This window comes from Grampus griseus (assembly GCF_964374135.1).
Source record: "Grampus griseus genome assembly, chromosome: 11".
Classification (NCBI taxonomy): Eukaryota; Metazoa; Chordata; class Mammalia; order Artiodactyla; family Delphinidae; genus Grampus; species Grampus griseus.
Genome location: NC_139005.1, coordinates 46,973,461 through 47,217,253, shown reverse-complemented (window position 1 = coordinate 47,217,253; position 243,793 = coordinate 46,973,461). Strand labels below are relative to the sequence as shown.

General features: G+C 36.4%; 1 long non-coding RNA gene across 1 annotated transcript; it reads left to right on the top strand.

The window, feature by feature from the left end:
• Positions 1-665: 665 nt before the first annotated feature.
• On the top strand, positions 666-142,213 carry LOC309830489. The gene is made up of 3 exons (XR_014297488.1): positions 666-804; positions 39,904-40,094; positions 142,047-142,213. It is a non-coding gene; the product is annotated as an uncharacterized lncRNA (long non-coding RNA).
• Positions 142,214-243,793: the final 101,580 nt, after the last annotated feature.

The window sequence follows — 243,793 nt, the reverse complement described above, 5'->3', positions numbered from 1 at the left end:
CCCCGGGGCGTGGAGGCGTAGCGCAAGAACTTGAAAATAGGAAAGAAGTGAAAGAAGGTCACTTATAAATGAATCAGTTTTAGTTTCTCAAATTATTTAATTCTTCAAAATAGGATTTAGTTATTTGACAATACATAATGCTAGGGATAATGGTAATACCAGTCTTGGTTTTGTTTCTTCTACCTTTACATTTCCCCGCTGTCTAGAACATGTTTTGGGGGAAGTTGGAAAGAAGGGCTGGAAATGAACATTTACGTTGGTTCCTCTAATGTTTTTAAAGTTGAAGTAGTACTTAGAGGAAAAGAAACAATCCAGGAGAAAAAAGGGGGGGCTTAGATTTGAGAATTCATATTCCAGCTTTTCTGTCCATTTAACTGACCCACCCCCCTTTCCTGCTCCAAAAAAGTGAACAAGATAAAATGTTGCATTAACCTTAGATAAAAATATAACTTCTTAGAAGCTTTTCTTGTTTGTTCTAGAAATTAAATCATTTCTAAAAAGCCAAGATAATTTAGTTGAAGTAAGTGGAATTTTGAAGTCCAAGGGACAAAGAATCAAAATGGCAATATGGTAGTAATAATCATTATAATTACTTATTTATCAAGTGCTTATCATTGTCAGGCACTGTTCTAAGTACTTATATGGATTTTCTCAATACAGTAGCCGTATGAGATTTGTTGACTGGAAAAAATGCACAACATGAGAGCTGTGAGTTGTTTTATTTGGAGCAAAATGAAGTCTATAGCCCAGGAAACAGCGTTTCAGAAAGCTCGGAGAAAGCGCTCTGAAGAGGCAAGGGGGAAGGTCAGTATATATGTGATTTTGGTGAAGGCGGGGTACATGCAGTCAAGCACACATTTTTGCAGAAGGTTTCTGCTAGTCGTGAGGAGCAGACGTCACCATAAAAGACTTTAGTGCTTTTCTAGATACGAGGAGATGCAAAAATCAGGCTCATAAAATCTTCTCCTGAAAATATCTATCTGAAGGCCTGTTCTGCCAGTTTTTCCCAGAGCACAGAGTGCCTCATTCCTGATCTCCACCCTGAACTCCTTTCAGGGGGTGTTGAAGGTCAGCAGCTGCAGCAGGCAGCTCACGACTCAATCTTGTAGAGGTAGGTGGCAAGTGACCATTTGTAGCTGGTAGATTATTCACATTTTACAAATTTGGAAACAAATTAAGTATTTGGCTGAATTCACATTGCCTTACTTCTGCCACAGCTAGTCTGTAGGCTTGAATTTTAGTTTCTGCAGTTACAGAATAGTAATAATATCAACTTTTTATGGCTGTCAGAAGATTTAGGTGAAATGATATATGTGAAGTTGATGGTAGATAATATGAGATGAATAAATGGTGGCCATTATTAGTAACATCAGAAAGTTTGGAAGACGGTATTACAGAGAAAGGGGTAGTTTGGAAACTAAGGAACGAAGACAGAAACTCCAGGAAGAACTTTAGACTTCTTTTAAGGAAGAAATCTGTAAATTGACACTTGTATAAGATATAATAGACTTTTGATAATGATGGAATGTCTAGCAGTGACTATAAATGCTTCATTTTCATTACAAAAAAGAATGTTAAATTTTAAAAAGAAACACACTTAAGATACACACTTGAAAGTCATGTTCTTGAGTGTTCGCTACTGACATTTTTCTCATTCATGCATCATTTTTATTTTACTTCAAAGAAGAGAAAGAAGGAGAAAGACCATATATTTCCTGAATTTTGACCCTACTCTCCCTTTTCCTTCTCTTTGATTTTTCTTTTTTGTCCTATATTTCTTTTTCGTCCTGTATTTTTCACAGCCTCATATTCTTGGCCTTTTTAACCTATTTACAAACTCCTAAACATCACTACCCATAGTATTATATCAGAACTGTAGCAAGTTGTCTTTTTAAGTCTTGTTTTTCCAACAATTAAAACTCTGGATCTAATTTATCTACTGCCCCAGTATTAGTATTTGGGTGTTCATTTCTAAATTGCCTTGTTGCTATGGCTAGACATGCTATGTAAATATTTGCTTGGCTTAGAAAGGAATCTGAAAAGAGAATTAGGTGGGAATAAATCCAGTCAGTTTCTCCTATGACTTGCAGTCTTAATATTCTTCAGAAATTGAGGGAAAAAATACAATTTAGGGGAAAAGCAAATCATATGATCAGAACTTGAAATTTTTATGGTAAAATTTCTGCCTTGATTTCTACTCATAGATGAAATAACAATGGGAGAAACAAAAGATAACAATATACTAAATATTCCAGCAACTCTTGTTCCATAAATAAGTGAACTAGTGAATATATGCATAACATACAAATTAATAAAGCCCTAACTCATATTACACACCCACAGCCTTATTTCCAGTTTCTCTGCCCTTTCATTCCTCAGCCATGCCATGTCTTTTCTCATTCCCCACCCTCTTCTCTGTATTAAACGTGTCCTTCAAGGCCCAGCATAAATGTCATCACCTCTGTAGCATTTCAAGGATTCCTTCAATAAGAATTAATTCCCATGTTCCTATAGTACATGGTGTATGTCTGTTTTGGGGGATTTTCTTCTGCTTCACAGTATGGCAATATTGTAATTTTTTTGTCTCCCCTATCTTTTAGGCTGTTGGAGGGTAGCAATGACGTTTTACTCCTCCCTGTAATCTTCCAGCATCCAGCACAAATTCCTGTAGATAGAAAGTAATCAATAATGTTTGCCCAAGGGAGGAAAGAGATGACAGTGTGAGTTTTTTGCAACAGATATGTAGTAGAGGCTGCTGGCACTAATAGTATCCATGATCTGCATGTCACTACATTTCCTGGCTTCTCTTACAGTTATATTGGGGCCATGTGACAAGTTCTAACTAATAGAGTATGAATGAAAGCAACTTACGTTATTTCTGGCTGAAGGGCGTTAAGAACCAGTAATTCTCCTTTATCCCTGCCTTTCCTGCTCTAATAGCCTCATGTTTCATATGGAGTCACTATAACATGGAGTCACTAAAAGATAAAGAAAGGCTGCTTGTCTTGCACTGGACTCTGTGTGAGCAAGAAACCGTTATTGTGTTTAGCCACTGAGATTTCAGAATTTATTTGTCATGAGAACATAGCCTAGCCTATTCTGACCAATACAAGATGTTATTTAATAAGATTATAAATCATAATGGCATAACAACCCAATGAAACATTGAGCTTACGAGAATGCTCTAATGTGTTCTTAAGTCAAGGCTAAAAATACATATCCTCACAACCCGAACTTAACATATAACAGCCTTTTCTTGGCAAGACTCTGTGAGACCAAAGCATGGGTATGTGTGTGTGTGTTAACTACACACAATAGATTGGTTTTAACTAAGGACAAAAGACCAAATGTCCCAGTATTCCGCTCAGCCTGAGTGAAAATGAACGTGCACCTGCCATCCAGCATCTAGTGGCAGCATACTGTGACTGAGATTGTAGCTGGCTAGCAGCTGTGAATAAGATTGCTCTGACCTGGTTTCATACAATATACAAAATATGAAAGACATCACTCCACTGCTTCTAGATTTATATCTTGAGTGCACCGGATCAGCTACTTTGGAAATCTCTTCTATGGAAGCCTCCCATAGAATTGAGGAGAATGCAAACCTAGTCTCAGTTTTCAAAGAATAAAAAAAGGAAAAACAATCATGTTGGACATGGTTGTATGGGGTGCCTTTCAATAACTATACAAGAGCCCAGAGAGGTCTTTTGTCAAAAGAAATGACTCTTGAGGCTCCAAAAATCTCTCCGTGGATTCTGCATTTAAAGTCCTGTCCACTGGGATTTTTCTAATTTTACAATTTATTTAATGTTATCCATAAAGTAAACTTAATGAATTCTAATTATAAACCTAATTATAGATGCCTTCATCTGAGTATGTTAAGTATTCTGAAAGCATATAAAATTAAAAACTTGGATTAAAAATTTTTACAATAAACGATAAACTTTCCTAGCAGGGTCTTGTAAATAATGGCTTATAAGCATTTAATATTTAATGACTTTTATCAAATGAATGAATGATGAACGAATATGGTACCAAGGAACCTAGGTTTCAGTGCCTTTTCCTGTACATGTGGTCTTAGGTGGGTCTATTAACTTTAGCTTCACTTTTTAGAACTCCCTGGTACTTTCAAGCACTTCAAGGGCACAAAGATTTACAGATATTATGCACACTGTTAACAAATGAAGAAAATATTTATGTATGTTGAAGGTTTTTTTTCTAATTAACCAAAAATAACTGTTTACTGTAAATATTTTGGAGAGTAGTTTTGATCAAGATGCATAAGAATGCGACCACAAAGTTACCTGCTTAACTTGTAACCAGGTGTAACTTGCCCTGTGCCTGAACTGCCCTTGAAGGGTTAGTCATTGTTTGCATTTACATAATGCCTCGTAGGTCACAAGATAGTTTCAGGCTAAAATACTCTCAGCTGCCTGCTTCTCAGTAAGCTAGATTTTCAGCTGCCCTTACTTTGTTTTATTTGCCTAAAGTTAGAGCCATTTTGCCATTTTGCCTTCCATTCAGAGGCTCTTTTGCTGATTTGCATCTGCCAGGCATTGACTCAAACTGCTTATTTATTTTCTGCTGTTTCTCTGTATAATTCTAATTGATTTCTTACTGTTGGTTCATTTTTCTGGGAGTTTGTTGATTGTGATCTTGAATTATCACTTGTTATAAATTTTTTTCCCAAGAAATAATCTGTATAACATTTGTTATATGAAATGTGATGTAGGTTTCAAATCCAGCCCTGTGGTTTGTGCTGGAGCCTAGCAATGTAGGTGGTCAGCTGAAGTTTATTGATTCTGTATTTTTTTTTCCTTGATTCACCAGAATTTCATTTCTCAATGCATGTCCTGAGTCACGGAATTCAATCTTCATGAGTTTTATTCATTAGACGTACTTATTAAGCAACTATTACATGATAGGCACTGTGATAAGCTTTTGGGATGTAAGTAGTGGTTCTCTCAAGCAGACTATACACTATTTCTTTAATTTTCGTACTTATTATGATACTAATAATTTTTTTTCAATCTGAACTGGAATTTCAGTCTGAACTGGAATTGACTATCCTAGTTACAGTATTGAGTTGAAGGGTTATCCAGAGATTCAGAAACATGTTTCAAAAAGACATGTAGAGTTTTTTCCTCGGAAGCCTTTATGAAAGAGAATGAGCTTTCTTCCATGATGCCAAAGACTTCAAACAACAACTGTGGATTTCTCTGTTAATATACCAGCTTTATTTTATTTTAAATAAACTTTATTGACATATAAGTTACATTAAAATGCATGCATTTTAATTAGTGTACAGTTTGGTGAATTCTGACAAATTATTATATCCATTTAATCACCACTCTAATCAAGATATAGAGCATTTCCATCATCCCAGAAAGTTCCCTCATGCCATTTTTATTCAGTCCTCCCTGAAGCCCGGGCAATGGCTAATCTGGTTTTTATCATCATAGACCAGTTGGTTTTCCGTACTCTAAAATGGTATGTGAATAGAATGACATCATATCTATTCTTTTTTATTTGGCTTCTTTTATTCTGCATATTTATCTTTAATTCATCCATGTAGTTGTGTGTATGCATCAGTAGTTCTTCCTTTCCTTGTTGGTTAGTATTCTGTTGTGTGGAAATGCCACAATTTTTTTTATCAATTCACATGTTGAGGATATTTGGATTTTTATTATTTAAATACCTCTATGAATACTTAAATAAAAATATTTCTGTGGACATGTGTTATCATATCAAGTTTGATTTTTAATACATAAAATAAAAAATGTGTTAAAAAAGCAATACAATGTCTGAAATTAGTATTTCAGATACTAGGCATCTGAATAACTGGATATAGGCCTAGTTGGGCACTTTACTAATGCACTACTTTGGCAAAGACACAAATATGTTTAAAATTTACTTTCTTTGTAAGTAAAAAACTTGATTTGATTATTAAGAAGAGTCAACCAGATGATGTAATAAGTGGAATTGATTTCTAAATTGTAAAGCTTAACAAAAATGAAAGGTGGTATTATCATATACAAAATATGTACATATAAGGGCTTCCCTGGTGGCGCAGTGGTTGAGAGTCCGGCTGCCGATGCAGGGGACACGGGTTCGTGCCCCGGTCTGGGAAGATCCCACGTGCCGCGGAGCGGCTGGGCCCATGAGCCATGGCCGCTGAGCCTGCGCGTCCGAAGCCTGCGCGTCCAGAGCCTGTGCTCCGCAGCGGGAGAGGCCACAACAGTGAGAGGCCCGCGTACCGCAAAAAACAAACAAACAAAAACTGCTAAACAACAAATGGACCTGCTTATAGTTTTCCTTAGAAAAGTCAGGTCTGATATAGAGAGAAAGAGGTAGGTGGTTTGTTGTTTGTTTCTTGTTTTTTTTTTTGTTTTGTCTTCTGCCTTTGAAAATTTAATTCCATGTGGTAGACACAGTTGTGTTTCTTAGATCCCAGATGCAGCCCAGATGCAGAGAACGGGGTTAGCAGGAAGCCTCCACATGTCATCAACTTCAAGTTCTGCCTTAGCTGCAGGAAGTCACATTGTCTGATGTCACCTCCTGTTTTGGGTAGCCTGCATCTGGTGACCAAGGGTGGCAGATGTATTAAAACCCAGTCATTTTGATTTCCTCTGCTGCCCAGTCATGCTAATTCCCCTTTCCCTTCTTACATGTTGACTGCTGATAAATATGTTGCACCTTAAACTTCTCAGAGTCTGCTTTTAGGTAATCCAACCTTTGAAAGTTGGTACCAGGAAGGATCTGAGAAAACAGGTGTAACTACAGACTCTTAGACCTGCATTATTCATCACCTGGCTGGAGGACCCCAACACAGACAGCTTATGGAACAATGTGGTGGTTCATTTATTAAAACTTTTCAGCAGTGTTGGAAGGCATACCAGTGGAAGCTCTGCACTAGTGAAAGTGAAGTATCAGATTATTTAGATGTATGGAGTAACTGGTATCTTAAGGATTACAGGACTATACCCCCAAAGCAGCCACAAGACTTAGCCAGTGGAGCTGGTATAGTACTTGTATCACTGGATACTAAGAACGCTTAATCAAGGGGGTCAAAACTTAAAATTAGATAGGAAAGAGTTGATTAACTTGGCAGTGTTTCTCCTGATACGGGATTTAACACACTGGCAACTACCCCCAGGAGATGATGTGAACTCTCTACTAGAAAGGCTCCTAGAAAAACACAGAAAAAGCAGTAGCCCACAGATGAGTGTGTTAGTCAGGTTCTCCAGAGAAGCAGTATGTGTCTCTCTCTATATATAGATGTAGATATGGATATAGATACAGATGGCTATAATTTTAAGAAATCTACTGATTTAAATGTTTGGCATTTAAAAAATACTTTCACAGCAACATCTAGACTGGCATTTGATCAAACAACTGGCTCCCGTAGCCCAGTCAAGTTGACACACAGAATTAACCATCACGATGAGCAAAGCTGAAATGCCAGAATTTCCATGGCAGATGGTGAAGGAAATCATTAAAAGCTCAGGGAAGTGCCTATGCAGGAATGTAGATGTTATATACTACCAAAAGACTCACCAATTATTGTATTCTATAGGGAGACCCACAGAGCACAGTATTCAACAAGGCCATAAGGAATGTGCTGGTGCAAGGGGCACCAGCATCACTAGAATGTTCAGTGGTGGCTCTCCTCTGTAGTTTAGACAAGGCAGTTACAGAACTTGGCTCACTGATAACAATGGGGCTGAAAAGGCCTCAAAACAATGTAATTCAGATAGCAGTGCTTAACTACCAAAAATCAGCATACAAAGACTATTGCAATGACTAATTAACTTGGTGTGGCATCCTAGGGGGGCTCATCCGCAGAAAGCTATTCAGATGATTCACAGAACATGACATACAAAAGGGCATAATAGATGGACAGCTGACAAAGGCACTACTCGTCTTGAGCCAGCAGAAGAAATCAAAGTTGGATTACTGGGTGGGGAGGCGGAGGGAAGTCACCCCACTAAAAAAAAATCATAAGTCTTAGCCCTGTTTCCAGACCTGAGCCAGTTTTTAAAACTGGAACACTTTGACTACAGAGATGGCTGGTTCTTAGGAGAAACAACCCTGCAACAACATGACAATTGTATTTGAATGATTCCCCAGGTCTTTCCCCAAAGGAACGCGGGAAAGGGGAAACCTAGATATTATGCAGACTGAAGGACAGAGTGAATGAGTGGACGTTGACAACTAAAAACCCGAAGTATCATCATGCCCCTTCCTAGAATTTGGACACGTGAGCTCCAGATAATAAATGGAGTATTGCCAAGATCCAGCTTATAGTGAGTTCACTAAGTTAATGGATTCATTCAGTGGTCATTTCTGATCCAAGATTTTAACACTGGACAGTTGGAGCAACTCCCACATTGGATCCTTGGTCTTTGAGGTAAAGAGAAGACTCTAACTGAATATCAGTTGTGGCTCCAGGCCCAACTGCCATGAGAGGGGCTGTCATTTGTCTCACTGACCTCCCACTTCTAAGAGATGCCTCAGGGGAGGGACCCAGCAGAATCCAGCTCGACTAGGAGCTGCTACTTGAACAAATATGGAGAAGTAGATGCCCGTGGTACAAAGGGTGAACTGTGACAGATGTGAAGATTATACCACCCAGAGGCTCTTCAGAGACCGTCTTGCTGTGGGGATGCCATCACCAGACAGCCTCCCAGTGTCAGTTTCTTCAGAGTTGCCTCAGCTGCAGCAAACTGCTTCACCTGCACCTAAAGACTGATCAAGGCAGGGACGGGTGGAAAAGCCTGGCCATTTGGACCACTGGACATGTTAGGCAGCCTGGTGTTGGTGGACCTACCTGTTTACTGTCACATTTGGTTAAGGAAGGATCAGTAGATGTCCATGGTGATCACCCGAGTTCTCTCTGGAGCTCCATGCTGAATTGGCCAAGTTTTTGTTGGGTCCATCACAACTGAATTTCTTGCTACCCAATCTTGCTTATCCCTTTTCCCCTTCTCTAATAAACACGTTACTCACTAAATGCAGTGGTGGCATTTACTTCTGGAGCACCTAACCTATGACATACCAGTTTATAAAGGCAAACTGGGCACAATCTTTTATTTCTGCCTCAGGAGCCACATTCAAGACACAGAATTGTGTGAAATTCCTGCACATAAAGAATACACAGTCTCACCAAGCCAGCAATTGAAAAGTCAAGTTAATATGCAATTTCCCATCCCTTTCCTCTTTTGAAACTCTGGTCATCTCTTAATCCACATGCTATAATTTAAAATTGTTGTGAATTAAATCACTCACATAATTTTTTTTTTTACTTCTACTAGCATGCTCATCTTTCTAAGTGAATAATATTTGTTCTTAACTTTTTAAATTCAAGTTTAATGAAGTATAATTTACCTCCAGGAAAATTTACCCTTTTTAGGCAAATAGTCTTATGAATTTTGACAGACGTGTACAGTCCTGTAACTCACACCAGAATCAAGTCATCAATCCACTTCTTGCATTCCCAGTCCCTGGCAACTACCGATTTGGGTTTTGGTTTTGTACCTTTTAACTGTTTTCTTTTTTCTTCTTGTAACTTCTCACTTTGTGCATCCATTCTTCTCCCAAGCGAAGGATCATCTTTTTTTTTTTTTTTTTTTGCTTTGTGCGGGCCTCTCACTGTTGTGGCCTCTCCCGTTGCGGAGCACAGGCTCCGGACGTGCAGGCTCAGCGGCCATGGCTCACGGGCCCAGCTGCTCCACGTCATGTGTGATCTTCCGGGACCGGGGCACGAACCTGTGTCCCCAGCATCGGCAGGCGGACTCTCAACCACTGCACCACCAGAGAAGCCCTGGGGTTTTATCTTTTTCCTTCGTCTGAAACATATTCCTTTTCTGTCTCATTTTGTCTAGATTTCTATTTTTATTTTTATGTATGTGGAGGGTTAGTTATGTTTCTTAACCTTGGAGAAGTGGCCCTCTGTAGGTGATGTCCTATGTGTCCCAGCACCGCACTCCCCTCTCGTCTCCCAAGGGCCAGGGACCAGCTGGCCCCAGGGGAGGCTCTGATCTGCGTTTGCGGACTTGTTCCACAGGCTACCGCTTGGTAGTATTCTTGCTTCTGGTGTCTGCCCCCTGGTGGGTGAGGCTGGTCTAAGATGCTGGGCCGGCTTCGTGGAGGGAGGGGCCAGTGGGTGGAACTGAGTCTTAGCCCTCTGATAGGCAGGGCCGTGCCTAGGGGCGTGCCCAGAAGCAGCTGTGGTCTTTTTAGTCTTTAGGCAGCCAGTCAGTAGATGGTTTGGGCCGTGTTCCTGTCGGTTGGTTGTTTAGCATGAGGCAGCCCAGCACTGGAGCCTACAGGCTGTTGGGTGAGGATAGGTCTTGTTGCCAAAATAGCGACTTCCAGAAGACCTCAAGCTGATGAATATTCCCCCAGTACCTCCACCACCAGTGTCATTGTTCCCACAGTGAGCCACAGCCGCCGCCCTCCTGCCTCCCCGGAGACCCTCCAAGACCAGCAGGTAGGTCCAGCCCAGGCTTCTGTAAAGTCACTGCTTTTGCCCTGAGACCTTGTGTGTGCCCTCCAAGAGTAGAGTATCTGTTTCTCCCAGCTCTGGGGGGCTCCTGCACTCAAGCCCCACTGGCCTTCAAAGCCAAATGCTCTGGGGGCTCCTCCTCCCAATGCCAGAACCCCAGGCTGGGGAACGTGACATGGGGCTCAGAACGCTCACTCCTGCAGGAGAGCTTCTGCGATATAATTGTTCTCCAGTTTGTGGGTCAACCAGCTGGGTGGTATGGGATTTGATTATATCGTAAATACACCCCCTCCTACCGTCTCGCTGGGTTTCTTTATGCCTTTGGATGTAGAATATCTTTCTTGGTAGGTTCCAGTCTTTTTTACTGATGGTTGTTCAGCAGTTAGTTGTGATTTGGGTGTGCTCATGAGAGCAGGTGAGCTCAACTTCCTTTTACTCATTTTATCTTGATAAAATTTGCAACATTTTTCCTTTCTTTTGACACTTTATCCTCTTTCACCATCATGCCCGGAATTTTAGGCTGATTCCAATTCAGTGTCAACAGGGCAAACCCTCAGGAAACGGCTCCCTTGCATTTTCTGGAACATCTTATACTCACCTGAAGGGCATTTCTGCTGCTGCATGACATGATGTGCTAATCCCGCTTCCATATTACCTAGCTCTGGGGCTTTATCTTCTGCCTTTTCCAATCAGTCAAGCTAGCTCCTCCTTTCTCAGAGTTCATTGCTTTAAGGTTCTCAAAGATTCCCCACTTGAACTGAGTAATCACATAGAGGCTCCAGGACTCATGAAATCAAATGAGTTTATGTTTATATATCACCTACTTTCTTCCTATAACTTTTAGATTTAAATGGCTTTCTGCTTCATTAAACAGTAAGTCCATTTAATAGGAAACATCTTTACTACTAGAACTTGAACTGAAAAATTATAAAGGATAAAAAGTTTATTTTTATATAATAGGAACTAATCCTAATTCAAGACTTCATCAAGCTACACCTGGATGATTAAAATACTCTTCAAAATGATTGCCCTATCTCTAATGTTATTCCACCTTCAGCATTTTATCCTTTGCAAAGGCATCAGTATTATCTTTCTTCCTGTTAAAATCTTCCAATGAAAGTGAAGGATTAGAAAGAGAAGGTTAGAGAGAAACCACCTGTGCAACATTTTAAATGGTATGCAGATTGACTTAAAGCAATACCTCTGTTCCCCACCAAATGTAATACAAGAGCTTTTCTTTTGGGAAGCCCTTCCAAGGAAAAAATATAGACATACAATGTTTGCAATTCCATTATAGCAACAATTTGTAGTTCATATAATATTTTCCCAGCCAGCCAGAAATAAATATAATAGGAGAGTGTTACTTGGAGATTAGGGAAATCATATGTTCTTGTACCTTTCCATAGTCTGAGAAAAGAAGTCCAAGTATGCAGTACTATTTGCCTTATTGAGTCATAACATCCTTCATTAAGTGTTTCCACATAAGAATCCAAGGAGGGCAATCTACAAAGGCTATAATTCAGGGCTGGATGAAAATAATTATCCGCTACTATTTCATAGAAAATATTTGGTTTTCTTGTTGCTATTAAGAACAACAAACAGCTCATAAACCCATTCATTCTCAGTCCCAACTGATTTAATTTGAACAATTATGCTTAATATTTCTTATTTTCGTTTTCTAAATTACAAATATAATTAGTCTTAATCTTGAGTTTTGATGTATTATTCCTTTTACAGATGGAAATGTTGCAATATTCTGGGTAAATTTTGAAACAAAACTGTCCCTTTGTCTTTCCTATCTGATATGATCTCATGAACATAATTTTTATATTTACAAGGATAAACTACTGGGTAATAGTTGACAGCTGTTCCTTACAATTTAAAACGTGAATGGATGACTAATCAACACACCTGAACGTAGAAATACTTGATTGCAATTATTTTAAAACACTTCACCTGTGACTTAAAATAGGCAAGGCCTCTTCTGTGCTTGTTACCAGCCAGATCTGTATGTAATCTCACAAACAGAATCAATAATTCGACAAACATCTGCTGAGGGTTTATGTGCAATAAAAACGGAAACAATAGGTATTTCATGAGTGCTCACTATGTATCAGGAACTAGGTTGCAATGTTTATATTATCTATTAATCTTCATAACAAACACAAGAGAAAGACTTTTTCTTCATTTTGCGAGCAAGGAGACGGAAACGTGAATTTTAGGACTGTGCTCAAGTCATACAACAACTCAGTAACATCCACTCTACTCAAGTCTGTCTGATTCTAGGGTTTGTGCTGTACTATAGCCCAGCACGCTATAGTACTATGCTCTTTTAGGCCGTAGGTACAAAGATGAATGAGAAGTGGTCCTTACCTCAGAGAATTTAGTATATAATCTAGTTAGAACATGTATATAAATAATTATAACTCAAGGTGGAAAGAAACGACCAACAGAAGAGTCCAGGTTAAGCAGTATAGCAATTCAGGCTGGGAGTGGGAGGACGGTGGAGCAATTTCTGGTGGTTGAAAGAATCTAGGGCTTCTTGTGGGAGAGAAAAGTAGCAGAGTACAGTACAGTAATTACAAGCATGAACTACTTGAATTCAAATCCAAGCTCTGCTACTTATTAGCTGCATGATCTTGGGTGTCTTGTAGGGGTTCGATTTCTTCATCTGCAAAATGTAGGTGATAACAATTGTTTTATAGGGTCAATTGTGAAAACTGGAAGAGCCAATATTTATAAAGCAAGTAGAATCATGCCTGGCACATAATATTTGTCTATTTGTTTTTAAAAATTTTTGAACAGGAACTTAAAAAACAGGAAGAAAATTTCCTTTTAACATGAAGAAAAATGAAATGAGGTAGGAATTAGCAATTTTTGTGAATTTAGAGCCTTCAAGTCACTATGGAAGTGATTTAAATTTTAAAGTAAAATTCTGTGACTCAGAGAGGTAATATTTGCATCTAAATTCATAGCACACATATGACAAAACTAGTTCAAATTCATAACATTTGAGTGATAAACAAAATCAACTCTGAAGTTCCCTTTTCCTACCACTGCCTTTAAGCCTATTTCTTTCTTCATATTCTTCTGGTCATTAGGTCCTGCCATTTGTAACTCCATAATCTCTCCTGAATCTACCTTCTCTTCTCATTTCCAGCTGTCTCTGTCTTATTAAGGATTACCACTCCCTTTAAATTATTCCCATAACACTCTCTCTTCCCCCCTACACACACTACCCTCCCCCCGTTTCATTTTCATTTTAAAGAATATATTTGAATCTTTCAGTTCACAGGCCATATATTCAACAGTCTCATGATACCAGAACGAAATCCATGTTTAAAAAACAGAAGAACCTCCGTGTCTAATCCCTCACAGAATGATCCTGGCTTTCTGAGGGGGAATCATTCCACTCACTCTGCACTTTCTTGGCAGTCCAATATATCTGTTGTGCCCGCTCTCTGCTATCTTGACTGTTTTTATAACATGACATAATCCACTTTTCTAGTAGTCTCAGAATTCTGGAAAACAGGACGGGATACACCTGTGAAGGACTTACTGCAAAATGAGAAAATGGACACAGTGATCACAGCCTCCACAGCTTAGATGAAAGACTAGAAACTTAAAAGGAGGTTTGTTAAAGGAAGACTTTGTAAAAGTAGAGAATACTTTTGTTTTCCCTTTTCTGGCCTTTTAATTGTACACTATGAGAGTTTGGGGGAGTACTTTTGGGAGGGCTGGACGTAGGTTCTCAAATACTTGGAAATGTATGTGGACTTAGAAACAGTGAAACCCATACCTACTTCCTGCCTGCAGAAGTCTGAAGCTGGAGCTGGTGAAGGAAACTTAGACAGCAGGGAAGAGAATGAAAGAGTGCTAATTTCTGAAGCCGTACATCCACCATTTGGTAAACCAAAGATATATAAGCTCCCCCACAAGTCAATCAGATGCCAGGGAATGTACCTGGGCTTGAGTTGTCTCAAAGGGACCCCACTTAAGAAACTCTATGATGTAAATACCTCCAGGAGACAGAAGCTGAAGAAAGGTAGCAAGAAGTCAGCTGTGCATTTGCCCACATCAGGAAACAGTTCACACAGGGCTGGATTAAATAGCACTAACCAAGTAGAACTTTTGCCTACTTTCCTTCAATCCCTGCTCTGCTCCAGGCAGTGCAAATAGCAGAAAAGTAAGTGAAGGAAAACCAGATCAATTACTTCTTTGCCAGAACAGGTCCCCAGGCAAAAAAGATAAGCCTACATTGAAGGACGAGAAGAAACTTTAACTTGAATGAGATGGATGTTTAATATAAAACAGAATCAGACTTCTTAATTCTTGAAAGTGGTGGCTAAATGTGGGATCTTCCAGAGATGTCCTTAACAGGGAGAGTAAATCTGATTTGGTGTATTTGAAGAGAGAAATAAGAAATATGAAACAATGTGTTGTTTGTCCCATCACGTTTTGCTCATTTAATAAACCATTTGTTTATAGAATCCTTCCCAGCAGCATCTAAACTTGCTTTAAACCCTACCATTTAGAAAAAGAACCAAAGGAAAATACTCATTAGATCCTACTTTTCTCTACACAATGCTTAAACTTTTTTGCAATGCAAACCTTTGCAGAAGTTATTCATCCTACCCGGGTCTACTACCTCTATCACATCACCTCCAATTATTCCTCGATAATGTGTACTCGCTTCTCACTTCCCCTTTCCGGAAGCAAGTTTTGATAACCTTCATTTTCTAACTCCATTGGATATTGTTCAGCTGTTTTATTTGATATCTCACTAGAATGTGACACCTGTAAACTCTCTCCTTGAAACTCTCTCTTCCATGGCTTCCATTACAATGCCCTCTCCTGTTTTTCCTCGAACTTCGTTGCCAGATATTTTCAGTCTTCTTGTAAGATCATCTTCTACAATTAGATGTTGTGCTTTCTTATGGTTGTCCCCAGGCCATCTTTTCATGTTATATATGCCTTTCTTCAGTAAACTTAGTAATATCTGCAAGTTTAGTTATCATCTATATGCCAATAATTTCCCAATTTATTTTAAGCCTATATGTTAACAACTGACTTGATATTTCCGTTTCAATATCTCAAATGCACTTCCAACTTCACATGGCCAGAGCTAAACCTGTGCTCTTTAGCCTCTAATCTGTGTCTCTCCCAAGGTTCCGTATTTCTTCAAATGGTAACACTATTCATTCAGTCCTATAAGCCACAAATAATTGTCTTCTCTAACATCTGCCTCTTGGTCAACCTCCATAATCACTCTTTAATCTACACACGTTCTCTGTCTCCAGTAGAATTTGCTCTATTTCATATTTTTCCTACGTCATGTCAATTCAAGTCCCCTGGCTGATCTCCACACTTCTACACTTGCCCTCCTCAGGCCTACTTTCCATATGAAAGCCAAAAGATTTTTTAAAACTATGATCAGGTTATGCACTACCCTGCATAAATCTCTTCATGGCTTCCATTTCACTTAGAATATATATATATATATATATATATATATATATTTATTTATTTATTTATTTATTTAAAACTATTAGTATGTCTTTTGCACAGATGGCTAATTCCCTACCCAATATCTATTCTCCCCATTTTCCTTAATAACAGAACCCTATTTTATTTGGTGTGGTAGCAATATGCTCAGCTAAAAACTACAATTTCTAACCTTTCTTGCAACTAAGTGATACTGTGTCAATAAAATGTAAATGGAAGTTTTTTAGTCTGGGTCTTCTGTGAAGGCTCCTTAATAGGGTGTAGACATTTTTGTTCTTTCCTCGTTCTTCCTTTATCTTACCTGGAATGTGGACCAGATGGCTGAGGTTTAAGAAGTCTTGTTGAATCATGAGATGACATGATAAGCTGTTACCTAGGAATGTTGAGACACAAATATAGAAGATAACTGTCAGATCAGGGCAGGGCTTCCTACCTTTGTACTTTTTTTTTTTTAATGAGAGAAAATTAAACCTGTATCTTTTTTTGAGCTCTTATTGTTTCTGACAAGGGATACTATCAGCTAAGTGCAATTGCTAATTGATACCATGATCCTACCCTACTCATTTAAAGTGGAATAATAATATGTCACCAAACTGGGACACTTAAGAGAGTGGAAAAGGACATTAATTACTAAGTATCATTATTAATTATTACTTATCTTAAACCTGGACTATTCTAGGCAACTGGGATATACGGTTATCCTACCTATAAAGTCCTATGTGGTATACCCTGCCTTCCCTCTTGCCACCTCCATCATGCTCAGTACACATCATTGATTATCTTTCACTTCTTGGACCATGTCAAGTTCTTTCCTATCTTGGGTCTGTACTGCCTCATTGTGCAGTTTGCTTCCTTCATCCTCCAGCCAACTCATCATTCAGATCTCAGCTCCAATATTGTCTCCTTACAGATCTAGACTAGTTTATTTTCCCTGTCCTACATGAATGTATCTTTCCTTCATAGTGCTTGTAGCACTGATCATATTAAACTATATGCTATGTGTTAATCTGATTAAGTTCTTCCTTCTCCCTAGATGGTAGGTTCATGAAGATACTGATGGTGTCATCATTTTTTTTTTTAAATCATTGGTATCTAACACAGAGCCTGACAAACACAGAATAATACATAATATATCTTGTGATTTTAACGAATGGTAGGTGGCATATTTCTATTCCCTAAATAATAATTTAGTATAGTCGCTCATATTTTCCCGGTGTTTTTGAAATTGCCCCTGTTTCATTGTGTAAATCTATGTTGTCATCTCTTCTCCATTCTCTGTTCACCTTGGTAATAAGAGATGTTACCAAGAGATAAAAAGATTCAAGAACACTTCATCACTGGATACTGGTAAACAGAGTAAATACCAGATGCTTAGAGTGGTTGACCTATATTTGAATGTGAATAAATTAAAGCAGGAAATTTGAAAATAATTCCGTAGCATCGACAATAAAATTGCAGTTTAATTTACTAAGTCTAGTCAAATGCATAAAACTAGTAGCCGCTTTATTTAAGGAAACTACAGGCATACCTCAGAGATACTGCAAATTTGATTCCAGACCACCGCAATAAAGCAAGTCACACGATTTTTTTGGTTTCCCCGTGCCTATAAAAGTTATGTTAACATATACTTATATGTCTATGCAGTGTGCATTGTGTCTAAAAAACAGTATATGTACCTTAATTGAAAAATACTTCATTGCTAAAAAACGCTAACGATCATCTGAGCATTCAGCGAGTTGTAATTTTTCCTGGTGCGGTCTTACGTCAAAGTTGATGGCTGCTGACTGATCAGGGTGGTGGTTGCTGAAGGGTGGGGTGGCCGTGGCAGTTTCTTAAAATAAGACAGCAGTGGAGCTTGCCACATTGATTGACTGGCTCTTCCTTTCATGAACGATCTCTCTGTACCATGCAATGCTGTTTTTTTTAATATAAATTTATTTATTTTTTTATTTTTGGCCGTGTTGGGTCTTTGTTGCTGCGTGCAGGCTTTCTCTCGTTGTGGCGAGCAGGGCCTACTCTTTGATGTGGTGCACGTGCTTCTCATTGTGGTGGCTTCTCTTGTGGAGCACGGGCTCTAGGCACGCGGGCTTCAGTAGTTGTGACACGCGGGCTCAGTAGTTGTGGCTCGTGGGCTCAGTAGTTGTGGAGCACGGGCTTAGTTGCTCCACGGCATATGGGATCTTCCTGGACCAGGGATTGGACCCATGTCCCCTGCATTGGCAGGCGGATTCTTAACCACTGTGCCACCAGGGAAGTCCTGCAATGCTATTTGATAACATTTTACTCAGAGTAGAATTTCTTTCAGAATTGGAGTCAATCCTCTCAAACCCTGCCACTGCTTTATCAACTAGGTTTATGTAATATTCTAAATCCTTTGTTGTCATTTCAATAATCTTCACAGCATCTTCACCAGGAGTATATTCCATCTCAAGAAACCACTTTCTTTGCTCCTCTGTAATAAGCAACTCCTCATCTGTTCAAGTTTTATCATGAAATTGTAGCAATTCAGTCACATCTCGGACCTCACTTCTAATTCTAGTTCTCTTACTATTTCCACCACATCTGCAGTTATTTCCTCTGCTGAAGTCTTGAACCCCTCAACATCATATGAGGGTTGGAATTAACTTCTTCCAAACTCCTGTTGCTAATGTTGCTATTTTGACCTCTTCCCATGAATCATAAATGTTCTTAATGGCATCTAGAATGGTGAACCTTTTCCTGAAAGTTTTCAGTTGACTTTGCCCAGATCCATCAAAGGAATCACTGTCTATGGTTGCTATAGCCTTATGAAATGTATTTCTTAAACAGTATTACTTGCAAGTTGAAATGACTCCTTGACCCACGGGCTGCAGAATGGATGTTGTGCTAAGCAACACTAATCTCATTGTACATCTCCATCAGAATTCTTGGATGACCAGGTGTGTTGTCAATGAGCAGGAATCTTTAGAAAGAAATCTTTTTGTGTGAGCAGTAGGTCTCAACAGTGGGCTTAAAATATTTAGTAAACCATGTTGTAAACAGATGCGCTGTTATCCAGGCTTTGTTTTTCCATTTACAGAGCACAGAGTAGATTTAGCATAATTCTTAAGGGCCCTAGGATTTCCAGAATGGTACATGAGCACTGGCTTCAATTTCAAGTCACCAGCTGTGTTAGCCCCTAACGAGAGTCAGTCTGTCCTTCGAAGCTTCGAAGCCAGGCATTTACTTTTCCTCTCTAGCTGTGAAAGTCCTACATGGCATCTTTCTTCCAATATAAGGCTGTTCTGTCTACATTGAAACTATGTTGGTTAGTGTGGCTACCTTCGTTAATTGACTGAGCTAGATCTGCTGGATAACTCGCTGCAGCTTCTACATCAGCACTTGCTGCTTCATCTTGCACTTTTATGTTACGGAGGCAGCTTTTTCCTTCCGCCTCATGAACCAAGCTCTGCTAGCTTCACACTTTTCCTCTGCAGCTTCCTCACCTCTCTCAGACTTCATAGATTGGAAGAGAGTTAGGGCCTTGCTCTGGATGAGGCTTTGGTTTAAGAGAATGGTTTGAAGTTGTCGATCTTCTACCCAGACTACTTAAACTTTCTCCATATAGCAATAAGGCTGTTTCGCTTTCCTATCACTAGTACGTTTAGTGGAGGAGCATTTTTAATTTCCTCCAAGATCTTTTCCTTTGCATTCACAACTTGGCTAACTGTTTGGCACAAGAGGTCCAGCTTTCAGCCTACTCAGATTTCAACATGCCTTCCTCACTAAGCTTAGTAATTTCTAGCTTTTGATTTAAAGTGAGAGATGTGAGAATCTTCCTTTCACGTGAACACTTAGAGGCCGTTGTAAGGTTATTAATTGGCCTAATTTCAATATTGTTGTGTCTCAGGGAACAGACAGGCCTTGAAGAGAAGGAGAGAGGCCAGGGAACAACTAGTCCATGGGTCAGTCAGAGCACATACATTTATTACGCTTGCCATCTTATGTGGGCACAGTTTGTGCCCCCCCCACCAGAATGATTGTAATAGTAACAGCAAAGATCACTGATCATCATAACAAGTAAAATAATAATAAAAAAGTTTAAATATTGCACTAATAACCAAAATGTGACACAGAGACACAAAGTGAGCGAATACTCTTAGAAAAATGGTGCTGATAGCCTTGCTTAATGCAGGGTTGACACAAAAATTCAAATTGTCAAAACCTCAGTATTTGCAAAGCGCAATAAAATGTGATATTCCTGTATATATAATTACAATTTGGTTTTTGGCAACCAGTTTCTTTTCCATGTGGAATTTGCAAAAGTTCACAACTTACAAATTATATCTGTGTTTACTTGTTTTGTCTTATTTTGCTTTTTATTTTTTTTTCTTGGTCTTCACCTGTATTCTTCTTAAGTGCTTCAAGATTGTTTATATTTTTATCTCAGCAAACCATTATCTGTGGTAATACTTCTGTCTTTTGTTTTATATTTTCCAGGAGACTTAGATATTCTAATCAAATACTCAATGTCCAATTATTTTCATTATACAAGAGTTTTCAGTTCTTATTATAAATTCTTATATTTTAACTTTAATTCTATATTTTACCTTTCTTTCTATTCATACCTCTGTTTGTCTCCTTGTTCAGTCACTGATGGGAATGCCATTCCTTTCCACTTGCACCTTCACATTCTCTTTTTTTTCCCCCCCAACGGATTTGCTGGTCCGTCTTCAGTGATTTCTTGCATAGTAGGATGAACTCCTTATCTAATAGAAGAATTAAAATGTATCTCTTAGTGGTGTGTTCTATTCACTTCATTTTAAAATAGGGATTCTTAACATTTTTGGTGTCATGAACAATTTGGGCATCCATTGAAACCTATGGAGCCCTTCTTTTTCAGGTTTAAATAAATAAAATTAAATGCATAGTGTTATTAAGGAAAAGTATTGTTTTGGAATATGTTTACCAAAATATTTAAAATCATCATACATTAATATATGTGCATGTGTTTGTTAACATATTGCATAGAATGGTATAGCATGGACCCGATAATTGCCATATTCCAAAGTTGTTATGGTCTTAAAGATATTTTAATATATCTGTAATAACTCATATCTGATATGAGTAATTCTCCGATTTTATTAGTGTCAAAGCTGTAGGTACTACTGTAGTTTATGGTTTGAAGACAATGCTCACTTTCATCAGAGGTTAGTAAAAATTAAGTATGTATCTTTTGATCCAACTTTGATGACTCAGAAATTCTATACATGGATGCCATGGGGATCCAAGGACCTTTGGTTAATAATTAGAGTATGCTGAATTTATAGCGAGCAGCCATGCAAAAAAATTCATTCATTCCATAAATATTTATTGTATTCAGTACTGATTGTTCTAAGGATTGAAGCCTATGATTGGTTCTTGAAGAATCTGCAATTTGGTGGAGATAGACACGTAAACAAAGTATAAAACTAGATTGTTATGTGGTGTGTCAAAAATTCTGTAATTGTCAACTGGAAGAATTATGGAGTCATAGAGAATGTTAAGTGGGCAACTATATTATATATTCAGGCTTGTCTTTAATAAAGGAACTTTGGCAGCATTATAGAGAACAGAATTATTTGGAGACTGTGATGATGATGACAGTGGTGGTGGTGGTGATGATGATGATGATCTTTGTGTATGCACAGAAGAAGGTTGAAAGTGTTCCTAAGGAGAAAAAAGAGCTAAGGAAATTTTCAAAATTTCTAATTGGATTACTACATGGATAGTCATGCTGTTTGCCAAAATCAGGCATGTAATTCTGTCTTAAGAAAAAAGTTAGGCATTCCTTTTTGGAAATGGAAAATTGAGACTTTGAGTGGAAATGTCCAGCAGGCAAGTGGAACAACAGAAAGCAATAAGGACTGTGGGAATCAATGATATGTAAGTGATTTAAATCACTAGAAAGGATGAGGAAAGCAGATAGAGACAAAACAGAAGAGGCTTGAGGATGGAACCATGGAATAGATGTTCATTTAAGGAGTAGCAGAAGAGCAGAAACCCCTTAAATAAGGAATTCTCATGGAGGTAGGAGAAGATAGAGGTTGATTCCTTGGAAGATAAAGAAAATTTTTTCTTTGGCCCTGTTAAAAAAAAATTCAACTAAGTAAATTTTAAAGATGTTATTGGCTTTATTCAATGATTCATATATTGGGCAGCATTCCAATCTAGCAGATAGAAAGGAGCTATGAGGAGCTGTACAAAATGAAAGACTTCTATAGGCAGAAGGGCGCAGGAACAAAGAAGCTATACTATGCAAAAAAAGTTGGTTGCTTATTGCAAGGTTGCCTTCCTTTGGGGCACAGCAAGGGGTCCATCAGGCAGATTAACTTGTGCTCATCTGGTGATTCCTGATAGACAGTTTAACAGTCTGTTTCTGGGAGAACAGAAACTGTAATTAAGTTAAGTCTCAGTTTGGTGAGTTGAGGCTTAGCATAAACAACTCCATTTTGAGCCTATTTTCTTGTTAACAGCCCTTTACTCTTCACTTTACTATATCATTTCTTCTTTCATCCTCATTTAATGTTCACACTTTTTATTGTAAAAGGAAATTTAATATTGTATATATTTACAATCATTTTCTCCTTCTTGAAGAAATGGATGGAAATACCACACACAGTTTGTATTCATTCCATATATCTATCTTTTAAAAATACGACGTGCAAATTTTCCTTGTTCTCTTACAGCATTATCTCTGCCTGTTTTATTTAATGTATTTTACCTTCTCTGGTCAGTTTTAGATAGCACATTTATGGTCTAAGATTTTCCCTCCAGACACCACTTAATCACAAAATCATGATTCTTTATTATCCTAATTTGCATTTACCATTAAAAATAATATTAATGCCATAAACCCTTTTTCTCTAATTGTAGCTTCTTTGTATTACCCCCTCTCACAATCCCTTTGCATTGTGGAAGACAAATTAATTTTCTTGGATGCACTCGGGTTGCAGGCTCTTCTTCCCATATGTTTATTAAATCAGAAAGTTGAGATGTGAAAAACATTTCTTACAATTTTCCTGTGACATGTTAAGGGTGTTTTAAATGTTCTATCCAAACAAGGCATTAATTTACCTTTTTAGATCTATCAGTCTCCTTTGAAATATGTCATATGTATATATGTCATATAATTTCTTGATTTCCTTTATTTTCTCATTCTTTACATCATTTTAGCTTTTTGTCTAAGCATTTGATTTCCAGAGTTGAGCTGTTTCTATTACAATTTTTATCTTTTTAAAATGTGATAAGGTTACACAGAAAAGTACATGAAACATAAATGTATACAGCTTCAAATTATTAAAAAGTGATCAGCAATTAAACTACCCAGGTCAAGAGAACATTGTGAGCTCCCCAGAAGTTCCCCACTTGCCACTTTCAACTCTTCACCTCCCTTGCTTGACTTTTATGTAAACACTTCCTTGTTTTGCTGTATAATTTCTACACCCCCAAAAATGCATTCCTAAGCACTATAATTTAGTTTTTGCTGTTTTAAAACTTTACATAGATTAAATCATACAATGTGTATTTCTTGTGTTTGACATCTCTTGCTCAGCATTCTTTTTATAATTTCACTGGTAATGTTACATGTCCATTCACTTTTTTCACTTTACTCGATTCCATTGCACGAATGAATCAACATATATTTATTTATTTTGCTATTAATGGACTTTTAGTTTATGCCTATAATGCTGCTATTAACTTTTTTTTGGTGCTGATTCCCTAATGTACCATATGCCCATAATTTCCATGGCTGAATACACAGGGATAGGTTTGCTTGCCTTAGGCTTTGCATATTTTCAACTTCAGTAGATAATTTCAGGTTTGTTTTTTTTTTCCAAAGTAGTTGTACCAGTTTATATTCCTATGAGCATTGTATGAATTCCTGGTGCTCCACATTCTTTCCAGCACTTTGGCATCACCAGACATTTACATTGCATCCATTATGGTGCTTGCAAGGTGATAGTTCGTTATAGATTTGAGTTACCCTGATTTATAATGCGGTTGTACCTTTTCATATGTATAATGGCCAATTACACATTCTCTTTTGTGAAATTTCAGTTCCTCATTTTTCCCATTTTTCCATTGGGTTGTCTTTTCTTACTGATTTGTAGATATTCTTTATATGTTCTGGATACAAGACTTTTGTCAATTACATATGTTGTTAACTGTATTCTCTTATTAAGTGATTTGCATTTTTCTACATCCCTAATGGTGCCGTTGATAAACAGACAGTCTTAATTTTAATGTAACCCAGTTTATAAATCATTTACTTAGTATTATTTATTTTTATGTCCTGTTTTAGAAGTATTTCCCTGTCCTAATATTCTGAATATATTCTCCTTTATTATGTCTATTGTTTTCTTTTCTACTGTTTATTGTCTATTATTTTCCCTTCCACATTTAATTCTATAAATATTAGCCATGTGAAGTAGGTCCAATATTATTTTTCCACATGAATGCTCAATTATCTGGGGACTATTTATTGTTGCACTGCTATGCAAATCCATCTTTGACATATACCAAGTGTCTATAGATCGCTGGATCTGTTACTAGATCCTCTATCGTATTAATCTGTTTCTGTATCCCTGAGCCAATATCACATTATATACTTTAAGAAGCACTTAAACATTATTTTTATTATATCTATTATTAAATAGATAATAGAAATTATCTATGGGAAATTATGGGCATATGTATTGGTTTACAAACCAATGTTAACTTAGTTTTTTCACATATTTATTAGTTTCTGTGCTCTTTGTTTTTTCTGCATTACTAACTTGTCATCTGGTAGAATTTCTTTTTTTTTTTTTTTTGCGGTACGCGGCCTCTCACTGTTGGGGCCTCTCCCGTTGTGGAGCACAGGCTCCGGACGCGCAGGCTCAGCGGCCATGGCTCACGGGCCCAGCCGCTCCGCGGCATGTGGGATCTTCCCGCACCGGGGCACGAACCCGCGTCCCCTGCATCGGTAGGTGGACTCCCAACCACTGCACCACCAGGGAAGCCCTGGTAGAATTTCTTTTAACATCAGTTTGCTAGTAATGAATTCTTTGCTTTTTGGTTTTTGTGAGAATACCTTTATTTCAGGTCTCATTCTAAAAGGAGATTTTTTTTTTAGATAGAAAATGTTTGGTTTCAGCATTTTGGTAAATTATTCCAGTTTTTTGACTTCCTTTTTGCTATTGAGGAGATAGCTGTCAGTCTGTTGCTACTTTTCAACAGTAAGAGTTATAGTTGTTTGCTCTCTGATGTTCTAAGGAAAGTATTTCAAATATTTTGTATAGTTTTTAAATTGTCTTATGTGGAAGTTGTGGTCCAAAATGCATAGTTTGCATTACATAGAACTAAAACCTATCCACTCTTATGCAATAAAACATATACACACTCAAAAAAAATACATATGCCAGTAAGTATATTTCAATAAAAGTAGCTAAAAATTGAACCAGTATCCAAAATAATGTCTTCTCCTTTTTTATCATTGAAACAGCAAATTCTTCATGGATTGTGCCCATGTCTCCTTTAATAAATCATAGACACGATTTGACCCTAAAATTAATTTTACCACTAAAAGAGTTTATGGGTTAAAAAGGACAATGTGGCTGTCAGCATTTTATAGGTAAAAAGAGGAAAGCACAGAAAGCTAAAGTTATTTATTCAGAGTAATCTATTAAAAGATGATTTGGGGACTAGAGTTCAGATTTTCTAATTCTAGTTCAGGAATGCTATCATCCTTTAAAGAGAGTAGACAGTAGAAAAACATTTTAAACTGACAACTTTATGAATATTTCTACTGGAAGGTGTAAGTCAATTGGAATTTTTTAAATTAGGGAAACTGAATTTTCAGAGCGATTTCTTATATTGCATCAAATTTTCATGGAAAGTTATATTTTTATTATGTAAAATAAATAAATCTGAACTCCTGAGGGTTGACACGATTCACTTTATAAATGTCTAATAACATCTACTGTGATATTTAAAGTGGTCTAAATGGATTTTTCATTGCCGGGGCTCTGTTAATGTCTACTTATTTCCCAGTGAGAATTCTTCAATAGCTCATGTGAAGACAATAAGAAAGCTCTGTATTGAAAATCTGTTGAATTGGATTCCTTTTGAAACAATACTCCTTTTTCTATGAGCCTGGGACAATTTTAAGTCAGTAATATTATGTGTAATTATATTATAATCCATGTTTTCTGGGATCACCTGACTATATTCATTTTTCAAAATGGAATATATGGCAATGATTACCCTTCTTTTGAGAAAACTTAGTATATAAACCACAATTTTATGAAAACATTCGTGAAACATTCTAGCATAGTTCTCTTCACAGATAAATTATGCTTATTTCACTTAAAATATTTAAGCAAAGTATGTTAAAATAGAAGTACCAGTTACATATTTAAAATATTTTCATGTAATTAACTTCTTGACAAGGTGTGGAGAAAAAACCCTTATCTGTTAGTAACTAAAAATTATTGTCAAGGGAAGATTAATCATAAGTTAAAAGTCGATTTATAGTATATAACAATGAGAAACTAAATATATAGACATTTAACTGCAACCATTTGCAGGAACTACTTCACTGTTACCCTGTGTGAAATGATACGCTGAAGAGATGTTCAAGTAATGGGTACCATGTCATCAAGTAAATATCAGGGGTTACCCATTACCTTTAACACAGATCAAAGGGCTTCTGACACTACAATGTTTCAATTCTTACCCCTTCCTTTTAAATAAAATGTTAACATTGTAATAACTTGTATTTAAAGTTGAAAAATTGATTTACCTATCCTTTTGCATATTTACCTACTTCTGCTTTTTCTAGTCTTTCTACACATGTTTATCGAACACCTATTGACTGTTTCAGATTTTGGGAGTCTAGTGTTAAACCTGGTATACACCATCTCCTTGTCTTTGAAGCTTACATTCTGATAGAGAAATACAAAAATTCACTAGTTAACACAAAAATAAATGACTGCTAAGATGAACAAAAAAGGCGATATGATAGAAATTGCAGGTTTGAATATTAGATGAGGGAGAAAAGAGAGTTCAGATTAGATGGTTAGGAAACATTTTCTGAGAAAGAGGTGACAATGAAATGGACTTAAATAACAAGGCAGAGACAGCTATTCAAAAAGTGGAAGGAAAAGTAATCCAAGCAGATAGAACAGCTCGTGGGAAGGTCCTGAACCAGGAATGTGCTTGGAATACTAAAAAAGCTGAAAAAATTCGAGGTCTAGTGTGAGCAACACATGTATTTTAGCTGGAATATAGTTGGCAAAGGTGAAGCAGGGGATGGATGGTGGATCAAGATGACATCAGAGGAGGCAAGAGGCCAGCACAAGTAGTGCCCGGGAAACTATAAAATGTAATACTTCATTTATTTTAAGGTCAATGGTAATTCATTCAAGTATGCAGAGTGGTGGCTGCAGGTAGGGGGCATCTCAGCATCATACCCCAATCTCTCTTCACTAAAATAAGTATACAATTTGAGTGAAAATGTGTGCTTGCAATGCCAGTGCTTCTAAAACATCTTTCTCAAATTCCCTAGCCAACCTCCCCTTTCCAATCAGATTATTGTTCCAAAGGGACACCTGTATGGAAATTCTGGTACTGCCCCTGATGGAAAACCATACAGAACTCTCTATAGGGAAAACCGTTGCTCTTATTTGAATTAATATATAGAACTATAGAGATGGAAATTGGGAGTTCTAGATAGATTGCATTTGAGATACATGTTAAATATCCAAGGGGAGCCTGGAATTAAGAGGACACGAAAGGCCTCAAGATACGTTTATAAACACAGAGATAGTTTTTAAATCATGGAACTAGATGAGATCATCAAAGGAGTGCGTTCAGTGCTGGTAAGAATTCTGGGCTCATTCCTGAATCCAGTGGTGTCCGTGACTCTGGAAGTTTATCTTGTCAGCACTCTTTGACTTAGGCACATAAGAATTAAACCTGGCTTTGAATCTCTGATCCTCCCACGAATTTGGATTTTTCACATGTCCAGATAACAGAACCCAGGTCCCAGGTCACGGATCTCAACACTGATCCTCGGAGCCCCATATTACCCTTTACTCACAAGCAGATCCCAACATTTTGTATCTCAGTGAATGCCGCTGGCTTCCAACGTTAGCTGCTGAATTACAGCTCTCTTTGTATTTCACACTTTCCACCTTCAGTTTTGTGAGTCACTCAGCCATAACTTTCAAGTGCTCTCTCCATTGGCTGAAGCCCTACTACCTTGAGTCCTGCCCATCACCTTATACATAGTGACACTTCCTCCTCCGATGAAATCTCATGTACCAAACCATTCATAGATCCTCCAGAACTGTACTCTACGTGACTATTTCAGAAGCCCTTTACCTCGTCCTAAAAACTTACAGATGGTCTGTGTGGACTGAACTTGTCACTTTGTGATGACAGTGGCTGCTCGTGGCCTCAGCACTAGTACGATGGGAAGGATTTATAAGCTTATTTTTCATTTCCAGTGTTGTGGCAAGCAAGAGACTTTGAGTAAAACATATATCTTCTGATGAAATAGACAATGTAAAGTAGACAAAGTAAATAGACAATTAGGTTTGGGGTTTATTAAGTGAATTTCATTACATGGTGACATATGTCCTTTGAACATGCTGAGAAGTTATCATTAGGCCTCTATTGTTGCTATTAATTTCTTTAATTGAATTCTATTATTTCTTTATGTAGCTTTAACTGTCAAGTAAGTCTCACAATGAGATCATATCCTGTGAAAATACCCCCATTGGTACCAGTTTAAATTTCTAATTTCTTTGGAAAAATCTTTGGATTGTTATTGAAAGATGATGCTCTTATATCCTTCATCAAATCTTGTCTTTTTTTTTTTTTAACATCTTTATTGGGGTATAATTGCTTTACAATGGTGTGTTAGTTTCTGCTTTACAACAAAGTGAATCAGTCATACATAAACATATGTTCCCATATGTCTTCCCTCTTGCGTCTCCCTCCCTCCCACCCTCCCCATCCCACCCCTCCAGGCTGTCACAAAGCACCAAGCCAATATCCCTGTGCCATGCGGCTGCTTCCCACTAGCTATGTACCTTACTACGTTTGTTAGTGTGTATATGCCCATGACTCTCCCTCGCCCTGTCGCAGCTCACCCTTCCCCCTCCCCATAACCTCAAGTCCGTTCTCTAGGAGGTCTGCGTCTTTATTCCTGCTTTACCCCTAGGTTCTTCATGACATTTTTTTTCTTAAATTCCATATATATGTGTTAGCATACAGTATTTGTCTTTTTCTTTCTGACTTACTTCACTCTGTATGACAGACTCTAGGTCTATCCACCTCATTACAAACAGCTCAATTTCGTTTCTTTTTATGGCCGAGTAATATTCCATTGTATATATGTGCCACATCTTCTTTATCCATTCATCCGATGATGGGCACTTAGGTTGTTTCCATCTCCGGGCTATTGTAAATAGAGCTGCAATGAACATTTTGGTACATGACTCTTTTTGAATTTTGGTTTTCTCAGGGTATATGCCCAGTAGTGGGATTGCTGGGTCATATGGTAGTTCTATTTGTAGTTTTTGAAGGAACCTCCATACTGTTCTCCATAGTGGCTGAACCAATTCACATTCCCACCAGCAGTGCAAGAGTGTTCCCTTTTCTCCACACCCTCTCCAGCATTTATTGTTTCTAGATTTTTTGATGATGGCCATTCTGACTGGTGTGAGATGATATCTCATTGTAGTTTTGATTTGCATTTCTCTAATGATTAATGATGTTGAGCATTCTTTCATGTGTTTGTTGGCAGTCTGTATATCTTCTTTGGAGAAATGTCTATTTAGGTCTTCTGCCCATTTTTGGATTGGGTTGTTTGTTTTCTTGTTATTGAGCTGCATGAGCTGCTTGTAAATTTTGGAGATTAATCCTTTGTCGGTTGCTTCATTTGCAAATATTTTCTCCCATTCTGAGGGTTGTCTTTTGGTCTTGTTTATGGTTTCCTTTGCTGTGCAAAAGCTTTGAAGTTTCATTAGGTCCCATTTGTTTATTTTTGTTTTTATTTCCATTACTCTAGGAGGTGGGTCAGAAAGGATCTTGCTGTGATTTATGTCTCAAATCTTGTCTTTAAACTGCTAAATATCTGTTTGCTTTGACAGTTATAATTTTCAAGCCTTTCACTGGAAACATACATTTATAAAGGCTTGTCTAAGAAGTGGGACCCAGAGCCTAAGACTCTGCACCACATGTGCACAGGCCTGGGCAGAGCTGTAGAATCAGTCTTAACATTTTTTCTCTTGTCCTGGTCTCTATCCTTTCAGTGCCGCCTCCCTCCCCAAGTCTGTATGAATATTTTGGAACAAGCACATTAGCATTGTTGACTTGTATTAAGTTGAAATCAGCTATGTTTAGTTTTCCTTTGCATGAACTGCTGTTAAGTCTTATTTCTTCTATGTGATATTTCAGTTGCTTTTTCAAACCTAAGCCCACAGGTATCAGCTAGGATTCTTAGACATTAAAAAAAAAAAAAATCAGAATCAACATATTTCTGGTTTTTTAAGCAGAGAAAGAGTATATTAAAAGGATTCTGGGTAGCTCACTGTCTGGTAGGGCCAGAGAACCAGACTTGGAGGCCACGCCGTCAATGCAGTTTCTTGTTTTTGTGACGCTGGACCTGAGTGAAGTTTGGTTGCAGTTCTAAATACTGTTTTGAAAAAAAGAGTATTCAGCTTCTGTACTAAAAGGTAGTTTCTGCCTGTCAACAAAACTCACAAACTAGAGGATTTCCCAAACAGAAATGAGGCTCAGAAGATGAGTGACCACAAAGATTAACAATATCCATTACTCCACTTTAAAAAAGTTTGAAATGCACTCTAAAATTGATACGGAGCCTTTTGTTTGTTTGTTTTTGTTTTTAATGATAAACCTGCAAGGTTCTTTAGTATCTTCTTATGGGTTACTGTATAAGATTACCAGTTAATATTAAACATAAAGAAAACTTTGGACTTGCAAGTAACTATTTTAAAATTTTTTTAAAAAATTTGTTTTATTTATTTATTTTTGGCTGTACTGGATCTTCTTTGCGGTGCACAGGCTTCTCATTGCAGTGGCTTCTCTTGTTGCAGAGCACGGGCTGTAGGCACGTGGGCTTCAGTTAATTGTGGTGTGCGGGCTTAGTTCCTCCAAGGCATGTGGGATCTCTCCAGACCAGGGATCGAACCCATGTCCCCTGCATTGGTAGGCAGATTCTTAACCACTGCACCACCAGGGAAGCCCACAAATAACTTTTTTAATTAACTAATGAACACAGTAAAATCATATCAAATTTAAAAAGGAAAATAATGCCTGTTAGGAAATTACTATTTTCAGAAATACTATTTTCGTTAATGTTGTAATAGCATAAAATTTTAAGATATTAGACACCCTAACATTAAAACAAGGTTACTCAGAGTAGGGTCAATCAGTTTTTACATGACCCTTACCTAGGGTTTGTTAAAATGCACGTTCTTAAACTCCAGTTCAAACATAGTCATTTATAATCAGAGTTAGGCCCCGAGATTATGGATTTTTTAGCAAAGCATCTGGGATATTTTATGCACAATAAAATTTAAGAACTGCTGTACTATATACTAGTTATCTTTTACCTAACATTTTTGAGAATTTCTTTCCTAAATTGCTGCTATAGTTAAACCCAGGCATCTTTGTAACTGCTGTACTCTTATTTTGAAAACAATACAAGGGCAAACTGGTGCCTATTTTATATACTTCTTAACATTTAATTTAATTTTTTGAGTAGGTAGTACATTCACATGGTTCAAAAAATCAAAACAGTATAAAAAGATACACAGTTATTATTTTTCCTCCCACTCCTGTATTCATCCTTTTTATCACTGTTTTTAGTTTATTGTGTATGCTGTTAGCATTTTTATAGATATAGTTTTATTTTCTCTTTTTTCTTTCACAAAAGATAGCAAACCGTACACTGTTCTGTGCCTTGCTTTTGTCATTTAATATTTCCTGAAGATTTTTTCATATTTGTGATGTATACATTACCACTCCTTAAATATTTTAAACTATTTTTTAGCTAAAAGGTTTTCTCTGTTATTAAATTACTGATATTTGATAATACTTCACAATGTATTACAGTATTTAAAAAAATATTGCTAAGGAGTAGATGATCCAGTTAAGAAAGTTGAAGTTCCAAAGAAACTGGTTAGTTTTGTTTTTTAGGAAACCGAGGTCTTTCTTTTATGAAGGAGGGAGTATTAAACTATACGACAAACAAACGAAAGCAGGACTTAGACAAGAAATTGAGAACATGTTGGAATATTTTCTATTTTTTAATAATAAAATCTGCAAATGGGAACAATTTACAGTGTTATACAAAAATAAAAACTGCTTTTATTTCAATATTCTGTTTGAAACAATAATGTATAATTTTGTTTTTCTGATTATTATTATTAAAATCAAGATTCTTTGAATTGCACCTACTGATTCTATAAGTTGCAATATTTGAAACTGACATTTTTGTAGATAAAGAAATGATCGAGTATTGGCAATTTTGAATGGTTCAACCTAATAATAACATGGGTTTTTATATTCAGATCTGAGACAAAGTTTCGGTGATAGGGATTGTCAGGCAGAGGGCTCACTGAAAGGCATTTCAGTCACAACATAACCTTGGCTGCTTGTGCTTAAAGTGGAAAACAAAACAAAGGAACAAGACTTAAAGGAACAATAACAACCCATCCTATTTCTCACTTCAATGTCTGTCACCTCTAATCAGATTTCACCATTTCGTGTTTAGGTCAAAGGCAGATTATAGAAAGATAAATTATGGAGGATGGACTGTTTCATAGGTGTTTGTACTCATGCTGAAGTACACATATATGTACATTTGAGGCTTTAAAAGACCCAGGGTTTTTTTGTTTGTTTGTTCACCCCCATTTCTCATTTTTTTTTAAGCACTCAGCTATGTCTCCTACTGCTACAGCTTGCAAACCCTCCCAGGTACTTTGCATATCACTTCCTTATTACTGATGCCATTTTTTAGGAGTTCATCAAACATTTGAGACGTGTAAATTTTGGCTTCCTACTTAGATTATAAATACTTCTTGGAACCAGTGCTCCATATCTTCTAGTGTTCTTTCGCCTTCCCTCCCTACCTCCTTTTCTTTTCTTTCTTTCTTTCTTGCAGTTCCCATCACTACCTGGTACAAAGGTATGCATATAGTGAAAAATCAAGAGCTGTCGCTTGAATAAAGATATCAATTTCGAGTAAGATTGAAGGTCTTAGATGGGCAGTTTGTAACTTTGGGAACGTTTAAGCCACTGTGTAATGATATTGCCCTAATAGCTTCATAACAGAGCTAGGATCAGCAGGTGTGTTTCACAAAAACTATTTACAAAATAAACGCAATGGTGTTAATGTTGATATCTCATATTTTCTAAATTTTCATACTCTCTTTTGATGGTTGACCATTCTATAAAATGTTCCTATAATCCCATATATGTGAGTATATAGCAAAATGCTCACTTTTTGACATGTATGTTTGACTTAAACTACTCTGTCTACTAATTTCAGTTTATTTTGAGAGTTTTGAGCATGTTGTAAGATGCTTTCAAATTTTTTCTCTCAACTTTTAAATGAAGTGCTACCTGAAGAAAACGTTTCCTCTCTTTGTTTAGAGATCAGCTTTTACTTTCTCTAGACCCATGCTGTTCAATAGGTAGCTATTTAAAATTAAATTAAATTAAATAAAAATTCACTTCCTCAGTTCCAGTAGCCACATCTCAAGCACCACTCTAGAGCATCATGTATGTCTTTAGTTAAAACAGAATACTGTATTTAATGAACTACCAGATGTATTTCAGATGCTTTCATTTAATTACCCCTTTCTTAATGTCTTCATCTCAGATGATCTTTACACATTATCTTCTCTTTCTCAGTAACAAAAGTACAAGATGGCAAAGATAGCTTTTTTGTTAGTTTGGCTCTTAATGGCTTTTATCCTTCTCTTATTGATAGTTTGGCTTTGCAATTTCAAGCTTGCCACATATTTAAAAGAAGAACTTTAAAATGGCATTAAAATTGTGAAACATTTTGAAAATGGTAAACCATTTTCAAGTCAATATTACTGTACCTGTACCAAGTCAATATTACTCCAGGGTAAAAAGACAGTTAAAACAGATACAAACTCTCCTGGATATTCAAGTCTGGGTGTGTCCCTTATTTTTTTCCATACTATTATATCTGTAGATAATTACAGACACTTTCATGTTCAGTCTTGTGGCAAACGTATTTCCTAAATATGATTATGTTATTTAGAAATGAGGCAAGCATATGTATCTGAGACATTCATCTTTAAGAAATTCTTTCCAACTTAACAGTGAATGACTATTGTTTTGGAAATGAGTGCTCTAAAATTTCTCCATCTTTAAAGGAATTCCTCTTGTTTTGGAATAGCTACTTAAAGGCAGGAACAATCTGTCAGAGAGTCATTGGGTGGAGTATAAGTGACTACTTTTACCTATTCTTAATATTACTGTAAGTAATATTTTAAAAATAGCTCTTTTACTTTAGTCTCAAAGTAAAGTAAAGTAAAATAAAGTCTTATTTTGTGCTTCCAGTAACTTGATCTCTGCCTCCTCTCCTGTAATTAACTCCACGTTAGTTTTCCACTTTCTCTGGGACATCAGTCTTGCCTTACTCTCAGCTCTATTCACAGCTACTTTACAATCCAAGGTACTTAATAAAGTCTTCCTACTCCAACTTTCAACTTACATTTTCCTCTGTTAAACCCCCGCTGTACTTTCTAAAGCCTTACTAACTTGTCTGGTTCTGCTGTAGACCCTTCAATTGGGATCTAGGTTTTGTTCTCTCACCATCCTACCACATTCAATATATCAGTCCATCTCTGTTGTTGACCCTCTGACCCAGGCAGGATGATTCATTTCATCTTTCTTCCAACCTACTATAAAAAAACCCCAAAACAAACAACAACAACAACCAAACCTGCCTCATCTACTCCCTTGCCCAGATTTTGTTCCTGATGATCAAGACCACATTGGCTTCTGCTCACCAGGGAAGGGAGGTTGGTATTTTCTCCAAAGTATCTCATGTTTTTGAGAGACCATGACTTCTGCCTCATACTCCAGTCTTCGTGGATGGATGCCCACTACTTACTAATATATATCCCTCGTGTGCATTTCCTGGATGATTTTCAACCCATTCTTCTACTTTCTACTGTTTGGACCTCCACTGACTACTTTTGTAGGGCTCTCAACCCCAGCTATAAAGAGTAAAGTCAGAAATAGAAAATTACTTACCAAGAAGATATCAGCATGAACGGATGATAGTAAAAGATGTAGCTCACTGATTATAAGCACTACTTTCGAAGACTCATTTCTGCACACTCCCTGTAGCATGATCAGTATTCAAGCTTTTTCATAAACTTCGCATGAGTGGCTGTAAGAAGGCAAAAGTAATTTGATGTCCTGCTGTTTCACGTTCACGTTTGATATGAATGAGGATATGGAAATTTTATAGCAGTAAAGACAATTTGCTGCTTTTATCATAGCTGTTTTGGTCAGTATGACTCTTGATATTAACACTTTCAGCTTCCTTTAAGATATATAACAAGTTCATTGGAAGATATACTATAAAAGATATAATTCATATTACAAGTAACAGTAGAGATGATAGTCTGACTGCACATTTCACTCTTTTTAAAGGATCGTGTGTCTCCATTTTAGTTTCTCCATGCATACCACCTACATGTTTCTACCAGCTCCATCAGCCTCCACCTACTTGAACAATAGGCTTGAACACTTGTAGAGCTACCCAGCCCTCGCGATAGGGGAAAAAGCCTCGCTGTCTTTGAATTTCACTTTATAATATTTATTTTAAAATAAAAAGGAATGTTATAATATTTATCAGATGCATAATAAGGTTACCACATCAGCAATAAATAAATAACGTAGAGTCAATATGTAACATATAGTTAGCATCCTCAGGTAGGGATTGTGGTGAATGCAACATGTTTATTACATACAGTGCAGAGAAAAAGTGACCATAACAACATTCTGACTTGTAACTCCTCTTCTACATCTAGGAAAAATTATGCTTCTGAGCTGTCACGTAATTTATATTGGCACCAGTCACATTGGAAGAGCATGAATTTTATGTTACAGTTTCTGAGCAATAAGTGAATATTCAGTTTCCAGCTTGCTCAGATGGGTTGTCTCATGCTTTGTCTCTTCCTATTGATAATCCCATCATCTAGTTTTGTGTCTGCATCTGTCTAAGAAGCAAAGAAAAGGGGCACTGAAGTTACATCTCCCAGCCCCAGCGTAGGGCGCTCTCTCCCATGTTCTCACTTTTCCCCTCTCTTTAATGGGTTTCACTTTGTCATTCATTTTTTTGACTGTGGGCGTTCCCCCCACGCTTAGTTCTGTAGTAAATACCAACTTCTTAATTTTGCCATCACTCCTTCCAAAGGAGGGTGGTATATTTGTAACAGGACATGGGACCAAAAGAGAGAGAAGTTATTGTTTTAGTTAAGTGTCCAGAGAGCCCCTGGTAATTTCTGAGCACTTGCTCGATAAATTGCCTCACTCAACAGTGAGCTCTGTGTTAGATCTTGTTATCTTACAACTGGACTAGGAAAGTTTTACACTTATGTCTGTGGATGCCTGGAAATCTGCAACTGATCCTTGGCCAAGGTAAGGTTGAGATGTATTAATTAGTGATACGTAATGTGGTGTTAAAAGTTCAAACTTCCTGGAGGCGCCGGGGGCACGCTTGTCTACACTGTGTAGAAACATTTATATTGATGTTTTGTACCTGTTTTAATTGGTTACAGAGCCTGGCTGTTTTTACCTGAGTAGCAGGTTATGAAAGACCCGAGCTCTACCCTGAGTAAATTTTCCCTGAGTTCTCTTGAAATCAAGGTACTTGGTACATAACATGGCAGTTTACAATATAAAAACAAAGTACATTCTATGTGACTGAGAAAGGACCCTGGGGCTGGAAGCCCTGGACAGTTGCCTGCACGTTCTTCTGTTGTACCACATCCTTTACTTTTAACAAAGGCTTATGTAAGTACACCTGGAGGAGTTTTGTGTGTTTTGCAGTTACCCAATCCTATGTAATAAATGCAAGCACACTCCGTAGGGTTCTTTTAAGAAAAGAAAAAAAGCCCACAGAACTACTTTTCCAGTCACTGACATTTGAAATAAAGACATCCATTGGAGATATGGCAGGATTGGTTGCAGACCATTGCAATAAAGCGAGTCACATACTTTTTGGTTTCCCAGTAGGTATAAATTTATGTTTACATTACATTGTAGTCTATTAAGTAGTATTATGTCTAAAAAATCTACATACCTTAATTTAAAACTACTTTATTACATCATTTGAGCCTTCAGTAAGTCCTACTCTTTTTCCAGTAGTAACATCAAAGATCACTGATCACAGATCATCATAGCGAATATAACAGTAATGAAAAAGTTTGGAATATTGCAAGAATTACCAAAATGTGACACAGAGACACAAAGTCAGAAAAAAAATGCTGCCTACAGACTTGCTCAAAGCAGCGTTGCCACAAACCTTCAATTTATAAAAAACCAATATCTGCAAAGAGCAATAAAGCAAAGCCCAATAGAATGATGTATGCATTAGTCACTTGTGTATGAACACTGGCATCAAAAGATTTTTTTCACTAAGAAAAGGGTGGTATTTTTTGCAGACTGTATTTACTTCTCACTTTGCTTTTTTTTTTACTATTTGCAATATGACAATTATATCATGATTTTCAAGTTTAACACACACATATGAATACCTTAGCATATATATTAAAATAGTGTGTGTATATATGACAAATGTGATATAGTAGTTTCTGGGGTCAGAATCCTAGTTCTAACATTTACAGGTTGTGGAATCTTAGTCACTTGGCGTTGTCTCTGCCTCAGTTTCCTCATCTGTAAAATGTGGGTAGTAACAATGGTGATTAAATCAGTCAATGCATGTCTCACAATAAATGGTCCGTTAGTGTTAGCTATTATTGTTACTAATATTATTGATTCTATTATTATGATTACATAAGGTATGAAATGGAAAATAATATATTGAAAAGGAATTGGAACAATTCTCCATAAATTTTGCACACCAGGAGTAACTTTTAGAACCACATAGCTCTCACTTTTTAACATTTTTATTCAACAATTTCAAGTTATTATCATAATAATAGCACAAAAGTAAGTGTGTAAATATATTCTTTCAATTGTGAATTCAATTGTGAATCTCCTTGTTCCTTGATCATGTAGAATTCTATTTGAATGTTGTGCAAAGGTTAGTGCAAATAAAATATTGTGCAAAGGTTAGTGTTACTATTTTTTTAACATCTTTATTGGAGTATAATTGCTTTACAATGGTGTGTTAGTTTCTGCTTTATAACAAAGTGAATCAGCTATATATATGCATATATCCCCATATCTCCTCCATCTTGCGTCTCCCTCCCACCCTCCCTATCCCACCCTTCTAGTTGGTCACAAAGCACCGAGCCCATCTCCCTGTGCTATGAGGCTGCTTCCCACTAGCTATCTATTTTACATTTGGTAGTATATATAAGTCCATGCCACTCTCTCACTTAGACCCAGCAGTCCCACTACTGGGCATATACCCTGAGAAAACCATAATTCAAAAAGAGCCACGTACCACAATGTTCATTGCAGCTCTATTTACAATAGCCAGGACATGGAAGCAACCTAAGTGTCCATCAACAGATGAATGGATAAAGATGTGGCACATATATACAATGGAATATTACTCAGCCATAGAAAGAAACGAAATTGAGTTATTTGTAGTGAGGTGGATGGACCTAGAGTCTGTCATACAGAGTGAGGTAAGTCAGAAAGAGAAAAACAAATACCGTATGCTAACACATATACATGGAATCTAAAAAAAAAAAAAAAAAAAGGTTCTGAAGAACCTAGGGGCAGGACGGAAATAAAGACACAGACGTAGAGAATGGACTTGAGGACACGGGGAGGGGGAAGGGTAAGCTGGGATGAAGGTTAGTGTTACTATTAATTTGAGTCTAGTCATTGGTTTCAGTGTAAAATGATTAAAATCTATTAAGAACTAGTTATCTTCTATAGCACATCATTTGAGTAGAGCAAAGAGGAGTATAAATGGTACTGAAACTACTGCAATGTGATAATCACTGAGCCTGGACTGGTTCAACATCTTGATGTTTCGATTTCTTGATAAATCAGTCTCTAAGGTTCAGTTCATTCAGCGTGAGGCTACTTACCTGTTCAAAGTACATCACTTTTGTCTCCAGTTTTCATATTGGCTTCCTGTCAGGGTTTGCATTGATTTTAAAGTTTTATTGTTGACATTTAAAGCACTTACTAGCCTGATACCTTCTCATATTAATGATTTGCTTATCCCCATGGGACAAGGAAAAAATTTTGAGATCTTCTGCTAGCTGGATGTCAGTCTTAAATGTCACCTTGAGATTCAGAGTGCAAAGCCTTTTTGTGTTTTACTCATGTTCTTCTCGAGATCAGATAAGATGTTAGAAAGAAAATAACATATCTTTTCTAAAGGTCAGTGGGGCATCATGGAAAAATATATCGAGAACTTGATTTATCAAATTAGTGTATATTTTCAGATTTGTGACAGATCAAATTCCCCAGAAATGTTACAATAAAAAATTATATCTATGAAATGGAAATTATTGAAATATTCTTATTATTTAAACTTGGGAAACAAATGCTGTGTTCCTGAGTGAAAGAGTATTTTACTTGTTCTTATCTATGACAGTAAAAATTGTAATTTTATTTTTAAAGTTAGTCTCTTAAGGTACAATTTTTTTTTTTTTTTTTTTTTTTTTTTTTTGCAGTATGCAGGCCTCTCACTGCTGTGGCCTCTCCCATTGCGGAGCACAGGCTCCAGACGCGCAGGCTCAGCGGCCATGGCTCACGGGCCCAGCCGCTCCGCGGCATGTGGGATCCTCCCGGACCAGGGCACAAACTCGCATGCCCTGCATCGGCAGGCGGACTCCCAAGCACTGCGCCACCAGGGAAGCCTAAGGTACAATTTTTTAATATTCTAAGATATTTGTGATAAATTTTATAAATGGAAAACTTAAATCTTTTATAATCAACTATAAATAGATTTTTTGGATTTAATGTTTAATTATGAAGACTAGGTTATGCTGTGTGTTTGTGTTAGATAGCTTTGGTTAATTATTAATGCCAAGAGTACTCTAATTTTGGGTGTAGAAAATAACTGTTACATGTGAATATAAAGTGTTAAAATATAATATAGAAAATTAACTGTGTATGACTGCATAGTCATATAGTATATAAAAACATATAGCATTAATTCATGCTCTAGGCAAACCAATTTTTATGTCCTAGTATAGGCTCTAGAAGAAATCTCCTCTATCACTTACCTACCTACTTATCTACCTATTAGCTTGTTTTGTATCTTGGTCCAGTGCCTTGTCTGTCGTTTGCCATGTTGACATTTGATACTTGATAACGTACTATACATCTAACCTCTCTGCACATAAGGTAGAGTACAGAAAGTATTTTGAAAATTGAGTGCTAGGTAAATGTGACATATCACCATAATTTCACCATTTTTACTTCTACGAAGGAACATTTTGCCTATGAAAGCAACCTGACTTCAGAAGGTCTCCTTCCTACTTTGCCCTCTCTCTCACATCCTGTCTTTCTTCCTGTAGCTGTGTAATGGGATTCCTTCTGGTAGACATGGCAAAAGAAAAACTTTGAAAAACTTTAATATAGTGAAAATAAAACAAAATATCCCTCCTAGGACATTTTAAGTGAGGTCCTTTGTGGCTAGCGCAAATTAAAACATGTAAGGTGAAAGACAAAGTGTGTATTTATGGTTAAAAGATCTTCTTAAACTGTATGTAACCAAAAGCCCCCAAATATATACTTTTTATTATTTGAAATTCAATTTCTATTTTCTCATAATATGAATGACTTGATTTATAAAACAACTGGTTAGCCAATTTTTAACACAATTCATGGTATAATTTTCTTATGTTTGTAGATAAGTTTTATAGTATATGAGGAAAATATGTTTAACATATCTGACACTTTGGAATCCATTATCACTGAGAGATTTACTATGAACCACTTCATGACATAATATGTAAAATGCAAATGTTTCATATTGTTGATGCTGATTTAATGATGATATTGACAGTTTTGTGACTAAATCCCTAAGCAGAGGAAATACTGAAAATTTGATTTTTAGCAGGTTCTTTCTTTCTTTAAAATGCAACCCATGGGCTCAGCTATACAATTCAGTTTTAGAATATATTAAAAATACTAATGCAAAATGCAGCATATTTTGGCCTTTGGCTTTCTGTAATTATTCAGTTTAGCTGCCTCAACATTCTCATTTTGTCCTCCTTGGAGGACAATTTCTTTTTATATTTTATAAAATTATTTTTATTGTGTTTGCAGTTATATTCATTAGATTATTATTTGGGGGTTAAACCATGTAAAATTGTAGATATTTGACCTACAGATACATTATCTTGAGATTTAAAAAAAAAAAACATGTACCAAAAAGGCAGATTTTTAAAAAGCCTTTAATCCTTGACGGATGGCCAAACTTTAAATAAAAAATTATCTTCCTATATTAAAATGTATTATGTAATACATAATAAAGATAAAAGTACTTAAAACATTATCATATTAATTTATAGTACATTATTTATAATTTACAGTATAAAATTTATTCTCCATAAATATGCAATACTCCTTTTTGAAGGTTCACATTTTGACCACTTTTTCCTAGCAGCATATGACTTTGACTCTGTATTTTTTAGAACACAGATAGAAATTTAAATCTCAGACTTGAGATTTTCTGTACTTTGTAAGATCTGTACTGTAAGATTCTCTAAGAGGAAGCAGACTTCCTTGTTTCGCATCTTAATTTCTGACCTACAATTAGAGCTTATGTGTTTTCTGTTAATATAATAAATACCATTAGATCCCAAAACTCTTCAGTAATAATTTCTTATGAAACTCAAGTTCCTTGGGAATTATCTAGATATATGGCTTCCCCTGGGAAACTCCTTCAGGCTTCCATAACTGCACCTAATCAATTTTCAGGTCTTCCATAACTATCAACCAAATTAGGGGCAATTGGCTTTTTCTGAGGTATGGTTGCAGTCATCAGATTGGGTCTTATACATTTAGGTGTTAAGAACCTTAAATCTATTTGGTTCTTAAATAGGTACTCTAGACAGAAACAAATCATAAGCTTATTATAAAAATAAATGTAAAACTTGTTTTACTAAAGATTTGGGTTAAACTGCAGACCTATTTATTGCTATTTGTAAAGCAAAGTATACAACTCTGAGGACAGTTTATCAGCTCAGAAACCAGTAAGGTTACACTCTTGACATGTAAGAGTGGGAGGGGCTACTTTTGTTAATTTCATGTTGATTTTGTCTTGTTTTTATTTCCAATTTTGTTTTTATTGGTGCCTGTGCTAATTGAAATGACTGTCATCGCTTGCCCTAATAATCATACCCATTATTCCTCTCTCCATACTCCGAAGTCCAGTTACTAATATTATAGGCTTTGTCCTTGACACTCACATTCTCCTGGAAGATGGGAAAAGGCAAGCTTGTCTGTGGTCTATAATCATGTTTCTGCTCCCCTGCTCTGTCCCCCACCTTCAGCCTCACTTTCACCCCCAGGTTTCTGCACTGTTGATTTCAATGTTAGAGGATAGTTTTCTGGGTTTTTTTTTTTTTTGCTCATTTGGTGGACACTGAAGAAAAAGTTCTGACTTGGTTTTTTTTAAGACTCTGAAAAAGTAGATTTTTACATTGACAAACAAATTAAAATATTCTAAGAACTAGTGTGGAGGGAATGTGAATTATTCCACCCTGTAGGACAAATCACCCTGTAGGATAATAAACTTTTCTTTGCCTCCTTATCTCATGTCTTCCTCTCCTTTTTTTTTTGTGTCAATCACCAATACGTTCTGTTTGGGCTGCTGTAATAAAATTTCATAGACTGGGTGGCTTAAGCAACAGACATTTATTTTTCATGTTCTGGAGGCTGGGAAGTCCAAGATCAAGGAGGCAGCAGATTTGGTAGATTTTGTGTCTGGTGACAGTCCACTTCCTGGATCATAGGTGGCTATCTTCTCACTGTGTTCTCACATGGGAGAAGGGGGGAGAGGGCTCTCTGGGACTCTTTTATAAGAGCACTAATCTCATTCATGAAGGATCCACTTAATCACCTCCCAAAGGCCCCATCTCATAATACCATCATTTGGTTAGGATTTCAACAGATACATTTTGAGGGAGATATAAGCATTCAGTCCATTACACCAATTAAATTTAAAGTCATTGACTTTTTAAATTTTATTTTATTTATTTATTTATTTTTGGCTGCGTTGTGTCTTTGTTGCTGCACGGGTTTTCTCTAGTTGCAGCAACAAGGGGCTACTCTTCATTGTGGTGCGTGGGTTTCTCATCACGGTGGCTTCTCTTGTTGCGGAGCACTGGCTCTAGGCTCACGGGCTTCAGTAGTTGTGGTGCACAGGCTCAGTAGTTGTGGCTTGCAGGTTCTAGAGCACAGGCTCAGTAGTTGTGGTGCACGGGCTTAGTTGCTCCATGACATGGGGGATCTTCCCAGACCATGGATCGAATCCATGTCCCCTGCACTGGCAGGCGGATTCTTAACCACTGCACCACCAGGGAAGTCCCAAAATCATTGACTTTTATTCAGCTGCAAGACTAGTGAGTCTTCAGAACTGGACATATGTTGTTTCAAAGAATCTGGTCTAAATCTTACTGAGCATATAGGATTATATGAGAGGTAAAAACTGAGGAAAACAAAGGAAGAAGTAACTAAATCAATTTGGAGAACTGGGGAGTAATCAAAAAGGTACATTTCAGCTGAACTTTGAAAAGTAAGTCATATTTTGCCACGTGGAGTGGAGGAGTAGGGAAGTGGTTTCTAGGAGAGGGGATGCCACATGTGCAAAGGCACAGAAGCACGAAAGATCATGGCCCATTAGGGAACAAAAGGCATGGTTTTGGAGAGGCTGATGATGAAAGAATCGGGAATTAGAGGTGGAACCATTTTGGGTCATATGTGCTTTGTTTAATTTCTATCTTGAGGAGCTTTTGGTTTTCTGACTGACCATGAGTCTCATTTTCACATCAATGGGATTTGTGGCCTATATTGATATATGAATGTTATGGAAGTGAAAATATTGCTGTGTACAGACCACTATGAAAACTAATTACCATATTACTACTTGTAACTCTATGGGTGGAGGAGGTAATGCTTGGATATCACTTAAACGTCCCAAATTAGGGAAGTTGTGAAGTTAATCATGGTACATTCATGAAACAGAATATTATGAAATAATCTTAAAACAATGATTCTGACATTGAGAAGAATGGCAATAGCATATTGCACTGCTCAGTCACATAACTTATAAAGGGTAAATCATGGTTCAAAATTTAGTTCTTTTAATACCTAGTCCAGTTCTGCCCTACTAAACCATAAATATGAAATTTATACTTTAGTCGAATGTTTTTATTCATTTGTTCCACATTCATTAAATCACTGTTTACTCATGTTTTTCTATTGAATTATGGCATCTTTACATATAGGATACAGATATTAAAATATAGTAGCAAAAGATATGCTGAATATTGGTAGAATGGCATTATTAAACCTGTTTGAAATCTTATTGGTGCCACCAGGATTTTTTTTTCCTTCTAATTATCTTTCTGTTAGAGAATTCAGCATTTGGCACATGAGAGCTAAACAAGGAAAAGTCACCAAGCTTATTAAAATGAAAGATCCAAAGGACATTAGTAATCTAAGAAAAGACAACCTATGTTTAATTACTTATAAGAAATGCAAAATTTATATCCAACTCCCAAACAAAAGTAATTTGATGCAGGAATTCGCAAAAAAAAAAAATAAGCACTGTTAATCTACATGTAATTTATGTAAATCTGGAACTGCATTAGACTAATATGCCTTTGTAATTTTGTGAGGGTTAATGAAAATTAAAAAGGAAAAGCTTTTTTTTGTCAGTTTCCTTCTTCTGGCATAAGACTTGGTTAGAAACCTTGACAGGTGTGTTCATTCTTTTAGGTCACTGAGGAACCATTAAATGAATTACTGCTGCTGTGCACTTAACGTCACTAGAGGTTTAAATCATGAAAGCATGTTCCTGTAAGCCTGAATTATTCCCAGGGAATATTTCATAAGTATCATGATAAAATCCTTCCATTATTTTTGTTTCTTCTGGATAAGTTAATGAAGGGGCAACTTTAGAAAATAAGTGATCCTGTATTTTGTTGGTCATTTCTTTTGACCATGGTATTCTTTAGATTTTTGTGTATAAATTTCAAATACCTCAATGATGTTTTTCAGGAGGTCATATAGATGGCTATTTTATTAGAACAGCTCTATTGAAGTTATAACTGACGTGCAATAAACTACACATATTTAGAGTATATAGTTTGACATTTTGATGTATATGTACAACCATAAAACTAACTCCACAATCAAGAAAATGAAATATTAATCACACCCAAAGGCTTCTCAGGCCTCGTTGCAATTTATTCCTCCTGCCCTTATTTCTTTTCCCTAAGCAACCACTGATCTGTTTTCTGTTACTATTAGTTAGTTTGTATTTTCTAGAATTTTATATAATAGGAATCACACAATATGTACTCTCTTTGGTTTCTTTCCCTCAGCATAATTATTCTGAGATTTATCTATGTTTTTGTGTGTGTCAAGAATTCATTGCTTTTTATTGCTGAAAAATATTATAGATATAGTGCAATTTATTTATCTATTTACATGTTGTTGACATTTAGGATGCTTCCAGTTTGGGCTATTAACAACTGAATAGCTATGGGCATTTGTGTACAATTCTTTGTACAGAAATACATTTCCATTTCTCTTCAGTAAATACTTGAGTGTAATAGCTGTGTCATACGGTAGATATACGTTTGAGCTTTTCATGAAGGCCTTTATATTTACTTAGTCTTTTTATGGCACAGAATACGATCTTACTTGGTGCACTTCTTTTTTTTAACATCTTTATTGGAGTATAATTGCTTTACAATGGTGCGTTAGTTTCTGCTGTATAACAAAGTGAATCAGCTATACATATATATATATCCCCATATCTCCTCCCTCTTGCGTCTCCCTCCCACCCTCCCTATCCCACCCCTCTAGGTGGTCACAAAGCACTGAGCTGATCTCCCTGTGCTTTGCGGCTGCTTCCCACTAGCTGTCTATTTTACATTTGGTAGTGTGTATATGTCCATGCCACTCTCTCACTTCATCCCAGCTTACCCTTCCCCCTCCCCGTGTCCTCAAGTCCATTCTCTATGTCTGCGTCTTTACTCCTGTCCTGCCCTTAGGTTCTTCAGAACCAGTTTTTTTTTAGATTCCATATATATGTGTTAGCTTACGGTACGTGGTACACTTCTAACAGATGTTTATTCTACTTTTTCCTGGGTGGAGCATTCAGTAAATATGAAGTGGGTTAAAATGGTTGAAACGTTGTTCAAATATCCTATAACTTTACCAATTTCTGTGACTACTTTTTCTATCAATTATTGTGAGAGGAGTATGAAATTTTATACTAAAATTATAGATATGTCTATTTCTCTTTATAGTTTTATAGTTTTTGTTTCATGTGTTTTATTCATAATTATTTAGAAGTTGTATTCTCTGTATGAACTGACTCACATATTTTCAAATACATTTTGTCTAATATTAATATATACACTCCAGATTTCTTTTGATTACTGTTAACATGTTTTCCCATTCTTTTACTTTCAAGCTAGTTGTGTCTTTATATTTAAAGCAAGATCTCTTGTAGGCAGTATGAAGTGGGGTCTTCATTTTTTTTATCCATTCTGAAAAGCTCTATGTAGTGGTGTGTTTAGACCATTTACATTTAATGTGATTATTAATAAGACTAAGTTTAATTATAATACTTTCCTATTTTCTATTTATTTTTAATTTTCTTAATTCTCATTTTCTTTTTTTTCCTTGCCTTATTTTGGATTGAGTATTGTTTATAAGTTAATTTAATCTCCTTGGTTGGATTATTAACTCTCTCAGTGGTTGCTTCAGTGTTACTGTTCACATCTTTACCTTATCACAGCCTACACTCAAGTTATATTCTTCCCCTTTAGTATGACAACCTTCAAAATTATACTTCCATTTATCACATTCTAGATTTTGTGTTATATGTGTCATACATTTCACTTCTACATATGTTATATTTCTTTTGTTCTACATTAAATTTTTAAAATCGATGTAAATCATAATTTAAAAATCTTTTATATTACCCATGTAGTTACCATTTCTGATGCTCATCATTTGTGTAGATAGAGATATTCAACTGTTGTCATTTTCTTCTGCCTGAGGGAATTTCTACTACATATTTTTTGTCCGACAGATCTGCTGGAGATGAAGTTTGATTTTCATCTCTCTACATAAACTGTTCATTTATGTATTCCAGGTATAATAGCTGATTTATTGCTCTTTTCCATTAATTCTATTATCTGCAACATTTCTGGGTTGATTTTGATTGATTGATTTTTCTCCTCATATGGGCCACATTTTCTTGCCTTTTTGCATGCCTGGTAATTTTTTACTGGAGACAAGACATTGTGAATTTTACCTTATTGCGTAAAGATATTTTTTATAAATAACTCTTAAGCATTTTTTCTGGGATTCACCTAGCAGGAAGAGTTTAATTATTAATTTCAGATGTTGATTTTAAGCTTTGTTAAGCAGGGCCAGAATAACATTTCATACAAGCCTAACTTTTCCCACTATTGAAACAAAACCCTTCTGGGTATTCTCCCCAGTACCCCCAAATCATGAGATTTTCCACTATGGCTAATGGGAGCAGGAACTCTTCTCAGCCGTGTGAGATATCCAGAGATTGGTCTCTCAAATCTTTTCTAGTCATTCTTTTACCAGCTTCAGTAGTTCCTTCACACATATGCAGTGATGAATATTCAGCTAAAGCCTCAAAAGGCCCTTTGAAGATACTTGGAGCTCTCTCTGTCACTGTCTCTCTTTCTCAAGAATCATTCTTGAGTACTTAAGAAATTTTAAGAGAATGGATTTTAAGGCACAGAAGTATCATAAAGTAGAAATATTCTAATATAATAGTAATTTATTTCTGTACAAAAGGCCCAGAAGAAAATCATTTATTAATTTCTTTCGGTCAATATATACTACTAAATACAAACTATTACTTGATACTGTTCTAAGTATTGTGTAGATATATGAGGTGATATTTTAGCTCAAATAGCTACAATATGATATAAATGCACAAAAGCAGTGGAAATGTTTCACTCTAGGAAATTACGGGAAACTGTATTACCTCAGAACACACACACAGATACACGCTTTTCAATCAAGCTTATATTTACATCCTGGCTTTTCCATTTACTAGTGACAATACATAAAAATCAATTAGCGAATACTTTGCCTTGACATCTTATATTCCAGTGGTAAACAGTGAATTAATGAACTAGAAATATATAATATACCATATATTTTAAAGCTCTATGAAAAAATAAAACTGGGTAAGAAGGATAGGGAGTAAGGAAGGTTAAAGTATGTGGTAGGTGCTTTTTTTTACAGTTTCCAGAGAAGACCTTGTGATAATTATGTCATTTGAGCAGTGTCTAACGGAGGTAAGGAAGTGAGTCAGTTAGATATTTGGGTGAAGGGAGTTCAGGAGAAGGAAACAGCAAGTAAAATACTCTGAGGTAATGGCAAGTTTGATGTATTTGAGATAAAGGAAGAGTCCCATATGGTAAAGGAGGAAGAGAATAGGCAATAAAGTGAGAAAGTCATCTAAGACGTTATAGGCCATTTTAAGGACTCTATAACTGTGCTGAATGTTGGGCAGGTGTTTTTGGTAGATATTGAAACTATAGGGATGAATAAGACTTACATATTTCCTAATGTCAGAGGATTTAAAACCAATCAAAGAACTCAGTAAATCCTCCGTCTCCAGATGTTACTTAAAAGATTCAGAGATGATAAGTAAATTTAAAGTAAATTATTTAAGTAAATTTAGTAATTCCATATACCTACTAAGAACAAAACTTATATTTGAATTCATCATTTTAATCAAGAAACCCTATTATGTTGAGTTATTTCACTCCAAACACAGGTCACATTCATGGATAATTACCTATTTTCTATCATTCCTCAATTCTTGTCAGCCATAGTTGTCTTCCTTTATTATCCAAAATAAGATTGCATCCCCCAAAACCTGCCTAATCCAAATTGATGCACCTATTTGCAGATCTTGGACTATATATTAAGTCCTAATAATTGTAGAATATGGAACAGAATCTAGAGATAATCTGAAAAAGATTCAGGTATATTGAGTTTAGTGTGTGGGGTAGCACACAAACCACTGGATCATGTATCTTTCAGAATCTTTTCTGTTGTAAACCTAAATCTGGGCTTTTGAATATAAAGCCAAGAATTTTTTTCATTATTTCTCAAACTCATTAAAAGAATGAAAGATACTGAGAAGATATATTTTAATCTTCAAGTTCCTTACAACTGATAGCAGATAATATTGGGTCCATGGTGGGAAATATTTCTTCCAGAAATATTTCTTCAAGTGCATCAATTATAGTCACATTTTGTGGGATGAATTGGAAGATTGGCATTGACATATATACACTAATATGTATAAGATAGATAACTAATAAAGAAAAATTATAGTCACGTTTCTTTTCTACTGGAGGTGCCTCTTACCTATAGGAGCTTTGGCATATGGTAGGATAGAAACAATACTTGTGCAACAAAAGCACATTCTATTGGACAACTTGATTGGGAGTGTTACATTTGTAAGCACTCTTCACACAAAATTTGCCAGGGAATAATGAATAATCTGTCTTACAGTCTTACAGTGACATACAGTACTACTGGGTCACACAGTTTCTTGAAGTCCCAGAATGCCTTTCACCTCAGAGTTACCAGGGAGAGACAATGAATCTTCCAATCTTTGAGTCCTTTGTTCCTGGCCATGCACTGTGCTCTTACACCTCTTCTGGATTTGGCCACTTCAAATCTCTCTCAGCTATTCCACAAATTACTTCTGTCATATCTTCTTCTAGTTGTATTTTTCCTGGATAATCAATGAAGTGAATGTTCTCCTTTCCCATTTCTCTTCAGGGTCATAAATATTCACAGACTCATTTTCTTTAGGGATCCAAACACTTCTAGCTTCACTTTACAATTTCTTTGTCCCCCACCCCGGGTCATCACTGCTCCTACCTACAGCCCAGGTGGAAGGAAACATGCCTCTCAGAACACAAAATGTGTGTGCCTGGTGCCCGTTTCCATGCACATGGCATGGGGTAGGGTTAGAGATAGGCCAAGGGAACAACACCCTTTTCTTCATTTTTAGTTAATTTCTTACAAAGCTTGTAACTAGAGCTTCCATAATGGCCAAATTGTTTCTTGGTCTTAAAATTTGGGCATTTATTTGTAGACATTATTTTTCTTCAAAAATTAACAGAAAACTATCATTTTTTCTTCTAGAGTAAGCAACTCTTTTTACATGTAAATTATTAATATGCAAAATGAACATCCTACAGTAAAGTTTATGCTTCTAAACTATTTTCATTTCAAGTATAGTTTTATCAAAAAGAGGACTATGTATTTTCTGGAATACTACCAGTTATGTTTTATATGAAATCTTTTTGAGATTTGGGGTTTGGTGACCAATTTGATATGGTCTGTGATAGATCAAGGGTGATTTAGAATATTTAGGGCAATGCATTGGCATTTGTGTTAAAAAAAATTGTTAAAGGTGTTCAGCAATACTTTTGACTGGGTTGATTTCATAGGAGGAATCCTTTCTATTGGATCCTAAAGGACAGGTAGACTTCTAAAGTCAGACATGGAAAGGAGCAGGCCCTTCAAGGACCAGGGTTCTTTTCAGCCTTACTTTTCAGTTTCTTTAAATTACATGAGAGAAAATTTGCCTTAGTTTCAGCATCAAGAAGCAAGAATCTAAGACAGCTTCCAGAGGTTAAAATATTTTTTCTGACACTTCAAGAACCAAAGACAACATGTCTTTGAGTCATTTTAGTTATAAATGGAAAAATCAGAACACTATTCCACCTATCTGGAGAAAAACATCCCTATAAAGTAAGATGGAAACATATAAATTTCATCTTTCATGTCTTACAGACTAAATTTATACTTATCAATGTAAGTATTATACATTTATGCACTTTAATCATCTTTTTAAAAATATTTTATGGAGTAAGCAAAAATCAATCATATATTTATAAAAAAGCCAAAGCAACTCTGGGATGCTTGTTGCATGCATATGGCATCTGAGGGTTATTTCTTATAGTCTTAATAGGTTTTTATGCTTATAGTAACTTGATACTCAATTTTCTTTTTCATTTTTGGTTTCAAAAAGAGACAACTAAATGACTTTTACCTATGAAGTCTTTGATATTTAAAATGTTTAATGTCAATCATTAAAAGAATAAGGTGGTGGTTTGGCACTGATTTATAAAGAGATGTTTGTGACTTTTTTGAATTTTTAAAAAAATTTTTTATTATTATTTTTTGACTGTGTTGGGTCTTCATTGTTGTGCGTGGGCTTTTCTGTAGTTGCGGCAAGTGGAGGATACTCTTCGTTGAAGTGCACAGGCTTCTCATTGCAGTGGCTTCTCTTGTTGTGGAGCAAGGGCTCTAGGCGTGCGAGCTTCAGTACTTGCGGCTCACGGGCTCAGTAGTTGTGGCTCGCGTGCTGTAGAGCGCAGGCTCAGTAATTGTGGCACACAGGCTTAGTTGCTCCACAGCATGTGGGATCTTCCCGGACCAGGGCTTGAACCTGTGTCCCCCGCATTGGCAGGCGGATTCTTAACCACTGTGCCACCAGTGAAGCCCGAATTTTTTTTTAAGTTACATAAAATGTTTATCTACATCACTCTTCCATTTCTTGTTCTTGGTATTTTTATATCCCATGATTACTATGTAGTAATGCTTATTCTAACGTATATCCTTTATGAAATATAAGCTTACACGTCGGTCTTATGAGAACTAGTAGATTTTTTTTTCAGGAAATGTATTATTTCTGAAACATATAAATCTATAATATCACTCTTCTCATTGGTAGGTAGACTTCCTAGAGAGTAAGTACAGGTATAGGGGTTCAAATTCATGTACAACTTAGAAGACCTATTTATAGGCTGATGCGAGGTGCCTTTGGGAAGGGAATTGGTCTATTTCTCCTAAGTTTAATGCTAAGTTCATTTCATAAAGCAGCATGAATAAGCCCTCAACTCTTAATGAAATAAACGTGCACGTTGAGGAAGCGTCAGCTCATTTGTCACTTTTAGCAAACTTGAACACTTGGAGGGTTGAAAATATTTCTATGTCCCAGTCTTAGATGCATTATAAAACTGGTCTTCAGAATGAAGTTAATGGAACATGATTCACCCTGTTGGGTTATCAACATGCAGATTCCTGGGTTCGCTCCAGGTCTTTTGATTCAAATGTCAGTGAGTGGGGACCCTGGAATTTGCATTTTGAGTAAGCTCCCCAGGTGCTTCATGGGCCTTCTGAAGAAAGAGATTTGACACACTTCTCAGGTTTATTTGCCTTCTAAAATAACATTTGAGCTTAAATGTGAAAAATCGATGGGGATTTGGATGAAAATCTTGGGAAATTACACTATATATGGTATCTTGGGTATTTAGGAACTGGGAACTTACATCTATGGAATGTCTACGTACTGGATGCTTTGTACATGTCATTGAATATAACCCTAACCACAATCTTTTGGAGATAGGTATTATCATATCAGCTTTATGGATGAGAGAACAGGCTCAAAGATGTTAAATAACTTTACCAGAGTTACACAGGTAATGACTGGAAAATAAACAAGTTAAATCTAGTTACATCAAAGTTTCCACTATGTGGGAAGTCCAGCTGCTGGCTTGGATGGGGCAGAAGATGGAACAGAGAAAGCAATACTTTTTTGAAACAAACTCATGCTATATAGTAAGATTTGCTCTATAGGTTAATAAACAAAATGATAAGGAAGAAATTCTTACATCAGCTTCACAGGTGAGACACAAAGAGGTTAGGTAACTTGTTGATAAACACATTTATTCATACATTTATTTATTTATATATTAAATGGTTACAAGGGATTAGATATGAGGTGGAAAAAAGTATGCCTTGGGTCTGCCCCCATGGAGTTCACAGACTAGTTTAAGAGACAAAGAGATAAATTGACTTATACTATAATTTGTGATAAATTCTACAAGAAAAAAAATAACAGGAGAAATGTAATTTAAATTTGGGACTCAAAGAGGGCTTATCCAGAGAAGTGACATTTGAGCTAAGATATAAAGTATGAGGAAGATTAGCAAAGTCAAGAGTGAGAGGAAAAGCATTCCAGGTAGAGGGAATACCATGAGAAAGTCTATGAGGCAGAAAAGAATTGGTCCTTTAGGAACTGAAAGAAGGACAGTGTGGCCAGCCTAGAGGACAAGGTGTGAGTAGTACAATATGATGCTGGAATCAGTGACCAGATCACTGAGTCCTTTGATGGTAAAATAAAAGATTTGGGGCAATTTTTCACTGTTAAAACAGATGGAAAAAGAGAGTACAATTTACATTTTAAAAGATTATTCTGAGTGTTGTGTACAGAGGCCAGCTTGGTTATGGAGTAGTTCAAATGAGAAAGGTTGGATAAGACCAACTGAGAGTGGCAACAGAGATGTAGAAATGGAGAGTACTTTAAAAAAATACATGTGAATTCAGAATCATCCGAGCTTCATACTGGATGAGCGAGGACATCAGGACAAAGCTTATGTTGAAAATGATTCCTAATGAATCATATGAAAATATATACATGTGGTCTTTTTGAGCACAAAGATGGTATTTTAATCCATGGCCATCAAGGAGCTCCCATAAGGAGACAGTGTAGAATGAGAAACAAAGTTAAGCAGGAAAGGAGTGAGGAAGTGAGACTGAGCTGGAGAAGCCAGAGGAATAGAAATTAGAACAGTGATGGTGTCATGGAAACAAAGAACAGCGAGAATTTCCAGGATGGGATGGGCAGTTTTGTCTTGGGTTTCAGAGAGGGCTGACAAGATGAGGAGTGAAGTGGTCTCCATATGGTCCAACCCAATGGACAGTTTTCAGGCCTATTCTCCTTCTGAAAATCTTGGCAGTAAAAGTGTATAGGGAATCGGGTAAAATTTGGAGATTGAGAATTGGGGAAGACACTTTTAGACAGAACATAGTAGAGCATATTCAAATAATAATGGGAAGGGTACAGAAAGTGGGAAGATTGATGATCTGGAAAAATAACAGGTAAAGGAAAAAGAAATATTTTTGAGAAGATAGGAACATGTGGAGGACCTATGACAGAAGAAGGGATACTTTTTCTCTTTTGCAATTTTTAAAAATAATTTTATTGAAGTATAGTTAACTTACAATGTTGTGTTAATTTCTGATGTACAGCAAAGTGATTCAGTTATACACACACACACACACACACATATATATATATATAAAATCTTTTTCATTTCCTTTTCTATTATGCTTTGTTACCTGCGCTCTACCATAGGACCTCGCTGTTTACCCATCCTATGTGTAATAGTTTACATCTGCTAATCCCAAACTCCCAGTCCTTCCCTTTCCCACCCACCCTCCCCCTTGGGAACCACAAGTCTGTTCTCTGTATCTGTGAGTCTGCTTCTGTTTCATAGATATGTTCATTTGTGTCGTATTTTGGATTCCACATATAAGTGATATCATATGGTATTTGTCTTTCTCTTTCTGACTTACTTCACTTAGTATGATAATCTCTAGTTGCATCCATGTTGCTGCAAATGGCATTATTTCGTTCCTTTTTATAGCTGAGTAGTATTCCATTGTATATATGTACCACAACTTCTTTATCCATTCCTCTGTCGATGGACATTTAGGTGGTTTCCACGTCTTGGCTACTTGTGAATAGTGCTGCTATGAACATAGGGGTGCATGCATCTTTTTGAATTATAGCTTTGTCCAGGTATATGCCTAGGAGTTTGATTGCTGGATAATATGGCAACTCTATTTTTAGTTTTTTGAGGAACCTCCATACTGTCTTCCATAGTGGCTGCACCAATTTCATTCCCACCAACAGTGTAGGAGGGTTCCCTTTTCTCTGCACCCTCTTTGCATTTTTTATTTGTAGACTTTTTAGTGATGGCCATTCTGACCAGTGTGAGGTGGTACCTCATTGTAGTTTTGATTTGCATTTCTCTAATAATTAGTGATGATGAGCATCTTTTCTTGTGCCTATTGGCCATCTGTACGTCTTCTTTGGAGAAATGTCTATTTAGATCTTCTGCCCATTTTTCAGTTGGGTTATTTGTTTTTTTGTTGTTAAGTTGTATGAGCTGTTTGTATGTCTGAGAAATTAAGCCCTTGTCGATCGCATCATTTGCAAATATTGTCTCCCATTCTGTGGGTTGTCTTTTCATTTTGTTTATGGTTTCCTCTGCTGTGTAAAACATTTTAAGTTTGATTAGGTCCCATTTGTTTATTTTGTTTTTATTTCTACTGCTTTGGAGACTGACCTAAGAAAACATTTGTATGATTTATGTCAGAGAATGTTCTGCTATATTCTCTTCTAGGAGTTTTATGGTGTCATGTCTCATAGTTAAGTTTTTAAGCCATTTTGAGTTTATTTTTGTGTATGGTATGAGGGTGTGTTCTAACTTCATTGATTTGCATGCGGCTGTCCAATTTTCCCAATACTACTTGCTGAAGAGACTTTTTCCCCATTGTATATTGCCTCCTTTGTCAAAGATAGTTGACCATACGTGTGTGGGTTTATTTCTGGGCTCTCTGTTCTGTTCCATTGATCCATATTTCTATTTATGTGCCAGTACCACACTGTTTTGATTACTGTAGGTTTGTATTATTGACTGAAATCTAGGAGGATTATTCCTCCTGCTTTGTTCTTTTTCCTCAGGATTGCTTTGGAAATTCTGAGTCTTTTATGGTTCCATGTAAATTTTATGATTATTTGTTTTAACACTTTTTCATTTTTAATGAGAGAGAATGATAAATGAGATGATGATAGCTAACACTACTTTTTTGCTGTATGCTGTACCCTTCTCTGATGTATATATACATGTGTGTATGTTATTATATGATACAAATACATTATGTTATATTTATATATATTAATTAAATTAATATAATGTATGAATCTTTCTAATAACCTTGTAAGATTGGTATTATCATCATTTCATACATGGGACACAAAAAGTATAAGCACTTTGCCCAGGTTCCACAGCTAGTAAATGATGAAATGGGATTTGACCCAGAGCCTAAGCTCAAAACTGCAGACCTATACATAGAGAACCCTAAAGATGCTACCAGAAAACTACTAGAGCTAATCAATGAATTTGGTAAAGTGGCAGGATACAAAATTAATGCACAGAAATCTCTGGCATTCCTATATACTAATGATGAAAAATCTGAAAGTGAAATCAAGAAAACACTCCCATTTACCATTGCAACAAAAAGAATAAAATATCTAGGAATAAACCTACCTAAGGAGACAAAAGATCTGTATGCAGAAAATTATAAGACACTGATGAAAGAAATTAAAGATGATACAAATAGATGGAGAGATATACCATGTTCTTGGATTGGAAGAATCAACATTGTGAAAATGACTCTACTACCCAAAGCAATCTATAGATTCAATGCAATCCCTATCAAACTACCACTGGCATTTTTCACAGAACTAGAACAAAAAATTTTGCAATTTGTATGGAAACACAAAAGACCCCGAATAGCCAAAGCAATCTTGAGAAAGAAAGAAGGAACTGGAGGAATCAGGCTCCCTGACTTCAGACTATACTACAAAGCTACAGTTATCAAGACGGTATGGTACTGGCACAAAAACAGAAAGATAGATCAATGGAACAGGATAGAAAGCCCAGAGATAAACCCACGCACATATGGTCACCTTATCTTTGACAAAGGAGGCAGAAATGTACAGTGGAGAAAGGACAGCCTATTCAATAAGTGGTGCTGGGAAAACTGGACAGCTACATGTAAAAGTATGAGATTAGATCACTCCCTAACACCATACACAAAAATAAGCTCAAAATGGATTAAAGACCTAAATGTAAGGCCAGAAACTATCAAACTCTTAGAGGAAAACATAGGCAGAACACTCTATGACATAAATCACAGCAAGGTCCTTTTTGACCCACCTCCTAGAGAAATGGAAATAAAAACAAAAGTAAACAAATGGGACCTAATGAAACTTAAAAGCTTTTGCGCAGCAAAGGAAACCATAAAGAAGACCAAAAGACAACCCTCAGAATGGGAGAAAATATTTGCAAATGAAGCAACTGACAAAGGATTAATCTCCAAAATTTATAAGCAGCTCATGCAGCTTAATAACAAAAAAACAAACAACCCAATCCAAAAATGGGCAGAAGACCTAAATAGACATTTCTCCAAAGAAGATATACAGACTGCCAACAAATACATGAAAGAATGCTCAACATCACTAATCATTAGAGAAATGCAAATCAAAACTACAATGAGATATCATCTCACACCAGTCAGAATGGCCATCATCAAAAAATCTAGAAACAATAAATGCTGGAGAGGGTGTGGAGAAAAGGGAACCCTCTTACACTGTTGGTGGGAATGTAAATTGATACAGCCACTGTGGAGAACAGTATGGAGGTTCCTTAAAAAGCTACAAATAGAACTACCATATGACCCAGCAATCCCACTACTGGGCATATACCCTGAGAAAACCATAATTCAAAAAGAGTCATGTACCAAAATGTTCATTGCAGCTCTATTTACAATAGCCCAGAGATGGAAACAACCTAAGTGTCCATCATCGGATGAATGGATAAAGAAGATGTGGCACATATATACAATGGAATATTACTCAGCCATAAAAAGAGACGAAATTGAGCTATTTGTAATGAGGTGGATAGACCTAGAGTCTGTCATACAGAGTGAAGTAAGTCAGAAAGAGAGAGACAAATACCGTATGCTAACACATATATATGGAATTTAAAAAAAAAAAAGTCATGAAGAACCTAGGGGTGAAACAGGAATAAAGACACAGACTTACTAGAGAATGGACTTGAGGCTATGGGGAGGGGGAAGGGTAAACGGTGACAAAGCGATAGAGAGGCATGGACATATATACACTACCAAGCGTAAGGTAGATAGCTAGTGGGAAGCAGCCGCATAGCACAGGGAGATCAGCTCGGTGCTTTGTGACCGCCTGGAGGGGTGGGATAGGGAGGGTGGGAGGGAGGGAGACCCAAGCTGGAAGAGATATGGGAATGTATGTATATATATAGCTGATTCATTTTGTTGTGAAGCTGAAACTAACATACCATTGTAGAGCAATTATACTCCAATAAAGATGTTAAAAAAAAAAAAAAGAATTCAGTAAAAGTATATTCTCAATATTTGTATGTCTAGTCAACTCTGAGGTCAAGTACCCAAATGGTTTATTTTTGCATCCCTCTCAGCACTTGGAAAAAAAAAAAAAAAAAAGAAACTGCAGACCTGCTGGAAGGAAGGTGAATCCCTTCTTGTCTGATAACTTCTTCCTACATGATGTATAAGGCAAAGTTATCAACTGAAGAATGCAGGGATAGTGGTGGTAAAGGACATAAAGGGAGATCATTAAATGTATGAAATAATGATTAGAGACAATGGAAGAGTAAACTTACAGGACTGTGGTGAGATTTTCAGGTGGTGGTAAGCACTCATTTGAGTTTTGTGAGAACAAATTTATAGTGATACCAGTCTGCTTGGTTTTGTGATCGAACCCCTTCTATAATATGCTGAATGAGTCCAGAAAAAAGGAAGTGGATAGTTGGGTTCATTAGGGTTAGAATGGTTTTGTTTTTGTTTTGTTTTGGCAAGGAAGTTGATGATATTTGCAAAGAAAGTTGAGGATATTTGCAAAGGAATAGCAAATCAAGAATGTAAATCTAAATCTATCTACATTTTATTCACCTTCACTGCATTGCCAACAGGAATTACTGGATTACTATGGTTAAGCAAACAATTACTAACAGTGCATCAAACTCTGATTCTGTAAGACTGAAACTGGAAGAAAGTATTTAAAGGGAGAAAACAAAAATCCTATGTGGCTAGTTACTTGAAATATAGTAATATGCTCTGTTTTGGCAAGTAATGGAGATTCTTCTAATTTGCAAAAGTACCTTCTGAACACACCTGCATTTGGAGAATCTTTTAGGATTGCTAATAATGTTCTTCCCCAGGTACATTGCTGAGATTTCCTGTATTTTTCCCGAAACATTTAACTTTTGAAGCAAAGTGCATTTTTCCTATACATTTGCTGTATTTTTCCTTAAATTCTTTATTTCCTTAAAACTATTTCCAATATCTGCTTTATCCTTGTTAATGGACACTAACAGATTTACAATTTCATGGAAATTAATGTTGATTAAAATAGATTTTCTATCATTTATATAGGAAAGACATGATACATAATTGCTCGTAAAATTTAAGAAGCAATGATGTGTAAATTGATTCCTTTAAGAGAAATGTGCTGTTTTAAGGTCACTATTTCATGCATGCATCATTCGTTACCCATGGTGACACTATATTGCCTATTTCAAGTTATCTCAAAGCCAGAAACAAATAAAGAGCTAGACCTAAGCTGGTGAGAAATGTGGTTTATTAGCATTTTTACAAATTCTTGCAAGTAAAGTTGTACTAAATGGATCCACGTGGGAATGGTCTTGAATACATAATTTTCTCTGCAAATCTTTCATTGTAGGATCAAAGATTATGAATTTTACAGCCATAGACAATGTTAAACTTATTTTATTCCAATCTCAGATGCACATATTTATTTCTGAGTTTTATGCAAATTCAGCTACCAAATATTACATGTAAATGTTTGTTCATGCCTATATTTTAATTATAAAGTGGAATCAGAAATCAATGTAAAATTTTGGAAAGAGCTTACCTAGTACATACTAGAATTTACTCATATATCAAAATTTATTGTGATAAAAACTAGTATTTTTTTGGTTAACATTTACACGTCTATCAAAAGCAGTGGACATAATTTATAAAACCTAAAATATGTTTACTGTATTAAGTGTTATGAAAATTAAGATCTTTTTCATGCCACTTGACTTTAACAAATACTTATCGGAATGAGGGCAGGAGCTCAATCAATATTGAGATGAACAAAATCAAGGGACTTTATAGCTGAAACCTAGACAGGTCTGATAGGATAAAGTGGAAACCTCAGAATGAGCCGTTTCAAGAATATTACTGGAATCCCAACAAGTGAAACAGCAAAAAACTAAAAGTAAGGTGCCAGGAAGTCAAAGTAGTTGTGATAATTCCTGTAGAGGCTATAAGTTAGTATTCAGTAATTCATTTCCTCAATATATGGTACACGCCTACAAGTGTACCAGGCAATCTTTTAGAGGGTTGGGGTAGAGTAATGACAAAATCTGTGGCCTTGTTACCAGAAGGGGGACCCCTTGCAGGGCCTGAGAGTAGGCTCTTGTCTAACACTCGGAAATGAATTGTCTGAAGAGACAGACATACTGGCAAAACAAAAGACTTTATTGGAAATAAAAAAATAAAGTATATTTCTTTAAAAAAAAAAAAAAAGAAAAAGACTTTATTGGGAAGGTGCACCTGGGAGGAGAGCAGCAGGGTAAGGGCACCCGGGAGAACTGCTCTGCCATGTGGCTCGCAGTCTCAGGTTTTATGGTAATGGGCTTAGTTTATGGGCTGTCTGTGGCCAATCATCTTGCCTCTGCCCATATTTGGTCTGACTCAGGATCCTTCCTGGTGGCACACACATCTCTCAGTCAAGATGGATTCTAGCCTGAGGGTTTCTGGGATTTTGGCAGGACATATTATGGGCTGGCGTCTCCTCCCTCCTTTTGGCCCCACCCGAATTCTTCTGGTTTGTTTTTAGCAGCAGCACTGTGTTCCTTATCAGGACCTCCTGTTGTGAGACAACTCATGCAAGCAGTTATTATCGTGCCTGGCCAGGGTGGGCGGTTTCCAGTCAATGGTTTCCTAACAGCCCCACGGATTTCACATTCTAGTGAAGGGGAGAGACCATAAATTATGAACATAATGAATAAGCAACTGTTGGAAAGTGATAAAGGCTATGGAAAAAACAAAACAAAACAACAGCTCTAGGCAAGAGAAATCAGAGCTGTAGAGTGTGGAACTGATTACAATTTTAAGTAGGATGATTAGTACAGATCTAAAAGAGGTGGTATTGCCTCGTTGAGGAGTAGGAAATGAGAGAATTAGCCCTGCATATATTTGGAGGAAGAGAAGGCTCTCAGTGCAAAAGGTCCAAAATGGGACTATGCCCGATTTGCTCATAACAGTCAGTATGTGTGGAGTATAGAGAATCAGGGGGGAGGGTACCTGGACACTGGGTCCGAGAGGGGCTGGCAGGGCTGTTTTGCTGTGGCTTTCTTCTTCACTATTTATGTCCTTTTCTACATTTTTCCTTCTCCCTAGTTCTACAAGGAAAGGGCTGGCATGATAGGCTGCATCATGACCAAGTGGAAGGGGAGGGGAGAGGAGTAGAAGGTGGATTCCGCAGGATGGGTAGATGGAAGGACTGGGGGCTGGGGGCTGGCTGCATGCTGTCTCATAGGACGTAAAGAGAAAGGCAGGCTAGACAGATTTGGATTGAATCCTGCCTCTGGCACTAATTAGCTACCTGACCAAAAAAAATATGACTTCCCTGAACCTTGATCTCTTCGATGATAAAATGGGCATCATGACACTTTTCCCCTAAAATCACCACGAGGATCAGATAATGTATGTAAACTGTTGGGCACAGGTCCTGGCATATAGTAGGCATATGTGGCAAGTTATCTTCTTCCTTTTCCTATTTTGGCTGCCTAGCACTGTCATTGATTTCAGCCCAGAGGGTATCATCTTCTTTTGAAAATAACTTTTGGATTTGAGTAAAAGAAGTATAATTCTGGCATTATATCAACAAAAAGGCTATTGAAACAGTTATACAGAATAAGTTGGACTCACAAAGATAATAAGAAAAGTATTTTAAACTTTTTCCCGCTGCATATTCAAACCTGTTCTACGCAACTATACTTTTTTTTTTGGCCACTCCTCATTGAATAAAACCTAGAGGAAGTTCAAGGCTTTTTCTGGTCACTTTGAACACATGCCTATGTCAGGTGGGCTAACTGCAGTGGAAAACAGGGCTTGGTGGTCTTGTCATTATTATTTTCTTGCCTACAGTGCCTCTCCCCCACCATTTGACTGTCTCTGCGAGACAGGAGAGGTGAATGGCAGCTTAAGCTCTCACCTGACTGAGATTGTCCTGAGCTGGTGGTAGTGTCCTCTGTGTCTGGTAGAGGTTTAAAACTGACACTTTTCTTGTGGGATGATTTTTGGGTTCTCTAGAGACCTTGCAATACTGGGAATCTTTCTCTTCAAGATCTTGTGAAATGAATTACTGTATCTGTTTCAAAAATCGATTTATCTGTTTCCAATAGTCATTTATATGTTTTGCTCAGCCCTGAGGCACCAGTAGTACACTCCCCGTGTGCTCTGCAGGGTCGCCTCACACCTCCACGCGGCTCTCTTGGCCAAGATCTAAGTGAGGCCCCAGTTTGCTTGCTTGCTCGAGTGGCCCACTTTTGTTCCACAGGAAGTAGTCATGCATCCTTTACCTCAACAAGCTCTGGGAATGCTGGCCATCTTCAATATCTTACTCAGCATTCAGGGCAGCTAGAACCATAAAACTTTAGATTTTTCAAATTTGAGTCCCGCACCCATAAGTACATCACTGAACATCCAGAAGACACATGGTCTCTTGAAGCACCTTTTCCTAGGCTTAAAATGAGGTTCAAATGCCCCCACTATCCTCTACTGAGGGTAGGATGGAACTCATAGCCCATAGATAATTTTCTGTGGACAAATCTTCTAGTCTCCGGTGTTTTAGCCTCTATACTATAAACCTTGAAGGAGTGAGGAACCAAGGGTCAAGAACTAGTGTTCTGGCATCTCCTTTCTAAGTCGTGCATAGGCAGTCTTATTGCGGGGAGTAGTAGAAATGCTGACTTCAAGACTTAACCAAACTAAGACTAAAATAATTCCACTTCACATCTTGTTACACCATCTTCTCGAGACACAAAAGAGTGTGTTACAGAATAAAAAGTTCTGAGATAAAACATCTCTCAACTCTCCATGCCACAAATATAAGCAAGTGTCAAAAAATAATCTCAGCTCCCAGAAAGGCTGGGAGAGTGGGAGAGTGTCCAATAAGGCACCAACTGGGAGAACTGCAATTCCTGTCATATGTATTTAGTATTTGTTTCAAATACTAAAACCACACTTAACCCTCCCTATCAGCATCCTTTATGATCGTAAGAATAATATACGTATATTTAATATTCCAGGCGATACCATTATTTACTTGAGGCACTGATTTTTTATGTGTTCAGTGTTTAAATATTTGAAAATGAGTCTTTTCCCCACAACTTTCAGTATTGTGAGATTCAAGTGAGTATTTTATCTTCAAAGTAATGACCAAGATAAGCAAACTTTCCTCTACTGAGGATAGATTTTATCTGCTTATTTTTTGAATGACTGAATATCACTTGGATCCAAATCTAATGGAGACATGAGCAAACGATGTGTGATTATGTGGTGATCAAACTGTAAAATAACATTTGTGGGGAGAAAAAGACATGACTTTAATGCAATTAAACTAGTTTCTCATGTATACCATAAGGATTCTAAAAAGAGGCATTACAAATGGAATAATATGGAAAAGCAGCATCACTGAAGGAGAAGCATTGCTTTTCAAGATAACTATTTGGTAGAATGCAGCACTAACTTAGGTAGAAATTTCTGATAAGATTAATATCATTTTAATCTTCTTAGCTCATAAATAATATGCAAAAAGCTAAAACAAAGATTATTAGTGGCATTGAAGGCTTTATACTTACAGAAGTCTCATATTTTTTTTCTTTTATTGAAGTATAGTTGATTTACAGTGTTGTGTTAGTTTCAGGTATACAGCAAAGTGGTTCAGTTATACATACATATATACCTTTTTTTCAGATTCTTTTCCCTTATAGCTTATTACAAAATATTGAGTATAGTTCCCTGTGCCATACAGTATGTCCTTGTTGGTTATCTATTTTATATATAGCAGTGTGTATATGTTAAACTCCTAATTTATCCCTCCCCCCTTACCCCTTTGGTAACCATTAATTTCTTTTCTTTGGCCAAAGAAAAATTTTGGTTTTTGTTTTTCTGTTTTGTATATAAGTTCATTTGTATCTTTTTTTCTTTTTTTGTTTTTAGATTCCACATATAAGTGATATATGATATTTGTCTTTCTCTTTCTGAATTACTTCACTTAGTATGATAATCTCTAGGTCTATCCATGTTGCTGCAAATGGTATTATTTCATTCTTTTTTTATGGATGAGTAATATTTCATTGTATAAATATACCACATCTTCTTTATCCATTCATCTGTTGATGGTCACTTAGGGTGTTTCCATGTCTTGGCTATTGTAAATAGTGCTGCAATGAGCATTAGGGTGCATGTATCTTTTCGAATTATGTTTTTCTCTGGATATATGCCCAGGAGTGGGATGGCAGCATCATATGGTATCTCTATTTTTAGTTTATTTATTTATTTTTTATTTTTTTGTGGTACGTGGGCCTCTTACTGCTGTGGCCTCTCCTGTTGCAGAGCACAGGCTCCAGACACGCAGGCTCAGCAGCCATGGCTCACGGGCCCAGCCGCTCAGCGGCATGTGGGATCTTCCCAGACCGGGGCATGAACCCATGTCCCCTGCATCGGCAGGCGGACTCTCAACCACTGCACCACCAGGGAAGCCCTATTTTTAGTTTTTTAAGGAACCTCCATACTGTCCTCCATACTGTCTGCACCAAATTACATTCTCACCGACAGTGTAGGAGGGTTTCTTTTTCTCCACACCCTCTACAGCATTTATTATTTGTAGACTTTTTGATGATGGCCATTCTGACCAGGGTGAGGTGATACCTCATTGTAGTTTTGATTTGCATTTCTCTAATAATTAGTGATGTTGAGCATCTTTTCATGTGCCTGTTGGCCATCTGTATATATTATTTGGTGAAATGTCTATTTAGATCATCTGCCCGTTTTTTGATTGAGTTGTCTGTTTTTTTTGATATTGAGCTGCATGAGCTCTTTGTGTATTTTGGAGATTAATCCCTTGTTGGTCGCTTCGTTTGCATATATTTCCTCTCATTTAGTAGGTTGTCTTTTCATTTTGTTTATGGTTTCTTTTGCTGTGCAAAAGTTTTTAAATTTGATTAGGTCTCATGTTGTTTGTTTTTATTTTCATAATCTAAGAGGTGGATCAAAAAAGATGTTGCTGTGATTTATGTCAAAGAGTGTTCTGCCTATGTTTTCCTCTAAGAGTTTTATAGTGTCCAGTCTTACATTTAGGTCTTTGATCCATTTTGAGTTTATTTTTGTGTATGGTGTTAGGGAATGTTCTAATTTCATTCTTTAGCATGCAGCTGTCCAGTTTTCCCAGCACCAATTATTGAAGAGACTGTCTTTTCTCCATTGTATATCCTTGCTTCCTTTGTCATAGATTAATTGACTGTAGATGCATGGGTTTTTTTCTGGGCTTTCTATCCTGTTCCATTGCTCTGTATTTCTGTTTTTGTGCCAGTACCATACTGTTTTGATGACTGTAGCTTTGCAGTATAGTCTGAAGTCAGAGAGCCTGATTCCTCCAGCTCCATTTTTCTTTCTCAAGATTGCTTTGGCTATTCAGGGTCTTTTGTGTTTCTGTACAAATTGTAAAAATTTTTGTTCTATTTCTTTGAAAAATGCCATTGATAATTTGATAAGGATTGCATTGAGTCTGTAGATTTCTTTCAGTAGTATAGTCATTTTGACAATATAGATTCTTCCAATACAAAAACACAGTATATCTTTCCATCTGTTTGTGTCATCTTTGTTTTCTTTCACCAGCATCTTATAGTTTTCTGAGTACAGGTCTTTTACCTCCTTAGGTAGGTTTATTCCTAGGCATTTTATTCTTTTTGATGTGATGGTAAATGGGATTGTTTCTTTAATTTCTCTTTCTTTTGTTGTTAGTGTATACAAATGCAAGATATTTCTGTGTATTAATTTTGTGTCCTGCAACTTGTACCAAATTCATTGATGAGCTCTAATAGTTTTCTGGTAGCATCTTTAGGATTTTCTATGCATAGTATCATGTCATCTGGAAACAGTGACAGTTTTACTTCCTCTTTTCCAATTTGGATTCCTTTAAAAAATTTTTTCTTCTCTGATTGCTGTGGCTGGGACTTCTAGAACTATGTTGAATAAAAGTGGTGAGAATGGACATCCTTGTCTTGTTCCTGATCTTAGAGGAAATGCTTTCAGCTTTTCTCTATTTTCAGTATCCACAAATCAATCAGTGTGATACACCACATTAACAAATTGAAGAATAAAAACCATATGATCATCTCAATAGATGCAGAAAAGCCTTTGATAAAATTCAACATTCATTTATGACAGAAACTCTCCAGAAAGTGGGCACAGAGGGAACATACCTCAACATAGTAAAGGCCGTATATGATAAGCCCACAGCTAACATCATATTCAATAGTATTCTCATCTTGATTTTCAATTTGTGTGTTGATTTTAAAAGGAAACCTATATGTGATGCAATTCCTTAGCACTCATACCCTCTCTATTTCTAGCTCTCACTCATTTGTAGTACTCAAAAGACACATAATAATTAGTGAAAATCAGAAATATTCTCTACCTTCTTTTCTTACACTCTTAAGTATGTATGTTACTCAGAGTTAAGCCTACTAGCATACTTTATAAACGTTAAATCCAGAAATAAAGATGACATTAGTAAATGTTAAATATCTATACTAGATACTCTTTTAAAAATTAGTTTGCTTTTAAACAATGTTGCCAGTGTTTTCTTGGCACAGCAGTGAAGCATTACTTAGATGCAACCAATGTAGTGCTAGTTAAAAATACTCACTGTTGTTAGTAATAAATATCTTTCCTGGAAACCAACCATAATATTAATGCAAAGTGGACTCAAGCAAAGCAAGTGAAGTTTTCAACTGTTTCAACTGGTATGGATTCTAATAAATAAATATAAAATAAATCATGTATTCTCAGCAACAAATACAGAAAAAGTACCCATTCCTACTATAAAATAGCTACATTTTATGTTTATCAAAATGAATTTAATTAGTTTGCCTTTTGGTCTATGTGTCAGAAATTAAATGACTTCCTTGTATGAATGTACTTTCCACATAATGTCTAATACTGGGAATATATTTAAAAAGTTAGTTGAAGCTATGACTTCTCCTTATAATAAATTTATGACTAGATTGTTTTCAAATTAATTGAAATTGGAAGGAAAAATTATCCAGGAAGATTGTAATAAAATAAGACACAAAGAAGATTCTCAAAGAGAGCTATTTAATATTTGTTTATTATCAATAAAAGAGGGGTGATGAAATCCTCTGAATCCATTTTTCCCCTCTCTCTCCAGGGACTTCTATAATAGAGAAAATATATTTTTTAAAAAAGCCATTTACTAAAAACTACCTTTACATTTAAAATCTATTTATTATGCATACATTAGTGTAAAGCCATTGCAGTAGACAGTGCAGTTGACTCACCAACATCCATTCCATCTTAGATTATTTTTCTAAGCCAATAATTCCTTTTTTTCCTGACTAATAATTAGTTCAGAAATGGATGTGTGACCCTGATCTTGTGAAGAAAAGCCAACTGAGGGATCTGGGAAAACTTTTCTGTCTCTCAAATGAGAGCAACAAGAAGGAATAGCTTACCTTTTTTCACTGAAAGGATAGATATCAGGCAATTTTGCATCCATATTGCTACCTACCCGAATATGTAGCTGGTACCAAGGATCACAGATTAGAGCAAGGTGAGTGGGAGCATAGTTGACAATTCACATACCAACTCTGGAGCACATAGCCTACAATGAAATTCCAGTTACATAATAAAATATTGTATTCATTCGTTTGTTTACTTATTGTCTGCATTCCCACCAAAATGTAAACACTATGAAGCAAGGACATTGTTTTGTTCACAGTTATATCTCCAAAGCCTAGATCAGTAGCTGGTGCATGGTAGGTACTCAGCATTTGTCAAGCAAATAAATAAATAAATAACTTTGTTACTTTAAAGACAGCTTGAATCAGGGTTTTCTCCTTTTTATAGCTGAAAGCAGACTAATTGATAAAATCATTTGTTAGTGTCCTGAAAAAAGTTATGCTAGTTTTGAAGTTTGACTTACAGCATAGGAAGGGAATGTCTACATATGGGTGTAGAAACTCAGAATCTATTTTAGAAATATCATAGGAGTATGAGCAAATGAATACAGATATTGACGTTGTTAGGAACCAGGTTCTCACTGTGGAAAACAAAAGATACAAATATGGAAGAGGGAAAAATCTGTGACATTGAATTGGAATTGGAGGTATCATTAAAAAATATATATGTATGACAGCATGAACAAAAATAAATTCAAAATGGATTAAAGACTTAAATGTAAGACTTGAAACCATAAAATTTCTAGAAGAAAACATAGGCAGTATGCTGTTTTGCGTTAGTCTTATTAATATTTTTGGGGGGTCTGTTTCCTCAGTCATGGGAAACAAAAGCAAAAATAAACAAAGGGACTACATAAAACTAAACAGGTTTTGCACAGCAAAGGAAACTATTAACAAAATGAAAAGTCTGTCTACTGAATGGGAGAAGATATTTGCAAATGATATGTCTGACAAGGGGATAATATCCAAAATACACAAAGAGCTCATATAACTCAACATGAAAACCTGATTTAAAAAATGGGCAGAGGTTCTAGACAGACATTTTTCCAAAGAAGACATACAGATGGCAAACAGGCACATGAAAAGATGCTCAACATCACTAATCATCAGGGAAATGCAAATCAAAACCACAGTGAGATATCTCACACCTAACAGAATGGCTGTTATCAAAATGACAGCAAACAAATGTTGGCAAGGATGTGGGGAAAAGGGAGCTCACTGCACTGTTGATGGGAATGTAAGTTGGTACAGCCACTATGGAAAACAGTACGGAGATTCCTCAAAAAACTAAAAATAGAACTATATTTTGGCATACAATCCAGCAGTTCCACTCCTGGGTATTTATCTGAATAAAATGAAAACACTAATTTGAAAAGATATATGCATGTCTATGTTCATTGCAACATTATTTACAGTGGCGAAGATATGGAAGCAACCTAAGTGCCTATCAATAGATGAATGGATAAAAAAGATGTGATATATTATATAATGGAATATTACTCAGCCATAAAAAAGAATGAAATCTTGCCATTTGTGACAATGTGGATGGATCTAGAGGGTATTATGTTAAGTGAAATAAGCCAAACAGAGAAAGACAAATACTGTATCATTTCACCTATACATGGAATATAAAAAACAAAACACATGAACAAACATAAAAAAATAGAAACAGAGCCATAGATTCAGAGTACAAACAGGTGGTTGCCAGAAAGGGGGGTAGAGAGGGAAGGAGAGAAATAGGTGCGGAAAATTAAGAGGTATAAACTTCCAGCTGCAAAATAAATGAGTCACGGGTATGAAGTGTACAGTGTGGGGAATATAGTCTATAATTATATAGTATCTTTGCATGGTGACAGATGGTAACTAGACTTAACATGGTGATCATTTTGAAATGTATAGAAATACTGAATTACTATGTTTTGTAACAGGAACTAACATAGTGTTGCAGGTCAATTATACTTTAAAAACAAACTCATAGAAAAAGAAATCAGATTTGTGGTTATGTTTTAATAACCTTTGACTGAAGCAGATTACTTGCCATAATGTAGGTGGGCCCCACCCAATCAGTTGAAGGCCTTAAGAGGCAAGACCTAGGTATGTTTTTCTGCTTCCAGACTGCTTTCAGATTCAAGATACAACATCAACTCCTGTTACAACTTCCAGCCTGCAAACCAGCCTGCTCTGCGAATTTCAGGCTTAAAGCGCCCCCCCGCCACCCCTACCCCAACCAATTGCGTGAGCCAATTCTTTAAAATAAACTCCTCTGTCATATAATATACACACTATTGGTTCTGTTCTCTGGAGAACACTGACTAATATATCCTTTATGCAGGACTAGGGACAGTTCAGAACAAGCACAGAAACAGGATGGTGTGAGGGTAAGGCACTGAAACCAAGGAAGATAAAGTCAAGGTAATCATTCAAAGGGAAACACAGGACAAAAAGATGGAAAATAGGTCAGATAAAATAAGAAAATGACTATTCTGATCTAGGAGGTCCAATATCTAACTAAGAGTAGGTACAAGTCCAGAAAAAAGGACAGAAAAAAAGAAGGGACAAAATTATCAGTAGAATATATCAAGGAAAGTACATCATTCTGAAAACTGAAAGGGCTCCTTGATGGTCCCAGGAAAACAAATGAAAAAGACCATCAGCAAGTCACACCACCAAGACAAACACCAGGATAAAGAGAAGTCACTACAGCTTCCAAAGTGAAGGATACATCAATTAGCAAAAAAATGGGATTCAGAATTTCATCATATTTTTAACCAACAACTCTCAACTAGATACTAGAAGTGAATGCCCTCAAACTTCTGAGAAAAAAAAAACAAACACTATTTTTTTAACCTAGAATTCTGTACCCAGGCAAAAAAAATAAATCAAGTATAAGGGTAAAATAAAATGTCATAAAAGTGTCATTTCTAGGCATCCAGTAATAATAATGGCAACAACAACAACTCAAGCAAGAGGATGTTCCTCGTTCAGCAAAATGAGGGATTCAATAAAAAAGAAAGTAAGGCAAGGGGTCCAGAAAAGAAGGATCCTAGAGAGAACAATAGCAAAGGAAGTTCCTGGAAAGCCTCTGTTCTCTGTCTAGGGAACACAACTCTACAATCAGAGCAGAAAGCTGCATGAGGAAGGGAGGATGTTCCAGGAAGTAAATACAAATGATAGATTATTTGATGTGTTTGAATATTAGGAGAAAATTATTGATAGCTTATTTGACAAATTCACAGCAGCATGGAATAATTGTAATGCTTACATAGAAAACTAAGCCGATGAGAAAATGAATAACTATAGCAGAAACAAAAAACTGGACAAGAAGGGAGATACAAGGAGTGATATAGGTGTCTTAATAATGTGAACTGTGACTATTACTTTAACCAAAAAAACCCCTAATCGATACAACTGTTTTGAGGGAATGGGGAAGGTGAGATTGGAGGAAGTAGAGTAGAGAGATATCTTCTTAACTACCATAAGGGGAAGGCAATAGATAATGAGAAAATGATTGAATTAAGAAGAAATAGTATAAATTTTCTATTTAGATAAGTGGATATAAATATCAGAAGAAACAGCTAAAGACTTGAAAGTGGTTGCCCCCGGGTAATAACTGGTAAATAGGGAGGGACAGGCCAGAAGACGGTTTTTAATATCAGGATTTTTCTTACTATTAGTGTAATAAACATATTAATAATGTTTGATTTTTAAACTTGGGTAGATATATTTTCATTTAAAAATTAATTTTTAAGAAGTAATAATATGCATCTCATGCATATGTAATGAGGACAATTATTTCACTGTTTATGGAGGATGATAATCATTTCAATATGGTTTGCCCTTTTTATTCTTAGAATTATAAGTGTGTGTAAAATTGTGACTGAATGAAAGAATGGAATGAAGAGAGCTAGAAGTATACATTGTGAGGCCACTATACCAGTCATGGACTTCTTTTATGTTAGAGAAGAATACAGTTTTTTTTGACTTAAGCTGAACTTCTCAGTCTTACCTGATATGTAGTATGAAGTAAATTGTTCTTTCTCCCAAGAGTTAGAGTACTTAAATTTTAATGTAGAATTAAAAGCAATAGAAACAGAATAGTATTACAGTAATAGAGTGTTTAGGCCTTGTGTCTTGCATTTTCTCCTAAATAAACCACAGCTAACCTTCTGATAAAATACATTATAAACAAAAGTTAATTTTGAATGTAAGTTATTAGCATGACTTAAGAAGTAATGGAGGGACTTCCCTGGTGGCACAGTGGTTAAGAATCTGCCTGCCAATGCAGGGGACACGGGTTCGAGCCCTGGTCTGGGAAGATCCCACATGCCACAGAGCAACTAAGCCCGTGCACCACAACTACTGAGCTTGCACTTTAGAACCCACGCCACAACTACTGAGCCTAGGCACCAAAACTGCTGAAGCCCACACGCCTAGAGCCCGTGCTCCGCAACAAGAGAAGTCACCGCAATGAGAAGACCATGCACCGCAGCGAAGAGTAGCCCCTGCTCGCTGCAACTAGAGAAAGCGTGCACAGCAACAATGACCCAACGTGGCCAAAAATAAATTGAAAAAAAAAAACAATGGAGTTATTGTGAGGTGTCAATAAATGGAATCATAAAGAAAGAGATCGATGGGAATATGAGTTATATTTGTTAAAAGTATTAATGAGTTATAACTACTTACAAAGTAGGAAAATGAAACTAGCTATATGCAGGAGTATATTTAACTAAAATTCAGCAGAATCAGCTAATAGGTTTATTGAGAATATTGCTGCTGTCAACTTCTATTGGCATTGCTGGCCAAATAATAAATTTAAGACTATTGTACAGAGGGAACTTGTAGTTTATTAATATCTCATCTTAAAAGAAATGGTTGTTTTATTTTATTAAAAGCTCTCTCTATTTGTGTTCATGTTTCTAATCCACTGTATTTCCTGAGTGATCTATACTGAGAAAGTCTATGTAAAGTGGTTTTATAAAGCTCCATGACTGGAGGGATGTTATTTGTGCCTATGCATTTTTAAAAATAGCAGCTTTATTGAGATATCATTTACACAGTATGAAATTCATCCTTTTAAAAGTACAGTTCGAAGTTTTAAAGTATACTCACAAAGTCGTGCAATCATCACTACTATCTAATTTTGGAACATTTTCATCATCTCAAAAAGAAACCCTAAAAGGTACACATTAGCAGTCACTTCCCCCAATAAACTACTTTCTATTCGTATGAATTAGCCATTTGTGTCTGAGCTCTTTCACTTGGCATACTTTTTTCAAGATTCATCCACATACCTTATTGCTCTTTATGGCTGGATCATATTATGTTGTATGGATATACCATATTTTGTATGTCTAGGCATCAGCTGAAAGGCAATTTGGGTTGTTTCCACTTTCTGATTATTATGAATAATGCTGCTATGAACATTTGTGTACATGCTTTTGTGTGGACATGTGTTTTCAACTCTCTTGGGTATATACCTAGGAGTGGAAATACTAGGTTATGTGGTAATTCTGTTTTTAATATTTTGAGCCAAATTTTTTCTCACGATGGCTGCACAATCTTAAATCCCTGTGATTAATGTCTGAGGGTTCTGATTTCTCTACATACTTGTCAACACTTGCTATTGTCTGTCATTTTTATTATAGTCATCCTAGTGGGTGTGAAGTGAAGTCTCACTTTGGTTGTGATTTACAGTTCCTTAATAGCTAATGAGCATCTTTTTATGTGTTTATCAGGCATTTGTGTATATTCTTTGGAGAAATGTCTATTCAAATTATTTGCCCATTTTTAACTGTTTTTTTATTGTTGGGCTATAAGTGTTCTTTATGTATTCTAGATATAAGACCATTTTCAGGTGTTTTGCAAATATGTTCTTCCATTGTCTGGATTGTCTTTTCACTTTCTTTATGGTATACTTCGAAGCATGAAAATTTTTAATTATGATGAAATCCAATTTATCTATTTTTTTAATATGGTTGCTTGTGCTTTTGGTGTCGTGTTTAAGAAACCATTACTTAATCAAAAGTCATAAAGATTTATACTTATGATTTCTTATGAGAGATTTACACTTTTAGCTCTTACACTTAGTTCTGTGATACATTTTGAGTTAATTCCCCTACCTGGTGTGAAGTAGGGGCTCAACTTGATTTTTTTTTTTGCACGTGAAAATCCAGTTGCCTCAGCAACATTTGTTGAAAAGACTATTCTTTCACCTGTATATTGTCTTGGCATCCTTGCCAAAAAATAATTGACAATAAATGTGAGCTTTTTTCTTGATTTCCAGTTCTGTTCCATTGATCTGTATGTTTATCCTATGTCAGTATGATATTGTCTTGATTACTGTAGTAATGTAGAAGATTTTTGAAATCTAAGAGTATAAATTCCCCAACTTTATTCTTCTTTCCAAGAGTATCTTGGCTGTTCTAGGTCCCTTGAATTTCCATATAAATTTTAAGGTCAGCTTGTCAATGTCTGCAAAACTGACAGCAGGGGTTTCGATTGGTTGTTTTGTAATTTAAGTGTGAAAGTTTTACACTTATTTTGTTAGATTATTAAAAGTGTTTTACTCTTTTTGGTACTATTGTGAATAAAACTGTGTTCTTAATTTCATTTTCAGATTATTCATGCTAGTGTTTACAAATATAACTGTATTTTTGTATATTGCACTTGTGTCCTATAAACTTGAACTCATTAACTCTAATAGATTTTTTGTATTACTTATGATTTTCTACATTCAAGATTATGGAATCTTTAAATAGAGTTTACTTTCTTTATTTCAGATCTGTATTCTTTAATTTCCTTGACTCATTGACCTGGTTAGAAGCCCCAGTATAATGTTAAATAGAAGTGATAAGAGTAGAAATCCTTGTCTTGTTCCTGATCTTATGGGGAAAGCATTCAGCCTCTCACCACTAAGTGTGATGCTAGTTGTGGCTTTTTTGTAGATAATTTATATCAAGTTATGAAAGTTCCATTCTATTCCATAGCGTTGAGTGTTTTTTATCTTAAATAGGTGTTAGATTTGGTCTGTAGTTTTCTGTAATGCTTTGGTCCACTCTGGTATCAGAGTAATACTGGACTCAGAATGAGTTGAAATGTGTTTCGTGCTCTTCCATTTTGGAAGAGTTTGTGAAGAATTGGTGTTGTTTCCTTTAAATGTTTGGTAGAATTCACCATGAAGCCATCAGGGCCTGGGCTTCTTTTTGTGGGAAGTTTTAAATTACTGATTCAATCTCCTATTATCAATCTACTCAGATTTTCTATTTCTTCATGAGTCCCTTTTGGAAGTTTATGTTCTTCAATTTCATCTAGTTTATATAATTAGTTATTTAAGAGTGTGTTGCTTAATTTTCACATAAAAGTAAATTTCCTGTGTTTCTTTCAAATATTATAAGTATTAATATGTTAAACTTGTCTGCCATTGTAGTTTGTGTTTATCATTTGTTTTTCCCATTTCTTCATCTCCCTGTTTTCTTTTTCCTGCCTTCCTGTATACTACTTGAATATCTCTAAAAGATAATTCCATTTTCATTTGTCTATAGTGTTTTTGAGCATATGGCTTTATATAGCTTTTTAGTGGTATCTTTAGGTATAAATTAGTTCAAGTGATTTATAGAAACCTTACCTCCCCTTTATGTCTCTTTATCCTCCCATGTTTGTAATATATATAATATCTTAAATATTTTCTCTACATATATTTAGAAGTACAATAGTACTATAATGTTTCCTCAAATGCCAAACATAATTTAGAAAACTCAACAGGAAAGCCTATTTACTTACCCATAGTTTTCCTTGCCACGTTCTCTCTTCCTTCCCAGTCTTCTAGAGTTTCTTCTTCTATTGTTTTCTTTCTATTGAAAAGGACATCCTTTGACCATTTATTTAAGGTAAGTCAGCTGGTGACAAATTCTATTAGCTTTCCTTCATCTGAGAATGTCATGATTCCCCCGTCATTTCTGAAGTATATTTCTGCTAGCATAGGATTCTAGGTTGATAGTTCTTTTCTTTCAGGACTTAGAAGATGTAGTGCCACGTTTTCCTGGTCTTCATGATTTCTGGTGAGAGTTCTGTTATAATTCTAATTATTTTTTCCCTATAGGTAAGGTGTCATTTTTCAATGGCTGCTTTCAGAGTTTTTAATTTATCTTTAGTTTTTAGAAGTTTGATTAAGATGTGTCTTAGCATGTAGTTCTTTGGGCTTATCCTTTTGGGGTTGCTCAGCTTCTTGAATCTGTAGGTTTATGCTTTTTTTTTCCGCCAAATTTGGGATGGTTTCAGCCATTACTTTTTTGAGTACTTTTTTAGCCCTGACCTCTTTCTCCTCTACTTTCAGAGCTCCAATGATACAAATGTTAGATCTTTTGTTATAGTCTCAACATGTCTCTGAGGCTCTGTTAACTGTTTTTTATTTTTTTGTTTGTTTAGTTTCTCTCTGTTTTTCAGGCTGGGTAATTTTTATTGTTCATTTTGCAATTCCTGAGTTTTCTCCTCGGCCTTCCATTTTGCCACTGAGCACATAAGTCTTTAAAATTATGGTTATTATATTTTTCTCTTATAAAATATCCACTTGGCTCTCTATATCTTTTCTTTCTTTACTGGGACTTTCTAATCTTTTCTTGAGGCATTTTAATTTTTAATTTGTTTCCAGCATGTTTGCAATTACCTGTTGAAGTATTTATACCATGGCTGCTTTAAAATCCTTGTAAGATCATTCTAACGTCTCCTTTTTCTTGGTGCTGCCATCAACTGATTATCTTTTTTCATTAAGTTTGAGATTTTCTTGGTCCTTGATCATGAGCAATTTTTTATTTAAACGAGGACATGTTCATAATATGTATGAGACTCTGAATCTTATTTAAATCTTCTGTGTTAGCTGCCTTTCTGTGACACCACTCCTACAGTGGAAGGAGAGGGGCTGCTTCATTATTGCCAGGTAGAGAGATAAGAGTCCAGATTCTCTGCTCAGCCTCCATTGACCCTCAAGGGGAGTGTCATTATTATTGTTAGATCTCTCCATGTGATTGCCATTGATACTATGGTGGGGGTGGCCTTATAACCACTGGGTGATGGTGAAAGACATTATCCCCTCTAGGCTCTCCTGACACCACTCCAGTGGGGAGTGGGTAGGGCACTTTTTTAATGCTGAGTAGATGTAAAAGTTCAATCTCCACTAGCCTCTCTGGTGATGGGCTTCGTTGCCATCCAGTGGGAATGAAAGTCCTTACGTCTTACTTGGCCTTCTTTGATACCATCCCACCAGGGGTGGTAGGGCACCTCCTTACCGGCTCACAAGAGTGGAAGTCTAAGTGCCACACTCAGCTTTTCCTGATATGGATGGGAATGTAGCCATAGATTTTTCTGTAGTTTTTTTCTGTTTGGCTGGAGTAAAGCAGTTATTGTCTATAAGTTTCCTATCTTGCTAGGCTTCCCTTTCCTGTGGCTAGAGAGAGCAGGCTGTTGTTATCGTTGTTTATAATCTGCACCCATTGGTATTTCTAGGTTGTCGACATGTTCAACTCCAAGTCTAGGATACAGGGGGCAAAAAGAAAACACAGAGAACTCACTACCATATTGTTCTTGGGCCCCAAGGTCCCTAGCTGATCTTCCTTCTTCTCTTCACTTTTCAGAGTCTTCTTATGTTTGTTTATATATAATGTCCAGAGTTCTTGGTTGTATTTAGTGAAAGAAATAAGGAAAACGTGCTTACTCCATCTTCCTAGAAGCAGAAATCTTGTTTCTTTTACTAATTTTTATGAGTTATTATCACAATAGTTTACCTGGAAATTACAATTAATATCTTAAAACAATTTAGTTCAGATGAATACCAACTTGATTTCAACAGTGTACACAAAGTTTGTTCCTTTATATTTCCATATCCTCCCAGTCCTTTGTGCCATTATTGTGTAGATTTGAGGTTTTCTCTACTGTTCTTTGATTTTGAAGGACTCCCTTTGGTATTTCTTCTAGGGCAGGTTTGTTGTCTATCTGGGAATGTCTTAATAGCTCCATTTTTGAAGGACAGTTTTGCTGGATATAGAATTGCTCATTCATAGTTTTTTGTTTTTTCTTTTAGTACTTAGAATATGTCATCCTGCTGCCTTCTGTTCTCCATGCTTTCTGGTGAGAAGTCAGTTGCTCTTCTTATTGAGGTTTCCTTGTACATGATGATTAGCTTTTACTCTCATTGCTTTTAAGATTCTCTTTGGATTTGGTTCTCAACAATTTGACAGTGATGTTCCTAATTATCCTACTGGAGTTTGTTGGGCTTCTTGGTTGTGCAGATTAATACTTTTCATCAAATTTAGGAAGATTTTGGCCATTATTTATTTAATTATTGTTTTTCCATTCCTTTTCTCTTTTTCTAAGGATCCCAGTTTGTATATGTTGGTACAATTGATGTTGTCCTATAGGTCTCTGAGAGCCTGTTAATTTTCTTTATTCTTTTACTTTTTGTTTCCTCAGATTGGACAATTGCAATTGACCTATCTTCAAATTCCCTTATTCTTTCTTCTGCCAGTTCAAAGCTGATTTTGAGTGCCTCTAGTAAATGCTTTATTTGTTATTCAGAATTTCTATTTGGTTCTGTCTTTTTTTAATAATCTCTGTATATTTATTGACATTCTTCATTTGAAGACATCATTTTCATACTTTTCTGTAATTCTTTAGACATATTTTCATTCTTTGAAGGACATCATTTTCATACTTTTCATACTTTTCTGTAATTCTTTAGATATATTTTCCTTCTTTGAAGGTATGTTCTTTGAACATACCTAAGATGGCTGATTTGAAGTATTTGTCTAGTAAATCTAATGTTTGGGTTTCTTTATGCACAGTTTCTTTGACTGCTTTTTATATTATGTATGGACCATATTTTGTGTGTCTCATATTTTTATTGCAAATTGAACACTTTAAATAAAATAATGTGGCAATTATAATAATCAGACATCACCCCACGATTTTCTCTGCATTTTGTCATTGTTGTAGTTTACTTCTTTAGTGACTTTCCTGGACTAATTATATAATATTATATAATATGTAATATATATAATATATTACAATATATATTATATAATATACAAAATATATTATACATTATATATTATAATATATAATATGTAATATAATATATTATAATATATATCTGTATTCTTTGTTATGTATACCACTGAAGTCTCTACTCAGTGAGATAAGCTACCTTTAACTACTTTTGTATTTCTCTTTTCTAAAAAACAAATCTTTGAATAGAGAGGGTACTAATAAGAGAAGAAAATGGAAAAAAAAGACAATAAGGAAACCAGATGACATGCTAAGGATGTAAATTGATGCCACGTTACCCAGACCCCTACAACCACTGCTTATACACTGGGCTGAATTTAGAGAATGAGGATGTGGGACCCCTGCATGCCAAAGTCAAAGAATGGTTGCTGAATTCCTCAGTTTATCTGCTACAAGTCCTGAGAAACAATGTTCTCTCCTTAATGGTACAACCTAAAAGCATATAGTATAATATAGTTGGGATTAAAGCAATTGTTTTTTGTTCTCATTTTTTAAAATAAGAAAAATTATATTGAGAGGAGTTAGGTAATTTTTCCTAGGTCACCAAACTCTTAGTGGCAGAGTTGAGTTTTAAAATCCAGGCTATTTTCCATTCACTATGCTACTTGCATTATAGCATTCTATTATGTCAATAGGTAGAACTTATTTTTTATCTTTTGACTTAATACAATGTGATTACTCTTTCATGACTTTTTTGAACACTATGTGTATTATTGAACTCAGACTGAAGAGTTTCCCTAAGAAATAATTCTATAGTTCTGTAGCAAATAAAATGGGGCAGAGCTTCCAGATATAATGGAGAAATGTATTTTACAGGTGGGTGGCCTGTGGGGTGCCAAATCACTTGATGTGTGAGTATTAGGATGGGGGTGAAAATGAATTATCTTTGCTTTGTAACCATGGTGTGCCATTCATCTAAATATAAGGCTTCTTAAAACTATTTTCTTCTCTCCATTTTTTTTTCTTTTAAGCATTGGAATGTATTTTTCCAAAATTTCTAAGAAGTATATTAAAAAACTAACTTAATTGTTCCCCAATAATCATAAACACTATAAAGCAACATATGTTAATAATGTCTCTTTATCATAGTCTTTTTAAAATGAGTAGATTATAAAGAGACTTGCACACATCTGAAATATGGGTTTTAATTTTACCTTGATATTTGTCCTAAATAACTATCAAAAAGGATTATTATATACAGAAAAAATTTTTCTGACCTGGCGACGTTACTGTTCATTGGAGCCTCCATTTATATTAGCATTTTAGATGAAAAAGTAGCCTTAGTATTCAATTCAATTTTAACAATCAAGTCTGGATGCAGTGTATTGATTCAGAATTTTGGAACATCACTTTTCATCATATCATGTTGCAACAAAATGTATTATGGCATGATGAGCCTGTTTTGAATTGTTGATGTGAATAATTACAAGGGAAAAATGATATGGATCAGGACTGTCAGAAGGAAATCCAAAAAGGAAAGGATGTATTTAATGACATCTACAGAAATGGCAGCACCTAATAGACTCTGTTGTGGAAGTGTCAGGGTTTCTGCTTCCTAAATGACGAAAGTAAGAAAGAAGTCTGAGGATAAGATGATTTAGTTCTGAAAGAATGACTCCCCAAGTGCAATGACCTCCCCACATCCCTAGGAGTCAAGCTGTCTCAGAAACTGAGTGTTCATTCAGGGCCAGTAGAGTGATAATATCTCCTGAGACAGGAGAGATCAAGGTTATATAGATATTTTCAAATGATCCAGAGTCCTTTAACATCAGCTGACTGCCATTCCCAGGTTGTGAAGCAGAAGAAAGATCTAAGTGATAATGTGTGCCTGTGAATTACCGCTCTGTTAATGGTATTCTTGTTAATATGAAATCGAGAAGGCAGATTAAAAAGGCAGGAGTTACAAACTTTTGAGGCAAGCTAATTCCAGCTACTTCTCTGTGAGCCATTCATTTGTTTGTCAAGTAAAAAAATCACTCTAGTACTCACATTCCTTTGGTATATTCTGATACAACTTTCAATTTACTGAATAACACTATGAGGGAGAGAGGAAGGTTAGGGGAAGGAGGCAGAGGGGGATAGGGAAGGAAGGAGGGAGGGAGAAACCAGAACCTAACCCTCGTTAAAGGCATACTATCTCCATCAGATGTTTTTTTAAAGTATAAAATACTCAGCATTGAACTAATAGACATCAGGAGTTATGGGCAGTAGACCATGATGTCTCGGCCTTATTTTGTAACTTTGAAATGCCACCAAGAAAGTCTTTGGTTCTCACGTTCTTTGCCAAAAATTTAGAAAGTTTAACTAGAATTTGCCTAAGGTTGTGTCTCAGTTATAATAATGATAGCATCGATTACGTGCCAGATTTTATCACACACTATCTCATTTAATGAGTTCTATGATCTCAGTTTTACGATTATGGAGACCTAGGGCAGTTAAACAATTTATCTCAGTTGACCTTATAAAAGAAAGAGTAACAGATAGATTGGATCTTAGGTCTGTCTGGCTCCAAAGACTATGAAAGCTTTACTACCCCAGGCCATTGTACTTTGCAAGATAATAGATACTTATTTAAATGTTGAAATGAATGCTATTTCTCCAATTTTACCTGAAAATATGAAACTTTACTTTCATAAGGTTATGGGGGTCTCTTGATGAGACGGCTTATGTTAGATCATCAATATTCTTTCCTGGCATAGCGTCTGGTTCATAGTATGCACTGAATATCCTGAGTGAATAGAAGAACTGGCTCTGCTGGTAACAGAATAATCCACACTCCCCTCTCCAATCTATTGGATATAGTTGTATTTTACTTCTTCATGAAAGATGATTTCGATTTCTTCATTCTCTCCTAATGTGACTATTGAAAGAAAGATATAGACTAAAAAATATAGCTTAACAAGTATAAAAAGAGAATACGTGTTTATTTGCAGAAAAACATCCCAAATGATAGACTAGACATGAAGCTTATCATCATCAAAAGACACTCGTTAGCAGATCTTTCAGGTGACCCAGAAGCAGACCTTATTAGGAAAAAAACCCCATATACTTTAGTAATCACAAGCTATTCACTCTATATTTTAGAATATATGCCTTGGAGTCCCACAAAGCAGGCTTCCAAACCTAGTAATGTGACTCTAGGCAAATACATTAGTTTCCTGTTAAGAATGGGCCAAATTATTGCTATTTGTATGTTTGTAATGAGGATTAGAAATAATACGACTAAGTTATTGGCAAATAAGTCCTTAGTAATTGACATTTACTATGGTGGGAAATGAAAATGTCCTCTTTGGCTTGCTGAGTGAAGAAACTGAGGGTTTTTTTTTTTTTAAATATCATAAATTTTAAGTTTTTCAAACTTTTCCCGTGGATAACTGTCTGGGGATACACATAAATAATATGAGTTATGGGCTTCCCTGGTGGCGCAGTGGTTGGGAGTCCGCCTGCCGATGCAGGGGACGCGGGTTCGTGCCCCAGTCCGGGAAGATCCCACATGCCGCAGAGCGGCTGGGCCCGTGAGCCATGGCCGCTGAGCCTGCGCGTCTGGAGCCTGTGCTCCGCAACGGTAGAGGCCACAACAGTGAGAGGCCCGCGTACCACCAAAATATAATAATAATAATAATATGAGTTATATTTTCCAGTTTTATTAATGCTTTTTTTCTCCCACATATATCTTTCAGGGCATGTATTACTTTGAAAAACTAATAAGGATGATTTCTTGAATCTCTTTGCTTTGGAACCAGCTCTAAACAAACTTATCTGTACAGTATCAGCAATTGCACAGAGTAGAACATAGCTAATTATGGTGGTGAGGTATCATCCTGGAAACACAAATGGGGAGATTCCTGGACTGACCTTAGGCAAGTAGTATAGAATGAACTTACTCTAAATAGCCATACAGCTTGAATCGAACCAAACATTATACCTTTGCCTTTGATTTCTTTGGAATGCCACCAAGGCCCTGTTGTTGGAATACTTCTGTGGTTTCTACTAATTAACTTAGTGCTGTAACCTGACTGTTTTGTAACTGGCATTAAAATTGCAAAATCAAAACCCTGAGTGTATACATACAAATTATTCAGGTTAAAAGAAATCCAGCTGGGAAATACAGAGACTCAAATCCCCTTACTAATTTTAACTTAATATAGCTCACAATTTTGAAATAATAGGACAATCTCAAGAGTAATAATGATATACAGCAGCCAATAAGTTTAGATTAATAGCAAAAGTCTCTTTGTTCTTTGGTTTAAACTAGTTTGTAAATATATAAAGAGATTTTTTTTTTTTTTTAATTTCAGGTTTTTCTTCTGTGTTTCAATTCTTACAGTCTGGTTTAATCAGTGATACCAGTCATTGGGTGTAATTCTATATTGTCAAACCCAGGATTGTGGCTCCACAGTATGGACCCATCCACCTTTCCCCATACTTTTAGCCATAGACACTTAGGAAAAAACACTATCACCTGATCAAGTTTGGTCTGTAGGGTGAGAGTATTCAGTAAGACTCTTTCATGTTTCAGTTTCACAAGTAGTATAAAATAATTAAGAGTTATGCACCAGAATTGAATACCTGCACTCAGATGCAGTTTGCTAATTTATTTATTCATTTAGCAACTATTTATGGACCAGACACTATTTTGGACACTGGGGATTAAATGGTGAAAAAACCAGAGAAGTCCCTGCCATCATATTTTTTAATATTCTAGTGGGAGGACACAGAAAAAAAGCAGAAAATAAAGAACTATGAGGTAAGAGCAGACACAGTGACTGCTGTGATGTGAAGAAGGTATTGTTTGTCAAATTAGATCAATTTACTAGCTCTATCACTTTTGAAAAGTGATTGAACATGTCTAAGTAACTGTAAAAGGTAGATAATATTACAAAATTCATAGGACTGAAGTGAAACAGTACACATAAAGTGCTGAACTCAGTGGCTGATATATAGCAAGTGCTCAAAAAAAATCTAAGCTGATAGAGGGAGACTTTTGCAACGTAGTAAAGACTATCTACAAGAAACCTACAGCTATTATTAAACTTAAAGGTGTGAAACTCCAGTCTTTCCCACAAATATCAGGTACAAGACAAGGATGTTCTCTCTCACCACTCCTTTTCAATGTTGCACTGGAAATCCTTGCTAATGCAATATGGCAAAAAATAAAATAAAAGGCATACAGATTGGTAAGGAAGACATAAAGCTGTCTTTGTTTGCAGGTGACATGATCATCTGGAGAAAATTCAAAAGAATTGACAAAAAACCTCCTGGAACTAATAAGCAATTATAGCAAGGTTGCAGGATACAAAGTTAATATACAAAAGTCAATTGTTTTCCCATATACTAACAACAAACAAGTGGAATTTGCAATTAAAAACATAATACCATTTACAATAGCATCCCCCAAAATGAAATACTTATGTATAGATCCAACAAAATATATACAAGATCTATATGAGGAAAACTATAAAACTGATAAATGAAATCAAAGAAAAACTAAATAAGTGGAGAGATAGTCCATGTTCATGGATAGGAAGACTCAATATTGTCAAGACATCAGTTTTTCTCAACTTGATCTATAGATTTAATAAAATCCCGATCAAAACACTACAAAATCATTTTTTTTTAGATATTGACAAACTAATTGTAAAGTTTGCATGGAGAGGTAAAAGACCCAGAGTAGCCAACACAATATTGAAGAACAGAGGTGGAGGACTGATGCTCCCTCACTTTAAATCTATAGTAATCAAGACAGGTATTGGAAAAAGAATAGATCACTAGATTAATAGAACAGAATAGATATTGAAGAAATAGACCAATAAATATAGTCAACTGATCTTTAACAATGGAGCAAAGACAGTCTCTTCAACAAATGGTGCTGGAACAACTGGACATCCACCTGCAAAAAATGACTCTAGACACAGACATTACATCGTTCACAAAATTAAACTCAAAATGGATCATAGACCTAAACGTAAAAGATAAAACTATAAAATTGCTAGAATATAACATAGGATAAAATCTAGATGACCTTGGATATAGTGATTTTTTTTTTTTAGATACAACACAAGACATGACATGAAAGACGTGGAAGAAATAATTGATGAGCTGGACTTCATTAAAACTAAACACTTCTGTGTGAAAGACAATACCAAGAGAATTAGAAGACAAGGCAGAGACTGGGAGAAAATATTTGCAAAAGACATATCTGATAAATGACTGTTATCCAAAATATACAAATAACTCTTAAAACTCAAAAATAAGAAGATAACCTAATTCAAAAATAGCCCTGGGCTTCCCTGGTGGCGCAGTGGTTGAGAGTCCACCTGCCGATGCAGGGGACACGAGTTCGTGCCCCGGTCCGGGAAGATCCCACATGCCGCGTAGCGGCTGGGCCCGTGAGCCATGGCCGCTGAGCCTGCGCGTCCGAAGCCTGTGCTCTGCAACGGGAGAGGCCACAACAGTGAGAGGCCCGTGTACGGGGGAAAAAAAAAAAACCAAACCCCAAAATAGATGATAAATAAGCATGTTAAAAGGTGTTCCATATCATATGTCATCGAGGAAATGTAAATTAAAACAACAATGAAATACCACTACATACCTAGTAGAATGGCCAAACTCTGGAACACTGACACTGCCACATACTGGTGAGGATATGGAGCAACAGGAACTTCCATTTATTGCTGACAAGAACATGAAATGGTACACTTTGGAAGACTTTTTGGTGGTTTCTTAAAAATGAAACATACTCATACCATATGTTCCAGCAATCATGCTCCTTGGTATTTACCCAAAGGAGTTGAAAATTTATGTTCACACGAAAATCTGCATATGAAAGTCTACATCAGCTTTACTGATAATTGCCAAAACTTAGAAGAATCAAGATGTCCTTCAGCAGGTGAATGTATAAATAAACTGTGACACATCCAGACACTGGAATATTATTCAGGACTAAAAAAGAAATGAGCTATCAAGCCAGAAAAAGGCATAAAAGAACCTTAAGTATACGTTACTAAGTGAAAGAGGTCAATCTGGAAAGGTTACATATTGTATGATTACAACCGTATAACATCTGGAAAAGGCAAAACTATGGTGACAGTAGAAAAGATCAGTGGTTCCTAGGGGTTTGGGGAAGGGAGACATGAATAGGTGAGCACAAGGATTTTTAGGGCAGTAAAAATATTCTGTATGGTACTATCATGATGAATACATGTCATTATATATTTGTCCAAACTCATAAATATACAAAGGCAAGAGTGAACCCTAATGTAAACTGTGGACTTGAGGTGATTGTGATGTAGGGTCATCAATTAAAACAAATATAAACTCTAGTGGGAAATGTTGATAGTGGGGGAGTCTATGCATATGTTGGGGCTGGGGGTATATGGGCAAAGTACCTTCCTCTTAATTTTATTGGAAACCCAAATCTGCTCTTAAAAAGTCTCTAAAAAGCCATGCTCTTAAAAAAGTCTCTAAAAAATTCATTGTTTACATTTATTCCACAAATAAAGAAAATTATTTACTATGTCAAAACACTATTTTAGGTGTTTCTGAGTATGTAATAGAAAACAAAGCAAAAACAACAACAAAATACCCTGCCCATAGGGAATTTACATTTTAGTACACATGATTTTATTACGTTGAACCATGTGATTACTATTTAATAGATTATAAGCAGTTGAATAAGGACTTGTTCAAATTGTAGTTTCTCACAACTCTGAAGTAGAGGAGTGGATACCCCATTCATATTTACAAAATATTTTAAGTTATTAATTAAAGAGTAAATCAGAGATCTGAGTGTTGAGGTATATATGAATGGCCTTTCAGTGTTTTTGAGCAGGGTCTTATCTTTATAGTACAAAACAGTATGGACTCCCACATGATAAATTTGTAATTATTTATTCAATCCATAGACACCCATATTTGAAGATCATCTAATAAAAATGTACCTTTTCTCAAAATTAATTTTGGTTTTAAAAATGTTATGAAATAATTTCTGGACATATATGTACAATATAACATTGCAGCCAACTTAGGACAGTTTAAATGCAAAATTAACTTACATTTAAAGAAAACAAAATGATAGAAATTCAATTATCAAAAGATAAAATTTGGCTTCCTTAAAGTAAAATAGTGTTCTGGATCCAGGAGCAGTTCCTGACATCTACCAGGGTCCAGGTCTAAGGGACTGGTTTCTCGCATTCATGGCTAAGGGCATACACTCTGGAGTTGTCCAGCTTTGGTTAGAATACTAGCTCTACCATTTGCTGTCTGTGTCCCAGTGGAAAGTCAGTTAGCCTTTCTGTGCCTCAGTTTCTTCACTTGTAAAGTTGAGATAGTGCTAGTTTTTATGTTAAAGCTTTCTTATAAAGTTTGAACAAATTAAAGTGTTTAGAATGGTGCTTGGCACATAAATGCTATCTGTTTAACTCTTGTTATTATCATATTATTATTCATCACAACTTTTGACTAGTGGCCCAAATAACATTGTAAGATGCTGTAAAATGCTAAGAATAGTGCTTGACACAGAAAGTTTTATATAACTGTTGACTATTAGTATCACAGCTATTTTTTTTATTGTCATTAATGGTATTACTAGTATTCTTCTCTTGGTTTGGAAAAAATCCTCTGGTGGAAAATACGGTCTCTCTGAAAGGAGCATGGCTTGATCTTGAGGGGTGGCGTATAGAAGGAAAACTTGACTACTTTGGCAGTATTAGCTAATTCTCAGAAAGCTCACCTACATAGTAAAATCCCATTACATTTCAACACTTAGGAAAACTAAACCTGATTTTTTCACCTCTACAATAACCCCATGAGATATTGCAAGGAGGTATTTTCTGTGGTGTGTTTACTTTTTCAATTGCCACTTTGAGAAAAATATATTATCAATTGAAGAAATACAGTACCATCTTCCATCTATGTATTCAAATTAACAGTTCATGACAAGCTCTCAAATATCTACAAATAACTAAAGGTCATAATTGTTCCTATTCTATTATTTTTTTTAAATAAATTTATTTATTTATTTTTAATTTTTGACTGCGTTGGGTCTTCCTTGCTGCGCTCGGGCTTTCTCTAGTTGGGGCGAGTGGGGGCTTCTCTTCATTGCAGTGCACAGGCTTCTCATTGCGGTGGCTTCTCTTGTTGCGGAGCATAGGCTCTAGGCATGTGGGCTTCAGCAGTTGTGGCATGTGGGCTCAGTAGTTGTGGCTCACGGGCTTACTTGCTCTGCAGCGTGTGGGATCTTCCCGGACCAGGGCTTGAACCCGTGTCCCCTGCATTGGCAGGCAGATTCTTAACCACTGTGCCACCAGGGAAGTCCTATTCCTATTTTGGAGATGGGCAAACTGAAGCTCAGAGAGGCTACTTGGTTTGATTGACTAGAATAATAAATTTGAGGGTGCTGAGACTAAAACCAAGATCCTTTGCTACCTAGTCTTTTATTCGTAGTGAACAACAGGTATTTAAGGAATCTTCTCTAGGGAATTTAATCTCATTTGAGAAATAGGGGTTCCCCCCCCATTTTTTCTCTGCTGACTCAGCAAGGTGAAGAGGAAAAGGCACAAAAGAGGACAGTGCATTTGATAGAAATTAATTCTTTGCAGTAATGACTGTCTCAGTCCATAGACTGGGTGGTTTATAAGCAACAAAAATTTATTTCTCACAGTTCTGGAGGCTGGGAAGTCCAAGATCAAGGCCGGCATATTAGGTATATGATGACACCCCTTCCCGGATCATAGATGGTCATGTTCTCCCTGTGTCCTCACAAGGTGGAAGGAATAAGGGAGCTCTCCGGCATCTCTTTTATAAGAGAACCAATCCCATTCATGAGGGGCTGCCCTTCCACTGTCTGGATTGACATTACAATTGAATTGACAGTATTCATTCATGAAATAAATATTTATAGAGGGCCTAATGTGAGATAGACTTCTGTTTGAAAAGTTGAAACTAGATATTCCCACTGTGCCTCACACCCCACTCATTTTCAGTTCTGTGAAAGTATAAGCTGCTTTCTTCCTCAATCTTTCACAAATTCTCATCTACAAATTAATTTGTTCTATTTCTCTGTTTCCCTTTATTCCTACTCTTTCCTCTGCATGTCTGGGGTTTTTACATAGTAAATAAACTACCTTACATTCTCAAACTCTCTAGAGAGTACTCTCTTCTTTTCCAAACTTACCTGAACTTGGTTCACCTTCAGGTCTAATCTTGCTCTGTAACCACCCAGGGTGTAGATGTTCATGCAGGGATAGGCTCCGTGGGTGTAGGATCACCATTTTTCTTACCCTTCTATTACATTTTCACGTTCTTTTTCTTTTTTTTAATTTTAAAAAAATTTTTGGTTGTGTTGGGTCTTGGTCGTGGTGCGTAGGCTTCTCATTGTAGTGGCTTCTCTTTTTGCGGAGCATGGGCTCTAGGCACAAGGGCTTCAGTAGTTGTGGCTCGCGGGCTCTAGAGAGCAGGCTCAGTAGTTGTGGCGCACGGGCTTAGTTGCTCCGCGGCATGTGGGATCTTCCTAGACCAGGGATCGAAACTGTGTCCCCAACATTGGCAGGCAGATTCTTAACCACTGTGCCACCAGGGAAGTCCCTACATCTTTATTTTTAAAAATTCATCTTCATTTGGAGATTGTATCATCTGGTTCAATGCAGCATAAGCTGTATTTTTTTAATCAAAACCAGATAATTTAATAGATATAAATTGATATTAGCTCATTTTATATTTATATATATTCAGATAGACAACTACAAAGGACAGCCAATTAAATCATTTTTCATTTTAAAAAATGTATTAGAACTGAGTGTAACATATAATAGTACAGTCAGAAGACCATATCAATAAATTCATTCCAAAGGCAAAATAACTCACATATTCCACAGATAAAATCACTATCTTGCAATTTTTTTGTATTCATGAAAGTTTCTTGCTTAGCTAAAATGAATTTGTTTTAAAATACAGTCAGTAAATATTAAAAGATTAACAAACCCAAAGTCATATTAAGGGTCATTGGAAGAATAAATTATAGGTACTTGGACACTTGCTATCGGATGCATGTGGCAAGTAGCAAAATAACGAGAATATCTTCTCCTAACAGTAACTTAATAACTCCTAATCATGCTGACTTCTGTTTGGTTTTCCCTCTCTGAGCACACAGTCAGCACGTGGTCCTCTATACTAATGGAGAACAGCGTTAACATCCCTAATACAGAGCAGATGGCCATTCCCTTGGGAGTTTTCTTGCAGTCACAGCAGTAGCAGTTTCCAAGCATTGGAGAATGATGGAAGGAAGGGAGGGTTGGAGGGAGGGAGGGAGGAAAGGAAGGAAGGAGCTAAACACTAGCTCCAGAAAAGTAACTTAAACTTTCTTCCAGCAACTTTAATTTCTGAGCTCCAAATGCCCTTTATGATCTCTTATTTTGACTGCCTTGATTTAACACAATTTACTGAAAAATGTATTTTTGCCAAGTGGTAATAAGTGCTATGGAACATACTACTAGGGAGGATGAGAGAAGAGAAAAGCTACAGGAACTGAATAATTATCCCCAAACTATTAATTCTGTAAAATCATGGAGAACGTCTATTTTATTCATCAACATACCTGACATGGAACTTAGTGCCTAGTACATTGGCGGTGCCTAGTAGAGATTTGGTGAATGAGTGAATGAATAAGAAACAATGTCAGAAGGGACTGGGAATGTCTGGGTAACTCAGACAAGGGTCAAACATTTAGTCACATGCTACTCACCAATCTGAAAGCTCTAAGAAATAGGTAACAAAGAAAGCCATTACATATTTAAATAAGGCTCAAACATGCCCTTGTCAGTGAATTGACAGCAGTGCAGCTGGCAGTCTGATATTAATGCACTTGTGGGTGAGAAGGACATTTACAGTTACTTCCTCCTTCCAGTTACACGGAAAGGTCCTAGTAGATATCAAGGGCAGGGCTACTATATCCTTCAGAGGCAGTCTCCTGAATGCAGTCAGGAAGAAAAATCCATGCTATTAAGCATGTACGCCAGTAAATTGTTACCACCAAATTTGTCATGCCTGCTTCCTCCTGGAGATTTTAATCCCAAAATATTTGCATTAATTTCCACAAATTGGTTCCTGATTTGACAATTTTTCGCAGAGGTTATTTCCCCCACCGCTGGTGAGCTGGGGAATAGCTAGGGAGGTTTCAGTTATGTGCTTTAAGACACGTGGCTCTAAGATTTTTCTATTTGTGCAGTGGAAAGGATTTTAAATTGATGGCCTTCATCCAACTTCCTACTTGTATCTCTCCTGGGTAGATTATGGATACTATTTTTATATCCTTCCCTTCTCTGGTTTTTTTTCTTTTTGCACTGCTGCAACTTAGGATGTCCATCTTTCTCTATAACTCTTCAGGGCTTTTCTGAAGGTGTACTAAATTTACACTATAAATGGGATGCTTCTGAGAAGGCTGTAGGCTGTTATGGTGGTACACAATTAATCAGCATGTCTGTCTTTTAGATCATCATTCTAAGAACTGCACTGCATGAATTATATGTTAATCTTACCTGGGATCAGAATGTTTAGAAGAGAGTTACTGTGAAGTGAAATCAAATCAGCTGTTTATTATTAGTCTTTTTATTGGTGTGTTCAGAGGAGTTGGAGTTTTGATTTTTATTTTTAGAAAGAACAAATCACTTGAAGCATAAACACTAGTACTGTTATGTTTACACAGGTTATGCTTATTTTAGAACACTGCATCCAAAAAGGTATTTTGCAATGTATTGAAAAATTAAATGATTCACTATGTAATTTTTATAGTTTTAGTTTAATATTTTTTTTAACTAATGCTATTTATGGTTGACCAAAGTAGGCTATACACAGACTGCATACTTACTTCACACATAACTGCAGAAGCTATATCTAATTTTATCCCTTTTTTCTTTTTTACCTAAATACGTATTTTAAAACATACCATTCACATACATGTATCTCAGTTGCCCTATTTCCAAAAGCTGCCCAGCTTAGTGTCAAAGGAGAAAACCTAAATGTGAATAGTACACATAGGCTTAGGAAGTTCTCTCAGAGAAAAATCCTTAATTATAGAAGAGGAATTTCCTAAAAAAGATTTTTAGGTAGCAGATATTTAGGGAGCACTTATAAGATACCACACATTATTTTTAGTGTTTTATAAGGATTATTTCATTTAAACCATACAACGGTACTTAGTGGTAGGTCCTTCCATTATCCTTATTCTTCAACTTGAAAATGGTACCTGGAGCCCAGATCCAGATCCTCAGTTGCTCAGACTTCTCGTCTCCAGTCATGATTTCTTCCACCTTCCTTCATCTACCCACTCCCCTGGTTATACCTCTGATTTTCGTCATCACAAATCACCTCTGAAAGCTCAAATTCAAGTATCCCATTTTTTGACTACAACCTCCTATTCTTCTAACCCCTCTATGCTGACTCTCCAATTTCATTTCATAATAGTCTGTATTACAATAGAGGGACTAGCATGACACTGTGCAAGGCTAATATACAAATTCACAAAGTGTTTCATATTTTCATGTTCATGAGTTGAACAATTGAATATTAGAATTGTATCAACTGTCTCCAAATTTATATATAGATTTATTGGATTTATTGCAATTATAATCAACATACCAAATACTTTTTTTTTTTAGGAACTTGAAAGGAAATTCTAAAATTTGTGTGGAAATACAAAGGGCCAAAGTGTCTAAAACAAACTTGAAGAAAAAGGTCAAGGTTACAGGACTTGCTCTACAAATATCATACTAATTATACATATACAGTAATTGAGAACAAGTAAAAGGACAAAGATATGAATGAAACAGAATAGAAGCTCAGAAACAGACCACACAGATATGAACATTTGATTTTTAGTAATGCTAGTTTTGTAAAACTTTGAGGTACATAGAGATCTTTGCAAAAAATATTGTTGCAAAAACTAGTTATCCATAAATAAAACACAAAATTAAATGAACCCTTATATCACCTAATACACATATGTGCGAACACACACACACACACACACACACACACAATTCCAGGTGAATTACAGACCTAAATATGAAAAGCACCAAATAAAATTTCTAGAATACAGCTGGCCCTCTGTATCCACAGGATCTGCAGTTGATTGAATCTGTGGATGTGGTACCTGCATGTATGGACAGCTGAGGGTACTAAGCTATTTTATATAAGGGACTTGAGCATCTGTGGATACTGGTATCCTTGTGGGGTCCTGGAACCAATCCCCTGCCAATACCAAGGGACAACTCTCAATATATTGGTAAATATTGGTAGTCTTTCAATATAATCTTTAGGAGTTTGGGCATAGAGAGTGATTTATTAAGCAAGATACAAAAAGAATTAGGCAAAATAGAAAGACTGATAAATGGACTACATTAAAATTAAGAACTCACGTTCACCAAAGGATGTTACTTAAAGAGTAAAGGATATAAAAATAGTATCCATAATCTACCCAGAAGAAATAGAAGTAGGAAGTTGGATGGGGACTACCAATTTTAAATACTTTCCACTGTGCAACCTACAAATAGGAAAAAGTTAGATAACTTTAATCAATGTAATCAGTGAAATCTCATATTCAGAATATATTAAAAATTCTTAAAATGCAATAGGAAAAAGGCAAAATGAGGAAAAATGTGCAAAATTCTTAAAAAGCACTTCAAAAAATGCTCAATCTTACTAGTAAACATAGAAATAAACGCAAACTAAAATCACAATAAGATATAACTCACTGATGAGAAGAATGGCAAAAATTCAATAGTGTGATAATAGCAAGTGTTGACAAGCATATAGATCAACAGGGATTTTCACAATTTGCTGGTGGAAGTGTAAACTGTTAAGATCACTCTGGAAACGATTGGCCATATTTAGTGGATCTGAAAGACAGACATAATATGACACAGCCTAATTCATGGGCACCCATAGAAATGCTTGCATGTGTTCACTAGGGTACATGTACTAGAAGATTCATAGTTCAAAGCTACAAACGACCAAAATGTCCAACATCTGTAAAATAAATTATATTCATATGATTAAGTGCTAAACAGCAGTGAAAATAAACTGCAGATGCATACAAAAACATTTATGAATCTTAAAAACATAATGTTAAGGGAAAGAAATTAATACAGTTAAGAAAAGTACTGTATGATTTCATTTATATAAAATTCAAAATCAACAAAGTTAACCTTTTCTTTCTGACATACATTTAGGTAGTAAAACTCTAAAGTAAGGAAGGGAAGTAAATACTATAAAATTCAGGATAGTTATTAATGGAGGAAGTAGGAAGGGGGATATTATCAGGAAGGTCTCTGTAGGAAACTTGTAGGGACCTGCTGTGTTCCATGTCTAGACCTCATTGGGGGTTACAGGGTGTTTGTCCTCCATCAGTTTGTTAAACTGAGCATTTATGTTTTCTTATCTTTCTTATTAGTAAAAAATAAGATGTAATTATATTAAAACAGTTGGATAAGCAGATACCACAGTTTAATGTTTCCAGACAACTCTTTGAAGATAGGGTTGAAAGAGTTAGAAGGATGAGGGGGAGGGTCCCAATAGTGATAATATTTGAACATATTCACTAGTCAATGAAAGCAAAAAATGTAAAACTGAGCAAGGTAAAAAGAGAAAGAGGGTTGCAGCTTGGACCTAGAGAAGATGAAAGAAGCTTGGATCATTCACATTCAGGGTGCCACCCAGATTCAAATGGCATGTTCAAAAGGGTTTACTTGAAAGGGATGGAGCATCTACAGAGATGTGAACAGGATTAAAGGAACAGAAGGATGGGTGAAGCACCCAGGGACTTGTAAAGCAGTAAGTCTTTACAACCTCTTGGCCTGAGGGGGTCCGGGGTTTGGGGGATGAATGGTTTAGCCAAGTCCAAGTGAGAGCTGAAGCAGAGGAAGAGGGTTACCCATAGGAGCTAAGCAAAAGGCAGGTGTAGGGGAATAAATCTCCTGGTATCTTCTTCCTCCCACTCTCTAATTTCCTTTCACTGCTTGCCATTTACCAAACCGAACTAAAAATCAGAGCGTGTGAGTGGCTAAGTGAGTTAGTCTGAAGGGGCTAGTCTTCAGTAACTCGGAGCAGGGCAGAGGAAGGCAGAGAAATCACGTACGGATTGGGAGGAGGAAATGTAGAATAACAGCACAGGAATGTTATTTGCAGAGAAAACGTAGTTCAGAAAGGACGCTTCTTAGGGAAAAAGAACTATAGAAACACATGGGTAATAATTCAGAGACAGTTGTGGCACAAGGGAAAGATAGTTCAGGGAGCTCTTATCTGATGACCTTAATCTCAATAAAGTCAATGCAGGGTTGTCTGCTTGTAGGAAAGAAAAACAGGCGTTGATCAGACCGTTTGAGAAGATTAGAGGGAATTTGAAATTAGTTTGGTGGGAAATTTAGTAGGAAGTCAATTAGGTATGGATAAAAGAACTGCTAAGTTGCACAGAAGGCAAGTGAATTTTTCATATGATGACACTTTCTCCATTTCAGTGTTTAAGCAAATATTAATCAAAGCTGCTTATACAGAAATCAAAATAAGTTTTCTTTATTTAACTGCTTCTAAGGCAAAAAACGTGTTTTGAGGGCAGGAATTGTGTCTTATTCATACCTCTTTCCACACCTCCTTTCCTCCCTCACCGCATTACAGGCACTGAACACATGCATACTTGTGCATGCATATACTCACATAAACAATCTAACACAATATACTTGAGATTTTCCTAATCAGGATAGGTATATCTTACCTTAATCTATTGAAATTAACTTAATACAAAAATACATATATAAAGAGTGTTGGGGGCTTCCCTGGTGGCACAGTGGTTGAGAGTCCGCCTGCCCGATGCAGGGGACGCGGGTTCGTGCCCCGGTCTGGGAAGATCCCACATGCCGCGGAGCGGCTGGGCCCGTGAGCCATGGCCGCTGAGCCTGCGTGTCCGGAGCCTGTGCTCTCAACAGTGAGAGGCCCATGTACCGCAAAAAAAAAAAAAAAAAAAAAGTGCTAGGTAGCATCAAAATGTCACATATCCCCATTCAGTAATCTTAGGTAAGTTATTTGACTATTCTGGGTCATGGTTTTCTCATCTAAAAATTTAAGTAGTTGGGTTAAATTAGCTCTTTGTTATCTTTAATTCTAACTTAAGTGGATCCTGTGCACTATCCTTAAAGAGCACTTTTCATGTGAGCAACCATAATGGAAAAAATGTCTTTTCTGTCACAGTAGACTTATTATTATTAGAAATATTATCAACAACTACAAAACTCTACCAGACTAGACATCGAACTCTTCACAATGCAGCTTTGGCTAATCAGTTGATGTAAAATTAAGACTCAGAGCTATAGCATCATTGTGGTTTCACCAGGCTAGAGTCTTTTATCAATATTCTCTTGAACGATTCTTAGTCTCCACACATGCAGCACATCACAAAGAACCATGGCAAGCTCAAAACTGTGTCCATTGGTCAATGTTGAGAGCTCAGAACTTTTAACATATACATTTTTTTTGTTCTATTTTTATTTTTTATAATTGTAAAATGCACAGAACTTAAAATGTGCAACTCAGTGGCACTAAATACATTCAAAATGTTGTGAAACAACATGATTATCTGGTTCCTGAACCTTTTCATTACCTCACATGGAAACTCCATGCCCATAAGCTGCTACTCCTTATTCCTCTCTCCTCCCAGCCCCTGCAAACTGCTAATCTGCTTTCTGTCTCTATGGATTTACTTATGGGTATTTCCCCTATATGAGATCATGTAATATGTGACCTGGTTTCTTTCACTTAGCAAGTTTTCAAGGCTTATCTATGTTATAGTAGGTATTAATACTCCAGTTCTTTTTATGCCTGAACAATATTCCTTTGTCTGTATATGCCACATTTTGTTTACTTACTCATTGGTTGATGGACATTTGGCTTGTTCCCATTCTTTGGACTATTGTGAATAATGCTGCTGTGAACACTTGTATACAAGTTTTTATTTGAACACCTGTTTTCAATTATTTGGGGTAAATTCTTAAGAGTAGAATTGTTGAGTCATATGTCTGACTATGTTTAACTTACTAGATATTGCCAGACTGTTAATCAACAGTAGTTGCACCATTTCACTTCAGTACATGCATTTTTAAATATAATTCTCAAAACATCCCTATGAGGTGGTAAGATTATTATGCTAATAAGATGGCTGAGGGCTCGAGAGCCTAGGTAACTTACTTGCCCAAAGTCACCCCCTATAATTTGTTGGCTTCCTGACTAAACTTAGAGCTCATCAAACATTAGGTTGAGTCCATGAAAACACAGACAGGAAGAATCTCTGATTTATATGTTTTCTCCTGGGCTATGAAGACAACTTGTAGCTTTATTTTGACATCTATTTTGTTGTTGTAAACTGAATTAAACATTCCCAGTCAAATTTCCTATATCCTCTTAGTTTGAGTCACTTCCTGTTACCAAATTTGGCACAAAGTTGTGTGGATAATATAGTGCACCTATTCATTCATTCATTCATATGCAACAAACATCTTACAACCTTGCAGCATAACAGCTGAATATTCACTCTTAAACTTTAATACAGTTCCACACTCTTTGCTCTAAAATTTTTACCTAATTTGAAAAACAAGAGAGTAGTTGTGATCTGTCTCTTTGTTTAAAAGGAGAACCTAATGATTTTAGAAGGAAGGAAATATCATTGAGACTAAAATGCAGACATCAAGATGAATGTTGTCATTCTAGACGCCCAAGCTTCAAAGTCACACTGTTGTATTATTAAAGATTAAAGTATCTGCAGGCCACAGTGCAGTATTTTATACGAATTTCCCCTTATAGAATTCCAGAAGTCTCTGAGTGTCACTTGTGGACACTTCCTTTATGTGTCCCCCACTTTATATATGAACTTCAAACATCCTTAGGCACATTAAAGAATTGCCTTAGTTCAGCTGCACGTGTCACAGAACTCATGAAAATGTATCTAATCTTCTTGGGAAGAATTAAAAAATTCTCCTACTCGTTGTATAATACATAAAGCTAGTGTGGTTATAAGAAGTTAGGGGAATATGATCACATTTATGCAAGGATTTCTAAGGCACTAAATATTCCTATGAGAAATAATATCTAGAGAATTTCTTAAAGCCTGATATTAAAGATGAATGGTTTTAGTAAAGTGAAGGGAGGTGTACAAACATTATTGCTAAAAATATATATTTAGTATTTGAATAGGCAACACATTATTTCAGCTGATTGTCTGTCCTGCAACCTATCTTAGTAGGTACTCTAAAAATAACCAGGTACTGTATTAGGCCCTCCAGACACATTGCCTTACTTCATATGTACATACATGAAATACATAATGATCATGAAATATGCATATCAATATAAATATATGTATCCATTTATTTCATGGTGATGTCTCACATAAAAGAAACAGTATTAGTATTAACAGAATATCAGCACGTTAACAACAAATGTTTTATTATGCATAAGCAAATGGATTGAAAGGTGGTCTTTCTCTAGCTATGTGTAAGTTTCACTAGGTGCTGAATTTTCATAAAGCAATGATTTATGTTTGTTTTAGATGAAAGCAAGAGCTTCTTCAATAGTTTTTTTTTTTTTTTTTTTTTTTTTGTGGTACTGTTGTGGCCTCTCCCATTGCGGAGCACAGGCTCCGGACGCGCAGGCTCAGTGGCCATGGCTCACGGGCCCAGCCGCCCTGCAGCATGTGGGATCTTCCCGGACCGGGGCACGAACCCATGTCCCCTGCATCGGCAGGCGGACTCTCAACCACTGTGCCACCAGGGAAGCCTTCTTCAATAGTTTTAAGACAGCTTTTTTTTAAAAAACATTTTGGAAATTAATGCCATATATATTTTTTAAATTTATTTTTTAATAAATTTATCTATTTATTTATTTATTTTTGGCTGTGTTGGGTCTTTGTGGCTGTGCGTGGGCTTTCTCTAGTTGCGGCAAGTGGGGGCTACTCTTCGTTGTGGTGCACGGGCTTCTCATTGCGGTGGCTTTTCTTGTTGCGGAGCAGGGGCTCTAGGCACGCAGGCTTCAGTAGTTGTGGTCCGCAGGCTCAGCAGTTGTGGCTCACAGGCTCTAGAGCGCAGGCTCAGTAGTTTTGGCACATGGGCTTAGTTGTTCCACGGCATGTGGGATCTTCCCGGACCAGGGATCGAACCCGTGTCCCCTGCATTGGCAGGCGGATTCTCAACCACTGAGCCACCAGGAAGTCCCTAAGACAGAGCTTTGAAAAAGTGGTGGGATATAATATGAAGATGGAATAGCTGTAATGTTTGGTGCTGCATCATGCTGATAACACTTCCCTGAAAATATCACCTGGCTTTGTGAGACACTCGATGTAACTGAAAAAAAAAAAAAAGGCAAAGATTAGGGCATAGACACTGGATCTCACTTAACAAAACGGATATAGTGCTAGTTTGGCTTCCTATGTATGTGGCATTTTTGTTGAACTCCACATGGGATCTTTTTGTACCAAATTTACATAATCAAGTCCGTTGTTAGCCAATTTTAGAGGGAAATTAGTCCCATCCTATAAATGGATTACTCTGTTCACTGCAGTCTGTGCTGAAGTGCTGTCACGCACTTTCTCTTTTACAATGCGTGATTCATTGAATATTTTGTGGGCTTGTTTACTACAGAGAATGAAAAGGTTACTTGTGAAGTTGGCTTTAGAAAGATCCAGGTGAGGACCAGTAATGAAAAGACTTAATTACATTTCTCAGTAATCCTCACCCTACCAGGGTCAAAATAAGCAGTAACACTGTACCAAAAATGAAATCTCTGCAGATATCACACATACCGAATGAGCATACAGACTTCCCCAGAAATCCTAGCGGGTGGTGGTAAAATATCTTTGAATGACACACTGATAAGTTACAGCATGGTAGAGAAAGAGGCATTGTTTCATATTGTTAGGGTGCTAAAATTTTCAACAAGAATACAACAACTAAATATTTGAGTTTCTTCACCATGGACATTCTGAATATGCCTATGTTTTTACTTTAAATTTAAAAACTGTCATTTACTTTCAGAAATAATCATATTCAATGGAATGGAAAAGATAAAGAGTATGTTCTGAATACTTCCAGTGCCATCTATTGGCTGTTAAATTTGTTGTTTCAATGCTAAGAGATACCAATTACTATTAGGTAAGGAGGAAGACATTTCACACATTCAAGATAAAAACACATCCAGTCGAATGGTTTGAAGGGTTATAAATATTACAATGTGCCCCTGAAATTTTATGTATTATTTCAAATCAGATAATATACTTGGTATATAACAAGAAGGAGTAAACAGAAATACAAATATTTTAAATATTAATTCTAGACTCACAAGGATCCAGTAAGATTACATTTAATATCAACCATAGACTATTTTACTTATGTCATAAATGAAATACAACTAATGACTCTTCTTTATATAATGACTAATTTTCTAAAAGCCTTGTAGCTTTTACAAACACAATGTTAGTCTTTCTGTCATAAAGGAAGCTATTTTGTGTCACAAAAATGGCTCAATTAATAGTATTTTCTCTTTGTGCAAGGATCAGAAATGAACAGAAAAGACTGTGAAGTAGGTTTTCAAAGACATCTTTTCTAAAGCTCCCTTTTTACATGCGTATAATTGTTGAATTAGATGATTTGAACATTCAAATTAAAGGACGTGCAATTAATTAGTTTCAGGTAAAACTGTTTTCTCATTCAATTTTGCAAGCACAGCTAATTGAATAATGAAGAATTAAGCCTAGGAAAAAGAAAGCCACCCTTTTAAAATCTGGCTCTCTCTTCCTTTTCTCATAATGAGTACTTTCAAACATTCATTATCTATAAATATAAATGTTCTCATTGAGAGAAATGGAATGAGAGAGAGAGAGAGGGAGTGTGGCGGAGGGAAGGAATGAGGAGAGAGAGAGAGAGAAAAATATTGGGACAAATTGGTAGTCATGATGTACCCCCAAATAATATAATTTTCTTGTGGTATAGTGAATTGTTAAAATTTCTACTTTTTTGATCTCCAATCCACCTCACTTTTGGTTTACAAATTCGTATCTAATTTTTAGCATTATATTTTTGTATAACACTTCATTGTAATTCACATTTTTACAGGTTTCTGCCTTATTAATTATTGACTACTTATTACAAAATTTTATAACATTTTACAGTGAGGTGAAATACACATTTGAAGTCAGATATAAAAAGGAATTTTAATGTATAGTTTTCAAAAATGTGAGCTACTGTTAATTTTCTCAGTCAATTTTTTTGTGTTGTATCTCTATGGTGACTCCAGTTTTACCAAAGAATTAAAGGACTCACAGCCTCTGAAGGGCGATAAAACGTCTGTAAATCCAAGTCTATTCTGAAATAGAGCCCCGTTTCCCAATATCTCTTCTATTCAAATAGATTGCTTTCACGTATGTAAAACTGATAAAACAGAATTTTCCATTGTCAGTGCCACTGATTTCCTCAGGAGGGTTAGCGAGGAAATGAAACATACAAACCTGACAGTAAAAAGTGTATAGGTACTTGACCCTTGTCTATAATTTAGAAATGTTGGGAGTGATTCCCATTTTCTGTTTCCCTCCAAGGATATTTCTTACATGACCAGAGGTCTTTTTGATCTTACAATCTATTCAATGTTCAGATAACACATGAATAAAATTGTGCTACTCTGTGCTTGAAAATAAACAGAACACTTAAAATCAAAGCCCAAAACAAACACGGAAGAGAAAAGGGCTTTCGTATCCTAAAATAACGCTTGCCTTTTCTATAATGACCTCATTAGTCATGGCTTACATTGGCCCTCCAAGGTGGTCATTCTCCAGAGAATTGGTTTACTGTCTGGTAAGATCATGACATCCTTGACGATGAACCACAGGATGTGAGATGATTCAGCATTGTCCAGGAACTTGCCTGCATTTGGTACATTAAAAATTAATACAGCTCAGAATATAATGGGAGCTCTCATCAATCGATTGCTTTTTAAGTGTTATTTGTATACACATTCTGACAAAAACTAAGTACATATGCTGAGGTCAATTTAGATAAGAAAACAAAAGATTAAAAGAAAGAATCTAGTTGAATTAATGTTTTGTACAAATAAGGAAGATACATGCACAAATGTTTGTGCCTTTCAAAGTTCACAGCATAGATCTACTCAATATCTCTACATTTTCTAACTAAATAGAAATTGTATTGAAGATCCAACTCTGTACCTCTTGCAGGGAAGCAAGTAACTGCAGCCACACAAACTTTGTTCCCTCTATCCATCTATAATGATTAAGAATCTGAGCTCTGGAAGCAGACTGCTTGGGTTTAAATCCGTACTGTGACACTTTTTTCCTGTATAAATTTGGGCAAATTACATAAATCCTCTGAGTGTCAATTTCTTTATGTGTAAAATAAAAATAATACCTCTTAGAACTGTGGAAAGATCACATATGATGGTATCTTTAAAGTGCTTGTTATAGAGCCTGATGCACAGAGTATATTTTTAACAAATTTTAGCCAATGGTATGTAAGATTCAAACTTATTTGGTTAAAAAAAAGAAACCGTGATGTATTTTAAGGAGAAAAGTGGGACACAATAAAACAATTGGATCCCAACCTGCCTAAAGCTTTCAGTTCAGCTTTGCGATGCTCAATCGAGAAAGATACAAACTCATTTGTATGTTGGCTCCTTGCCATAGCATGATGAGTAGATCAGTGATGAACATAGCTGGTACTGGACCTATAACCAGCACCCCATATAGTCAGGATAAAGGTATTTACTGAATGCACAGGCACCCTGTGTCATAGGAACCTATGATCTCAATGCTTTTCCTCTTGGGGCAGCCCTGGTGGCTTCACTGTGACCCCTTTACCCACACAGAAGAGGCCCCCCCTTACAACACTGAGGGCATCTCTCTGGAGGACCCTCTTCTGTCAACATTCATACTTCAAGGTCTACCCCTCTAGTGACCATCAGATTCACTGATGGTCAAGAAGAAGTTTTATTTTTAAAAGTCTTTGAATATCCAAAAGGAAGAGACACGAACTGAAAGAGATTGAAAGAGGAGAACAGGTGGATGGGAATTCAGAGAGAAAGTATGAAATTCAGAGTCAGAAAGTAAGAGAGTGAGAGAGAAAAATAAAATGGTCATAGCTACAGGAGGGCCAGAGCACAAGAGGAGAAGAAAGAAGAGACAGAAGAGAAGGGAAGACAGGTAAAGTGAAGGAGGTGAGAAGAAGCTTATTCTAAAAACCATGTGAAGTCATACAGAGACAGCACTTTTTTTTTTTGCCTGGCAACTCTTTTCTGACTACTGCTTAACCTTTTGTGTCTGGAAGACTTTTAAGTACTTTTTACTTATATATTCTTTACAGTACCAATATGAGGTAGGTAGATACTATTATGATTACCATATTATACATGGGAGAACAGGCACGGAAATAATAAGCAGCTAGAAGAAACACACACTGGTGTTTCTCTTTCCCTTACAGGTAATAAGTAATCACCTCTGATCACCTTCAAGGGGTTTTTATCCTATCGAAGGACCCCAAGCTCTCTCATTTAAGCCCATCCTGACCGTTAAACTAAATAGTCAAGACACCACAGAAAACCAAATTCCTCTGTTCCAGTATTTTGTAGTGTGATCAATTACTTGGTTTCAGTTAATCAATTTATAGGTTTCATTCATAAAAATGCAACCATTGGATATTTAAAATGTTTTTGAGAGTAGTATTGAAATCAACTCCATTCTTTTTATTTCAATAAAGAGACATGAAATATAGCATGTATCGGATTAAAAGATTTTTTAAATTTTTATTTTATATTGGACTATAGTTCCTTAACAATGTTGTATTAGATTCAGGCATACAGCAAAGTGATTCAGTTATACATATACATGTATCTGTTCTTTTTCAAATTCTTTTCCTATTTAGGTTATTACAGAGTATTTGGCAGATTTCCCTGTGCTATACAGTAGGTCCTTGTTATCTATTTTAAATATAGCAGTGTGTACATGTCAAACCCAAACTCCCAATCTGTCCCTCCCCCTAACCCTTACCGCACTAACCATAAGTTTGTTCTCTAAGTCTATGAGTCTGTTTTGTAAATAAGTTCATTTGTATCATTTTTTTTTAGATTCTGCATATATGTAATATCATATGATATTTAGGTTGCTTCCATGTCTTGGCTATTGTAAATAGTGCTGAATTGAGCATTGGGGTGCATGTATATTTTCAAATTATGTTTTTCTTCAGATATATGCCCAGGAGTGGGATTGCTAGATCATATGGTAGCTCCATTTTTAGTTTCTTAAGGAACCTCCATATTGTTCTCCACAGTGGCTGTATCAATTTACATTCCCACCAACAGTGCAAGAGGGTTCCCTTTTCTCCACACCCTCTCCAGCATTTGTTGTTTGTAGATTTTCTGATGATGCCCATTCTAACCGGTGTGAGGTGATACCTCATTGTAGTTTTGATTTGCATTTCTCTAATAATTAGTGCTGTTGAGCAGCTTTTCATGTGCCTCTTGGCCATCTGTATGTCTTCTTTGGAGAAATGTCTATTTAGGTCTTCTGCCCATTTTTCAGTTGGGTGGTTTGTTTTTAATATTGAGCCATGTGAGCTGTTTGTAAACTTTGGAGATTAATCCCTGTTGGTCACATTGTTTGCAAATATTTTCTCCCATTCTGTGGGTTGTCTTTTCGTTTTGTTTATGGTTTCCTTTGCTGTGCAAAAGCATTTGAGTTTAATTAGGTCTCATTTGTTTATTTTTGTTTTCATTACTCTAGGAGACAGATTAAAAAGCGATATTGCTGTGATTTATGTCAAAAAGTATTCTGCCTATATTTTGCTCTAAGAGTTTTGTAATATCTGGTCTTACATTTAGCACTTTAATCCATTTTGAGTTTATTTTTTGTATAGTGTTAAAGAATGTTTTAATTTCATTTTTTTACATGTAGCAGTCCAGTTTTCCCAGCATCATTTATTGAAGAGACTGTCTTTTCTCATCTGTTGTATAGCCTTGCATCCTTTGTTGTAGATTAATTGATCAGAGGTGTGTGGATTTATTTTTCGGCTTTCTATCCTGTTTCATTGATCTATATTTCTGTTTTTCTGTGAGTACCATACTGTTTGGATGACTGTAGCTTTCTAGTGTAGGCTGAAGTCAGGGAGCCTGATTCCTCCAGCTCTGTTTTTCTTTCTCAAGACTGCTTTGGCTATTCAGGGTCCTCTATGTCTCATACAAATTTTAAGATTTTTTGTTCCAGTTCTGTGAAAAATGGCATTGGTAAGTTGATAGGGATTTCATTGAATCTGTAGATTGCCTTGGATAGTATAGTCATTTTGACAATATGGATCCTTCCAATGCAAGAACATGGTATATCTTTCCATCTGTTTGTATCATCCTCAATTTCTTTCATCAGCATCTTGTAGTTTTCAGAGTACAGTTCTTTTGCCCCACTACATAGGTTTATTCCTAGGTATTTTATTCTTTCTGATGTGATGGTAAATGGGATTGTTTCTTTAATTTCTCTTTCTGATTTTTCACTGTTAGTGTATAGAAATGCAGCAAATTTCTGTGTATTTATTTTGTATCCTGCAACTTTACTGAACTCATTGATGAGCTCTAGTAGTTTTCTGGTAGCATCTTCTGGATTTCTATGTATAGTATTTGCAAACAGTGACAGTTTAACTTCTTTTCCAGTTTGGATTCCTTTTATTTCTTTTTCTTCTCTGATTGCTGTGGCTAGGACTTCCAAAACTATGTTGAATAAATGTGGCAAGAGTGGATATCCTTGTCTTGTTCCTGATCTTAGGAAATGCTTTCAGCTTTTCACTGTTGAGTATGATGTTTGCTGTAGGTTTGTCCTATATGGCCTTATGTTGAGGTATGTTCCTGCCATGCCCACTTTCTGGGCAGTTTTTATCATAAATGGGTGTTGAATTTTGTCAAAAGCTTTTTCTGCATCTATTGAGATGATCACATGGTTTTTATTCTTCAGTTATTAATGTGGTGTATCACAGGGGTCCCCAACTCCCAGGCCATGGACCGGTACCGGTCTGCGGCCTGTTAAGAACTGGGCTGCACAGCAGGAGGTGAGCAGCGAGAGAGCAAAGCTTCATCTGCAGCTCCCCATCACTCACATTACTGCCTGAACCATCCCCCCCACCTGCTACTGGTCTGTAAAAAAATTGTCTTCCACGAAATCGTTCCCTGGTGCCAAAAATGTTGGGGACCACTGGTGTATCACACTGATTGATTTGTGGATATTGAAAAATCCTTGCATTCCTGGGATAAATCCCAGTTGATCATGGTGTATGATCCTTTCAGTGTATTGTTGGATTCAGATTGGTAGTATTTTGTTGAGAATTTTTGCATCTATGTACATCAGTGATGTTGGTCTGTTTTTCTTTTTATGTGGTATCTTTGTCTGGTTTTGGTATCAGGGTGATGGTGGCCTCATAGAATGAGTTTGGGAGTGTTCCTTTCTCTACAAGTTTTTGGAATAGTTTCGGAAAGATAGGTGCTAACTCTTCTCTAAATGTTTAATAGAATGCACCTGTGAAGCCATCTGGTCCTGGAGTTTTGTTTGTTGGGAGTTTTTTAAATCAGAGTTTCAATTTTAGTACTTGTGATTGGTCTGTTCATATTTTCTGTTTCTTCCTAGTTCAGTCTTGGGAGATTGTACCTTTCTAAAAATTTGTCCATTTCTTCTAAGTTGTCCATTTTATTGGCATAGAGCTGCTTGTCGTAGTCTCTTATGATCCTTTGTATTTCTGTGGTGTCAGTAGTAACTCCACCTTTTTTATTTCTAATTTTATTGATTTGAGTCCTCTCCCTCTTTTTCTTGATGAGTCTGGCAAATGGTTTATTAATTTTATCTTTGCAAAGAACCAGCTTTTAGTTTCATTGATCTTTGCTATTGTTTTCTTCATCTCTATTTCATTTATTTCTGCTCTGATCCTTGTGATTTCTTTCCTTTTACTAACTTTAGATTTTGTTTGTTCTTCTTTCTCTAGTTGCTTTAGATATAAGGTTAGGTTTTTTATTTGAGATTTTTCTTATTTCCTGAGGTAAGATTGTATTGCTGTAAACTTCCCACTTAGAACTGCTTTTTCCATGTCCCATAGGTTTTGGATCATTGTGTTTTCATTGTCATTTGTCTCTAGGTATTTTTTTTTTATTTCCTCTTTGATTTCTTCAGTGATCTATTGGTTATTCAGTAACATATTGTTTAGCCTCCATGTGTTTGTGTTTTTTACAGTTTTTTCTCGTAATTGATTTCTAATGTTATAGTGTTGTAGTCAGAAAAGATGCTTGATATGACTTCAATTTTCTTAAATTTACCAAGACTTCATTTGTGACCCAAGATGTGATCTATCCTGGAGAATGTTCCATGTGCACATGGAGGCTAAACAATGAGAAGAATGTGTATTCTGCTGCTTTTGGATAGAATGCTCTATAAATATCAATTAATTCCTTGTCTAATGTGTCATTTAAACCCTGTGTTTCCTTATTAATTTTCTGTCTGGATGATCTGTCCATTGATGAAATTGGGGCGTTAAACTCCCCCACTATTATTGTGTTACTGTCAATTTCTCCTTTTATGGCTTTTAGTGTTTGCCTTATATAGTGAGGTGCTCTTATGTTGGGTGCATATATATTTACAATTGTTATATCTTCTACTTGGATTGATTCCCTTGATCATTATGTAGTGTCCTTCTTTGTCTCTTGTAACAGTATTTATTTTAATGTTTATTTTGTCTGATATGAGTATTGCTACTCCAGCTTTCTTTTGATTTCCATTTGCATAGAATACATTTTTCCATTCCCTCACTTTCAGTCTGTATGTGTCCCTAGATCTGAAGTGGGTGTCTTGTAAACAGTGTATATATAGGTCTTATTTTTGCATCCATTCATCCAGTCTGTGTCTTTTGGTTGGAGCATTTAATCTGTTTATGTTTAAGGTAATTACTGACATGTGTGTTCTTATTGCCATTTTGTTAATTGCTTTGGATTTGTTTTTGTAGGTGTTTTTTTTTCCCTTCCTCTTTTGTTCTCTTCTCTTGTGATTTGATGACTAACTTCAGTGCAGTGTTTGGATTCCTTTTTCTTTCTTGTGTGTATCTATTGTAGATTTTCGGTTTGTGGTTACCAAGAGGTTTGATATAGCAGTCTATATATACACAAGATCGTTTTAGGTTGCTGGTCTTTTCATTTCAAATTCATTTCCAGTATCCTGCATTTGTGCTCTACTGTTCTCACAATTGCTGGGGTTTTTTGTTTGTTTTTTAACATCTTTATTGGAGTATAATTGTTTTACAGTGGTGTGTTAGTTTCTGCTTTATAACAAAGTGAATCAGCTATACATATACATGTATCCCCATATCTCCTCCCTCTTGCATCTCCCTCCCACCCTCCCTATCCCACCCCTCTAGGTGGTCACAAAGCATGGAGCTGATCTCCCTGTGCTATGTGGCTGCTTCCCACTAGCTTTCTGTTTTACATTTGGTAGTGCATATATGTTCATGCCACTCTCTCACTTTGTCCCAGCTTACCCTTCCCCCCTCCCTGTGTCCTCAAGTCCATTTTCTATGTCTGCACAATTGCTGGTTTTGATATCATATTTGTGTGCAGATGATTTCCTACCTGTACTGTAATTTTGCCTTTACTGGTGAGCTTTTCCATTCATAATTTTCTTATTTCTAGTTGTGGCCTTTTCTTTTCTGCCTAGAGAAGTTCCTTTAGCATTTGTTGCAAAGCTGGTCTGGTGGTACTGAATTCTCTTAGCTTTTGCTAGTCTGTAAAGCTTTTGATTTCTCCATCATATCTGAATGAGATCCTTGCTGGGTAGAGTATTCTTGGTTGTAGGTTTTTCCCTTTCATCACTTTAGATATATCCTGCCACTCCCTTCTGGCCTGCAGAGTTTCTGTTGAGAAATCAGCTGATAACCTATGGGAATTCCCTTGTATGTTATTTGTTGCTTTTCCCTTGTTGTCTTTAATATTTTTTCTTTGTCTTTCATTTTTGTCAGTTTGATTACTATGTGTCTTGCCATGTTCCTCCTTGGGTTTATCCTGCCTGGGACTCTCTGTGATTCCTGGACTTGGGTGACTCTTTCCTTTCCTATGTTAGGGAAGTTTTCATATATTCTCTTCAAATATTTTCTCAGGTCCTTTGTCTCTCTCTTCTCCTTTTGGGACCCCTATAATGCTAATGTTGGTGAGTTTAATGTTATCTCAGAGATCTATTAGACTGTCCTCATTTCTTTTCATTCTTTATTCTTTATTCTGTTCCTCAGCTGTGAATTCCACCATTCTGTCTTCCAGGTCACTTATCCATTCTTCTGCCTCAGTTATTCTGCCATTGATTCCTTCTAGTGTATTTTTCATTTCAGTTACTGTATTGTTCATGTCTGCTTGTTTGTTCTTTAGTTCTTCTAGGTCTTTGTTAAACATTTCTCATATCTTCTCGATCTGTGCCTCCATTCTTTTTCTGAGATCTTGGATCATCTTTACTATCATTACTCTGAATTCTTTGTCAAGTAAATTGCCTATCTCCACTTCACTTAGTTGTTCTTCTGGGCTTTTATCTTGTTCCTTCATCTAGGACGTATTCCTCTGGCCGTCTCATTTTTTCTAACTTTCTGTAAATATGGTTTCCATTCTGTAGGCTGCAGGGTCATTGTTCTTCTTGCTTCTGCTGTCTGCTCCCTGGTGGATGAGGCTGTAAGAGGCTTGTACAGGCTTCCTGGTGGGAGGGACTGGTTCCTGCCAACTGGTGGGTGGACCTGGGTCTTGTCCCTCTGGTTGGCAGGGCCATGTCAGGGGGTATGTTTATCAGGGAGCTGTGTGCCCAGAAAGACTTTAAGCTGCCTGTCTGCTGATGGGAGGGGCTGTGTTCCTGCCCTTTTGGTTGTCTGGCCTGTAGTGTCCCAGCACTGGAACCTACAGGCTGTTGGGTGGGGCCACTCTTAGTGAGAAAATGCAGCCTCCAAAAGGGCTCACACCAATGAGTACTCACCAGAACTGCTGCTGCCAGTGTCTTTGTCCCTGCATTGAGCCACAGCCACACCCCGCCTCTGCAGCAGACCCTCCAGTACTAGCAGGTAGGTCTTGCCCAGTCTCTTATGAGGTCACTGCTTTTTTCCCTGTGTCCTGGTGCACACAAGACCCTGTATGTGCCCTCTAAGACTGGAGGTTCCGTTTCCCCCAGTCCTGGGGAATTCCTCGATTAAACCCTGCTGGCCTTCAAAGCCAGATTCTCTGGTGTCTCCTCTTCCCATTGCCAGACCCCCAGGCTGGGGAGCCTGACTTGGGGCTCAGAACTTTCACTCCTGAGTGAGAACTTCTGTGGTATAATTATTTCCAGTTTGTGGGTCGCCCACCTGGCATGTATGGGATTTGATTTTAACACAGTTGAGCCCCTCTTACCATCTCACAGTGGCTTCTTCTTTGTCTTTGGTTGTAGGGTATCTTTTTGGTAGGTTCCAGTGTTTTTTGTTGATGGTTATTCAGCGGTTAGTTGTGATTCTGGTGTTTCCATAAGAGGAGGTGAGCTCATGTCCTTCTACTCTGCCATCTTCTTAAAAGATTTTTAAAATATTGTTTTTCTAAGGAATAATTTAAAACTTTAATCCTTTTCTTCTTTTAGGCCAAACTCATTTTCTCCTCATCCTTCTGGCAGTCACTATGTGGGGGTAAATTAAGCATTGTATCTACCATTAGTAATTAATATTCAACTGAAAAACAGTGCCAAAAAAAGTTTCAAACTTGAAAACTAAAGTATTTTGGAATATAAATTTTGAGAAGAATATTTCCAACACTTTTCCATTATGTAACATTTCAATAGTATTTAGAATGTGAAATGAGTTTCACAATTTTTAAAAATTTCTACAATACTGTTGTGAAGAAAATAGGTACTATGCATTGTGTGATTACAATCAGCTACCAGCTGAATATTTTAGACCACATTTTATGCACAATAGTTTCAAATTGGTAATTATTAAAAGATAAAGAAATTAAAGTTGATGTGCTAAGCTCTCAGCTAAGAGAGTATATTGTCAACTTGAGACTATATTATAGTGATTGGTTTGTAGATGTTTAGGATAAACAGTATTGTCTATGAAAACAGAATAAACTGGAACCTTAAGCTTTAGCACAGCAAAATTTTCTTTGAGTGTAGCTTTAGGTCTATAATGTTGAGGCAAGCTTATGAAGTATTTCTGAGGGTATACATTATATGTATTTGAACTGGTAATATTATGACTAATTAATAATAGGAAAGGGAAAGACAAGTAGAGGAAGAAGAGCAACAGAGCATTTTTAAGATTGTTACTACATAAAAATCCTATGAAATGGATATTATTATTTTTGTTTCATAGATAAGGATACTGAGGCCCAGTTTTTAAGTGAGTTACCTAACATCATATACGTGTAATTGGAACCACATGAAATTGGTATTGTAGGATAAATATCATTAGTTTCAATATCTCTTAAGATACTCAAGTGTCTGTGCATGTGTGTGTGTATTTGCTAAATCACTTCAGCGTCAATGAATAATCATTTTGCCATATGCTCCCAAAATGAAATAAAAATAATGTCTACTTCCAACAGCTCATGCTTTATAACCATTTTATAACATTTAGAAAGTTTAACTAGAAACCTTTTCTCTTGGGCTGTATTTGAATGATTTATGATAATGTCCTTAGCAAAAAGATGCATCATTATTGTGAGTAATCTCATTTGGTGACAGTACCATTGCAAAACTAAATTATCACACTAGAAAGAAACAAAATCAGTAACTCCATTTAGCATATTTTGTGATGATGCTTGTTCAAGTATTTCAAAATTCACATTAAATTACCTCCATATGGCATTAAACACTGTTCATTGCCTGCTGAAGAACTCAGTCTAAAAAAATCAGTGATTTTTCCATTCCTATTGCATGCATGTGTTTAGACCTGTCAGCTACTTGAGATAAAACTGGTATTCGAAGGGAAACCACTACTATTAGTGCTGTTTTTGGAATCATTCTTTGCCTATGATTTTCAGGTGTACAATTCTTTTCCTATTTGGAAAACATATTTTTCAGTAAACGTGGTCTCATAATATTCTCCATAACTCCTGACCCTAGATGAGATAGTGTTGCCAAGTTTTGAGTTTCTTATTTCCATTCTTCATCTATTCTATAGCAATAAACTTGGTTTTATAGCACCATTTCATTTACCCTGATTTAAAACTCAAGTTGGAGTTCCATGAAACATTTAATTCTTCCATTTCAAGAAGACCAAAAACTATCTTGTTTCAAATAAACAGACAATTTTAGTGTTCTCATCTTTATCTGTCCTGCCCCATGGATATTATTCCTTCCTCTCCACAGCACAATCTGCACATCTTTGTTATCTACTTGTGAAGTATAGCTCTTTGTATACTCACCATCCTCACTGGAAGTAAGTCATTGGCAGTAAGCTCACTGACACTGGGGCCTTGTCTCATATATCTTCAACATCTCACCACCGGGCTAGACATTTCTACTGAGTAAATAACTGTCAAATGAATAGTAACATTTATAATGGTTCATGGCTAAAGTGTGTATGCTTACTTTGCTATGCACTTTACTTCTGTTACCTTAGTTAATCCTTGCAGCAAGTCATGAAATAGATGCTACCATTATCCTCACTTTAGATATGAGGAAACTGAAACAACTGAGAAAGATGAAGTCACACAATGTTTTACACAATCATTATAGTGGTGAAGCCGGAATCCAATCCCAAGCAGCCTGACTCCAGAGTCAATGCCTTCAAGCACTGTCCCACAGCCCTGTTTTGCTTAAGAAGTATTTGGCATCAAAGAACTGATGATTCTTAATTACCAAGACTGTTTTATGACTTTATCGATTACATCTGATGTAGAATTACATTGCCATTTAATATGTTTTAGTCATCATGGGTGATGGTTAATTTTATGTGTCATTTTGACTGCGCCAAAGTATGCCCAGATAGCTGGAAAAACGTTATTTCTGGGCGTGTCTGTAAGGGTGTTTCTGGAAGAGATTAGAATTTGAATCAGTAGACTGAATAAAGAAGATCCACCCTCACTGATGTGGGCAGGCATCATCCAAACTGTTGAGGGCCTGCATAGATAGACAGGCAAAGGAATTTTCTCTCTCTTCTTGACTTGGGACAGCCATCTTCTCCCGCTGTCTGACTTTGGAGCTCCCGGTTCTCAAACCTTCATACTCAGTAACGTATACCAGCAGCCCCATGGTTCTCAGGACTTCACAGCCTCGGACTGGGAACCACATCTTCGGCTCCCCCGGTTCTTGGGCCTTTGGACTAGGACTGAATTATACCACAGGCTTTCCTGCTTCTCCAGCTTGCAGATTGCATTTTATGGGACTTCTTGGCCTCCATAAACTGCATAAGCTGATTCCCATAATAAATCTCCTCTTACACATATCTATATATCCTATTGGTTCCGTTTCTCTGGAGAACTCTGACTAATATATCATGGCTTGTGTGTTTGTTTGCATTTCAGTAAATAAGAACCCTTCATTATCCGTGCTTTAGAGATGAGTGGACTGATTAAGATATTCCAAAACTAAAAAAAAAAGATATTCCCAAACTGTAGATAATCCAAAATGCTTTTTACATTTGGCATACTGTTGTTGTTTTTTTTTTTTTTGCATCAGAATTGATGTTCTAAAGACGTTTATTAGACTTTAAGTTTTACGTACATACAGACTGGATCTTTCCCACCAATGAATCCTCAGCAACTAGCACAGTAGCTAGACCATAAGTGTTCAGAAAATTTTGAGTTTCATGACTAACTATTACTCTTGACACTGTTTTTCTCTAAAAACAAGGCAAAGTGAGTAGTGCAGAAGATACACTGGGATCATAAAAGATTTGTAACAAAAAATAATCAAGTTGGACTAGTGTTTGATCACCAAAAAAGATAAATCAATAGTTCTTTTTTTCTACCCTTTCTTACCCCAACCAAATTTGAGATGGTCATATAGTTTCAATGCATGAAAAATATCTATGCTGGATCATAAACAGAGGCTATAAAATTAGAAGTAGAAAATATAATAATTCTCTGCCTTGTAGAGGTTAAATGTGGTCTTAGAGAAGGTGAAAGATTATCATCCAAAATCCTACTTAGCCCTAAGTTTTGAGAAGTGTCTTACTAATTAACTCAGCTCTTCGAAATATGTGTCAATAAATGCTTATCAGATCAACATGTACTAACCCCCAAATAGAATGAGAAGAGAAGTATTTTGGAAACGGCACTGTACTTTCTTTTCTCCTGAGGCCCTTTCCCATACTGACAGCTAGCTATAAAGCACCCACTGATCCAAAAGGTAGTTGTCACATCAGGACCAGGGGAAAAACAGGCATTAAATTCATGCTGAGATATAAAATGCAGTGTTTTGGAAGACTGCCTGGTCTAGTTTTTACCAACTCCGGAATAGTTTTAAAAATAACAGGAAACTCTCTAGGTTGCAAGAAAAAGGGTAAAAATAAGAGAACTATGGAGTTAGACATTGCCAGTGGTCTCTGAGTTGACTTAGGTTTAGCTCCCTAATTCAAAGTAGTGATTGCGGAAACGTCAAGGGAATTAGAGATCGAAGAGTGGAGACCACATGCATATTTCTGAACCGATTACCAGTTTAGCATCTCAGGGCACGTAAGAGTTTAGCAGATGGAAAGAGGGAAGTACATCTTATTATGAGGAAAACAGTATACATAAAAGCAGGGAGATCTTTATATTCACCTTTTCTCTATCACCATGAGGTACCTGTGTCCTCATGAATTGCTTCTTGATAATCAATCAAGACTTGCCTCCTCAGACCATATATAACAGACAAAAGCAGCAAGTTTTGCCACAATATCAGAGTATAGTTTGCTTATTCTTCTACCCTTTTTAGAGTCTTCCTAAAACAGCATATCAATTATCAAATTAGTTGAAACATGATTTGATCAGGTTAATAGATGGAACATTGATTCAACACACAGTCTCATTAATTTCACTGCCATGGAGTTAAACCAGCCTGATCCTACTTTCATCTCTGAAGGATAGTATTTGACCAGTTTAACTGGAAAATGTTGTATAGTTGGAAAATATTTTCCAACTTGCAAAAAAAGCACTAATCTTTATCCTTGTGATAAAGATGCTAATAAAGATTGAGGAAGAAATCCCAGTTGAGATATATAAAAATGAACTTCCAAGGAAATTTCAGGAAGACTAAAAATAAAGTTAATTTTGGAATAAACTTAAAAATTAGCATGAAATACTTCTGAGTAAACAAAATCATACAGGTTTATAAAAGAAGACATGCTACAGGGTAAATTTATACAATGTGAAAATGTCAATTTTTTAAATTCAAACAGAAAGTCACAATAATTATAATCATCCTCATCAGTTCACTCAGTCCCACGTAATTTTTTTTTCATCTTGATCTTTTGTTAGCACTTTTATGAGTTCATCAGTTTTCCATTAGAGTTCTGAAAATGCTTATTCATTCAGTTCAGCAGTATAGTCAGTTACCAAAAACCTGTACTTGTCAGAGTCTTCCCTGAATTCCTTGAAGATAAAACCCTTTTATAGGAACATATTTGCAAAAGCATTAGAGTACACCCAGAATTGTCTGTAAATGACAAAAGACTTAAAAATGACCATGGTTAAAGATTTGATGAAAGTTCATAATAATGCAATTGACAAGGAAATTTAGTTATTTCTGAGATATACATTTTAAAGTAACAACTAGAATTATGACTTATAACATTATACCAGAACATATAAGATTTTTAGAAATTTCATGTAATATCTGAAACACTTATATTAACATATTTCCATACAAATAACCCAAAGAAAGTTTACTATTAGTTGTTTCATTTATTTGTTTTTTTTATACTGCAGGTTCTTATTAGTCATCAATTTTATACACATCAGTGTAAACATGTCAATCCCAATCGCCCAATTCAGCACACCACCATCCCCACCCCACCACGGTTTTCCCCCCTTGCTGTCCACACATCTGTTCTCTACATCTGTGTCTCAACTTCTGCCCTGCAAATTGGCTCATCTGTACCACTTTTCTAGGTTCCACATACATGCGTTAATATACGATATTTGTTTTTCTCTTTCTGACTTACTTCACTCTGTATGACAGTCTCTAGATCTGTCCACGTCTCAAAAAATGACTTAGTTTTGTTCCTTTTTATGGCTGAATAATATTCCATTGTATATATGTACCACTTATTCTTTATCCATTCGTCTGTTGATGGACATTTAGGTTGCTTCAATGACCTAGCTATTGTAAATAGTGCTACAATGAACATTGGTGTGCATGTGTCTTTTTGAATTATGGTTTTCTCTGGGTATATGCCCATTAGTGGGATTGCTGGATCATATGTAATGCTATTTTTAGTTTTTTAGAGGAACCTCCATACTGTTCTCCATAGTGGCTGTATCAATTTACATTCCCACCAACAGTGCAAGAGGGTTCCTTTTTATCCACACCTTCTCCAGCATTTGTTGTTTGTAGATTTTCTGATGATGCCCATTCTAACTGGTGTGAGGTGATACCTCATTGTAGTTTTGATTTGCATTTCTCTAGTAATTAGTGATGCTGAGCAGCTTTTCATGTGCTTCTTGGCCATCTGTATGTCTTCTTTGGAGAAATGCCTATTTAGGTCTTCTGCCCATTTTTGGATTGGGTTGTTTGTTTCTTTAATATTGAGCTGAATGAGCTGTTTGTATATTTTGGAGATTAATCCTTTGTCCATTGATTCGTTTGCAAATATTTTCTCCCATTCTGAGTGTTGTGTTTTTGTCTTGTTTATGGTTTCCTTTGCTGTGCAAAAGCTTTTAAGTTTCATTAGGTCCCATTTGTTTATTTTTGTTTTTATTTCCATTACTCTAGGAGGTGGATCAAAAAAGATCTTGCTGTGATTTATGTCAAAGAGTGTTCTTCCTATGTTTTCCTCTAAGAGTTTTATAGTGTCTGGTCTTACATTTAGGTCTCAAATCCATTTTGAGTTTATTTTTGTGTATGGTGTTAGGGAGTGTTCTAATTTCATTCTTTTACATGTATCTGTCCAGTTTTCCCAGCACCACTTATTCAAGAGACTGTCTTTTCTGCATTGTATATCTTTGACTCCTTTGCCATAGATTAGTTGACCATAGGTGTGTGGGTTTATTTCTGGGCTTCTATCTTGTTCCATTGATCTATGTTTCTGTTTTTGTGCCAGTACCATATTGTCTTGACTACTGTAGCTTTGTAGTATAGTCTGAAATCAGGGAGTCTGATTCCTCCAGCTCCGTTTTTCTCCCTCAAGACTGCTTTGGCTATTCGGGGTCTTTTGTGTCTCCATGCAAATTTTAAGATGATTTGTTCTAGTTCCGTAAAACATGCTGTTGGTAATTTGAAAGGGATTTCATTGAATCTGTAGATTGCTTTGGGTAGTATAGTCATTTTCAAAATATTGATTCTTCCAATCCAAGAACATGGTATATCTCTCCATCTGTTGGTATCATCTTTAATTTCTTTCATCAGTGTCTTATAGTTTTCTGCATACAGGTCTTTTGTCTCCCTAGGTAGGTTTATTCCTAGGTGTTTTATTCTTTTTGTTGCAGTGGTAAATAGTAAATAGTTTTGTTGCAGTGGTAAATAATTTCTCTTTCAGATTTTTCATCATTAGTGTATAGGAATGCAAGAGATTACTGTGCATTAATTTTGTATCCTGCTACTTTACCAAATTCATTGGTTAGCTCTAGTAGTTTTCTGGTGGCATTTTTAGGATTCTCTATGTATAGTATCATGTCATCTGCAAACAGTGACAGTTTTATTTCTTCTTTTGCAATTTGTATTCCTTTTATTTCTTTTTCTTCTCTGATTGCCGTGGCTAGGACTTCGAAAACTATGTTGAATAATAGTTGTGAGAGTGGACATCCTTGCTTTGTTCCTGATCTTAGAGGAAATGCTTTCATTTTTTCACCATTCATTTCAGTTTTTCACCTTTGAGAATGATGTTTGCTGTGGGTTGGTCATATATGGCCCTTATTATGTTAAGGCAGGTTCCCTCTATGCCCACTTTCTGGAGAGTTTTTATCATAAATGGGTGTTGAATTTTGTCAAAAGCTTTTTCTGCATCTCTTGAGATGATCATATGGTTTTTATTCTTCCATTTGTTAATATGGTGTATCACATTGACTGATTTGCATATATTGAAGAATCCTTGCATCCCAGGGATAAATCCCACTTGATCATGGTGTATGATCCTTTTAATGTGTTGTTGGATTCTGTTTGCTAGTATTTTGTTGAGGAATTTTGCATCTATATTCATCAGTGATATTGGTCTCTAATTTTCTTTTCTTGTAGTATCTTCGTCTGGTTTTGGTATCAGGGTGATGGTGGCCTCATAGAATGAGTTTGGGAGTGTTCGTTCCTCTGCAATTTTTTGGAAGAGTTTGAGAAGGATGGGTGTTAGCTCTTCTCTAGATGTTTCATAGAATTCACCTGTGAAGCCATCCAGTCCTGGACTTTTGTTTGTTGGAAAAATTTTAATCACAGTTTCAATTTCATTACTTGTGATTGGTCTTTTCATGTTTTCTGTTTCTTCCTGGTTCAGTCTTGGAAGGTTATACCTTTCTAAGAATTTGTCCATTTCCTCCAGGTTGTCCATTTTATTGGCATAGAGTTGCTTGTAGTAGTCTCTTAGGATGCTTTGTATTTCTGCGGTGTCTGTTGTAACTTCTCCTTTTTCATTTCTAATTTTATTGATTTGAGTCCTCTCCCTCTTTTTCTTGATGAGTCTGGCTAATGGTTTATCAATTTTGTTTATCTTCTCAAAAAAACAGCTTTTACTTTTATTGATCTTTGCTATTGTTTTCTTTGTTTCTATTTCATTTATTTCTGCTCTGATCTTTATGATTTCTTTCCTTCTGCTAAATTTGGGTTTTGTTTGTTCTTCTTTCTCTAGTTCCTTTAGGTGTAAGGTTAGATTGTTTACTTGAGATTTTTCTTGTTTCTTGAGGTAGGCTTGTATAGCTATAAACTTCCTCTTAGAACTGCTTTTGCTGCATCCCATAGGTTTTGGATCATCGTGTTTTCATTGTCATTTGTCTCTAGGTATTTTTTGATTTCCTCATTTATTTCTTCAGTTATCTCTTGGTTATTTAGTAACGTATTGTTTAGCCTCCATGTGTTTGTGGTTTTTATGATTTTTTCCCTGTAACTCATTTCTAACCTCATTAGTGTTGTGGTTTTTATGATTTTTTTCCCTGTAACTCATTTCTAACCTCATTAGCGTTGTGGTCAGAAAAGATGCTTGATATGATTTCAATATTCCTAAATTTACTGAGGCTTGACTTGTAACCCAAGATGTGATCTATCGTGGAGAATGTTCCATGCACACTTGAGAAGAAAGTGTAATCTGCTGTTTTTGCATGGAATGTCCTATAAATATCAATTAAATCTATCTGGTCTATTGTGTCATTTAAAGCTTCTGTTTATTTATTTTCATTTTGGACGATCTGTCCATTTGTGTAAGTGAGGTGTTAAAGTCTCCCACTATTACTGTGTTACTGTCGTTTTCCTGTTTTATAGCTGTTAGCAGTTGCCTTATGTATTGAGATGCTCCTATGTTGGGTGCATATATATTTATAATTGTTATATCTTCTTCTTGGATTGATCCCTTGATCATTATGTAGTGTCCTTCCTTGTCTCTTGTAACATTCTTTATTTTAAAGTCTATTTTATCTGCTATGAGTATAGCTACTCCAGCTTTCTTTTGATTTCCATTTGCATGGAATATCTTTTTCCATCCCCTCACTTTCAGTCTGTATGTGTCCCTAGGTCTGAAGTGGGTCTCTTGTAGACAGCATATGTATGGGTCTTGTTTTTCTATCCATTCAGTGAGCCTGTATCTTTTGGTTGCAGCATTTAATCCATTTACATTTAAGGTAATTATCAATATGTATGTTTGTATTACCATTTTCTTAATTGGTACGGGTTTGTTTTTGTAGATCCTTTTCTTCTCTTGTGTTTCCCACTTAGAGAAGTTCCTTTAGCATTTATTGTAGAGCTGGTTTGGTGGTGCTGAATTCTCTTAGCTTTTGCTTGTCTGTAAAGCTTTTGATTTCTCCATCAAATCTGAATGAGATCCTTGCTGGGTAGAGTAATCTTGGTTGTAGGTTCTTCCCTTTTATCACTTTAAGTATATCATGCCACTCCCTTCTGGCTTGTAGAGTTTCTGCTAGAGAAATCAGCTGTTAACCTTATGGGAGTTCCGTTGTACATTATTTGCCATTTTTCCCTTGCTGCTTTCAATAATTTTTCTTTGTCTATTTTTTGCCAATTTGATTACTGTGTGTCTCAGCGTGTTTCTCCTTGGGTTTATCCTGTATGGGACTTGCTGTGCTTCCTTGACTTGGATGGCTATTTCCTTTCCTATGTTAGGGAAGTTTTTGACTATAATCATTTCAAATATTTTCTCGGGTCCTTTCTCTCTCTCTTCTCCTTCTGGGACCCCTATAATGAGAATGTTGTTGCGTTTAATGTTGTCCCAGAGGTCTCTTAGGCTGTCTTCATTTCTTTTCATTCTTTCTTCTTTAGTCTGTTCCGCAGCAGTGAATTCACCATTCTGTCTTCCAGGTCACTTATCCGTTCTTCTGCCTCAGTTATTCTGCTATTGATTCCTTCTAGTGTAGTTTTCATTTCAGTTGTAGTTTTCATTTCAGTTATTGTATTGTTCATCTGTTTGTTTGTTCTTTAATTCTTGTAAGTCTTTGTTAAACATTTCTTGCATCTTCTCGATCTTTGCCTCCATTGTTTTTCCGAGGTCCTGGATCATCTTCACTATCATTATTCTGAATTTTTTTTCTGGAAGGTTGCCTATCTCCACTTCATTTAGTTGTTTTTCTGGGGTTTTATCTTGTTCCTTCATCTGGTATGTAGCCCTCTGCCTTTTCATCTTGTCTGTCTTTCTGTGAATGTGGTTTTTGTTCCCCAGGCTGCAGGATTGTAGTTCTTCTTGCTGATGCTGTCTGCCCTCTGGTGGATGAGGCTATCTAAGAGGCTTGATGGCAGGGACTGGTGGTGGGTAGAGCTGACTGCTGCTCTGGTGGGCAGAGCTCAGTAAAGCTTTAATCCATTTGATTGTTGATGATGGGTGGGTCTGTGTTCCCTCCCTGTTGGTTGTTTGGCCTGAGGCAACCCAACACTGGAGGCTACCTGGGGTCTGTGGTGGTGCTAATGACAGACTCTGGGAGGGCTCATGCTAAGGAGTACTTCTCAGAACTTCTGCTGCCAGTGTCCTTGTCCCCACGGTGAGCCACAGCCACCCCCTGCCTCTGCAGGAGACCCTCCAATACTAGCAGGTAGGTCTGGTTCAGTCTCCCCTGGGGTCACTGCTCCTTCCCCTGCATCCCGATGAACACACTACTTTGTGTGTGCCCTCCAATAGTGGAGTCTCTGTTTCCCTCAGTCCTGTCAGAAGTCCTGCAATCAATTCCCACTAGGCTTCAAAGTCTGATTCTCTAAGAATTCCTCCTCCCATTGCCAGACCCCCATGTTTTGAAGCCTGACGTGGGGCTCAGAACCTTCACTCCAGTGGGTGGACTTCTGTGGTATAAGTGTTTGCCAGTCTGTGAGTCACCCACCCAGCAGTTATGGGATTTGATTTAACTGTGATTGATTGCACCCCTCCTACCATCTCATTGTAGCTTCTCCTTTGTCTTTGGATGTGGGGTATCTTTTTTGGTGAGTTCCAGTGTCTTCCTGTCGATGATTTTCCAGCAGCTAGTTGTGATTCTGGTGTTCTTGCAAGGGGGAGTGATAGCACATCCTTCTACTCCGTCATCTTGGTTCCTGAAAATGTCACTTTATATTGCATGAAGATTCTTACCTTTCACCTGAAGTTGTTTCCTAAATGCCCAAGTACTCTACTACCAGCTGGATTTTTAAAGAGTGTCCACTATTTTCTTGTTGAAGAGGCAGGTTGTTCTTTTGACGAGTATATATCTTAAGGCCATTTTGCCAACACTTTAGTTGATGGACTGTCCACTCTGTCCAAAGGAAAACCAGAAAACTGGGGACTGGATTTAGTTTAAAAAATACTAGGACATCCTTATTTCAAATGACAGTTGAGTAATGGAAAATGATAAATTGAAAGCTGTTAGCATTAGTTCCATCTTCATTCAGGATCACTATGACCTTCTACAGCCTGTTTAAAGTTCACATTTATTTAACTGGAAAAATGGATAAGTCTAGAAGCATGAGCAAGGTGCAAGGCATATAGCTTTTCTTCCAACATGCTATGTGATCTTGGACACATTCCTTAATTTTTCTAAGCCTCAGTAACCTCATCTGTAAAATGGGAATAATTAGAAGTACTAACTTCATAAACTTGTTTGAAGACTAAATGAAATGATGCCTTTTGAGCATTTAACAGAAATCTTGTCACATCTTAATCACTTCATAGATATTACACACTATTACTGTAATAATACTGTACTTTTCTTTATGAATAACTTATTCTCCAAATTGTAAGATATTTGGGAAATATTTGACATTTAAACTATATATGTTTTAATTTTTCAAATTTATGTGTTGTAAAGAAAATTGCCTTATTTCATAAATTGTTTCCTGTATGTGCAGTTGTAAAAGATAAATATTGATGTTAAACATGCTAGTAGGTTTGCTAAGTGAATAGGGCACAGTGATGACAAGAAAGAACAAAATGGATTGAAAATGAGTATTATTTAATTCAAATTGAAAGAAGGGTTATATTAGCGCATATTCTGTTTCAGCCATGTCAGCCATAAAATATTTTAAAGAGAAGAAGAGCAGCAAAGCCCATGTGAGAAGGAGGAAGTTGAATGACAGAGAACAAAGAAAATGTTTAGTTACTAATTCCAGGATGGAGATGAGGTCAAGATGGTAGTTAGAAGTCCAGGAAACAAAATATTGGTTGACTTTGAAGAATCAAGTTTTGAGCTGAAAATATTAGGCATATGGGACAATATTCCAAAGAACCCAACAACACCAAAAATTCTTTAAAATTTTCATGTTTCTGACAATGTCTCTGAAAGAAAGAAAAGTCTAGGTGCTATTAAAATTAGAAGTAAAGATGAAACTTGAAGATAAAACATTAAACACTTGCAAATTAGCAAAATCAGTGAATAACTCTTTAATTGATTCATTCACGTATGGATGAATGCATTTATTTTATTTACACCGTGGCCTTATGAAATGTAAATTTTAGAATTGAAAGGAAACACTAATCTAATTCAAAATCTAATGCTTGAGTCCTGTTCTAAATGAGGCACATTAAATAAAGATAAGCTGAACTTAGAAACATATTGAAATTGAAATCGGTGACTTAAAAATGTGCAGGTTCTCCAAATACAAACAAAATATCCCTATCTTGTCCAGTAGGTGGCAGTCACCCATATGAAAACCAGAGTCTTCCGGGGGATCTCAGTAGTCCCAGTCTGTGCTTAGCAAACTTCTTCATAAGTCTTACTATTCAGTGATGTTAAAGATGCCTATACTGTGCTTTCCTCTTTTGTTTCTCTGTACTGCAGCACCGTAAAATTCAGGCAAGATTGTGGTGAGAGAAGATAACCTTGAATACCTTCCTCTATTCACAGGCCACTTAGTGGCCATTCATTAAAAAATATTGTATTAGGGCTTCCCTGGTGGCGCAGTGGTTGGGAATCCACCTGCCGATGCAGGGGATGCGGGTTAGTGCCCCAGTCCGGGAGGATCCCGCGTGCTGCGGAGCGGCTGGGCCCGTGGGCCGCTGGGCCTGCGCGTCCGGAGCCTGTGCTCCGCGGCGGGAGGGGCCGCGGCAGTGAAAGGCCCGCGTACCGCAAAAAAAAAAATATTGTATTGGTCATTTTCCAAATGCAAGACAGGTAATTTGGTGCTAGGGATAGAAATATGGACTAACAAAGTCATAACACCCAAGGAATTGGAAGGAGGTTTTAGTCTAACTCAACATCCAAAGATTGAATCCTGTTTTAAGAGAGATGTTAAATAAAGGCAAGCTACCACAAATATTTTGTTGGAGCAAAAATAAGTCAATAATTTCAATAACTGTAATAAGTCATATGATTGAAATATGAACAAAGGGTTATGCTAGGACAAAACAAGGAAAGACTATAAATCAGCCTCAGAGGGTTAGGGAAGGCTTCCCACAAGAGATAATATTTGCATTAAATCTGGATTGCTGAACATTGAGTTCAGGCATGAACTGGTTGAAGGAAAAGAGAATAATCTACTAAGAAGCAGGTAAAGTAATTACAAAGACATAGTACCAGTGAAGAACTTGATGTTGTCCATTACAGTCTTACAGAGATCCACCCAGCTAGGAGCTCTCTACCAGGTCTGGACTTCAGGAGGGAAATATGTCTGGACTTCAGGAGGGAAATATGGGAGGGACTTCAGGAGAGATTAAAGCTTAGGTTCTGGGAAAGCCCAGGCTATAGTAGAGTGATAAGGAGTTCAGCAAATGCTGAGGATGAAACCCTTGTAAACACTAGTTTTTAAGAGGTATAATCCTGACTAATCAAAAAAAAAAAAAAAAAGGAAGCATTTGAAGAGCTAGAAGAATTATAAGACATGTGTTTCTGTAGGCAAGGGAGAAAAAAATTTCAAGAAGGAAGTGGTAGCTAAAGGAGGCAAGATCAGCAGAATGGTCACAAAACAAAAACGTGTCCATTTTGTTTTGAAAACCACAAAAATCATTTGAATGGATAATGGAAATCCAAACCATATTATAGTTGGTTGAGGAAAAAAATCAAAAAGTGAAGATGCAAGCATGAATAATTCTTGTAAGAAGTGACAAAGACTCTCTCTAAACTCTCTCATGGCTTCCAGCCGCTAAAGTCTTATCCCTAGCATGACCCTATCCCCTTCAAAATGCCTGCCCGGGAAAGTTCAAAGCTGCCAAATGAATGTGTTTTTTGTTACAATCAATCAACAAACACCTGAAGACAGGGCCCCTGTCCCCCAGTCTCTGTGGGAGGGTAGAAGCCTAACTTTTATAAGTCCTAGTGGAGGTTCTATCCAGTGCAGTAAGACAATGAAAATAAATATATCTATAGAGATTGAAAAGGAAGAATTAAAACTATTTTTTAAAGATGACTTGATTCTACTTAGAAAAAGTGTACTTTTCTTAGAAAAAAATCCAAAACCATAGTATTATGAGGTAATTTGCAATGTTACTAGATACAAGGTCAATATAAAAAATCAAATGTATTTTAGATACTAGACATAAATAATATGAAAATTCAATTTGAAAACAATATTTACAAAACATCAAAACATCGAATACCTAGAAATGACTTTAACAAAAGATGTGCATGACCTCAACCAAAAAACTACATGTTATTTCTGAGAGAAATCAAAGAAGATCTAAATAAATGGAGAAAGTATTATCTTCATATATTAAGAGACTCAATGGTTTTAAAATCCCAGCTCTCTCCAGCTTGATATATATTCATTGCAATAGTGTGAAATTGAAATGCTGATTCTAAAATTTATATGGAAATCGAAGGACCTAGGATATCCAAGGAAATCTTGAAGAACAGCAATGTTGGAAGATTTCCATTACTAGATATCACAAATTATTATAAAGCTACAGAAGTAAAGGCAGGGTGGTATTGATTCAAAGACAAACAAATACACTAATAGAACAAGAATAGAGTTTCCAGAACCAGACAAAGTTTACATGTTCACCTGATACACAACTAAGACCCCAAGGTAATTCAGGAGCATAAAGCTCATTTTTCCAATAAATGGTTTTTGGAAACCTATTTATTGGGTCAATTAGGTATGTATATTCAAAACTAAATCGTGACCTCTGCTTCATAACACGTAATACACATTGCAAAAGATACAGACTTCGAAGAGAGGGGTAAAACAATAAAGCTTCTAGATACATCTCTGTGATCTGAAGTAGATGAAAATGTATGAAGTGGGACACAAAAGCACTATCCATAAAATAAAAGTTTTGTAAGCTGGACTTCATTTAAAATAAAAAACCTTCTGTTTCTAAAAAGACAAAATTATAATGCAGGCTGTATACTGAGAGAAGATATTCACAATACATGCATCTGACACAAACCTAATTTCAAATTATATTTAAAACTATTAGAAGAATGACACTGACAATTCAGATTTTTTTAAATGAGCAGAAAACTTGAACAGGCCCCTCATAAAAAAAGATCCTGATAGCCAAAACATATATAAAAAGAAACTCAGCATACAAAGTCATCAGGGAAACGCAAATTAAAACCACAATGAGATACCATTATATTTCACCTGAATGGATAAAATGAAGAATTGGTAATACCAAGAGATGACAAGCATGTGGACCGATCTTTTAGTGCAGGCATTATACATAACTACTATCCTCCTGAGGAGGGTCTTGTTACACGTCTGACACCAGCCCACCTTCTTTGAGAGGCAGTTCCTGGCTTGATATTGGGCACTGGTTGGCACAGAGAGACTTGCTGGCTAACTCCTATTAGGCTTCAGATCTGATCTTAAATTTTCTTTCTCTGGTTAGTTCCAGATGGCCTCCTTCACATGTCTGATTGTTGGCTCTATGTCAGGTAAGGCAGGGGATGACTTGGCCATGTGTCCCTCATCATCTAGCAGGCTAGTCTGGGCCTGTTCCATGGTGGAAGACACACACACACACACACACACACACACACACAAAACATAGCTATATCGATATCTATGTATATCTCTATATATCTTTGAACCTTTGATTCTATTCTGAGTAGATCTACAAAAGAAATGAGTGAATGTATTCACCAAAAACCTGTATTAGAATGTTCATGACAACATTACTTGTAAGCCTCATTCTAAAACCTCATACTGAAAACAACAGTAGTGTTCATGAACAGTAGGAGAGAGAAATAAATCACAAAGTATCCGTTCACTGCAGTTATGTAGGGCAATGAAAAAGAATGGGCTATTCCTACACACCCTAACATGACTGATTGATACAGACATAAGCTGAGCAAAAGAAGGCAGGCATAAGAGTATATAATATTATGTTGAAATTAAATTATGAAATTAGGAAGAAAGCAAAAACAATCTATGGTGATAGAGATCAGAATAGTAGTTTCCTTTGAGGGATTGTATATGCTGTTTGGGCAAGAGAAAGCCTGCTGGAGTGTTGGAAATGTTGATTACATGGATATGTGTACGTGTGTGTGTGTGTGTGTGTGTGTGTGTGTGTGTGTGTGTGTGTTGTGTATATAGAATATGCATATATGTTTTATATATGTAATGTGTTGAGTACATGGATATATATGTAAAAATATCAAGTTGCATACTTATGATCAATCTGATGCCTTATTTTATGTTATTGTACCTCAATAAAAAGACAAATGAAAAGAAAGTAGAGGAGATGGGGAATAATTAGAACAAGGCCCTGGAGATGGCTGAAGGGATGGGATTGAAAACACAGGTGAAAGATTTTCTTTGTAAAGGAGGAATGAATGCTACCACTTTCTCTGAAATTTGAGGGAAGGAGATAAGCATAAATATGAATATTAATTTGGGAAGAATTTTATTTTAAGTGAAAAGGAGTGGAAATATAAGGAATTCAAACTATTTTTTAAACATCTTTATTGGGGTATAATTGCTTTACAGTGGTGTGTTAGTTTCTGCTTTATAACAAAGTGAATCAGTTATACATATACATATGCTCCCATAGGAATTCAAACTATTGATGGCCACAGGGAGTTAGTGGCATAGAGTTTGTAGCCTCTGCTCTAGACTCGTACTAGTTATCATCAAAGCACAGAGGTCACACTATGCCACAGCATTGCCATCAGGTATTTTAAATTTCCATTTCATTTCATTTCATTTATTTCTGAAAAATGTTCCTCACTTCAATTCTACTCTCAACTTTATGTCTTTTTGGGGATATATGTATGCATATGGCTGATTCACTTTGTTGTACAACAGAAACTAACAGAGCATTGTGAAGCAATTATACTCCAGTAAAGACGTATTAAAAAAAAAAAAGACTAGCCAAGAAAATTATGCCCACATATAACAACTCAAAAAATGGCGTCACGTCACTTTGGAATCTGATGTTTATCCTGTGATTTGTTCTAATGCATTTCTCTCAGTATTATCAAGATAAGGTGCTTTATGTTAATGTACTAAAATGACAGGAGCTGTATAATCATTTGTTTGGAATCTATGAAGTATAAAGAAATCTTCATCTAATTTGAAATTAAATAGCCATTTACTGCATCCATTGCAAAAAAAAGAAAAAAAAAGCATCAATGTATTTCCCCTTCAAGTGGACACTAAGGAAGCCAAGAATTTCCAAAACAAGAAGTGCTTTTCTCAGATTTAGGAGATGGGAGAGCAGACCAGCCAGATTGTCATATTTCAAATGCACATGAACTGGCTCCGTGAAAGGTCGGGGGCCATCTCTGTGAGAGGAACACCAGCGATACTGCCTTAGATTTTTAGAAAAGACAAATAGCCCTGTTTCCCCAGAGAATGCTGGGGAATTCTCTGGGGAAAGAGAATATATATAAAGCATTTTATATACTTTATATATAAAGTATAAAGCATTTAAAGATAAATCAGTCTTAACTGCTCCTAGATGTTTTTGATCTCTAATCCACAATGCCTCACCAAAATCTAGAACCAGGAAGTATAATTATTCGAATAGCCCGAATCTGGCCCAGATATGAAAAATTTCTTTCTCAGAATTAGCAACACAGAGTTAAGGTTTGAGTCATAGCTCCTCCCCTAGGATATGGGTCATTTTTGATATGAAGTAACAGATGTGGACAGTAGAGAAATCTCTGTGTCTAAGGGGTTTAGGGTCAACATTACATAAATTACCTGCTTATACAGGTTGCAGGGGTAGTCCTTCTGCCTTAAAATTAGTCCAGTTTCTAATCAGTAAGGATGTTTGCTCTGGCTGCAATGATAATATATTCTTTCACCCGCCCCGCCCACACACATACACCACCAGTGAAGCAGAGGTTCATATTCCCTCTAATATTTGCTTCTTTATTTGATCTTCAAGTTCCATCTGGAGCTACTAAGGAAGTTGTTTCTGAAAGCCCTAGAGTAAGCAATGGGAAGTCTTCCTGCGAAATCATGATTCAGAGGCCTGGAGACAGTTGGGTGGTACCAAAACCCTTCAAAAAACTTGATCAGATTGAAGCAACAATGGCTGTCTGCCCTACCAGCTGCCAGGAGATATATCTGTAGGAAATATTGTTACTGGAGAATAACTGGGTTTTACTCATCTGTATAGAATTTGAAATTCAACCTCTAACATTTCAGAAAAATAGAGCTTAATGCTAAAACTGCCTCAGTATGCTTTGTGCTGAAAATTCCACGAGGCAGTACTAGGCAAAAGGAGTTAGGATACAGATTATGCTCAAAGGGAATGACCTATAGGTTAAATAAAATAGCCAGGAGTAGTGGCTGTACAAACTGCAACAGCATCAGACAACAAAGAAGCCTGTTGAAAGGTGCTCTGGGCTTTTATCTTTACAATAGCTCCTTATATCTGTATAGCTCTCTAAAGATTACAAAACACTTTAAACACATTATAACCACCACCTCACCTCCATCCTTCAAAATCCTATAGCAGGAAAACCAAGGAGAAGAATGGAAAGGAAACATAACTGGCTACATATGTCCTATTTCTGGAATGGCATTTTGCAATTTCTGTCAGTCTTGTTTTGTTGCCAAAGGGTGAGGAGAGTTTCTCGAAATGTCGTGAGTTCTTGGTTATGGTTACCTTGTTTTCTTGATTAACTATATTTGTAAACACCTAATTCAGGGCTTCTTCATTTTGTCACTATTGACATTGGGGTTGAGATAATTCTTTGTTGTGGAGGGTGTCCCATGCATTGTAGGATATTTAGCACAATCTCTGTTCTCTACCCACTAGATGCCAGTAGTCATAAATGTTGGCAAATGGATTGGGAACTGGAGGGAGAGAGATTAATAAGGCAAGAGAACAGAGTAGCTGCTTTGATTCAAATAAATTCTTATACAAAAAAATTCATGTTAAAACTTGAAAGAATTGTTACTTAACAAATCTGCTTACCACACACTAAACAGAATATTGTTGATTCTTTTGGACATCAAGTAAACAGATAAGTTCCAACATTTATTGCATCAATGATTCTCTTTGTTATATTGTGGGAGAATTTATTATAACATTTACTTTAGTATTTCTCTACATTTTAGAGTTCATCCTGATACAAGGTCTTTCCAAAAGGTCAGAATTGGGTTCCTCATTCTTTCTACCCTCTCTTTCCTGTAACTGACTCAGAAGACATCACATCTGACTAGAGTTACATTATACAGAACTCTTGCTGAATCTTTTGATTCACATGTTTTCTCTTCCTTTTTGTGAAAACAGAACCAGCATTTGCATAATCCCTTACAAACTAATGATAAAAGACAGATGTTCATTCCTCAAATCAATGTATTTCAAGAGATAATCTTAAAAAAGTTTAAATAATCTCAAGTGGAAAAAGAAACTCATCAAAGACAAGTGAGATAGGGAGGGTGGGAGGGAGACGCAAGAGGGAGGAGATACGGGGATATATGTATATGTATAGCTGATTCACTTTGTTATACAGCAGAAACTAACACACCATTGTAAAGCAATTATACACCAATAAAGATGTTAAAAAAAAAAGACAAGTGAGAGCAAAACTTTCTAGAATTAAAATATTTGATAGAACTTTAAAAAGGAATCAATGAGAATTAGGTGTTAATAAATGTTAATTAAGCTAATTTGAAATAGGGAGAGCTATTTTCAATTTTGGGGTAATGTCTGAACTTGGAAAAAAACCAAAATGTCAACTTGACCTTAACAGAAAGTTGGCAATACAGACGAGCTCATCTGGATCTTGTAAGGTTCCAGGAATTCAGGAACAATCAGATATTCCAAATTGAGAGAAACTGAAATCCAGTCAAGAATTAGGCTAATTGAGAATGAGGTGTGAAAGTGAAAAGTGTTTTGGATGTTCCTATTTGCTGAAACTTAAGAGGCATGGGAATCAAATGAACACTGAAAGTAACTTTCTTGAATAAAGCAGACGTGTCTGCTTTATTCAAGAGTAGAGTTAATCTTTCAACTTGAAATCAGGTATCTTATTTATTTACAGGGGGATTTGCAGTCCTGTTGCCCTGGCTTTCAGGTGCACTTGAGGAAAACACCCTATGAAGTATCCAGTTTGTATGTTGTCTGTAAATTTTATATTCCTTTAAATGCAAAGTCCTTGTAGTTTGTAAGTCATTTTATGTTAAACTCTGCAAACATTCATTTCATTGCTGTTCAGTGCCAAGTTTGGGGCTTTCTGGAAGCATGACATAGAGAGTCAGAGAGAAAAGCAGCTGGTTTGGAAAATGATAAGTCCAAAGCAGAAAATGATTTAGCCTTAATAACTAGGGCTTTCTGTTGAAAACATGAAACAAAGAAATATCTAGTTTGCTTCTCACCCTGTAGGAGCCAGGCTGGGTTAACGGACTATTTTATTTTTCATTTACTTACAAGATAGTTATAACAATTGGCATGCATCTACCACTATACTAGGCACTTCACCAATATTATCTTATTTCTATCCTGAAACAAGCCTATAAGGTTCATACTATTATATAGTCACCATTTTGCAGTTAAGGAAACTCGAGAGGTAAAGTTATTGGCCCAGGATGCTCAGTTGACTAAATGTGAAGACAGCTTTCAAATCCAGACATTCTGGCTTTGTCTATGCCCTTATGTACCCATACCCTGCTCTCTGAATCAGAAATAAAAATTTAACAGAAGCAGCTAAATCTAGCACCAGGAGCCAGAGGATGAGGACATCCCAAATGCTCAGACAACCTGAGGGATCAAAACCTGAGAAATCAGTTTTACTGTGAGAGCCAAGAGTGTGTGACCAGAAGCTAAAAGGAGAGGAGAAGGACAGAAATCAGTCAGGACTGGAAAATGAAATAGTAGTAACGTAATGGGAGCCCAGTGGAATGGCTGAGACAGGATTTGCAATATCTACATACTGTGTTAGGACTCCTAGCCACTGGGCATGGGCGGATGGGTTAATTTAAAGTAACAAAGCAGGTCTTGAGAAACATTTCCCCCTGTGAATTTATCTCATTCCCTTTCCTCAGCCTTCTAGGGCACAGTAAGAGTATAGAACAAGAGGAAAAACAGATGGAATTACCAACTTAATTCATTTCCTCTAACATTTTGAAAATTACTATTCATTCTTTATACACTCTTCTCACTAGTAATTGCTTCCTTTTTATTACTAGGAGCATTCATTTGATAAAGGCAACTCTTGGCTCTGAGATACTGTTATGTTCAGGATCAAAACAAGATCCAGGTAACATATTATTCTTATCACAAACAAGGTATAGGAAAATGGATCTGAGACGGGTTGGGACTGGAACTTGTGACCCAGTGCTTGCACCTGGACAAATGTCTCCTCAAGCAATAAAATACAAAGAAACTATAAGGGACTAGAAATAACTGCATACATGCGCAGTTGGGCAAATTTTGGACAAAAAGACACAAAGAGATCAAAAACCCAGCTGCCACTTCTGAAGAGCCAGGAGCAAAACAAGGGTGTTGGGAGCAAAAGCAGGGTATCACATATGCCCCCTGCACACAAACCACCACCAAAGGGGTAGGCAAGCCATCTAAGCCACCCCTCCGGCCTGACCCCTGGACCTGCCGCTACCCTCAGTCCATATAAGGAAGCAGCCTGCCGCCCGCCTTGGACAGCCAGCAAGCAAGGGAACCTGTTTCTTGTTCTTGCTCCCCCCTCCTGCAGCAGGAGGCCCAATATAGCCTTGCCTGAATTTCTTATTTTTTTTGCGGTACGCGGGCCTCTCACTGTTGTGGCCTCTCCCGTTGCGGAGCACAGGCTCCGGACGCGCAGGCTCGGCGGCCATGGCTCACGGGCCCAGCCGCTCCGCGGCATGTGGGATCCTCCCGGACTGGGGCACGAACCCGTGTCCCCTGCATCGGCAGGCGGGCTCTCAACCACTGCACCACCAGAGAAGCCCGGCCTGAATTTCTTGTCTGGCCTCATCAATTTCTATTGATTAAGGAGGCCAAGAACCCTGGTTGGTAACAGATCTAAAATTCTCAGTCTTGTAATATGTGAACACAAATACCATCACCAGGTAAATTATATTTGATACGTAAACCAGCTGGAAGGTGGGTATCTAGGTCTGCTTACCATTCTCTTTATTTTTATATAACGTTAAAATAAAAGCAATTAGGCAACTAACTTTGGTGACTTGAACATAATCTTTAATTGGCACCTCTCCTCCAGATTCTCCCTGAACTTGGGAAAGGTATATAAAAATATCGGGAAGTCTATTTTAGTCTGTAAACCAGGAAACTGAAAAGTACATGCAAGGAACTCCTTCAGTATCTGAAATGGACACTACTAGTACATCCTTAGCTAGAAGTGCAGGAATATGTGGTGAAAGTGGTCCACACAGTAGGTTATTGTATATTTGGGGAACAATTTCACTTTACCAATATCCTTGAGAAAGCTATAGATAAAAGAGCAAAGATTTTTTTAAAAAGTATGTTTACTCCATGCATGGCATACTCATGGGGCAGTAGTCTTGCTGAAAGAGTGACCATTTAACCTAGAGAGAAAGGGGCCCAGCTAGTTGCCCGCAACACACTTATCAGGACCGCCTTCAGCAAAGAGATGCTGCTCTATAGTAAAAAAGCCTCTAGAAGGAACACTTCCTCCTTCCATATTCTTTCCATATGACACCTTGATGTCCAAATTGGCAAAGTTAAATCACAACAAATCAAACATTTTCCTTCTCTCTTTAACTGCCCCCTGGCCTGGGAGATTCTACCAGAAATACACAAAGTCTTTTTGGAGAACCCATCCCAATGCACAAGACCGCATGAGCACAGATCTGCCTCTGTAAAGATGTACAAAGAGAAAAAAATCACTAGGATGAGAAATGCTTCAGCAGTTCAAGAGAATCAATCTGAGGAATGAGACATAACTATCCTTTGAAATGATGTTTCTGCAAGATAGAAGGTAGGATGTTAGAAAATCTTTTATTTTCAGCAAGGCAGAAGACATTGCTAGAGGAAGACAGGCTCAAAGAGGGAAATTATGACATCAGGAAGGATAATTGCATGGAAAGGGAAAACATGATTGCAAAATTCTAAAAAGCAATAGAAGCAGCAAGACTCAATGGGAATACTGAGGACAAGTGGAACAATGAAATAGAAAACATAGAGTTTTATTTTTTTAACATAAGTCATAGACAAAAGGGTGGCAGCATGAGATTAACAAGGAAAAAATGAGACATGGAGGAACTATTGATTCATTAGTTTATCAATACAGTTAACAAATATTTTTTGGTCACCCACTATTTGAAGGCACTGTTGCAAGCACAGGTGATAGAATGATGAGCAATACAATGTTCTTGCCTCACAGGGGTTAAATTATAGTGAGTGGTACTGATAACAATCACCTAGCAAATAAATGTATAATGAAAGGTTGGGTAGTGTCAAATGCTATGAAAAACAACCAAAGCAAGGTAGGGTATAGAGCATGATAATGGGGTTGCCAGAGAGGTCCTCTTTGAGGTGAGATTTGAGCAGATAATGCAAAAATGTAAGAGGGTGAACAATGTAAAGAGCATTGCAGGCAGAGTTTAGCAAGTTCAAAGACCATGAGCAAGGATGAGTATGTGTGTATTCAAGTAGATATAGTGGAATGACCAAGGGTAGAATGCTAGAAAAGGAAGTCAGAGAGTTAGTAAATAGCAGATAATTTAGGTTCTAGAAGATCACAGAAGGAGTTTGGATTTATCACAAGAGTAAGGTGAAGCCACTGGAGGGTTTTAAGCAGGTAAGTAACTCAGCTTATATTTTAAAGAGATAATGTTTGAAATAAGAAAATATACATGTATCTGCTTTAGCTTCTTTTTTAAAAAGAGAAGTGAAAGTATAAATCAGAGCTAAAGAAATTGCTTACCTATGGCAACTGAGTGGAAGGAAACAGGGTAGAAAAAGGGAAGGAAGTAACATGTCCCCGTGAGATTTTTACATGTTCATAAATGAAAACAAAGGAGCCAAGCTATAGTCCAGTAAACAACATAAGTGGTCTTGAAAAGGGGGCCTGGGAGAAATGATCTAAGTAACTCTTGAACATGTATTTTGAACACATGCTTTGAATTTAAAAACAAAATCATGACAAATTTCTGACTCTTCTTAATAGATCTGTGCCCAGAAGTAATGAAAATGTCTGTGTCTTGGCTTTGTAAGCTTTCCACTCCCATTCATTCAATCCACAGGGTTATTGCTCAGAGCTATTGGTGTACACCTGTAAGCTAGTCCCTTGAAGCTTAATTTGAACGATGATACAGCAGTGATATCATGGACTTCAGAAGACGACAGATAAGGTTTTAAATTTCAAATTTGCTCTTTGTTAGCTCTTGGCATTGGGCAGATCACTTAATCTCTTTGACTGTGGTTTTCCCCATCAGTAAAGTGAACAATAACAAAATCTAATTGACTGGAATATAGTGAAAATTAAATGACATAATTAGGCAAAGAGTGCCGAGCATGCACTCTCTATCCTAAAAGAAAGGCAAGCAAGCCTCCATCTTGTTAGAATGGTTTAGGATAGCCAATGTTAAACTATGAATGACTACATTCTATACACATGATTGAAGGCTAAACTCAAGAACCAAGTAGCAGGAATTAAGTTTGAAATATAATCTAATATCAATAGTCAATTAATATAGGATTTATTGGGGGGATTTCATGTAAGTTAGAGAAGTTACCTCCTTGGTGATGATGAAACCTCTGTAATCCATAATTAAATATAATAAGTGTTGAATATTTCCTTCACTTAAGACTGAAAAGCCAATTATATGGACTTCAGTAGCTTTTGGTCTTGACACAAAAATAAAGAAAAGTTAACAATAAGAAAATACATATCTTTAATCATCTTTAGCTTCACTCACATCTTGGATTTTCCAACATTGGAGTAAATGTGAATATAGAATGAAGCAGTGTTTTTTCTTACTGATCCTAGTTATTAGGATGCTTTAAGATTGACTCTGTTTTTGCTATTGAATAGTTGCTTATAAAAACTAAATTTTATTCTGTCTTTTCCTAAATTTAATGTAAGCTCTATTAATAATACTCCTTGTAACATTATAAAGAAAATGAAAAAAATGCACATTTAAGCATGATTTGAGAAATGCAATGACATTATGAGCTACAAGGCAATAGCTTTAAAAATTACTATTCATTTCAAAACAATATCACATAATTATTTCCCTGCCCTGTCAACAGTCTTATGTTAATATTTTAGACTCAGATGAAGAGTCCAAAATATATTTGGAATATATATTCCAGCATATTTGGAATTTTTGCATGAAAATTAGGAGGCATTTTAAATCAGTGGGGAATGGAAGAATAATAAAATGCATGCTGTTAGGATATTGACTAGAAGAAAATAAAGTTTGAATACTAATCATCATATATAAAAATGAAATCTAGATGGACTAAACATTCAAACAATATTTGGAAGAAAACATACAGAAATGTCTTAATAATATTGAAGTAGAAGAGTATCTTTGAGGTGATGCACCCAACCCAGAAGGCATATAGATATAACATGATAGACTTGACTCTATAGACATTATCAATTTTGTATAGTGAAAGATGCCATAAATGACAAGCAATGAAAGATTGGAAAACAATATAAAAAAACTTCAACAAAGCAATACAGGTGTGAACAACTGAATAGAAAAGTGGGGAAATAATACAGACAATCTACAGAAAATAAGTAGAAATAGACAATAAACACATAAAATGATGTCCAGGCTTACTGACAAGGAAGGGACCCAACAAGCCTCACTAGTTGAATGGAAATGGTACACTCAAGAGCACAGCTGGATTGCCTGGAGAAGCATTTTGTCCTTACATCAGAAACAGGCAGCTACACCTTTGGAGGAAATATTATCTTCAACTCCAGTGCCTTCATGAAGCAACAGTGCTGGCCCAATGGGGTCTTTGACTTACAGGTGTTCTTCTAAATTTCTAGGCCTGATTGACTGATAGCTCAGCTAAATTAAAACTTAGGACTTCCCTGGTGGTGCAGTGGTTAAGAATCCACCTGCCAATGCAGGGGACATGGGTTCGAGCCCTGGTCCGGGAAGATTCCACATGCCGTGGAGCAACTAAGCCCGTGCACCACAACTACTTAGCCTGTGTGTCACAACTACTGAAGCCTGCGTGCCTAGAGCCCATGCTTCGCAACGAGAAGCCACCGCAACGAGAAGCACGCGCATTGTGAAGCATGCACACTGCAATGAAGACTTGCCCCCACTCGTCACAACCAGAGAAAGCCTACACGCAGCAATGAAGACCCAAAGCAGCCAAAAATAAATAAATTAATTAAATTAAAAAAAAACTTAATCGTGTTCATTGAGTCGCTACTGGTATTCAGTCTTAGTGCTAGATATTTGTAAACAAAGGATGTGGTTACTCAGTGTTCAGAACTCAAGGTAGTCTTAATAGCCCTGGCCAATACTATCCTTGATGAATCATTTCACATTTTTACTAATTCTTGGGTTGTTGCCAATATCCCAGGTATCTGGTCTACCACTTGGAAGACCTCAGACTGGTGGATTAAAGGCACCCTTTTTTTTGAGCCATGAACTGTGGAAACAAATCTCAGCTGGCAGTCAGTTACTCATGTAGATGTCTATGGTAAGGGCCCATTCTCTAATGAGACCAACTGGAATCAAGCTGCTGATCAGATGGCCACCATCACTACCTAAATTTATCATTAGACTGGACATGGCAATACCTCCACTTTCATAGACTGTTCATAAAGAATTGTATGTTTCTGATCTAGAAGTTATTACTTTATGCCGAACTTGTGACTCTTGCCAAAAGTTGACCCATCCGACTCACAAGTGGAATGACACATTGCAGGAGTCATTGCCTCTACCTTCTGGCAAATTGACTACATGGAATCTTTGATCCCTATCTTAAGGATATCTGTGGTACTTCATGACTGTCACCACTTTTTCTGGTCGTAGGGTTGCTGTTCCAGTCCAATCAGTAAAATCTGGCCACCGAACTATGACTCTAAAATCTAAATTGTGCCGTGTTCCACTTTCCAAACCATCTACAGTTTTGACAATGGTTTGCCTTTTGTCCTAAAGGCCACTGAAAAATAGGCTGATTATCATGGTATTTGATGTACATTCGTGGCCCTTATCATCTTCAGGCTGCTGGCATCATTGAGAAGTAGAATGCATTTTAAAAAACAGTCATCTAAAAATTATTTCGGACTCTATCGACCTTGTCTTTTCCTGGTAAAACAGTGTGATCACTGAATGTGGCCATCTCAGAATGGGTTGATCTCCTCTTGCCTTCCTCCTGGGTAATGATCACAGGAAAGGGGAGGTGAAATATATAAAACTATTTTGAAAATTCAGGATTCTTCCCTGACTATTCCTGGGCATGATGTGTGTCTTTCTCCTACCAGTAACCTCAGGTAGGCCTGACTGGTACACCCTCTGGGTGGCAGCCTTGCCAAAAGGGAAGCTAGGAGATTGAAACATAATTGTTTCAGTCACCTGGATTCTAGCAACATGGATCATGTGCAGGCATCCTTCAGGGCACTCTACATCACTTCTGGAGAATATGGGGCAAGGAAATGAAGCGCTTGTTGATGTTCACATACTGTTTGCTACATTGTGAGTAACAAAGCCCTTTATCTCTGAACTTGGAGTCTTGTGTCTCCTACCAGCATCCATGGAAAAGTAACAGACTAATATAATAGCTTGTAAGAAAAGTAAAATCAAATCCTAGACTGGCACACACATGAGTCTGATGCTCACTAAAAGTTGAAAAGCACTGAATTTGGTTGTGAAACAAAAGAGATTAAATATCCCCTGAAAACACAAGCTATGCCTATTTTTTTTGATCACTCCAACGCACCTGGTTTGTTTTACAAAGTTTGTGCTGCTTAAATGTCAATTAACTGAATTATACAGGAAGCCATTATTTTAAAAGGAATACGTGCATTACAGTGTAGGATTGCAGGTACACACATACTTTTTGATTCATTCAATATAAAATATATGCATATCCCAGAGAAATATCTTCCTGTTCTATAAGCCATTATAACTACAGTTGGTACAATGTTAGTTTTAGTTTTCATTATCAGGGAGTTGTTAAATTATATTTAATGATAACATTGGATTCAAGAAAAAATTTCCCATATTAGTTTAAAAATTAGCCCTTAGATATCACATCTTCATTTTTTGTATATCATAAAACCGTTTTATTAAATAGTGAGCTTTACTGAAAGATTTCTAGTTAAATTAAAAGAACTAAGGAAATGGATTTTCATAGCAAACTGTCAACTCAAGGATAGCTTTATCTGAACTTCTTATATTCTACTTTTCATTTTTAACTTTTTTTTTCCCTAGCTGGTTCTGTGTTAATCCAGTGAGACTCAAAAATGTCAACTCACCATTTATCTCCAAGAGAAAATATCCTTTCCTAATACTGCAATGAATACCATCACTAAAGATGAAATTTCATCATTAAAGATGAAATTTCATCATAAGTGTCTACAAAAAGAGACAAAAAGATCATAATAAAAATTGTAGGTCTTTTTTGTGTGATAAGGTAACATTTGAGAATGTTCATTGGTGCTGTCTTTGGCTGACAAAAGTAATTAATTCCAGCATGCATCTACCTAGTAGAATACAAAAGTTACTTGAAAGTGTGTGTGTGTGTGTGTGTGTGTGTGTGTGTGTGCGCGCGCGCGCACGTGCATGAGATGAATTTAAGCTTCCTGTGTAGAAAATGTGAGTCAGTAAAGCAATGGATTTCCTTTGCTTCTTTAATCCTCAACCACAGTAACATTTTCTAAATTGCAGGTCTCTATATTTTTAGGCTACCATAATCACTAGTGTTAAATCCAGAGTTTTGCACACACACTTACATTTCACTTTCCAAATTAAGTTTGAATTAAGTTTTGAATAAATTTTGAATTAAATTTCATCAGTTTTGACTGATGAAAATATAATCAAAGTTATATGAGCTAGACCATATTGTATGTATTTTATGGGAAGCCTTTATACTTCTAATACAACTCTAGTTTAAGTGATGGGGAATATTTCATTTCATAGGGATATCCCATGCATAATTTTCACAATATGCTGCTTCATCTGATGTTATCTCAATTCATTTTTTCCCGAGTGAAATCTAATATCAGAACCTTGAACTAAGGCAGGGAGACAGTCCAATGTAATAAAAAGTTATCTAAACTCTTTTGTTACAACTGTACTTCTCCCAGTGCTCCCATTTAGTCACCAGTTGTAACACGCTTGTTGTAAATTTCAGGGTTTTTTTAAGTCTTGGTTTGAAAGTACCAGGAAGTTCAAATCTCATGAGTTAATTTCATATCCTGCCATAGTAAATGGAATCCTGTATTGAATCTCTTACATACAAGAAAGGTCAGTTTCACTGTAAATATCATTTCTGCATTGAAACAAGACATTGCTTAGCTACTGGCACATGTGGTTTTTCACTTACAGACTTCCCTAGAATAGTTTTTTGAGTCTTAAAGTTGAGTTCTCTTTAGTATGAATTGTGATCCAGGAACAAGAGATCTAGGTAGGTGACTCTTTTAATCAAGAGTCAGAGAGCTCTGAGGAATGAATTCAGCCTCTGTTACCTCAGAGCTGTGTGGTCTACAGCAAATTACTCAGTATCTTTGATCTTGAGTTTCCCCATTTACTGAATGAGGATTTAAGGTCATTGTGAGAATTATAGGAGATAAATTACCTGACAAATAGTAAGCACTAAATAAATGACTGCTATCATTATGTGTCATTCCCACTTTAGTTTCTTCTATTCACTCCAACCAACACACTTTTATTCCCTTGGTACCTAAAGAAATCTTACCTCTCTTATAAGGTGTACCTCAAATTCAACTTTTCTTTTGAAACTTCTCAAAATGTCCTGAGGTGGAGGTGATTTCTCTACCACCCGAAGCTCTTCAGTACCTCTTGTAGGTAAAAGTAAAGTGAAAAGGAATCATTATCTTCTTTAAAGTTCTCTGTCACACTGTTATTTTCCTAATTACATACTTGATTGTTAAAATCCACACATTAACCATAGGAGCACTGAGAGCAGTACATAGCACTGAGAGCAGAGATTCATGTAAGATTTATTTTATATGTGTTAAGACAATGGATATGTGAGTGAGTGTATGAAACCTGGGTATCCTTTTTTTTAATTTATTTATTTAATTTATTTATTAAAAAATTTTTTTTTTTTTGCTGCGTTGTGTTCGTTGCTATGTGTGGGCTTTCTCTAGTTGTTGCAAGCAGGGGTTACTCTTCATTGCAATTTAATATATTTATTAAAAAAAAAATTACATCTAGTAGAAAGGAATCCAAGTTGCAAAGGAAGAATGAAAACTGTCACTGTTTGCAGATGACATGATACTATACACAGAAAATCTTAAAGATGCCACCAGAAAACTACTAGAGCTTATCAATAAATTCAGTAAAGTTGCAGGATACAAAATTAATATATAGAAATCTGTTGCATTTCTGTATACTAACAATGAACTATCAGAAAGAGAAATTAAAGAAACAATTCTATTTACTGTAAGAGGGAAGAACAAATCTGACTCCATATTGGATGTTTCTTTTACTTTAACCTTTGTATTTTAGTGCTTTTGCTACAAGTTAGTCACTAAAGGGATGCTGCCTATAGCTTAAAGTATACATAATGGCCTATTTCCGGGAACCCTGCCTCCTATGCCTGAGCTTAAACTAAAATACCTTTGTTTAGCTCACAGGAAACATCCTGACCAGGCCCACCTATGCATGGCTGCAGGAAAGAAGAAATTAACATCCACCCCCTCCAGAGTCTGGCTGGAACTAGGAAATATTTGCAACATCTTATTGCCTTTTTTTTTACTTTATCTCCTCACTTCCCCCTCTTTGCTCTATGAAAGAAACTAGCATACAAACCCAGGCAAGATGGTTTTTTGGAACACTAGTCTACCATCTTCTCTGCTGGCTTTCTGAATAAAGTTGCTATTCCTTGCCCAACAACTTGTCTCTTGATTTGATTGGCCTGTCATGTGGCGAGCAGTACGAGCTTGGGACTCAGTAAGATTACCAGTGCATCAAAATGAATGAAATGCCTAGGATTAAATCTACCTAAGGAGGTAAAAGATCTGTACTCAGAAAACTATAAGACACTGATGAAAGAAATTGAAGATGACACAAACTGTTGGTGGGAATGTAAATTGGTGCAGCCACTGTGAAAAACAGTATGGAGGATTCTCAAAAAACTAAAAATGGAACTACCATATGACCCAGCAATTCCACTCCTGGGTATATATCCAAAACAAACAAAAAAATGAAAACACTAATTTGAAAAGATACATACACTCCAATGTTCATAGCAGCATTATTTACAATTACCAAGATATGGAAGCAGACTAAGTGACCATTAACAGATGGGTGAATAAAGAAGATGTGGTATATATTTACAATGGAATACTACTCAGCCATAAAAAATGAAGTTTTGCCACCTGCAACAACATGGATGGATTTGGAGAGTATTATGCTAAGTGAAATGAGACAGAAAAAAAATACTGTATGATATCACTTAAATGCGAAATTTTAAAAAGAAACCTAGTGAATATAACAAAAAGGAAACAGACTCACAGATATAGAAAACAAACTAGTGGTTACCAGTGGGGAAAGGGAAGTGGTGGGGACAATATAGGGATAGGGGATTAAGGCATACAAACTATTAGGTATAAAATAAGCTACAAGGATATATTATACGACACAGGGAATATAGCCAATATTTTATAATAACTATAAATGAAGTATAACCTTTAAAAATTGTGAATCCCTATGTTGTACACCTGTAATTTATATAATATTGTACATCAACTGTATCTCAATTAAGAAAAATTACATTCCTGGTGAAGGTTGAAACTGCAGTTAGGTATTAAATCTAGGTTTGGTATCATGGGCTTTAGCATAAGCGATGCCATTTTGGGCCTGTGTTGTTGTTGTTTTAACAGATATAATATTTTAAAATAAAATTAGCAGGAGTGAAAATATATTTCCTTTTTCACTCCAGAATATCTCCTATTCAAGAGCACCATTCAAAGCGCATAGAAACCATATAAAAGACTTATTAATTAATGGATTGGTTTGCTCTTTCAGCCCCAGATGAACACACAAAGAAATCATTTATTTTTAACCTTAGTCTTAAGCATTAGTATCAGACATTTTCCATTTATTTCCTTAAATATATAAAACTGTCATCAAAATTGTGATAAAATACTTATTTCCCTTTGTTTCTTTCCCAGGAACACTTCTTTCACTTCCATGTCCCTTATCTTTAGTTGGGGGAGGGGTGGTCAGGGAGGAAGAGGTCATGAAGGTTTCCTCAAAGACTAATGGAACATGAAGGATGAATAAATGTTTCCTGGACAGAGGAGGAGGTGAATGAAGACTTATAGGAGTCTTTGGGGGAGAGCTTGATTTTGTGATGAGAACCTGAGAGATGATGTAACCAAACTGGCAAGAGAGAAAACTCTAGCCTCAAGGGTTTAATTTATCCTTGTGAACATTTGAAGAAGAACATCTTTTCACAGAAAATTTCCCAAGCACATCTTTCAAAAATTGTGTTGAATTATTTCCATTTCCAAGGAAACTTCTGGAAGAATTTCATCTTAACAGGTATTGCATCAGTGTTTTTCAAAGACCCAAGACTGTGTGTATGGCATTTGGAATTAAGCAATGCTGCCCTCTAGAGGACTCTAAGGTCATCTGACTCGTAACCGTCAGGAAAGAACTGGGACAGAGAAAAAGGTTCTCTCCCACATCTTCTTATGTGCTTAGGCCCTTAAAAATGTAGTTTGGGAAAGAAACTGACCATGGGCATAGCATTGGTTTTCATAAGGTATAGCACTATGGATGGACGTGTGTGTCCAAAGGGATCTAAACTTGGGTGAAAAGCAATTAACCCTTAAGACATGTGTGTCCCCTTTAATAGCCTGCCTCTAACACCCCCATTACCACCACTCCAGGGACTCCTTGAGGTCACACTGAGAAGACAACTCTTTAAATCAATCCTTTTCTCAGATCTCTTTGCTTTTCATAAGTCATTGGTAAAGACTGCCCTCATCAAATGTTGTTTTTTTTTTTCTGTCTCAGGATAACTTTACAAAACTCAGGATATTTGTATTTTCTGTTCTGATTCAAATGCTCTTATCTTGGGTCTTGGCAAGGCAGACTTCTACGCCATGTCCTCAAAGAAGTCTTCCCTAAACATTCTGGATAAAATAACCACCACTACCCGCTGACCTAGACATTTCTCTTTGATTCCTATGATCCTTTTTTATTTTATTCTTAACATGAGCTCATATTAGTTTACATGTTTATTGTCTGAATATAGCAACATATTTAGTCCCATGAAGGCAGAAAAATTCTGTATATTTCTATAACCAAGGGCCTAGGACAGAATGTAGTATGTTTTGGGCTAGTACTGTCCAATAGCATTTTCTGCAATGATGAAATGTCCTATATTTACACAGTTTAGTAGGACAGCCACCTGACATATGTGCCTACTGAGCCCTTCAAATGTGGTTAGTGAGACCGAGGAGCTGAATTTCAATTGTATTCTGTTTTGATTAATTTAAATTTACTCATATGCACTTAGCAGCTACAGTATCAGACAGTGTAGTACTGGCTTTCAAAACAATTTGCTTAATGGATTAGTTAATAATTAGCAAAAATACTGTGCATATATTTCCTATACATCTTTACCTCTGTTATCAGTATTCTTTCATAACTGTATTTGTTTATCTCTATATATTTTGTCAATCTTTAACTTGCCTTCAGAAGAAGTAAGGATTTCCTAAGAAGTTGACTCCCCCAAATCAGTTTTTCCCTTTCACTTCTGCCCACCCTCCATATTTATGGAATTTATTCAAGGAAGCAAATTTCTAAAAATTAGTGGTGCTACCTCCATAATTTTTACCCTGGAGAATAAAAACAGGACAAAAATTTTAATTATCTTTTTTGCATCAAGTAGTACCATATGGAGGAACACTAAGGACTGCCTGTGGCAAAAGATCAATGTTTCAGGATAAAAAAAGAAAAAGAATTAGTATATAAGAAGTCTGTATTCTTTATTTTTCGTGATTTCATTAAAACTTTAGTTCTATAATCTATGATCCTGATCTTTCATATATGTTTGCTTTGAAAACAAGGCTTTTCACAGGTAGTCTCACTGTCAGGTGAGTATTTGTAAAAGCTTTACAGATTTGTTTCCTAGAGTAAGCCAGTTTTCATGAATGCCAAATGGTAAGGTTATAACTTGAGGCTGCATTTAGAAAGGACAGAGATTAATTCTATACCAGAGGAGAAGAGATTGAAAAATCCTGTCTCGAGAGAGGTAGAGGCTACCTGTAATACATATATCCTAATTTGCTTTCTCTGTGTTGAAGTCCAAGAATGGAATGGCATGTTAGGATGAGGAACCATTGCCCTTATCCCTATGTGGAACTCCCAAAAGAGCTCAACTTGTAAAGTATCTCTTTACCAAAAGCTGCAGTTCAGCAAAGGTGAGCAAAAAGAGGGGCTTTAGATCCTGTGACATAAAGAATTGTGTTGAAAAATGCCTTTAGGTTGATTTATGTTTCAAGAAATCTGAATGCTTGCCTCACTGTTTTTAAAGAGACCAATTAATTTATTGAGTGTGTCAACAAGAAGTTATATTAGTAACATTTTACTAAAATATACTGTGAAAAGTACACGGCTTTCATTCTTGGTCAGATAGAGATGGATGTGAAAGATTTTCATTGCCTGGTAATAAGAAGAAATATAAGTCAAAATAAAAATCATACTGTTCTATGGGGATAGTGAAAAGTGATAAATGCAAAGAAACTCTGATAAACCAAATTCTCAAAGAGGAGCAAGCTGTCACAGAAGAGCACATTGCCTAGGAGCAACTTCTGTGCATGACGGTGGATGCACATGACAGGTGGATGCCCTATCTGTGAGAGCTGGAATTGACATGTATAGAGATATTTCAGGAACAAGGAAAAATCATCCAGGCCTTTAGATTATAAAGTGGGATAATGAAATAAATTGAAATCTAGAAAAGCTCTAAATACATAAATAAATTGCTCAAAAATTGCTAGCAGCCATAATTAACTAGGACCACACTTGCCTTCCCACCATAAACAACTAGAAACTGAAAAAAAAATGCAAATATTATTTTCAGACACTGAACAGTTGAAAGTGATCCATAAAGAAGATAAATAAATGAAATAAGCCCTGCAATGGACAGTTTCCTGCCTGGTGGAACTTTTCAGATGGTGGTGCAAAGATGAAGACCCCTATAGATCATAAAAGTCCTGCTTAATTGAGAGGACAAAGCTTGGAGATGAGGGAGGTACAGGCAGCCAGGATTTGTGGGGCTGAGTACCAGAAAGGAGATAGCAGTGAAAAAAGTTTTATAAAACTGCATAGAAGTTTCCTAGAGTTTGTTGCTAAGTAATAAGCCAAATGTGTGCAGTGAAAAACATGGCAAGGAATTGTAAGAAGAATAATCCTCAAAGCTAACACAGGTCTGAGAATGTTTGAACTGTGGCCATCAAAAGTCAAGAAACCTTGTTAAATAACCAGGACATTCAGCACACACTCTAGAAGGATAATGCCTTCAGAGGAGAGCTAAGCTAGATGTAGAAAAAATGCTATCCTATAACTGTCCTAACAATGCTTAGCAATAAGCTTTGAAGAACACCAAACTAATCTCCAAATTTAACTGCTTTCCAGAAAAAAAAACTACAACAGTCTTAAGAGGAAGACACCAAAATTCATCCCTCAGAAATATCCAGCATCCAACCCCAAATTAATAGATACGTGCAATGCAGAAAAACTGAGACATTTACCATGAGAAAAATCAGTGTATAGAAACAGATACAGAAGTGACAATTGATGAGGTTAATACAAAGACCTTAACATGTGTTATAACTATGCTCAAAGATGTAAAGTAAAACATGAAAATAATGAGAGAAGAAATGGAAGATACACATTTCTAAAGATGAAAAGCACATATCTGTATTTAAAAATTGAATAGAATAAACATCTGGTTATGTAATGCAGGGGGAAAATCAGTGAGCATTATGTTATTGTAAAAGATATTATAAAAAATAAAGCATAGTTCTGTATATGCTGAAGAAATATACATAACCTAAGGGACATATTGGACAAAGCCAAACTGTTTAATATCATTGTAACTGGATTACCAAAAAGGGAAGAATCAGAAAAACAATTTGAAATAATAATTTCTAAATTTCATGAAAATTAAACCCACACATCCAGGAAGATTAATAAACCAAAATCAGTATAAATTCAAGGAAAACCACACAGGGCATACTGTAATTAAATTACTAGAAACCATTGAAGAGAAAAATTTTAAAACAGAGGAAAAACATATATTATGTATAGGTGAACAAAGAAAAGAAGAATCATAGACTTCTTATAAGAAATTATACAAGATAGAAGACAAAGGAGCAACATTTTAAAAGATAAAATCAATCTTTATACCTCAGAATTCTTAACTCAGAAAAAATATTAAGCTAAAATATTTAACCAGTCGTTAAAGACTAGATATGGGTAAGCATGAGAATTTGCAGCCACTTGAAGGCTTTTCTCAATGTAGTTCATCAAATTCTCATGAAAAAGATGGAAGGCAGAATGGTAGAATGGGGAAAGCCACCCTTAAGTGTAGGCCCAAGGAGGGTAGCAGGAAAGGCACAAAGTTCCACTGTACAATACTCTTAAGGGAAGCAAATTCTGTTACCCACAGGGATACACTGAAAACCCATTTTGGCTGGGGGAAATTAAAAGAAAAAATGTCTTTACTACTGAACTTCAAATAGAAACCATCCTAGGCTTTGACCATTAAAGGTGTGCTGTAAGAGGCAGCATCACTGAACAAGTCCCATCCCCAATACCCAGAGAAACAAAGCTTGCATAAAATAGGATAATTATGACAACAGAGAATACATACAACTTCCTACCAGACTAACATGCATTAAGTAATAAGTAATAGTGGTTTACCACTGGGGAATGGACAATAGTGTGAAGAAAATCCTTCTTTGAGGCAGAGGCTTAGAGGAAACACCTAAAGCTGAGGGTGGAACAGGAATATTGAGAAAAACACTCAGTCTAGCCCTACATTAAGTATAAGGTAATGTTAGAGGACTCTGAAGCTCGTAGTACACTGTGGATAATGATATCAATAACAAACTTCAAACAAAAGTAAACAATAAAACCCAAGCCCAGCTAAGCTCCTAACTAGATTAACTCAACCCAGCATACTTAAGGCATAGCAGAAAGGGAAGCATGCCAATTTCTGGCAAAAATATTTACCTCAGTTTCATATTTTCTAAAAATTATAAAACATAAAAACAAAGAGACAAGTTACTATCAAGGGACAAAAAGGAAACACTATTAAGGGTCAAAATAATTAACAGAATCAAGTTCAGACAGGGAATTTAAAATGACTATAATGAATAAGTTAAAAGTTCTAGTGGAAAAGGTGAACAACATGCTTGAACAGATGGAAGATTTTAGCAGAGATATAAATGAAATGAAAATGCTAGACAACATATAGTGACATAGTTGAAGAAAGCCTTTGGTAGGCTTAGCAGTATATATGGCATAGCTAAGAAATGGATCAGTGGCCTTCACATGATCAATAAGAATTACACACACTATAACACAAAAGAATACATTAGCAGAAAAAATAGAATCGAACATTTTGTGGGATATTATAAAACAATATAACATGTGTAATTGGAATTCCAGGAGCTAATTGAAAGAGAATGGAGAAGTAATATTTGAAGAGATAATGGCTGAGAATTTTCCAAAAATAATAAAATTCACATATCCAAAAAGCTCCGAGAGACCTCAGAAGGATAAATACTAAAAATAGAACAAAACAATCAAGAAACCCCCACATAAACATATTACATTCAAACTGCTGACAATCATAGGTAAAGAGTAAATCTTGAAGGCAGCCAGAAAAAAAGACAATTTGCATCCAAAAGGACAAATATAAGATATACAGAAGACTTATCAGAAATGTAAGCCAAAAGACAACGTAGTAGCATCTTTAAAGTGTTGAAAGAAAAACAGTCAACCAAGAACTCTCTACTTTGCAAGTATATCCTCTAAAAATAAAGGAAGATTAAAGACTTTTTAGGAAGCACAAAACCTTCTTACCCCATTCTCAACTCTTGACAAAATCATTTGATAAATGATTTATGGTGTGATATCTGGCAAAGTCAACAAATTTTATGTCGGTTGGTAGACTTTCAGCTGGTGAGCCTTTTGGACACAACGTTGATAGAAACAGTAAGCCTGAAACTATGGACCTTCTTTCTTTACCAGAGCCACAGAACCTGGTGATTTCTAACCATCACCTTGACAGAAGTTATTTCATCTGTGAACAGAATACTGAATTCCAGAACAAGAATACTTAAACATGATCCAATGTGAAATAATATATAGATATCCATAAATGAAATATTTTCCCTAAGTGGTATTAATGGTGGACCATTTTAAATGATGAAATATGGAAGTAATAATAACTGTATATAAATAATAGTTTGCTACCCTATGGTTCTTTGGGTCTTTTAGAGAAAAAAAATAACCCTCACACCATAAATTTAGCATAATTTTGCACCACAAAATAATTTTCAAAGAAATATAAATTGCAAAATTTTTTTCTCCTTTTGAGGGAATGAGAACTAGGTGAACTCCCCAAAGCCTATCTATGTGCATCTCAAATAGGGAGTTGAGAATTTGCAGTTTCAACTAAAGCTAGCCACATATTTCTAGCAGCTACTTAGGAGCAACTGAAGATCCAGGGAAACAGAAAAAATTAAAATTGCATTATATGCAGAAAGCAATTTCATGGTTGAAAAGTCAAGGGCAGAGACTTTCTAAGGTTTTGACAAAGGTTAAACCAAGGTTAGAAGACTTATACAAGTTAAGGGTAAAAAAGAGAAGCAGTTTTTAGTTGGCCAGACCAAAATTTTCTGCTGAGTGAATCAACCTTTTCCAGACCATCAGCATATGGTCAAAACCACTTACAAATCTATGTTTACTTTTACTCTATCCTGATATGCTTCACTGAAGAGAGACTGGATTTGAGCTAGTAATTATCCTGTAATTATTCAAGACCAATAATTATGAGTGCTTACTGATCAAAAGATTCACCCCATTCCCTCTCAAAGGTGAGATTTTATTTGTTTTATTTTAGGTTCAATTTGTTGAACAAAATAGCTAAACACAGGTTAGAGAGTGAGATTACTTACTCTCAGTGGTTTCATTAATAAACAAGTTATTTCAAATCCATTTTAGTTTAAAATATATATATATATATCAGCTTTTGGAATTTATAGTACATATTGTAAAATATTTGCATATTAATGGATAGATGTGGGAAGGATAAAGGTTTTAGTTGGGCCTATTTTAGATTAGTTAAGTCAGAGAACATTTCTCTCAGAAGGTGATATTTAAGTAGAAACAAGGATAAAATAAAGAATGAGCCACAAAAAGAGTTGGGAAAAGATATTTCCTGACAGAGGAAAAAGCAAATTAAAAAGTCTGAATGGGAGAGGGATGGATTGGGAGTTTGCGATTAGCATATGCAAACTATTATATATAGAATGGATAAACAACAAGGTCCTACTGTATAGCACAGGGAACTGTATTCAATATCCTGTGATAAACCATAATGTAAAAGAATATAAAAAAGAATGTGTATACATATGTATAACTGAATCACTTTGCTGTACAGCAGAAATTAACACAACATTGTAAATCAACTATACTTCAATAAAATAAATTTTTAAAAAAGGCCCTGAATCTACAGTGGAGTTGGCAGGCTCAAGGAACAATAAGAAGCAATATGGCTGGAGAAGAGTAAGTGAGGGTGATGACTTTGGAGAGGAAGCCATGTGCCAGGGAAGTGTGGACCTTGAAAGACATGATGAAGACTTGAATTTTAAGTGTGATGGCAAACCAATGGATGGTTTTAAGATGGACTGATATGACCTAATTTACATTAAACAAATAAACAAAATCAAAATACCCCATGAAACCTCTCTCTGGCTAATGCCGTGAAAAAAAAAACTGTGGGCACAAGTGGAAGTAGCCAAAGCACCTATCCAAAATTATCACCCCTCCAAATTCCAAAGATCAAAGAGGAATATATAGATGGACATTGAGACTGGGAGAAATACATCCTTAATTAAGGGAAGAGCTGAGCAACAGTAGAGCAATAGGATTAGGTAACTTGTGATTGGTGAAAGGCTGGGGGTTAATATGATTATAAATTCATACAGAGAAATTGGGAGCTGAGATTGTTAAAGTAGATTGGAGCCAGGCACTGATCTGGAGTTTGTGATTTATTCCTTTAGCAATGGAATGGACCAATTTTTTAAATTAATAATTTAGATTTTATTTAATGAGAAAATCTATATATTTACCAACTTTTTCAAAATTTTCCCATTCAGTAGAGTACTCTGCTAGAAATTGGAAATACAGAGATAAATAAGACAAATGCAATTTCTCTGAAATTTCATAGTTTGTCACTTTGGTTAGAATAAAGTAGCTTCCTATAAGCAAGTGATGTCACCTTTTCTAACGCCTCAGAAGGTAGAACTTGCCCTCAGTTTTGTGGCTATTCTGGCTTCACTTTAAAACCACCAATTTTCCATTTCCAAAGGGTTCAGCATCAATACCCAAAGTGACATAGACTCTTACCCTTCTCTCAGTGTTGACTCAATCCTTCTTATTTGTTATCTTGCAAGTTACCAACAGATCCTGGCCTCATGTGACAGTGGGGAAAATCAATTTATATTCTCATCCCAATTCAAGTTAATATCGAATCTCCTTATGCAAGGTCCTCTAGTTATTTCTGAGGCCCTCCAAGGAGCTGTCCTATGACTACTCAGGAATAAGTTCTTCAATTTTCCACTTCAGCTTCTTCATTACTTCATTAGCATTCATGTTGATAATAATACATCGATAGAGAACCACTCTGCAGGGTGCAGTCAGCCTCTGCAGGGTGATCACCCCATATTAAAGCTCTTGGAAGGTCAGCCTTACTATTCTCTCCAATGTCACCCCATCCTTAACATGCAACAAGCCTTTCTCATAATTCACCACTATACAACTCTGATGATGACAACCATTTTACTAATATTTTAGTGAAAGATGTGAGGACAAGAATACAGAAATACAGCACCAAAAGTAATGTAAAACTAGCTCCTAAATATGCCTTTTCTCAGGGTCTGCAGGTCCATGGCCATCCTCAGCATCTGTTTCCCTGTCTAACTTGTGGAAAGATGCCAACTCTTGCTCAAAACACACATGCGCATGAGCGCGCGCGCGCGCACACACATACACTTATATATTTGAGAAACTACTGGGAGAATTCTATGTATATCTATGACTCCAAATTGAAAATCAAATTGCTATGAGTTATAGAGAGGTCCCTATTTTAAACCCATATCTCAGATTTTTGTCTCCAACAAAGCCCTTCCTAGAATGCTTCTAAATGCCTCACCATTTAGAGAAAATTCCATATTATCTCCCAAAAAGATGTGGAACCATCCTTCAGTCACCACGGCCTCATCAATTGGAACATAATAGTCCAAGAGTGACATTTCTAAATCACTTATCTAAATAATACTATATGCAAATTATTTTTTTAAAATTAGTCAAATTCTGATTCACAGCCTGTCTGTGCGGCACGAAGCTCACACCTGTAGAATTTTTTCTTTTTTTGCAGTATCAGCTTCGTCCACAAATACTTGAAAACCAATACATATAAGACTTCAAGTAAGATCAGTTTACAGTTCAGTGAACACTAAATTCTTACAAGACCAAGAAACATTTCTTCCAAATGGGCAAAAGTTTTGCAGACACACTAAAAATTACACAGGGCATTGTGCTTTACCTGCAAGAATAGTGCTGTTCTTAAGATAAACATTTACATTCTGATATTGGTTTTGTTTTCTAAAAACATGGGGAAGTGTTTATATAAATAAAAGGTACATTCAAAGGTACCTTCCCTAATACAAAAGTATGATATTCTTGAAAAGTCACTGAAAATTTTTTATATCCAGAAAAAAATATGGCTTCTTTTTCCTTATACACATCAAGACTTCCTAAACTCAAGATCTCTTTTTTGTCCAGGAAATCCTACTAGACAAGTCCAGTGGCTCCAGCAGTCACATAGAAGATGCCTGCTCATCATTCACTTGTCTGAGCAAATTTCATCTCATGTATATTGTCTCCCTCACTGGAATGCCAGCTCCCTGACAGCAAAGGCTCTTTTGACCTCCATGCCTCTAGACTAGTCCTTAGAGGAGTGCCTGGTATACAGGAGGTATGCTTGGCACATGGAAAACTCAATGCTCACTGAATTGCTGCATTCTGAAGAGAGAGATTTTCCAAAAATAACTAGTAAGTAAATAGTGATTATACTCTGAAGTTTATGCCTCATACTATGTTATATTTAGTTTTCATTGCCACCATTTCCTTTCTCATTTTTTAATTGAATAGACAGCTTCCCCCATAATGAAAGAACTAAAGAAAAAAAAAAACCTACATTAACAAATTGCCCACTTGTTCTTTTCCTACAACAATGCCCAACTCAGGAGCTACTTCAATTTCTTCTTCCTGTATCTGGTCAGAAAAAAAGAACTTTCTCATTGTGTGTTTTCTCATAGTACTTAATAATGCTGTGCTTCTATTATACCATTTGCCATAGTATAATTACTTGTTAATGTGTTTTTCACATATTCCAGAAAAGAAAGCATTTCTTTAAAAGATTTCCTTTTTCAAGAAATCCTCAGCACCTTGTAGTTGATCAAAAGCATATTCTGAGATATTACTGAAATTCAAAATAATATTCTTACATAATGTCTTTTAACAAGTCACAATAATTTAAAAAATACAGTAATTTGGAATTACCAAGTAGTTACCAGTCTTGGTTAAATTCCTCTTACAGTCTTACTTTGGAAAAACAAAAACTGATGGTTTGTTTTAACCTGTTGTATTATCTATTCTTACTATATAACTTTGTCAATGTCATTCACTTTTCATTGCTTGTTTTGGTCATCTTAGTGGATTACTCTTTCCATTTAATAGTTTATAGCATATTATTTTTCAGGGAGTACTCAATAAGATGCATGACTCATTTTTTTCCTGCTTTCAAAAAATGTATTTTCCTATTAAAATTCTCAAACAAATAATTTTGCATATTCAAAACCCTGGTTAGCAGTTAATATTTTGGTTTTACTCAAGTCTTTCAGTTAATGTAAAAGTAATTATGACATTCCTTGGGACTGGACTTTGTAGGTATAAGAATTACATTTCTATCTTCTCAAATTCCATGCTCATAAGCTAAGCTATCTAACATAATAATACATAGCACAAAAAAATATATAGGGGTTTTTAAGATGTCAAAACCCCTACATGCCATCAACATCTGCTCTTTGCTAAATGTTTCACTATTTCTGTTTACCCCACCAAACTCTTATATCTAGTTTGTTTTCATGCTCTCCATTACCAGTCATTTCTTTTGGTTCATTTGTATTTAGATCTTCAACTATTGATTGGAGAGCTACTACTGTAGACGTAAACCTGAACAGAATGATTTCTACTTTCAAATAGCTCATATGTGAAAATAATTATAATACTATTTAATCCAAACCATAAAAATATAGTTTACCCCTGAACAACGTTGGGTTTAGGGGGACTGACACCCTGTGCAATCAGAGAATCAGCATGTGCTTCCTTCATTTCAGTGGCCAGGCGTCCATGGATTCAACCAACTGCTGGTCGTGTAGTACTGTAGCATTTGCTATTGAAAATAATCTGCATATAAGTGGAACTGCACAGTTCAAACCTGTGTTGTTCAGGAGTCTACTGTATTTCTTCTGTCTGCAGGGTTCAGAGATCTGTCACAAGCATCTATTGAATGTTAAATGTGTTCTCCAGATAGATGTGTTAGCTTGCAAAGGAATGGTCATTTTCCTTAAAAGAGATCGAAAATTATGCAAGTCAGAGTAGTTGTAGATCTTGTAGGGGAGGAAACTTTTCCCTTCTTCCCTTCTAGGTTCTTTGGCTGTTCTAATAATTAAATTGACATAAGGCAGACTAATAGGAGAAAAGCAAATTTAATTTCACATGTGCGGGATCCCATAAAAATATGAGACTCAAAGAAGTGAACAAAACAGGCAGCTTTTATACCATTAGGCAAGGAAACAATACATCTATGAAGAACTGACAAGACAAAGGGGTTCAGGCTTGGGGTGGCAAACTGGTGAAGAAGTAACAAGGTTTATTTATACAGCCTTCTTGGTCCCAAATTCTCTGTCTCTGGTGATAAGGATGCCTTCTACCCTTCTGGTAGAGGGAGGGTAAATTTCGTATGGGGGATTTATTTTCTGCCTTCAGGGGGGCAAAGGAAGTCACAGTGTCACTCATATCAGTTGTTTAACTTTAATTTAAAAAATTAATATGCTCAAGTAGCATATTTGGGGGTGGCATATTCTGCTCCCCTTCAATATCAAGAGATCTTTCATAAATGCAAATCTGAACATGGTGTATCTCCGAAAAAAATTTATCAATGGCTTCTTTTTTCCATTAATTAACCCCCTTGGCTTGCTTAATAAACCCTTAACCATCTTGACTTGATAGTTCACCAGTCCTGTTTCTAATGGTTTCCTGCACTGCACCACCCTTCAAAAGATGAAAATTTTATACTTTGGTCATACAAAACTGTTTATATAATGACTATACTCTTATAATTTTGTATTTGCATAAGCTGTTTCCTGTGCCCAAAATCCCCTTTCTGATTTTGTTTACCTTTGCTTTCCAACCCATCCAACTTGTCAGAGTAGAGTTTGGGAACCCTATCCTCTGTGCTCGCAATTGCATCTGATGTCTCTCTCTCTCTCCCTCTCTGTATATATCTATATATGTATGTGTGTGTTTCTGTGTGTGTATATATATATACATATATATATATATATACACACACACAAATATGTATAAAATAATCATTTCTTCCCTGTCTTACTTAATGACCAAACATCTTATTCATTTCTGTGTCTCTAATAAGAAGTGTATGTTATAAAGGTTCAAGAAGTGATTGTAAAGTAGACAAATTTATATATCAGTGTGTCAAAATGTTTACATACATATAACATGTGATATTATATAGATAAAATATATACTATCTGGATTTCAGAAAATATATGAATATTAAACTGGATTTTTCAAAATTTCCTTGGATATTAAATGTGATACAGCAATAATATTTTCAACACTTCCTCCTTCTGTCCATGTCTGGTGTTTATTTGTTTTCCTGTTATTAGCAAGATAAGATTAAAGATTTCCTTTTACTTTTTGCCATTTTCTCTATATGATTTTCTATCCATGTCACCACACTGTGTCAGCTCTATGATTGGTGTTTCATTAGCATTGTCCCTTGAAAATAATTGTTGTCATTGGCCCCAAAGGTACACACTGAAATTAGACCACATCAATAGATTCTAGAACATAGACAGCTTTAGAATTAGGCTCTGCCTATTTATCTTTAACAGATTGAAAATTAATTGAGAGTAAAAGGGAAAAATCAGTTTTCTCCTCTATGTCCTACAGGAGATATTGGGAATCTAAATGTTAATTCTGGCTTTGTGTTAACAAGGAAACCTCTACTTCCTTTGATTGTATCTTTCTCACACAAAAAGTAATTTTTTTTTCTTGATTTACATCAACTTTAAAGTATGTTTGCCTCTGGTAACTTGTAAATTAAAGTGCTTTTATTGTATTCTGGTATCATCACTTACTCAATGTGTCTCTTGTTTGAACATTTAAATTTTAGTTAGATTTTATATATTCTCAGTTACATTCAGTGTAGTAGTTTTGCCGTAACACCAGTTGAAAAAAGTTAGAAAATGCCTGACCATATGGTCCCTTGATGCACAACACTTAATACAAAACTCAAAGTAAACATTTCAAAAGTATTTTTGGAATCATTACCAAATGTTGATGCTACATAATAAAGGCTATATGGCAACACTCCAAATGTTAAGCATTCTTAAATTGAGGAGCATTTTCATAATGGGAAAAAATGGTTGTAGAAAGGGAACACACTTAGGCACTAGATTTCACTGAGTCAGCTCAAATCAGGTGAGACCACTTTAAATTAAAGATGTCATGTCCTTAAGCCTCAAGGTCATAAAATATGATTTTAGAAATAGTAATATGAATATCTTTTAATTATCAATCTTCATTGAAACCATTTTGGTTGTGACAGAAAGGTTTTATTCTTGAACTTACGTTTGTACTAGATTATATATTGTATCAATGGTTCCTAGTTACCTAAATTTTACCTGTAATTTTAATTGGTAAGTTAATTTTCTTCTTTAGTGTTTGAATTATATTAAATAGCTAATACACTGTACATAAAAAGCATACCACCAAAAAGTAATGCACCTTAAATTGTATAGGCAGAATCACATGGAATTTTCTCAACTTTGATTATATCCAGAGATCTCCAAGATGTATGCAGTTTTGCACATTTTTTGGCCAGCTTTTTTGAGTTATAATTTATATACAATAAAATCTAATATTTGTAACAGTACAATTACAGGAATTTTGACAAATATATACAGTCATGAAACCTCCACTGCAATCATGTTGTAGAATACTTTGGAGACACTTTTATCACGCTAAAAAGCTCCTTAATGTGCATTTGCAACAAATTCTCTCCCTGCCACTCCAGCCTCTGACAACCATTGATCTATGTTGTCATTATAGTTTTCCTTTTCTAGGATTTCATGTAAATAGAATTTAAAATATACATAATATAGTCTTTTATGTTTGGTTTCTTCCACTTGGCCTATTGCTTTTGAGATTCATCTATATTGCACATATCAACAGTTCTTTTTTATGGCTGAGTAGTATTTCATTATATGAATATAACACAATTTTTCTATGTATTAACTATCTGATATAAATCTGAACATGTTTCCACTTTATGGCTCTTTTGAATAAAGCTGATATGAACATTCCAGTAAAACGATTGCTTTAAACATATGTTTCCATTTCTCTTGGGTAAACAGGCAGAGTTGGATTGCCAAGTCATATGGTAAGTGTATGTTTAACTTTATATGTACAGCTAAATTGTTTCCAAAGTGGCTGTACCATTTTGTATTTTCACTGGAATATATGAATATTCTAGTTGCTCCATATCTTCACCAATACTTTCCAATTTATTATAAATCCAATATAATCTTAATCAAAATCTGAACAGACTTTTTTTTTTAAGAATTGAAAGCTTATTCTAAAATTTATATGAAAATGTAAAGAATCAGAACAGCTAAAACAAATTTGAAAACATATAAATAAGATTCGGGGGACATAAACTACATGATTTCAAGAGTTATGGAGCTTTAGTAAGGCATTTTGGTATTAATGTAAAGATAGACTAATAAATCAGTGGAACTGTATAGGAAATAAAGAAATAGACCCACAAATATATGGTCACCTGATTTTTGGCAAATGTTACAAGCCAATGCAATGGAGGAAAAATAAATTTTTCAACAAATGCTTCTGGAACTTATAGGTAGTCACAGGCAAAAACAAGTGAATCTCAGTCCTGATATCATACCATGTAAAAAAACATTACTCACAAGGTATTATAGACCTAAATATAAGAGCTAAAACTCTAAAATCTTGAATAAAACAGGAGAAAATCATTAAGGACCTTGGCTAAGGTAAAGATTTCTTAAATATGACTGCAAAAGCAAAAACTATATTTAAAAAAATCAATAATGAGACTTCATTAAATTTTATAAAAAGTAAAAATTCAGTCCACCAACTGGGAGATATTTGTAAAACATATATCTGATGAAGGCGGTGTATAAGGAATATACAAATAACCCTTGACACTCAGTGAAGAGAAGATAAATGACTAAGTTTTAAAATGGGTAAAGTATTTAAATATACATGCCACCAGAGAAGATATATATTTGGCAAAGAAGCACATTAACATAAATTCAACATTATTGATTATCAGGGAAATGAACATTAAAATCACAAAGAGATAGTACACAGTCAATAGAATGGGTAAAATTAAAGGCTGACCATACCAAGAGCTGGTGAGGATTTGGGGCAACTGGAAGTTCTCATACCCTGCTGGCAGGAACGAAAAGTAGAACACCACTTTGGAAAAACAATAGTTTGGTAGTTTCTTAAATAGTTAAGCATACACCTACTCTATGACTCAGCCATATCCCTCAAGGAATTTACCCAAGAGAAATGAAAGCAATCATTTACAAAGAGACTTGTACACAACATTTCCTAGTGGTTTTATTTGTAATAGTCAAAAACTGTAAACAACACAGATGTCCAACAACAGGTGAGTGCATAAAAAATTGTGGTATAGTCAGACAATGAGATATTACTCGACAATAAAATAAGAATGAACTTTTGTTACAATTGAAACATCACTGACTATTCCCCAAATGATTATTATGTATAAAAGAAGTCAGACAAAAAAGGGTCCATTCTCGGAATACATTTGTATAAAATTCTAGAAAAAAACCCACTATAGTGACAGAAAGCAAATTAGTGACTACCTGGGGGTGGGGCTGGGGAGGGGCAGGAAGGAGGGATTTCCAATGGGTGTAAGGAAACTTTGGGGATTAACAGATATATTCATTGTCCTGATTGTGTTGATATCCGAATTTATCAAAATAGCTCTTTAAATATATGCAGTTTATTGTATGTCAATTATACCTCAATGAAAATGTAAAAACATTTTTTAATCAGTGTTTTTAGACAATTTGTCTTAACTTCTACTTATATGAGAGAGTATATTGTAATAATATGCACTGTTTAAAACTCTCTTAAATTCAATAGAGATTCTGTAATTTCCTCCTAGGGATTTTGTTTTTTTGTTGTTCATTTGTTTTGCCTTTTTTGCTTTGCTTTGTTTTAAAGAATGGGACACAGGTGGTTAGATTAAATGTCTCCTTTCTGTTATTCATTTTAAATTTTATAATTGTGATTAACTAATCGGGCAACGAATTTTCATGACTTTGAACTCCCTTGGGTATGTGGACATGAGTTTAAACCGAATTAATAAAACACTTCAATGCATTGGTTATTTGACTTGGTCTGCTCATTTACTTGATTTTGTACTTGGATAGAAGTCTTCCAAAGAGCAAATCTGAGTCTTCTTGTACATCTAGAATTGGTGAGAACAAGAAGACAGAACACATCACCTCTCTTACCAGACACCATACTATTCATTTGGCATCTTGCCTGGAAAGTTGCAAACTCATTTTCATGCACATATGGCCCATAGCAGTAAGCATTCGTCTTTGCCAAGACTCATTTCTCTATGGCATTTCCAAACCATGGGTATGCTATAAACCTTTTCGATGCAATGAATTGTATTTTTTTGTGTGTGTGCTTAATATCTTCAGATTGTACAATGCTTTCTCCACCATAAAAGTAACCGTGGGAATACAGCAAATAAAACATCAGTACAAATTCTACAAGTGTGCTTTTCCTACTGAGGTGTATTTTACTTAGGAAATCAGGTTTGGAGATATCTAGCCTTAATGAGAGGTAGTGGTAGAATTAATAAATCTCCCAATATTCCCTGAAGCAGCTGCTCTCCTTTGAAATAATGAGCATATGGTTTCATCATATTTTATTGATTTGGTCCCCTTCAGCTAAAGAAATATTTCAGTGGAATGCAAACAACTTTCACAACTTCCGCATCTTTCTCAAGCCCTATATTCTTGGCAAAACAGAAAGCTGATGAGCATACAAATGAAAAGCCAAAGAGTATTTAGATTTTTTTTAACCACAGATGAGACAAAAGGAAAGATGGGACCCACAAAATATCTTTATTTCTGAGATGCTTACTTAAATATTTATTAGATTTTTCAAATGAAGCAGGATGGGCTAAAATAAGTTAGTGGTATGCAGAGGACTTATAGATTCAGGAGTTGTCAGGGTTTGAGCCAGTGATGTACATACACTAAGAAGGCAGAAGGCAACCATAACTTTCTAGCAAAGTGTGACCAGAGTTGATTCAAGTAAATAGTATCAAAATCATGTAGGACTCATGGACAAAATTATGTAAGGCTAAGGTTTGATTACATGCACACGAGTAGGAGTCCATTAGAAACTATACACAAGTCCAGAAAAGATGGAAAGAGGTTACATATAAGATGTAAAAAGAAAGAATGTTCTAGTCACCTCAAGATTGGGTGGGAAGCTGCACAGTGAGTGGAAAAAGGATTAGGTCAATGTCTGAGGCAACAGACAGACAGATAATATCCAAAGAAGGTGAACTGAGATGTTTAAGATTCACTAAAAAAAAAAAAAAAAACAAATCTGTGTTTTAACCGGAGTCTTACCCATCACCCTATCAACGGTCTCTTTTTAGGAGAGCTTATCCTTGTAGAATTATATAATTTTATGGAACACAGTTATTCTTTCACTTAGAATTTCTCTCATTCTGCTGTCATAGGGCATGCTATGTCTTCAGAATGGAGTCTGGCTCGTGAGCTTTAACAATTAGACTGTTGATTTAAAATGTAGATTACTGGACCCCACTCTCAGAGAACAGATTTAGTAGACATGGGGTTGGGCTAAGATCTACATTTAAATAAACTTTCCCCAAAGCCCTGGACTGAGAATTCTTCCTGCTGCATGTGGTCCTTGAGGCTCAGAGTTCTGTAGGGGGCTATTTATGACTCCCATCTTGATTAATTACCAAAAAAGAGCTATTTCCATGCACGTTATGCCAGAAGAAGCAAGAGAAATAGTAGAAATATATTTTAATGTAGGGCTAAAAGAGGGACCTGCTACGTTTAGTGTGTTCTTCAGCCATAGCCTTCAGTGAGTCACAGTTAATCAGGTGTCTTTGCTGCAAGACTTTTTGAGGTCTTTCTTTGGCATGCCAAGCTAGCCTGTGAATCTCCAAGAGGAAGGATTGCAGGCTAGCATTTCTGAAACAATTTGACCACAGGAGTCCCTTTAGGAAGAGGAATCTTGATTAATATTCTTCCAGAGCTAATATTCAATAGAATATAGTATGGAAAACACTAGTTTACTGACAAACCACTACACTTTTCTATAAATATATAGCAATAGTTAAGAAGAGATTGCTCAAGCAAGCATGACTGAACATGATTGCTAATTTACAGCAGGAGCTAGACTCAGGAAGTTGTCAAGTTCAAACAGACCAGAGAATGGCTAGTGAAACCTCAAGTAAGATTTCTAAACCATAGTACTGGATGCTACCATATTAGGGAAAGACAAAAAATTGTTTATAAAATTAAAATAGATAAATGGCTCTTAAAACTCTACATCAAAAAAACCCAAACAGGACTTCCCTGGTGGCACAGTGGTTAAGAATCCGCCTGCCAATGTAGGGGACACAGGTTCAAGCCCTGGTCCGGGAAGATCCCACATGCTGCAGAGCAACTAAGCCCGCGTGCCACAACTACTGAAGCCCATGCACCTAGAGCCCGTGCTCCGCAACAAGAGAAGCCACCACAATGAGAAACCCGCGCACCGCAACGAAGAGTAGCCCCCAATCGCAGCAACTAGAGAAAAGCCCGCACACAGCAACAAAGACCCAATACAGCCAAAAAAACCAAACAAACAAAAAAACAAACACACCCAAACAAATCCATTAAAACAGGGTAGAAGACCTGAATAGACATTTTTCTGAAAAAGACACAGGCACATGAAAAGATGCTCAACATCACTAATCATCAGGGAAATGCAAATCAAAACCACAACGAGATACCACCTCACACATGTCAGAATGTCTATCATCAAAAAGACCACAAATAACAAATATTGGCAAGGATGTGGAGAAAAGGGAAACCTTGTACACTGTTGTGGGAATGTAAATTGGGGCAGGCACTGTGGAAAACAGTATGGAGGTTCCTCAAAAAACTACAAATGGAAATACCATATGATCCATCAATTCCACTCCTGGGTATATATTTGAAGAAAACAAAAACATTAATTCGAAAAGATATATGCACCCCAATATCATAGCAGCATTGTTTATAATAGCCAAGATATGCAAGCAACCTAAGTGTCCATCAGCAGATGAATAAAGAAGGTGTAGTATCTACTCAGCCATAAAAAGAATGAAGTTTTGCCATTTGCAACAAGGATGGACTTGGAAGGTATTATGCTTAGTGAAATAGGTCAGAGAAAGACAAAGTCTGTATGATATCACTTATATGTGGAATCTAAAAAATAAAACTAGTGAATATAACAAAAAAGAAACAGACTCACAGATACAAAGGATAAACCATGGTTACCAGTGGGGAGGAGCAAGACAGGGGTAGGGGATTAAGCAGTATAAACTACTATGTATAAAATAAATAAGCTACAAGGATATTTTGTATAGCATAGGGAATATAGCCAGTATTTTATAATAACAATAAATGGAGTATGACCTTTAAAAATTGTGAATCACTATGTTGTACACCTGAAACTTATGTAATATTGTAAATCAACTATACCTCAATAAAAAAATAGTTCTACTATTAACCAATTATGATTCTCACAATATCTTAATTGCCTTGGTTCATTTGTCGTCACTATACCTCACAAAATTAACTGATTACTAATAATGTAAGATAAATCAATTATGATACTAACCTGAAAGGAAAGATATTGGACAATGAACTGTAACAGATATAATAAATCACGCTTCTGTTTTTCCATGTTACAGTGAAAAGAGGTCACATACATCATGTGAGGGCCTTGAATTAATAATGACTCTAACTGAAAGGTATGGCCAAGGTTTAGTAAAATTCCCCTACAACACAAAATGTCATCTTCATTTCCTGTATTTGTACAGGTTGTTTAAACAGGTCATATCCTCTCCTCCACAGTTCATGGAAGAATTCTGTTTTCTATTAGGTTAGAAAAAAGTCTCTGATTTCACCTCATGGTTGTTTGGCATTAACAGATCATCCAGATCATGACCCAGATGTTCTGATCTTAAACACTTTAAATCATTGCCACCACAGTTGAGAATAGCTACTGCTTTCATTGGCTTTTCAATCTGAGAACTCCATGAGGTCAACATCATTTTCCATTTTTCAAGTGAGGAAACTGGCAGAGAGAAACTTGCTCTAGTGTCACAATCAAAGCAAGTTTCTTGCAAAATTAAACTTTGAACCTAAAGCATCTGAGACACCGGTTTACCAATGACTGAGTAAAACACAGTGCATTTCTCATGTTCTAGAAATCCTTGCTTCTTTTTAAAACAAAATATTGTAAACAAGGATCCACACTATTTTTGTCAAAAAATAAGTTTAGCTTGTATTTATGAGTCTGCAGATGGCACTAGAAATTACAGTAAATAAGCAAATAGATGGGTATCTAAATATAGATAATTTGGGAACATAAAGCAACTTTTCAGATTATGAAATGCTATTTACATTCTATTATACACATGACTATCATTTTTCTCATAAGGGCTCCAAATTTTATTTCTTGAAGAATTAGAACACAAAGTACATTCACAAAACATATTATTTAAGGAGAAAAAAGGAAAAAAATCAAGACCAGAATGTAGTGAGTATGCTGTCTGTACTAATTTGCGGTTGAGTTTACTCATTTAACATTAAACCAAATAAATCTCATTATAAAAGGTCTTAAAACATCTTGGGTTTTCAGGTCTTATAATCACCAAGAAAATCAAGAATTATTTACTTAAATCTTTCTATAACGTGTGTAACACAGGTTTTGTCAAATTTCAGTGAAGCAGCTCAAGATTATAAGCAGAGGATGATTTCTCTCAGTGATTAAATGGCAGTAAAACGGGTAAAGGTATTACTTCTGATTTGGAATGCAATTTTCATATTATTATTTTATATATGTCATATATACACATACAGACATATATACATATATGTTTGTAACATTCTGGTCCAGATATTGTACTTAACCAAGATATTTCATTTCTACAGATTACTATTCTCATAAATGTGGAGAATAAATAATCTCATGTAACTTTATAAAACTAATTCTGAAATCATTCATCTTACTTTTCTCTTTATAAATTAATATAAACTATTTGGGTCCTGAGAGCATCTGGTTTAATGTGTATACATACTTAGGCAGTTAGTTGCCATCCAAAGCAGATGCAGCAGTGACCATGAAATGAAAAAAAAGAAGTAAAAGCCAATTTGCCATGTTAATACTTGCAAAAGACTGAAAAATTATTCCCTATATTTAAAAAAAATCAACTATTTAAAATATGCACATGATAAGGAAGAAGTAGTTGAAACAACAGGTTGAAACACCTAAAAATGGAATATCTGTTTGTTATCTACAGCATATCAAAAATCAAATATGATTTGCAATATTTTGATACATCTCTTGCGGGCAGAAAAAAAGTTCATCCCTGGCTATGCATCTTATTTTGATTTAAAAGGGTTTGTAAAGTAAACCTACTTGTGAACAAAATTGTGAAGAAAGTACTTTGTTTATAAAGTATTTTGATATATAATTTCTGAATCTCACTCTAAAGTCTTGTGCCCTACAATACCCAGAACTCATGCACAGCCCAGTGTTCTCCACAGTGCAGTCCCACCAAGGGACAATCCCACGTGTGAAGATGCAGTCTTTCTAAATTACATCTTTTGACCCAAGTCTTTTCATATACCAAACTCACATGATCACTGAACACCGTTGCAAAAGGAAACAGCTTTGATGAACAAATTTATAGGAATGTGTGAGTGATTTCTAGCCTATATTTTAAGTTTTTTGGAAATTATTTAGTAGAAAAATCAAAATGGTAACCCAAATGATTGACTCTGTAATGGTGGAAATTCAGAACTGCAAAAAGTCAGTAAAGAGGTGTTCAGGGAACGAGAGCCTTTCCTTGGATCCTTCAAATCCTATCCTAACAGAAAAGGTGACTGCAATAATTAGAGGCAACACAATATTAAAGAGCATGAGCTTTGGAATCAGACACGTTCAGATTTGAATCCAGGACACTCATTACTTGTAAGCTGGAGACTTTGGACAGGTTTCCTAATCTCTCCAAGTCTTACTTGTCTCATTGGGAAAATAAAACCTAGAAAATCCACTTGTGTTGCTTGTTATGAAGATTAGAGATAATATACGTAAAATATCTAGCATACAAGAGAAAATTAACATGATAGATATTATATATACACAATGAATAAAAGGTCAGTATTTGAAAGAGGCTTTAAATAATATATGTTTGGGGATTATTCATGGCTCTAGAAACATGCTTAAAGAGACATTTAAAATAGTCTCGCCATATGGTTTATTGTTTTTTCTACTCAAAGTAAAAATGCCAAATGATGCTGTAAACAGGATTAGCAAGCATTGGAATCAAGCGAAATTGGAAGAAGGAAACTTGGCAATCAAGTGCCTTAAAAATTTGAACCACATAGTAAAGAATCTGGAATAATGATGGGTTTGCATCTTAAAAAAACAGAATTTGATCAAATTTAGATCTTATGTACATTTTGTCATGATATGCTATTCTGTATTATTATCAATAACTCCAGTTTCAGTAGAAATAATGCTTATATCTTTAAAAGAGGAAAGAATATCTTAATTGATACCTAAATTGTTTTATTAAAGTTGATTCAGATATTTAAATAATAATGGACATTTGTATATTCCATTCTATTTTATGAAGTGTTTGCATAAACTTATTTAATCCTCTCAGTTTATGAAGATTCATCAGCTGAGCTAATAAATGTTCATGTAGCTGCTATAGGCAGGATTCTCTTTTTAAAGTAACTGTAGGCAAATGTAAAATAGACAGCTAGTGGGAAACAGCCGCATAGCACAGGGATATCAGCTCAGTGCTTTGTGACCACTTAGAGGGCTGGGATAGGGAGGGTGGGAGGGAGACGCAAGAGGGAGGAGATATGGGGATATATGTATATGTATAGCTGATTCACTTTGTTATAGAGAAGAAACTAACACACCATTGTAAAGCAATTATATTCCAATAAAGATGTTAAAAAAAAATAAAGAGGAAATCTGGACACACATGGAGACACCAGGGATACGCACACAGAGGAATGACCACATGAGGACACAGTGAGGAGACCATCTGCGAGCCAAGGAGAGAGGCATCAGGAGAAACCAGTCCTACCAACACTTCAATCTTGGACTTCTAACCTCCAGAGCTGTGAGAAAATACATTTCTGTTGTTTAAGCCACCCAGTCTGTGGTATTTTGTTATGGCAGCCCTAGGAAACGAAAATACCAACCCAGAGCCTGGTACTACACCTGGCGGATCCCAGCAGAGCCTCAGCCAACCCACAGACCCACAAAAGATAAAGATAAATGCTCAAAGTTATAAGCCAAAAAAAATAAATAAGTAACTGTAGAGACCAAATCCATCCTGCCCACATCCCAGTTTTCATCAGTCAACATCTGGACTATAGGTTGTTACCTCCTCGCCGCTGACATGTTCCCCTTGCACATGCACCTTTCCAGCACTAAACTCTGGTACTTCACTGACCCGCCCCAGGCCTCCCAAACCACTACTCAAACTGCGACCTATATTTCCTTAAGGTGCTCCCTAACTCTTGACTTAAGTGAAATTGGTTTGACCCCTGACACTCCATTTTCTCTTGCGTTTTCTCAAGCTGCTGAAGTTCTTATTCCTCAGTAATCTTGGGGCTGAGACATATGATCTCTGCCCCTCCTCCAATCACTAACGCCTCTGCCAAAACTTTATTTCTCTATCTTCTTAAAGAAAAGGAAGTCTCTTTGAGATGTGTTATATTCACCTACAGCACCCTCTTTCCTTCCTTGTTCTTAGCAACCTTCATGTCACCCCCTTTCATTTGTTAGCAATTTCACAGCTTGGCTTACACAATTCCTCTGTATCCCTATATACCTCATTTCTAGCCATTGCCCTGGTGACTTAAATGTCCCCTTGAACGGTTTGTTTGATCCAATGGCCTCCAAGGGATTCAAATCATTCACCTTCAATGACAGCCCCCTCCTCTATTTGAGCTACTCTCACCATCACACCTTGGTTCTTGTCAACATGCGTAACAACTATAAAATGAATAATCAAACATTTCACTCTGAATACCACCTACACTCTTTTCAACGTGCTTATCTGCTTTTGTTCTTCAACAAAAAAGAGACCACCTATTGTGGTGGTCCCTTCTCTCCTTTCCTACTTAGATTTCATGGTACATCATCTCAGCAACCCTCTTGCAAAACGAAACTCATTGTCCTTCATTTTTAATTGAACACACCTGCCCAAACCCCTACCTTTAATGAACCTATCTGTCTTCTCTAAGCCTGCACAGATTATTCTAAAACCACTGGAAAATATCTCATTAGACAATATATGAATTCTACTGTAAACTGGAATGCAACAATTTCAAATGGGCCCTCAGCATTGCCACGTTTCTCTGATTCTCTGATAACTCACTTCTGCATTCTCCACAATTACCTCAAACGCTCTCTACTTGTTTTCCAAACATTGGACCACAGTTATCCTGCTTACTCTTAGCAAGTGACCTTGACTTCTATTTTATTTTTCTAATTTATTTTTTATTTTTATTTTTTTAATTTTTTTGCGGTGTGCGGGCCTCTCACTGTTGTGGCCTCTCCCGTTGCGGAGCACAGGCTCCGGACGCACAGGCTCAGCGGCCATGGCTCACGGGCCCAGCCGCTCCACGGCATGTGGGATCTTCCCGGACCGGGGCGCGAACCCGTGTCCCCTGCACCGGCAGGCGGACTCTCAACCACTGTGCCACCAGGGAAGCCCTTGACTTCTATTTTAAAGTAAAAAATAACAACTTTCGGCTACTGCCCCACGGTTGTCCTCTTGAAAACCAAACTTTCAGGAGACATCGTTTACCTCTTCTCATTCCTCTTACGCACTGCTCCTGTCTGGCTTACTTTCTCCTCTTTGCTCCACAGCAACTCCTTCTAAGGATTTCAATGACTGCCGTGTCACTACATGCAGCTGACATTCCTCAGTCCTTATTTTGACGTCCGTGAACTCCTCTTTCTTGAAACACTTGTGCCTCAGTTTCTGTGACATAATACTCTTCTGGATTTTCTCCTTAATTCTATGTACTTTATTAGATCCTATGCTTTTTCTCCCCTATTAATGTTGGAAGATGGACTTTCTCCAGGTTTCTTCCCAGACCCTCATGCCCTCATTCTTCTTCACACTGCCTCCCTCACACCAAAAGCAAGTAATTATCTTCTATATGCAGAGGACTCAAAACTCAATATGTTAGCTCCAGAGAGCATTTATGATAGTTTCTCTGTCATATATTATATACATATATATACAAATTTATATATATTCATAGAAATGTATATATATAAATATACATATATAGAATCCACATATGTGTGGATTCCCTGACCTACTGATTCACAGCCTTTATCCGAACATTCTAGGACAGTGTATGCTATTTTTTTCTTCACTTATAATTTATGAGAGGGAAACCAAGATGGAGTCAGTATTGCTAAAAGAGCTCTCTAAAACAGAGCCAGGAGGCTAATGAGGAAGTGTGACATATGCACGTCTCAGCCTGGATGGAATCTGAATTTTGACCACTTATTGTCTTACTGTAGGCATCCAGAACGTCTGCCCAGTGTTCCAGGAACTCAAGATACTTATTGGATGCTTACTCTAAAATAACTCATGATAGCCTATCCCTTAAGAACAAATATTTCCGTTTTTGTGTCTGAGTCAGTCATAATTCTTGCCAGACAACTTCAACAATATTGTGGCTTTTGCCTTTATAAGCCCCTGACTCTTTCTCATCCCTGGAACACCCTTTCGGTTTTACCCAAATCCGTATCTCCCAAATTGCAATTCCTAAGACCCCAAATAATCTTTTCTTATTTGCAGCCTTCTTTTACCCCATATCTTGGATAAACCTATTTCAGACTCCCTGGATTTCACAAGCAGGCTCGCAGAATGTAACTTCGGTTGCTCTCTGGCAATTTCCTTCTTATTTTTACCTACTATGGTTCAGTCTTCCTAACATATACCTCTGGAGACTGCCATGTGAGCTCACCTAGGACAAGGAGCATGTAAAGCAAAAATATTTTAATAATAAAATCTTATTAATTAGTGCTGTTGAAACAATACTTACTATGGTAAGAAGTAAAAGATAAGGAGGTTAGAGTTGCAAAAAAGTTAATATACAGGAACCTCAATTAAATAGAGTCAGGAGGCTCAATGGGGAGCTCTCACACCCTGTGACATTAACAGAGCCCAAAAGGGAAGAAGAAAGACTCCTTTTTCTTTCCTGGCAAGGATTCAACCAATGAAAAGCCATGGACTCCGTTTACTATATCGCTCCCAGCTTCCTTTTCTTCTCTATAAAATGTTTTCCTTCCCTTGCTGAGCAGGAACTTGCACATGGCTCACCATGGTTGCAGACCCCAAATTGCAATTCTCTGCTGATCTTCAATAAATCCATCTTTGTTGGAGAAATATCTGGCAGTCTATTTGTTCTAGGTCAACAGAGTCAAACCTTAGTGAGGCTTGACAAGGAGAAACAAGAGAGAAGACTATGAGCCAAGGAAAAACAAAAGAAAGAACAAGTGCCTATTGCATCTTATCGTATTTTAGACAGAAACTGTCATATAACGCAACCTGGTTTTTTGTTTCTGTTTTTTATTAATGACTCTCCCTTTAACCACTATACACTTAGCAGAATGGAAAAACCCAGGACACTGACAACACCAAGTGCTGGCAAGGATGCGGAGCAACAGAAACTCTCATTCATTGCTAGTGAGAATGCAAAATGGTAAAACCTCTTTGGAAGACAGTTTGGCAGTTTCTTTCAAAACTGAACACACTCTTACCATGTGATGTAGTAATCATGCTCCCTGATGTTTAACAAAATGAGTTGAATACTTGTGTTTAGGGAAAAACCTGCACACAGATGTTTACAGCAGCTTTGTTCATAATTGCCAAACTTGGAAGCAACCAAGATGTCCTTCAGTAGGTGAATGAATAAATAAAGGGTGGTATATCCAGGCTATGGAATATTATTCAGCACTTAAAAGAAACAGGCTATCAAGCCATGAAAAGACTTGGAGAAGCCTTAAATGCACATTCCTAAGTGAAGGAAGCTAATCTGAAAAGCCTACATACTGTGTTATTCCAACTATATGGCATTCTGGAAAAGGCTAAACTATGGAGTTAGTAAAAAGATCAGTGGTTGCCAGGGACTAAGGTGAGGGCAGGGATGAACAGGCAAAACAGAGGATTTTTAGGGCAGTGAAAATATTCTGTATGGTACTATAATGACGGGCACATGTGATTATACATTTGTCCAAACCCATAAAATATACAAAAGCAAGAGCGAACCCTAATGGATATTAAGTTAACTATTAATACATTGTGATGTGTCAGTGTAAGTTCATCAATTGTAAGAAATGTACCACTCTACATATATACAATGGAATACTACTCCGCCATAAAAAAGAATGAAATAATGCCATTTCCAGCAACATGGATGCAACTAGAGATTATCATACTAAGTAAGTCAGAAAAAGAAAAATACCATATAATATCATTTATATGTGGAATCTAAAATATGGCACAAATGAACCTATCTATGAAACAGAAACAGACTCACAGACATAGAGAACAGACCTGTGGTTGCCAAGGGGGAGGGAAGGACTGTGAGTTTGGGGTTAGCAGATGCAACCTATTACATATAGAATGGATAAACAACAAAGTCCTACTGTATAGCGCAGGGAACTATATTCAATATCCTGGGATAAACCATAATAGAAAAGAAAATAAAAAAGAATTATATATGTGTATAACTGAGTCACTTTGCTGTACAGCAGAAATTAACACAACACTGTAAATCAACTCAACTTCAATAAAAGAAAGAAATTTACCACTCTGGTGAGAGATGTGTTAATGTAAGAGGCTATGCATGTGCACAGGCAGGGGATATATGGGAAATCTCTGTGCCTTCCTCTCAATTTTGCTGTGAACCTAAAACTCTAAAAAAACGACAACAAAACTCACCCTTTAGACATATATCTATCACATGACTCTGTTCCAGAAGGTTTTGCTCACTCAGCTGCTTCTCTTCATAAACCCTCAAGGAGAAGAGTTTAGCTTGGTTCCCCCTTAGCCAGTCACTTTCTGGAAATACTCCCATCATCTTTACTAAAGCTTCTACATATTGACAAGTTCCAAATAGCCCCACCAGACCACATATGAATATAATTTCAATTTTACAAAAGAGAAGACCAAACCAGAAGTTATAATTTGATGTATAATACAGTTACTGAGCTTCTAATGGTGAAGAAAGTTTTCAAACCAGGCCTTTTGGTGAAAAATGGCATGATTTTACTGTTTCCTAATTCTGTTATGGTGGATCGTGTCCCAATCATTGATTTTAAAAAATTGTCGAGGTTAAAAAGGAAAAGGAGAGCTAAGTTTATTAAGGCATTTCCTGAAAGACTAGTCGCATGTGTTGACCCGGGAAAATAGACCACAAACTAGCTAATTACACCATTCAAATGAGAAAGCTAAAGTTTTCTGGAGAGAGATAACCTGCTTCCAGTAGGGTTAGTCCTTGTCAGAAAATCAAGAGGTGCTCTTTCATCAAAGACATAGATGGCTAGTCCACAAATAAGAGGGCTAAAAGAAAATAAGAAATTTTGCACAACAGAAGTTAAACACATTTGGTTTAAAGTGATATACATTTAAAGTAAAAAATACCTCTTTCCAAGCAAAAGATATATGGGGGGAAAGGTGTAAGGACTATAGGGATCCTTTGATTACAAAAGACCAGACATATAGTAGAAAATGAACAAAATGTTTAATTTTAGAAATTAACCCTTTTATTTAATTAAGGCATAACAATAAATATCTTGTAAGGGAAGCCATTTCCTTAAAACTCTAGGAAAATATACTAAAATATATTGGTTCAAGCCCTTTCTAAATTACCAGACCAGGGGCATGTACAAGCTCAATAAGGACAAAATTTGCTAAATGTTGATAAGTTATTTTACAGGATGATGGTTTATAGCAATATTTAAATGAATAAAAAACACATAGGTACCCTGTTAAATAACCTTTACATATTTTATTATTATTTAATCAACTTAGGTTTCTACAAAGACCTGAGCATAAAATCAAGCAATTCATCCTGATACTTCTTCTCACTTTCCTAAGTTGTGTTCCACATGATGTCTTATGTTAATAGAGGCCTAAATAAACAACCTCCCCAACACACACGCGTGCATGCATGTAGGAGTCCACGGTGAAACAAGAATGGAAACTATTGTGTATGTTATCCCCTTCCTGATATGCACAATAAACATGATCAGTTTAATAGCTCAAAGAAGTTCTATAGTATGAGTCATGGAGTGTAACCTTTAAGTTATCAGTCACCAAATACAGGTGACACTTGAACAACACGGTTTGAATGGTGAAGGTCCACTTACATGTGGTCCTTTTTCAATAAATACATACTAGAGTGCCACACAATCCACGGTTGGATGAATCTGCAAATGCAGAACCTCGGGATACAGAGAGCCACTGGAAAATTACATACAGATTTTTCTACTGTGTGACTTGTAATTTTGACTACAGACCCTTTGTCGTAAACACATATTGACACTTTGCATACGGTACCAGTGACTTCTGGAAGATAATTAGTGAAACAAAAGAGCTCCAATGCACCCTGCAAGCCCAGACTGAACATCACTCTCCCCACCACAAAGAAGAGCCAAAGCGGGTCAAAGCCACCGAGTTCGGTGATGGAAGAGATGTCGGCCAGAACTCCTTTTTCATTCCACATCCACAGTCCAATTCCAAGAAATGCTATTTCCAAAATCCGAAATATGACACTGAAGCCAAATACGATATATTTGATGCTACCACTGGCTTCAGGACCCCTAAAATGCTTCCTGGACATCCTCTAAGTTCATGAAATTTGAGCTTCAAAAAAATATAGTTTAACAATTCTCATGAATGGCTTTAAAAAAATTTCCTGAGTTCATTGGGAGAAAAATATGACTGACCACTTCTATATAGCATAGGCTCTCTGAGAATGATGCAAGTTTGCTTCCTAAAGTAGCTGACCAACTTCTATAGAATGTATGTTTGGTGATGAGTAAATATACACATACATAGGCAAAATTACATCAGCTCATGAGTGTGATTAAAATTGTAATCTTATGTGTGGAATCAATCATTTCCAAAGTTACTTAATTACTAAGTTTTTGTTATGGACTGAGTGTTCCCTCCCACCCAAATTCATATGTTGAAGGCCTAATTCTCGATGTAATTGTATCAAGAGGTGGGGCTCTAGGAAGTAATTAGATTTAGATGAGCTTATGAAGGTAGGGTCCTCATGATGGGATTAGTACCCTTATAAGAGATCAAAGAGCTTGCTCTCTTTCCGCTGTGTAGCAATGTGAGGGTATAGCAAGAAGGCAGCTGTCTGCAAGCCAGGAAGTAGGTCCTCACCAGAACTCGACCATATCCTCACCCTGATCTCCGACTACGCGGCGTCCCAAACTCTGAGAGATATATGTCTGTTGTTTAAGCTACCAGGTTATAGTATTTTGTTATATCAGTATGAGCTGACTAAAACAGTTTTCATCTCCCTTTGTTTGAAGACAATTTCTCTGCTTTACAACCAGCTTTTTTCATCAATTGCCTATGTGTGTATGAGACTGGTTATTAAAGAAGGTCATATTAATAAGCTTCAGTGTCCATCAATACTCATCTGACTCACATAGTAGAAAATGTTGGAAAGAAATTGTTCAACATGGATAAAAAAACTAATCACTTCACAACTGAATGAAAATGCTACCAGTTTAAAATTTTCTGTTGGGTGCCTGTTGGGTTTTTCTTTTTCTTTCAAAGTCCCAAACTTAACTAGTAAAAACAATATTTTAGGTGTCAGTCTCTTCAATATTTGATATATTGGATTTCTCTTCATGAAGGAGACACATATCAACATAAAGACAGGATTTACTGTCCGTGGCTTATTTTTTCCTCCGGAGAAATAAACTATTTTTTATTTAGTAAGTTTCACAAACAGAAAAGAGCAGATTCCAGCAGGATGTTCCATTCAAAATACTGAATTGTACAAATACTGGGATGAGAAATAGAGAGCAGTGCAAGGGCCATGTCTGCTGTACTAAATTCCACATAATAAATCCTCTCAAAAGAAATACCACTGTAAGGACAGAAAATTTCAGTTAGAAAGGCATAGTTTTAAGATATGACATTAAAGATGTTAATATAGAAGGTCTCAATTTCAGTCAGTCAGTCAAACCTGGGATTTTTAAGTTTTGTTAAAGTAGAGGACTAAAATGTTCACCATTTTGAATGTATGTTTAAGAAAAAAAAATCACTGTGAATGAAAAATAGTTGAAAATTTATCAGGAAAAGTGTTGATAATTTATAAAATTTCAATACATTTATTTATTGTGGAAGCTTAAGCTTAATGCATTTGTGTTTAAAGATGGAATATTTCTATTCACATTGACACTTAAGATAGATGAAATAAACTTAATAGGGATACAATGCCATTGAATCTGAGAGGATAATCTAGCACCTGTAATCTTAGTAAAATAAAAGGAAAATAAAAGTCTAGTGATATGAATTCTTACACCTAGTAAATTTAAACTACAAAAATGGGATTTGGTGATTAAAATTCTGAGTAAAATTTTACTCAGAGTTTTAATCTGAGTAAAAGTGTTGGAAGCTAGACAAGTATGGCAATTAGGATGCTTTGATTGCAAGTAATGGAAACCTGCCATTTAAATAGCCTCAACTGGACTTTATTTGGAATTTTATTCATTTACTTAATAAGATTCTCACTTAACAAGAAGCTCAGGGAAAGACAGGAAAGGACAACTCCAGGGTTGGTGTCTTCAGTGACATGATAAGAAAATTAATGACTTAGTTATTCCCGTATTTCTGTCTCTAACCCCCATCCCCACATTTATTGGCCTTGCTCTTTGGTTTCCCCGCAGTTCCAGATATCACACCCAGGCATGGTAATGATGGCCATCGTCAAAAGAGATAAACTCTGTATCTTCATTTTAAAGAGTGAAGAAATCTTTTCTAAGTGTTCCCTCAATAAGTTTTCTTCACGCACCATTGGCTAGAAATAACTACCATGATTAGCTTAGACAAATTGGGACTTGCTTGCTCTTACTAGAGATGGGTCAGACTCTCTGAGTGCAAAGGAGGATGGAAATCTGAACAAAATCAAGTCTTTTGGGGAGAGGTCAGGGGATGAAGAGAGGTGAGGTAGGGAATGAATTTTCATAGGCCACAGCAAGTGTAGGTTATAACACCATCTACTGTTTTAAATAAGATAAATAATTTCCCAGGATGCTTTGCATTATAATTATGAAAACAACTGTCTAGATGAAATATAGTGATAGATATCAGAAAAGTATTTTTTGCTTTCCTACCATTTGCCAAGACTCTGCTAGAAACTAGGAATAAAATGTTCTTTCAATTCTGAGTGTATAGATGTTAAAGTTATCATTACAATATAATTTTGCTACTTACACTCTAAATGATTTTGCTTTCAGTTTGTAGTCCATTAAATATTAATTAAAAAAAATTACAGCATAAGACTATTGCTTTTCCTGGTCCTGAGATACAAGGACACTTTCTGCAGAGGATTCCTATAAAGAGGACCCTGTGTGATTTAGGGGGCAGAGTCAACAAACTGAACTCTCCAATACCTGAAACAAGAAGTCTCATATAATTATTTTATAAAATACGCTTCACCGTGGCCAGTGGCAAATGACAATTTATACATACACATACACACACACACACACACACACACACCCCTCTAAAGAGGGCTGAAACAACGTGGACAGTCAGGCAGAACACCTGTCAGAGTCTTGTTTCCTAAACGAACAGTGGAGTGTTAATAGGTTCCAAAAAGATCAGGAAATGTTGAGGTAAATTTCAGCAAAGCAAGTGTCTCTATTTAAGGACTTCTTAGAGCCTTCAATATGCTATAATAATATGGCATATTAATAAAATATATATTATATCCCGAGCTATACTATATCCAGAGATAAGAAATGGGGTAGGGGCCTGAGGCTTCAAAGGGGAGGAGGGCAATTCACAGGAAGATAAGAAGAACAGATGCTTGGTAATTAGATGTTTGCCCTGCCACGCAGATAAGTCTTCCAGATAAAAGTAGTCATCTCTGGTAGTTGCTCAATTTCTGGACCAGGACCCCTAGTTAAATTCTTACAGGCTTAAGGGAGAGGTAAAAGTTTTCCCTGACTCTGCTGGGTCTTAAGTGCCTTCAGCTCAAAACAATCCACATGCCAAAGTGGCACATTTAGGGGTTGCATGTTCTGCTCCCCTTTGATAGAAATGACACTTAAGGTATTATACCCCCAAATTGAAAAAGTAGTGATCCTGCTACTGAGAGACAAAAGGAAAGATAAAAGTTGTACAAAAGGTGCCCTGTATATTAAATATTTATTGTTTGTTCCTATAAGGGCTCTTGGAAAAAAGCAAAAAGTGATAGAAACATAAACACATAGTTGCACATAGAAAAAAAGCAAAGTAAAATGAATATTCAAGACTTTGATATCCCTCCCAGCTTTGTAAAAGTATCCAGTATATTACTTTATAGAATTAAAAAAGAAATACAGTTGGGTTAGATGTTTTGCTATTGATCATATTAATATTCAATATGCTAACATTTGCAGTATTGAATTATAGAGGAATAAAATAGGCTGTCTTTATATGATTTAGAGGCACTAAAGTGTCAAATAACAAGGATGTATTTAAAACAGATTTTTTGTTAGTTTTAATCTTGAAAGTAGCTATGAACTGTGCCTTGGAGCATTTAACAATATTTAATCTGTGAAAACATGGCAAATGGTAAATCCTTAAATAGCTTGGAAGGGAACGTATGCTCTATAAGAGATAAGTGTAAATATATATATTCTGAGTTGTATTCCATTTTTAACCTCAAGCCCTTTAGGGTGAATTACAGTTTGAATTTTAAGCATTTGTTCAGCTTATTGCAGCAAATTCTCATGCTTCCACAATTATTACTTCTTACAGGCATTTTTTGCAAGAAAAAGAACCCCAATCCTTGTTATCACATTAAATTGCCTGATGAAGAACTGTCAACTTCTTGTCAATTGTCAAGTGCGCCTTCACTTCTTCCTCTCACATTAGCTTCTCAAAGAACTGTTTGAAGTTCGCTCCATATCAATCTGTTTTGTACCAAGCTATTCTATGTTAGTATTTGCTATATATATTGACATATGGTATCTTCTGTGCATGGGATACCCTATGTTGCGTGCCTTGATAATGTCACAATGTGAATACACTGATGGTGATTCAATTTTTATTAAGAGATATGGCTGAGTACTTTCCATAGGGTGATGACAATTTACATGGTTCTGTGTATAAACATCTTACTATACTATATTGAGGAATTTGGGGTTTCTTTGTCCAGGTTTATTGAGATATAAGTGATACACAGCTCTGTATAAATGTAATGCATATGGCATAATGATTTGACTTGCATACATCATGAAATGATGACCACAGTAAGTTCAGTGAACGTCCATCATCTTCATATAGATACAAAATAAAAGAGAAAGAAAAATTCTTTCCTTTGTGATGAGAACTCTTAAGGTTTACTCTCTTTTTATTTTATTTTATTATTTATTTTATTTTATTTATTCTATTTTATTTTTTTTTGCGGTATGTGGGCCTCTCACTGTTGTGGCCTCTCCTGTTGCGGAGCACAGGCTCCAGACGCGCAGGCTCAGCAGCCATGGCTCATAGGCCCAGCCGCTTCGCGGCATGTGGGATCCTCCCGGACTGGGGCACGAACCTGTGTCCCCTGCATCGGCAGGCGGACTCTCAACCACTGCCCCACCAGGGAAGCCCAAGGTTTACTCTCTTAACAACTTTCATATGTAACCTACAAGACTATTAATTATATTAATTATGTTGTATATTACATCCCTAGTACTTATTTATCTTATAACTGGAAGTTTGGATCTTTTGACTTCCTTGGTCACCATTCAAAGATGTTATATTATTACTGACTATATTCCCCACACTGTACATTTCATCCCTGTGGCTCATTTATTTTGTAACTGGAAGTTTAGGATTATTGTATTTTTAAATATGATTTTTTTGCTCTCTTTTGAGGAGTCTAAATGGCAGCTATTCAATACTGAAACTGGGTCATCAGTAGCCATGTACAATTTGGCAGAAAATACGTTTAAAAATTAATCTAAGAGTATGGTGTGAATCTATTAATATAAACAATACTATTGATAGTTTCCAATTTAGGACTTTTTCCTCATAAGAGTAAACTAATAAATAAATAACATGTTTGTAGGAAAAAGTAAATTTCTCTTGCCATTGTTATATGTATATACATATATTTTAGCAAACTGAAACCAAATTCTGTTGACCTTTTTCAACTTCACCTGAGCATAAACTTTCTTATCAATTCTTTTAAACACTGCACACAGATTTTTTTTTTTTGAGGGTGTGTTGTACACATCTGACTTGGAGATTAAAATACAATATCTTGCAGCTTAAAGTCACCTTGAGCTTTGAATGGAAAAAAAAATAATCTGTGACATCTCTTCCTGAGATAACCAAGATGATGTAAAATACAAACTAAGTTAAAACGAGTGCCTGACCCTCTCCCTCCTGGCTCTAATATTTTGGTAAACTTCATAAATGTTATCTGGTTTTCCTCACCAAAGTTCAATGTGTACTTTGGCATAGAAGGCAAACTATAACACAAACTTCCTTGATTGATGGGAAAAAAAAAGAACTTTCCATGAGAAGGGAAATTTTTCAAAACTTTGATCAAGAAAAACTATATATCTGTCATATATGTATCTGTTCCTGTCCCCATTTATCTAATGACCAATCATGGAATACTGGCTACAGTAAATTGTCACGGTGTGTTTGGGGTTATCTAACAGACACAAAATTTGCTTTGTGGGACTCTGGTGGAGGTACACCTCAAAGATATAAACAGCAATTTTTGAGAGATTTTAAGGAACTGAGAGAGAATCATGGTTGGAAAGAGACATGCTCTCTTAAAACTCCACGGACAGGAAAAATACCACATTACTAAGGATTAACACTGATTGTTAATTGAGTTGCTTCTCACTCAGATATTCTCTGGGCTTAGAGACTATGGCATTAAAAAAATAATCAGTATGTTTAATAATTCTCAAGGACACATTTAGGTCGACTAACAGAAGTAAAATGGACAGTTCTCTAGGCACTAATGGTCTGGTCATTCAATCAGGGAACACACTGGTAGCATGCAAAAATTGCACAGCTAGCTTTTGGAACCTCACCCCCAGCACTGCAATGCTCCAATGCTTTATTCTCCCTAGACGGTGATTTGGTAAGAGCATGGTCTTATTACAGTGCATGGTCTTATTACAGAATGTCTCCTCAGAGGAGGATGGAATGATATCTACTCGTAAGATTATACAAACTGTTCCAGCCTAGAACATTGACCTTGGTGCTGAGCACTGTCTTTCTCATCACTTTTATCTCATCTTCCAGGTAAGGTAGAGTGACTCATCGTTTTAGCTCTTAAAGTCCTACGTCCCAGGAAACTTCTCAGTGCAGACAAACAAATCTATCTATCACCCTGACCTGTCTGCTAAGCTCTAGCCTTGCTTTTCTGTCTTTCATACCTTAGGCCCTAAATGCTCAAGCAGTATTTCATACTCAAAAATCCACAATTTATTAGAATAATAATAGCTAACTGATATTTAGTATGAGCTATATGCCAAGCACAATTTTGAGCATTTTTACATTATTATTAATAGCTACTTTAATCCTTAGAGTTTCAAAACAGTCTTGTAAGTACTTACTCTCTTTCAAAGATGAGAAGAGGAGGCATGGAAGAAAAAACAATAACTTGCATGAGGTTGCAGGGTGGGAAACAAAGTCTGGCTCTAGAATCCTCTGTCTTAGTCACCTCATGGTACTCTTCCTTGTACCTTTGACAACAATAATCTTCTCTTCCAGGTTTTTTTTTTTTTTTGCAGTACGCGGGCCTCTCACTGCTGCGGCCTCTCCCGTTGCGGAGCACAGGCTCCGGACGCGCAGGCTCAGCGGCCATGGCTCACGGGCCCAGCCGCTCCGCGGCATGTGGGATCTTCCCAGACCGGGGCACGAACCCGTGTCCCCTGCATCGGCAGGCGGACTCTCAACCACTGCACCACCAGGGAAGCCCTCTTCCAGGTTTTAATAATATTACTTACACATGATTATGATGACATAACTGTTTTCTTTTGCTACATTTATGATTATTTATGTGTGTATGAGTTTTTATAAGTGAGTGTTCATTTTGGTTGTTTTCTTTTGTTATTTTATTTTACATTTAAACCTTTGCTCCAACTAGAATTTGTTCTTGTACAGGGCAAAGCAGACATTCAGTTTTGTTTTCTTTCCCTCAAATGTCTCTCCAAGTCGACCCAAGACAATATGTAGAAAATATTCCCTCCATTGATTTGAAATACAGCCTTCATAATAAACTAAATTTCCTCTGATTCCCAATTAATTTTCTTAAGTTTTCCTGTAATACACTTAGGTCTATTACAAATAATAATATTTATTCACTGGTGTCAGCCTCTCTTTTGATCTCCAATTCATACATTCAGTGACACCCTTGAATAAAGTCACCTAGAAGTGAATTTAGAGAGCAGGAGAGAAATGTTCTGGAGTCTTCACTCCTTCCAACATTCAGAGATAGGGAAGAGGAAGCCTACCCAGCAAAGGAGATGAAGGGACCCAATAAATCCAGAGGAGGACCAAGCATGCAGTTATCTGAAAGCCAAGTCAAGAAATTCCTTCAAGGAGTGTATAGTAAATCCGCCACGTCAGAAGCACGTTAAATGTTGCCACTAACATTTTAGATGAAGATGTGTTCCACTCTTATCATTCAGAGTATTAGTGAGGGGCATCAAATTAAGATGGAGATATTATATCTCTGGCAGGAAAGCTATTGGGTATTTTCCAAGAAACTTCCATTTAGAAGACTCCTTGGAGTATACAGTAACAAGAATAGAAGTCACAACCTTGAACACTGGTACATTATCCCCTCTGTAATTTGCTCTGAATAATTTCATGATATAAGGACCCAAGTGTTTCAGACCATTTGAAAGAACTGATCTCTTTTGTGCTTAGAGACAGGATCCTCTCACAGATGATGCTAAATTAAAGAATATGAAATATTCTAACACTGTCCTTATTGCCTAAAAAATAATGTTAACACTCCTTATATTTTTCATCCAAGGTGATCTGGCTCTTTTCATCTTCTATATCTTCACTTTTACATATTTTTTCTTTCCACCTTTCTTATATTCTATACCCAGCCACACTGATTTTTTAAAATTAGTTGTAGTTCCGTAAAACAGTATGTGTTCTTTTGTTTCCTTTGTACACACTTTCCTTTCAAAAATTTTCTAATAAGTTTGCTTTGAGAATTTAATGTCCCCAAAGGTACATGGTGTAACATGTAGTAAGTCCAGATCATATACCAACTCCTCTGTTTTGCTTCCTCTTACCTTCCAATATCTTTCAGTACAAATTTTCTCCACTTAATTCACATACTCTCTAATTTGTTTCTAGACCAAGAGGACCCACATCATTCAGAAACAAAGATCACCACTATCTTACCCCTGCCTCCTTTTTAGTGGATAAATGACGAGAAGTGTAAACGTTCTGGAGACTAGATGCTTTGACAAGTCCCTTTCATACAAATAAGAACGATATCAGGAAACAGTCTTCCTAGAAACTTCAATGACTTTTTACTTTTTGAGAAATTACATAAATCTTAAAGAAACTAACTTTTATTTGAATCAAAGAAGGGAAGCATGTAATTAGACAAGCTGCCTTATTCTAGATTTCAAAAAACAGGAGTCAGGAAACAGCCCCGTAACTAGATTTAGGAAATTTGTTAAAAATAAAACAAAATAAGGGCATATATAACTAAATGATACCAAACCTAACATGACTAGTGAAGGATTGTCACACAGATCCCAAACTTATTACAGACAACAACATCAATTTTAGGTAACCATCTGTCTCAGTGGTCTCAATCTGCAGGGGTATTTTATGCACAAATAATACGTGCAGGCTTGATCACTCCTCAAACCCCAATCCCCATACCTTGGTAACATAGTGTTTCACTTAATTTAAAACTGTTTATTCACATTAAAAGTTTTATTTTAATTCCAATATGTTATAAATAGTCTAGTCCTTCTACCAGTTTCTAATACAATTTTACAATTCTCTTGGCACGTTGATAATAGTTGCCTACAAATTTGAAGCATCAGTAAAGAAAGTTGCATTTACCTCATTCATCTGAGAGATTATGCTATTAATTCATGGGCTGTATTTGGTGTTCTGATTTAAGGGGTAATGCAAAGGTAATGTTGGGAAAGTAAGACGAATCTGCTGCTAGTATATTTTTAAATGAAGGGCTAAGTAACTTCAGTAACTGCTCATTTATTCAAATAACTGCTTAAACTGCTGATCTTTATTTCCTTTAATTTCATGAAGTCATCATTAAACATGGAGCAAAGACACCAATTGTTTATAATTAGATACATTTGGCCACATCTAATGGCCAGGAGAAAAGAAATAAATATATGTTTGTGGAATTGTTGCACTAAAAGATTGAATGTTTCTGATTGAATCCTGGGTTTTAGCATCTGTTACTGGAATGTCCTTTTTCTTGTCAATCTGAATTTGAGATTCATGAATGAGAGTTTTACTTAATCTTCTATTCATAAAATCTGGTACCACAGTGCCTGGCACAAAGGAGACATTTTTCTTGAAAGAATAAACTTGTAATCTAAATATGCATATGAAATTTGACTAATGATGATCGCAGCCAATGTATTTTAAGGAGGACCAGTAGGAGGGGTCGAAGGAATCTGATAGGGCTCACATATGCATTGATTCATCAGATTTACAGAAATGGGCTTAATATCCTGGGTACCAGTTCTTTCTGTACCAGCAATATGTCATTTTCTGGCTATTGTATCTAACTGTTTGTTTTTATTAAGAAATGGAATGAAAATTAGTTTTTTAAAAGAGCCACTTATGGGCTTCCCTGGTGGCGCAGTGGTTGAGAGTCCGCCTGCCGATGCAGGGGACGTGGGTTCGTGCCCCGGTCCAGGAAGATCCCACATGCCGTGGAGCGGCTGGGCCTGTGAGCCATGGCCGCTGAGCCTGTGTGTCCGGAGCCTGTGCTCTGCAACGGGAGAGGCCACAGCAGTGGGAGGCCCGCGTACCGCAAAAAAAAAAAAAAAAAAAGAACCACTTATATCCTAAATCAACTGAGTCCGGTCTTTTGTTATATATTAGTTCTCCACTGTTATTTCAGAGATTTTTTTTCACATTTGGACAAAAACACCACAATGCTATTGATAAAGTTTCACAATATAAAATCATTTTATGATTTAGTTAAAGTATTGCCCTCTGTGCCGTAAGAATTAGAGTTGGGTAGCTGTCTGCCACTCTTCTAAGCTTGCAGCATCAAGTCAGTGTAACTAGACTGAGCTTGTTAAGCTATGTCCGGCTCCAACTGTCCCTCAGCTGTCAGTGATAATCCTTGTTGGTCCTTTCCTATTAGTGTCAATAACTCACATCGTAGTGACCCAAATATTAAATGCAGATACACAAATCATCACATTTGGTCACTTGAGAAAGCCAACAGATTGCTCTCTCTTGGTATACCAGTATTTAATAGGCTGACATGTTTTTTGAGTGTTATGCTGAGACAGATTCTACACTTCACTGGTTGAACCTATGAAATTGCCATTAAAAATAATATTACCAATAGTTTCTCTGCCCTTAACAGTAGATGTGTGAAATGAGACAATCCAAAAGTTATTATAGGGACAAGTAAAACGTTATTGGTGTCATAATAGGTATAAGGTGGCATGGGGATTAGGGGAGGACATCACATATTTTTGTTGTTGTGGTTGACTAGGGAAGGGTAATATTACATTTAGTTGGGCCTTGAAGGTTGGGTTGATTTCAGAGGTAGAAATTTAGAAAGATATATTTTATGGAAGTAACTTGTATCTCATATATTGAAGTATTGATTAGATGATTGAAATTTTATTCTCCCTGGGTAAAGAGGGATAATGGTTTTACTACTGTTTACAAAACATTCCTACACATTTGGGGAAATTATGGAATCCATTGCTTAAATTATTGATTTTCTCGGGTGGTTAAGGAAACTAATAACTTTGAACCGAGTAGTTTTCTAGTGGCTTTACAATCCAAACTTAATCATTTCCTTCTTTTCTGCCTATATTTATACTGTTTAATTGTTCCAAATCAAGATGGTTAGGAGAGAAACAGAAGGATAATTTCCATTCAGTCAGTTTTGCTATTTGTTAGCTCTGGTAAATGTTCTGGTACAGAAGGTGATAGGAAGTAATGATCTTCGGTAATTGTCTATGGATAATGTTAAGTGGCACAATGCTGCCTTCGACAGCAGAATGTTGCATCTGTGGCTGTTTCTGGGACTCCAGGGTTTTATTTCTATATCAAAAATAGCTTTATGTGAGCTCCACGGGTTAAAGAGTCCATACACATATCTGTATATGTTAATTATCCATGCTGCAAACTTCCCGCTTTACAGTGGATAGATGAGAGCGATTTTAAAATCTATATTTATGTTCCCAAATCAGACTTTCGTTCGAAAAAAATTAGCAGTGCTCATAGCATCCAACAATGAAGACGTTTGCTTTTGTCCTTTAAGTACAACTTTAAAGTTTCCTGATGTTTTGAGTTTATCTTTTAGCTGTTTGCACTTTGATCACAGGGTCAAAGTGTGTTCCAGGTGGATGTGTTCTGTACCAACTGATCGAATATTCAGAATCCTTTACTGCTTAAGGACAAGGAGAGAAGGGTTTAAAGATGCCATTTTCCCCAAGTTTATCTATTACATTGATAAAATGTTAGTCTAAGTTCTAGTAGGGTTATTCACGGGACTTGACAAATTGATTTTTAAATTGATCTTAAAGACCAAAGTGCTAAAATTAGCCAAGACTTCTGTGAAGAAGGAAATAGGAGGAGAAAGGATTTGCCCTATAAAATAGACTGACTATAAAGTGATGGTTCTTGAAAGCATGATTACTGGCGCAGTGCTAGACAAACTGACAACTGAAACAGAAGCATATCATGCCTATCTGGAATTTTATCAGATGACAGAGAGGATGTAGCAAGGTACAGTTTAGGGGTGGGATTATTAAACAAATGAGTTTGAATTAATAGTTATCCATATAGGAAAGAAAAAGAAAATAAGTATCTCACACCATCACAAAAATCAACTCTAAATGAATTAGTAGCTCATACTTCAAAGGCATAAATTTTAAGCTTTTAGAAGAAAATGTGTTAGTATATTTCTCAGTCTGTGATAACAAACGATTTTTTTAAACAAGGCATGTAAGTGCCAACCACAAAATGAAAATAATTAATATATTTTACTTCACTAAAATGAAGAATTTTTTTTTTTTTCAGGCTCCGAACGCGCGGGCTCAGCGGCCATGGCCCACGGGCCCAGCCGCTCCGCGCCAGCAGGGAAGCCCCTAAAATGAAGAATTTTTAATTATTAAAAGTCACCTTAGGGCTTCCCTGGTGGCGCAGTGGTTGAGAGTCCGCCTGCCGATGCAGGGGACACGGGTTTGTGCCCCGGTCCGGGAAGACCCCACATGCCGTGGAGCGGCTGGGCCTGTGGGCCATGGCCGCTGAGCCTGCGCGTCCGGAGCCTGTGCTCTGCAACGGGAGAGGCCACACAAAGTCACCTAAAACAAAGTGAAAAAAAGCAACGTAAAAAGATTTTTTTAAAAAACAGAAAACTGGGCAAAACATGAATAGGCATTTCACCCAAGAGTAAATATATATGATCAATAAACATAAAAAAGCATATAGCACATCAGGGACATGGAAAACAAGACGTTGATGTGTTCATTTTATAAGCATTGATTGTAAAAGTTTAAATCCCAAGATTTAAAATAGATATTACCTCAATGACAAACATATATTTCTAACGAACTATCAGTTAGTCCAACCTCTTTGGAAAACAATTTGGAATTATCTTGTAAAGTTTAACATTTCCATACTCTACAAGCCGTCAGTACTATAACTATACATGCACGTAAGAGAAACTCTTGTATGTGTTCCAGGAACCTTGGATCAGAATGTTTTAAGCACCACTGTTCATGGTAACAAATAAGTGCAAACAATCCAAATACTCATCAACAACAGAATGAATAAATAACCCCTATATTGACAAACTGGAATATTTAAAAGATGTCAAAATTAATAAACTACAAGAAAAGTAAATAACATTATGATTATATATATTACGAAAATAATGTTGATAAATTATTTCTGATACATGTATAAAAATATAAAATACAGTATATAATAAATACAACATTGAAAATATTGGTTACCTGGTTTGGGGGAAAGGGGCAGACAGGGTTCAGATGCTATAAGCCAGAGAAAGAGCATTTGAGGGGATATAAGTTATTTAGAAATATTTTAAATATTGGGATGGATTCTACATTCATCGTTGCTCGTTAAATTATTAAATATATAAATAAAAAGGAAGACCGTGCATGGACAAATGATGGTGATGTATCATGAATATAGGCTATGATTAAATCAAATCATGCATCTGAGGGCCAAGAGAAAAATAGATTATGCATTTACAGGTGGCAGAATTCAAGAAAAACAAAGATCTCAGATTGAAGAAGTTCTTAGAGTATGAAATGGGGGGGGTGGTTTGTGGAAAAACTCACAGAGATACATTAATTTTAAATTTAGGACTACCAAAGGAAGATCATTTCTGAATGCTTACAGAAAGTAAGATGAGACTGCTTACAGAGAAATTACATGTAGCTTGACTGCACACTGCTCAACAGCAACATAGAGTCCATGAAGAAGAAATCATTTTTTTAAGTATTAATAAAAGTAAAATCTTTAAACCTAGAATGCTTATACAGTGAAAGTCATTCAATTATGAGAACATAATAAAAATACTCTCAGACATACATTACAAGGAAATGCGTCATCTAAGATCCCACATTGGTAATAGTTTTGGAGGATGTACTTGCATATGAAACAGGTTAAAGGGAATGCTGCAACAGATAGGTCAACTAATTGTGATCAGTTTGGGGGGAAGTTTATTGTTGCTTAAAAAAGGTTGTCAAGAAAAAGGATACAGACAAAAGCTAATCAAAAGAACATGAGAGCACATTAAATACAGTATTTACCTTTCTGAAAAAGATTCTATCTGAAGGAAAGTAGGAAAGATAAAACCAAAATCAATAAAGGAAGCAACATATTTAAAAATATGAAATAAGAGAGCAGAAATAAACTCTAACACAATGGCTATTACAATAAATAAAATGGATTAAACTCACCAATTAAACGATAGGTGATTAGGTTGTTTAAACAATCTAATACACAAATATAGTATCTTTAAGGAAAATGGTTAAAACAGGAGACTGAAGAGCTTCACATAATTGTGGGGTTGAAGGAGGATTTTGAACTTGTTATTCTTTTTGATAAGTCATTTGAGAAGGTTGGTTTATGGGTACAAGGAAGGAAACGACGGAGAAATAGTCAATGTTCAAGAAGGAGGGTAGAATCAAATAAGCGAGGTTTTAGAGAAGATAAAAAATGATGTAAAGAAAGACCATTGAAAAGATAAGTCTTAAGAAGGAGGCCTTTATACTCTTTCTTCTGATGCAAAGCGGGAAGTGGGAAAAAATGTAGAGAAAAGGAATTATTTTGAGGAGGTTAGGTATTTCCCTCACAGATCAATGAATTCTGTTGATCAAAAAGTCAGAATAATATACTAAATAAAGGGGAAGATAGGAGAATTACAGTTGATGGGCCAAAGAGTATCATTTGGAAAATAAATTGTGAAGAGTCAACGAAGGATGAGTAAGTGGCAACTGAGTTGAGATGGAATGAGTCTCTAGAGAACTAGCAGAGGGTCATGCTTTTCTCAAGTGCTGTTACAAAACCTGTGAGTGGAGAACGTACATGCTGGAGTTATTAAGTTACAATCGCATAAAACTGAAGGTGGGGTGAGGGCAGAAGGTACAGGGGTTCTGGAAGTAGTCACTGTCAAGATTGACTATGATGTCTAGACAAGTGAGGAAAGCAAATTAAATTCAGAAGGGGCTGACAGGTTGGGGAACAGGCACGGACTGAGGAAACAAAAGTTTAATGAGGCCAAGGAGTGGGCTTAAAAGCAGTGATTAAGTCAGAGAGGGAAGTAGAGAAGTTGAGTTCAGAAGATGGAAGTTTCAGGGAGCTCTTCCAATGTGTGAACATTCCTGTTAACATGAGTGTAGGTGGAGATTTTGGAATTTAGGAGTTAAAAACTTATAAGGCAAAGAGATTGGAAGAGTTACATAGTGAAATTAGAGGATTATGAATGAGATGCCTTTTTGTATTACTGAAAGGATTTTTTTTTTTGAATTACCTCTGGAAAGATATGAAAAACAAAATTTCAGGGCCCCTTCCTTTCATTTGATATGTTTCAACTGAATTCCTTTAATCGGAGTGACTCATTGCCCAAACCTCAAAATACGGCTCCTTTGTGGACGTAACTAATTACATTTACAATAGCTTGGCATGTTTAATTTAAATTCCCCAGAGTTAAAATGAAGATACTGGTTTAAGAAGATGGCATTTGAAAGCAGCATAAACTGTGAAGAGTTGTGCATTCAGTGTGGAAGCAAGGCTGCTTGTCTCTTATCTTGAAGGTAATTAGAGTTCCCCAAAGACAGAAAATCAGTGCATTCTAAATAAGAATAATTTAGTTGTTATTGCATCAAGTAAGCATAACATCACCAAAAGAATCTTTAGAACTGTATATATTCTCATCATCTTACTTAAAGTAATGTTTATAGCACTGTCAAATTACAAGTGTTATGTTCAAAATGCTAACAAGACAGATGATGACGCATAATCGATATGTGCAAACCTTCCGTTAGTACTTTAGTGCTCCATAATGCTTTCGTTATTTTTGAGTAACAACTCCATTTAAAATAAGTTAACATCTTTCTCTGTCCATGGAGACCTTTTTCCTTATAACGTTGCTTGAAACATAGGCTCAAGATTCACGTTACGAATAACACTACAAAAATTTCTTCTGCCCTGCCCCTACCCCCCAGCAGAGATTGCCAGCTGCAACTGTTAAAGGCATGAACTAATGCTGTGTGACAGTGTCTTCAACAACCTGCACATCCAGGGCAGGACCAGAATAGCACATTCTGACCGTGATGCAGGAGTAGAGTGAACTTCCTTACAGCCATCAATAAGCCCAAATTTGATAATTTTCCAAAATAATGGGCAACTATCTCACCTTTAGCAAGCCTTCTCTTACTTGTGCGGTTTAACCATTGAAATCAAATCCCTCTGAACAAATATAATGTATTGCTTAAGAAGGCTTATTTAACAATATGCAAATATAATGTATTGCTTAAGCCTGGCACAATGTATATTACCATTTGTAGCCTGTTCTCATGTTCTTTTCCATCTGTGTTCATTTATTCAATAACTATTTACATAGACAATGTGGTAGGACAGACTGCAACAATGGTAATCATGGTCTCTGCCTTCATGGGGCAACAATGGGGATCGTGGTCTCTGCCTTCATGGACCTTAGTGCATAGTGAGAAAGACAGCATGAGGGGCTTCCCTGGTAGCGCAGTGGTTAAGAATCCGCCTGCCAATGCAGGGGACATGGGTTCGAGCCCTGGCCTGGGAAGATCCCACATGCCACGGAGCAACTAAGCCCGTGTGCCACAACTACTGAGCCCACGGCGCCTAGAGCCCGTGCTCCACAACAAGAGAAGCCACTGCAATGAGAAGCCCGCGCACCACAAAGAAGAGTTGCCCCTGCTCACTGCAACCAAAGAGAGCCCGCGTGCAGCAACGAAGACCCAACACAGCCAGAAATAAAAATAAATAAATTTTTAAAAAAAGACAGCATGAAACAAGCAAATCAAACAAAATTTCATCATGATTATTTTATAATTAGTTTTATATTAATACACTAATGTATTTTACCAAATGATATGAAAAAATATGATATGAAAAAAATAAGATTTTCTACAAAGAAACACAAGATGGTAGAAATACCTAATTTAGATAGAAAGGAAGGAATAGACCTCTGAGTATGATTTAATTAAACTGAGATTGAAAAAAAAAAAGGTAAAAGCCCTTGGAAGTGTGGGCGAAGTGTTGGAGGACAAGCAATTGAGGTGGTAATTGAGTAGTCCCGGAAGAAAGATGAGCCTGTGCAAAGGCCCTATGGTGACAGTGAGAGCATGCTCGGGGAAAGGAAGAAGTACAGCAAGGAAAACACAACACGGCACAGGAGGAAGCTGGTGAGGTGGCAGAGCAAGAGATGAAGGTAAATTAGAGCAAGCTGAACACCTAGCACCTCCTCTTGTCCACATATAAAACTCACTTTCTGTTCTTCACATCTTCCACACTCGTATGATGCCTGAAAAGTCCCTTCTGCTTTTGTAGGTCAGTTCTCTCCTGTAAAATCCCCATCACAGATATGTGTGTGTGTGTGTGTGTGTGTGTAATGATCTCCTTAGTTATTAGTAAACATACTAATGAAAACCGATGGCCCTAATTGATAACGTTAATGAAAAATCACATGAATATTCTTCTGTTAGGTAGTTTTCAAGCCCTCTGAACTTTTCCTGTGGAGTGTATGTCTGTGTCTGTGTATGGGTTTCAGAAAGGGAAGACACGTCATTCTCAGAAAGAGAGTTGTTAATACGGCCCAACACGTTATAGCCTCCTACTTAACTTAATGGAACATATTTTGGAGTAAATTTCACCTATGGTAAAGTTTGTAAACATTGATGAAAAATGTGGCTGTAATTATGGAAAGCAGTTTGGAAAAGCTTTCTGATATTTAGATAATAGAAGAAAATACATAAAGATGAAACTAATTATCACTATTTAATCCCTCTTAAGGGATAACATATTTCACATTAAAGGGAAAATAGATCTCTACCCTTTTATTCAGAGATTGACAGGGATGAGAGAATAGAAAAAAGTGAACTGTCAAAACTTCTGCCCGCTTTTTCATGCTACTGAAGGGGAAGAATGGGCATAAATAGCCCATTGTTTTAGCAAAGGCTTGGAGTCTTTGGATGTGTAAAACTAAGCCTGGAGTCGTGCCAAGCGTAATTTAGAGAACTAACTTGTTCTGCATAACAAGGTGATTTGAGTATCTGTGAAGGAACCGAAGACTGAGGGGTTAATGAAGAGAAAAAAAGTGGGTTCTTAGCAGAGTCTTGAGAGGAAAAGGGGATGAGCAACTCCATGGTAGGAAAACCCTGTTTTCCTCAAAAAATATGCTCTTCCCACAAGTGCTTTGTGTGAAGTTCCTTTTAATGTATTTATATGTGTGTGTGTGTGTGTGTGTGTGTGTGTGGTGAGCGGGGGGGAGAACCTTATAAAGAGATTGAATTCTATGTTCATGTAAGAACAGCAGGAGAATGACAGCTAAGCACTGTGAGATACAAGTGAAATAGATAGTTCAAAGGTACCAGAAACTCAGAAGCAGAATTAATTCTAAAAATGAAAAGCCCCTGGAAATTAACAGAAATCTTGAGTAGGGCCTTAGAATAGTGACAGACTATAGGTTGGGACAATCAAAACATCTTTTCCATTTTTAATTTCAAAGGACAGAGTGACAGTTGAGTTTCATTCATCAATAAACAATACAAACTTACAAGCTAGAATGAAATTACTCCTCTGGCCAAAAGAAGACCTATCTTAAGGAGAAGCAGACATAATAATCAAAAGTTTACTTTATCACCCTCAAAAATATTTCATTTCCCTATACAGTCCTCATCTCAGAGCTAGTAGCTTAGGTACATCTCTGTTTTATAAAGCTAACTATCGTCTTACTATGTGATCCAGCAATCATGCTCGCAGTTATTTCAATTCAAATGAATTGAAAACTTATGTCTACATAAAAACCTGCACATGACTATTTATAGCAGCTTTATTTATAATTGCCCCAAATTGGCATTTTTATACGGTTGGTATTTGCTCTGCTCTTACTTAAATTCCCTCTTCTTATAGATATAATTATGAAACTGTAAGAATCAAATGAGGGCAAGTAGAATTATCATTCTACTTGAAGACTTAGGAATGACATATACATTCAAAGTAAAAAAGAGGAAATGAGGTCCTAGACACAGTAAAAAAAAATTTTTAAGTTGAATCTGTTGGCTACTGAGCTATTATCTTTCTGCTTCAATCTTTTCCACCCATCTTGCTAAGCAGGTGACTAGCTGACTGTAAATTGTAAGAGATTATTGTCAGTTGCTCATTTCTCTTCCCTTCCAGGTTCTAAATAACCAAGAATAATTATGAGGAAAGAAATGGGGATTAAAATATCAACTCTATAAAAGGTAAATTAGAATAAAGTATTGGATTTGTAGCCAAGAATGAAGAATCTTCTTACTCCCTGGCCCCTGATTAAAGATGACGCTCCTTCACTAAGTGCCTGCATTATCCACTCAGATGCACACGAAGAAGCTAGAACACAGAAAGCAGGTACCTGGCTGGATATGCCATTGTTTGGATGTGCAGGACCAGGCCATCATGTGTCATTGTGTAAAGTGCAAGATAATAAAACCAGAGAGCAAGACATGAGACAAAACACACTGTCAGTGATAAAAATCTCATTCCAGAGAACCAAACCAATGTGGATGAAGTGACTTTTTCCTAATTATTCTTCTGGTCTACATTAGCCTACTACCCATTGGTGATGTAATTGTCCAATTTTCCCCACAAAAATAATGCATTCTATTTGCCTGGATAGATAGTTGGTTTTATCAGTCACGTGAAATGAGGGTACCAAGAATTGTTGCTACGCTTTAAGACTGTTTCTTCTTGTTGATTTTTAAAGGAAAACCGGGATTGAAGGATTTCATCCTTCAATTGAAGGATTTCCCCACTTAAATTAATTGGAACTTATTTACTAGGCTAAAATCTACACACATGATATCTTCTATGATTTGCTCATTTATTTCACTGGAGTCTAGCAATCAGTACATGTTTGAACCTCACAAATATTTAGTGTGTGCATACTTAATTATCCTATTCAAGTCAATCGAAACATCTGCTTAGGTAAAACAAACAGTATTCCCCAGTATGCAGGTAGGTAGCAGTTCTAAGTAAGTAGCTATCTAACTCAAACTTGTCACTTTGTCACTTACTTACAAATAGATACCAGCTAGTTATTTAAACAACAGTCCACCAAATCAGACAGGTTATTTCCAATGCATCTGCTGCAAGGAATTTATTTCTTAACATGAATTAAGTTAAAAGCCTTAGGTCTTTTTTTTTTTTTTTTTTTAACACTGTACACTTCACCAGTTCAGTTGTATTGAATATCATATGTCATTATCCATGACATCCTATTATTGTGATAATTCCAAATATCATTCTTGGTTATAAGAGTTATTCTCTGAAACATTATTAGGAGTTGGGATTTTTTGGCTTGTAGAAGGAAAACCATGAACACTTAAGGTATACGTTACTTCAGCGTTCTAAAACCTTATCTGAGGTATTCTAAACGTGTGCCCGGCCCCCATTCTCTAGTGATGATAAATTTGATATCAAAAATCAAATTGGACAAGATTAGACGAAAAAATCAGGCCATGACAAAAAATGTTAATAACAAAGAATTTTGATGAAAGTTGTATCTTTTGTCCTATTTTACTAACTCCTTGAAAACTATATTTTTCTTAAAGAGCCCTCAGTTATAAAATATGGATATATCTTTTTGAAAATAGACATGGTTACTAATTTAATAAATGTCTCATTTGTGTATATCTCATATTCTTGTTGCTTTCAGGTAAGTACTCTTTCAGGAGGTTGTTATAAAAGCATTAGCTGGAAATCTCTGAATAGCCTTGTTTGATATCTACTAAACAAAAAGGAGAAAAAACTAAACGGCGATTTTTGAAGCTACATACAGAAAAATAAAAGTGTCACACGTAAACCAAGGTAGTCAGAGATCCTTGATATATAAAAGCTCTTCTAACAGCTCATAGTCAATAAAATTTTGGCAAATGTATGAAGTATTTTCATTTATAAACCAAAAATATTAACTGTTGACATATGATCTTTGGCGTTTCTGAAAAACATGCTTATCAAAATTGATGAGTATTTATAGAATGTTCCCAATATCCAAGTAATCATTACATATATCTTCCCTAAATTTTCATACACTAAATCTAATTTTCTCACCCCACCTTCAGAACATTATTGCCTTTTTATTTACTGGGTTTTGAAATAATTTCTTCTTTTGCTTTCTGTTCCCCCCCATTATCATTGATAATGATGATTATTCAAGCAAATAGTTTTATTAAAAAATATCTCTATGTAAAAAAGAGTTATCAAATTTTGATAGTCATTGGTATGTGATATGCTAGAGAAATACCAAGGTCATTTCATTATATAAAATCTGACAAATATTGATAGACAGCCATGCAAAGGGCAAACTCACATGAACTTTTTTTAACTTACCAATTATCATTTTTAAAGGGCAATTCAGTGCCTGAAAAAAGAAGTTAATTTATTGTAGTTTGCAACTGATTCCTTAACAATGCTTGTTAAGTAACATCCATACTTTAAGGGAGAAAAAAATGAAGTAATTTTTTTCTTTACATTTTAAACATATTTAAAAGACACATATTTAACTAAGTTTCATGGCCAATAAAAAATGGTAGTTTTAAATATTATTTTATTAAATCATGTAATTAACTATAATGTAAAATTTAAAATCTAACTTTTAAAATATCTTATCAATTTTACTTATATGTTTTTAGTATTATACACATTCACTTGCTAACTTATTTGCTAAAAAATACAACTTTTCTTAGTGAACATAAAGCTCTGTATTTAAATTCAGTGTGTATACAGAAAATAGCATCACGTGCTGGGTTTTCTGAAGTTCACCTTGTCTTTTGAAGTTTCTCAATAATTATCATGGCTTCAGGAGATTTACTCAACATCAGAGAATCCTTTATAATAATGACCCACCACACCTAAATTCCAGTCTCTGTTTCTTTGTTGCAATTCTTCAAAGAACTCCAATTAACTGATCTCATCTTCCTGACCCAAGCCTCACAAATCATAGTTAACCAGGCAATCTATGGGTGCTCACCATTGTGTCAGGGGTCACTCCCGATCCAGTTAACTTTTGGTGTGGGGTCTTGTGATATAAAGTACACCTGCTGCCCTTCAGAAAGTTCAGATGAGGGCAGTTTTCTGAGGAGCTTTGGGAAGGTAAACATTTAAAGGATGCCTACTGCATTCCCTTGCAAGGCAATGTCATTGGGTTGTTGATTATAGCAGCCCTGCATTTGATCCCAAGCTTTCAGACCTTAAGCAAGTTCCTTAAACTCTGAGCCTTAGTTTGCTTATTTATAATAAACTCCCTGACTTTAGGCAAGATAGTGAACTTTTCAATATCACAGTTTTTTCATCAGTATATGTAATCGATAAAGACTATCTGCTACATATTTTATGAACTAATTGATTTATATATAGTGCTTAGCAGAGGCTCTGGCATATAGGAAACCTTCAGGTCAATATAGTTACACATGTTCATATTAGGAACATTTGGTTCCAAGAGCTCTCCCTGGGGAGGCCTGAAATGCATAGCACTGCTTGTAGCTGTACAGAAAAGATCTAACACTACGGTTCATTTTTAAGGAGTACAAGGGTGCTTCACACGTGAGCCTCGTCCACCTGTTTGGGTGTTAAGGGGATTGTGTTTTGCCATCTGTAAGTGAACTCAGGGAAGTGGGGTGCATTTGCTAGGTCCTCTTAAATATATACAAAAATGTTTCTTGGATTACACGTAAATAGTTTGGTATATTTTAGAACAGCAAAGTTTTCTCTGAGTTATGCAAATTTTCAGTCCCTAATCTTTGTGTGTCTGTGTATGTGTGTGTGTTTATCTCAGAGAGTCTCACTTCATTTTATCTACCTATATCTATCTGTCCGTCCATCTATCTATCCATACATTTATACATGTCTGTATTTATAGTGTTTGTATATGTATGTGTGTGTGTGTCTTTTTTCCCAGACTTGTCTATATATCTAGACAGATATGGAGAGATTTATTTTTTTTTCCATAAAATTCCTTCAAGCTTGGTTACCATCGTGGTTTCAGAAGTTGAACTTGGTTTTCTAAAGAAAACCACTGTATTTGTATTCAGTAAACATGTAAAAAATGGACACAGACTCTTCAATGCATCTTAGTTTAGAGGAACAGTTAACAAGCCCTGCAGGGAATAATGCAGGTGGGGAAACCTCACCTAGATGTGTCACAGAAAGTAGAATTTGAACTGTAAATCAAATCTTTATTCATCGATTTTATTGCCTCAGAAGTGTTTTAGCCTCATTTTTGATCTTCAGTAGACAGGATCTGCTAATGCTGTCTGGAGGACAGAGAGGGAGGGTTTGTGTCATGGAAGAGAGAAATTCACAAAGATACTGTGTTCAGCTCTCATGATAAAAGTTAAAAATCACAAAGACTGTTGGCAGTTATGCTTCCAAATGGAACTGCGTCATTTTCAGTGTGTCACCTGCTTCATTCAAAATTTTTTCTGCCCCGAGGTAGTAAACATTTAAACTACCTGAGGGGAATTTATTACATAAAGAAAAGCTCACACACATTTTCTGCCATGAGAATTAGACTCCCTGGTGCATACTCTCTTGGAGAGTAGAAGGGGGAGTTATTTGGACTTTTCAGGAAGAAAATAAAAATATAATTTCCTTATCTATGTGTCTTTGGGGTATAGGACTCAAGTCACAGTTCAGACAACTCAATACAGTTATCTACCCATTTAACAGTGTCTGCAGAAAAAAGAATTACGATTCTTTACCAGCCGATATTATAAAATGGTCTGAAACTACCTCAACAGCAGCAAATCAAAAAAGAAAGACCGTTCTTTTTCTCCCCAAATTACATGTCTCTCAAGTGGCCTTTTCTACCTTTCTTTATCTCTCTCTAAAGCTCCCTTTGAAAAATAACAGAGTCATAACTCTTTAAGGAAATGTGATCTATCTTTCCCTGGACACACCAGCCTGCAGAGAGATGGGGGGTGGGTCGCAAAACCATTATTTTCCTGAATTTTCCCCATCTCCTATCATTAAAACCAGTTTTCTTCAAACTCTGCCATAGATGAGATTTCCCAAGAAGTACACAATGAACATGCCATAAATCAACCCTCCAGGCTACATTTTGGCTCCTCTTCTGCCTTAGCTAATTCTGATGATATGGGGATTCATTTTATGCATTCATTTGACTGGCTACATGGTGCCCAGATTAAACATTTCCAGGTGCGCCTGGTTGGTGAGGCTATTTCCAGATGTGACTAGCATTTGAATCCGTGGACTCAGTAAAGTAAACTGCCCTCCTCAGCATGGGTGGACAGCATCCAATCTATTAAGGGCCTGAAGAGAATAAAAGCTGGAGAAAGAAGGAATTCACCCCTCATTTCCTGCCTCCCTGTCTAAGCTAGACACCTCATCTCATCTTCTGCCCTTGGACTGGGATTGCATCACTGGCTCCCCTGGAGAACAGGCCTTCAGACTTGAACTGAATGACACCACCTGCTTCTCTAGGTCCCTAGCTTGCAGACAGAAGATCCTGAGACTTCTCAGCCTCCAGAGTAGCAGTTCTGTTTCTCTGGAGAAACCTACAACAGACAGTGTCTCTGTCATGCTCCAGAAAAGAAGTCTGAGCTATCAAGCCAAAGCACGCAGAATGTTTTGCTGCTGCTGCTACCTACCACCCGAGACACATACCAAGGCTGCCTGTCCCTTAAGCCCTTGCTTCCTGATTGTACCACGCTGGCTGCTCTGCCCCCTGCTATGGCTACCGTGGACACTACTGCAGCTAGCCACTGCAGGTGACACCACTGGGGCCAGTGCCAGCCAATTTCTACACTGCAGCAGCTACTGAGAGATGTAACGGTCCCTTCTGTCTGTACTTCTGGCATCATCTCTCATTCTGGCCCATAGGATGGCATCATCACTCTTTGCCTTTATAAGTGCTGACGGCAACAGTTCTGATGCCCCGTGCCCTCAATACTTTGGGGAGGCTTTAAGAAAGCTAAATTTTAGTTTTCACTTGCTCTTTGTTTTTTTTGTGTGTGTGTGGTACTCAGGGCTCTCACTGTTGTGGCCTCTCCCATTTAGGAGCACAGGCTCCGGACGCGCAGGCTCAGCGGCCATGGCTCACGGGCCCAGCCGCTCCGCGGCACGTGGGATCCTCCCGGACCGGGGCACGAACCCGTGTCCTCCGCATCGGCAGGCGGACTCTCAACCACTGCGCCACCAGGGAAGCCCCACTTGCTCTTTTATTACAGGCTTCTTACCCAAGGATCAAGATATAAATCTATAAGTGTTGGATGGAGAACAACTTGAGTGACAGGCATGGAGCTGTATTCAAATTTGCACTCTTGCAGGAATCTACTGCTTTTGAACCAGACTAGCACAATTTTACTTGTAGAATCTTACAGAATATAAGGATTTGGGGTTTCCACATAAATAGGGCCCCTGAATGCTCAACTTACAAGAATGCCAGACATATCCAAGTGTTCTTCAATGATAGGCTGAACACAGAAAAGATTCTAAGTGGGATTTTTGATAAACAGCACTCAAATATTGATTAATTACTACCATGTAACACATATCACACAAAAGCAGTCGGGGGCAAAGGCTGCAATGATCGACTTTCTTTAGAGCACTTAATGGTATGGGAAATGAAAAAAGGAATATCAAATCGTGCTCAAGGTGCTCCGTATTTGGATTAGTAGCTAAAGTCCTGTTTGTGATTATCTAATGTTGGAGAATAAAAAGGGGGAAAGGGGGCTTTCCGTGGTGGCGCAGTGGTTGACAGTCCGCCTGCCGATGCAGGGGACGCGGGTTCGTGCCCCAGTCCGGGAGGATCCCACATGCCGCGGAGCAGCTGGGCCCGTGAGCCATGGCCGCTGAGCCTGCGCGTCCGGAGCCTGTGCTCCACAACGGGAGAGGCCACAACAGTGAGAGGCCCGCGTACCATAAAAATAAAATTAAAAAAAAAAAAGGGGGGGAAAGAAAGTTATTTTCTGAGAAATATTATTTTGACTTTTCTTCTCTTTGGGAAACAGAATGGAGATTCTTAACTAATGTCAGAGTTCCAATAGGATGTTTTGCCTCAAATATGGATAATAAATCAAAGAGAATTTTACTGGTCAATATAATCTAGGCCCCAAAAATCTGATTCAATAAAGATAAAAATGAGAGCACATAGGTCTTAGGAGGAAACAGCCCAAAAGGAAACAATCCTTGTATAAGTGAAGTGACAGCTTGGAGAATATATAGGCACTAGGAAGATTCCGCATCTGCTCTGATTAACAGAAAAGGAGCTGGTTCTGGGTTGGAAAGTACTGTCAAGTCAGAGATCTGCAGACAGACAGGACCTGCTACCTTTGGTCATTTAAGCATCATGTATAAATAACCCACCCAGCTTCAGCTCCAGCACCCTCTAGTTTCAGGGCAAGAACTAGCCACCAAAACTGAGTCACAGTCTAGGAGGTGGTATTAGCACAATGCTAAACAAAGGCTACATACATCCTGAAAACAAAAACACCTACAAATTGAAAGTGTTTATTCCCATGACATGGGTGGGAGAATGAACAGAAAGGATAGTAGACACAGTGTCCCTCATTTGTTTGCTGTTGTTTGCTCAAGGTACCAGATGAGGCATGAGCTGGCAGAAACTGAAAAAGCGTTTCCATAAAATTTCAAGCTAGTGCAGAACCACACTCTGCACTTAAAAAAAAAAATGTTTACCTTATCTTTAATGATCTAAGGTTGTGCAAGACACACTAATATACCCAGAATTAGGTGGAAATACAGCATCTCATCAGTGCTGCTGACAACCTGGGGGGAAGGAGCTGGATGCTGACTGGAGACCCCTAAGGTGGAGTCAATTCCAACCTCACTGGGAGACTCAGTGCCCTATCTCCATGGAAAGCAGTCTGGGATGCAACGCTAAGGAGCCCATATGAGCATCTCTGCGAGGTATTTCCCATTAAAAACAACCCCAGGTTCCCTACCCCACCCAAAGCTACTGTCCAGCTTCCCCTCTTCCCCCTCTGCCCGCCAAGATAGAGGAAATGGAGTGTCCATGAAAGGATAAACAAAAGCAACTGTGCCCCATATTAGGGAAGAAAAACAAAGGAGGGGCGAGGGTAGCAAGGTAGCTGTGGCAAACAGGGGTGCCATGATTGCCAGAGGACCGCGTGCAGCCCAATTCCGTCAGTACCCTCTGTTACGCTGGGGCAACTGCTGCAGGTGCACAGAAAAAGGCAGGTCTTTCCAAGTGCTCCCAAAGTCCTACGGATGTCTTGAAACATTCCATAGACAGTAACCATGTTTGTCAAGAAATATTCAATGAAATAATTTTTTAATGTTTCTTTGCTATAAGAACATTTGTCTACAAATAGAAAAAGTATCTATTTAAGCTTCCCATGATAACCTTTTTGAATGACCCAATCTTCTATATCATCCCCAAGAGTTCCAGTTTTCTAAAGCAAGCAGTGTTTTTAGTTAAATGTTTGTTGCAATTAGCATATCAGTTAATGATATCAGTTTATGATGCAATACAGTTGTAGTTTATATGCCATGTGCACATTTTATAGTATGTTGGGGCCTGTTGTAGAGATCAATGAGTACAATGTATTCCATTTTAGAGGGTTTTTGTATGGGATGTTTGTGCCATGGTGTTAAGGTCTACTGATTAGGAGATCAGAGTTCTGGCACCAGATTTGCTCCTGGACACAAGAAATACACCTGGCAAGTCACTTAACCCTTTGGAGTCTGATTTTGCTATCTGTAAAAGGGGGAGCTGCATCAGAGTTCCTTTTCTTTTTTTTAACATTAAAAAAATTTTTATTGAACTATAGTTGATTTACAATGTTGTGTTTAATTTCTGCTGTACAGCAAAGTGACTCATCTATATTATGAGTCACTTATACATATATATTCTTTTCATATTCTTTTCCATTATGGTTTGTCACAGGATATTGAATATAGTTCCCTGTGCTCTACAGTAGGACCTGTTGTTTATCTATCCTATATGTAATAGTTTGCATCTGCTTATCCAAACTCCCAGTTCTGCCCTCCCCCAACCCCCCTTAGAGAGTTCCTTTTGATTCGAAATAATTTTCTGGCTTAGATCATAATTTTTAAGTTTTAGATTTTAAATTTATATTACTACCAAATCTTATAGTCATTTTTTTGCTTTTTATGCTTATTAGAGAAGTGAATTGACAGTCATTGTGCCAGGAAGTATCTTAGTTGGTCTCTTTGTATAAAATGTTATCCAGGCCTAACAACCGTTCCATTGTTGTGGTCATCTCCCATCCTAAATGAGGAAATGGGCTCTCAGGGAGTAGTAGATTTCCTCAAATTTATATTGCAGAGTTAAGATTTGAAAATAGGGCTGCTTAACTTCTAATTCCTCGTGGCTTCTACTAAAACTGTCTTCTATCAATCCTATCTGTGACTTATTTGTGTCCAAATATTAAATCTGAACGCAATCTTCCATTGCATCACTGTTTCTGTGTAAAAATACTAAAACTTTATAACCATACACTTTCTAATACATACATGCACTTCACAGCACAGCTCCAGAGAGAGCATTAGCATAAAAGCAGCAAGCATGTACTAGAGCAAACACCCAGGGTGATATGTCAATAGCAATGTAGACAGAAGGCCGACGCTGTTCATAGTAATAAACAACAAAAACAAAAACATACATTCCCATAGCTAACTGGCATTCAACATTAAGAACTGCCTGTAGAAGCTAGTGGGAAGCAGCCGTATAGCACAGGGAGATCAGCTAAGTGGTTTGTGACCACCTAGAGGGGTGGGATAGGGAGGATGGGAGGGAGGGAGACGCAAGAGGGAAGAGATATGGGAACATATGTATAGGTATAACTGATTCACTTTGTTATAAAGCAGAAACTAACACACCATTGTAAAGCAATTATACGCCAATAAAGAGGTTAAAAAAGAACTGCCTGTAGAAATATAAAATTTTGAAATATGAATTTGTGTGTGTTCTCTCTCTCCCTTATATATCTTGAACCTGCCTTTAAGCCGTCAGAAGCATCCCTGTGGCACTGAGAAAAAAGAGTATTACTAGACAAAGAGAGAGAAACCATTGATATTCAGGGTTTCAAAATATAAACTAAGCTGTTTAGAACAAAAAGGGAGGGAATTCCCTGGCGGTCCAGTGATTAGAACTTGGTGCTTTCACTTGTCAGGGAAATAAGACCCCACAAGCTGTGCAGCCTGGTCAAAAAAAAAAAAAAAGAATAAAAAGGGAAAATCTCATAGATAATGGAACATAGGAACTTTGGGGAGGATCCCTGTCGACAATCCCTGCCCTGCACTAGGCAAATGACAGCAGAAACTTGGTATCCTTCCCCTTTCAGCTAGAGTGCAAGAGGGATTACAGAAAGGAGGGAGCTAGAGAAAGGAATCCTTTATCTGTGTATGAAGCTTAGGCTCATCCCCAAGTGGCCCATTCATAAAACCAACCATAATCAAAAAGCAAAAACTTTGAGAGAAGAACTGTGGGTATGGAACACCACCCAGGTTTCAAACTGATTTCTCTGTAGTACACAAGCAAGGCTGACCAAAAGAGCACTGCAAAAGCTTCGTAATTGCCGTATGAACCACAGTCCATGAAAGAGGGAGGGGATGTGCATTCTGAACTTAAATACTCCAGCGCAAATGAAAGACTTAAATAGAAACCAGAGGTACAGAGCATAGTATTCAAAATACTCATGATACAATCTAAAATTATTGAGCATAGCAAGAACCAGGAAAATCTCAAGTCAAATGAGAAAAGACAGGAGATGACAATGCTAAGAAAACACAGATACTAGAATTATCTGTCAAGAACTTTAAAGCAGATACTATGCAAATGCTCTAGTAAGCAAACATAAATTCTCTTGAAATCAATAAGAAAACTGCCTCAGCAAAGAAATAGATCAAAAGAAGAACCAAATGGAGATTTTATAATTGAAAAATACAACAACTGAAATAGTAAAAACTCATCAGACGGACTCAAATGCCCATATACCCAGAGTATATAAAGAATTCTCAAAACTTAGAGTGAGAACAAAAACAACCTAATTAAAAAACAAAACAAAACAAAAAACCAGGCAAAGACTTAATCAGGTGCTTATCCAAACAGGATATACAGACGAAATAAATTCACAAAAAGATGTTCAACATCATTGATCATTAATTAGATGCAACTTAAAACCACAATTGGATATCGCTTTATGGCTATTAGAATTGCTAAGACAAAACACTGTCACAAGCGCTGGTGAGGATGAAGAGCATACATTGCTTGTGGAATGTAAAATGATACAAATATTCTGGAAAACATTTTGGCAGTCTCATAAAGTTAAACATACACTTATCATGTGACTCAGTCATCCAACTCCTGAGTATTTAACCTACAGAAATAAGAGCTTATCTACAAGCAAATTCCTGTACATGAATACATGGATTTTATAACGGCTTTATTTGTAACAGTAAAAAACTGGAAACAACCCAATGTCCTTTCATGAATGAATGGATGAGCAAACCATGGTTCACTCTTTGAATAGAGTATTAGGCAACAATAAAAAGAAACATACTACGGATGCCTACTACAATTGGGACGAATTCCAAGGGAATTAGGCTAAATGAAAAAAGCCAAAAGAATACATATGGACAATTCCATTTAAATAACATTCTCAAAATAACTAGGTGATAATGATGGAGAACAGATCAATGGTCGCTGGATATTAGGTTTGCATGGAGGGTGTGAATACAAAGGGATAGCATGAAGCAGCTTGTTTGGGATGATGGAACATTTTTGATTCTGCTGATGGTACTGGTTACTTAAATATGTATGTATGATAAAATTTCATAGAACTATACACACAAAAGACTGCTTGTAAAAAACTGATGAAGGGCTTCCCTGGTGGCCCGGTGGCTAAGAATCTGCCTGCCAATGCAGGGGACACGGGTTCAAGCCCTGGTCCGGGAAGATCCCACATGCCGCGGAGCAGCTAAGCCCATGTATCACAACTACTGAGCCTGCTCTCTAGAGCCCATGAGCCACAACTACTGAGCCTGCGTGCCACAACCACTGAAGCCCATGCTCTGCAACAAGAGAAGTCACCGCAATGTGAAGCCCGTGCACCACAATGAAGAGTAGACCCCGCTCGCTGCAACTGGAGAAAGCCCGCTCACAGGAATGAAGACCCAATGCAGCCAAAAATAAATAAATAAATTTATTTTTAAAAATGATGAAATCTGAATATGGTCTATAGTTAAGAGTATTTTATGCTAATACCAATTTTCTGGTTTTGACTATTATACTATGGTTATATAAGATGTTATCACTGGGGGAATCCAGGTGAAGGGTTAATGGGAACTCTGGAATTTTTGCAGTTTCTGAGTCTAAAATTATTTCAAACTATAATTTTAGAAAACATCTAATTCTAATAGAAATACATAGTGAGCTTGTGTCAGAGAATTAATTTATTAATGACAATACTAGCAAGATGACAAAGTGGCTCAAGAGACTATGAGAGATGTTTAAACAGTCAACAAAAGAATGGATGCTGGAGTGGGAAGCAGCCGCATAGCACTGGGAGATCAGCTCCGTGCTTTGTGACCACCTAGAGGGGTGGTACAGGGAGGGCGGGAGGGAGATGTAAGAGGGAGGAGATATGGGGATATATGTAAATGTATAGCTGATTCACTATGTTATAAAGCAGAAACTAACACACCATTGTAAAGCAATTATACTCTAATAAAGATGTTAAAAAATTTTTTTTAAAACACCAAATGCATGAAACCACAGTTATGTGTGAACATGGGCTGATTAGTCACTAGTCCATGGAGATGTTTTATTTAAGCAGAAAGAGTGGGCGATTTTAGGTGAGATGGTCCTGAAGTAAGAACCAGATGTGTGATAAAGTTCATTAATAGAAGCTCCCACAAATCATGGTGCCGGAGTGAGAAGGACACCTGCCAAGCGGTTGATGGTTTCATGCAGCTTGCTGATTAAATTTGTGAGCTATTGGATATGATACGCATGTTGACTAGAATTGATTTGACTTAATGTGCTATGTACAACTAATAATAATATGTACTATGTAATATCAAACATATGACTTGCAAGTTTCTTTTCAAAAAAAAGAATGGATGCTGAAATGAGATTACTAGAGACAAAAGTGTTTAAAAGGCAATAAAGCTATAACATTTGGATATATATAGATATATATAGATATGTATAGATATAGTAAATATATGTATATATATTTACATTTGCATCTTTACTGCACAAAAGTTAATTGCAATTTCTCTTTTTTCCAAGATAACATCTAATTTTACAGGCCCTGGACCCTAGTCAATATGCAATAGCAAGTCAAAGAAAGTTCCAAGTCCCTAAATAGTCAGATGGCTCCTAGGCAGACTTGTCAAACAATGCTCCACTATGACATTAAAAGGACATACAGTTATTTTTTAGTCTTATTTCCTAGTTTTGAAATCTTTTTCCTTAATACTGTCACTCATTTTGCCTTTTGGGGGGGGTATGTCTGCTGGTCTCTGTTACTGTTTATAGAAGGCCTTCTACAATTGTTGCTTGCTCTTTACGCAGAGCTCATTCAGAGAAGGTTGATCACTCTTGCCCCAAGAATACTGAGTGCCCATGCAAACTGATCCTACAGGCACAGCCAGGGCACATGAGACCAGGGCATTCATTATCATCTCCCCTAAATAGGGGTGTGTCCTTTGATTCCAAAAGGAGCAGTGGTAGTGTGAAAGGAAAATGCCCAACACTAGTACTTGGGAGGAAATAGACCATGGGAAAAGCCACCTATGTTGACCTATACTACACAAAGAATCCCAAGGGCCACACATGAATCCAATCCAAATGTGTTTAATAAATCATAAAAATAGCCCTTCTGATCTCAGGTTTTGTGATAAACATTTACTCTATCCAAGTGTCAACTGTATAAGAAGAAAGGAAGTATTAAAATGTACAATGAACACCAGATTCTAGAGAAAAAATGAAAATGACCCCACAATTTTTCGACAGTGAATTTGCTTGATTGCTATAACCTCTACAATAAAGAACATCAGAGTGCTGATAGAAGATTGTTGCCTACCATTTGTCATTGATTTGGGTGAAGGTCTGCTGCAAAAGCTACTTGGCTGAAAGATAATGCTGGAATAAACAGCAGAATCAGGCAATAAAAGAAGCCAGCAAAGGGTACTTCAGATGTGGTTCATTTCTAATTAAACCGGAGAATGAACAATGCATTTTTTCCTGTTAATTGTACCGTGTTTGATTTCTCTAGAGAAATTTAAGTCTGGTAAACAGTTTTCCCCTTGCATGCAGCTTCTAATGTATTGACATTGAAGGAAGGATCCAATTACTATGTGATTAATTGTGGACTGCTGTTGGTCTTAGACTGATTACATTGATGGTTTATGGAGCAGAATCAGTATTTGGCCCAAATATCTTCACCTAAACTGGAAACTTCTACCTAGGGATCAGAACTACATTGAGAAAATATTGCAAGCAGAAGCACATGTAATAAGTATTCAGCTAATTCCCATTGTCACTAAGAAACAGGCTGTTACTAAGCAGTGGTAATTACAATTGCAGCATGTATACTGCTGTTGCCAAGTTTAAAATTAATGAATATTTTATTGTCAACATACAAATACAGAAATATATTGCATTTGTAGTGCAGACAAATCTTCAGTTCTTCAGCAACAGAGACAAATAAAATTTACTCCCATGAAAATTTAATTACAATATGATACATGAAAAAATGAGTGACACTTCATAAATTAGAAAGAGAATTAGAAATTCAAAAATGCTAATTTTTAATAAAGGCAATTAACACACACTAGAACTAAATGTAATCTTTGGCTTCATCAAATGATTTTTCCATTATTCTTTAGTGAAGCATTAAAATTCAAGATGTGAAGGAAAGAAAACATTCAGGAAATACTAATTATGACAAGAAAAGAGAATGAATTCAGGTTTCCCTTCAGGGGTTCCTTTTAAAAAGGTGACTGATAAATAGAAAAAATTCTCTTCATCTGCTATATCTGAGATGACTCTGTGTTTTGCCAATGCTGCCTTCTATTCTAGCTGTAATATCTTAGCAGGTTGGGAATCTTCTAAATCCATCCTTTGATTATTTGTGTCACATGGTTCATTTAATCATGGTAGAGATGAGGACCAATTAAAGAAAATAAATGGTCTAATATTAAGGCCACAGTAAAAGGAATGGCTCTATTGCTATTTAACACATGACTTCTTTGATGAATCTTTGAAAAGAAAATATTGTTGAAGGCTATTCGCCGCCTAGGGTAAAAATAAACAGTTTTTCTTTCCCAAATTTTGCTACCCTACATAGGGTACAGAGATTTTTGTGTTTTTTCTTGCTTTTGAAGGAGAAACATAAACATAAAATTAAGAAATTTACTAAATGTGTACACTGTATAACAGGATTTATTTCCATCTGAAAGGAGTACCTCATAAAGAGGGTTTACTATTTTACAAAAGGAGGAAAAATGAGATATCCTACTATCTCGAAACAAACTAAAACTTCCATTATATTTTGTTTTTACTGTTTTTAGAAATAATAAAAATCACATTTTTCACCCTTCCCACCTGCCCAACACTGGAAACGATTACTATCCAATATTTGGTATTAATTTTTACCATGCATGTTTTCTATTTTAAAGTATATATACATATATTTTAGTATATGCACAAACACATGTAAAATTATTGTTTTCGTATGAATAATCACAAGCTATATATATATATCTGTCTTCAGTTTGCCTTTTTTGACCAGCCCATGTTCATGAGATTTATCCACACATTGAAACATGTAACTCTAGTTACTACAGTAAGTCTTCTACGTACAAACCTTCAAGTTGCAAACTTTCAAAGATGTGGACATGGAGGATACTAATGAAGACCTGATGGAATTGGAGGCCCAGAGAAAGAAGGAAGAGAGACAAGAGGAAGAAGTAACTGAAGAACCGAAGAGATTCACTACGCAGGAAATGGCCAGGGGATTTTCTTTATTTGAGGTGGCACTGTTAGTTTTGAGGCACAGGACCCAAACGTAGAATGGTACACAAAGGTTGCAGCAGCCGTTCAGATTGCAATCCAGTGCTACCGTGTCATCTATGATGAGAAAAATAGCTACTACCCAGACATCACTGGATCATTTTTTCAAGAGGATAGATAGAATTGAATCCAGCGAGGAACCAGAACCTGTACCATCAACGTCAGGTGTGAGTGAAATTGCAGCTTGCCCTCCATTTCCTATTGCTGATGATCCTTCAGCTCTACCATCTCCCACCTCCTCTCCCTCCTCCAGTCAGTAACTCCTCTTGCCGGTTCACTCGATGCCAGCCCCTGTATGCCAGCTGTTGTACTGCACTATTATACTTTTCGAGGTACTGTACTGTAAGATTTAAAATATTTTATTTTGTATATTTGTTTGTTTTTTATGTATTATTTGTGTGAAAAGTATTATAAACCTATTACAGTACAGTACTATATAGCTGATTGTGTTAGTTGGGTACCTAGGCTAACTTTGCTGGACTTATGAACGTGCTCTTGGAATGGAACTTGTTCATAGGCAGGGGATTTACTGTATATGTGTATAACTCATTTATTTTACTACTGATGAATGTTTAGTCGTTTCCATTTTTTTTTTCATTATAAAGAATGCTGCTACAATAATTCTGGTATAAGTATTCTTTTTTACACATATAAGAATTTCTTTAAGGCAGTAGTCTTGAAACAGGAGTACGTTTATCCTTGATGGCATGCAAAATCCTTCCAGTGTTACACCCATATAGGTAATTTTAAGGTACAAAGTTCCATATCATAAGCTTCCATGTGAATTCATTCATAACTGTCCTCATTTTACAAAAGAATTGACATCTTCATAACAGCAACTCTTCTGATACACGATAATTCTGATATATCTCTCTAATTACTTAGGTCCTCTTTAATATGTTTCAATAGAATTCTGTAAAATCCTTCATAAAGTTCTTCCATATTTTTGACAGAATTATTTTTAGCCACATTAAACCTCTTTTCTTAAATTATATTTTTAACTATTTGTGTTAATATAAGAAATATGATTGATTTCTGTAAATGCTAGATTCAAAAATGCTAATAGTTTTTCTACACATTCTCTGGGGTTTCCTATGTAGGACAATTAAATTGCTTTCAAATAATGATAACTGTTTCTTACTTTTGAATCTTCAAAGATTTTGTTTCTTTGTATTGTCTTACTTCAGTTGTTAGAATCTCCATTAAAATTTTCACATAGTGAAATACAGGGTTCTTTGCTTTCTTTGTTTGTTTTACTTTTCTTTGTTTCTTTCTTTGTTTGTTTTACTTTTGAGGGAGTAGGTTAAATTTGCAAATACTCATTTAATTTCTTTGATGATTAGGTCTATTCATTTTTCTTTTTCTTAAAATTTCTTTCCTAAGCTATATTTTTCAAAAAAAATTCTGGTTTTTCTAAGTTTTCAAGTTGATTGGCATACAGTTACTTGTAATATAACAGGTTGTTAAAATGAGACTGCTTCTGTCTCAGCCTTCGCTGAAACTCCAACACAAACAACATGATAGCTCTCAGGTACGTCTTCTTAAAGCGAGTTACCATTTATGAGATTGCCAGCATTTTTTTTATCACCCACTGTTGACGGTAAAAAGAGTATGGGTTAATAATGCTTGGAGGGAGCATGTCCATGTCAACGTGCTCTTCACATCCTTCTTCCTCTGTGTGGGACAGAAGCAGTTTCCTTTCCCCTTGCCGTAGTAAGCTGAGTAAAGAGGACTTAAAGAGAGCCACGCAGAGAAGCTGAGAGACTATGTAGAGATTGGTGATCAATTTTCATAGGGACAAATGAAACACAAGAGGTAGTCTGAAGTTAACATAGCAATGAGACAAAAGGCTGTACTCAAACCAAAGGCTCTTCCTCCAAGAGAAGGACAAAGGTACGAATGTCCACAGAAGGAAGTCAGCCAAGAGTTATCTTAAAAGGAACACAATCCAAGAGGATCATCCGGAGGAACAATGTGACCCAGCCAGAAACTCAAGAGCTGAGGGGAGTTATAATTGGCCAGACAGCAGGGGTGTCCTCTATCAGGAGATCCCCAGTGGGGGATTTCTGAGGAACACATACAAGTGCTCATGAAATCAACACCAGATAAGAATGCATCTGCCACAGCTAGAGGTGAACTGTGTTAGCCAAAGAAGCATTTGTTCTTTTCTCTTAGCCCCCTTTACCTTAACATCTTCCCCAAAGGAGTAAAACTCCACAAAAGGTTAAGGGAAGAGAGAAAACAACCATCCTCCCCACTCCCCCCACTTACTGAAGACTGAAGCAGGCCCTAACTGGAAGAGGAAGGAAAGCTTCTAAGAAGTTCAGAGCAGTGATATTAATGTGGACTGGACTTCTATTACTAAAAATATTTATTTTTACTTTTATTTTTAAGATCAGAAAAATTACGGAATTTGCCAGAGATTTTTTTCAACGGCAAGACAGAATATTTTTCACTATATCTTTGCAAGACACGTGTCAGAAAAAGTGAAGTTCATTTCTGCTTATATCTAAAGAGATCTACGGGGCTTCCCTGGTGGCGCAGTAGTTGAGAATCCGCCTGCCGATGCAGGGGACACGGGTTTGTGCCCCGGTCCGGGAAGATCCCACATGCCGCGGAGCGGCTAGGCCCGAGAGCCATGGCCACTGAGCCTGCGGCGCGTCCGGAGCCTGTGCTGTGCAACGGGAGAGGCCACAACAGTGAGAGGCCCGCATACCGCAAGAAAATAAAAAATAAAAAAAAAAAAGAGATCTAGTCCATTGAATAAACTGGTATGTTCTCTGGTATTATTTTTAAAATCTCTGCTACATCTGTAGTTATGCCCCACTTTGTTATTCATTTTATTATTTATTTGTTTATTCCCTTTTGATGTATGGTCCACTTTATTAGTGTCAAAGAACATATTTTTGGCCTTGTTTATCCTCTTTATTATAGCTTTGTTTCCTATCCCATTATTTTATATACTTGTTTATTATTGTCATTCATTAAATTTCTCTGGATTTGTTCTGTGATAAAGAAGTTTCTCTAACTTCTTAAACTGAACTTTAAGTTCATTGGCTTTCAGCATTTCTTCCTACAGTAAGCCTGTGTTATTATACACTTCTATGTAACACTTATTTGCCATCACTCCAACAACTATTCTCTAATTTGCATTAAAATTCTTCTTTGCTTTTCTGGTTACTTCGAAGTTTGTGTTAAAAAAAATTTTTTTTTTTTTTTTGCCACACTGCATAGCTTGCAGGATCTTAGTTCCCCAATCAAGGATCGAACCTGGGCCCTTGGCACTGACAGCTCAGAGTTCTAACCACTGGACTGCTGGGGAATTCCTAAAAAAATTTCTAAATATATTGTTTTCCTCTTTTGTTATCATTTTTGTTATTGATTTCTAACCTAATTACATTATGGTTAGAAAATACTGCTGTATGATACCAATCCTTTAAAATGTGTTGAGACTTGATTTACATGGACAGTAATTTGCAGAAATATGTTCTTGAGAAACATATGTTCTCTAATAATTGGGCACAGGGTCCCATTTTTCTTTATTAAATCATTCTCATTAATTGTATTGTTCAAATCTTTTTTTTTCCTGCCCAGTCTATCAAACATAGAAGAACTGTAGATGGATACATATGTCTTTATACTTCATGTTTATTTCATATTTTATTGAAATTAACCAACTCAAGATTTATTATAGCTTCCTGGGAATAGAGATTTTTACTATTGAGATTAAATTATCAAGAACTGCAGGTATAAAGAGTGCACCCCAAGCTCTCTCAATAAGATTGACCCCGTCCAGGGAAGGTACAAAGTGAGAAAGGGTAAGAACTCTCCTTTCCAGACATCCAGGAGGTCATGAGGGAGTCCCAAGGTATCAGACTAAGAATATTCTCCCCCAGGCCTCGATCTCTCTAAATGCAAGAGTTCAGAGAGAATTCAGAGCGCTCAAAAGAAGACTGTTCCGACCCCAGCTTCCTTTCATTTCTATTCTCTGAAACTCACAGCCTAGACTTCACTATCTCTCTTGGGACTACCAGGTATAATCGCATGGAGATTGGGAATATAAAGTCCTTATAATTAGAACAGTAAAATGATTCCTTTGTGAACTGTTCATGGATACTAAGGTAATAAAATTTAATTATAATATATCAACATACTTAAGAACTTATCAAGCCAATCCAACAATTTAGGAAGGGCATGAGAATACTAATGGAACCTAATTGGTGGCCTGCTGAGCTCAGCTTCACTTTGGTAGGTGGTGCTAAAGCACTGGCATCTATTTTGTTTGGATTGCACTGTTGGAGCAAACCTGTAGGTGCTCTCTCCCCCCTCAGTAAATTCAGTTAGTAGGCCAATAGAGTCTCAAAGCTTTTGCCTAACAAAAGCATCTAAGTTTCTCTCTGCCTCCTAGCCAGAGAAATAAAAATGCCTGTAGAGTTTATAGTTTTATAGCTCTTTCATTATCTCATTTAATCCTCATAACAACTTGGGAAAGTAGGCCTTTATTTAACTTGGAAATGAAATTGAGTTAGTTTTAGAAAGTACCAATTGGTTCCCCAAGGCTAGATAATTTGTCCAATGTCACAATTAGTAAGGGACAGTGTTAGAATTCAAGTTAGTTTCTCCTGACTCCATCATTATATAATACATTCTTTCCACCATACGTTTCACCCTGTCCAGAATTCTTTGAGTTATGGAGGTATAGAAATATCTCCATTTTACAGGAGAGACTTTGGTATAATTAAATGTTTTACAAATGAGCCATTACAAGAGTGAGTAGAGATTGGACTCTTCCAGACAAAACCTAGGATCTAGGATTCCTAATTCCTCGCTCTGTAATCTTTCTGCTAGCTGACCCTGCCTCAGGGAATGTACTAACAACTCCCTGAGATAATATTCAGTTTTCCTCCAAGGCAGAGTCCCACTCTCTCCAAATAGCTTCATAAAACATGTGCTAATCAGCACAGTCCACAGTCCTCAGCACTTAAGGCAAAGCCAACACCACATTTACTTCTTTAAAAAATTCTATATGATAAATATGCATAGCAGTCAGCTTGGACTTCACACGTAGCCAGGTGAGGATTTCAAAAAAATTCATCTCAGCAAAAAGTGAGACAACATTTTCCCTGTTCCCTTCATAAGAATTCAATCTGTAATGATCCCTCAAAAAGCAGAAATTGCTAAAAATAAAATTCCATTTATTTGCAAGTAAATAAAAGATGCTTGTGTTTATTTGTACATTTATTACTTTTGCCCCAGAAAGAATACAAGGTAACTTACAATGATATATAAATGAGATAAGAAAGCACAGATTAATTTTAGAAGCAAAATGATGTGGTTGTAATTAGCTAGAGAATAAGGGAATGAATATCTTTGCTATGTACACATCACAAATTTAGTCAAAATCTTTCCTTGAAGAGATGATTATCAAAACTTTTTTTTTCCTGGTCCATTTACACAAAACCAAGAATACATTTTAGTGGGAATACATCCCACTTCTGGGCATATATCCAGAGAAAACTCTAATTCAAAATGATACATGCACCCCTATGTTCATAGCAGCACTATTCACAATAGTCAAGACATGGAAACAACTTAAATGCCCATCAACAGACGAATGGATAAAGAAGATGTGGTACATATATACAATGGAATATTACTCAACCATAAAAAAGAATGAAATAATGCCATTTGCAGCAACATGGATGGACCTAGAGATTATCATACTAAGTGAAGTCAGAAAGAGAAAGACAAATACCATATGATATCACTTATATGTGGAATCTAAAATATGGCACAAATGAACATATCTATGAAACAGAAAGAGACTCATGGACATAGAGAACAGACTTGTGGTTGCCAAGGGGGAGGGGATTGGAGGAGGGATGGAGTGGGAAGTTGGGGTTAGCAGATGTAAGCTATTACATACAGAATGGATAAACAACAAAGACCTACTGTATAGTGCAGAGAACTATATTCCATATCCTATGATAAACCATAATGGAAAAGAATATTTAAAAAAAGAATGTATATATGTACAACTGAATCACTTTGCTGTATGTCAGAAATTAACATAACATTGTAAACCAACTATAGTCAACTGAAAAGAAAATAATACTTTTTTTTTTTTTAAGAATACATTTTAACTGAATGGATAATCTGTTCTTCAAGAGGTCCTTTGCTTAGCTCAGACTTGGTAAATATCTAGTGGTAGAGAGATACATTATAATGGAGAACATATTAATGTAGAATGCAACTATTTGGGGTTACCAGTTAAATACAGGTTCATAGGCTTTGAAGACAACCAACCTAGATATAACACTACCCATCTCTGATGAAAACTAAGGAGCCTGACAAGATTGAATTCCTGATTAACGATTCTCACGCTTTCCTTGGAAGTTACAAAGGTAGGACCCACATGTAAAATAAAAACTTTTCTTAGAAAATTGTTTTGCATCCTCTCTAGCAGAAGGATACTTGGGTAATAAGGGCCTATTGACAAAATTCCTTTAAATGAAAGTTCTAATGAATTTAGTTATGCAGATTTTCTTTGAAAAATGTGAATGCTCTTAAGAAGCGTAGTTCATATGATAGTATTTTGTATCAAAAATGCTTTAATTATTACCAAAATTCTAAAAGTAGACACTCTTTGTGGATTGCCTCTATAAATCACATAAAAAGGTACCTGTCTAGAAATTGAACGCTACTGACCAGAATTCTTCCTTCACGTAGACACATCCTCATCTGTGGAAACTTAGACTGTTCCTATCTAAAGCTTCTATAGACGAAAGGTTCACGCTTGCATTTTTGAAACTAACAGTGTAATTTATTCAATCATCCAAAAACTATTGATTGGATACCTACTATACGTCAGACCTTGTGTTAAGGTGCAGGATACAGCAGTTAACAAAACAGACAAAATTATCTGCTCTCATATTCTAGTGGTAGAGCTAGAAAAAAGTCAAAATAACTAAAATAAGTTGTTTATTAGAGTATAGTGGATGGCAGTGAAAAAATCTGGAGGAAAATGGAATGGGGAAAGGCAGGGATGGGAGTTGCAATTGTAAATAGAAATGTTGGGAATTCCCTGGTAGTCCAATGGTTAGGATTCAGCTCTTTCACGGCTGCGGCCCCTAGTCAGGGAACTAAGATCCCACGAGCTGCATGGCACAGTCCCCCCCCCACCAAAAAAAAAGAATTGTTAGGGAAAGGCTCAATGATATTATGAGATTTGAAAGAGGTGTGGTCATGAGCCATGTAGATATATGGAGAAAAAACACATTAGGTGTAAAGGCCAGCAATGGGAATATGCATACATGTTTGACAATCTTCAAGTTAAATGAATATGGTCCAGTGTGTGAAGGGGAAAGTAGGAAGAGATGAGATCTGGGGAGTAAATAAGAAGTCAGATGATGGTGGGGCTTTTAGGCAATTGTAAGGATGTTGGAATTTTTTCTGATTGACTTGGGTAGTGGCTAGAGAGCTAATTCCAGCCAAACGGTATGATGTGACGCATCACTTTACATTTGTCTCACTGCAATTCTTTCCTCACTTTTTCTCCCTGGCACTTACCTATTTGAAATCCACTAATGCATTATGTTTATTTGAGGAAGTGCTCTATCATGTAGCTTTATATTTCACTTTGTATTCCTTCCTCTATATTTATCATAAAGTGTTAAGTAAGATTGGACTCAGCACCCAGAAGCTTCCACAATTAACACTTTTACATCCAAGTGTAATAAAGGTGTTAAGCATTTATGTTACGATTTTAGGTGATAAAGGAGGATATTCAATCATATTACATGCACATGTCCAATATCATCTCAAATTCACAAGCACAACGTACAAAGGAAAAAAGATCAAACAGAAATATCCCAAATGTCCAAAAGATGATTTTCTTTTTTCAACTTTCAGTATATTTTAATTCATGCGAGGAAACAAAAATTGTTAGAGGGTGCTAGAAGTCACCCTCTACATATACATGGTGTATATTGAGATGTTTTTGAAAGCAGACACTGAGAAGTCTGGGGAGAAAGATGTTTATGAGGGATCAACACATGTGAAAGAAAGGCTGGGGATGGAAAAGCAAGAGTGGGAGGAATAAGACAAACTGCAGTGCAGGTCTGACAATCCTAGTCAACCCCATGAGAAGTTCCGAAACAAAACTGGCCCATAAGAGAAAGACTGCTTTAGACCAAAATGGCCCAGCCTTTAAGTCCCCACCTCAGTCAGTTACTTGTTGAAGGAGTGGCCTCAGAGGAGGCAGTTTTCCGGAGCGAGGCATACCCTGAGCCACTGACAGCTACAGTCCTCTCATGACCAAACTTCCCTCTGCTGAGACAGTCCTTTCCTGAAGGGCGGTGTAGATTTGCGTTTCCCATACACACATGCCTGTGCAAAACATGTCACAACACATGCCCTGTGATAATGTGTTGTCTTTCTAGCCTCTTGGTTCTCATCCATTCTCTGAGGAGAAAAATAAGTAAAACTGAGCAAAGAGATTCCTGCAACAAAAGTAAACAGAGGAAGAAAAGGACTCTAACCCCTCGGGCATCTCTAGGTGGAGAAGGGAGAGACAGTGGGGGTCATTTCCACATTGTAATGACTTATGATGGACGCAACAGTGCTGTGAGGGACCAAGGCAACGGGAGCAGAATGTTACTAGAGCCAGAAGAGCTGAGGAGTCTGACACTGCTTTTTCTCCACTTCTTTACCTTCCATGATGGCTTCTGTCCCTACAAAGCCACTGTTACAGATCTGGCCAAAGACACAGACAACTACCGTTCTGACAAATCTCAAGCACATTTTTAGTGTTTATCTTTGCTAGGTCTCTCCTTAGAATTCGACACATCTCATTACATATGGTTTTCTTAAATACACGTCACCACACTCTCCTTGCCTGCCACCTTCTCTTTGCTCCTTCTCAGCTTGATTTGTCAGTTTTTCATTCTCCTTCTAAGACCAAAATCTTTACGTTCTCAGAACTGTTTCCTACATCCCTTCACTCCTCTCTGTGTTAAATCCCACATTATTTCTTTGCATTGAGTTTCATAGCAGTTCTATGAGATGACTCCCACATGTATATCTCCAGCCAATCTCTTATTTGAGTTCCCAACTTGTATATCAAATATGTCTTTGAAATTTCCACATAGGTGCCCCGAAAGCATCACATACCTAAATGTGCAAAACTGAACATTTGATCCTTAATTCCCCCTCCAATACACGATAGTGTTTCTCCAATCTTCCAATATGCTTATAGCCAGAACATCCAATGCTTTTTTATATTCTTTTCCAGAACATCCAATATTTTAAGCCTGAAATCTAATACTCATGTGCTTAGTATACCAAGTATACTTAATTTGAATTCCAAAATACCTATTTCCTCTTCTCTCTATGGCCACTGCCATGACTCTAGTACATGTCATCCATCAGGTCTTATCCAGATCCCCTTCTATAACCTTTTTACTCTTCATCTGCAAAAATCCATTCTCCAAAGGGTAGGCAGAGTGATGTTTTTAAAATGCAAACAGGATCATATGAAAAACCTTCTAATAAAATGTATAAAAATCCAAATTCCTTACCACACTCTACAAGCGCTTGCATCACCTGGGTTTTGTTCGACTCTCCATCTTCCTTCCTTCTTCTTCCCTGAATTCACTCTGCCCCAGACACACTGACATTCTTTCTCTTTCTCTAATGCGCTGAGCTCTTTCCCACTCTTCAACGTTTGCAGATTCTGTTTCTTTTTCTGGACCGCTCCTTCTCACTCTCTCTGTTTGTATCACATGGCATAGAGCCCTTCTCACCACTACAGAGTTTACATCCATTAGTTTGTTTAATTGTCTAGTCTCTGACTCCCATATTAGAGTGTAAGCTCCGTGAAGGAGAGGAAAGCATGCTTGTTCACCACTATATCCCAAAGCATGCTTTGTTCACCACTATATCGCCAGCAATAAGCACAATACCTGTAAGTCCCTAATAAATATTTGCTGGATGAATTTATAAAGCCTTTCATCAACATAAACATTAAGAAATGACATTTTTTAACTTTCATTTTAGGAAGATAAAACGTATTGCAAATTTGCTCAGATGTTGTAAACAGTGAATATGAAAGACAAAGGCTTGAAGACATCCTCTGGTCCAGATAAGCTTCCACCCAGTCTCATCAGGATGACTTTCAGAGCTTCCTCACTTGTCACTTGTCTCCTCGCCTCCCCCTTGTCCCTGCTAAAATGCACTCTCCACACAGCAGTCACATCTGGGACTAGTCTTTTGTCACGTTTCAAAGGAAAGCAGAAGAGGCAATGCCAAGATAAAGCACAGTTTCAGAAGAAGCCTCCAAAGGCGACTTATGCCTATTTAGTTCTTTCCCTCCAAACCCCTTGAACTTCTTAGTTACTGAAAGAAAAATTACTATGGACAGATCTTTGAAAGAAGGCATTGATGGCTTCCTTGAAAATCAGGAAAAGTCAATACTGAAATGGCAGTGGGAAGCAGCACAGAGACAATCTCCAAAGGGAACTCATCAGTATGTCACCTTTAGTATCAAAGACACACAGACAAGCTCAGTTGACTTTAATTAAGGTCTCCCTAGCTCACCAGAAGGTGAACTTTCCTAGCATTCCTAGCACAACAGATAAGGATAATAATTTGCCAGCTAGGATAAGTGTGAAAGATACTTTGGCCCCAGGGTAGCTATATAATCCTTAGAAGTAATTAGTAAAAGATTATAACGTGTTATTCTGCATTCACGGCAAAACACCTTGTTATCGTAGCAATGGCCTAGATATCTGTTAAACTGACACGTATTGAATAAGTATCTTAATAAAATCAACACATCAAAACTCAGAGAAACAAGCTTGTGTTTTAATGTCATCATAATATTTCCTACGATCATATTTAAATGCAGTCTTCCTTAACACGTCTGTTAAACTGTCATGCTCCGTAATTGGTAAATTTATAAGAAAGCAGCATTTTCTTTGAAAAGAAGCTCAGATTTTTTTTTTAATCCAAAATCATGTAGACCGCAGCCATATTAGGCAAAGAACAAGAAAGTTTAATAAGAAGCTGGAGGTTAAAATTTATGTTGGATGCCAAGTTTGCAAAACCTTTCAAGAAATTTTATCCATGGCCCATTATAGCAATCCTGTAAGGAAGTTCAGTGCTTAAATTAAATTAACATCGTAATTTTACAGATGAACAAAATGGAGATGCAGAGAGGGTAAGTGTGTAGGGTCTCCTAGGAAGTCAGGGGGAAGGTGTGTGGTGGGGATTAGAGCCTGAAGCCCTTCTCCTTTTCAGGCTAGCAGGTGGTACTGACTCCATGGGGTTCCTTTCCTGAGGAACAGAACACATATGCAAGTGTCTATGGACATTTAAAATGCATAAGAACTCTTTTGAAACTAGTTCTCTTAATGCAAAAAATTCTTCAAAAAGAATGATTTTCCAGATGGGTAGAACAGAAATCATAGTGAATTCTGACAAGAAAATGTCTCTTTAATTCTATAATCCTCCACTTATCTAGATATCTGTCCTTGAGCAAAATAACTTCTCTATGACTCAGTTTCCTCACTTTAAAAATTGATATAGTAACAGAAGCTTCTCTCACAGGATTGTGGGAAAACAAAAAAGTAATGCATTGAAAGGTCAACAAATAACTCCTGGAGTGCCTATCATATGGCAAAGCACTCCAGATACTAAGATTCAGGCACCTGGTCTCCATCCAGGAATGTAGCACTACTGAAAAGCTTAAGGCTGTTTATTTATATGCAGACAACCGAGTGTCCTGTGCAAATGTGAAAAGCTAAATTGCCTCATCTTGGGCATAGATTTCCCCAGTAAGCCAACCTTTACTTCTAAACTAGGGATTAAGACAAGTGCCCCTTAAGGGGAGAGTGCAAGGCAGCTGTGAGGGAATTTAATGTTTGTTCAGTACTTTATTTCCTGAGAGAAAGAGACAATGTAAATAACAGTAAGCAAACTCTCAGTAGAACATCCCAGAAAAACACATGCAGGTGAGTATAAACTCTGTAAATAACGAACCAGACACCTATCATCTAGACTGCTATGAATTCATGCACAGAATCTGCATTAAAATTATGTGTGTCTGATAGAACTTAAAACAGCAACTAATTCTTTTTAAGGAAAAAAACTGCAAAACCCACATAGAAACAAAAGTATACCATAATATGTCTTCAAAATTCTTTCCTTTTTTAAGTAATATTCACTGAGCAATTTTTTAATCAAATAAGACTGGGTATGCCTCTTTCTGCAAAATGTATCCTTGAATTTTCAGAGCACTCATTTATTTTGTAAGTAAAATGTGAACGGGTAGCATCTCATTTATTTCATTATGCATTTTGTAACTAAATATGTCAAATGAGTTTAAACTATTTTTTCATAAGCATTATATTAGTTATCAAATGCACAGCAATTTATCCTAAAAACATAATGGTAGAAAACCATAAGCATTCATCAGTTCAGTTACCATGGTTCAGGGATTCAAGAGAAGACTTAGCAGGCTGGGGTCCCATTACACTGCGGTCAGGATGTTGGTAGGGGCTTCCGTCATCTGAAGGATTAATTAAGGCTGTAGCAGTGGTTTCCAAGATTATTTATTTACATGGCTGTTGGCAAGAGCTCTCAGTTGTCCTCACACATGAGCCTTTCCACAGCCTGCTTAATATCCTCAAAACATGTCATCTGGCTTCTCCCTGAGTGAGCCAGGAGAGAAGACGGCTGAAGCCACCCTGGCTTTTATGACCTAGTCTTGCAAGTCTCACACGGTCACTTCCTCTTTTTGTATCTATTCATTAGAAGTGAATCACTAAATCCAGCCCACCCTCTGGAGGATGTGATTAGGATCTACCTCTTGAAAGGAAGAGTATCAGATAATTTGTGGACATATTTTAAACTAGCACAGTTATTTATTTTACAGCTATTTCCAGTATTTGGCTCTTATAGGGAGACTAGCGTATGTTGGTAACACCTAATTCTCTATCAATTACCTATGAGGTAGTAGAACCATTCAGTGTAGTGGCTCAGAGCTGAGATTCTGGGGCCAGACTGCCCAGGTCAAAGTCTTGGCTCTAATATGTACTAGCTGTGGATCAAGGGTCAATTAACTAACATGTGCCTCAGTGCTCCCTCTTCAAACAGGAGCTAATGATATTTCTTACATTTTAGGCTTTTTCTGAGGACTAAATGCATAGATGTGAATAAAATGCTTAGATTATTGCTTGCCACATTATAAATGTCCAATAAGCTTTAATGACTGTTATGAGTTGGTGTTAACTGTAATAGCTCAGCTATATTCCATAGTCAGAAATGTATTTCTCTTTGTCAACAATAGAAGACTTTGAATTGAACCATTAGACAACAAGCATACCTAAAACAGCACGATTGATTACTCAGAGTAACAAAAATTCCCTTTAGACTATGTCATCAATACATTTTAAGTGAAGGATTTACCTCCTTGTCTCCAATTTGAGAATGATTTTCTCTGGGGTATTTAGAGCCCTATAAATAGTTTTATTTTTACCTTTCTAACATACAGGTATTTATTCATCTCAAATAGTTGAATCAGATGAAAACAATGCTGCCTGAAATTAGTTTGGTTACTTTGCTTTCCTCTTTCCAGAAGCTTGTATCTCAGCTCTACCTGAATGTACTTGGTTTTTTTTTTTCTTTTGACAGGCATATCCCCTACTACTATGCTGTGTTTCTTTACAGCTTGATTGCAATGTGTCAAAACTGCTGGGCTCTAATCATGAAACTTTTTTCCAAAGATTCAGTCACTTCCAAGTAGCTGAATAGTTACACCCATCCACCGACTGTTACTGTCAGTATCCTGCTGCCTCCCCATATGAGGAGCTCCCAAGCTTTGGCAGTTTAATGAGCACTTTGAGCTGTGAGTACTATTTTCTCTGTGAGGCCAGGGTCATAAATCCCTCCAAGTCTCTCCCCACCCAACACCCGTATTAGAGAGAGAGAAGAGAAAAGCTTCCTTGCTCTCCACCCCACCATTCTTTCTCCTGGCAGATCAAAAAAAATTCTCTCAGCCCTTCTAAACCTGCTATTACCAATCCTGCAATCTCAATGTCTCTCTCTGCCTCCTGTTCAGAACCAAATGTAATTTTTCTAGAAGCAACCTACGATAGCAGATCTGTCATACACCAAGATGATCAGATTGGGGAAGCCCTTCCAGGACTGTACAGTAGAAAACTGTGCTGTGCACAAATAAACTGTTTACCTGCAAACATATCTTCAAGATCTCCTTTCACTTCTGAGAGTATCTGGGTTTTTTTTTTTTTTCTGATATGACAAAAGAGAGTATTAAATCATATTTCTATCCTACAACTTGAAAAGTTTTGGGTATTGTTAGGTAGGTACCACTCAGTAATTTGAATTCTCCTTCCCATTTCCACCCCCTGTGTTATATATACTTCTATCTTTTAAAACACACACACACACACACACAATTTTTCCAAAATGGAATCACAATATACAGAATATTCTTCAATTTGCTGCTTTCTAAAATTAATATGTGGTATTGTATCTACCTAATCAGTACCAACCATGCACATGAGATTTGTAATTGGATTATCTGGACATACATACCATGTCCTCCACTCAGCACTGTATTAAATTGGGTAAATTACTTAACATTTTAATCCTTCCTTAGCTGCAAAATAAGGACAGTATCTATCTCATAGGGTTATTGTGAGGACTACATATGATACAATAAGCACTTAGCACATTGCCTAGCAATTAGAGAGCAATCAGCATATTTCAGCTATTGATATAGTTATATTTATTATTGCTATATAACTACTATTTAACAAATTTACTTCATTTATTAAAATGACAAAAAAAATCGTATTCCGTTTTACGGGTTGATGAAACTCAATGTCTCCAACCAATTCCCTATAATGGCTCTTTAGATGGTTTCTAAATTTTTATATTATAAAATATGATGATGGGGGATTAGGAAGCAAGATCGCGGAGTAGAAGGATGTGCTCTCACTCCCTCTTGCAAGAACACCAGAATCACAACTAGCTGCTGGACAATCATCGACAGGAAGACACTGGAACTCACCAAAAAGATACCCCACATCCAAAGACAAAGGAGAAGCCATAATGAGATGGTAGGAGGGGCACAATCAAAATGAAATCAAATCCCATAACTGCTGGATGGGTGACTCACAAACTGGAGAACACTTATACCACAGAAGTCCACCCACTGGAGTGCAGGTTCTGAGTCCCATGTCAGGCTTTCCAACGTGGGGGTCTGGCAAAGGGAGGAGGAATTCCTAGAGAATCAGACTTTGAAGGCTAGTGGGATTTGATTACAGGACTTTGACAGGACTGGGGAAAACAGAGATTCCACTGTTGGAGGGCACACACAAAGTAGTGTGCTCATAAGGATCCAGGGGAAAGAGCAGTGACCCCATAGAAGACTGAACCAGACCTACCTGCTAGTGTTGGAGGGTCTCCTGCAGACGCAGGGGGTGGCTGTTTCTCACAGTGAGGACAAGGACACTGGCAGGAGAAGTTCTGGGAAATACTCCTTGGCATGAGCCCTCCCGGAGTCCACCATTAGGCCCAACAAAGAGCCCAGGTGGGCACCAGTATTGGGTCGCCTCAGGCCAAAAAACCAACAGGGAGGGAACCCAGCACCACCCATCAGCAAACAAGCAGTTTAAAGTTTTACTGACCTCTGTTCACCAGAACAACATCCAGCTCTACCCACCACCAGTCCCTCCCATCAGGAAGCTTGCACAAGCCTCTTAGATAGCCTCATCCACCATAGAGAAGAGAGCAGAAGCAAGAAGAATTAAAATCTTGCAGTCTGTGGAACAAAAACCACATTCACAGAAAGACAGACAAGATGAAAAGGCAGAGGGCTATGTACCAGATGAAGGATCATGACAAAACCCCATTAAAACAACTAAATGAAGTGGAGATAGGCAAGCTTCCAGAAAAAGAATTAAGAATAATGATAGTGAAGATGATCCAGGACCTCGGAAAAAGAATGGAGGCAAAGATCGAGAAGATGAAAGAAATATTTAACAAAGACCTAGAAGAATTAAAGAAAAAACAGATAGAGATGAACAACACAATAACTGAAATGAAAAATACACTAGAAGGAACCAATAGCAGTATAACTGAGGCGGAAGAATGGATAAGTGACCTGGAAGACAGAATGGTGGAATTCACTGCTGTGGAACAGAATAAAGAAAAAAGAATGAAAAGAAATGAAGACAGCCTGAGAGACCTCTGGGACAACATTAAACGCAAAAACATTCGCATTATAGGGGTCCCAGAAGGAGAAGAGAGAGAGACAGGACCCGAGAAAATATTTGAAATGATTATAGTCGAAAACTTCCCTAACATGGGAAAGGAAATAGCCACCCAAGTCCAGGAAGCGCAGAGAGTCCCAGACAGGATAAACCCAAGGAGAAACACACCAAGGCACATAGTAATCAAATTGGTAAGAATTAAAGACAAAGAAAAGTTATTGAAAGCAGCAAGGGAAAAACGACAGATAACATACAAGGGAACTCCCATAAGGTTAATAGCGGATTTCTCAGCAGAAACTCTACAAGCCAGAGGGAGGGGCAAGACATATTTAAAGTGATGAAAGGGAAGAAGCTGCAACCACGATTACTCTACCCAGTAAGGATCTCATTCAGATTCGATGGAGAAATTAAAAGCTTTACAGACAAGAAAAAACTAAGAGAATTCAGTATCACCAAACCGGCTATACAACAAATGCCAAAGGAACTTCTCTAAGTGGGAAACACAAGAGAAGGAAAGGACTTACAAAAACAAACCCAAAACAATTAAGAAAATGGTCATAGGAACACACATGTCGATAATTACCTTAAATGTGAATGGATTAATGCTCCAACCAAAAGACACAGGCTTGCTGAATGGACATGAAAACAAGAACCATATATATGCTGTCTACAAGAGACTGACTTGAGACTGAGGGACACATACAGACTGAAAGTGAGGGGATGGAAAAAGATATTCCATGCAAATGGAAATCGAAAGAAAGCTGGAGTAGCAATACTCATATCAGATAAATAGACGTAAAAATAAAGAATGCTACAAGAGACGAGGAAGGACATTACATAATGATCAAGGGATCAATCCAAGAAAAAGATATAACAATTATAAAAATATATGCACCCAGCATAGGAGCACCTCAATACATAAGGCAACTGCTAACAGCTATAAAAGAGGAAATTGACAGTAACACAGTAATAGAGGAGGGCTTCAACACCACACTTACACCAATGGACAGATCATCCAAAGAGAAAATTAATAAGGAAACACAAGTTTGAAACGACACAACAGACCAGATATATTTAATTGATACTTATAGGACATTCCATCCAAAAACAGCAGGTTACACTTTCTTCTCAAGTGCGCATAGAATGTCCCCCAGGATAGATCACATTGGGTAACAAATCAAGCCTCAGTAAATTTAAGAAAATTGAAATCATATCAAGCATCTTTTCTGACCACAATGCTATGAGACTAGAAATCAATTACAGGGAAAAAAAATGTAAAAAACACAAACACATGGGGGCTAAACAATAATTTACTAAATAAACAAGAGATCACTGAAGAAATCAAAGAGGAAATCAAAAAATACCTGGAGACAAATGACGATGAAAACACGACAATCCAAAACCTATGGGATGCAGCTAAAGCAGTTCTAAGAGGGAAGTTTAAAGCAATACAATCCTACCTCAAGAAACAACAAACATCTCAAATTAACAATCTAACCTTAGAGAACTAGAGAAAGAAGAACAAACAAAACCCAAAGTTAGTAGAAGGAAAGAAATCATAAAACTCAAAGCAAAAATAAATTAAATAGAAACAAAGAACACAATTGCAAAGCTCAATAACACTAAAAGTTGGTTCTTTGGGGCTTCCCTGGTTGCACAGTGGTTGAGAGTCGGCCTGCCGATGCAAGGGACACAGGTTCACGCCCCGGTCCGGGAGGATTCCACATGCTGCCGAGCGGCTAGGCCCATGAACCATGGCTGCTGAGCCTGCGCATCCGGAGCCTGTGCTCCGCAATGGGAGAGGTCACAACAGTGAGAGGCCCGGGTACCGCAAAAAAAAAAAAAAAAAGCTGTTCTTTGAGAAGATAAACAAAATTGATAAACCATTAGCCAGACTCATCAAGAAAAAGAGGGAGAGGATGCAAATCAATAAAATTACAAATCAAAAAGAAGTTACAACAGACACCGCAGAAAAACAAAGCATCCTAAGAGACTATTACAATTAACTCTATGTCAATAAAATGGACAACCTGGAGGGAAATGGACAAATTCTTAGAAACGTATATCCTTCCAAGACTGAACCAGGAAGAAATAGAAAATATGAACAGATCAGTCATAAGTAATGAAATTGAAACTGTGATTGAAAATCTTCCAACAAACAGAAGTCCAGGACCAGATGGCTTCACAGGTGAATTCTATCAAACATTTAGAGAAGAGCTAACACCCATCCTTCTGAAACTCTTCCAAAAAATTGCAGAGGAAGTAACACTCTCAAACTCATTCTACGAGGCCAGCATCACCCTGATACCAAAACCAGACAGAGATACTACAAAAACAGAAAATTACAGACCAATATCACTGATGAATACAGATGCAAAATCCTCAACAAACAGAATCAACAACACATTAAAAGGATCATACACATTAAACAACACATTAAATCCTCAGCACAGGCTCTGGAGCCTGTGCATCCGGAGCTTGTGCTCTGCAATGGGAGAGGCCACAACAGTGCGAGGCCCATGTACCGCAAAAAAAAAAAAAAAAATCATATGATCATCTCATAGATGCAGAGAAAGCTTTTGACAAAATTCAACACCCATTTATGATAAAAACTCTCCAAAGAGTGGGCATAGAAGGAACCTACCTCAACATAATAAAGGCCATATACGACAAACCCACAGCAAACATCATTCTCAATGGTGAAAAACTGAAAGCATTTCCTCTAAGATCAGGAACAGGACAAGGATGTCCACTCTCGCCACTATTATTCAACATAGTTTTGGAAGTCCTAGCCACGGCAATTAGAGAAGAAATAGAAAAAAAGTATTCCAAATTGGAAAAGAAGTAAAAGTGTCACTGTTTGCAAATGACATGATACTGTACATAGATAATTCTAAAGATGCCACCAGAAAACTGCTAGAGCTAATCAGTGAATTTGGTAAAGTTGCAGGATAAAAAATTAATGCACAGAAATCTCTTGCATTCCTATACATTAATGATGAAAAATCTGAAAGAGAAATTTAGGAAACACTCCCATTTACCATTGAAACAAAAAGAATAAAATACCTAGGAATAAACTTACCTAGGGAGACAAAAGACGTGTGCAGAAAACTATAAGACACTGATGAAAGAAATTAAAGATGACATCAACAAATAGAGAGATATAACATGTTCTTAGATTGGAAGAATCAATATTGTAAAAATGACTATACTACCTAAAGCAATCTACAGATTCAGTGCAACCCCTATCAAATTACCAATGGCTTTTTTTTTTTTTTTTTTTACAGAACTAGAACAAAAAATCTTAAAATTTGTATGGAGACACAAAAGACTCTGAATAGCCAAAGAGGTCTTGAGGGAAAAAAACGGAGTTTGAGGAATCAGACTCCCTGACTTCAGACTATACTACAAAGCTAGAGTAATCAAGACAATATGGTACTGGCATAAAAACATAGATCTATGGAACAAGATTGAAAGCCCAGAGATAAACCCACACACCTATGGTCAACTAATCTATGACAAAGGAGGCAAGGATATACAATGGAGAAAAGACAGTCCCTTCGATAAGTGGTGTTGGGAAATCTGGACAGCTATATGTAAAAGAATGAAATTAGAACACTGCCTAACACCATACACAAAAATAAACTCAAAATGGATTAGAGACCTAAATGTAAGGCTGGATACTATAAAACTCACAGAGGAAAACATAGGAAGAACACTCTTTGACATAAATCACAGCAAGATCTTTTTTGATCCACCTCCTAGAGTAATGGAAATAAAACCAAAAATAAACAAATGGGACCTAATGAAGCTTAAAAGTTTTTGCACAGCAAAGGAAACTACAAACAAGATGAAAAGACAACACTCAGAATGGGAGGAAACCGTTGCAAATGAATCAATGGACAAAGGATTAATCTCCAAAATATATAAACAGCTCATGCAGCTCAATATTAAAAAAACCAACAACCCAATCCAAAAATGGGCAGAAGACCTAAATAGACCTTTCTCCAAAGAAGACATACAGCTGGCCAAGAACCACATGAAAAGCTGCTCGACATCACCAATTATTAGAGAAATGCAAATCAAAACTACAATGAGGTATCATCTCACACCAGTTAGAATGGGAATCATCAGAAAATCTACAAACAACAAATGCTGGAGAGGGTGTAGAGAAAAGGGTACCCTCTTGCACTGTTGGTGGGAATGTCAATTGATACAGCCACTATGGAGAACAGTATGGATGTTCCTTAAAAAACTAATAATAGAGTTACCATATGACACAGCAATCCCACTACTGAGCATATACCCAGAGAAAACCATAATTCAAAAAGACACATGCACCCCAATGTTAATTGCAGCACTATTTACAATAACCAGGACATGGAAGCAACCTAAATGTCCGTCAACAGACGAACTGATAAAGAAGATGTGGTACATATATATAATGGAATATTACTCAGCCATAAAAAGGAATGAAATTGGGTCATTTGTAGAGTCGTGGATGGATCTAGAGACTGTCATACAGAGTGAAGTAAGTCAGAAAGAGTGAAAAAAAAAGTTGTATATTAACGCATATATGTGGAACCTAGAAAAATGGTATGGATGAATTGGTTTGCAAGGTAGAAATTGAGACACAGATGTAGAGAACAAACGTATGGACACCAAAGTGGGAAAGTGATGCGGTGGTGGGGTGGTGAGGTGATGAATTGGGAGACTGGGTTTGACATATATACACTAATATGTATAAAATGGATAATAAGAATCTGCTGTATAAAAAAAATAAAATAAAATTCAAAAAAAGAACTAAAATAATTAATTAAACATATAGTTATTGTTGACCACATTTCAGTAATAATCTAGAATCTGAGGCCATAATATAAAATAATATGGACATGAGTCAGATCCTAGTAGAAGGAATACTCAGTGTAAGAATCTACAAAAATATTCAAAACAAAAACAAAAAATGGAAGAATAAATGGTATTATAACCATTGATATACAGATTTGTAAATATAAGCGCTCTGTACACAACTCTGTGGTAACAAATTGGCAAATAATTTTAATGGAAAATCTTCTGTTTATGTATAATTTTAAAATAATATATCTGAGAAGGATTAGAAGACCTAAATAGACCAAGCATCACAGAAGAATCAGAAAAACTTATCAAAAATTTATATCTAATAATGGACCTAGGGCCAGAGTTTTTCCAGATGATTTCTCTTAAACTTTCCAAAGAACATATAAGTCCAATGTTATCTACCACGGAATTTAGGAAAATCTTAAAACATCTTAATTCACTTTGTAGAGCTAGTGTAATCTAATACTAAAATATAAATGCTACGGAACTAAAAAGAAAACCAGTGACCATTCTCACTTGTGAAAATACGTATCTAAATACAGAACCTAAAAAAAAAGGTAACAAGTCTATATGCAGATACACACAAAACCTCACAACCAATTTCATCCAGAAATGTAAAAGTATTTTAATAATTGGAAATATTTTACTCTAGCAGCAATTATCAATTAATAATTAATAGCAAAATATAATCTAACATGTTACTGAACACCCATTCAATTATGTCCAAAAGGAGTTTACATTGAAATATTTAGAAAACTTGATATAAATGCATATTTTCTCAATATCATAAAGATCATTGTAGTGTTCATAGGGTTCTGAATATTTGCCTTTCCCTCAGCTCATTTTACTATAAACTGGTCCCCTGAACCTTCTCTGGCAATGTGAATTTAGGGCCAAGATCCATCAGTATGAATGTTCTACAAGATGATGGCAAGCCCATAACCACAACAGTGATAGGGAAATGGAGCTGCCATCAGGGCCCAGAATACTTGGACACCACATCAGTAGGAAACTGGGAGACCAAGGCTATGTGAAACTTACTGGACAATGAATTTGATAGAAAACTTAGAATAAAAGACAAAGAAGAAGAGGAATAAAAGAAAAAAGAAAGAAATGAGGAATTATGGTTATCGAAGAAAAGTAAAAGAGAAATAGAGGGTATAAGTTGAAGAAGAAGGGAGAAGAGGACTAAGACATAGAGAAAAAAAGAATGAAGGATCTTTTAAGGTAGTTATCAATATCTCCACTTTAAAGCTAAGGAAAATGACCTGCTCAAGATCAAATGACTCATAAGTCATAGAACTGCAATTTGAACATGTAGACCAAATCCTGAACTCCTAATTCTAAGCCAACCTTCTTTTCTTTACATCATGCTTCCTCCTCCCTTTTCCTTTTACTCTCACCATCCTTGAGAGCTTGGAGTCCAATTCACTGAATTCATTAAAATGATCGTTATTACACATTTATACTTGACCTGAAGATTCTTGTGTATCTTTCCCCATTCTGGATTGCAGAATACAGTACTGTCTTTAGTTTGTTTCTTTTGCTTCCTAGTCATTATCAGAATTTTACATTTTTCCTGTTGAATTTTATGTTAGATTCAACACATTGTCAAAATATTTTTAAACCCACTTTCTGATTTCTACCTAATTCACAGTTTCTTTGAGCTTTATGCCATTAGCAATTTTTATAATTGTCCCTTTTATGTTTTCTTCCTGGTTACTGATAAAAGCACTGAATAGAACAGGATCAGGAAAAGAGAAGTAAACATTTCCCTCCAAGTTATCCTCAGTTCTTTAATTAGCACTATGTGAGTAGAGTATTTTAACTAGATACTAATCCACCAAATTATACAACCATCCCAACTGTATTTCTCCATTGTTTTTTTACAAGTAAAATAAAAAGTCTCTGCTGTATACTTTATTGAAATATGGTCTCATTATATGCACTATATTTGGCTTATCCTCCCATGTAGAACTTAATTTCAAGTTACTTACACGGACAAACCGAGAATATACCATGAATCTCATATAATCTTACAAGTGGATTACTTTATTATCCTTCCTAAATGTCAATAAGAAATGCTTTTCACTGATATATATATATAAAGTCATTGAATGTGATATTAAGCATAAGCTTAGTTAAATCACAGCATTAGCTAAGCCATCTATTTTGTATATGGTGTCCTAATTATTTTAGAGATTCCACAGATTGTTTCACGCACTTGCATACCTACTTGTCTTCTTAAAGAACATGAGCCTTGTGGTCAAGACCGGGAGGAAAAAGAGCTGGATTCTCTCCCAATTCTACCAGTAGCTACCTTGGTGATGGTATTAGGTCATTACTGATGTAGGTTTCTTTTGATTCATTTATAAAATTAAAAGAATTTACCACATTAGCATTTCCCAAAGTGTTCCTAAAATTTTAGTTCCATGCCTTAACAGACATTCATGAAAATATCATGTCTATGGTAAAACAGCTTTGGGCAATGTCAAAAGATTCTTTATTATAGGATTATCAGAGTCTTAAAATTAAAAATATTTTCTCCAACAAAGAGCTATGCTAGTCTTTCCCAACTTATTAAGATATACAACATTTCTCCACAGTTTATCTCGTTGGTTAGTGTTCTCCAGAGTATATGCTGGGAATTATAAAAATACACTTGAAGATGTAGGCATCACTTCTACTCCAGAGGGTTCTATAATTGTGATGTATTCTACACCCGCTCAATCAAGGTACAAGAGCTAGAATTTTCATCAGAAAGGCTGAACCCAGGCAAACTGAATAAAAATGGTGTCAGTAGGTTTGAACAAAGCTAAAACTGAAATTTTGAGGTCAATATTGATCTTGTGTTGGTGTTGTGGGGTTAAAATAATGTTCAAATAGGAAAGAAAGATATAAATTTAAGGTAGGCTTGATGAAAATTGTATATAAAATATAAGAATGTAGGAAAATAGCTTACAGAAACTATATGGTTAAAAAGAAAGCTGATATAATATTTGGATTAAATATTCTGATAGACGGCATTGGCTTGGTTGAACAAAGTATTAACAGAGTTCTTAAATTTTTTCTTGTTTTTCTGTAGATTTCTCACCTTCTTCTTAAGTTTCTACTGAACACAGAATGTTAAGAGAAAAAAAGAAAAAGCTAGAAGGCACAAAGATGAATATTATTTCTTAAAAGATAATTATTTGTTAAACTCTAATATATGCTTGCCCTCAAAGTGTTAGTCTAAGCAAGCTGTTGTATCTGTCCCCTCTGTGCACATCTGGCTTCAGGAAAGTATGAACCCAGATGTTCTTCATCATATACCATTTGTAATAAACATCAAGTTCCTTAAAGGTGGTGTTTATACAACTTTGTATTCTTCAGTATTTCTATTCTAGTACCTTTCCATAACAAATTCTCAATAAATATTTGTTGATGAAACTGCACTAGAAATGGTACGAGGTACTAGAGATACAAAGAGGCACGATATTCAGCTCCTTCCCTCAAGGCATTAATGTTCTAGTCAAAAACAACATGACTTTACAGTACGGAAAGTGCTACGGCAGAGTTATGCACAGCCCAAGGAGTGAACACAAGCAGAGCACCTAACCCAACTGAGGAGGCAAACGCGATTGATTGTTCAAGGATGAATTGGGTTAAAGACTCAGAAAAGATACTCCCAATAGAAGCAACAGAGTATGCAATGGGCAAGAAATGAGAGACAGCATGACAGAGAGAAGAAATCAAAATGACTAAAGCATTGCTTGTAGAGAGCAAGACCCTAGCCAGCTTCCACTTGTACCACCATTCTCTCTCTTTGTGATCAACTCACATTGTTTTTAGCTCTTCAAATGCACTACCCTCCATCTTGCTTAAATGAGAGTACATGTTCTATCTGATTGGAATTTGTTTCTGCAACTTTGTATAATTAAAACTCATAGAAAACTTTGAAATCTCAACTCAAGTATTTCTCACCTGTGTGACATAGTTCAAGCTACCTTTTCCTATGGGTGTTATTTTGCTTAGTTTAAACATGGAGCCGGGCTTCCCTGGTGGCGCAGTGGTTGAGAGTCCGCCTGCCGATGCAGGGCACATGGGTTCGTGCCGTGGTCCGGGAAGATTCCACATGCCGCTAGGCCTGTAAGCCATGGCCGCTGAGCCTGCGCGTCCAGAGCCTGTGCTCCGCAACGGGAGAGGCCACAACAGTGAGAGGCCCGCGTACCGCAAAAAAAAAAAAAAAAAAAGGAGCCGAGTGGTGGGTGATGAGGGTGAGACGGCAACTTTAAGAATGATTGCAAATATTAAAAGAATAAAGGAATGCCAAATTCCTTTGTAAGTAAAAAAAGAACTACATGCCATTATTGTTATTCATATACAAACAGGCTTTTTCAGAGACTAGCAGGTATGAATAAGTCAGGTAATCAGTAGCTTTTGTCGATAACTGAAGTGGTGCATAGCATGAAAACCACAAACTTAAATAGAATTTTATAGCCATTCTTTCCTTACTTCTTTCAGGAATTAATTTACTCTCATACTGATTTTCTATATAATGTCCTAGTGGCATATTCTGACTTTTGAGTTGTCTCCTTATTTTGGTTTCCTTTCTAAAATGAATGACACTTGAGAACAATTTATATCTATGAATTTATCACCTAAGCTCAGGGAACATATCGTTGTAAAAGGTCAAATATAAACGTCCACTTTTTTCAGAACTAAAATATTTTGAACTCAATACGCTATGAAATTTTAAATTGCATCTTAATACAGTGGGCCATTCCATTCAGAAGTAATGCTTTTTATACAATTTAAGGGAACAGCATTCAGAGCTTTTAAAACCTTTTCTTAATCTCTTTTCTATTTCCATAATTTACTCTTCTATCATGTACAGGCCAGTGTTTTGCTGTAGATATTTCTCAACAAATACGTCTTAAGCTCTTATACGTCTACTCAAGAAATGTGTGAGATATTCCTGATGATTACTTTTATTTTTTCTTGATACCTATGTAAAAATTGATACAAAGGTAAACTTTACCATGAAAACTGGGACAAAAGTTCACTAGACTTCAACAGTTTATAAATTACGTCTATTGGGAATACTTTCTAATTTAAAAAACAACCTACCTTTATTGGCAATGTACCTGATCTGCTTTCCTTCAGTCACACAGAGTTAGTGTAGTATCTTATTGATGGGGCTTCATTTGCATCTTACTATGCTTTCTAGTTAGTCTCTTTACATAAACGTCTATTTTTAAAGTTTTTTACATAACCCTTTTTAACAAAGCAAATATGTATGTTAAAAACCTAGTTAACTATTTAAATTCAAAATCTGACATGTTTTGTTCTTGGTGTACAGTAAAATTTATGTTAGACGACTGTGTTTCCGATCTTAGGATATGCTATGATACTGATGACATTCATCCATTCATATAATCAACAGATATTTTAGAGTACCTGTTTTTTGTCAGAAGAAGATGCAATCCATGCCCTCATGGAACTCAGATCTATAGGAATAGAATATGTATATGTGTGTATGTATATTTATATATGTGTGTATATACATATATGCATGTATGTATATATATATAATATACACACAGAAATTTAAGTAAATAAATTGAGCAAAGTGTAATGAAACAAAAAAATGTGATAGAAAACAATGGTTCAGGGGCTACATAGACAAAAATTCAGGTAAGATTCTTTGGAGGCCAAATTTTATCTGAGAACTAAAAGAAAAGAAGCTAGCTGTTCCACAAGTAGAAGATTCCAACATGAAAATAAAATATGTGCAGCTCCTTAGGGGAATTCTTAGCAGAAAAGCAGCATCTGGGTGGTACATAATGAGTAAGGGAGAGATTAGATGAAATGAGATTGGAGAAGTAAAAGGGGCTCCCGATAAAAAATTAGAATCTTATTCTAAGAGAATCAAAGACAAAAAAGGGGGAAAGTAGACAGTTTTATGCACCATGTTTCCCATCACTCTGTGGGGCACCTTGTATTTCTCTCATTTATTCTTCATAATTAACATTTTGAGAAATAGTCTGAGATTATACATTAGAAAAATAGGATTTACTTGCTGTACAGTTAGTAAAGGGAAAAGCTAAGATTCAGATCTGAGTGTGTTTGTCTACAAATAGATGATTCAGTTTTACTGTAGCCCACTACCAGAAAATATAAATACTGAGCTGGGCCATGAGAAGACTAAAAATAACAAATGCTGAAGAAGGTGTGGAGAAAAATGAACCCTCCTACAGTGTTGGTGGGAATGTAAATTGGTACAACCACTATGGAGAACAGTATGGAGTTTCCTTAAAAATCTAAAAACAGAGTTACCATATGATCAAGCAAGCCCGCTGTTGGGCATATATCCAGAGAAAGCTCTAATTTGAAAAGATACATGCATCCCAATGTTCATAGCAGCACTATTTACAACAGCCAAGACATGGAAGCAACCTAAATGTCCATCGACAGATGAATGGATAAAGATGTGGTATATGTATACAATGGAATATTACTCAGCCATAAAAATGAATGAAATAATGCCATTTGCAGCAACATGGATGGACCTAGAGATTATCATACGAAGTGAAGTAAGTCAGACAGAGAAAGACAAATATCATATAATATCACTCATATGTGGAATCTAAAAAAATGATACAAATGAACTTATTTACAAAACAGAAATAGACTTACAGACATAGAAAACAAACTCATGGTTACCAAAGGGGAAAGGGGAGGGGGTGATAAATTAGGAGTTGGGATTAACATATACACACTACTATATATAAAATAGATAAACAACAAGGACCTACTGTATAGTACAGGGAACTACACTCAATATCTTGTAATAACCTATAACAGAAAAGAATCTGAAAAAGAATATATATATTCATATATAGGTATATATATATGTATATATATATGTGTGTGTGTGTGTGTATATATATATATATATATATAACTGAAAAAAAAGCAACACTATTCCTGCCACCATCTCAAAGCATAATGTCCTTATTTTTATTATGGTTATTTATTTTATTATATTTAGTTATCTGTATGTGTGTGCATCTCACTATTTTCTGAGCTTACTGAATTCACAGATCCCAATTTACTCATTTCTATAGTCCTCACAACTAGAGCAGGTTCTTGAAAACATTTGGTGATCAACAAATATTAATTAAATGAAGGATTAGCTAATGAATGAATGAAAAGTATGATATTCTCTAGGTAATAGTGTAATACTAATTAACAGAACTTTCTCATAATGTCATTTTCTTTAAGGCATTCAGTGCTTTTTGGGACACTATTCAAAGTAACTTGATCCCATGATATGTCCTTGAGTTTTTATACCCCTTATAAAAGCAGTATGGCATGGAGTATATTGGTTCTCAAAGATTAGTGTATATGAAAGCCACTTTTTTTCAGTGTTCTTCAAGTGATTTTGGGTTCTGATTTTTGTTTGTGTATTATCCTAAGATAATTTTGGAAAACTACCTTTTGCATATTCAACTTGATATCTAAAGCTTTCCAACATAATTTTAAATAGTTACAAAGGGTACAACCTCCAGAGTACTGTAAATACAAGCATTAAAAAATATGTGTTTAGTCATTCTTTTTAATGTATCCAATGGAATAAAAATACCATAGTGATTTGATACCCAGCATTTAAAAAAAAGTGAAAAACTCATTCAATAGTTGAAAAAGTAACAATATTCATTTTTTTCTCTTTTAACTCATTTGTCCATTTTATTTTCACTGGAGAATTTAGTCTTAATTTAAATATCTTATGATCAAGAATCTTAATGTTCACATTATCATAGTTCTATGATAATTTTTAAATTAATGTTAAAAACAGTCTATGACCATAAAGTTCTAGGTCTTAAGTTTTTTCTTCAGGATTGAGTCATCATTGTGATTAGTATTAGTACATGTTTTAACAAAAGACTGAAAATACATTTCAAATTTTGATAACAAAATGTAACATAAAAGTAAAATTTCATTGTAAATTCAACCTTTAATGAGATATAAGGTACTCTCTTCCAATTTAGATCATGTAACCAAGGGTGAATATTTTTTTTGGCCAGAATGAGAAGGGTTTTAATACCAATCAATTCCTGACTTTTAAAAATAATAATCACTGACAAACTTTGTTCACATAAAAATGTAGATGAGATTGGAAGGAGTTTCATAATAGCAATATAACATGACTCTTTGAACTACTTGTGAGTTACCTGCCCCAAATTGCAGTAATCCATTATCAAAAATTATGTTCAGTGATCTAAAAGCTGACAACTCAATTAGTTCTCTTTTAATTTTGTTGAAAGGAAGTAATTAGAAAACACTGTACTTGCAGAAAGATTTATTTTCTAGTCATTAGTGACATTTACCTTCTCAACATCAACATTGATATTTTAAATTATCTCTGTATTTGGCATCCTGGGGGATTGCACATGGCAGTGATGCTGGGCCATTGTTAGATAAGGCCTAGTTATGTGAACTAGAAAAAGACCCAGTATAAGTGGGAATGTGGTAAAAGAAAACCAGGATAACCCAAGTACATTTTCAGGCAGATTAGTTTTAGGAATAGCACTCGTGGAAATTGAAAATTTGGAAATTGATTCACTTAGAACTATTTGAGCCCCTACCCTTCTTTGGCAAATCTTTATGTGCCTCCAGAGATATATATACCTTTTTTTTTTTTTAAAGCTCATAACCTTGGATAGTAGCTAAAAATGAACAGGTTTAAAACCTAACCTCAGAGATTATAATTCATAGGTCTACTATGAGGCCAGGAATCTGTTTTTTTATTTTTTTAACAAAGTCACCCCGGTTGATTCAGATGCATGTTATCCATAGAGTGCTTTCCAAAAAATATTGTGTGGAGAAAGTAAATACTTAAATAAGAACAGTAGATAACGTTATTAATTGCTTTGTCCCGAGAACTGTTGTATGTTACATATTACAAATATTTATTCATAAAATCCTTTCAATACTGATGCAGGTATTACTAGTGTTCCCATTTTAAATTTGGATAAATTGAGTTAATGAGAAATTAAATCACTTGTGTAAGATACACATCATGAGAAATGGGAGGGAACATTAATTAACATGAGGCTGGTGAAGACCAGGGCGCAGATAGTCTAGAATTCCAGGCTGAGAAGCAGCAGTGTTGTTGGGAAGCACTGGGAATCTATGGAAGGACTTTATACAGGTAAAGATATACTCAGACTAGTCTGATAGAAAGAGGCCAGGGGCAGAATGCTGGAACACCAATATTTAAGGAACAGAAAAAGGAAGAGAAACCTGGATAGACACAGAAAGGATCAATTAGAGAGAGAGAATGATATAGCCAAAGCAAGCCTTCCAAAAGAATGAAATAAGTCATAATGTCACATGGTAGAGACTAAGAAACAAAAGAACACAAAATTGTCCACTGAATTTAGCAAAAAGAGAGATCACTGTTGAAAATGATTTAATTGGTGTCATAGAGACAGAAGCTAGATGGCAGCAGTTTGAAGAAAAAAGAGAAAGAAGAAAATTGAAGAATGCATACAACTCTTGCAAGAGACTTAACTGTGAAGAAGAAAAAGATTTGTTGCTACTGCAAGGCTGAGGGCATAAGAGTATTTTTATATTTTGAAGAAAAAACACATATGAGGAAATTAATGATAAGGAGTTGATAAATAAGTAATTCAAGAAAATAGAAAGGTAGAAACAGCAGGAAGTTAACCATATAACTATTAAATTAATCTAGGATACAGATTAAGAGTTGGGTTAAAGGAAAAGATGGTTGGTGCTAAAATTTTGCTCAATAGGTAAGTGTCAGCCGGTCAGTAGATGACAGTGATTAAGAGAAATAGAAGGGAAAAAAAAAAAGAGAAATAGAACGTGATGTTTCTGGATTACATAATCCTCAAATGATCAAGGATTTTTACAAGTGTGTTCAAAGAGCATGCTTGAAAAGTAGCACTGAGGAGCTATGATAATGATAAGCCAGAGCTACAAGAAATAACTGAATTAAAAAGTATCCCTTGAGTCAGCCATTTAACAAGTCAACTGAGTGCCTTCTCTTCACTGGGAATTATGCTAAGGACTCAAGTAATAAATAAGGATATTTCAGTACTTCTCAACCAATGATACTACTCAAGGGAAAGGTGTTCACAAAAATTGCTAAAGAATTTACAGAAGGCTTAGAATTATATATATATATATATATATATATATATATATCTACACACACACACACACACACACACACATATATATCCTTTTTGGGAAAAAATAAAGCAGTTTTTGTTGTGTTCATTTTGATAGCACCAGATTTCTTTATGCAAGTGATTAGTGGTAATTAGCTACGAAAGGTTGGAAGAAAGCACCATCTGTCTGATACATGGACAAGATGCCATATCATAAAATAACTACAAAGAAATAAAAATGTCTAATAGAAATCTATAAAAATGCTATCGGAACAGAGAGTGGGCATGTTCACAATGCCTAAATGTAGAGAAGATGGGAAAGTTACATGTAGGAGGAAACATCTATGCTGAGTCTCATCCAATGTACTTTCTAGGTTTAGAAAAGGGGGAGCAGTTCATGTAGGCAACTGTGAAAGTCATGAAGTCACAAAAATTGCTGAATTCATATTTTGGAAGATATTGCATGGATGTTATTTGTACTTATCTGTACAAGAAATTCTGGGAGGTGAGGGTGGAGATTGGGAGATGTTAAACAAAGGAGAAAATGAGATAAAGAATAAAGAAGTTTACCTTTAAATATGGCAACCTCTGCAGCAGTGTAAAGGATCAGTTTTTTGAGGGGAAACTGGAGTGAAGAACACATGTTAATACGTTATTGAAATTATTTAGCGTAGAGCTGAAAAAAGCCAAAATAGAGCAGAGGCCATGGACGTGGGGAGGGGTGCAAGGATTTGGGAATGACTTGGAATATACAGTGTAAATGTTTCAAGTAGGGCAAGAGTCTAGAAGGACTCCATGATCCTTAACATAAACAACTGAACAGATAGAAGGTGGTGACATTGACCAAGGTAAGAGAGTCCAAAGAAGAAATAAATTCTTCAAGGTACCATATGCTAAATCAAACCACATGTATAAAGTAAAATAATGCCAATATAAGAAATTCTATATTTTTTTGGCTACACACTTAGACAATTGAATATTCCACATAAAAGTTAAAGCCATATGCCTGACTTGCTGACAAAGCATGCTCTGGTTTTGTTTTCAAAGAAGCTAAGCTGGAAAGGAAGTGAGACATTCCCTACCTCTCTTTCCATACAGTCTAAATCATAAATTGCACAGTCTGTCAGTGGAGTTCTGGAAAATATGGATATAAAAGGACTCTTCCTTCTTCCTTCTTCCCTCTCCACCTCTGTCTGCCTAAGTTATGAAGATGGATCAGACATTCACAGAAGCAACTGTCAAGGTCTTATTCACTGCAGTATGAGGGTGATTGCCATGCTGCTCCAACAAAAGCAAACTGGCAGCATTTACATCAACTGACACATCAGATCTCCACAGTGGTTCTTTACAAATAATACATTCATCAGGGGATAAACAAGGTATTGTCACCCTGACAAAATTTTAGAGGATTGCATCAGAGAAATCTCTTGAAATTACCCCTCTTGAATACAAACCAGGGCCTGATATCTTCCAAAAGCACAATGATTTCAGAAATCATAGGCTGTTTCTTTTTTAATCCTTCTACAGAAGAACACTTTCTTGATTAGTGATCTGATTCTACAGAATATGTTGAGTCTCATCCAATGTATTTTCCAGGTTTAGAAAGGGGGAGCAGTCCCCGTTATGAGGCTTTCTGGAAATAGGAGCGTTAGGTAATATCTGAAGGCATTTTTCCCCCAGCAGTGACTTTTATGTTGGTGAATTTTTAGAGCATTCTTTAAACATTCTTTATTCTACTTTCACTGCCCTTTTACACTGGGTCCTCATTGTGTTCTAAGTTACAGTTTACTAGATGGTTACCTTCGCTCCAATTCTTTCCTTCCTTCATTCTTTCTTGTACAACATGCCCCAATTTAATTTTGTATGTGTCACATGACCATCCAAAAACCTTAGATGACGTTACCTTTCTCTAGCATATATTCTCACATCTTTGCTTGGCCTCAACAGTCTCTAAAATCTATTACTAAGCTGACTCACAAGCTTTGTCATCCACTGCTAAATACCCATGTCCTCTAGCTAATGGCATACTTTGTGCCTTCCCATGCCTACATTTTTTAAAAATAAATTTATTTATTTACTTATTTTTGGCTGTGTTGGGTCTTCATTGCTGCATGCGGGCTTTCTCTAGTTGCGGCGAGCGGGGGCTACTCTTCGTTGTGGTGCGTGGGCTTCCCATTGCGGTGGCTTCTCTTGTTGTGGAGCACAGGCTCTGGGCTCACGGGCTTCAGTAGTTGTGGCACACGGGCTCAGTAGTTGTGGCTCACGTGCTCTAGAGAGCAGGCTCAGTAGTTGTAACACACAGGCTTAGTTGCTCCACAGCACGTGAGATCTTCCTGGACCAGGGATGGAATCCATGTCCCTTGCATTGGCAGGCAGATTCTTAACCACTGTGCCACCAGGGAAGTCCCCATGCCTACATTCTGAATTCTTACCTCTTTTAAAATTCAGTTCCGTTGTTATCTCTTTGATGAATCTGTTCCCATTATTCACCTGAAATTACCTCTGCCTTTAAATATTATTTTTAAAGTATATATTTATTTCATTTTACTTGTAAAATAAATGTATTTCTTGTTCGACCCCCTTGTAGTAGTCCATGTTGCCATGTGGAAGTAAGCATGTTGAGGTTGGACTTAATGTATTTTTTTAGAGGCAGAAGGGGTAGTTATTCAGGGGAAAAGCAGGGCTTAACAG